Genomic DNA, 288358 nt, shown 5'->3' on the forward strand with positions numbered 1-288358 from the left:
GCACACGTCGGGGCTCGGAAGGGAAGTAGTGACGTTTTGAAATACCGACTTGATGTAATGGTCTGCGGGTGTCTTGTTACGCTTGCAGAGCCTCTGATGTGCCTAAACAGTGGAAACCCCCCACGTGACCCCATTTTGGAAACGAGACCACCCAAGGAACTTATCTAGATGTGTGGTGAGCACTTTGAACCCCAAGTGCTTCACAGAAGTTTATAACGCAGAGCAGTGAAAATAAAGTTTTTTTTCATCAAAAATATTTTTTTTAGCCCCCAATTTTTTATTTTCCCAAGGATAACAGCAGAAATTAGACCCCCAAAGTTGTTGTGCAATTTTTTCTGAGTACGCTGATACCCCATATGTGGGGGTAAACCACTGTTTGGGCACACGTCGGGGCTCGGAATAGAGGGAGTACTGTTTGACTTTTTGAATGCAAAATTGGCTGGAATAAATGGTGGCGCCAAGTCGAGTTTGGAGACCCTGTGATGTGCCTAAACAGTGGAAACCCCTCAATTCTATCTCCAACTCTAACCCCAACACACCCCTAACCCTAATCCCAACCCTAATCATAACCCTAACCACAACCCTGTTGAGGGAGCTATTGAGGGAGGATCTGAAGTGACCCTTCATGGATGACGAAGTGATTTCCAAATTAATCCACAGGGTGTTGCTAGCAACTGAGAATGACCAGACGGAGATGTGTCTCTGTATGGGAGGACCAAAGGAGATCGCTAACCCCATTTATTATGTCACCTTTTTTATAGTATTCTTAGTTATGCAAAGTACACAGCTACCAATAGCATCGTCGTAACACATTTACTTTATAAGTCAATAGTATTGCAAGAAAACCGGAAACTACATATATATCCATATCTACGTAACATAGAGAGTAGAACAATAGCACATTCATCAGGGTCTCATATCTTATATCTTGTTCAGACTGGAACAGTCTGGTTTCATAACAGCCGTGAACTTTACCCTAGTTAAGCTACAGAATTTATTTCAAAACAACAAAATGGAGGTCTGGAGGACAAGATGTCCCGTACATCTGAATACTGTACTTCACAATCCCCCTAGATAAATTTTGTAAACTAATATGCAGCATCAGAGGTGCTATCCCAAGCCAGCAGCTTGAGGGGTACTGGTCTTCACATAGCTGATGCCATGTTATCAGTTATGGCTGTTGCGGTGCACCCATCCCCCTGTATGCTACAATTTAATAATTTAAATTAATAATAATAATTTAATAACTTTTGATAACAGTGGTGGAGATCTTTTGAAGGTAGCCATGCGCTTGGAGATCGGTGTAGAGAAGAGCAGGGGCAGTGATGCCTTTGGTATCATCATTAGCTGTCCTAGTGCAGAATTTCCTAATACATACAGAAATACACGAGAGAAGTTTTAGTATCACATACAACAAGGATACAGGCAGCAATATGCAACAAGCTTTGCAAGATCCCAGCTATCCAGCCCCCAATTCTCTTAAACCAATTGGCTGGATTGAGAAAGGAGGTGTCTGACCACCAACTGTCCTTATTGCGATCATTGTCTTTATCATATTGATCTCTGAGTCTTTGAATATCTTCTAACTTTAACTTCTACCAATAATAATATGGAAAATGCGGAAAACCAAAACATTATGCCCCTTTATTTGCTATTGGCTTATTTAACCAGTTTGCAGTGCGATGCGTGGATCCAAGTCGGTCTTCCTTCTAGTTTCACTGATGTAGGGGTGGTGAGGAGGACTTGATAGGGACCGGCATACAATGGTTCTAGTCCATGCTTTCTGACATACCTCTTCACGACTACAAAATCACCAGGCTTCAGGTTATAACAGGTGTTGGTTTCTGCTGAATTTGGAAGAGAAGAGGAAACTAGAGAATGGGTGTTAGCAAGATTTTTACTAAGTTGAATAATATATTGAACAGCACGGTCAGTTTCTTCTGATAACTGTTGAGGTTGGAAATTTGCAACTGGGGGTCTAGCACCAAACAATATCGCATATTGGGACAGGCCATATTTTGCAATAGGGGTAGTACGAATGTGGTATAGTACAATGGGTAGGAGCTCTGGCCATGGAGCCGTAGTCCCCTCAGTGTGCCGTTCAGCCTCTCAACTTTCCCACTGGATTGTAGTTGGTACGTAGTATGGAGGGCTACAGTGTATCCAAGCATTGTCAGAACTTCTTGGTACACATGAGAAGAAAAATTCGGACCTTGATCACTTTCAGCAACTTCTGGAACTCCATATCTGCATATGACTTCCATCAGCAGTTTCTTCGCTGTAGTTTTTGCAGTCATGTTGGTAACAGGGAATGCTTCCGGCCAACGGGAGAACATGTGAACAACAACCAAACAGTATTCATACCTTCCAGTCTTAGGTAACATAATATGGTCCACCTGGAGCCTTAGGAAAGGATAGTTGGGCTTAGCAAGATGCTTCGGGGGTACACGTTGAATTTGACCTGGATTGTAGGTCTGACAGATATTACAGGCACGGTTGAGCGCTGTCAAAACTGTGGAAATTTCGGTGGCATGACTTTTCATGACTCCTATGAGGTGTCAAAGGTCGGGAAGGGGTTAATAGCCAAGTGGGCTTAAAGTTGGCTAAATAGACAAGATTTCTATGACAGGTCCATCTTAATTTAATGTGCATTATCTTTTAGCATACAACAGCAGCAAACCAAAAGTAACTCAACAGAATAAAGTGTCCTACTGGAATCATTGACCCTTCACCCAGCCCTTTTTTTGGTTACCGTTCCAAAGGTGTGGGAAGGGGGGCCCTATTGAGGGTCCGATTCAATATTTGCATTTTTTTTTGTCTTGTGATCAATGCTATTTGTGCTATTTTTTTCTTTTGCCAAATACTTCAACATGGCACGCATAGGTCAATGAATTTTGCACAAAAAATATCTATTATTTATGCCATTTGATTGTAAAAAGTCGCATGATCTTTTATAACGCCACAGGAAATAAAATTAAGGCAGATTTTCTACTCCGCTAGGCTAATAGAGCAAAATTGTGGGAAAAAATGTGCAACATTTCCAAAAGTTGTAACTAATGTATTAGGGTGCTTCACATTCTTGTCAGGCACCCCAGTTCGGTGGCCTCGTCATGGCTTATGTCCGAACCCCCCAACAAAACGGTATTCAGACATACGTGCCAACGGGGTTATATACTATAATGGTGCCAGCAGAGTGAACGTGTGCCCGGATGATGTACACCATTTATTGGCGTGTACGCCTACTGTCAGTGGACATCAGAAGTAGTAGACTGCGTCCGAGTGTCAGCCTCCAGCAGACGTACATGCCTGAAGACTACGCACGACAGAGTGCACATTCGCTTTGCCATGCCATTAGCCATTATAGTCTATGGCCCTGTCGGCGAATATGTCCGAATCCCATTTTGCAGTAGGGGTTTTTGAATGTGAGCCTTGACGGGGCCACCAAACAAGTGCCTGAACGCAAAGTGAAACCATCCTTAGGGTGAGTGCACACGCTGCGGATTCTGCTGCGGGTTTTTTCCCACGGAAACGCAGGTAAAACCGCAGGTAAAGTGACCTGCGGTTTTGCTGCAGTTTGGCCTGCGGTTTCACACCTCTACTATGTTAAAGGTGTGAAACCGCAGCAGAATCCGCAGAAACAATTGACATGCTGCGGAAAAAAACCCGCAGCTTTTCCGCAGGTAAAAAACCGCAGCGTGAGCACTGCGGTTTTGAAAACCCATAGGGTTACATGGTACTGTACCATGTCTGCGGAACTGCTGCAGTTCTACAGGGCCAAAACCGCAGCAAAACCGCAGGGTGTGCACATACCCTTAGGGTACATCATCTGGATAAGAAAATTCCTGTCCACTTTGTCAGACAAAAAATTTTTTTAAAAATGACGAATCCAAGTAAAGTTAACTTAAAAATTAAAATAAAAAAATAAATAAGTTTCCTTTTTAACTCCAGAAAAAAGGCGCAGCGATAAATCAGGGCAAGGCACGCAATAAGTACACTATAGTGAATGCCTACTCTTCAGTACAAAGAATATCTAAGTGCTTTAGGAGTGTTAGTGCCGACTACGGCACATAAATAACAGAAATGAGCAGGAGATGCAATTTATAAAGCACCTTGTATTGATCGTTGAGGATCAGTGTTTCCTGGCAAAGCACTGCGGTCACTGCACCAACAAAGCGCAGCTCGAAACAGACTGCTGTGTATGTAATGTGCAGCCACGGTGCCAAAATATGACCCTAGGGCCGCAGCCCCTTTATCATAGCCACGCACCTTCCCTTATTACCGGATTTATTTCCACCAGCACCATGAGATCAGCTGGGATTCCACTTGTGAGCGGATGATGATGGTGGAGGATAGCGGTAACACTGGGATAGGACTCATCTGGCAACACGTGTAGTATGTCCGGCTAATTCCAACTGTGTCATTTTGAAGTGCCCTCCGAACGCAACATGTTGCATTTTCTTGCGTTGTGCAGGCACGTCAAAACGGCGCATGTGGACGCATCCGCACAAAACACATGTCCCTACGTACACAACGCAGGATGCATGCGGAAGTAGGTGGAACTTAAGGAAAGAAGTACGCAGCACCACGCTGCGGACTCAAACGCTAATGTGAACCCGGCCTAAATGAGGCGCACGGACCTGCATGGGGCTGAACTAATGGGGTCATGTAAGAACGAATAAGTCAAGAAGAGAGACCTTGTAAGTGTCGGCTATAAAGGTTTACTTATTAGGGTCATTACTAGCACAGCCCTGTTCACATTCCAGGACACGTGCACCAATTGTTATGATAACGTTGTGCAGACCGCAGGCTGTTTATAACCAGATCACATGCTGAAAGTATGGATTGTGTCCTAGTAAATAGAATTAAAGAACTCCAGACATCCCCCATACAGTGTCACGATGTATGCAAAGTAATTACCTGATACTCTTGTTATTCTCACGTAGGTTTAGTTATTTGTAGATCATAATTACTCAGTCTTTCTACTAGCAGAAATTAAGCAGTCTACACAAATCAGCCAATCTGAGCCTAGAGCTGCAGTGTAAAGCATGGGGAGAAATGCAGTAGCAGAGATGAGGAAGGGGATTGATCAGTCATTTCTTTGTTGAAGATTTTAGAAATCTAAGTTGTTCCGTCAAAGAGCAGGATAGGAAAACTGCTGTAAAAAATATGTCAGTTCAGACATAAAAGGACCCCTGTACACAAAAAAAAAAGTAAATAGGCCCCAACAGCTTATCAAATTTGAACCTGCTTCAGAGGTGGACAAGGACCCCGTACCTCTTAGGCCCTGTGTCAGGTATAGGGGAGTTAATATTGTAAGAGGAGGGCAATCTTATTTTGGCCTCCGGACCCTATCCCATATGGAACTCTTTCCTATATTGGGCTGTGTGCCTTGGGCTACTACAGAACAGAAGGATTTGGTTACAAGAATGGCACAGCTGCCGATGTTTCGCACATAGTGTTTCTTCAGGAGCCTGCTGGCCTTCATTTTTTCAATGGGCTTTGCGGTCTTCTACTCTATTCTGTGCAGTATAGAGTGCAGGCGACTTCTGAACAGCAGCTAGCAAAATGAGCAGGTTAGTCCCTTTAACCTCTTCAGGCCAGACGGAAGCCGCCTAAAGACGACGTTGACCTTGTACCCTTAGTATAGAGATTGCATTGCAAGAATGAAATTTGTGCTGAAAATCTGCAGAATAAAATAGAAAAGGAAATACGTGGCAAAATTCCATTTTATGTCAGATTGTGGATGAGATCTCACTTGACTTAGCAGGTAAACAGCTGATTCATTGTGCAAACCGGATAATAAAATGTTGTTTGGTTGCAGCTTTAATCCAATGGTTCTCGGACAGATTTTGTAAATCTCATCAGCACAATGACATTCAACACATGACCGATGAGCCGAGATAGCTGCAGCAGTGACGTCTTTCCATCCCAGCGGTATGTGAATGGATCAGACTGTAACCGGTAAGTATCCTACATTTGGGGCACAGTGCTTATTATTCTTGGTGGTCAGAAACGCCCTAGAGGTTCCGCAGCAGCTGTTACAGTCCTTCTAGGTGGTGGTCCACTCACCAAAACAGATTCTGCAGAATAGCCAATATTTCATCAATTTCCTTGCAAATGCTAATATACTTTGTTTTCCAATCAGAACAGCTCTGTTTGTAAATATTTTGATATTTTTCTGTATTTTAATACTTTCGCCATACTAAAAAAAAAAAGGAGTAATGACACTTTTTGGAGATGATCAATTGTTAGCTGCCCTAGAAGCAAGCATTCTATATGTCCTGGTAGAAATATACACTGTAAAGATGGCCACTGCCCGACACAATTTGCTGGCTTGGAAGCGATCTAAAGAGTTGACCTTTACAAATGCAAGAGACCTATTAATAGGCAAAAAGTTCGCACTGGGCCGGTGTTAATGACCTTGTGGATGGGATTGAAAATAAAGTGTCAGTCTTTACTGAAGGCACAAAACAATGTATGATAAAACCTTAGCGTGACAGTATATTGTTACAGAACGACTTGGATAAGATGTCTGAATGGGCAAGCCCTGGGCAAATGGTGTGTAAAGTAGATAAATGTAGAGTAATGCCAGAGTAATCCTATTGCTGCATATACAGTTGTGGCCAAAAGTATTGACACCCCTGCAATTCTGTCAGATAATACTCAGTTTCTTCCTGAAAATGATTGCAAACACAAATTCTTCGGTATTATCTTCATTTAATTTGTCTTAAATAAAAAAACACAAAAAGAATTGTCCTAAAGCCAAATTGGATATAATTCCACACCAAACATAAAAAAGAGGGTGGACAAAAGTATTGGCACTGTTCGAAAAATCATGTGATGCTTCTCTAATTTGTGTAATTAACAGCACCTGTAACTTACCTGTGGCACCTAACAGGTGTTGGCAATAACTAAATCACACTTGCAGCCAGTTGACATGGATTAAAGTTGACTCAGCCTCTGTCCTGTGTCCTTGTGTGTACCACATTGAGCATGGAGAAAAGAAAGAAGACCAAAGAACTGTCTGAGGACTTGAGAAACCAAATTGTGCGGAAGCATGAGCAATCTCAAGGCTACAAGTCCATCTCCAAAGACCTGAATGTTCCTGTGTCTACCGTGCACAGTGTCATCAAGAAGTTTAAAGCCCATGGCACTGTGGCTAACCTCCCTAGATGTGGACGGAAAAGAAAAATTGACAAGAGATTTCAACGTAAGATTGTGCGGATGTTGGATAAAAAACCTCGACTAACATCCAAACAAGTTCAAGCTGCCCTGCAGTCCGAGGGTGCTACAGTGTCAACCCGTACTATCCGTCGGCGTCTGAATGAAAAGGGACTGTATAGTAGGAGACCCAGGAAGACCCCACTTCTTACCCCGAGACATATAAACGCCACGCTGGAGTTTGCCAAAACTTATCTGAAAAAGCCTAAAACGTTTTGGAAGAATGTTCTCTGGTCAGATGAGACAAAAGTAGAGCTTTTTGGGCAAAGGCATCAACATAGAGTTTACAGGAGAAAAAAAAAAGAGGCAAAGAAAAAAAAAAACACGGTTCCTACAGTCAAACATGGTGGAGGTTCCCTGTTGTTTTGTGGTTGCTTTGCTGCCTCTGGCACTGGACTGCTTGACCGTGTGCATGGCATTATGAAGTCTGAAGACTACCAACAAATTTTGCAGCATAATGTAGGGCCCAATGTGAGAAAGCTGGGACCTCAGAGGTCATGGGTCTTCCAGCAGGACAATGACCCAAAACACACTTCAAAAAGCACTAGAAAATGGTTTGAGAGAAAGCACTGGAGACTTCTAAGGTGGCCAGCAATGAGTCCAGACCTGAATCCCATAGAACACCTGTGGAGAGATCAAAAAATGGCAGTTTGGAGAAGGCACCCTTCTAATATCAGGGACCTGGAGCAGTTTGCCAAAGAAGAATGGTCTAAAATTCCAGCAGAGCATTGTAAGAAACTCATTGATGGTTACCGGAAGCGGTTGGTCACAGTTATTTTGGCTAAAGGTTGTGCAACCAAGTATTAGGCTGAGGGTGCCAATACTTTTGTCTGGCCCATTTTTGGAGTTTTGTGTGAAATGATCACTGTTTTGCTTTTTGCTTCATTCTCTTTTGTGTTTTTTCATTTAAGACAAATTAAATGAAATAATAATACCAAAGAATTTGTGTTTGCAATCATTTTCAGGAAGAAACTGAGTATTATCTGACAGAATTGCAAGGGTGTCAATACTTTTGGCCACAACTGTACATTAGATGGAAATATATGCGGGACTACAGAAGAGAAGGACTGGAGTATTCCGATTACAAGTGGAGCAGCAGTTCTCAATGTCAAGCAGCAGCTGCAAAAGCAAATAAAATTTTACAGTGTATTAAAAAAAAAAAAAAAAAAAAAAAAAAAAAAATTCTGTGCTCCCCCGGAGCAGGGCCTCGTGGACCCCGCCGCTCTCGGAGCAGAGCCTTGTGGTCCCCGCAGCTGACTTTATCCCATTTAGAGATTGTACAAACATCCAGATTTTTAACTTCTCGCTTCATAAAAATTCAGTATGTTGGTAAGGCTAGTTTCACATTAGCGCTTTTGAGCGCAGTGACGGCCTGCGCACGGCCGCCGCTAAGCCCCGCCCCTGCCGCGCCCCCGCCGGTAGCTCTGCCTACCGGCACATGACGCTGCATGCGTCCCCTAACTATCACTGGGGGCGCAGGCCGTGCGCAGTATGCGTTCGGCGGCGCATGCATCCTTTTGATGGTGCGCCGACCTGCGCCAAACGCAACCTGCTGCAGTTTGGTTGCGCTCGGCGCACCGTCAAAAAGGTGCATGCGCCGCCAAACGCATACTGCGCACGGCCTGCGCCCCCAGTGATAAAGATAGGGGACGCATGCAGCGTCATGCGCCGGTAGGCGGAGCTACGACGGAGGCGCTGCAGGGGGCGGGGCTTAGCGACGGCCGTGCGCAGGCCGTCGCTGCGCTCAAAAGCGCTAATGTGAAACTAGCCTAAGACACTACTTCTCCATGAATCCATGCTGGCTGTTAGTTGTTATAAGAGATGACGTGCATAAATTAAATAGATTGCAGAGGATGATATAACGCCCACCACCGATTTCAGACTTGCCTGACGGTAGTTGCCTGGATCCACCTACTTACCCTTCTTAAAACCCAATATTCGTTCCTACAGGGGTCCATCACTAAGGATGGGTACATAAGTGTCCATACATACCAGACCAACTTAGCCATAGTGTGCCTGGTACCTGCAGACCAACTTTCTAACCTTCAAACCACACAAGGACTGGTTGTTTTATGATGCTTCATTTTTAATAAATTCCATAGCCCCTTCAGCAATTTGATTTTGACCCCCTCTTAAGACCATTAAAAGAAAAAACATTAGCAACAAAAAAAGGAGTGTTTTATTTGAGGTTGAAATCAAGATGCAGCTCTACTCCCAAAGTGGATTTTAAGTAAAACAGTGTACAACGTCTGTAATAAAAGGATATATATTTGATACATCGTCTTTATCATAGTTGAATCTTCTGAATAAATCTGTATTGAACGAAGAAAGAAAAAAAAAAGGATAAAAAGGTACGTACACGTCTTTACTGCAGCTTCAGGAATGTAAAGAGCTAAATAGTATTTTTTTTTATTCCGTTTTATTTTGCTATAAAACTAAACTGTCTGTGGAGTCTTTTTTTTTCCTTTTAATTTATTATTGTCCTGTTTTAAATCAGTAGTTTAACAAGAATTAGAAAAGATGTCGCTCTGTTCAGTGTTTCAGACAAAGTAGAAAGGGTGAAGACATAAATAAGGCTTTAATTTTGGCAAATTTTAATTACAATGCCTTCCACTACTTTCTCAATGGATAAATCCCTTGTTGGCTTCATCCTGGGAAGAAAAAAAAAAAAAACACAAACAATTTGTCAGTATTAAATCACATAAAACTTATAATATATAAAATAGATAAAAAAATAAAGCATTCATAAGCGACTTAAAAGCAGTTTTTCGACTTTCTGGCTGCGATTTATTATCCACACAAACCAGACAACTCTATGGCCACAATTTATCATCATTTCTTTTTTACTTCTGGAGTAAAATTAGTTAGAAAATATGTTTGCTTCTTACTCTTTATTTAATTTGCATTTTTTTTTTTAAGTAAATTTAACTTGGTTTGGAGCTTTTTCTTCGCATTATTGTAGCGATGTTCCTTATCCATATGTTTTAACCGATAAATCATTTGCAAATTCAAAATGTTGCAAACATTTTTGGCACAAATATGCTTCAATATCCTAGTGGAGCATAAGAACGGTCTCATGTCATTTTGCACAGTTCATGATTATCGTGTGACATTTTAAAAATAGTGTAAATTTTTACTCTAAAAAGCAGCAAAAAAAAAATGTATCTTAGATTTTGCACAAAGCTCACTAACCCTCAAGAATATGGAGTCAAAATATCAAAGACCACAAACCAAAAGTCACTTAATGAGAATTGATGAATCGGAGGATATGTCTTGTACAAATTAGCACGCTATGACTAAGGGCTGATAGCCAGAAACGCGCAAAAATGTGACACTTTTTAATCTATTTGTGGATATATCTACACATTTTATGATGGTGTGAAATAAAGAAATTGTTTTTGATTATTCAGCTGTGTGATCCGACAACCTTTTTTTTTTTTCTTTCTTTCTCTTATTAGGACGCTAAAAATAAATCAGTCTGGACTACTGGTATTCATATGGGCCCCAGGGGCCACAAAAAGCCAGCAATGCCTTTCTGTGCAGCCCCAAATCATTTGGCTACATACTGTACATGCTTGTTTGCATCTAGTAACTGCATTCTGTATTTTCCATGTAGCAGGAAAGGGAAACCATTAAAGGCGCAAGCCGCAGGACCACCTTGTCCTGATGGAGCACCAAGAAAGGGCTGCCAATTCCGACACGCGCCGGATGGAGGTGATGGCCACCAGAAAGGCTACTTTCCAAGAGAGAAGGGACGGGGAGACTTCCCTGAGAGGTTCAAAGGGAGACCGTTGAAGAGCCTCCAGAACCAGATTGAGATCCCATGGATCCTTGGGAGCACGGTACGGATGTGCGGTATGAGCCACTCCCTGAAGAAAGGTTTTGGCCTGCGGACGGGAGGCCAACGTCTTCTGAAAAAGAATGGAAAGCGCCGAAACTTGACCCTTCAAAGAGCTGAGGGCAAGGCCTGCATCTAGGCCTGCCTGGAGGAACGCCAGGATAGAAGGGAGAGAAAAAGGACATAGGCGAAACGTCATTGTCCTCGCACCAAGTGAAATAGGCCTTCCACGTACGATAATAAATTCTGGAAGACGATGGTTTTCTAGCCCGAATCATGGTGTGAATAACCCGATCTGAAAAACCTGACAGCTTCAGAACCGTGGTTTCAACAGCCACGCCGTTAAATTGAGCGGCAGAGAATTGGGGTGGCAGATTGGACCTTGAGACAGCAGATCTGCTCTGTCTGGAAGCTTCCAGGGGGCGTCCGCGAGAAGGTTGATGATGTCCGCGAACCAAGCTCTTCTGGGCCAATCCGGAGCGATGAAGATGACTGGTACCCCTTCCGCCTTGACCTTCAACAGCTTGGGGAGAAGATGAAGGGGAGGGAACAGATAGGGGAGCTTGAACTGCGACCACGGAATGGTCAGAGCATCGTCGCCCACTGCGAGAGGATCTCGGGCCCTGGATACGAACTGTGGGACCTTCCTGTTCAGGCGAGACGCAAGCAGGTCCACGTCCGGAGTCCCCCCAACGACGGCAAAGCTGATGAAAGACTTACGGATGCAAGGACCACTCTCCAGCCGCGATACCCTCACGGCTGAGAAAATCGGCAGCCCAGTTATCCACGCCGGGAATGTGCACTGCGGATATCGCTGGGACCGATACCTCTGCCCAGTGGAGAATTCTGAACACTTCCGCTAGAGCCGAGGAGCTCTGTGTCCCCCTTGGTGGTTGACATATGCCACCTCTGTGGCATTGTCTGTCTGAATACAGACTGGCAGACCCTTGAGAAGCCTTTCCCAGTGAATGAGAGACAGATAAATCGCCCGTATCTCGAGTACGTTGATCGGTAGAGTTGTCTCTTGAGACGACCACCGACCCTGAACCATCTGATTGCGAAACACAGCTCCCCAGCCGCGAAGGCTGGCATCCGTTGTCACAATCTGCCAGTGAATCGGAAGGAATGACAGTCCCGACTCCCAGGGAAATGAGAGGTGACGTAAGCCACCAATTGAGGGACTGTTTGACCCGGGACGAGAGGCGAATTGGATGATCCAGGGAGAGAACGGACCTGTTCCACCGTGACAGAATGGCTGTTGAAGCGGTCTCGTGTGAAATTGAGCAAAGGGGATCGCTTCGATCGTCGCCACCATCTTTCCCAAGACTTTCTTGGCTGACTGGAAAGATGGAAGCTTCGGGCTCTCCAGCTCTCGTCGCAGCAAGATCAACTTCTCTTCCGGGAGAAAGACCCTAGATCGACGGGTGTCGAACAATAAGCCTAGAAACACAAGGCGTTGAGTCGGAACGAGGCAGGACTTCTTGTTTACGAGCCACCCGAAACTGGACAGGGTGTTGAGAACGATGGTAAGGCTTTGGAGAGTCTAGTGAAAAGACGGAGCCTTGATTAGAATGTCGTCGAGGTACGGGAAGAGCACGAGACCTCTGATCCTCAACAGGGTCATCAACGCCGCCATGATCTTTGTAAACACTCTGGGCGCGGTGGTGAGACCGAATGGCAGAGCGACAAACTGGTAGTGGTCCTGATGAATAGCGAAGCGCAGGAATTTCTGATGCCCGGGAAAGATGGGGACATGCAGACAGGCATCCTGAATGTCTATTGAGCACATGAATTCCTGCGCCTCCATGGAAGCGATTACTGAGCGAAGGGACTCCATTCTGAAATGTCGCAAGCGGACCCTCTTGTTCAGCAGTCGAGGTCCAGAATGGGCCGAACCGAGCCGCCTTTTTCGGCATTACAAACAGGTTTGAGTAAAACCCTGTGAAACGCTCTGTTTCGGGAACAGGCACAATCACGCCGGAACTGAGAAGGGAGTCGATGGATGCAAAGAAGCCCGGAACTAAGGCGGGGTCTTTTGGAGGACAGGATTCGAAGAAGCGATCCCGGGGCCGAGAAACGAACTATGTTGTATCCTGAGGATACAACTTCCCTGACCCAAGCGTCTTCCACCGAGGCAAGCCAGACGTCTCTGAAGAAAATGAGTCGGCCGCCCAGTTGGAAAGGTGCCTCGGGACTTTGTAGATAGTCATGCTAAGGTGGACCTTCCAGTTCTGGACCTGGAGGATCTGCCCTGGGAGGAGTGAGATCGCCAGGCTGGAGTGGGTCTAAAGGAGACCTTCTTCCTATCCTGGCGTGCTTGCGGCCTTTATTGGTTGGAAAAAGGTTCTGCCGCCGCGACGCGGCAGAAAGACCGAAAGGCCCGAAACTGACGTCTTGGAGGAGGTCTACGAGGCTTGAACTGAGGGAGAAGAGAGCTTGTGCCCCCAGTGGCGTCCTTGATAATCTGGTCCAGCTGGGATCCGAAGAGACGCGCACCCTGAAAGGGCAGGTTGGTAAGGGACTTTTTTGAAGACAAATCCGCCTGCCAAGCCTTGAGCCAAATTGTACGCCGGATTGCAACCAAGTTGCTGGACGCTTGAGTTGCGCAAGAGGCGGCATTCTAAGGAGGCGGAGACCAAATATTCCCCTGCATGGGAGATCTGGTTGGCTAGCTCGGCCAGTCGCTCTGGTTGGGCTCCATCAAGAATGCCTTGGCGGAGATCCTCCGCCCAAGTAGCTATGGCCTTTGCTACCCAAGTGGAGGCAAAGGCTGGGCTGAACACCGTCGCACCCACTTCGAATGCTGACTTTGCTAAGGATTCTATGATCCTGTCGTTAGAATCATTCAAAGCTGCCACACCTGAAATCGGAAGGACTGTGCTGTTAGATAGTCTGGACACAGGAGCGTCTACAAAGGAGAAGCCGACCAGTTGTCAGTGAGCTCTTGAGAGAATGGATACAGCATGCCGAGGCGCTTCCCTCTTTGAAAGCACCTGGTCGGATTTTCCCTTTCCCTGGTGAGGAGCTTGGCAAACTCAGAATGAGGAGCGAAAACTTTGGAAGGTGTTTCTGCCCGTCTGAACGAAACCCTTCTGATCTGAGGGTTTCGCAGGGGAGTCCGATCTCGAAAGTATGGTTAATCGCTGCAATGAGGTTCTGTACCGTAACCTTCATGGCTGCGGTATGGTCCGAATCCAGCTCTAAAATCTCCTCGGATGGTGCGTCCGAGAACGCTTCGCCTGACTCAGGTGAGGAGGCATGGGAAGAAGACTGCTGGGAAGGACTATGTGGTGAGATGGAGCGAGGGGAGGATTCCGGCCGGAGATCCTGCCTGGGTCTTTTGCGGCTCATGCTGACTGGTTCAGATGGAACCTCTTGTGACCTGCTTGGTCCTGCAGAGGTGTTCAGGGGCAACTTATCAAGAACGGCCACTAGAGACTGAGACACCCTAGTGAGATCCGCCACTGATTGAGATAGGGAAGAAGCCCAGTCAGGAACGGGAGATTCGCTCTCGCGTGGAGCAATAGGGGGCTCCTGGGCGGCGGGCTGAATGGGGTTGCTGCAGTCGATGCAGAGGGGAGTGGACTGACCTGAGGGAAGTTTGCGTTTGCAAGAAGAGCATGCAAAGAACTTGACTAAGGTGAAAGTGGAAGCCGGAGGATGAGCACGATCAGGCTTAGAGTTAGACATAGTGAGGGAAAGTCACTGAAGCAGTGCCGGAAGGTTGGGGGACAGGAGGCAGAGGAGGGTGTCAGTCTGCAGTTGCAGAGCTACTCACGGTCCGGTGTCCTGTGGATGCTTCCAGCGAGCGCTGCTGCACAGCTCGTCCGTATGCAAAGGCCACAGAGGAGGCGACGGAGTCCGGCTGACAGGCTGGGGAAAATGGCGGCCGCCTGAGGGGAGCCCAGTAGGATAAAGCGCGCGCTTCCTTGAGCCGACAGGGAGGAGGGCGGGACTAACTGCAGCCAAGGATGGCACCGCCCGCTGCTGATAGGCAGACTAGAGGGCTGAGCGCCGCCTCCGGTTGAAAAGAAAACGACGCACACTGAGATAGATATGGGTCTAATGACAGACCTGTGTCCACCAGAAATTAGTGCCTGTCGGTGGGGTGTATTCTGCGGAGGAGGAGCTAACCTTTTTCTATACATAGTGTCAGCCTCCTAGTGGCAGCAGCATACACCCATGGCTTCTGTGTCCCCCAATGAAGCGATAGAGAAAATCTGAAATACCGACAACGGAGAAGGAAACCACAAATCTCCTAATAGATGGGAAATGTTGACTCCCTTAAAGGGGTTGTCCACTACTTTAAATTAACCCTCAATGTATCCCCCCCAGGGCCCGTAATGAATTTTGTAAATACCTCATGTTGCCTATACTGCCTGTGAGCGGCGCTATCGCTGACCGCTCATAGGCAGCACGTGACACCTGTCTGCAGCCGGCTCTTGCTTCCGCTGACGTCCCGTCAAGTGCTGGCAACACCGCAGCCACCGCGGGGACCCAGCGCTGAGTCACGCCTCACTTGTCGTGACGTCAGTACTGGGTCACGTGCTGCCTGTGAGCGGCCACGGATAGCGCCGCTCACAGGCAGTATAGGCAACATAAGGTATTTGCAAAATTCATTAGGGGCCCCAGGGGGATACATGGGGGGGGGGGGGGGGGGGGTAATTTAAAGTAGGGGACAAGCCCTTTAAAGTTTTATTGTGGCCCTTGGGACTGGTTCACTTCCTCCAGTGTAGTCCTGGGACAAGAAACGACTGCACATTCCCAGTCTATAGGTCCAATGTAACATTCTGAACTTTGGGAACTAGAAAGGATTCAATCTGAGCATGGATTACAGTCGACCAATGCAGTCATGCTGTACTAGGTTTCCCTCAATTCAGTTTTCCCCAAAATTCTTATTTTATAATTATTAGAAAAAATTGCTTTTAATGTTATTTTTTGTTCCTTTTTGCCCCCAGAAATAGGGCCATGGGATATGCCTTGGTACAGTAACTTTGCCCATTCCCGAGTGAGTGCCCACATTACCTATTATCTGAACGTTTTCTCGTCCCTTTGTGAGCTGCTGGTTTACGGCCTGAAGACACTGTTGTAGTTGCATCACCGTTTGACTTAAACTGGAGGAGATTTTCTCTTTCTTCTGCTGTTCATCCTTGAGAAAAACAGGTATGTAAAGCACACACGTAAAAGTATATACTATGTCTTCCCCAGGCCCGATCTGCTGCTCTTTTGACATCCACTTACCATTTCTGGAGAGATATCGCTATTCTCGATGACATTAGAGTCACTCGTGCCTTTTAGTATTTCTAGCTGAATGAAATCTAGAGATTTCTGAGCCTGGAGAAATTAAAAAGAAAATGGAAAAAAAAAAAAAAAAAACACTAAGTCAACAAAAATAAAATGCAGAAAAATCTATCTACATTGAAGCATACATAAAATAAAAAAACTTGTAAAAAGTGGGGTCTTCCCAGCCCAATATAGCACCAATACCCAGATACTTTTCACGTACAAAGATGTTGCCTACCTCGTGCAGGTCACTTGCCACTTTCTGCCTTTCGCGCTGTTCCCCTTCCAATTTCTGCAATGTTTCATTCAGGTGACTCTTCAGCTATTGATAGCGGAAGAGAAAAGAACGTTAAAATATCAGATAATGGAAAAAGGAACCAGAACCATGAGGATAAAAAGGACAAAGGTGTAGGATTCATGCCATACAGTCCAGACATGGGCCGCTCAGCAGACTAAGCAATGCTGCAAAAATAGGGACCCCCCAAATAATCAGTGCACGATAAGCCAAGGCATTTACTTCATAGTTTAAAGGGGACTACTTTCATCTTCTACATTTGTCTTATCCACAGCATATGCCATAAATATGTAGTCGATACAGCCCACACAAATGGGATCTTCAGCTATGTTGAGAACGGTGTCTGCTGCTGTCAGGGTAGAGGTGGTCGGGAGTCACGACTATGGAAATTCCAACCACTTAACCACAGACAGCAGAGCACAACAGTGCCCCATTCTCCAGATAAATGGAGGTCCCATTGGTGCAGCAGCATTGAACACCTTCCATTTACATCATCCTCCAACCATGGGCTTTACAGACGGAAGGAATAGGGGATACTGGTGGGAGATGGTGACCTGTTCCAGCCATAAGTGGGGTTAGCTTTCACCACCTATTTGGTTTCAGACCAGAATATCCTTTTAATTCCACTGTCAAAATTATCTTCTTGGTTTTGGATTTGTTTAACAAGGTCCATGTGCTAAAAGTGCCATGATCCATACTTTACCAAGAGCAATGGGTAAGGCATCGAAGAGCCAGATCACTGCGACCAAAAAACGTCAAGTTATAGCAATTTGGATTTTTTTTTTTTTCTTTTGCCTGTATGTTTCTAAAAATGACTGATGTAAACCAGGACACCGCTCCTATAACTGAGATGTAGCAGCGAGTTGATGCACTCCTGGTGCTCAGCCGAGACCGTGTAAAGCGAATCCAGCATAATGCATGCAGCGTGGAGTATAGGGCTGTTTAATAATGCAGAAAGGTAAGACCAACAGAGCCTGAAAGCTTCGGCAGAGGGAGAGCTCTGCAGTACACTCGACAGGATAGGTTAGCAGACAGGTAGGAGTGGGGGGCTCGGATACACAGAAGAGAGACTGCGTCTTACCAAGGTCAGCTCTTCATTCTGCCTTACTGCCTCTGAGTAGGAATCGTCAAGCTTTTTCTGCAACTCAGTCAACAGATCTTTCAGCTGAAACAAAGTTCAGAACCTTTAAAGCAGCCAATCGATGGTGGTGTGGGGAGGTGCGGATTTAAAGGGGTTGTCTAGGATTACAACATTATGGCTGCATCTGCAGAGTACAGGCTGAATACTGGCTAGCCTAGCATCTAACATTGTCAGACTGGTTCTAGAGGGAGATTGAAATAGCAAAACTGCCCTCAGGATTTGCTTTTTAATACACAAAGCTGCGGTTATTTGTACACATTACAGGGGTTTTCCGTTTTCAAAAACCTCGGCCCACCGGCTGTAATTTTTTTACTCTGCCAATCAATCAGCTCAGTGGCTCCGATGCGCTTGTAACGCTGAGCTTACTTATTGGCTGCAGCGCTGTCAACATGACATCAGCACCGAAGACCAAATTAAACCGACGAACACCCAGCGTTGGACCCATCACCTTCTTGCTAAATGTCAAGCAATGGCAGGAGAACAAAATATAAAATCGCTCGTAAACTTATGAAATTAGTAAAACTAAAGGAGTCCGATCTAATGTAATAATTTATCAGGCGCTTAGTTAAAAAAGGCAGCCTGAAGTCATTCGGCTCTCCACTGTCTCACTATTGTGCCAGCTGTGTGATGCTTCCCGCTTCTGAACTGGAAGATTGAGGAAAGACAGGGACTTTGCAAGATATAATCACAGGGAATATCTGTGCTGTGGTCCCCATATTGGAAGAGTCATGGTTTCCTGTGTATTATAGAACAGCAGGGAAACGAAAGAAACTGCAACACAAGTAAAGCCAGCCATATTGTTCTCAGGGTGTTCAGGCTATTTGCCAATATACATTATGCAAGGAGTATCCGATTAAACCATCGCAAGCAGCAATGTCCTCCTCCTATAACTGGGCTCCATAATATACTAGGACAATATTCTGTATACATTTATTCATTTTACTCCCTTATATAGCGTGTTTTACATACATCAGCACTGTCCCCATTGGGGATCACGCTCTAGATTCCCTACAAGTATGCTTTTGGAGTGTGGGAGGAAAATAGAGAAAATCCATACAAACATGGGTAGAACATGCAGACTGCTTGCAGATGTTGTCCTTGGTTGGATATGAACTCAGGACGCTACAAGGCTGCAGTGCTAACCATTGAGCCATTGTGTGCAGAGCTGGGGTCCAGAGTTCAGATCCCACCAAGGACAAGGAGGTTGTACGTTCTTCCCGTGTTTGCGTGGATTTCCTGAGTTTTCTCTGGTTTCATCCCACAATCCAAAGACATACTGATAGGGAATCTAAGGCTATGTGCACACGTTGCGGATTCTGCTGCGGATCAGCAGCGTTTCTGGCCCTGCGGATCTGCAGCAGTTTCTGCTGCGTTGTACAGTACCATTCTTTGCAATGGTAAAACCAAAAACGCTGTGCACATGCAGCGGATTTGCTGCCAGTTGCAATCCACAGCATGTCAATTCTTAGTGCGGATTCCGCTGCTGTTTCACACCTTCACGATTGTGAGGTGTGAAACCGCAGGGCTAAACCGCAGGTATTTTGACCTGCAGATTTTTCAAAATCCGCGCAGAAAAATCCGCAGCACTTCCAACTACGTGTGCACATAGCCTAAATTGTGAGCCCCAATGGGGACAGTGCCGATAATGTATGTAAAGCGCTGTGCTTTCTTTTGGTGAATCAATGTTCAGTCTATATAGATCAGCAAATCTACAAAACGGGCCAGACCCTGCCCGGATCTGAGCACAATGCTCCACATTGCATTCAGAATCGATACTGGACATTAGATATTGTTTTTCAATAATTACCTCTCGTACTTCAGACACATATGTTGCTCTTTCGCTTTCTGCCTTTCCCAGCTCAATTTCCAAATGTTCCTTCTCTTTTAACAACTAAAACAAAAAAAAACAAAACTTTTTTGTAGAACACGAAAAAAACAAACAAAAAAAAAAAAAAACAATTCCCCTAAAACTCCAGTTTCTTTATTCTGTAGACTGTCTTGCTATATGTATACAACTTATTTAGGCACCAAGAGGGTGGGTTGTATCCACAGAAATCACTAGGAGAGAATATGGGTATTTTATTATATTCTCTTGTAACAAATGCCTAGAAACGTACACATTCTGACTCCTGCTTTTCTGCTTATCCAGCTCCATTGAATGAATGGCTGTCTTTGCCAAAATGCAAGACATAAATAAGTAAAAATCCTAAAACAGGAAGCTAAAAAGAGGACATAAATATTCTATGAAGAGTAAGTAGTGATCAATATCATACAGCCAATACAAGGGAATTTGATCCACTTTTGTAAAATGTATCACTTAACGGAATATTCCCATCAAGTTAAGTGATGGCATTGACCAAGAGGTCATCCAGATAAGACAACTATGCCTCGAGAATGCAGTGTGGCCATGACAACTGCCATAACCTTTGTGAACACTCGGAGCCGTGGCTAGCCTGAAGGGTAGCGCTACGAACTGAAAATGTTGATCGTCGATGGTGAAGCGTAGAAACCTCTGATGAGGAGGAAAAATGGGAATATGCAGATATGCGTCCTGGATGTCTATTGAGGTCAAGTATTCTCACTGCTCCGTGGCTGATATGACTGAACGGAGAGACTCCATCCGGAAATGTCTGATCCTGATGAATTTGTTCAGAAGCTTCAGGTCCAAAACAGGCCTGCCAGACCCGTCTTTTTTGGGAACCGCAAAAAGCTTGGAATAGAATCCAAGAGCTCTTTCGTGTTCCGGCACTGGAACAATGACTCCGTTGTGCTGGAGCGATTTGATGGCTCCCAATAGAACCCTTGCATGGGTATCCACCCTGGGAAGCCGGGAAGAAAAAACGTCGGTGTCATCTGGTAAAGGTCTCGAGTCATTTGGCCGACAATCTTTGGCATCTGGATCCCATCGATCTGGGCTGCTGAGTTTGCATTCTCCCCAATGGGTTGGCTCTATATGAGACCTGCCGCTCCCTATCCTGGTTGGGGCGGCCTGAGGCGGCGGATTTGGCCGCTGTAGTCCACCCGGGGTTGCGAAAGGCCCGAAAACGTGCCTGAAAAGGGTGACGAAAAAGCGTTTTGACCTTTTGTTAAGGGAGAAACCCGCTCTTTCCTCCTGTGGAGTCGGAGATAAGTTAATCCAACTTCTCCCCAAATAGGTGGCCGCACTGATAAGGCAGGGAAGTCAAGGACTTCTTAGAAGTAGAATCGGCTCGCCATGTCCTTAACCATAGGGCTCTTCTGATAGAAATTGCATTAGCGGCAGCAAGTGCCGAGCAATTGTCCGCATCCAAAAACGCATTGATTACATAGTCTCCGGCCATCGCCATCTGACCTGCGACCTCCAAAATCTCTGCAGGTAGATCCTGCTCCTGTGCGACCATGTTTAATGTTTCTGACCATGATATCATAGCCTTGGCTACCCAAGTTGCTGCGAATGAGGGAGCGAGCGCTGACGCCTCATATACTGAGCGAACTAAGCTCTCTATAAGGCGATCCGTGGGATCCTTAATTGAGGAAACACTAGGGACGGATAGCATGGTCTTAGTGGCTAGGCCCGAACCCGGAGGATCCATCCATTTTTTACGGAGGTCCGGAGCAAACGGATACCTTGTTTCGAGTGCCTTTTGACCCGAGAAACGCATGTCTGGATGTTCTCTGTGCCGCTGCACTATGTCCTCCAACTCCGAGTGAGAGGAAAAAATTCTGTGCGGGCGCTTCACTAGCTTAAATGCCATTTCATGCCCCGTAGCCACTGCGTGACGCTGGAGTATCCAGGTCAAGGGGCTCGTCTGAGTCGCATTCTGAGGTCTGCTCGCTACCAACCACTGGTGACGGGGAGCGAGAAGCCGAACTTACGGATGCCAAGGCACTGGTTGGACAGGGCGACACGGTGTGGATTCGTTTCCCTGCCTGGAGTGAGAGGGGCCCCTGCAGGCGAGGGGCTCTTGTGAGGTGGAGGTCCCCTCTAAGGCCGGCGAGCCACTGTCCGTGCCCCCATCTGAGGCCTGAAAGGACTCAATTGCATGAACTGTGACAGTGATAGGACCCACTCTGGGGGGTTTGGCACACTGGTCGCGGTCGCAGGGGAGGACGGACACTGAGGTTCTGTTAGGCGTCAGGTTGCGGGCGCTGTACAGCGGGAATCCCGAGCCTTGTCCTCTGCGGTCTTCCCACACCAGTATTGTGGGATCGGTCGCAGGGGAGGGCTCCTGGGAGTGTTTGGAGTCGCCGGCTTTGCATAATTGCTTGCTCTGCGCCCGCGGAAACGCAGCCCGACAAGAGATGCATGCTGCTTCTTCGGACATGCTGTATCTGTCCGCTGCTGGGGATATGGGGAAGGAGGTAGCACCTCGTTTTCCCTGTGGTCTCCCGGGCAGCACTTACCCCAGTCCAATCCGTTGCCCCTGTCTCATCTTCATAGACGGTAAAAATAAAATAAAAAAATGGTCTGGGGAAAACAGCCCAGATATGTCCCACAGTGCGGGAGAGGATACGTGGAGACGATACTCAACACATGCTCGTCCGTTGATGGTTTGGGGAGATTGGACCCTTTCAATAGGGTCCATCGCCCCTGTCTCATCTTCATGGTAAAAAAAAAAAAAAAAAGAAAAAGTCTGGAGCAAGACCAGACGTGTGTGCCTCCATGGACGCTAAGCAAAAAACTGAGTACCGCCCGCAATAGGGGTGAGGGTGTATACGACGGAGGAGCAGCTAACCTCTTTTTTTCACTTAGTGTCAGCCTCCTAGCGGCAGAAGCATACACCCACAGTATCTGTGTCCCCCAATGAGGTGAAGGAGAAAGAACACGCCCCCATCATAGCTTAAAACAGGTTTCTCAGTGCGTAAGATGTAAGGATTCAGCTCGGATCTCTTGGTCTAACCGCTTGCAGGGATAGGAAGTGCCGGGAGATTAGAGTACAGATGACTCACACCTTTTAGATTAGGTCCAGGTGGGGGAAAGCGGGACACCTGTGTTTAGCTGCGTTACATTACAAACCCTTCTATCCGCTGTCCTCCTCTGTACTGCCCCTTCCCATACACAGATGACAGTCGCTGCGCAGACAGCTGTCATCTGTATGGCCAGCTTTATTCATTTAGAGCAGCAGGATATGGTCATGATTTAACAAGATTTTACATGACTTTCAAATTTAGAGAGTGCAACCCAAAATATTGGAAGGAAGGGCTGTGACTACCAGGTAGCACTGCCCTAAAAATTCTCCACTAGAGTAATCACTATTTTGGCTTTATTGTTGCTGCATGTTCTCTAAGGCTCTGTTCACATCGGGTTACATATCTACGTTTGGCTTATGGACCAAGGGCTTTCCTGGCACAAACACAGAACATAGAATAAAGAAATGTAAACGGATGTAAATATAAAGCAGACTTCTCATTTACTATAAGATATGGTATCCTTACATTCATTTCTTAATATTGCCTTATTAGAAAATGGATTAAGCGAGTCCGACATTTAAGACGCACCTGTGTACGCTAAAAGGAAATAGGGATTTAATTGCAAATCTGCTAAATGGACAACTAATACAAAGCAGGCAGCAAGCCAGGGGCATTACATCAGATCAACAAATGAAGAGACATGAAATATTAGTGAAGGCTCACATGGTTCTCATTCACTGGCTGTGATATAATCATTCTGGTAAACCACTGCTCAAAGCAAAAATCAGCCGAAAAAGCCATAGGGCTCATTCACACTGCATAATGTCTGCCGTGGGCCCATATTGTACTTCCCAATTTGTAATAAATACTGAATTAAGTTGTGATAAAATATTGGGTGCTGTAGCCTTTTTTAATTCCTTTGATCATAGGAGAAAAAAAAAAAAAAGATCAGAGACCGGAACAGGAAAATGAACAATTGGATTACATGGCATACAGTTTTCTCAGGCTGCATTCACATTTCGGAGTACGGACTGCGATTTGCAGACTGGTTGCAGGTCTCCTATCTTGTGGAGTTTGGGTCAGGAGAGAGCGGGTGGTCCAGAAATCATAGTCCGTACACATTCATGTGACTTCAGTCTTAGGGGTACTGTCCAGAAAAATCCATCTGTATGGTGCAGGATCTCGGATCTCTTCTTCTTACTCGGAGGCCCATAGACTGCTGGTGTAAGTCTGACATTCACTACAATGGCACCACGTGTACATGAGCTGCACTCTACCTACCAGGATAACACATCATCTGTAGTGTGGATCAGAATTCGGTTTCTTTTCACAACTTTATGAAAAGCAGATTAAGGTTCTTCTAGCCTTGTGCAGAGAGTGACTTTCGATCCACGCATGTTTGGACTCTTACCGGGTATTTAAGCATTTTGCATCGTTAATGAAGCCACCACACTAACCTCCTTCAGCTTATTTTCTGATTCCTCTAGCTTCACCTTCCACCGTCCTTCCTCCTCTTCCACGCTACGCTGCAACCTTTGTAAAATTCCTTCCTGTAAGCACAAACTATACACATAAGATCTGTGTGAAAGAGCAAGGACGGTTATACCCGAAAAAGAAAAATATTTACCGTCTCCGCTAGCACTGATTTGTACTTTTCACACTCCAGCTGCAACAACGTATGGATTTCCTCCCCTTCCTTCAACTTCTGCTCCAGTGTCTATTAAATAGAAATTATTTCCGGATCATTAGAAAGGATATACAGGGATTACACACACAGTTTGCCTTACTACATAGACAAAATTTCCAAAGTTAGATTAGTATTGCCCTGAAAGAGCATCAGCACAGAATAACTGTTCAAACCAAGAGCAGGCGCTCAGTGCATCCTAGGCATGAATGAACATTTCAGTGCATCCATCTTCGCCCTCCTCGCCTGTGATTAACAGCTCGGGCTTTACAGAAAGCAGAAATAGATTAAGAAACAAGTAGGTGGGAAGGTGTAGCTAAATGCTCAAGCACGCCTAGGGAGTTAATAACCAAGCGCAGCTGCTCTAAACAGTCGTTTGGTGTTGTCAAACTCCTTTTAAAAAGGTATTTCCATATAAATATATACAAGAAAAGGTAAAATGCAGAATCGGGCAGGCAGACAAATTACTTCAATGTACCACTATAGTAATGAGCAGCATTAATGGAGCATCAGCTGTTTCCACCTATTACACAAGTTGAATAATAAGGATCTGACAAACCCCCAGATCTTGTGATCTTCAGGATCCCACAGGTGGATCTCCCAGTGATTATATATTTAATTACCACTAGTGATGAGAGAACATGCTGGGATAAGGTGCTATCTGAGCATGCTCATGTGCTTACAGAGTGCCTTCGGCGTGCTCGAATAATATGTTTGAGTCCCCGTGCCTGCATGTTTCGAGGCTTTTTGACATCTGCAACACATGTAGGGATTGTTTAACAAATGGGCTTTGCCTTCAACCATTGCGGATGTGGGAACCACCGCGGGGACTCAAACATTTTTTTGAGCACACTGAAGATACTCGGTTAGCACCCGAGCATGCCAGGATAGCATCTTATCCCAGCACGTTTCCTCCTCACCAATTACCACCTATACGATGAAAGAAAGAAAATCTGCAAGAAAAAAAAAGTATCTGACTTGCAGTTCTGCTTCACCCGAAATCTGAATGTCGCTTTAATGTTTCCATTCTTTAGCAGAAAACATATGCTGTCTGCTCCTAATGTAACCCCTGTGAAGGCCAGGGCTGGACCACTCAAGAAAAAACGCCGCTAGACCACAAGCTGACTATGAGATGTCTGAATAGCACACGGCACGGAAGGGATCAGGCCATCGTCATTACCATGTAATTGAGGATTCTGGCAGACAACCCCACACTCACTTTAACAGTCTCTGTGTCTCCACTTTCATTTAAACACACTTTTGCTGCCTGCTCGAACTCCTTGATCCATTCATTATGCCGCTGAGGAAGGAAAAGAAAACATGTTTTAGCATAAAATTGGTATATATATATATTTGGATTGAGGCTTGCTTACTAGTACATCACAATAATGGAACCGAATAGTGATGGAAAGTTTATTTCATTATGATAAAGTTTCACACCAGTTGAAGCATGGCTACAGGAAAATCAGAGAATAGTCAAACCCAGCCTCTGCGACCAAGGAGGTCCAAATGCCTTTTACACAATGGCACAGACTAGCGCGACATGGCACATGCAACCAGTACAACAACTACTTATCTTACGGGTTCTATTGCTTTGTCATTGATCTGTCATTTCAAGATTTTCTGTAGATTAATATTTCATCTAATTCTTACCAGACTAGCAGAGATGGACACATTTGGGAAGATCTTCTGCAGGATTTCCCGGATCTCATTCTCCCCCGTGTTCTGCGGTCTCTCCTATAAGGAAGAAAGATGTCACAATCAGCCTCCAAGTGTAACACGCCGACATTATAAGACATAAACATGGGTGAAACACAGATGTTATGTCGGAGAGGATATGAGAGGCAAACGTACGCATTAGCTAGGAAGAAACGATTATGCTTTAACATGCACATGAAACATCCTATAACCGTCCCAGACGTCAGTACATCCACTCCTGCACAGCAGAAAGAAGAGCAAGCAGTCACAGGCATCCCTTACTGGAACGGTTATACGAGCAGAACTACATACAAATACATAGGAAGGCAACCTATGGGTTACAGGGAAACTAGCGCCACCGAAACTTGTGGCATAGTTACAAGGTGCCTTGTACAACAGCAAAAATGATACCCATCTTGTAGTAATCCGGCGAGCCATCAGTGAGAAATCGAGCTTCAAAGCCCCATGCAAATTAGCCAGGAAATGCATTGGGGGTGTGCTGAACTCATTTCATTGACACTCCCAAAATGTACTTCCAGCCTCATTTGCATGAAACGTCAAAGCTCAATTTCTCAGCGAGGGCTCATCGGATTACTACAAGATGGGTATCAATTTTACTGTCTTACAACGACCTGTGCAACCATCCTGGCTAGTCTCCTTATGCAAGCTTCCACATACATATATTATTGCCCATGTGGGTAGGTAAAGAAAGATTATATGGTCAAATACTAAAGCAGAACACCCCAAGGATTTTGGCAGACCTGCACTATATTTTAGGATCCCAGATAATACTGGTAACCTGTATACAAATCTTAAAAACACAGACACAAAATGAACAAACCCTGCATGCAACACCAGGGTAAAAAATTTCCTAGTAGACGGCTGCGCAGACTTGATAAAACATGGTGGACCTACACCAGCAGATGTCTTGGCTCTCCAAACCATTACTGATTGTGGAAACTTCACACTAGACCTCATGCAACTTGGATTGTGTATCTCTACACTCTTCCTCCAGACTCTGGGACCTTCATTTCCAAACGAAATGAAAAAATTACTTTCATCTGAAAATAACACCTTGGACCACTGAACAACAGTCCAGTACTTTTTCTCCTTGGCCCAGGTGAGACGCTTCTGGCGTTGTCCATTGGTCATGAGTGACTCCAGCAGCAATCCACTCCTTTCAAATTTTTGAATGTCCTTTTCTTAATCCTTTCAAGGCTGTAGTTATCCCGGTTGCTTGTGCAACCTTTTTCTACCACACACTTTCCTTCCACCCTTATTTCCATTACAGTCATATGTTAAAGTTTGGGCACCCCTATTAATGTTAACCTTTTTTCTTTATAACAATTTGGGTTTTTGCAACAGCTATTTCAGTTTCATATATCTAATAACTGATGGACTCAGTTATATTTCTGGATTCAAATGAGGTTTATTGTACTAACAGAAAATGTGCAATCTGCATTTTAACAAAATTTGACCGATGCAAAAGTATGGGCACCTCAACATAAAAGTGACATTAATATTTCGTAGAGCCTCCTTTTGCAAAAATAACAGCCTCTAGTCGCTTCCTGTAGCTATTAATGAGTTCCTGGATCCTGGATGAAGGTATTTGTGACCATTCCTGTTTACAAAACAATTCCAGTTCAGTTAAGTTTGATGGTCACCGAGCATGGACAGCCCGCTTCAAATCATCCCACAGATGTTCAATGATATTCAGGTCTGGGGACTGGGATGGCCATTCCAGAACATTATAATTGTTCCTCTGCATGAATGCCTGAGTAGATTTGGAGCGGTGTTTTAGATCATTGTCTTGCTGAATTATCCATCCCCTGCGTAACTTCAACGTCGTCACTGATTCTTGCACATTATTGTCAAGAATCTGCTGATACTGAGTTGAATCCATGCGATCCTCAACTTTAACAAGATTCCCGGTGCCGGCATTGGCCACACAGCCCCAAAACATGATGGAACCTCCACCAAATTTTACTGTGGGTAGCAAAAGTTTTTCTTGGAATGCTGTGTTTTTTAGCCTCCATGCATAACGCCTTTTTGTATGACCAAACAACTCAATCTTTGTTTCATCAGTCCACAGGACCTTCTTCCAAAATGTAACTGGCTTGTCCAAATGTGCTTTTGCATACCTCAGGCGACTCGGTTTGTGGTGTGCTTGCAGAAACGGCTTCTTTCGCATCACTCTCCCATACAGCTTCTCCTTGTGCAAAGTGCGCTGTATTGTTGACCGATGCACAGTGACACCATCTGCAGCAAGATGATGCTGCAGGTCTTTGGAGGTGGTCTGTGGATTGTCCTTGACTGTTCTCACCATTCTTCTTCTCTGCCTTTCTGATACTTTTCTTGGCCTGCCACTTCTGGGCTTAACAAGAACTGTACCTGTGTTCTTCCATTTCCTTACTATGTTCCTCACAGTGGAAACTGACAGGTTAAATCTCTGAGACAACTTTTTGTATCCTTCCCCTGAAAAGCTATGTTGAATAATCTTTGTTTTCAGATCATTTGAGAGTTGTTTTGAGGAGCCCATGATGCCACTCTTCATAGGAGAATCAAATAGGAGAACTACTTGCAAGTGGCCACCTTAAATATCTTTTCTCATGATTTGATACACCTGGCTATGAAGTTCAAAGCTCAATAAGGTTATAAAACCAATTTAGGCTGGTTTCACATTTGCGTTTTTTAGCGCTGGAAAAAAACGCATATGTGCGCATGCGTTTTTTCCCCTATATTTAACATGGGTGCGCATACCTGCGCGCTTGTAAGCGCATGTATGCGATTTTCAAGCGCTGCGTTTTTTTGGGGTGTGCGTTTGTATTTTCCAGACGCAGCATGTTGCATTTTTTGGCCCTGCAAAAAAGCGCATGCGCACATATGCGCACGTTTTGCGCTAAAAATGGCCATTATAGCCTATGGATGCGCATATGTGCGCACTGGCATGCTCATGTATGCGTTTTTTTGCATATGCGTTTTTTTTTTTTTAACCATGGAATTTAGGGGTTTGGGTTAGAGTTAGGGTTAGTTAAGGGGGTTTAGGGTTAGGGTTAGGGTCAGGGTTAGGGTTGGGGTTTGGGTCAGGGTTAAGTATGGTTTGGTTAAGGGTTAGGGTCAGGGTTAGGGTCAGGATTAGGGTTAAGTATGGTTTGGTTAAGGGTTAGGGTCAGGGTTAGGGTCAGGGTCAGGATTAGGGTTAAGTATGGTTTGGTTAAGGGTTAGGGTCAGGGTTAGGGTCAGGGTTAGGGTTAAGTATGGTTTTGTTAAGGGTTAGGGTCAGGGTTAGGGTCAGGATTAGGGTTAAGTATGGTTTGGTTAAGGGTTAGGGTCAGGGTTAGGGTTAGTTAGGGTTTAGGGTTTGGGTTAGGGTTAAGTATGATTTGGTTAAGGGTTAGGGTCAGGGTTAGGGTTAGGGTCAGGGTTAGGGTTAGGGTTAGTAAAGTCATGGTTTGGGTTAGTGTGAGGGGCCACCTAATGTTGGAAAAAAACGCAAACGCGGTAAAAACGCACTAAAAACGCATACAAACGCATAAAAACGCTGCGTTTTTTTCATGCATGCTCATAAAAATGCTTGAAAAAAACGCAGCAGTTGTATGCTTTTGTATGCGTTTTTTCAATGCGTTTTTTTGCGGGAAAAACGCGCTGCAAAAAAAAAGCAAGTGTGAAACTAGCCTTAGTGCTTCAGGAAGTCAGTAAAAAGTAGTTAGGAGTGTTCAAATCAAGAAAATGATAAGGGTGCCCATACTTTTGCACCGGTCAAATTTTGTTTAAATGCAGATTGCACATTTTCTGTTATTACAATAAACCTCATTTGAATCCAGAAATATAACTGAGTCCATCAGTTATTAGATATATGAAACTGAAATAGCTGTTGCAAAAACCAAAATTGATATAAAGAAAAAAGGTTAACATTAATAGGGGTGCCCAAACTTTTACATATGACTGTAATATGCTGTGAACAGCCAGCTTCTTTAGCAATGACCTTTTGTGGCTTACCCTCCTTGTGTAGTGTGTCAATGACTGGTTTCTGGACATCTGTCAAGTCAGCAGTCTTCCCCATGATTGTGGAGCCTAGTGAAACAGACTAAGGGACCTTTTTAAATGCTCAAGAAGTCTTTGCAGGTGTTTTTTTTAATTATTCTAATTTACTGAGATAACGACTTTAGGGTTTTCATTGGCTGTAAGCCAAAATCATCAAAATTAACAGAAACAAACACTTGAAATAAATCATTTTGTTTGTAATGACTATATGAGTTTCAAGTTTTGTATTGAAGAACTGAATAAATTAATGTTTTGATGATATTCTAATTTTGTGAGCAGCACCTGTATGAAGAATAACGGAGATTGCTATCACAACCAGTGCTTGCCACAAATTTTTGCAGGTCCTTTAATATTTCTTTAGCTCTCTTGGAAGCCTCCAGAACCAATTTATTCTGGTCTTTTTTCCATCAATTTTTGAGTTACGTCCAGTTCATTACTATTGTTGCCAAAGTTAAGTCACTTCTTGAACACTCTTCACTGTGTTCCATGACGCATCTAATGCCTTGGAAACATTTTTGCACCCTTCTCCTGACTAATAATTTTCAACAATGAGATCCCTTTGGTAAGCTGTTTACAGGCCGTGATTTTTGCTGTAAAATGTATTTAAGAAAAAGTCAGGAATACCCTACTAGAACAGCTAGTGTGGAGAGAGTAAGAATCGCTGTAAATGATGGCTGCTGTGTGCCGACTTCTATAGTAATTGGCCAATTCTGAACACAGACATCCCCAATTGTAAGGGGGTATTTTAACAGAGGGGTGTTGGACTTTTTTATATCCGCTGTGTGTAAAGACAATTAGATATTGATCCTGATTAAAATGAGCCTGTCCGCACAAAATGACTGTTCAAACAAAGCACAGGCGCTCAGTGCACCTTGGCGTGGGCAAGCAATTCATTGCATCTTCCGAACTACATGTTTTTCATCCATTTCCAAACTTTACGGCTCCTGTAAAATCAGAGCTGATTATTCTCGGCAGAAACCCCATGCAGCAGCATGAAAACAGCCTGTGTTATTACTGCCGACAGGTAAGGTACCCTACAGGCGTCTGATAAAGCGCTGTACACTGTATCTATAACTATACCTCTGAAAAAATATACATTTTGCTTCCTTAACAGATAGTTATATTTTTCAGGAACATTTGTACTAATATAACAAGTATACATAATTAACTAAAAGCTTACAAAAAGGAGCTCAAAATCCTAGTTAAAAGATTCTTACGGGCTCATCCTAAATTCCTGCTGTACCTCTGTGATTGCAGAATTGTGATTGTGGGCGCAACATGCGCACCGTAAAGTTTCCCCTCCATTTCCAGCTCAAACAATCACAAGTTTGCAACTTGCTCACTTGCGATCACGGGCCGGTTAGCTGCTCCATCACTTCTGCTAATGTTGCTAGTCGGCACATGACCTCAAGTAAGCAAATCGCAAACTTGTGGTCACGCAATTGTCCGTTGGAGTGGGAAATAGAGGGGAATCCTGACAGTTAACATGTATGTATACAAAATAGGGAATTTTCTGATGATGGTTTCCCTTTAAGTGATAGCTTAGTCTAGAGGGGAGATCGGAAAACCCTTTTAAGCCTAAAAGGCCGTGTAAGTTCATCAAGCGTTGGACACCTTGTTTCTGGAATCTCACCAGTCCCTTTACAGCAGTATTCACCCTCCTACACTGGAGAAGCACTTACATTTTCTCCCCAGTACATAGCCAATATATATGTAACCGGCTGCAGGTTTTCCCATATACAAATAGGTGTTAATTATAAAGCTCATCCTCTGTAATCGCACAACACAGAGACACACCGCATGCCCATGAAGAAAAACACAAACTACACCACAAATGAGCAAATATAAAGAAAGGATAGAGAGGAATAAGAAGAGGAGAAGTACATACATACATGATTGAAAGACTTAATTTTGACCATAGCCAATCAAGGCTTTGCATTGGCGCCCCCACTAGTGATGAGGTAGCACAGACACGATGATGTGGGGCGCCTCTGCTACCTCAACACAGTAGTGCCTAATAGTGCGCAGCTGCTCTGCCTGTACCCCTAGCTAGGTATTCATGGGGACGAACGGCACGCTAATCCCGCCATCAGTACTCTGTATGAATGCAGATTGCAGGACCGAATGACTATTTTTTGTGTTGCACCAAAACTCTGACACCAGTTACAAGGAAAAATTACCGATGCCAAGATTTTGTAGTGCTGGAGCTATGGGATGAATCCGGTCAATATCTCCATTAAATCTCTGACCTTCACAATGATCAAATTTTCCGTCGCCCATTTACTGAGGCTTGAAGGGAATGTCCACCTTTTACCATCACTTTAATTTTTAGTCGGAGCTCCAGTTTTCTGATACAGTGGTCACAAAAAGGGTCTGAACATATTAAGTGTTTACAAGGTCCTCCCGGCAGAGCTTGTAAGTGCCGCTCCAAAATTGAAGCACACGGTTCTCTCCCGATCCTGGCCAACTCAATGGTGCTGTGCTTCCAATGTAGCAGAAGGAAAAGTTACCTCGAATGGCAACATCGGGAGTGCACAGTCCGGGGCAGAGGCAGAATGATGCTGCTGATCCGAACTGTCATTCAAGCGTGAACGTATCACTTCCGGCAAGCAGGAAGCCGCGAGGCTGGGGAGAGCTGTGCTCCTCTGACGATCAAAGGAAAAACCCTTAAATTGGAGGGACAGAAGTGCTTAGCCAAGTGACAATTCTCCGATAGTACATACTCAGGCTCAGAAGGGCAGACACACCTGAGCACTACTGTAAAAAGGTCCTAGCACTCCAATTCCAGTCTGATCTGACCAAGATCCTCGGACATCTGCAGCCCTAAAGTGCAATGGAGTCGGAGCTCTATATCAGAAAAGCAAACCTCTGACCAGTACATTTATTTTTTTTTAAATACCGTTTTTAGTTAAAAATAAAACTGTGGATATTCACTTTAGGAAGATATTTTGAGTTTGGAGCATCATGGAGGTATCAGCAAGCCATTTTATAAAATCCATCCCGCCATCCTAGAAACCGAGCTAAGAGTCAGCAGACAGAGCAGCCGTGTACCGGTACGATCTGCGCTAGGTCCCCACCAGTAGCATTACAACCTTGGCAGTCTTGTTGACTCTCTCTTGTAGCATTTTTTCAGTTGATGACAATGCCTCCATTGCTTTCCAGTTTTTCTCACGAAGGTCCTAATTGTTTTTAGAAAGAGTTATTTCAGTTGACCCGAATACTAAAAACGTCCTCAAAGTTAATTCAGTAAGTTGCAATAGAAGGGGCTGGATCACTTTTTGCTTGACCAAATTCATCAGACGTTACCAGCGTTTCACACACGAAGGCCGGAAATATGAAAGATCCCACACAGCCCTTAGAAGATGAAGCAACTCCTATCTGTGAGAATATTAGTCATGGGGTCAATATAGTCACTGCTGCACCCAAATCACCTTAGTCTGTGCTTCACGACCTAAGTAAGTCTTGTGTCACCTTCCTAAAGACAATTCAGCACTACAATTATGTGCAGATAGGAACTTTTGCACAGTATACCCGAGTGTGGTTAATTTGGCAATAAGCGGGAACCCCTAAAAGTGTAGCACTAATTGCATAGCGAACCAGCCCAACTGGGTGTTATTTTCTTTTACATAAAGGTCACTGAGACCTTTTACATTTGTTAGTGCAATTTTACTAACTTCTGGTAAGTGTCCCAGGAATAAAGGCTGGATTGTAAGGTCTGTGTTTATCCAGGGTGCTGGTCCAATCAACACAGCTGCTATCCTGCACTTATTTCCTCTTCATATCGCTTTACAGGCATGGTCATCATATTATCCCCATTGGGGCTCACAATCTAAATTCCCTATCAATACGTCTTTGAAGTGTGGGATTAATCCAGAGGACCCAGGTGAAACCGCCTTGCAGATGTTGTCCTTGGTGGGATTTGAACCCAGGACTGCAGTGCTGCAAAACTCTAGTGCTAACCACTGAGCCACAGCGCTTTTCTCCCATTCCACAGTCTTTTTTCTGCCCTCCCTGAGATACTTTCACCTCTCTCCACAATGTGGAAATTTATGTACACCTTTCTGACTCTGGGGGCTGCCATCTCGAACACGAAGATAAGGGCGGGAGGAAGACTAGAGCAAAAGATCTGAAGAACTTGAAATATTTTTGCAGAGCATTCAGCTAAATAAAGGACTTGCAGACGTTTACATGGCCTTTAAGGAAGAAGTGTTCTTTAACTTCTGTCCAAGCTTTTTTTTCTCACAAACAGGAGTAAAAGTTAATGTGGACTGCAGACATCGCTGTGTGGAATCGGCCATAGACCGAAATTGTATACAATGCATTATTGTCAATACTGGAAGCCAGATCATATGATGTTGAAACGCTACTTCTGGGGGAATCTATATGTGTGATAACACTGGCCTAATGGCTTTTGCAGGAAAAAAAGGAAAGTTTTCAGAAAGAAAGAACAGATTCCGATCCACCAAACAGGAAACAAAAAGGGTTAACATTCACAACACAAAACAAAATCTTCAGCAGGTTTTATTCCAAGAAGTGGGCACAATTGTATTCAGACTATTCAATGTCCTGTGAGCTCCTGCAATGGAGCTGGATACATTTATACAAACCAGCAACGGCCGGCTCACAGAGCACTGCCAAGCTAGCGCTAATACAATCATATCCACAGGAGCATGTGCAGCCTGCCAACACAAACTAGAATTTCTCATTCGCTGTCAGCAGACATCCTGAAAATGCTGAGAAATTAAAAGGGAAAAAGGGGATTAGAAAGCTGCAGCACTTCATTTATATGATGCTTAAAAAGGGTTGTCCAAGATAATAGAAACATGGCTGCATAATTTTGGCCATGAGTTATAGCTAAAGATGGGGAAAATTGATTCGTAGGACCCGGTCCAGTGGCATAGGGTGCGCAGATCGTGCGATGGCCGTGCGCTAGTAGGATTTTGGCGTGCGCTGCGCACTCTTGAAGGTGCGCCGTGCGCGCCGAAATGCAACATGCTGCGTTCAGCGCGCACGGGCGCACCTTCAAAAGTGCGCAGCGCACGTCAAAGTCCTACTAGCGCACGATCTGCGCACCCTATGCTAAAGATAGGTTGCGCAGATCGCAAGCGTCCATGTGCAATAGTAGGTGGCGGGCAGGGAGCCGGCAGGGGCGGGGCTTAGCGGCGCCATGCGCTGCGTCAAATAAACGCTAGTGTGAAACTAGCCTTACAGGGGTAAAATACCCCATAGACACCAGATTATAGCTGGTCACAACGAAAACCATAACTCCCAGCAGGACATTTCTGGCAGCCAGGGAGAGACTTGTGTTATGGAAATGTAAAGTATGGAAGAAACCAGGGCAAAAACCCATATAACTGTCCCATTATATCACCGTTGAATCATTTAAGCATATACAGCACTCGCTCACTAGCAGCGCTGGCCATACACACGAGATCGCTGGGGGGATAAATTCTTGCTCAGGTAATATCCATTTCGCTCACGTGGCCACCAGACCAGAGCCCTGCGAACCGCCTCCTATCTGCAGGCATCCCTGACGCTTCTTCTAATTAGTGTCCCCCTGCAATATAATGATGCAGCAGAACGCGCTAATCAGAAGAGGTGCCAGAGATGGCGGATGATCGTATGGTCGCAGAGCTTGGATCTGGCGATTAAGGAGTTCTGACATGGCTGCTGGACCAGGTTCCTGCAAATCTTTTTGCTCAGCCATATAGTAAAAAGAATAAGCCACTGTCAGACATCTGAAGATAGGGGGAAAAAATGCTAAAAGCCAACATTCCAATCACCTCCTGATTGTCAGGGGAGAGAAGAGACTCCATACACAAAATCGTAGGCAGAAGTCAGCGAGATCTTTCGGGTGTATGGCCAACTTAGGCGTAAAAAGCTACAAACACTTTTTTCTGTGTCTATGTAACTTACATTGTTCTTCTTCCTTTGTTGCTCTACTGCAGATTTTTGGACTTCCAGCTCTGACAGCAGCTCGGTTATATACTTGTCTTTCGCTGCAATACTAGAAACATATATAATATGTCAGGAAACCGGATTACACTTTACTGATCTCCTGAGGTCATAAAAGAGGAAATATGTCATATTCTTGGCAACTTCTCCAATTTGCCCCTAAGAATTCCCACAATAAAAAGAGAATCTCTTTCTGAAGGACCAGATATACCAGCACGTCCACACTTTTCCTTTAAGGCCTCAGTGTGAAGTTGTATTTTCTCCGCATTGGTGACATGAGCGCCCCCTACCATTCACAGCCAATTCACTGTGTCCTGGCCTACCACTAGTAATAATACTCTACAATTATTTTTCATTGTGATGCTACATATGTAGTTTTGAAGGTTATTCTTAAACATAGATGTTCGGTCCTGTTCCCACTGATCTGAATCATTTGGCCTTTTAAAGGGAACCAGTCACCTTGGAAATTAAAATGCTGCCCGGCCACCTTATTGAAAGTGCGGCTGGTGGGAGAAAATGAACATCTATCCACCAGAGAGCTGCCGGCTTTCAGTCATGGAGCGGCAACAGTTATCGCTTACCATACTGTGAGCGGCGGACGTAAGCAAGCCCCAGCACGGTGATATACAGCTTGCCACGCAGCACAGCTGTCAAAGTGCAGAGCAGTAAATACATTTCGTGCTCTCCTCCATGACTGAAAGCCGGCGGCTCCCAGGAGGATACCAGTTTATTTTCTCCTTGTAGCTGCACTTTCAGTAAGGCAGCATTGTACCACAACTTACCAGCAAATTAACCCTATGTCTGCCGGTAAATCACATTCTCCAAAGTGACAGGTTCAAATTTTTTTTTTTTTTTGTGAATAGCTCAATTCCTCCCTTATTGTCTCGCAACTTACATATTTTTAAAAGTTATGCAAAGCGGGCGTCTCCAATAAAGGGCTTATATCAGATATCTATCGATTACTTAACCCATATGTAGAAGATCACCCGAATCACTCATTTATGAGTAAATGGGAGAGATTTCTGGAGGGATTCTTGCCACCTGGCAGGGAGTCTGGAGGAACGCAGTTAAGACTTACTTTTTTTTTGTCTATAGGGAAAATCAATATAAACTACTCACGCTTTGTGTCATATTTCCGCTCTATTACATAAACTTAACCCTAACACTCCTGGCTGCTGTTGGCGATGTGGTGACATTGAGGGGAACTTGCCTCATCTATCCTGGAGTTGTACAGGCATTCAAGGCTTCTGGAAATCTGCTAAAGCTTGTATTTTGAAGGTTGTGGGTCTTCGAATAACACTTAATCTTAAGTTTTAACTACTCAATATCCCGCCATTTCAGTTTAATCCCCCCTCCCATGTGTCGGTGTCTTGTCATTGTCCAGGTATAATGTCTGATGAAGGTTACGAGTTCATTTCATGAAGTTGTCACTGATTGATTGCCCCGTGAAACCAAGCTATAACATTTGTTAAATACTTTAAATATTCTCCATCTTGCATTTCTGAAACTGAATATTTGAAAAGTAAAAAAAAAAAAAAAAAAAGACAAAAAATAACCCTAATAATCTTTATTTTTAAATAGCGCTAACATATTCCGCAGCGCTTTACAGTTTGCACACATTATCATCACTGTCCCCGATGGGGCTCACAATCTAAATTCCCTATCAAGTATGTTTTTTGGAGTTGTGGGAGGAAACCGGAGTGCCCGGAGGAAACACAAGCAAACACGGGGAGAACATACAAACTCCTTGCAGATGTTGTCCTTGGTGGGATTTGAACCCAGGACCCCAGCGCTGCAAGGCTGCAGTGCTATTCACTGAGCCACTGTGCTAATAATAATAGCTAGATTTGGAACACTTTTTACTTACGCTTCTATTAATTCTTCACCTCTAGCAACTGAGGAAACCTAAAAGTGTGAAAAAAAACCGTATCAGATTTACAATATGGGCATACCAGCGCTCCCATAAATAAGAAATTAGCTAATTGGGGCTACAAACATGGTATTATTCTCTACCCAACAATAGCGCAGGAAGCAGCGAGACAGACAAAAAATAGGGCACTGTTCCTAATATGCCATATTCTAATAATAGATTTTTACAATCTTTTTGTAGATACTGTTTTCTAACAAAAATGTTTGCCCTGATTTATTACAAGGATTGCACCAACATAAGAAAATTTAGCAATAAAAGTAAAGTTGAAAATTCTGGATACACGGATCTTGACCATTACCTAAATATGAAATCGGGAACAAACACAATCAGATCAGACTACACAAGGTTTGTTTGTAGTCTGTTACCATAGAGACACATAGGTACTGTAGACACATCATAAGATGTTTTTAATCAATCAAGTTTTGCTAAGTTGCTCAATTATTTTTCTTTTTTACATGTATTAGCAAAATGAAAAAATTGGTTGTGTAGGTGGAGATAGATTTTAAAAAGAGTAACCGTCACTATTTATTTATTCATTCTTTTTATAAAATAATACTACACATGAAAATAAGAAATTTTATCAGAGAAATCTGCTTCTCTCTCCTTCTGGAGTGATCATTCATTCTCGATTCATGGGTACAATTTGTCCTTCAGGACTACCCACTTTCCCAATACTGGGACAGGAGGTGACAGTTGATACTCAAAGTTCTATGAAGAAATGTGGTTTCAGGAGAATTTGCAGCAGAATGTTTGTCTCTTTCTATAGCTCCTCCCTCCTGCATAGAATTTTAAAAAGCATCAACTTCACGAAACAATCACTGACCTCAGGGAGACCAGTCAAAGAAAACACTGCGGCAGTTGGCAAAGGCGCTCAATCAGTGAAATCCTAGGTGCAATGCTCCCTGGGAAATACAAATATGCAAATAAAGTCCGTGGAGCCTCATTTAAGAGTCTCAAACACGGGACTAGCCAGATCTTCCTTCAGGGAAGGACCCAGCCAGCCTTTGACTGCTCTCCGAGGTCAGTGATTGTTTCGTGATGTTGGTCTACTAGGCATTGCTCCCACCTAGTCAGAATCCTACTCCACACTGATGAGGGGCAACACCCCGAAACAGCTGTCTGTGGATGGATACCAGGCCTTGGTAATTCCCTTGTCATATCTGTAAACTCGTAAAGAGCTGGATATTGACTTAAAGGGTCACTTAATATGGTGGTAATGGTGGTTTCCGAAAGGAGCCACCCCTTGGCTGGGTCCTTTCCTGGAGGAAGATCTGGCTAGTCCCTTGTTTGAGACTCTTAAATGAGGCTCCACGGACTTTATTTGCATATTCGTATTTCCCAGGGAGCAATGCACCTAGGATTTCACTGTGATTGAGCGCCTTTGCCGGCTGCCGCAGTGTTTTCTTTGACTGGTCTCCCTCAGGTCAGTGATTGTTTCGTGATGTTGGTCTACTAGCATTGCTCCCACCTAGCCAGAATCCTACTCCACACTGATGAGGGGCAACACCCTGAAACAGCTGTCTGTGGATGGATACCGGGCCTTGGTATTTCCCTTGTCATATCTGTAAACTCGTAAAGAGCTGGATATTGACTTAAAGGTCCACTTAATATGGTGGTAATGGTGGTTTCCGAAAGGAGCCACCCCTTGGCTGGGTCCTTCCCTGGAAGAAGATCAGGCTAGTCCCATGTTTGAGACTTAAATGAGGCTCCAAGGACTATATTTGCAAAAAGCATCAACTGTCATGTCTGTAATGGAAAAAATCTGCTTTTACCCTTGAATTGAGATGGGAAAATCAATCCAGGGAAAGCAAATTTCTCTGATAAGATATTTATATATTGCAATTTACTTCTTTTCATGCATTCTATTGATTAATAAAATGAAAATGAAAAATATTTTTCTATGATAACCTCCTAATTATATATCTATTATTGCTCCAAATTATGTCATTGGCTCCTCCACATCACACAATATATATTAGGAAGATTTGAGCCCAATTCACACCTGTCGTAGTTGTTCATCATGCTTCTTCTGTAGTTCACAGGCCTGAATTTTCAAAATTTCATTTTCTTTTTTCATACCCTATGAGATAAGAAAACAAAAAGTGAGATTCAGCCAGTGTGGTTCCTTCCATCAAGGCTGTCATTAAACTCAAGCCATCATCAGAAAAAGAGGATTCTGGCATTAGCCGTAAAATCTCTCGAAGCCTTCATTGGGGAACACAGATAACCATAGGTGCATACTGCTGTCACTAGGAGGCGGACATTAGGCAAAGTAGTTAGCTCCTCCCCAGCGATGTACACCCACTGGCACAAAGTTAGTGAGAAAGCAGTAGGAAGTGCAACATAGAATAATCACAACACTGGCCCAACAAGGCACAGACAAGGGAGGGTGCTGTGTACCCTAATGAAGGCTCAGAGAAACAGCTTTTACGTTGAGAACCCTAAATTCTCTTTACTCTCTCTCTTCATTGGGGGACACCGGTAACCACGGGCCATGCAAAAGCAGTCCCAAGGGTGTGGACAAAACAACATGCCCAGATCAGGGGAAGATATGGAGGAATCAAGTGAGCGACTGCCTGCGGGCAGTTCTTGACCTCGGGAAAAGAGGTCGAGCTTGTTGGAACAGAATTGAGAGTGCGGAAACCTGACCCTTGTGGATACTGACATTGGTGACTTAGGAAGTCCGTAGCGCAGTTGTGAAAGCCAGGAAAATACACCGCTGAGATTGTCGGGACACATTGTTGGCCAAGACAAAATCCGAGAGACTTCTAACATGAATGACATGCTCTGTATTCTGCACTGATGGTTGATGTGTGACACAACCGTGGCAGGTCTTGCCGGTGAAGGAGAGAAAGGTAGATGGCTCTGAGTTCTAGAATGTTGATGGGGAGAAGGGTCTCCTGGGAGTTCCAGTGACCTTGAACCGTGTAAACAAAACAGCTGTTCAACTGAGGAGACTGGCATCCGTCGTAATAATCTGCCACTGTAGAGGGAGGAATGATCTCCTGCACCGAATGGAAGGAGAGAGATTCCACCAGGCAAGAGACTCTGTCAAAGAGGTAGAAGAATGGGACGGTCCAGAGAGGAGATCCTCTTGTCCCAAGAGAAAATTAAGAAGGTTGTCATCTCACCTATCGATGATTGCGTAGTATCCCAGTTCCAAAAGGGAAACTGTCAACAAATAAACAAGTTAAAGTTGATCATCAGTAGTTTGACGAAGTCAAAGGAAAAAATCTCAAGGAGAAAAAAGGTCTGGGTTGACCGTTTCGAAGTAACACTTCTTACTAATCACCTGTTAAGAATAAGTGTTACTTCGAAACGTATCCTTGGGATTTTTTTCCTCTGATCCTGCCATACTAGAGGTGATGTGTACCTTCTTTTTTGATACATGCTGTTAACAAAGGAATAAAAGTGCCGGATCAACCTCTATTTGTAGACTGCCTGCGGTCCCAAGCGGACGAGGGTTAGTTGGAGGGGGCGAGAGTGAAACTGTGCAAAGGGAATAGTTGAATTGCAGCAACCATTTGACCTAGCACACTCATGCAAAGTCGAAGGGAGCAGGGCCAAAGATGCCTGAGTAAGTGAATCTCAAGGAGGAATGCTGACATCTTCTCTTCAGGAAGACAGACCATGGAGCATGTGGTGGTGTTGAATAGGATGGCTAGGAAGACTAGGCGAGGGACCAAGATCAGAGATTACTTTTCGGCGCTGACGAACCAGCTTACGTACTCAAGTGTGTTGACAGTGATCTGAAGACTTTCCCAACAATCCAGGTAGGCTGGAGCATTTATCATGAAGTCGTCAAGTTAGGGAATGACCATTATTCCTCTCGGTTATAGAATGGCCATAACTGCCTTCATGATATTCGTGAAAACTCTGGGTGCTGAGTCAAGGACGAAGGGAAGAGCTGTAAACTGATAGTTGGAACTCTGGACTGTGAAACTGAGAAATCTCTGATGACCAGTGCATATCAGAATGTAGCGGTAGACATGTTGAATGGTGAAATTACTTGGGATCCATAGAGGCGATCACAAATCGTCATAGATGTATTGATCCAACTTCGATCCAAAGAAACGGGACCCCAGGAGTGGAAGGGTAGCGAGAGACTTTATAGATGCCGCATACGCATTCCAAGTCTTAAGCCAAAGGATTCTGTGGATGGCTATAATGTTACTGGTGGCAAGAGCGTAACAACTTGTGGCATCTAAAGACCCAGAATGCCAGTACTTTCCGGCGTGAGCAATCTGGTCCGCGAGATGAGCAAGCTCGTTGGAAGAGGCACCAGATAGCATGCCTTGTTGAAGACCCACTTGACAGTGAAGGTGAGGCAGAGAAATTCACCCGTGGCCTCAAAGGCGGACTATGTTAGGGCTTTGATGTGCCCATTGGTAGGATTCCTTGAGGGAAAATAGTGTTGGCAGACAAGCGGCAACCAGGGGAGGGGCCTGTTAACCATGTCCTAAAGTTTGGAAATCTTATTCAGGTCTAGATTGGAATCTGGCTTGGAACATAGGTGGGACCCCAGAGTTACCTGAGAGTCCAGGGAAGAGGATCGGGATACAAATGCTATCATGGAGGATGTGGATGGAGAGGGGGATGCAAACACCGCTCCTGAAGCATCCAAAAAATTGAACGGGCAAGGTAGTCAATTTGATGATCGGACGGGTTTCTGACCGAGGAAACCTCAGAAACAGATAGGAGCGTTGTGGAAGCACGACGCGGTACAGGAGGGTCCACCGGAGGGATCTGTAATCGATCCTTCATTAGGTCTGGATCAAAAGGGTATTTAGCCAGAGTAAACTTTTGCCCAGTGAACCACTAATGGCTGATCCTTATCATACTGGACGGCTGGTAAATAACCAGTGCACACGCTTATTCCTTAAATGAGGAGTGCTGGAGGGGGAATAATTTCCTCATTCAACCTCAGAATCCTGTTGACTGATTCTATAAGAGAATCAAGCGACTCTTGATCAGTTGGGGGATTTTGAGGGGCTGACGTGACGAATAGAAAATCAGAGTTATGCTCGCTGTGAACCTCAGGAGAGGGCGAGCGAGAGACAGGAGTCGCTGATGCTGAGGCGCGCACGTGACTAGGGGACGCGCCATGAGCCCGCTTTGGCAGAGACAGTCCTCCCGGAGGGGGAATATAGTCTTGGTCAGAGGCTCCACCGACCGTGACAGGGATGCAGCCCACTCGGGGGTGCCAGACGCAGGAGGCCTGTCAGCAGCAGCTGCGAGGGGCGTTGGAGCGCAGGTTGGGGCACGTTTCGGACGCAGGCCGGGTCGCGGTCCGTGCATAACAGATTAGCTTGAGCACTGGAGAGTCATGCTCGCTGTGGTAAGGCCGACTTGCAGGTAGTACACACGGTAGAAAAGCACAGTGTGCTTCTTAGCTGCCCGTTTAGCCTCCTGTGAGGCATAGCGCTCCAGAAAGGGTTAACGGCAGATTCTGACTTACCTACGGTCCTGTGTTATGTCCCCCGGGAGGAAAACGGTGGCCTTGAGGCGTCACCCGGAATTTGGCTGCTCCTGAAAGGGTTAACTGCAGCAGAGGGAACAGACATGGCCCCCCGAGATTAGAATTGCGCGTCTCGTTCGGAATGAGAGGCGCCAAGAGGAGGGGGCGGTGACGATAGCGTGGGCGGCGCTATTCAAATTGCTGCCTAGTAGGCCGGAAAAGCCGGGAACTAAATTTATGGCCTACCCACTGTAGGTGCCGGGGGCGGGGAGGAAGTGGCGCTATTTAAATTGCGGCCTAGCAGGCCGAAAAAACCGGGGGCTAAATTTCTGGCCTCCCAGCGGTAAGCGCCGGGTGAGGGGGGCCGCGACCGGGCGCCAGTGTACCGCCGCTGACGCTAAGTCAGCGCTTCTCCCGGGGTCAAGGACCCGACCCCATACCTCCACTCCTGTGCTCAGTCAGGTCGTCGCTGTCCAGGGTCTTTCAGTCTCATCCTCCAGGCGATGTAGCAGAGCTGGAGGAGGTTTTACAGGGGGTATTGCTCAATCGATCGACCCTGTGGTAGGGGGACAGAGAGCTCTGGGGCTGATTCAGGGCATCTGAAAAAACGCTGTTCAGGTCTGCTCCATGCACTCCTGTGCTACGTCCTGTTGCGCTTGCCCTCGTATCCGTGAAGTACCGACCATAAGGGAACCATCGTCAGAGGAATCAGCCCCATTTGTCGCAGGAAAGTGTACGTGAAGGGTTACTCCACGTGCTTGCCTGTTGTTGGTTTGGGGGAGAGCGGGCCGTAGAAAGGAACCGTCGCCCCCTTCACTCCGTTAAATAAAAATTTACAGAAAATTCAAAAATAAAATAAAAACTGTGGGGTCTGAAACCAGACCCAAGTGCCCCTATAGACACTAAGTAAGAACTGGAGAATCTCAGCCAGCGAGAGGGTGTATACTGCAGGGGAGGAGCTAACTTTTTTTTCTGGTTTACTTAGTGTCCTCCTAGTGGCCAGCAGCATAACACCCACGGTCTCTGTGTCCCCCAATGAGGCGTAGGAGAAAAGTTTGGTGTTACTAATAGGATGGGGACCTTTCCAGATTATCAGCTCACAGATGTCTGGGTAGCCTTTACTGGTTATTAAAATGGAACACCACCAAAAAGTGATGTGGAGTCCCCTTATATTCACTTACTATCAAAGGCTAAACAGACAGCTGCGTGCTGAAATTAACAGGCTAGGAAGGGGCCATGGATATTGGCCCACTACCAGACTAAAAACACCAGCCCTCAGCCGACATAGAAATGGAAATCCATCAGTTACGCCAATTCCGGCGCTTAGCCTCGTCTCTTCCCACTTGCCTGGTGCATTGGCAAGTGGGGTAATAGTTTTGGAGTTGATATCATCTCATCTCCCCTGACATCAAGCTCAGGGGTAAGTAAAGGAGTCTGTAAGACACCCTCATTACTAATCCTGCACATTAAAGATAAAATTAAAAAAAAATAAAAAAACACACAGAACAAAGATCTTTATTTAAATCCCTTCACCCCCAAGGGTGGTTTGCACGTTCATGACCGGGCCAATTTTTACAATTCTGATCACTGTCCCTTTATGAGGTAATAACTCTGGAATGCTTCCATGGATCCTGGTGATTCTGACATTGTTTTCTTGTGACATATTGTACTTCATCTGTTAGTGGTAAAATTTCATTCAAATAACTTGCGTTTATTTGTGAAAAAAATGGAAATTTGGCGAAAAATTTGAAAATTTCGCAATTTTCTAACTTTGAATTTTTATGCCCTTAAATCAGAGATATGGCACACAAAAACGTAATAAGTAACATTTCCCACATGTTTACATTAAATCAGCACAATTTTGGAATCAAAATTTTATTTGTTAGGAAGTTATAAGGGTTAAAAGTTGACCAGCGATTTCTCATTTTAGCAACACAATTTTATTTTTACGGACCACATCACATTTGAAGCCACTTTGAGGGGTCTATATGACAGAAAATACCCAAAAGTGACACCATTCTAAAAACTGCACCCCTTAATGTGCTCAAAACCACATTCAAGAAGTTTATTAACCCTTCAGGTGCGTCACAGGAATTTTTTGAATATTTAAAAAAAAAAAAAGGAGATTTTTGTGTACTCACCGTAAAATCTCTCTTAGCCTTTAATTGGGGGACACAGAACCTTGGGTGTTATGCTGCTGTCCACTAGGAGGCGACACTATGCATAATCTGAAAAAGATTAACTTTGGCTCCTCCTCTGCAGTATACACCCCTGGACGGCGTCAGCCTTCTCCAGTTTTGTGCCAAAGCATAAGGAGGAACGTAACCAAATAACATAACCATGCCTGTAAGAAGGCTACTATGTACGAGCTCAAAGAACAATATGAGAACTCAACAGGAAACAACGGCCCGTAAGGGCAACAGGGTGGGAGCTGTGTCCCCCAATTAAAGGCTAAGAGAAAGAGATTTTACGGTGAGTACACAAAAATCTCCTTTACTCTGTCGCCTAATTGGGGGACACAGAACCTTGGGACGTCCCAAAGCAGTCCCTGGGTGGGAAGCAGTGGACGAATTTTGTGCTGACAGTCCCCTAGACTTGGGGTACTGCCGCCTGCAGAACCAGTCTACCCAGGCTCGCATCCGCTGAGGACTGGGTATGAACACTGTAGTGTTTCGTAAACGTGTGTAGGCTAGTCCAAGTGGCCGCCTTGCACACTTGTTGTGCCGAAGCCTGATGCCGAATGGCCCAGGAGGCCCCTACTGCCCGTGTAGAGTGTGCCGTGATACCGGCCGGAAGAGGGGAACTGTTAAGTCGGTAGGCCTCATGTATGGTGGACCTGATCCACCTGGCAAGGGTAGCCTTGGAAGCCGGCAACCCCTTGCGACTACCTTCCGGAAGAATGAAGAGGGAATCAGATTTCCGGAAAGGTGCAGTCCTGGACACGTAAATTCGCAATGCTCCGACGAGGTCAAGCATATGCAGAGCCTTCTCCACTCTATGAACCGGAACCGGGCAAAGGGAAGGCAGTGAAATCTCTTCATTAAGGTGAAAGTTGGACACAACCTTCGGAAGGAAGGATGGTACCGTGCGGAGAACCACCTTGTCCTGGTGAAAGGCTAGGAAAGGCCGTCTGCAGGAAAGTGCTGACAATTCCGACACTCTGCGTAACGAGGTGATCGCCACTAGAAAAACCACTTTCTGAGACAGAATGGAGAGTGGAACTCCTCTAAGAGGTTCGAAGGGTGGAGCTTGCAATGCTGTCAGGACCAGATTGAGGTCCCACGTATCCAGCGGACGTTTGTAGGGAGGAACCAATCGGGAAACTCCCTGGATGAAAGTCCTTACTTGCGGTTTAATAGCAATGCGCTTTTGAAAAAGGACTGAAAGCGCCGACACCTGACTCTTAAGCGAACTTAAGGATAGCTTGGCATCTAGGCCCGATTGAAGAAAACCTAGTACCTTCGGGAGGGAATAAGGGAGTGGGACTTGTCCATGAGATTCGCACCAAGAAAAGAAAGCTCTCCAGGTACGATAATAGAGCTTGGCGGAGGCAGGCTTCCTTGCCCTGATCATAGTTGTAATGACTGCCGGTGAAAAACCTGCCTGGGTTAGAATCCAGGTTTCAAGGGCCATGCCGTCAAATTGAGAGCCCCTGAATTCTGGTGGAAGAACGGACCTTGAGACAGAAGGTCGTGACGGTCGGGTAGACGCCAGGGGGCGTCTGCCGTAAGTTGGACGATGTCGGCGTACCAAGTACGTCTGGGCCAGTCTGGCGCGATGAGGATGGTCGGAACTCCCTCTTGCTTGATCTTCCTCACGACCCTGGCGATTAGGGGGAGGGGTGGAAAAATGTACAGGAGTCGGAACTGGGACCAGTCCTGGACCAGAGCATCCGCTCCGAGCGACCGCGGGTCGTGTGTCCTGGCCATGAAATTAGGAACCTTGGTATTGAGATGGGATGCCATTAGGTCCACATCCGGGGTTCCCCAGCGTTGACAGATCTGGTAAAAAAATCTCGGGATGGATAGACCACTCCCCCGAGTCCATTCCTTGCCTGCTGAGGAAGTCGGCTTCCCAGTTTTCTACACCCGGAATGTGTACCGCAGAAAGTACCGACCTTGTGTCTTCCGCCCAGCGGAGGATATGAGCCACTTCTCTCATCGCCTGGGCGCTGCGGGTCCCGCCTTGGTGGTTCACGTATGCCACAGCCGTGGCATTGTCCGACTGTATCCGTATGTGCGAGGCTGCAAGCAAGTGATGAAAGGCTCTCAGTGCCAAGAGAATGGCCCTGATTTCCAGAACATTGATGGGCAATGTCACTTCCCTCGGTGACCACTTGCCCTGTGCCCTGTGATGTAGGTGTACCGCCCCCCAGCCTGTCAGGCTTGCATCGGTAGTCAGGATCTTCCATTGTCCTGAGAGGAATGGCTTCCCTCGTGTAAGCGAGGTTGGTTTGAGCCACCAATGCAGGGACCTCATGGTTGATGACGTCAACCTGAACTCCCTGTCGAGGGAGAAGGGGTTCCTGTCCCAAGATCTGAGTATGGCTAGTTGAAGGACCCTGAGGTGAAACTGGGCAAATGGCACTGCCTCTATTGCTGCTGCCATCCGGCCGAGGACTCTCATGGCAAACCGGAGAGATCGAGGAGGACTGCGAAGGAGTGTGCGAACTCCCAGATGGATGGCCAGTGTCTTGTCCTTGATAAGGAGCACCAGGCCCCTGGCGGTGTCGAATACCATTCCCAGGAATGTTAGAGTCCGAGTTGGGATGGTCGACGATTTCTGTAGGTTGACTAGCCATCCCAGGCGACTCAGAGTGTCTAGAGTGATTGAGACACTGACCTCGCAGTCTTTGAAAGTGGGAGACTTGACGAGGAGGTCGTCCAGGTACGGGACGACTAGGATGCCTCTTGAGTGCAGGACGTCCATGGTGGCCGCCATGACTTTGGTGAACGTTCTTGGAGCCGTGGCGAGTCCGAACGGAAGGGCGACAAACTGGTAGTGGTTTTGGTTGACCGCGAACCTGAGAAACCTTTGGTGGGCGGGAGCAATTGGTATGTGGAGATACGCATCCTGTATGTCTATGGAGGCGAGGTATTCTCCCTGCTCCATGGATGCAATGATGGACCGGAGGGACTCCATGCGGAAATGATGGACCCATACGTAATTGTTGAGCTGTTTTAGGTCCAGTATGGGTCGGACGCCGCCTCCTTTCTTGGGAACTACGAACAAATTTGAGTAGAATCCTCGGAATCTCTCGTTCGCGGGAACCGGCACCACAACTCCTGATTGAAGGAGAGAGGAAACCGCTTGGTGGAAAACACGAGCCTTTTCTGGTGGTGTTGGAGGAACAGAAAGGAAGAACCGGTTCGGTGGAACGGAAGTGAACTCTATCTTGTATCCGGAAGACACTATTTCCCTGACCCACCTGTCTTCTGTAATAGGCAGCCAGACTTGCTGAAAGAGTAAAAGTCGGCCGCCTACTGGTGGGGTGTCTTCCGGAGGTCTCGAGTCATGATGAAGTGAAGTTCTGAGGTTTTCCTCCCTTGGGTTTCGCTTGGCCTGCTTTCGACTGCCAAGCCCTGTCCGGTCGCTGCTGCGTCCGTGGGTTGTCTCTGCGTGGAGAACGGTTGCGGTTTTGCACTGGGCGCGAAACGGACCAGCCTGAGGAATTCCGAAAGGATCGGAATCGCGTCTGGTTTCTTCGTTTAAACGTGCGTTTCGGTTTTAGTTGAGGGAGAGAGGTACTCTTACCCCCAGTGGCATTGGCTATCATGGTGTCCAACTTTTCGCCGAAAAGTCTTCCAGTAAAATACGGAAGTCGCGTGAGGGACTTCTTTGAGGCCGCGTCCGCTTTCCATTCTCGCAGCCAGAGGATGCGTCGGATCGTGATGGCGTTAGGTGCTATTCCCGCTACACCTCTGGCGGAATCCAGGGCTGCATGAATCATGTAGTCTGCTACCACTGCCATCTGGACCGCTTGGTCCGAGAGTTCAGGATTTGAAGCCTGAAGACCCTCCTGTAGTTTTTTGGCCCAAGCCAGGATGGCCTTGGATGCCCAAACTGAAGCAAATGCAGGGCCCAGAGAGGCGCCTGCCGCTTCGAAAATAGAACGAGCCATGCGTTCTACTTGCCGATCTGCTGCGTCCCTGAGGGTTGAGCTATCCGGCAGAGAGAGTAAAGTCTGCGCTGCTAGCCTAGAAACCGGAGGGTCCACTTCAGGTGGATCTGTCCATTGTTTGGTGTCTTTCTGTGGGAAGGGGTACTTCGCTTCCAAATATTTGCGATTAGCGAATTTTTTGTCAGGCTGCGCAAACTGTTTGGTAAGTATTTTCTCAAACTCATCGTGATTAGGGAAGACCTTAGGTGGTTTTTGAACACTTTCGAAGCAAATCCTATGTTCTGGGACTTCCGGGGGCGACACTGGAATTTTTAGCACCCGATGAATGGCAGAAATTATGTCCTCAACTAGCGCTGTATTGCTAGGGGGAGAAGGTACCACGGACCTGACCGTTTCGTTATCTGAGTCGGAGTCACAGATGCCGTCCGAATCCTGTGCCTCGCTAAGGTGATCCCTGGAGGGCGACCTGGGGCGGGGGTCTTCTGTGGTGGGGGATCCCTGTGGTAAATTGCACTGTCTGTCTGTGGCAGGGGACTGCCCAGTAGACCTGGAATGACGCTGTCTCTCCCTAGAGGGGGATGACCTTGTGCTATAGTGCGACTTAGGTGATCGAGACCTGTGGGTCCGCTTACGTCTGTGAGAGTCGGAAGCAGCATGTTCCTGAAACAAGCTGTCCGTTTGCTGTGTACCGTCCATAGCCGGGGCCCGCCTCTGCAGAGCTTGCAGTAATGTAGCAGTTAGGTTGTCTATGGACTGTGACATAGACTGAGACATCTGAGTAGCTCATTCCGGCGTGGCCTATGACACTGAAGCGTCAGTAGGGACTCCCTGGGGTTCTGACCCAGAGTTCTGGATGCAGTCCCGGCAGTGCGGATACGTGCTGCCACTAGGGAGCGTGGCTTTGCAGGCTGTACAGAATGCATAGAAACATTCCTGCCTGGTTCTCTTCCTTGAGCCCGGCATAGTGCACAGAGGCTGGCTATAAGGGATCGTACAGGGGTGGCTACGCAGAGGGAACCCACAGAAAGCCTTATAGGAAGTATAGATTCACAGCTGAGTAATGAGAACCCAGCTGTGAGCTTACCCCACCGGTGTGCCCCTAGGTCCAGCGCCGACCGATCCAAGTTCTGTGCCCCCCGGAGACCGCTGTGATGCTCTTCTCCTGGATCTCATCCAGAAAAAATGGCCACCGGGGCTCTGAGGAGAGGGAGGAGGGGGCGGAGAGCTGAAAAGGGCGCGCTGGGCAGTGTAAAAACGCGCCCTTTCTGCCTCAATCCGCCCCTTCTATGACAGTCCAGCGTGTAATTTTGGTCATCCGGGGGGGCGGGCCGGGGGCGGGGAAAAGGCGGCGGCTTCAGCTAGGCCGAAGCCGCGGCCTAAATTAGAAGCCTGATGCCCAGGAGGGCTCCAGAGCGGCGCGGTAGTCCGGGGGGGGGGGGGGCGGATTTGTACCAGACCCCCCCAGAATGGTCGACTGGATAGCGGTGGGGGTAGCAGGGGTAGCGGTTTTTGTATGGGGTGCCCCTGAAGCGCTATGGAGCCGCTGCTGTTGCAGAGACAGGGACGCAGAAAAACCCTGTCTCTGCTGTGCCATCCAGTCCGCACCCTCCCCCGGCCCCAAAAGGATCCCTCAGCCAGCCTGGGGTCCCTGGAAGCTGCGAAATGCTGCCTGATCTCCGACCCTACCTGAGGCGTCTCAACCTAATACCCCCTGCGGGGGATTAGGGAGGGTGCGTCTGTCACCGTCAGGGGGTCTTCATCCTCGCCTCAACCTCAACCCAGACCCCTTAAAGGGGTTGGGGAAGGAGGGGGGCCTCGACCTCGAACCAGGACCCGAGGGACTGGGGAGGGAGCGACATGGGGAAAAACCACCTCGACCTCAACCGGGTACCCCTAATAGGGGACCGAGGAGGGAGCCATGCCGGGAGTCTCGCTGGAGACCCACTTTTCTTCATCTGTATTTCCGTGAAAAAAAGGAAAAAAACGGAAGAAAAAAGGTGTGCCTCCTTGCGACACTAAGCAAAAACTGGAGAAGGCTGACGCCGTCCAGGGGTGTATACTGCAGAGGAGAAGCCAAAGTTAATCTTTTTCAGATTATGCATAGTGTCGCCTCCTAGTGGACAGCAGCATAACACCCAAGGTTCTGTGTCCCCCAATTAGGCGACAGAGTAAACGAACATTTAACTTTTTAAAAAAAAAAAAAAAAAAATACTTCAGGTTCAATTTTTTTTATTTTACCAAGGGTAACAGGAGAAATTGGACTGCAAAAGTTATTTTGCAATTTGTCCTGAGTACGCTGATACCTGATATGTGGGGGGAACCACTGTTTCGGCGCATGGCAGAGCTCAGAAGGGAAGGAGCGCTGTTTGACTTTTTCAATGCAAAATTGCCTGGAATTCAGATCGGACGCCATGTCACGTTTGGAGAGCCCCTGATGTACCTAAACAGTGGAAACCCCCCACAAGTGACCCCATTTTGGAAACTAGACCCCACAAGGAACTTATCTAGATATGTGGTGAGAACTTTGAACCCACAAGGGCTTCACAGAAGTTTATAACGTACAGAGGTACAATTAAAAAAAAATCATTTTTTCCAAAAAAAGTTTTTTTCACCCCCAATTTTTATTTTCCCAAGGGTAACAGGACCCTAAAAGATATTGTGCAATTTGTCCTGAGTACTCTATTACCCCATATGTGGGTGTAAATGACTATTTGGGCGCATGGCAGAGCTCAGAAGGGAAGCAGCGCCATTTGACTTTTTTGGCTGGAATTGAGATCGGACACCATGTCGCGATTGGAAAACCCCTGATGTGCCTAAACAGTGGAAACCCCCCACAAATGACACCATTTTGGAAACTAGACCCCCCCCAAGGAACTTATCTAGATGTGTGGTGAGCACTTTGAACCCCCAAGAGCTTCACAGAAGTTTAGAATGACCGGGCGTGAAAATAAAAAAATCGTATTTTTTTCAACAAACATGATCTTTTAGTCCCCATTTTTTTATTTTCCCAAGGGTAACAGGAGAAATTGGACCCCAAAAGTTGTTGTCCAATTTGTCCTGAGTACGCTGATACCCCATATGTGGGAGTAAACTACTGTATCGGCACACGTCGGGGCTCAGAAGGGAAGTAGTGACGTTTTGGAATGCAGACTTTGATGGAATGCTCTGCGGGTGTCATGTTGCCTTTGGAGAGCCCCTAATGTACCTAAACAGTGGAAACCCCCCACAAATGACACCATTTTGGAAACTAGACCCCCTAAGGAACTTATCTAGATATGTGGTGAGCACTTTGAACACCCAAGGGCTTCACAGAAGTTTATAATGCCCGGGCATGAAAATAAAAAAATCGTATTTTTTCCACAACTATGATCATTTAGTTCCCAATTTTCTTATTTTCCCAAGGGTATCAGGAGAAAATGGACCAGAAAAGTTGTTGTCCAATTTGTCCTGAGTACGCTGGAGCCCACATCAAAGCGGGGCTGCTGCCATCGGATGGCAGTAAGGGGTTAAAAGGGGACGCCACGGGGGAGCACTGAGGACCCTACTGCAGGAGCCCACCGCCGTCTTGGACTCTCTTACCAGTGGTGCACGTCCTGGCACGGAGCCACCGCGGGTGAATGGGCTTCAGCGTGGACGGTGAGGAGTCTTCCATCTACCCACTCCGAAGTCAGAAAAGGAGAGGACCGTTCGCCTTCCTGCCATCGCCGCTGTTCATCAGGGGCGATGGGGAGGGGGCCACACGAACACTGTAAATGCCTCTAGACATCCAAGGGGTTAACTCACTGAGGACGGATCAGGGCTTTTGGTCCAGCGCAGGGAAAAAGGGCAGGAAGAGCCTGGGTGAGAGGGGGGTAACGTGGAGGCAAAAACTCCACATTCCCATCTGTTTCTAGTGTGGGGAGAACGATACCCTGAAGGGTCCCGTCGCCCTGTGAAATATCGCAGGCATGCCCATAACAAAGCGATGTAGGAGGGGATACATGGAGGCGACACTCCGCATTCCCACCTGTTGTAGGTTTGGAGAGAACGGAGCCCTTAAGGGATCCGTCGCCTCTTTGTAATCCGACAAAAAAGAGATCTAAAATAAAGAAAAAAGGGAAAAAAAGAAAAGTCATAGCTGTGGTCTGAAAGTCAGAGCACGTGCCTCCTTCTGACACTAAGCTTGAACTGTTTTGGCTGGAGCCATGGGGCGGGGGTGTTTACTGCAGAGGAGATGCTAATCTTTTTTTGTATCTACTTAGTGTCAGCATCCTAGTGGCAACAGCATAAAGGTACTGTCACACTTAGCGATGCACCAGCGATCCCGACCAGCGAAGACGCGGTCAGGATCGCTGGTGCATCGCTAAGTGGTAGCTAGTGAGCTGCCACACAGGCAGATCTCACCAGCGACATTGCAGGGGTCGGGGGTCGTTACTTACCTGTCAGACGAGGCGATCCTGACGTCCTCCCGCCTGCGTCCACGCATTGCTCGTCGGCGCCACAGGAAGCCCAGCAGGAAGCTGACGACGAGAAACGGTCCAGGATGTTCTCGCACGATCAGCGATAACCAGCAGGGGAGCGGGTCGGAAGTATCAGACATAGCGGATATTGCTAGCAATATCGCTATAACGTTACAAAAACCAGTGACGTTATAGCGATATTGCTAGCAATATTGCTTAGTGTGACAGGCCCTTAAGACGGTCCTGTGTCCCCCAATGTGGCGTTTGAGAAATCAAATTAATCTTCACCTGTGCACCGATAATCCAAAATGCTGAACGACAATCCCTAACTCTGTCGCATCTGGTTGCATTGCTGAGTAGTGACATCAGTAATCCTACCACTCACCAAAACAGCCAGAACTCAACGTGAGAACGTAGCTGCATGTGACCGGCAGTAACCTTACTGATTTCACCGCCGATTGTACACAGGCGCCATCTCATGCTCTGCTTAGTGTGAGCTAGTTGGTGGGCTAAGTGACACTTGTCACCGCTCACCAATGCAACCAGATATAGCAGAGTTAAGGATCGTTGTGGGACATAAGCATTATGGATTTTAGATGGACATAAGAGTATAAATTTGATCTTTTATTTTAACTTTGATAAATGGGGGGAAAAAAAAAAAAAAAAAGGAGATTTTTGTGTACTCACCGTAAAATCTCTCTTTCTCTTAGCCTTTAATTGGGGGACACAGAACCGTGGGTGTTATGGTGCTGTCCACTAGGAGGCGACACTATGCATAATCTGAAAAAGATTAACTTTGGCTCCTCCTCTGCAGTATACACCCCTGGACAGCGTCAGCCTTCTCCAGTTTTGTGCGAAAGCATTAGGAGGAACATAACACAAATAACATAACCATGCCTGTAAGAAGGCCACTATGTACGAGCTCAAAGAACAATATGAGAACTCAACTAACAACGGCCCGTAAGGGCAACAGGGTGGGAGCTGTGTCCCCCAATTAAAGGCTAAGAGAAAGATTTTACGGTGAGTACACAAAAATCTCCTTTACTCTGTCGCCTAATTGGGGGACACAGAACCGTGGGACGTCCCAAAGCAGTCCCTGGGTGGAAAGCAGTGGACGAATATTGTGCTGACAGTCCCCTAGATTTGGGGCACTGCTGCCTGCAGGACCTGTCTACCCAGGCTCGCATCCGCTGAGGACTGAGTATGCACTCTGTAGTGTTTTGTAAATGTGTGCAGGCTAGTCCAAGTGGCTGCCTTACACACTTAATGTGCCGAGGCTTGATGCCGAATGGCCCAAGAGGCTCATATCGCCTGCGTAGAGTGTGCCGTGATACCGGCCAGAAGAGGAGAATTGACAAGGCGGTAAGCCTCTTGTATGGTGGACTTGATCCACCTAGCAAGGGTGGCTTTGGAAGCCGGCAGGCCCTTGCGAACGCCTTCTGGAAGAAGGAAAAGTGAATCAGACTTCCGGAAGGCAGCAGTCCAAGACACGTAAATATGCAATGCCCTGACAAGGTCAAGCGTATGCAGAGCCTTCTCCACTCTATGAACAGGAACCGGGCAAAGAGATGGTAGTAAGATTTCCTCATTGAGGTGGAAGCTGGACACAACCTTCGGAAGGATGGGACTGTACGCAGAACCACCTTGTCCTGATGGAAAACCAGAAAGGGTTGTCTGCGGGAAAGTGCTGAAAGTTCGGACACCCTGCGTAGCGAGGTGATTGCTACCAGAAAGACCACCTTCTGTGACAGAAGGCAGAGTGAGACCTCCTTAAGGGGTTCGAAAGGAGGTGTCTGCAATGCTGTCAAGACCAGGTTGAGGTCCCACGTCTCCAATGGATGTTTGTAGGGGGGAACCAAACGGGAAACCCCTTGGAGAAAAGTCCTCACTTGCGGCTTATTAGCAATACGCCTCTGAAAGAGCACTGAAAGCGCTGACACCTGGCTCTTAAGCGAGCCCAGGAATAGCCTGGCGTCCAGGCCCGACTGAAGGAAACCGAGGACCTTTGGAAGAGAGTAGGGAAGTGGGACCTGTCCGCGAGACTCGCACCATGTGAAGAAAGCCTTCCAGGTACGATAGTAAATCCTGGCTGAAGCTGGCTTTCGAGCCCTGATCATGGTTTTAACGATGTCCGTTGAAAAACCTGCTTGGGTCAAAACCCAGGTCTCAATTGCCACGCCGTCAAATTGAGAGCCCCCGAGTTCTGGTGGAAGAACGGGCCTTGTGACAGAAGGTCAGGACGTGTGGGGAGACGCCAGGGAGCGTCTGCTGTGAATTGCACGACGTCGGCGTACCATGTACGCCTGGGCCAGTCTGGAGCGATCAGGATGGTGGGAACTCCCTCTTGCTTGATCTTCCTCAGGACTCTGGAGATCAGGGGGAGGGGCGGAAAAATGTACAGAAGCTGGAATTGGGTCCATTCCTGAACCAGGGCATCTGCTCTTAGCGACCGCGGATCGAGCGTCCTGGCCATGAAATTGGGAACCTTGGCATTGAGATGGGATGCCATCAGATCCACGTCCGGGGTCCCCCAGCAATGGCAGATCTGACAAAAAACTTCGGGATAGAGAGACCACTCCCCCGAGTCCATTCCTTGTCTGCTGAGATAGTCGGCTTCCCAGTTGTCCACACCTGGAATGTGGACCGCAGAGAGTACCGACCTCGCATCCTCCGCCCAGTGTAGGATACGTGTTACTTTGTTCATCGCCTGGATGCTGCGGGTCCCGCCTTGATGGTTCACGTATGCCACCGCCGTGGCATTGTCCGACTGTACTCTGATACGAGAGTCTGCTAGCAAGTGATGAAAGGCTTTCAATGCCAGGAAGATGGCCCGAATTTCCAGGATGTTGATGGGCATGTTCGCTTCCATTGGTGACCACTTGCCTTGCGCTCTGATGTAGGTGCACCGCGCCCCAACCCGTAAGGCTTGCGTCGGTGGTCAAAACCTTCCATTGACCGGAGAGAAAGGATTTTCCCCTTGCAAGGGAGGTTGGCTTGAGCCACCAGTGCAGGGACATCCTGGTTTTCGATAATAACCGGAACTCCCTGTCGAGGGAGAACGGATTCCTGTCCCAGGACTTGATGATGGCCAGTTGAAGGGGTCTGAGGTGAAACTGGGCAAATGGTACCGCCTCCATTGCTGCTGCCATCCTGCCAAGTACTCTCATGGCATACCGGAGAGATCGGGGGGACTTGCGGAGGAGAGTGCGAACTCCCAAACGGAGGGCCAGTGCCTTGTCCCTGGGGAGGATCACCAGACCCCTGGAGGTGTCGAATAGCATCCCCAGGAAGGCCAGAGACTGACTCGGGGTAGTCGATGACTTCTGTAAATTGACTAACCATCCCAGGCGACTCAGTGTCGATTGTGATTGAGACGTTGACCTAGCAGTCCTTGAAGGTGGGGGCCTTGACGAGAAGGTCATCCAGGTACGGAACGACTACTATGCCTCTGGAGTGTAGAACGTCCATGGTGGCTGCCATGACCTTTGTAAATGTTCTGGGAGCCGTGGCGAGACCGAACGGGAGGGCCACAAACTGGTAATGGTCTTGGTTGATTGCAAATCTGAGAAATCTCTGATGGGCGGGAACAATCGGTATATGCAGGTATGCGTCCTGTATGTCTATGGAGGCGAGATATTCTCCTTTTTCCATGGACTCAACGATTGACCGGAGGGATTTCATGCGAAAGTGACGAACTCGATCATACTTGTTGAGTTGCTTGAGGTCTAGTATGGGTCGGACACTGCCTCCCTTCTTGGGCACCACGAACAGATTGGAGTAGAACCCTCGAAAGCGCTCGTCTGCTGGAACCGGTACTATGACTCCTGCTTGCAGGAGGGAAGAAACCGTTTGATGGAAGGCTCGAGCTTTGAGAGGAGGCTTTGGAGGAACGGTGCGGTGGGCTGGTAGTAAACTCGATCTTGTATCCTGAAGACACTATTTCCTTGACCCACTTGTCTTCTGTAATAGGAAGCCAGACCTGCTGAAAGAGTAGCAGTCGTGCGCCCACAAGTGGGGTGTCTTCCGGAGGGCATGAGTCATGATGAGGGGAAAGTCAGCTTTTCCTCCTTTGGATTTTGCCTGGCTTGCTTTTGACTGCCAGTTCCTGTCCGGCCTCTGTGCCGCCCGTGTGTTGTCTCTGCAGGGGGAGCGGTTACGATTTTGTGCTGGGCGCGAGACGGACCAGCCTGAAGAATTCCGAAAGGATCGGAAACGAGATTGATTACGTCTTTTAAACGTGCGTTTTGGTTTTAGTTGAGGGAGAGAAGTACTTTTACCCCCAGTAGCATTGGATATCATTGTATCCAGTTTTTCACCGAAAAGACGTCCACTGAAGTACAGGAGATTTGTCAGGGACTTTTTTGAGGCCGCATCCGCCTTCCATTTTCTCAGCCAGAGAATACGCCGGATTGTGATGGCGTTTGATGCTATTCCCGCTACCCCTCTTGCAGAATCCAATGCTACATGGACCATGTAATATGCCACTACTGCAATTTGCACCGCCTGGTCCGCCAGCTGAGGATTTGAAGCTTGGAGGCCCTGTTGCAATAGATTAGCCCAGGCCATAATGGCCTTGGCTGCCCAAACTGAAGCAAATGCGGGAGCCAGAGAGGCACCTGCCGCTTCGAAGATAGAACGCATGGCTCGTTCAACCTGTCTGTCTGCTGCGTCCTTGAGGGTTGAGCTGTCCGGCAGTGAGAGAAGTGTTTGTGCTGCCAGCCTAGAGACTGGGGGGTCCACTTCAGGCGGATCTGTCCAATCCTTTATGTCCTTCTGTGGGAAGGGGTACTTTGCTTCCAAATATTTGCGATTGGCGAATTTTTCTCAGGCTGCGAAAAATGCTTAGAAAGTATTTTTTGAAATTCCGGGTGATTAGGGAAGACCTTAGATGGTTTCTGAACACTCTCGAAGGAAATTTTGTGCTCTAGTGCTTCCGGGGTTGGATCAGAAATGTCCAGCACCCGAAGGATGGAAGAGATTATATCCTCAACTAGCGCCGTATTGCTAGGGGGAAAAGGGACCAGAGTGTTCTCTGTTTCATTATCTGAGTTAGAGTCACATATGCCCTCTGAGTCTTGCGCATCGCTAAGGAGCTCCCTGGCGGGCGAACTAGGGCGGAGGTGTTCTGTGGTCTGGGATCGTTGTGGAGATCCGCATTGTCTTTCTCTATCAGGGGACGGTCTCGGTGACCTGGAGCCACTGTGTCTCTCCCTAGAGGGGGACGACCAAGTGCTATATGAGGACGCAGATGACCGCGACCTGTGGGTCCGCTTACGTCTCAAACTGTCGGAAGCGGCCTGTCCCTGAGACCGGATGTCCCTTTGCTGGGTAACATTCATAGCCGAGACATGACCCTGCAGTAGTGTGGAGGTCAGGTTATCTATAGACTGTGTCATAGACTGCGACATCTGAGTCGCCCATTCCGGCGCAGTAGCGGTCGCAGAAGCGTTGGTAGGGACTTCTTTGGGTTCTGATCCTGTATTTTGGGTACAGTCCTGGCAGTGCGGGTACATGCTGCTGCTGGGGAGAGTGGCTTTGCAGGCAGTACAGACTGCATAAAAGCAGTCTTGTCTGGTCCTTTTCCTTGAGCCCGACATAGTGCCTAGAGGCTGATTAGCAGAGGCCCTACAGGGGTATCTACGCAGAGGAAAAGGAATAGGGGAGCGTTATAGGTTATATGAACTCACAGCTGAGTCAGAGAACCCAGGTGTGATCTTACCCCACTGGTGCGCCCCCTAGGTCCAGCGCCGATAAGTCCCACTCCTGTGCCCCCCAGAGACCGCTGTGCTGCCTTCAGCTTCAGGTGCAGCAAGATGGCCACCGGAATTCTGAGGTGGAGGAGGAAGGGGGCGGAGAGCTGAAAAGGGCGCGCTGAGCTATGTAAAAGCGCACCCTTCCCGACTCGATCCGCCCCTTCTATGACACTACGGAGTGTCATTTTCGTCATCCGGGGGGCGGGCCGGGGGACGGGAATAAGGCGGCGACTTCGGCTAGGCCGAAGCCGCGGCCTAGATTTGATACCTCATGCCCAGAAGGGCTCCAGGACAGCGCGGTTGTCCGGGGGGGTCGGATTCAAACCAGACCCCCCCGGATTGAATGGTAGGCTAGCGGTGGGGTCATGAGCGCAACCTGAGCTCTGTGGGGGGTCCCTTTCAGGCGCTATGCAGCTGGTTCTGCCGGAGAGACATGGGCGCAGGGAGCCCTGTCTCTGACAAGTGCCATGCCTGCCTGCACCTCCCCCAGTCCCAACAGGAGCCCGCAGCTGGGCTGGGGTCCCTGGACTTGTAAGTGGCCGAATGGTGCCTGATACAGGCCCTACCTGCGGTGTCTTAACCTAATGCCCCCAGAGGGGGATTAGGGAGGGTGCTGCTGTCACCGTCAGGGGGCTTCATCCTATCCTCGACCTCAACCCAGAGCCCAAGGGAACTGGGGAAGGAGGGGGGGTTCTCGACTTCGAACCAGTACCCGAAGGACTGGGGAAGGAGCAACATGGGGAAGAGCCATCTCGACCTCAACCGGGTACCCCTTAATAGGGGACCGAGGAGGGAGCCATGCCGGGAGTCTCGCTGGAGACCCGCTTTTCTTCATCTGTAATCCATTGAAAAAATCAAGGAAAAAAACGGAGTAAAAAAAATCTTAGGTGTGCCTCCTTGCGACACTAAGCAAAAACTGGAGAAGGCCGACGCCATCCAGGGGTGTATACTGCAGAGGAGGAGCCAAAGTTGATCTTTTTCAGATTATGCATAGTGTCGCCTCCTAGTGGACAGCAGCATAACACCCAAAGTTCTGTCCCCCCCAATTAGGCGACAGAGTAAAGAGAGAGTCAAGTAGTGATTTGCTCAAATAAATAAAAACACAAAAACTGACTTGCACATCCAGACTAGTGTGAATAGGTGCATACTAAGAGGAGTCTCATTTTTTCCTAATATTCCAAAGCCGTATTACTATTCAAATTTAACACACTGCGCATTGACATGATTTAGCATGATAGAGTGCAACCTTTTTTTGTATATTGTATATGGGGGTAGCTCCTCTTGGTATGCACCTATTCACACTAATCTGGATGTGCCAGTCAGTTTTTTTTGTCTTTTGTATGTTAGCTTACTGGCAGAGAACTCCGCCCTCCACCAGGTGGTGATTTTAATTACAGCAGGTGCCTACTTACCCATAAATGCAGGCATTGCTGACAGAGGTGTCCACATTCACCCAGGAATTAAGACATCAGCCATACGCTAGTTTCACACTAGCGTTTATGAGCGCAGCGACGGCCTGCGCACGGCCGCCGCTAAGCCCCGCCCCTGCCGCGCCCCCGCCGGTAGCTCCACCCACCGGCGCATGACGCTGCATGCGCCCTGCGTCCCCTATCTTTATCACAGGGGGCGCAGGCCGTGCGCAGTATGCGTTTGGCGGCGCATGCGCCTTTTTGACGGTGCGCCGACGCAACCAAACTGCAGCAGGTTGCGTTTGGCGCAGGTCGGCGCACCGTCAAAAGGACGCATGCAGCGATAAAGATAGGGGACGCAGGGCGCATGCAGCGTCATGCGCCGGTGGGCAGAGCTACCGGCGGGGCGCGACAGGGGGCGGGGCCGTCGCTGCGCGCATAAACACTAGTGTGAAACTAGCCTTAGAGAGGTATTCTCACAGGTCAGGGACCCATCAGACTGAGACCACCTTGACGATGGTTGGTGGGCAGATATTTGGCCAAATTTTATCCTAAGCGTCTCATTTGTTCCTAATACTCCAAAGCCGTATTGCTATTCAAATTTCACATATTCCACATTGACATGCTTTAGCATGATAGAGTGCAACTTTTTTTTGTATATTGCTCAAATAAAGGACTTTGTATTTGTTTTTTTACTTAAACTTATAGGGTTAGTAATGAGGTCTTTTATAGACATCTCTCCATTACTAACCCCTGGGCTTGATGTCAGCAAACATAAAAACAGCTGACCTCACTTGTCAACACACCAGGGCAAGCAGGATGAGCCAGGCAAAGCGCTAAAATTGGCCCTTTTTTTGCGGCAGTTGCAAGCTGCTATTTTTAGGCTGGGAATGGCCAATATCCATGGCCCCTTCCCAGCCTGAGAATATCAGCAGCCAGCTGAGTGCTTTAGCTTGGCTGATTATAAAAAATGGGGAGGACCCCACGCCAATTTTTTTATTTCATTTTTTCTATTAAAAAAAAAAAAAAAACGTGGTGACCCCTCTATTTTTGATAACCAGCCAAGATAAAGCTGACAGCTGAGGGCTGCAGCCTTTCAACAAGTTTTGTTTGGGCTGCTGAACCCAACAGTAACACGGACTTCCGGGAGAGGTCCGTGTACAGGATACATGCACGGACCCCCAAATTTCCCGCTGATGTTCGTCTATCTCCAATTGTGAGACGAAAAATAAGAAAAAAATTTGTCCAAAAAAAATTACATTTTAAACAAAAACCTGATTGAAACAATAGCCCGATTTCTTCAATGTGGACAATCCAGGTTTCTGAATTTACCGTTAGTTCCTGAGTTGTGACACTTATATTTCCATCTCTCTCTGAAAGCGTAGCCTCCATGTTCCTAATTTTCTCATTTTGTTGTTCTACTCTAAATATAAAGAAAAAAATTATTTGTGTAGAGACGTATTGTTCTGCAACACTTTAAACGACAATGACATACTAGCCACCCATCAGACTTAACTGTACGACCGATTACAGGAAATTAGCTGCGAGCTGGACGTAGTGTAACGTCCATTTGAAGCAAGGAGTGAACAACAAAAAAAAAAAATACTTACATCCTCTGAAGCTCCTGCACACCTGTTGATGAGTCTTGCTATAAAAGAAAAGTGGCAAGGTTTGAATGAGAATAATGTTCACTGTAGTTAAATCGCAGAATATAATATATGAGTACACACTACACAGGTCCTATCGTCAAGGGGTTAAGATTGCTCATTCACTCTGAAAAGGCCTTAAAGGGAATCTATCAGCAGGCTTGTGCTCTGGAATCTGAGAACAGCATGACGTAGGGGAAGACAGCCTGATTCCGGTGATGTGTCACTAACTGGGCTGCTTGGTGCAGTTTTGATAGAATTACCATTTTTTCTGCTGTAGATGTAGCAGTGCTTAGAATGCCAAGCTGTGTATAACCCTGCCCACCTCACTGATTGGCAGTTTCCTGTGTACACTTTCGGCAAGCTACAAACATTGGTGGGGTGGAGTTACACACATTAGCCTGACTGCTGTGCATGTGACACCTAGTCCTGTAGTGATAATCTTCTGCTAATAAAACACAGATTGTATTGAACCCACAGCAAGCTGCTAGTAAGTTACACATTTCTGGAATCAGGCTCTCTTACATCATGCTGTTCTCTGTTTAAATCACAAAAACTTGGGTGACAAATTCCCTATATTGACCAGGCAATTATACATACACATTTTTTTTTTAACTGACATGGCTGTATGAGGGCTCTTTTTCTTGTTCTATTGTATACTGCCTAGTTGACAGTTTTACAATCTTCTTGTGCATACCCAGTAAGTGTACAGACTGCTTTAAAAAGGATGGAGAAAAAAAATTATATCTTTTTTATCCATAACTGAGAACAAAACCAAAATGTATTAACGCGACAGAAAACACTATCCAAGTTGTGTCCATACACTACAAAAGTCCAAAGTGATTCCCACATAGCAGATATCTAGGCAGCGTCCACTTTGGACTGGATCGTGACAGCATATCCTCGGATATGGACTCCGCTGTTTCAGTGATGTGTTGTCTTAAGCGGTTTAGATCCTGTGGCTTTGACAGATACATTGAGACCTTGATGTGACCCCATAGAAAGAGGTTGCAGGGTGTGAGATATGACAACCATGGAGGTCAATGCAACATTGGTGACTCGTTTCCGGCGTGGTCAATCCAACATTGCGGTAAGAGTTTCATTCAGAGATCGGCCAACATCCACATGGAAAGGTGGAGATGCATCATCCTGCTGATAGAGGAAGATCTGCCAAACGTAATCTCTGTGGTATAAGGATTTCCTTTAACATATCAAGGCAAGAATGGCCTGTGACTCTATCCTTGGCAAAAAAGAAGGCACCGCAGACTTATCGCCTGGTCACTGCAGAGAACATTCATTATTGATTCCATAAAGACACATAGAATTTGGGGCTCAAAAAAACTAACATTGTGGCCAATGTTCCAGTCTCTTCCAAAGTCTTCGGGCGGCCCAGACTTTTCCCATGACACAAACAACGGGTAGTTTTGAATAGCTTAACCCATTGCAAAACGCAGCTTCTATGTGGAGCACATTGACCAAATTTATTCTGAAAATTTGGCAGTACTATCAAAACAGACACAGTCCAGACAATAGCCGCCGCTCACATCTTCTTTAAAAATTGCATTATTGATCCAGTAATTTAAAAATACATAAAAAGTGGTTAAACACAACAGCTTAACAGTTAAAAAGGCAAAAAAGAAATATCTGCTCCACTCCCAGGCAACATATTTCCGACCTTCATGAACCTTTGTCAATCCAAAAGACCATTTCTTTTTGTCTTTTAAAGTACTGAATCAATAAAGCAATTTTTTTTTTAAGAAGATGTGAGTGCTGCCTATGGTCTGGACTGTTGCCATTGCTGGAGTATTTTGCCGTGTACCCAGAGAGGTGAGCCGATTGCTCTAGAATAATAAAAGCTGTGATGCTTTGAAATGGACAATCAAGTCCATTCAGTCACTTGCATTAAACCCTGATGATATTGTAACTACAGTCCTGTACTTTTGCACCTTCCTCTTTCTGAATCGCCCGCTGTCTAGCCAATAAAATATTTTAAAAATGTTTTAATAATGTAATTTTTCATCTTTTTGAAATGAAATGAAAAACATCTCTGATGGCCATTACATAGATTTTTTTTATGCTGAAGAACCGATATGGGGTTACTGTCATAAGAACCTGGTAGCATTAAAACATTTCTGAACCTGAAAATTCAAGCATCGATATCGCCGTATAGAAACAAGTTACTAGAAACAGTTTTCACAACCGTTTTGAAATGTACACAAAATGACCAATTCTAAAATACTTCAGGATCAGTAAGTGACAATAATACTCATACAGGGTGCAGTACCTGCTGTAATTTCTGCTTAGCTTCTTCAATATGGATTTTCAGCTGCTGGCTTTCCTTCTGTAAATTCTAACAAAAAAAACAACCAAAAGTTAATTCAGTTTTTTCAAATAGCTCCTCATGGGCTGGGTTTGGAAAGGCTATCCATATTATTGGATTATCTCTCATTAGTACTCGTAAATAATTTTAAATGGGGGTTGCCCTTGATTTCCCATTCACCTTGACATCACACAAAACTATATTCCAATTTAAGTAATTGACAGAAAAAAAAACAACTGTCTTAATAACACAATTAAATACTAGTTATTGCAACCCATAATGTATATTGGCTTTTTTTTCAGAATGCTTAATCATAAGGAGTAGTTTTATTTCAGAAGGATTACTACCCATGAGGAACAGTTTTTACATGGCTCCTCATGGGCGTGGTTTGGAAAGGATATTAATTTTAATAAACTGTGTCTCGAACATAATAGTGCTTCATTTTAAAGGGCTTGCCCACAATTACACTTCACCGTCAGATTAAACAAAAAAAGATGGATTTTTGGTTCTTACCGTAAAATCTCTTTCTTGGAGCCTTCATTGGGGGACACAGAATACCATGGGTGTATGCTGCTGCTGCTAGGAGGCTGACACTATGCAAAAACAGAAAATTAGCTCCTCCCCGGCAGTATACACCCACCGACAGGCACCAAGCACCTCAGTTGGTGAAAAAGCAGTAGGAGAAGCAACGAGAAAAACTCGAAACATATGTACCAACCCAACAAGGGACTCCAAGACCTAACACGGTACAACTTAAACAGGGAGGGTGCTGTGTCCCCCAATGAAGGCTCCAAGAAAGAGATTTTACGGTAAGAACCAAAAATCCATCTTTCTTTATCGCCTTATTGGGGGACACAGAATACCATGGGACGTCCCAAAGCAGTCCCAAGGGTGGGAACAGCAAAAAGGAACGAAAGTAACCGAAAGGCTCAGGTCGGCCAGTGCGCCACCGCCGCCTGCAGAACCTTCCTACGAACCACAGCATCAGACGAAGCCTGGGTATGAACCCTGTAGAACCTCGTGAAGGTGTGCAAAGATGACCAGGTTGCAGCCTTGCAAATTTGCATGGCCGAGGCCTGGTGACGAGCAGCCCACGAAGCCGCCACAGCCCGGGTGGAGTGAGCTCTTACTCCCGGAGGGGGCCGCTTTTCCTGAAGACGATACGCTTCCAGAATGGTAGAACGAATCCAGCGAGCGATCGTGGATTTGGAAGCCGGAAGGCCCTTCTGACGACCTTCAGAGATGATCAGCAAGGAATCGGACAGACGAAAGGAAGAGGTCCTGGCAAGATAGACACGCAGGGCTCTAACTACGTCCAGTTTGTGGAGAGACTTCTCAAGAGGATGAGACGGAGCCGGACAAAAAGAAGGAAGGACGATATCCTCATTGATATGGAAAGCGGAAACCACCTTTGGAAGAAAAGAAGGAACGGGCCTGAGGACGGCTTTGTCCTGATGGAGAATGAGGTAAGGGGAACGACATGACAAGGCCGCCAATTCAGAAACCCTTCTGATGGATGAAATGGCGATCAAAAAGGTGACATTCCAAGAGAGAAGGGACAAAGGGATGTCCTGGAGAGGCTCGAACGGCGCCTTCTGGAGAGCGCCAAGAACGAGGTTGAGATCCCACAGATCTATTGGCGAATAATGAGGAGGAGCCACATGGGAAACCCCTTGCAGAAAAGTTTTGACCTGTGGTAGAGAAGCTAGCTCTCTTTGGAAGAGGATAGAGAGAGAGGAAACTTGGCCCTTGAGCGTACTGAGGGACAGACCCGAGTCCAACCCAGACTGAAGAAACCCAAGGATAGATGGGATAGAAAAGGACATTGGGAAGACTCCTTTATCATCACACCAACGGAAAAAAGCCTTCCAGTACCTATAGTAAATGCGGGAAGAAGCTGGTTTCCTGGCTCTGATCATAGTTTGAATAACCTAACTGGACAGACCTGATTCCTTCAGAATTGCGGTCTTAACGGCCATGCCGTCAAACTCAGAGACTGAGAATTCTCGTGGTAAAGGGGGCCTTGCGAGAGAAGGTCTGGACGGTCCGGAAGCCTCCAGGGAACGTCCGCGAGCATGTTGACCAGTTCCGCGTACCAAGGCCGTCTTGGCCAATCTGGAGCGAGTAGAATCACTGGTACGCCTTCCGATTTTATCTTTTTGACCACCCGAGGGATCAATGCCAGAGGCGGGAAGAGATACGGAAGTTGAAACTGGGACCACGGAGTCACCAGTGCGTCGCATGCGACGGCTAGAGGGTCCCTGGACCTGGCTACGAACTGCGGCACCTTGTGGTTCATCCGAGATGCCATGAGATCGACATCCGGGGTGCCCCAACGGTCGCATATCTGAGAGAAAACCGCGGGGTGCAGGGACCATTCGCCGGACGCTAGGCCCTGGCGACTCAAAGTCGGCTGCCCAATTTTCCACCCCTGGAATATGGACTGCGGAGATTGTCGGAACGTAACGTTCTGCCCAGCGTAATATCTTGGCCACTTCTGACATTACTTGTTTGCTGCGCGTGCCCCCCTGATGGTTTATGTACACCACGGCCGTGGCGTTGTCCGACTGAATACGGACCGGCTTGCCGGAGAGGAGGGGCTGCCAATAAAGAAGGGCCAGGAAAATTGCCCTGATCTCCAAAAGATTGATTGGAAGGAGAGACTCCTGTGGCTTCCAGCGGCCTTGGGCCGCTTTCTGATGGAACACGGCTCCCCATCCTAGGAGGCTCGCATCGGTGGTGATGATTTGCCACTGAAGCGGAAGAAAGGACCTCCCTTGGAGAACTGACGCTGGCCGTAGCCACCAAGCAAGAGACTGCCTCACTCTGAGAGGAAGCCGAATAGGACGGTCCAAGGACATCGTGGTCTTGTCCCAGGCTGAAAGCAGAGACAGCTGGAGGGGGCGAAGGTGAAACTGCGCAAAGGGCACTGCTTCCATGGAGGCCACCATCTTCCCCAGGACCTTCATGCAGAACCGAATGGGAATGGGAGCAGGCCTCTTGAGAGTTCTGATGCCCTTGGACAGAGTTGTAAATTTTTCCTTTGGAAGAAAAACACGGGCTAGCTCCGTGTCGAATTCCATACCCAGAAAGGTCAGACGCTGGGTGGGGATCAGAATGGACTTCTCCTTGTTGACCAGCCAACCTAGGCGGCTGAGAGTGTCCAGGGTTATCTGAAGGCTTCGGAGACAGTCCTGGCGAGACGAACCCTTGATCAAAAGATCGTCCAGATAAGGGATGATGAGGATCCCTCTGGAGCGAAGGATGGCCATGACGGTCGCCATCACCTTCGTGAAAACCCGGGGCGCTGAAGCCAGGCCGAAAGGAAGAGCTGTGAACTGAAAATGGTCTCCCTGAAACGCAAATCGAAGATACTTCTGATGTTGCACACATATTGGAATGTGCAGATAGGCATCCCGAATGTCCACCGAGCAGAGAAATTCCCCGGGCTCCATGGAAGCAATCACCGACCGAAGAGACTCCATCCTGAAATGAAGAATCTTCACGTGGCGATTGAGCAATTTGAGGTCCAGAATAGGACGAAGAGAGCCGTCTTTCTTCGGGACTACAAAGAGATTGGAGTAGAACCCGGAAAACCGTTCGTCTGAGGGAACGGGAACAATGACTCCGGCGGAAAGGAGGGAGGAAATGGCCTGCAGAAAAACCCGGAACCTGGGCCCGCTGTCGCGGAGGCCGAGACCGGAAAAACCGTCTGTTCGGGAGTGAAGCAAATTCGATTTTGTAACCGGATGCGACGAGTTCTCTGACCCAAGCGTCGTCTACAACGGACAGCCAAGCATCCGCGAAAAAGGAAAGTCTGCCGCCCACCCTGGAAGAAATTCCAGGTGGGGGTGACCCGTCACTTAGACGAAAATCTGCCGGAATTGGCTCCTGCAGATCTGGAATAATGTCCTCTAGATCTCCAGCGAGGAGCGGGTTTGTAGGAAGGTTTCCTCTGATCCCGCTCCCTGGTGGCAGGCGGCCGATCCTGTTGAGTGGCTCTCTCCGTGGCAGGGAAGGGACGAAAGGGCCTGAATGGTCGAAACCCCCTTCTGTTGAAGGGACGTTTTGGTCGAGACTGGGGAAGCGAAGTACTTTTACCTCCAGTGGCATCGGAAATTATCTGATCCAGCTTTGCTCCAAAGAGCCTAGAGCCATGGAACGGCAGATTGGTAAGCGACTTTTTCGAAGTAGTGTCCGCATTCCATGACTTTAGCCAAAGGACTCGGCGTACAGCTACTATGTTGCTGTTAGCCCTTGCTACGCAGCCGGCCGCGTCCAAAAGGTATTTTCCCGCCTGGTTAATCTGATCTGCAAGATCTGCCAACTCGTCTTGAGGAGCTGACGCTAAGATGCCTCTGCAAAGAATTTTTGCCCAAGCGGAAATGACCTTCGCCACCCAGGCGGATGCGAAAATAGGGCAGAGAGGCGCCAGATGCCTCAAAGATAGACTTAGCCAGAGATTCAATCTGCCTGTCAGTAGGATCTTTGAGCGATGCCCCGTCGGGCAGCGAGAGCATCGTTTTAGAGGCTATCCGGGATACTGGAGGATCTACCTCTGGAGCCTTGGACCACTTAGAGAGCAGTTCTGCGTCAAAGGGGTACAGAACGTCCAAGTACTTGCGGCCTGAGAAACGTTGCTCAGGGCGCTCCCAGTGTTTGGATAAGGTAGTATCGAAATCGTTGTGATTGGGAAATGTTCGAGACGGAGGTCTGGCTCATCTAAGGAGAACCGAGCTTTCCTGAGCTGGAGCCTCATCCTGTTTAAGCTTTAGTGTTTGGAAGATAGCTGCAAGAAGACTATCGACCATGTCCCGCGTTTTAGAAACGCTGTTCCCCTCTGAGCTAGCTTCCGAATGAGAATCATCGCCTGACTGAAGGCTGTCCTCCGAGGAAGGAGAAGGAGGCCTGGGAGTGGAAGGGCCCTGCGAGCTCGAAGACGAAGTGGACAGAGCCCGCTTCCGAGAAGTCCTTCCCTGTCTGTCTCTCTGAAGGTCGCGGTCAGGTGCGGACGACTCACCCCGAGAGGTGGTCGGGGCAGAGGTGGCTGAGGATAGCTGAGGTAATCGTTCTAAGACCTGGACCAGCGACTGTGATACTTTTGTCAAGTCAGAAACAGACTGTGACATTGTAACGGCCCACTCCGGGGGGGAGAGAGGAGGGAAGAGCGCCCTCCGCCCGGGATTCTGTGCGTTCCTGAGATGCTGACATATTTGAAGGACTGCAGGGGGGGCAGAATGGGGACGACTGACCCGATGCCCACTTCTTTTTACAGCGCGCACAGGCGTAATAGGTAGCGGTGGGCCTGAAGCAGAGATCCCCTGAAGGGTTGGGCATAAGTGAACTGCACTGAATGGCCGCAGAAATTAGGGAATAACTGCCGAGGAGAGCTAATCCCTGTCCCAGAGCCGAGCCTACCGAGATTCTGTGAGCAGCAGAAGAAACGCCGAAGTGTCCCCCAAGCAGCGCAGGAAGGAGTGAAAAAAACAGGAAATCCTTGTGCTGGAAGATGGGGGGCGGAGCTTAGCGGCTGCGCCGTGATTGGCTACCAGCGACGGAGGGGGCATGACAGAGAGGGGAGGCTGGCATTCCAAAGAGAAAGAAGCCCTGTGATGGGCTAGAAAAGGCGCGCTGAAAGAGGGGGCTGAGGAATGGAGGAGGGAGCAGAGAAATTCCCCTGGCTGAGGGGAAAGTGAAAGTGAAAGTGACGGCGCCGGCGCTGCATCCCCTTGCCCACCCCGACATACCGCGCTCAGGAAGTAATATGAAGCGGTCCCCTGCTTGCGACGCTGCTGTGGTGAGTGAAGGGATCCGCAGCGTCTCCCTGACTAGAAGAGGGGAAGGGATAGTGTCCGCATTCCATTGTGAGAGCGCGCGGCAGGCAGAAAGGGCGGGAGATTCAAAAACAGTGGACCTGTAATCCCAAGGTCCAACTTCTCCCATGCACTGGAGCTTATGCGGGGGCCGGAGGGAACGTACAGGCACTTACCTGACGTCCCTGAAGAGGATGACCACAGGGGCCCACGGGGAAACGGCAGGCCGCTGGGAGGGGAAGGAGTCCTCTGTACCCGCATCCTGCAGAAGACAGCTTGAACCACCTGTGATCGCCGTCTTCCTCTCAGCCCTGTCCCGAGAGAGGGGTGAGGAGGGGGATTCGGCAAGGACCAGCCACCTGTCCACAACCCTTATCACCGGAAGGTGATAGGGAAAAGTCCTGCCTGCGGTACTGAGAGTTGCGATGAGGATGACACCACACTGCTCGCTCAGCCGCATGATATAGGAAATCAGGGTGATAAGTATACCCTGTTTCCCAACGGAAAAACCTAAAAGATAAAAGAAGAAAGGATTAAAAAGTTCAAACTAAACCCTGAAAGGAAAAATTGGATTAATAACTGCGGATCTGGGGAGATCCCGGTCCGCCTCCTACAGACACTAAGCACAAACTGAGGAGCTTGGTGCCTGTCGGTGGGTGTATACTGCCGGGGAGGAGCTAATTTTCTGTTTTTGCATAGTGTCAGCCTCCTAGCAGCAGCAGCATACACCCATGGTATTCTGTGTCCCCCAATAAGGCGATAAAGAAAAACCTCCATTGGAGTAATTTAAAAATATATATATTTGTGTCCAATGGTTGAGAGAAGATCCTTACTGCCACCCTGGAAAGACTGTGCTGCTTGAGTATAAAATGAAGAGGGACATGGGGCTAAGTGTAAAATATACTGAGCATGTGGGACCACCGGCACTGGACATACTAGAAAGACATCCTTCAAGGGACGACGCACCAAGGGGCGCCATAAAAGAACCTAATCCCAATGTCTAGACACAGATAGGACCAATACTTAGATATAGGAGCATTTTGCACAAAAATGCTAATTCTTGTGTCACCCAAAATAACCAATGATCTCTCTACCGCAATTAATGAACATTATCTTTCTGATCCCAATTACCTCCATTTGTCTTTCTTTCTCTAGAATCATCTTCTCGCGCTCATTAAATCGTTCTTCTATCACCTTTAAGCTTTCCTCCCGGCTCGTCAATCTGTGAAAATATCAAAGACGACGACTTCAGCCTTGGTTGCAAAACATCTACGGATTTCACATAACTCCAATCTCCTATCGATGGATACGTAATCAATATCCAAGTACTGGACAATCCCTTTAAATCATTTATATGGAAAAAAAAAATCATATACATACTGATTTTGAAGATCCTGGACTTGACTCCTAGTAGTAGAGACCTGTAAATTTATGAAAAAGTAAAAAAAAAAAAAAAATTAAGTCAGAAGAAAAGCCAAAAACAATATGTAAATGTAATCAAATGAATTTTCAGTAATTTACTTGACTATTGGGAGAGATCTGCTACTCACGCCGAAAAGAAGGCAGCGAGAAGTCAATGGAAAACCATGTCGTTTCTAAACTTTGTAGTGTTTCAAAGTAAAAGATGGACAAAAACAACCAGGGAGACTCATACCGCTCGCAAGTCAGGGTGCATGAGTCTAGATATCTGGGACTGTACATATTTGACATTGATATTTTTACATAAAGAACAGCATATTGGGCATTACCTGTTCAGCTTTCTCAAGCTGGCTACTTGCTAACGTTTCCTTCAGCGCTTCTATTTCTTTAGTCAATTCCTTTCCAAGAATGAAAGTGACACAAATGGGAGACAGGACCACAACACAATGGCATGAAGAAAAAAAAAAAAAAAAAAAAGTAAATAGACAGTCGTGTCAGCACAAAATTAATTTTTCAAACCAAGCACAGGCGCTATTCTGCATCCTTGGTGTGGCCGAGGAGTTTAGTGCACCTTCCATCCTCTTCCTTGATTCACAGCCGTGGATTTAAAGAAGCCAGAGATGGATGGAAATCAAGAAGGAGGGAAGGTGCATTAAGTGTCTATGTCTGAGCTTGGTTTGAACAGTCATTTTGCTCTGACAGATTCACCTGAAATGCATTTAACACACACACACACACGTGCATCTCACAAACTTAGAATATCAAAAAGTTAATTTCAGTTATTCATTACAAATAGTGAAGCTCGTATTAGATAGACCACTCTGTTTGTAATGACTATTTCAAGTGTTTATTTCTGTTAATGTTGATTATGGCTTACAGCCAGTGAAAACCCAAAAGTCATTATCTCAGTAAATTAGAATAACTTATAACACCAGCTTGAAAAAATTATTTGAAAATCTGAAATGTTGGCCTACTGAAATGTATGTTGAGTAAATGCACTTAATACTTGGTCGGAACTCCTTTGGCATCAATTACTGCATCAATGTGGCGTGGCTTGGAGGCGAATAGCCTGTGGACCTACACCAGCAGATGACATAGCTCCCCAAACCATCACCGATTGTTGAAACGTCACACTAGACCTTAAGCAGCTTGGATTGTCTGTCTCTTCACTCTTCCTCCAGACTCTGGGACCTTGAATTCCAGGTCTAGTGTGAAGTTTCCACAATCGGTGATGGTTTGGGGAGATATGTCATCTGTTGGTGTAGGTCCACTGTGTTTTATCAAGACCAAAGTCAGCACGGCCGTCTACCAGGAAATTTTAGAGCATTTCATGCTTCACTCTGCCGACAAGCTTTTTGGAGATGGAAATTTCATTCTTCAGCAGGACTTGCCACCTATCTACACTGCCAAAAGTACCAATATCTGGTTTAAAACAGGGATTTTTGTGTACTCACCGTAAAATCCTTTTCTCCGAGCCAATGATTGGGGGACACAGGACCATGGGTGTTATGCTGCTGCCACTAGGAGGCTGACACTAAATAGACACAAAGTAGATTAGCTCCTCCTCTGCAGTATACACCTCACACACTGGCTCCAGCCGAACCAGTTTCGTGACAAAGCACTAGGAAATCAAGAACATTATAGTATACAAACGTTGAACCAAAGAACATACTCAAGTCGTCAGGCCAACAGGGTGAGTGCCGTGTCCCCCAATGAGTGGCTAGGAGAAAAGGATTTTACGGTGAGTACACAAAAATCACTGTTTCTCCTTCGACTCCCTGGGGGACACAGGATCATGGGACGTGCTAAAGCAGTCCCTGGGTGGGAAACAGAAAGGACAGAGCAAACCTCATGCACCGGCTGCCAAGAGATGCGCAAGTCGCCTGCAAGATTAGTCTTCCCAGGATCGCATCTGCTGAGGCCCAAGTGTGAAGGCCCCCACTAAACGAGTGGAGTGTGCCTTAATCCCAGCTGGGAAAGGCTTGCCTCTGACACGGTAAGACTCTTGAATGGCCGACCGAATCCAACTGGCTATTGTGGACTTATAAGTGGCGAGTCTCTTCCTGTGACCCTCAGGAAGAACAAATAAGGTGTCCATCTTCCGGAGAAACGCCGTCCAGGAAATGTACTGTCTGACAGCCCTCACCACGTCCAGAGTGTGAAGAGCCCTCTCAAAACGGTGTACTGGTGTAGGGCAAAATGAGGGCAGAACAATGTCCACTTGCAAAGTGGCATACTCTGTCCCCGTGGCAACACAGTCTGGCAGGTGTTACATGAGGTGAAAAAGACTGTTTTGTTAGCCTGCTTGGATGTTGTACCCCAGACAGTCCCGGATTCTTCTGATAAGCCCCTATAGGGAGGGACGTGGTTAGAAAGTCCCAGAGATTACTGCAGAGAAGGGCCAATGAGTGCCGCAGTGCAGAGAACTCACCAGGTCCTGTGGGGATGATCCTCCCGGTGTACTGGGCTCTTCTGTGGTGAGATGTCCGGGAACTGCCGAAGGAGCTGCGAAAGAAACTCACAATGTGCAGTGGATGTCGGCTGCACGTGTAGAGAGGCGGCCAATAGAAAAAAGATGGCCGCCGGAAACTGTGACAGATAATCTCGCCAAGCACGAGAAGCGCCAAGACGGGGGTCGGAGCCGCTGCCACCCATCATAAAGAAGGCAGGGCTTCCGGCTGTGGCCTACCATAGGCCAAAGCCGGGACCTAATTTTCCGAGGCCGACCGGACCGCGCGTGGGAGGGAGTGTGCACCATGGGGAATGTCGCTTAAAGCTTGCCTACAGGAGCCCTCCGCCATGGTTGCTGACCCATTCCTGAGTGCCCCGTGCCCATGCTTACCTGCGGTGTGCGTCCTGGTATGAATTTGCCGCAGGAGAAGAGGAAGTTCAGGACAAGGGCTGCTATGACAGGTCAGCGGCCACCATCCCATGACAGGGAGGAGAGGCCGTCCGTCTCCTTCCATCACCGCTGCTTATCAGTGTTGATGCAGTGTGGCCCGCACGGACTTCATTAAATGCATCTGGACATCCTAGGGGTTAACTCCGCCGGTATGGAAAGGGACGATGGTCTGGCTGTAAGAAGCCTGGATGCAAAGGGGGGTACATGGAGGCGACACTCCTTGTTCCCATCTGTTGTTGGTACGGGAAGAGCGGTGCCCTGAAAGGACCCGTCACCCCTAAACAGATCTCAGGCATACCATGGTAAACGATGTAGGAGGGGATACATGGAGGCGACACTCCACATTCCAGCCCGTTGTAGGTTTGAGGAGAGCGGAGTCCTTAAGGGATCCGTCGCCCCCTGTAATACTCGAAGAAATATTTGGAAAAAAATTGAAAATTCTAAAAAGCTATAGATGTGTTCTGAAGAACACATGTGCCTCCTACTGACACTAAGTTTGAACTGGCTCGGCTGGAGCCAGTGTGTGAGGTGTATACTGCAGAGGAGGAGCTAATCATTTTTGTGTCTACTTCGTGTCAGCCTCCTAGTGGCAGCAGCATAACAACCATGGTACTGTGTCCCTCAATGAGGCAAAGGAGAAAACAGTATCACTGTGCTTGATGGCCAGCAAACTCGCTTGACCTTAACCCCATAGAGAATCTATGGTGTATTGTCAAGAGGAAGATGAGACACCAGACCCAACAATGCAGACAAGCTGAAAGCTGCTATCAAAGCAACCTGGGCTTCCATAACACCTCAGCAGTGCCACAGGCTGATCACCTCCATGCCACGCTGCATTGATGCAGTAATTGATGCAAAAGGAGCCCCGACCAAGTATTGAGTGCATTTCCTGAACATACATTTCAGTAGGCCAAAATTTCGGATTTTAAAATCATTTTTCAAGCTGGTGTAGTACTCTAATTTACTGAAATAATGACTTTTGGCTTTTCATTGGCTGTAAGCCATAATCATCAACATTAATAGAAATAAACACTTGAACCAGAACACTCTGATTGTAATGACTCTATACGAGTTTCACGCTTTTGTACTGAAGAACTGAAAAATTAACTGATATTCTAATTTTGTGAGATGCACATGTATGTATGTATATATATATATATATATATATATATATATATATATATATATATATATATATATATATATATATATATATATATACATACACACACACACACACACACACACACATATACATACAGACACAGTGAATGGGCTAAGATACAACGTGTGATGACATTGGTGCATGGACAACAATGTAGCATGGACTTGGATGATATTAACTTCTTTATGGGACCAAAGTTTCAATTTCGTGATTTACTTATTTTCTCTTTTTTGAACAACCATAACTCCTCCCGCTCCCATTAATATATCCTGTTGTGGGCTTGAATTTTAGCAAAACGAGACCTATTTTGAATGATATCCATTTTAAATCATGTACGCAGCAAAAAAAAAAAAAAAAAAAGTAGGATGAAATCATGGGGTAAAAATGCTATTAGGTCTTTAATTTTATTTAAATGGTATTCATTTATCTTTATTTATTGTAGGAATTAAAAAAAAAAAAATTGTGTTTATGTCACCATTTGATCTCTTTCTTATTATTATTGTAAGAGAATTAGAGTGTGGATGGGACTGGGAAATACCTGCACAGTTCTCCCCTCCTTGTCAGCCCTCAGCTGCTGAGCCTGTAGGAGATCTTCTACTGACTTGATCTTGCCGTCCTTCTCATGGATCCTAAAAGGATCATTTACATTTTATAAAACAGAAGAATAAAGTTCACACCATTATGGCCGCCTATTATGACACTGTAGAGCTAATCAGTAATGTTTACGGCACCGTACGCAGTAACCGGTGATTGTAGGCGAGCTGTCAAACTGAATGTCGTGATTTGATCACCGTAGGATCGAAAGGGTTAAAAATGACATTAAATATACCGTAGATGCCATTTTGGTGGTGGTCTCCCCACTAAACATTCCTATTATCTGCTATGATGCTTATGTCCATGGACCTGACTCGCAAATTCAGCAGTCAAATGGACACTTAAATGGAATAACATGGACGGATCAAGTTTGCCGTCTTGTTTTGGAGAAGGAGGTCTCGTAGGACTGTGGAAACCCCCTATACGAGAATTCGGCACTGAAATTCCAACTGCCCAATCCTTCTCATCTGTCGGGAGCCCCTCCATCCACATCCGTCGGTCTCCCAGTTGTGCCGAAATTGGCAGATTGGAAATTGTTGATGAAACTCTGCTCAATTTGTCACACAATCTCACCCACAAAATAAAAAAAAAAAATCAGCATTAACTTACGTCGTTTTTAGATCTTCAACCACAGATGTGAGGGCTACCTGAAAGAATACACGAGCGAAAAATTAAGGCAAGGTTTGGTAGCAAATATCGGTAAACTGTCATCCGTTTGCGTAAAAACTTTACCGCTTAACTGTATATTGCTAAAATGTGCCATTATGGTAGTAGTTGAACGTCTAGGACCGCTACAGCTGCGATACCAGCAAAGCAGAACTTTATACCCTATACAAGAAGCTGAAGTCGACCCAAATGTACTTTAATGGGGCCATGCTGCTGTTTTTTTTAAGATTGCGGAAAACGTTCGGAAAAAAAAAAAAAGGGGGGGGGGGGGTTTACTCACCCTCCCTTGGTTCAGCTCCAAGTCTATGACGCTGCTCTCTACGTCTGTTATCGTCCATCAAATTTAAAGCACCGCAGCCAGGGTAGATGGTATGAGCCACTTAGCTCACTTATTGGCTGCAGCACTGTCGATAGTAACAACTTTCTGAACAATGGAAGCAGTGAACTCAGTGCTGGACCGAGGGAGGGTGAGTAAACAAGTTTGCATTATAACCCCTTAACGACCGCCGACACACCTTTCAATTGCGGCAGTTAAGGGTAGTTAGGCCTCAGCACCGCTTTTTAACAACGCTGAGAAATAAGTGCCCCCAGAGTCAGAATTTCTCCAGGGTCTCTGCTACTAGGGATAGCCGAGACCCCAGAGAACATGTTTCGGGTAGGTTTTTACCGACACCAGTGTTGCGATTGCCATTATTCACAGAATAATGGCGACCGCAAAAAAAAAAGGTCTGATTTTACATTTAACCCGGCAACAGTAGGAAATTTTTCCTATTGGTTCATTTTGATCACCGTGACAGGGTCTACCACAGTGATCAAAATAAAAAATTATTAAATCAAACCCCTCCTTTATCATCCAATTAGTTAGGTAAAAATCATAAAAATTTAAAAAAAAAAAACAACATGATTTTTGGGTTACTTATCGTAAAATCTGTTTCTCGGAGCCTTCATTGGGGGACACAGACCATGGGTGTATGATGCTGCCACTAGGAGGCTGACACTATGCACAGAAAAATGTTAGCTCCTCCTCCGCAGTATACACCCCACCGACCGGCACTAATTTCCTCAGTTAGTGAGAAAGCAGTAGGAGAAGTAACGAAATAGATTGAAACGGAACAATCTATTTCGTTACTTCTCCTACTGCTTTCTCACTAACTGAGGAAACTAGTGCCGGTCGGTGGGGTGTATACTGCGGAGGAGGAGCTAACATTTTTCTGTGCATAGTGGCAGCATCATACACCCATGGTCTATGTGTCCCCCAATGAAGGCTCCGAGAAACAGATTTTACGTTAAGTAACCCAAAAATCCTGTTTTCTCTATCGCTTCATTGGAGGACACAGACCATGGGACGTCCCAAAGCAGTCCCTGGGGAGGGAGAAGCAAACTTCCATTAGGTCTGAGAACTCACCACCGTCGCCTGCAAGATCCTTCTGCTTAGGCTGGCGTCTGTCGAAGCATAGGTGTGGACCTTGTAAAATTTGGCAAATGTGTGGATGGAAGACCAGGTTGCAGCTTTGCAAAGCTGCAGCGCGGAGGCTCTGTGGCGCACCGTCCAGGAGGCAGCTACCGCCCGGGTAGAGTGAGCTCTGATCCCAGGAGGGGCCACTCGATGCTTGACCCGGTAGGCTTCTAAATTGCCAATCTGATCCAGCGAGCAAGCATAGCCTTAGTGCGCGGAAAGGTCAGCCGGCCTCCATCTGGAATGATGAAGAGAGAGTGTCTGTCTTCCGCAAGGGAGTCGTCCTAGCCAGATAGACCTTCATCGCCCTGACTAAGTCTAGCTTGTTCAAGGAGCGCTCAAGAGGGTGAGTTGGACCCGGACAAAAGGACGGGAGAACAATGTCCTCATTCAGATGGAAAGTGGACACTACCTTCGGAAGGAAAGAAGGCGGAGGTCGCAGTGCCACCATATCCTGGTGGAGCACCAGGAAAGGGGGGGCGACAAGAAAGGGCTGCCAATTCCGACACACGCCGGATGGAGGTGATGGCCACCAGGAAGGTTACTTTCCAGGAGAGAAGGGATAGGGAAACTTCTCTGAGAGGTTCAAAGGGTGGACCTATAAAACCTCGAGAACCAGATTAAGATCCCATGGCTCCACAAGCGCGCGGTACGGAGGCGCCGCATGAGCCACTACCTGAAGAAAGGTCTTGACTTGCGGGCGGGAGGCCAACGTCTTCTGGAACAGAATGGACAGCGCCGAGACTTGACCTTTTAAAGAGCTGAGGGCAAGGCCTGTCTGGAGAAACGCCAGGACGGAAGATAGTGAAAAGGACATGGGCGGAATGTCATGACCTCGCACCAAGTGAAAAAGGCCTTCCAAGTACGATAATTCTTGGAAGACGATGGTTTTCTAGCCCGGATCATGGTATGAATAACCCGATCCGAAAAACCAGATCGTTTCAGAACCTCGGTCTCAACAGACACGCCGTTAAATTGAGCGGCCGAGAATTGGGGTGGCAAATCGGACCTTGAGACAGCAGATCTGCCCTGTCTGGAAGCTTCCAGGGGGTGTCCGCGAGAAGGTTGACGATGTCCGCGAACTAAGACCTTCTGGGCCAATCCGGAGCGATGAGGATGACTGGAACCCCTTCCGCTTTGATTCTCTTCAACAGCTTGGGAAGAAGAGGATGGGGAGGGAACAGGTAGGGAAGCTTGAACTGAGACCAAGGAATGGTCAGTGCGTCGGCGTCCACTGCGAGATGATCTCGGGCCCTGGATACAAACTGCGGGACTTTCCTGTTCACGTCCGGAGTTCCCCAACGACGGCAAAGCTGATGAAAGACGTCCGAATGAAGGGACCACTCTCCCGCCGCGAGACCCTCGCGGCTGAGAAAATCTGCGCCCCAGTTGTCCACGCCGGGAATGTGCACTGCGGATATTGCTGGGACTGAAACCTCCGCCCAGTGAAGAATTTTGGGGGTATGGACTCGAAGAAACGATCCCGTGGACGAGAAACGAACTCTATTTTGTATCCTGAGGATACAACATCCCTGACCCAAGCGTCTTCTACTGAGGCAAGCCAGACGTCTCTGAAGAAAAGGAGTCGACCGCCTAGTTGATAAGGCGCCTCGGGATTTCGTAGATAGTCATGCTGATGTGGACCGTCCAGATCTGGTCCTGGAGGAGCCCTGGGAGGAGTGAGATCCCCAGGAGGGAGTGGGTCTGAAGGAGACTTTCTTCCTATCCTGACGTGCTTGCGGCCTTTGTTGGTTAGAAAAGGTTTCTGCCATAACGAAACGGCGGAAAGACCGAAAGGGCCGAAACTAACGCCTTGGAGGAGGTCTACGAGGCTTGGATAGAGGGAGAAGAGAGCTTATGCCTCCAGTGGCATCCTTAATAATCTGGTCCAGTTGGGATCCGAAGAGACGCACTCCCTGAAAAGGCAGATTGGTAAGGGAGTTTTTTGAAGACAAATCCGCCTGCCAAGCCTTGAGCCAAATAGTACGCGGGATTGCAACCACGATGCTTGACGCCTGAGCTGCGCAAGACGCGGCATCGAGCAGATAATCCCCTGCATGAGAAATCTGGTTGGCTAGTTCGGCCAATCGCTCTGGTTGGGGTCCACCAAGAATGCCTTGGCGGAGATGCTCTGCCCAAGTAGCTATGGCCTTTGCTACCCAAGAAGAAGCGAAGGCTGGGCTTAGCACCGTCGCAGCCGCTTCGAATGCTGACTTTGCTAAGGATTCTATGATCCTATCGTTAGAATCCTTTAGAGACGCCACACCTGAAATCGGGAGGACCGTGTTGTTAGACAGTCTAGACACGGGTGCCTCTACAGAGGGGGAAGCTGACCAGTTGTCGGTGAGCTCTTTAGGAAAAGGATACAGCACGCCGAGGCGCTCCCCTCTTTGAAAGCACCTGGTCGGATTTTCTCTTTCCCTGGTAAGAATCTTGCCAAACTCAGAGTGGGAGGCGAAGACTCTGTAAGGTGTTTCTGCCCGTCTGAACGAAACCTCCTGATCTGAGGGTTTCGCAGGAGAGTCTGAAATTTCGAAAGTGTGGTTAATCGCAGCAATGAGGTTCTGTACTGTAACCTTCATGTCCGCTTCATGGTCCGAATCCAGCTCTAAAATCTGATCGGATGGCGCATCTGAGAACACTTCGCCTGACTCGGGTGAGGAGGCACGGGAAGGAGACTGCTGGGAAGGACTGTGCGGTGAGATGGAGCGAGGAGAGGATTCCGGCCGGAGATCCTGTCTGGGACATTTGCGGCTCCTGCTGGCTGGCTCAGATGGAGACTCTTGAGACCTGCTGGACCCCGCAGAAGTGTCCAGGGGCAACTTATCAAGAACGGCCACCAGGGACTGAGACACCCTGGTGAGGTCTGCCACTGATTGTGATAGAGAAGAAGCCAAGCCGGGAATGGGGGGGGGGGTCACTGTCACGTGGAGCAATAGATGGCTCCTGGGCGGCATCGGGCTGCATGGGATTGCTGCAGTCTAGGCACAGGGGAGTGGACTGACCTGAGGGAAGTTTGCGATTGCAAGAGGAACATGCAAAGAACTTGACCAAAGTGCAAGGGGGAGCCGGAGGGCGGGCACGATCAGGCTTAGAGTTAGACATAATGAAAGTCACTGAAGTGCCGGAAGGTTGGGGACAGAAGGCAGAGGGGGTGTCAGTCTGCAGTTGCAGAGCTACTCACGGTCCGGTGTCCCCAAAAAGTGATGATACACGGCTCGTCTGTCCAAGCAGGGCCCCAGCAGAGGCAAACGGTGTCCGGCTGACAGGCTGAGAAGATGGCGGCAGCCTAAGAGGAACAAGGAGGAACGCGCGCTTTCCGATGAAGATGGGCGGAGCTACAGTCATATGTTAAAGTTTGGGCACCCCTATTAATGTTAACCTTTTTTCTTTATAACAATTTTGGTTTTTCCAACAGCTATTTCAGTTTCATATATCTAATAACTGATGGACTCAGTTATATTTCTGGATTCAAATGAGGTTTATTATACTAACAGAAAATGTGCAATCTGCATTTAAACAAAATTTGACTGGTGCAAAAGTATGCGCACCCTTATCATTTTCTTGATTTGAACACTCCTAACTACTTTTTACTGACTTCCTGAAGCGCTAAATTGGTTTTGTAACCTCATTGAGCTTTGAACTTCATAGCCAGGTGTATCAAATCATGAGAAAAGGTATTTAAGGGGGCCACTTGCAAGTAGTTCTCCTATTTGATTCTCCTATGAAGAGTGGCATCATGGGCTCCTCAAAACAACTCTCAAATGATCTGAAAACAAAGATTATTCAACATAGCTTTTCAGGGGAAGGATACAAAAAGTTGTCTCAGAGATTTAACCTGTCAGTTTGCACTGTGAGGAACATAGTAAGGAAATGAGGAAGAACACAGGTACAGTTCTTGATAAGCCCAGAAGTGGCAGGCCAAGAAAAATATCAGAAAGTCAGAGAAGAAGAATGATGAGAACAGTCAAGGACAATCCACAGACCACCTCCAAAGACCTGCAGCATCATCTTGCTGCAGATGGTGTCACTGTGCATCGGTCAACAATACAGCGAACTTTGCACAAGGAGAAGCTGTATGGGAGAGTGATGCGAAAGAAGCCGTTTCTGCAAGCATGCCACAAACAGAGTCGCCTGAGGTATGCAAAAGCACATTTAGCACATTTGGACAAGCCAGTTACATTTTGGAAGAAGGTCCTGTGGACTGATGAAACAAAGATTGAGTTGTTTGGTCATACAAAAAGGCGTTATGCATGGAGGCTAAAAAACACAGCATTCCAAGAAAAACACTTGCTACCCACAGTAAAATTTGGTGGAGGTTCCATCATGCTTTGGGGCTGTGTGGCCAATGTCGGCACCGGGAATCTTGTTAAAGTTGAGGGTCGCATGGATTCAACTCAGTATTAGCAGATTCTTGACAATAATGTGCAAGAATCAGTGACGAAGTTGAAGTTACGCAGGGGATGGATATTTCAGCAAGACAATGATCAAAAACACCGCTCCAAATCTACTCAGGCATTTATGCAGAGGAACAATTACAATGTTCTGGAATGGCCATCCCAGTACCCAGACCTGAATATCATTGAACATCTGTGGGATGATTTGAAGCGGACTGTCCATGCTCGGCGACCATCAAACTTAATTGAACTGGAATTGTTTTGTAAACAGGAATGGTCACAAATACCTTCATCCAGGAACTCATTAATAGCTACAGGAAGCGACTAGAGGCTGTTATTTTTGGAAAAGGAGGATCTACGAAATATTAATGTCACTTTTATGATGAGGTGCCCATACTTTTGCACCGGTCAAATTTTGTTTAAGTGCAGATTGCACTTTTTCTGTTAGTACAATAAACCTCACTTGAATCCAGAAATATAACTGAGTCCATCAGTTATTAGATATATGAAACTGAAATAGCTGTTGCAAAAACCAAAATTGTTATAAGGTAAAAAGGTTAACATTAATAGGGTTGCCCAAACTTTAACATATGACTGTAGCTGCTGAGGCCGAAGAAGGGACCGCCCGCTGGCCAACAACAGGCTATGTGTATGGGGCGGTGGGCGGCAGAGAACGGGAGGGAGAAAAGCCCGTCTGTGAAAGAGAGGGAGAGAGCAGGGGGGCGTGGCCGCGACGCTGGAGAAGGCCCAAAATGAAGCCGGGGCCCAGATTAATAGCGGCGGCCGCCTGTCAGCGCGGGGCGGCGCGGAGAACCCGCAGCGCTGCCACGGCCACCCACCTGGAGATCGCTGCCCGATATCTGCCGGGCGGGAGAAGGCCGCCTAAGAATGAAGGCGGCTGCAGAGCAAGGCCCACACTGCAGTCGGGGCCTGGAACAAATGCGGCGGTCGCAGGGAGGCGCGGGCGGCGTAGAGACCGTGCAGTACTGCTGCAGCGACCGCTCCGAAGAATCCTGACTGCCGCCGAGGAGGACGTGACTCGGACCCTATACTTACCTGCGATCCGTTAACAGCGTCAATAAAGATACCTGACATAATCCCACGCTGTCTGATCCGTCTTTTGTTGTGTCCGCGCCTCATCCAACCGACAGGCTCCTGTGGGCGAGTGGGTGGGAGACGGGGGGCGAGGACCATCTGGATCGCTGGCACGCACCTGTGCTAAGCTCTTGGTCCAGCTGCGGAGAGCTATGAGGATACGGGGTGGCAGTACATGCCGTACTCATAGTCTCTTAGTGGGAGTACAGTTGTGACTTCACACTGTATCCCTCCGGAAACCTGAAAAGGAACAACGCACACCGAGGTACTGTAGATAGGGGTCTAAAGAAAGACCCGTGTCCACCTCCTACTAACACTAAGCTAAACTGAGGAAATTAGTGCCGGTCGGTGGGGTGTATACTGCGGAGGAGCTAACATTTTTCTGTGCATAGTGTCACCAGCATACACCCATGGTCTCTGTGTCCCCCAATGAAGCGATAGAGAAAAGTATTTTCATTTTTCCATTAGGGTTAGCGTTGGGGCTCAAGCCATCTACGGTAGGTGGCCGGGGTAGGGGTGGGGCTCAAGCTACCTACAGTGGGTGGCCAGGGTTAGGGGTGGGTGGCCAGGGTTACATCAGGGGGGTCCTCAAGCGAAACATGGCGCCACCATTAATTCCAGCGAATTTTATGTTCAAAAGTCAAAAGGTGCTCCCTCCCTTATGAGCAATGTCATGCCCCCAAACAGTGGCTTTCCCCTACGTACGGGGTATCGGCGAACTCAGGAGAAATCGCACAACAAATCTTGTGGTCCATTTTCTCCTGATACCCTTGAGAAAAAAAAATTGGTTCCAAAGTAATTTTTTTGAGAAAAAAGTAAAATGTTCTTTTTTTTCCTTCTACATTGCTTTAGCTCTTGTGAAGCACCTAAAGGGTTAATAAACTTCTTGAATGTGGTTTTGCACACCTTGAGCGGTGCAGTTTTTTTAGAATGGTGTCCACTTTTGGATATTTTTTGTTATATTCACCACCGAAACTCATGAGCTTCCAATGTGAGGTGGTCCCAAAAAAAACATACACCCATGGTTTCCTGTGTCCCATGGTTTCTTTGTGTCCCCCAATGAAAAGATAGAGAAAAATTGTTATGCAAATTTTGTTGGAATAATGAGAAATCGCTGATCAACTTCTAACCCTTATAACGCCCTAACAAAAAACAAAAAAAAATAGCTTACAAAATTGTACTTATTTAAAGTAGACATATGGGAAATGTTATTTATTAAGTATTTTGTGTGACATAACTCTCTGATTTAAGTGTACAAAAATTAAAAGTTTGAAAATTGCAAGATCTACAAAGTTTTGCCAAAATTCCGTTTTTTTTCATAAATAAATGCAAGCTATATCAAAGATATTTTACCACTAACATGAAGTACAATATGTCACGAAAAAACAATGTCAGAATAAGTGGGATACGTTGAAGTGTTCCAGAGCTGTAACCTCATAAAGGGACAGTGGTCAGAATTGTAACAATTGGCCCGGGCATTAAATACAAAATTGGCTCTGCCACTAAGGTGTTAAACAAACTGTAATTGGGGAACTGGAAAAAACATTGTTTAAAAGGGTTGGTCAGGTGAAAACAACTAATCACTTATCCACAGGATAGGTGACAATTGACTGATCAGTGTAGGTCATCTGCCCAGATTGGCAGATTAAGGAATTTTTATCCCAGACACAAAACTGAGCGTCGGGTCGGATTTTCATTCATTCTCTATGGGACTTCGGGGTAAAAAGCGAGCGCAGCACTCAGCAGCCACATAGGGAATGAAGCGGCAGTCCATCATGTGCATCGCAGCTCCATCATACAGGGGGATAATGCCAATCAACTTCTTTTCATCAGATACCCCAGTTAAGTTTATGGCTTATACATCAGCAAAGATTTACATCGCCAGCAAGACTGATTTTAGGGTAATGCTGGAAATCTCAAATATATCACTTTATTGCACTTTTTTCTAAAGATGGAAAAAAAAAGGAAAAAAATTTTGAAGAATTACCTGGTCATTGTGTAGTGCCTTGATATTCTGTAAATCCTTTCTTAAGGATGCATTTTCATCCCTCAGCAACTTAAAGAAAAAAAAAAAAAAAGATGAAAAGTTAACCACCAAAGGTCCAAATACAGAGCGTCTCAAGTCTCAATCACTCCATATAATCAGAGTGTAGAAAGGCAAGGCAAATTTAGCACAGAGGTTTGCTGAATATTTTACTAATAGAATATTAATTGTAAGGGACATTAACCAAGTTTTTAAATATTCTGGATTATCAGACCGCCATAGAAAAATGTACCATATTTTTTGGATTATAAGATGCACCCCAAATTTTGAGAAAAATAGGAACTGTTTTTTATAAAATGGTGGTGCTTCTTATAATCCATGCATCTTATTGCTTACCAGGGGTGGTGGCTGGGGTGAAGCGGAGTGTCCCAGGGTCGCTGCTGGAGGAGGCAGGAGTGGGGTGATGCTGCAGGCCGCATGCTGAGATAAGGGGGTGAGCCGATGTGCGGCGCGCCGCTGTGGGTGTCTGGCGCTGCTGCTGCTACGGGTGTCTCCGATGCTGCGAGCGCCCGACGGTGCTACGGGGCTGTCCGGCGGTGTTGCCCGATGATGCTGCCGGGGCTCTGCCGACATTTTGTGAAAGGCCAGAGGCCTAGCAGTTACATGGTTTCTTGCGTGGTGGACTTCAGGGAAAATGGCCGCCTGGGGCGGCGCATGCGCAGATGGAGATCTCGGCAGATGAGATTTCAGCGCTGAAATCTCATCTCCCCAGATCTTGGTGCCGAGATATTTATCTGCGCATGCGCCGCCCCTGGCGGCCATTTTCCCGGAGTCCACCGCACAGGAAACCATGGAACTGCTGGGGCTCTGGCCTTTCATAAAATGTCGGCAGAGCCCCCGCAGCAGCACCGCTGGACACCCCCTCATCCCACCCTGCGGTCTGCAGCAACAGTACCGGTAAGGTATATACGCATTATAAGACGCACCCCAATTTTCCCCCCAAATTTGGAGGAACAAAAGTGTGTCATAATCCGAAAAATACGGTATGTAACTGATCAAACGAATTGGAAGGACCATATTGTTTGCAAACAAACTCTGCTCCCGCTCATATATATATATATATATATATATATATATATATATATATATATATATATATATATATATATATATATATATATATATATATATACACAGGAGGATACTTAGACAGATTTTAGATGATTTTTATTTTTTCTGCTCCACTGCTGAATTATCAGAATGTGTTGATACTGGATTAAAGAAATTCTACTGTATGTATGCTCTCAATAGTTACCCGTAAAGCCTCTTCTTTGTTTGCAACTTCTATGAGACCCGTCTCCAACAATTCTTCAACAGTTTTGAGTTTTTCGTCTTTTTCTTGCATGCTTAAAAATTAAAAAAAAAAAAAAAAAAGTGTTCAGATGTTACATTGAAATACAACCACATTCGCTTTCATTACAGTGCAATGTACAAAGCATCCCAAAGTGCAGGTCTGGAGATAAAATGGCTTGTGATATATTAGGGTATTGTCACTTAAAGGGATCCTGTCAGTATGATTGTGCTGAGTAACCTACAGCCGTATATTCCCTTCCTGCTGCACCTCATTGATGCGTTCCACGAAGGAGCGCATTGTCACTGCACATCGCCTCCCTATTCGGGCGGCGCTTGCTGTGTGGTCGCTCTGGGGTTTAGCACTCTATATGCTTTCTCGACCTCTTTCGAATGGTGCGTTCCACGCTGGAGCGCAGTAACGCTACATGTCACTTCCGGTTTTGCGAGTGCCTGTTTGCAGCGTGCGTTCCATGGTGGAACGCGTACACCTATGCAGCTTTCTTTGATTCTTTTTGTGTCTTATATGATCCCACTTGTTTGTTTCTATTGATTTCAATATACCATTAAATTATGGAAAAAACAGGATTTTTTGGGTTGCTTACCGTAAAATCTGTTTCTCGGAGCCTTCATTGGGGGACACAGAGACCATGGGGTGTATGCTGCTGCCACTAGGAGGCTGACACTATGCACAAAAAAAGGTTAGCTCCTCCTCCGCAGTGTACACCCCACCGACCGGCAGGAAGTTCCTCAGTTAGTGAGAAAGCAGTAGGAGAAGTAACAGAATAGATTGAAAACAGAACAAACAACTCAACTGTAAAAAACCAACAAACATAAGAACAGGAGTTGTAGAACATGGGAGGGTGCTGTGTCCCCCAATGAAGGCTCCGAGAAACAGGATTTTACGGTAAGCAACCCAAAAAATCCTGTTTTCTCATTCGCCTTATTGGGGGACACAGAGACCATGGGACGTCCCAAAGCAGTCCCTGGGGTGGGAAACAAACTACCATCAGGCCAGTGGACTCGCCACCGCAGCCTGCAGAATCCTTCTACCTAGGCTGGCGTCCGCCAAAGCGTAGGTGTGGACCCTGTAGAATTTCACAAAGGTGTGAACCGATGACCACGTTGCAGCCTTGCAAAGCTGCAGCGCGGAAGCTCTGTGGCGCACCGCCCAGGAGGCACCCACCGCCCGGGTAGAGTGCGCTCTGATCCCTGGAGGGGCCACTCGATGCTTGACCCGGTATGCCTCCAAAATTGCCGATCTGATCCAGAGCGCAATAGTGGCCTTTGAGGCTGGGTGATGAACAGAGAGTCTGACTTCCGCAAGGAAGTCGTCTGGGCTAGATAGACTCTCAATGCCCTGACTAGGTCCAGCTTGTTCAAAGACCGCTCCCGAGGGTGAGCTGGGCTCGGGCAGAAGGATGGCAGAACAATGTCCTCATTGAGGTGAAACGAAGATACCACCTTCGGAAGAAAAGAGGGCGGAGGCCGCAGAACTACCTTGTCCTGATGAAGGACCAAAAAGGAGAGCGGCAAGAAAGCACCGCTAATTCCGACACGCGCCGGATGGAGGTAATGGCCACCAGAAAGGCCACTTTCCAAGAAAGGAGGGAAAGGGAAACGTCCCTGAGAGGTTCAAAAGGAGGACCCTGCAGAACCAAATTAAGATCCCAAGGATCCACGGGAGCTCGGTACGGAGGAACCGTGTGAGCCACACCCTGGAGGAAGGTTTTGACCTGGGGCCGGGAGGCCAGCGTTTTCTGAAATAAAATGGACAGTGCCGAAACTTGACCCTTCAAGGAACTGAGAGCAAGCCCCGCATCCAGCCCTGCCTGAAGAAACGCCAGAATAGAAGGGAGCGAAAAAACCAAGGGCGCGATGTCATTGGCCTCACACCAGGAGAAATAGGCTTTTCCAAGTACGGTAATAGATCTTCGAAGAAGGAGGCTTTCTGGCGCGGATCATGGTATGAATTACCCGATCAGAGAATCCTGCCCGTCTCAAAACCTCGGTCTCAACAGCCACGCCGTTAAATTGAGCGACCGAGAATTGGGGTGGCAAAATCGGGCCTTGAGACAGCAGATCTGCCCGTCGGGAAGCTTCCAGGGGGCGTCCGCGAGAAGGTTGACAATGTCTGCGAATCAAGACCAATTCGGGGCGGTGAGGATGACTGGAATCCCCTCTGCTTTGATTTTCTTCAACAACTTGGGAAGAAGAGGCAGAGGAGGGAACAGGAAGGGGAGCACGAACTGTGACCAAGGGACGGCCAGAGCGTCGGCGCCCACTGCCAGAGGGTCCCGAGACCTGGACACGAATTGTGGGACTTTCCTGTTGAGGCGAGATGCCATGAGGTCTACATCCGGGGTTCCCCACCGACGGCAGAGCAGATGAAACACCTCCGGATGTAGGGACCATTCCCCTGCCGCGAGACCCTCGCGGCTGAGGAAATCGGCGGCCCAGTTGTCCACGCCGGGAATGTGAACCGCGGAAATCGTTGGAACAAAGGTCTCTGCCCATTGAAGAATTCTGGACACTTCCGCCAGGGCTGAGACACTCCGTGTCCCCCCTTGGCGGTTGATATACGCCACCGCTGTGGCATTGTCTGTCTGAATCCTGACAGGCAGGCCCTTGAGGCACCTTTCCCAGTGGACGGGAGCTAGATGGATCGCCCGTATCTCTAGGACATTGATCTACAGAGCCGATTCCTGAGTCGACCATCGACCCTGAACAGTGTGATTGCGGAACACTGCACCCCAGCCGATGAGGCTGGCGTCCGTAGTGACAATCTGCCAGTGAACGGGAAGAAAAGACCGCCCCAAGAGAATGAGGGGAGACGTCAACCACCAGTTGAGAGACCGCCTGATCCGGCAGGAAAGGCGAACCGGACGATCCATAGAGCCGACCTGTTCCACCTGGACAAAATGGCCTGCTGGAGTGGCCTGGCGTGAAATTGGGCAAAGGGAACTGCCTCTATCGCCGCCACCATCTTCCCCAGGACCCTCATGGCTGTCCTGAGGGATGGAAATCGTGCGATCTGTAATGATCGCACGCCCTGCTGCAGGGAAAGAATCTTGTCTTGTGGGAGAAATACCCTTGACCGACGAGTGTCGAACAGAAGGCCCAGAAACACAAGGCGTTGAGTAGGGACCAGACAGGACTTTTCCCGGTTGACGATCCACCCAAAACTGGACAGTGTGTCTAGAACGATCGCCACACTTAGGCGGGCCTGTTGAAAGGAGGGGGCCTTGATCAGGATATCGTCGAGGTACGGAAAAAGAACGAGACCTCTGATCCTCAACAAGGCCATCAACGCCGCCATAATCTTCGTGAAGACTCTGGGAGCGGTGGCAAGCCCGAAAGGAAGCGCGACGAACTGGTAATGTTCGTGAAGAATCGCAAACCGCAGGAACTTCTGATGTCCGGGAAATATGGGCACATGTAGATAGGCATCTTGGATGTCTATGGAACCCATGAATTCCTGCTCCTCCATGGAAGCAATTACCGAGCGAACTGACTCCATCCGGAAGTGGCAAAGGCGAACTCTCTTGTTGAGTAACTTGAGATCCAAGATGGGTCGAACTGTCCCGTCCTTTTTCGGCACCACGAACAGGTCTGAATAAAACCCTGTGAAGCGTTCCGATTCGGGAACGGGCACAATCACCCCGGAACTGAGAAGAGAGGCGATGGCCGAACCGAACCCCGGGACCAAGGCCGGATCCCTCGGCGGACGGGATTGTAAGAAACGATCCCGTGGAAGAGAAAAGAACTCTATTTTGTATCCTGTTGATACAATCTCTCTGACCCAAGCGTCCTCTACTGAGGCAAGCCAGACGTCGCTGAAGAAGAGAAGTTGACCTCCCAATTGGAAGGGACCCACGGGAGACCGATGGTAGTCATGCGGACGTAGACCGTCCAGATCTAGATCTGGACGGTCTTCCCTGGGAAGAGTGGGACCGCCAGGACGGAGAGGGCCTGAAGGAAACCTTCTTTCTTTCCTGACGTGCCTGTGGCCTTTGCTGGTTGGAAGGGTTTTCCGCCGTATTGAAACGGCGGAAAGTCCGAAAGGGACAAAACTGACGCCTTGGAGGAGGTCTGCGAGGCTTGGAGGGGAGAAGAGAACTCGTACCTCCGGTAGCGTCCTTAATAATCTGATCCAATTGTGATCTGAAGAGACGCACTCCCTGAAAAGGCAGATTGGTCAGAGACTTTTTAGAGGACAAGTCCGCCTGCCAGGCCTTGAGCCAAATTGTACGTCGGATTGCCACGATGTTACTTGACGCCTGAACTGCGCAAGATGCGGCATCCAAGGAGGCAGAAAGCAGATAATCCCCCGCATGGGAAATCCGATTGGCGAGATCGGCCAAATGCTCTGGTCGTGCCTTATCCAGAATGCCCTGCCGAAGGTCATCTGCCCAAGTGGATATGGCCTTTGCTGCCCAAGAAGAAACAAAGACTGGACATACCGCTGCTGATGCCGCTTTGAAGGCAGATTTTGCTAGAGATTCTATGATCCTATCATTAGAATCTTTTAGCGACGCCACACCTGACAGCGGAAGGACCGAATTATTATAAAGTCTGGACACGGGAGGGTCCACCGAGGGAGAAGCGGCCCAGATGTCCGTGAGCTCTTTAGCAAACGGGTACAGCACGCCGAGACGCTTTCCTCTTTGAAAGCGTCTGGTCGGATCTTCTCTCTCCTTTGTAAAAATCTTTCCAAACTCAGAATGGAAGGGAAACACCCTGGATGGTGTTTCCGCCCGTCTGGACGAAACCTCCTGATCTGAGGATTTCGCAGGGGCGTCAGCGATGTCAAAGGTATGGTGAATCACGGCAATGAGGTTTTGCACCGTAACCTTCATGTTCGCATCCTGGTCCGAAGACCAGCTCTAAGACCCCTTCCGATTCCGAAAGCGCTTCGCCTGACTCGGGGGAGGAGGCCCGAGAGGGAGACTGCTGGGGACTATGGGGTAAGGCAGGACGAGGGGAGGACTCCGCCTGGAGGTCCTGCCTGGGCCTCTTGCGACTGCCGCTGGCTGGCTCAGATGGGACGTCCTGAGACGTGCTGGGTCCCGCCGAAGCTCCCAAGGGCAACTTGTCCAGAACGGCTACTAGGGACTGAGACACCTTGATGAGGTCTGCCACTGACTGTGATTGAGAGGAGGCCCAACCCGGCATGGGGGGGCTCACTCGCCCCTGGGGCTATGGATGGCTCCTGAGCGGCGTCGGGCTGGACGCAGAGCGGGTACGATCAGACTTAGCGTTGGACATAGTGAAAAGAGGCAGTGCCGGCCGGTTGGGGGACAGAAGGCAGAGAAGGGTGTCAGTCTGCAGGTGCAGAGCTACTCACGGTCCGGTGTCCCCAAGGGCGACGCTCTCTGATCTGGCTGCAGGATGAGGCCAGGCCAATCCGGCTGAAAAAAGGCCCAGCGACCGAAATCCGGCAGGGAATGAGGTCCGGCTGGCAGGCGGAGAAGATGGCGACCACCAGGGAAAGGGCGCGCTGCCAGAGGGAGAAGAAGGGCGGAGCTCGCCGCAGAGATCCCCTTAGCACCGCCCGCTGTCCAATAGCAGGCTGGTGTGAGGCAAGGGGGCTGGGAAGGCCTAGGACGGGCGGGAAAGAAGCCCGCTTAGAAGAAAGGGGCAGGGGGCGTGGCCGCGACGCAGCAGTAGGCCCGAGATGAAGCCGGGGCCTAAATTAATAGCGCCGGCCACCTGTCAGCAGGGGGTCCGGGGGGGGGGGGGGGGCGCACAAGGCCCGAAAGAACAGGGGCCTTCATGAATGCGGCGACCGTGGGGAGAAGCGGGCGCGCAGGCCTTACCGTGGTCCCCTGGCGACCGCCTTAGACCGTATACTCACCCTGGCCGGGGGCCACAATAAAGGTACCTGAGAATCCCACGCTGTCTGTCGTCTTTATGGAATCCACGCCTCGTCCAACCGTCAGGCTCTGGTAGGCGAGATGGTGGGAGGCGGGGGGCAATGACCGCCCGTATAGCTGGCACGCACCTGTGCGAGGCTCCTGGTCCTGCCGCGGAGACCTATGAGGATACGGGGTGGCAGTACACGCCGTACTCATAGTCTCTTTGTGGGAGTACGGATGTGACTGTTCACTCCGTATCCCTCCGAAACCTGTAAAGGAACGACGCACGACGAGGTAGATAGGGGTCTAATAAAAGACCCGTGTCCACCTCCTACTGACACTAAGCTAAACTGAGAAACTTCCTGCCGGTCGGTGGGGTGTACACTGCGGAGGAGGAGCTAACCTTTTTTTGTGCATAGTGGCAGCAGCATACACCCCATGGTCTCTGTGTCCCCCAATAAGGCGAACGAGAAATTTTGTTTTTGTATGTTATAGTCAATTAATTTTGTAATTATGTCACATTACCTGTCCCTAGGAAATATTGTGTTAGTTTGGTGTGGGCGACATATAAATAGATCCCCCATTCACTTCCACTTCACAGTCCTTGAGAAAGCCTTTGTGCGAAACATATGTTGCAGTTACAAGAACCACAGCTTACTGACCATTAGTATTTATTTATTTATTGTATCCCTTTTCTTCACGTTCTTTATGCACTTTACTTCTGGACAATTTTTTTTTGTCTATTAAGCTTTTTTCACTTTATAAAGACTATTTGGAAAGGAGTTTTTTTATATTGAATCATGAGCTTTGGTCAGTTTTCCCAATAATGATTTTTTTTCTCTGTACTATGGTATTTTGGTTTTGTTTTTCTGTTTCCCCTTAATTTCATGCTTTTCAATAAAATTATATATTTTTTATTCTTTGATTCCTATTGGTCTATTCACACATTTTGAGTGTGAAACTATTGTTTTTGTGAATATCCAAAGCTTATGTTGTCTTATTGTAGTGAGTCATCTCACATAGGTTGTTGTTAACCTACAGTGACAGATCGGCGCCGTTACACGGATTACAATGATACCTGGTGATGAAACACATCTTGTAGTTGTTTTCGTTATATTTCAACATAAACTATATCTTAATCAAAATGGCACAGGCGACAGAGCCTGCGCAATAGCATCTATCACGTTCCGACAGATGCTACTGCGCAGAAGCCGTCATCTTGATGGAGCCTATTTTTTTTTCTATATCAAAATGGCACCTGCGCAGTAGCATCAGAATGTGATAGAAGCTAGTGTGCAGGCTCTGCCGCCGGCGCCATTTTAATCATGATATAGTTTATGTTGACGTAAAACGAAAACAACCACAAGACGGATTTCATCACCAGGTATCATTGTAATCAGTATAACGGCGCCGACCTGACATTGTCTGTAGGTTACTATGCACAATCCTGCTGACAGGTTCTCTTTAAGCAACTTCCTAAAATATAAGTCAGCATTGAAATGTATTTAATATCTCTCCATCCAATAAACACCTTGAAAAATTAAAATAAAATAAACACTAATAAAGTGTATAACAGCACACAGGGGACAGATTCACCTCTTCTCCAGCTGAACAAGCACTTCCTTGTGTGCCTAAAGAGGGTGACAAAGCAAATAATCAGATGCCATAAAATCATACCAAGTACAAAATCATGTCTGGTGCTTTTACATGTGCGGATATCTGAGCAATGTCATCATCTGCACGATTGTCTGACTAGTCAGAAGTCTGTGCGTATCCCAGCTGTACCTGGTCCTGAGACTGTTCCAGCAGCTTCTGCACCTGAGCCTGTAACTCGTTATTGAGATTCTGTAGAATCTGAAATCGCAAGGAAATGGTGTTTAATAATGTGGTACCTGGGTCCAGCACACTAATCTGATCAGTAACTGCATACATAGCAACTCCATGATGCTTCAAAACCATGTTCTTTATTATAAAAACTTATGACAGCGGACTTTGAAAAATAAAGGCAACCAAACAGGAAAAGGCCGGGAGCGGGGGGAGAATGTGGAGGGTCAGACACTGGGCGCTGGAGGGTAGGGCCAGGCACTGGATGCTGGAGAGTAGGGTCAGGGGCCAGGCGCTAGACGCTGCAGGGTAGGGTGCAGGGCCAAGCACTGGGTGCTGGAAGGTAGGGTCAAGGGCCAGGTGCTGGAAGGCAGGTTCGAGGGCCAGAGGTCGGGCGCAGGGGAAGGAAAGGTCCAGGGCCAGAGGCTGGGCACAAGGGGAGGGAAGGGTCGAGAGTCAGTGGCTGGGTGCAGGAGAAGGAAGGATCGAGGGCCAGTGGCTGGGTGCAGGAGAAAATTTAGGATCGAGGGCCAATGGCTGGGTGCAGGGGAGGGAAGGGTCGAGGGCCAGAGGCTGAGTGCAGGAGAGGAAAGGGTCGGGGCCAGAGGCCAGGCGCAAGGGAACGGAAGGGTTGAGGGCCAGAGGATGGGTGCAGGGTTGAGGAAAGAGCTGAGGGCCAGAAGCAGGGAGGGGTTCGAGGGCCAGAGGCCAGGCACAAGAAGGGGAAGAGAGGGAGGAGGAGAGTTGATGTCCAGAGGCCAGCCGTAGGAGGGGGTGGTTAAGTTCAAGACATGTAGACCTTTTTCCCCACAGTGCTATGGCAACTTATCACTCTCTCTAAATAATTCTGTGAATTACAGGGAAGCCGCATATACCTTGTGCTCCTCCATGGTTCTGGTCACCTTCACAAGCTCAGCCTCCAGTCTCTCTTCCAGAGCTTTGATCTTACCATCCTTTTCCCCAATACTGAGGAAAGCAGAGAACAAAGACATATTTAGTATAATTGCTTCCATCACAGACAGTTTATAGATGCTGCATAATCTGCACACACTGGATGCAGAACCAATGGGCAAAACCAAAAATCATGACCCCAGGGCTAAATGAAGAACTAAAAATATAGGAGCCCAACAGAACTGGCTTAGGAAACAGAACAAACAATGGCGTTGAATAGAAGTCTGCAGAATAATCGCAGCGCAGCAGGCATGAAATGCGACAGTCACATGTTTTATTTCACAATATATGCATTAAAGAGATAAAAAGGCTGACCCAGACTCAACTGAATGGTACTGAAGTATGTAACGAGCATGCACTTGTCAAGGCAAAGGTCACACTGCAGGGAGTGGGTGGAGGTGAGCTGAGACATCACCTACTGTGAATGGTAGATCCTGTGTTATCTGCGGTATAACAGGATTTTTTGGGTTGCTTACCGTAAAATCTGTTTCTCGGAGCCTTCATTGGGGGACACAGAGACCATGGGTGTATGCTGCTGCCACTAGGAGGCTGACACTATGCACAAAAAAAGGTTAGCCCCTCCTCCGCCGTATATACCCCACCGACCGGCAGGAAGTTCCTCAGTTAGTCAGAAAGCAGTAGGAGAAGTACCAGAATAGATTGAGAACAGAACAAACAACTCAACTGTAACAAACCGACAAACATAAGAACAGGAGTTGTAGAACATGGGAGGGTGCTGTGTCCCCCAATGAAGGCTCCGAGAAACAGGATTTTACGGTAAGCAACCCAAAAAATCCTGTTTTCTCGTTCGCCTTATTGGGGGACACAGAGACCATGGGATGTCCCAAAGCAGTCCCTGGGGTGGGAAACAAACTTCCATTAGGCCAGTGGACTCGCCACCGCAGCCTGCAGAATCCTTCTACCTAGGCTGGCGTCCGCCGAAGCGTAGGTGTGGACCCTGTAGAATTTCACAAAGGTGTGAACCGATGACCACGTTGCAGCCTTGCAAAGCTGCAGCGCGGAAGCTCTGTGGCGCACCGCCCAGGAGGCACCCACCGCCCGGGTAGAGTGCGCTCTGACCCCTGGAGGGGCCACTCGATGCTTGACCCGGTATGCCTCCAAAATTGCCGATCTGATCCAGCGCGCAATAGTGGCCTTTGAGGCTGGGTGACCTTTCCTCGCCCCGTCAGGAATGATGAACAGAGAGTCTGACTTCCGCAAGGAAGTCGTCCGGGCTAGATAGACTCTCAATGCCCTGACTAGGTCCAGCTTGTTCAAGGACCGCTCCCGAGGGTGAGCTGGGCTCGGGCAGAAGGATGGCAGAACAATGTCCTCATTGAGGTGAAACGAAGATACCACCTTCGGAAGAAAAGAGGGCGGAGGCCGCAGAACTACCTTGTCCTGATGAAGGACCAAAAAAGGAGAGCGGCAAGAAAGTGCTGCCAATTCCGACACGCGCCGGATGGAGGTAATGGCCACCAGAAAGGCCACTTTCCAAGAAAGGAGGGAAAGGGAAACGTCCCTGAGAGGTTCAAAAGGAGGACCCTGCAGAACCTGAAGAACCAAATTAAGATCCCAAGGATCCACGGGCGCTCGGTACGGAGGAACCGTGTGAGCCACACCCTGGAGGAAGGTTTTGACCTGGGGCCGGGAGGCCAGCGTTTTCTGAAATAAAATGGACAGTGCCGAAACTTGACCCTTCAAGGAACTGAGAGCAAGCCCCGCATCCAGCCCTGCCTGCAGAAACGCCAGAATAGAAGGGAGCGAAAAAACCAAGGGCGCGATGTCATTGGTCTCACACCAGGAGAAATAGGCTTTCCAAGTACGGTAATAGATCTTCGAAGAAGGCGGCTTTCTGGCGCGGATCATGGTATGAATCACCCGATCAGAGAATCCTGCCCGTCTCAAAACCTCGGTCTCAACAGCCACGCCGTTAAATTGAGCGACCGAGAATTGGGGTGGCAAATCGGGCCTTGAGACAACAGATCTGCCCTGTCGGGAAGCTTCCAGGGAGCGTCCGCGAGAAGGTTGACAATGTCCGCGAACCAAGACCTTCTGGGCCAATTCGGGGCGATGAGGATGACTGGAATCCCCTCTGCTTTGATTTTCTTCAACAACTTGGGAAGAAGAGGCAGAGGAGGGAACAGGTAGGGGAGCTCGAACTGTGACCAAGGGACGGCCAGAGCGTCGGCGCCCACTGCCAGAGGGTCCCGAGACCTGGACACGAATTGTGGGACTTTCCTGTTGAGGCGAGATGCCATGAGGTCTACATCCGGAGTTCCCCACCGACGGCAGAGCAGATGAAACACCTCCGGATGTAGGGACCATTCCCCTGCCGTGAGACCCTCGCGGCTGAGGAAATCGGCGGCCCAGTTGTCCACGCCGGGAATGTGAACCGCGGAAATCGTTGGAACAAAGGTCTCTGCCCATTGAAGAATTCTGGACACTTCCGCCAGGGCTGAGACACTCCGTGTCCCCCCTTGGCGGTTGATATACGCCACCGCTGTGGCATTGTCTGTCTGAATCCTGACAGGCAGGCCCTTGAGGCGCCTTTCCCAGTGGACGAGAGCTAGATGGATCGCTCGTATCTCTAGGACATTGATCTGCAGAGCTGATTCCTGAGTCGACCATCGACCCTGAACAGTGTGATTGCGGAACACTGCACCCCAGCCGATGAGGCTGGCGTCCGTAGTGACAATCTGCCAGTGAACGGGAAGAAAAGACCGCCCCAAGAGAATGAAGGGAGACGTCAACCACCAGTTGAGAGACCGCTTGATCCGGCATGAAAGACGAACCGGACGATCCATAGAGCCGACCTGTTCCACCTGGACAAAATGGCCTGCTGGAGTGGCCTGGCGTGAAATTGGGCAAAGGGAACTGCCTCTATCGCCGCCACCATCTTCCCCAGGACCCTCATGGCTGTCCTGAGGGATGGAAATCGTGTGATCTGTAATGATCGCACGCCCTGCTGCAGGGAAAGGATCTTGTCTTGTGGGAGAAATACCCTTGACCGACGAGTGTCGAACAGAAGGCCCAGAAACACAAGGCGTTGAGAAGGGACCAGACAGGACTTTTTCCGGTTGACGATCCACCCAAAACTGGACAAGGTGTCTAGAACGATCGCCACACTTAGGCGGGCCTGTTGAAAGGAGGGAGCCTTGATCAGGATATCGTCGAGGTACGGAAAAAGAACGAGACCTCTGATCCTCAACAAGGCCATCAACGCCGCCATAATCTTCGTGAAGACTCTGGGAGCGGTGGCGAGCCCGAAAGGAAGCGCGACGAACTGGTAATGTTCGTGGTGAATCGCAAACCGCAGGAACTTCTGATGTCCGGGAAATATGGGCACATGCAGATAGGCATCTTGGATGTCTATGGAACCCATGAATTCCTGCTCCTCCATGGAAGCAATTACCGAGCGTACAGACTCCATCCGGAAGTGGCGAAGGCGAACTCTCTTGTTGAGTAACTTGAGATCCAAAATGGGCCGAACTGCCCCGTCCTTTTTCGGCACCACAAACAGGTTTGAATAAAACCCTGTGAAGCGTTCCGATTCGGGAACGGGCACAATCACCCCGGAACTGAGAAGAGAGGCGATGGCCGAACAGAACCCCGGGACCAAGGCCGGATCCCTCGGCAGACGGGATTGGAAGAAGCGATCCCGTGGAAGAGAAATTAACTCTATTTTGTATCCTGTTGATACAACCTCTCTGACCCAAGCGTCCTCTACTGAGGCGAGCCAGACGTCGCTGAAGAAGAGAAGTTGACCTCCCAATTGGAAGGGACCCCCGGGAGACCGATGGTAGTCATGCGGATGTAGACCGTCCAGATCTAGATCTGGACGGTCTTCCCTGGGAAGAGTGGGACCGCCAGGACGGAGTGGGCCTGAAGGAAACCTTCTTTCTTTCCTGACGTGCCTGTGGCCTTTGCTGGTTGGAAGGGTTTTCCGCCGTATTGAAACGGCGGAAAGTCCGAAAGGAACGAAACTGACGCCTTGGAGGAGGTCTGCGAGGCTTGGAGTGGAGAAGAGAACTCGTACCTCCGGTAGCGTCCTTAATAATCTGATCCAATTGTGATCCGAAGAGACGCACTCCCTGAAAAGGTAGATTGGTCAGAGACTTTTTAGAGGACAAGTCCGCCTGCCAGGCCTTGAGCCAAATTGTACGTCGGATTGCCACGATGTTACTTGACGCCTGAACTGCGCAAGATGCGGCATCCAGGGAGGCAGAAAGCAGATAATCCCCCGCATGGGAAATCTGATTGGCGAGATCGGCCAAATGCTCTGGTCGTGCCTTATCCAGAATGCCCTGCCGAAGGTCGTCTGCCCAAGTGGATATGGCCTTTGCTGCCCAAGAAGAAGCAAAGACTGGACATACCGCTGACGATGCCGCTTCGAAGGCAGATTTTGCTAGAGATTCTATGATCCTATCATTAGAATCTTTTAGAGACGCCACACCTGACAGCGGAAGGACCGTATTATTAGAAAGTCTGGACACGGGAGGGTCCACCGAGGGAGAAGCGGCCCAGTTGTCCGTGAGCTCTTTAGCAAACGGGTACAGTACGCCGAGACGCTTTCCTCTTTGAAAGCGTCTGGTCGGATCTACTCTCTCCCTTGTAAAAATCTTTCCAAACTCAGAATGGAAGGGAAACACCCTGGATGGTGTTTCCGCCCGTCTGAACGAAACCTCCTGATCTGAGGATTTCGCAGGGGCGTCAGCGATGTCAAAGGTATGGTGAATCGCAGCAATGAGGTTTTGCACCGTAACCTTCATGTTCGCATCCTGGTCCGAATCCAGCTCTAAGACCCCTTCCGATTCCGAAAGCGCTTCGCCTGACTCGGGAGAGGAGGCCCGAGAGGGAGACTGCTGGGGACTATGGGGTGAGGTAGGACGAGGGGAGGACTCCGCCTGGAGGTCCTGCCTGGGCCTCTTGCAACTGCTGCTGGCTGGCTCAGATGGGACGTCCTGAGACGTGCTGGGTCCCGCCGAAGCTCCCAAGGGCAACTTGTCCAGAACGGCTACTAGGGACTGAGACACCTTGGTGAGGTCTGCCACTGACTGTGATAGAGAGGAGGCCCAGCCTGGCATGGGGGGCTCACTCACCACTGGGGCTATGGATGGCTCCTGAGCGGCGTCGGGCTGGATTGGATTGCTACAGTCCAGGCAGAGGGGAGTGGACTGACCTGAGGGAAGTTTGCGATTGCAAGAAGAGCACGCAAAGTACTTGACTAAGGTGCCAGAGGAGGCAGGGGGACGAGCGCGGTCAGACTTAGAATTAGACATACTGACGGACAGTCACTGAAGCCTTGCCGGAAGGTTGGGGGACAGGAGGCAGAGGAGGGTGTCAGTCTGCAGTATGCAGAGCTACTCACGGTCCGGTGTCCTATCGCAGCTTCCAATAAATGGAGATGCACGGTTCGTCCGGCTTGCAGGGGCACGGCTGAGGGAACAGCGTCCGGCTGACAGGCTGTGAAAATGGCGGCAGCCAGAGAGGAGCCGAGCAGGAAGCGCGCGCTTTCCTGCAGATGCAGAGGAGGGAGGTAGGCGGGGCTAGGCGCCGATGATAAAAATGGTGCCGCCCGCTAAGATGGTAGGTGGGAGGGACGGCGCCGCCTCCGGGACACTCAACCTGAGGGGAGAAGGCCGTGGGCGGGCTTAGAGCGGGCGGGAAGGAAGCCCGCCCGAGGATGGAGGCGGGGGGCGTGGCCGCGACGCCGGACAAGGCCCCAGATGAAGCCGGGGCCTGGATTAGAAGAGGCGGCCGCCTGTCAGCACAGGGCGGCGCGGAGGCGTCGCAGAACCGCCGTGGTGGCCGCTACTGAGGACAGCTAGGGCCCGGCAGAGGGGGGGGGGGGAAGAGCTGTCCGATAACCAGCCAGGGCCCAAATAGCTGCAGCGGCCGCCTGGAGACGACGCGGAGGCGTCGCAGCACTGTCACAGCGACCGCTGCCGAAGAATCCATGGAATGGCCTGGCGTGGAATCCGCAGGGGAGAATGGGACTCAGGTCTCATACTTACCCTCCTGATCCGTTTCATCCAGCGTACTGTTTCAAGGAGAGTATCCTGCGCCTCAACCGACCGACCGGCTCTGGTAGGCGAGTGGGTGGGAGACGGGGAGCGAGGACCATCTGGAACGCCACATCCATGTTAGGGGTCTTGGTCCTGCTGTAGACTTATGAGGATACGGGGTGGCAGTACACGCCGTACTCATAGTCTCTTTGTGGGACTACAGATGTGACTATTCACACTGTATCCCTCCGGAAAAACCTGAAAAGAAACGACGCACATCGAGGTAGATATGGGTCTAATCAAAGACCCGTGTCCACCTCCTACTGACACTAAGCTAAACTGAGGAACTTCCTGCCGGTCGGTGGGGTGTATACGGCGGAGGAGGGGCTAACCTTTTTTTGTGCATAGTGTCAGCCTCCTAGTGGCAGCAGCATACACCCATGGTCTCTGTGTCCCCCAATAAGGCGAACGAGAAATAGAGGTTATCACAGCACACCTGCTTCTCCTGTACAATGACTGATATCACCTGCTGTAAATGGAGGATCCTGTGTTCTCATGTTTATACACTCCCTGACAGAAGTTATGTAAAAATAAAATAAATTGGCATCAATGCAGAAATAGTGATCATTTAATGGACACAGAATGGTCAGATTTTGGCAAGACAAAAGATTTTTCGCCTGGTCATATAATGCACCCAATCCTAGTTTACATCCTCACCTGTGCTCAGTAAATGATCGGTTAATTAGTGGGTGAGTATAATAAGAAACCCAACACCTTCACTTGAGCTGCAACTTGAGCTCTGACTACATGCCAAAAATCCACCCTGCGACCAAAGCCTGGATTATCAAGAGGCTGAAGACCAGATCCACTGCAAAGGTGGCTGGCATCTTTAATATGGTATGCATTGCTGAATTCCACCCCTCTCTCCCATGCTCCTGAATGCCCCATGTGAACTGCATTGTATTTTATATGGTATGCATTGCTTACCCATCTTCTTGTATCCATAATTGTACTCCATTCTTGTTATCTTTGCCACACATCTAAGTGGTCTGTATATCCCCTTCCACCTTTTAGGACCTCTGCTTAAGGCTGTGTTCACACACAGCGTTTTGCTAGCTTTTTTTGCGGTTTTCACTATAAAACCGCTAAAAATAAGCTTCTCAGTCATTTCTATGCATTTTGCACTTTTTGTGCACATTGATGCGTTTTTTTACCGCGAAAATACCGCATTGCGGTAAAAAACGCAGCATGCGAATTAATTTTGCGGAATTTTCCGCGGTTTTGGCTTCTTTCATGCGTTTTGAAACCACTGCGGAAAAAACCGCATCGAAAAAAACGCATCAAAACCGCGCAAAAACCGCTGCGGAAAAAATAGGTGTGGTTTCTGGGAAGGGAGTCAGGTTTTCAAGCAGAAATTTTCTGCTACGTGTGCACTTAGCCTAACTCTCTGCATTTGGCCTGGGCAGTCACACCCCACTTTCACTCACACCCAATTGTCTTTAGCTGCACATATATTCAGCACCATGGGTCTGCTCCAGACGTAGTCGGCTCCATCTATTTCAAAATCCATGTTTCAAAGTACAGATTTCTAAGTACAATACTCTGAATTAGACTAGAATTGGTCTGGAATTGACTGTAAGGTAACGGACTATAACACCACAACAATGTTTCGCCTTCTTTTTACTATCACCGCCATGCTACTCCATTTCTCCTTAACTCCTGCAATCCCTCCACGCAGTAAGGAACTAGTCATTTCTCCCTCCATCCTTCCCAGCCATCTCACCTCTTCGTCACAACTCTTCCTCCACATACAATCCTTTTTCTCCAGACACACACGGCCACATCATGTCCTATCCTGCTTCCACCTTCTAATCCTCTGTCTATGACTCCTCATTGCTGGCGACACATCCCCAAATCCTGGCCCTCCTCAACACATCCCTACACTCACTTATATCACTTCTATCCACCCCGGCTGCCTCTAAACTTCTATCACTCACGGCTTCCCTCGGCCTCACTCAGTGGTCCTCTGCGGCCACTCACAAAGATGGTCACACGCTGGACCTTATCTTCACCCGTCTGTTCCCTCACTAATCACAATAACTCACCCCTCCCCCTGTCTGACCACAACCTACTGACATTCTCTTCCCTCTCCTCAGCGCAACCCCCGCTCCATAAACTTGCTCACCCTCGCAGGAATCTCAAACACCTCAATTTACAATCACTCTCTAAAGCCCCCTTTACATTTAGCGATGCACCAGCGTTCCCAAAAACGATACGACCCGGTCAGGATCGCTGGTGCATCGCTAAATGGTCGCTAGTGAGCTGCCAAACAGGCAGATCTCACAGCGACGCAGCAGCGGTGTCGTTACTTACCTTTCAAACGCGGCGATGATGACGTCCTCCCGCCCGCGTCCACGCGTCGCTAGTCGGCGCCAGCAGGAAGCGGCCGACGAGAAATGGACGTGGACGATCTTGTGCGATCAGCGATAGTCAGCGGGGGAGCCGGTCAGAGGTTAGTATCACACATAGCAATATCGCTGCTGCGTCACAAAATCGGTGACGCTTTAGCGATATTGCTAGCGATATCACTATGTGTAAAGCCCCCTTTACAGACATAGCTTCCCTTCATGATGCAGATGCTGCTGCCACTTTTTTTTTTTTTTTTAACACCACAATAACAGCAACACTTGATTCGGCTGCTCCCCTCACGCAGAGCAAAACTCGAATAATGACCAGCCTGACCAAACAACTGAGATGGGTTTCTGGGGCCTCTGAGCGGAGATGGAAGAGAACCCATTCTACTGAGCACTTCAGCACATACAAGCAGTCCCTTGCCAGCTTTAAGTCCACGCTCTCTGCCGCAAAACAAACTTACTTCGCATCTCTCATATCCTCCCTGTCTCACAACCCTAAACAGCTCTTCAACACTTTCAATTCTCTACTCCGTCCCACAGCACCTCCTCCCCCTCCTCTGATTTCTACTGAAGACTTTGCCTCCTTCTTTAAGCAGAAGATCGACACGATCAGACAAAACTTTGGCCCGCAGCCCCCAATGCCCCTCATAGCCGCTCAGCCCTGTTCTGCAAAAGCCAGCTTCTCCACCATGACAGAAGATCAGCTCTCCACCCTTCTGTCAAGATCACACCTCACCACTTGTGCCCTCGACCCACTCCCGTCTCACCTCATCCCTAACTTGGCCACAGTCTTCATCCCATCTCTAACACACCTCTTCAACTTTTCACTTACAAATGGTGTCTTTCCCTCATCCTTCAAACATGCCTCAATCACACCCATCCTCAAAAAGCCCCCCCTTGACACATCCTCTGTGTCTAACTATCGCCCGATATCTCTTCTCCCTTACGCCTCAAAACTACTGGAACAGCATGTATATCTTGAACTGTCCTCCCACCTCTCCTCCTGTTCCCTCTTTGATCGGTTACAATCTGGCTTCCGACCGCATCACTCAACTGAAACTGCCCTAACTAAAGTCACTAACAACTTACTAACCGCCAAGAGCGACACTACTCTGTCCTCCCTCTCCTGGACCTGTCCTCTGCCTTCGACACCGTAGACCATTCCCTCCTGCTACAGACTCATCTCTTGGCATCACAGACTTGGCCCTATCCTGGATCTCATCATACCTAACAGACCGAACATTTAGTGTCTCCCTCTCACACACCACCTCCTCACCTCGCCCCCTTGTCTGTTGGTGTTCCTCAAGGCTCTGTCCTAGGACCCCTACTATTCTCCATCTACACCTTTGGCTTGGGACAGCTCATAGAATCCTACGGTTTGCAGTATTACCTCTATGCCGATGACACGCAGATCTAACTATCTGGACCCAGCCTCGCCTCCTTACTGACTGAAATCCCACAATGTCTGTCTGCTATCTCAGCCTTCTTCTCTGCTCGCTTTCTCAAACTGAACATGGACAAAACAGAATTTATCATCTTTCCCCCATCTGACTCTACCCCTCCACCAGACCTATCCATCAATGGCTGCTCTCTTTCCCCAGTCCCGCACGCTCGGTGCCTTGGAGTGATCCTCGACTCTGCGCTCTCTACCAAACCACATATCCAAGCCCTCGCCTCCTCCTGCCGCCTCAAACTCAAAAATATTTCCCGGATCCGCTCATTCCTCAACCACAAAAACACTAGTGCATGCTCTTATCTCCCGCCTCGACTACTGCAACCTCCTACTCTCTGGCCTCCCCTCTAGCACCGCTCCAGTCCATCCTAAACTCTGCTGCCCGACTAATCCACCTGTCTCCCCGCTATTCCCCAGCCTCCCCCCTATGCCAGGCCCTTCACTGGCTTTCTATTGCCCAGAGGCTCCAATTCAAAACCCTAACCATGACATACAAAGTCATCCACAACCTGTCTCCTCCATACATCTGTGACATGGTCTCTAGGTGCCTACCCGCACGCAATCTTCGATCATCTCGAGATCTCCTTCTCTACTCCCCCCTTATCTCTTCTTCCCACAACCGCATACAAAACTTCTTCTGTGCTTCCCCCATACTCTGAAACTCTCTGCCGCAACACATCAGACTCTCAACATCAATGGAAACCTTCAAGAAGAACCTAAAGACCCACCTGTTCGGACAAGCCTACAGCCTGCAATGATCCTTGGTCTACTGAACCACCTGCTCTACCCTCTCCTACTGTATCCTCACCCATCCCTGTAGACTGTGAGCCCTAACGGGCAGGGTCCCCTCTCCTTATGTACTTGTGTGTCCCTTGTCTTACACATGTTTATTATACTTGTCTATACTTCCCCTTTTCACGTGTAAAGCGCCATGGAATATATGGCGCTATATAAATGCATAATAAAAGTACAAAGAATTAAAAAAAATTCGAAGAGACTGGAGATGTGTTTGACAAGCCCAGGTCTGGCAGACCCCATAAGACAACTGTTCAGGAGGAACGTTTGTTGGTTAGCAAATCCAAAGCAAGCCCCTCTTCCACTGCAGCAGAGCTCCAACTGGCCTGGTCACCAAGTCTCTGTGTCAACTAGAACAGCTTGTAGGATTCTGTCTCGAAATGGCCTCCATGGTCGAATCAGTGCCCAGAAGCCAGCACTAAACAAAATGCAAATAAAAAACCGTGTGGAATTTGCAAAGGCACACAGCCTGCTAAACAAATGGACGCTGGAAAAGTGGCAGAAGGTGGATTTCTCTGATGAATCTTCAATAGAATTATACCACAGCCGCCGCAAATACTGCAGGAGACCTACTGGAGCCCGTATGGATCCAAAATACACCCAGAAAACAGTTAAATTTGGTGGTGGAAAGATCATGGTCTGGGGTTACATTCAGCATAGGGGTGTGCAAAACATTTGCAAGGTGGAAGGCAATATCAATAGCCTAAAGTTCCTCTAGGCAAAAAACAGGATTTTGGTTGCTTATCGTAAAATCTGTTTCTCAGAGTCTTCATTGGGGAACACAGGAACCGTGGGGGTGTGCTGCTGTCACTAGGAGGTTGACACTATGCATGGAAAAAAAGTTAACTCCGCCTCCACAGTATACACCCCTCCGACCGGCTGTAGGACTCATGCAAGTCATCATATATTCATTACACGTAACAAAATCATGGGAGGGCGCTGTGTCCCCCAATGAAGACTCTGAGAAACAGATTTTATGGTAAGCAACCAAAATCCTGTTTTCTCCTTCATCTCATTGGGGGACACAGGAATCGTGGGACGTCCAAAAGCAGTCCCTGGGGTGGGAAAAGAAACTTCCTTCAGGTCGGAGAACTCACCACTACCCCCTGCAAGATTCTTCTGCCTAGGCTGGCGTCCGCTGCAGCATAGGTATGGACCTTACAGAACCTTGAAAAGGTATGCATGGATGACCATGTGGCAACCTTGCACAACTGCATGGCTGATGCCCTGTTGTGTACCGCCCAGGAGGCGCCCACCGCCCGGGTTGAATGGGCCTTGACCCCAGCAGGGGACATCGTGTCCTTTACCCGGTAGGCTTCCAGAATTGCCATTCTGATCCAGCGGGCAATTGTTGCCTTAGAGGCCAGCAGGCCTCTTCTCACCCCATTGGGGATAGCAAAGAGTGAGTCCGCCTTCCTGAAAGGAGCGGTACTGGTCAGATAGATCCTTATCGCCCTGACCAGGTCTAGCTTATGCAAAGAACGCTCCAGAGGATGGGTTGGAGCAGGACAAAATGACGGAATGATTATATCCTCGTTCAGGTGGAAGGCCGATACCACCTTGGGAAGAAAGTTAGGAGGAGGCCGCAAAACAACCTTGTCCTGGTGCATAATTAGGAATGGAGGACGACTGGACAATGCCGCTAATTCTGAAACCCACCTAATAGAGGCGATGGCTACGAGAAATACCACCTTCCAGGACAACAAAGACATGGGAGCTTCCTGTAGGGGTTCAAAGGGTGAACCTGTCAAGGCTTCCAAGACCAAGTTAAGATCCCATGGAGCCACAGGGGATCTGTAAGGAGGGGCTGCATGTACCACTCCTTGCAGAAAGGTCTTAACCTGTAAGGGGGAGGCCAAATTCTTTTGAAAAAGAATAGAGAGAGCAGATACCTGGCCCTTCAAGGAACTTAGGGCCAGACCGCCATCTAACCCTGCCTGGAGAAAAGCTAGGACAGAAGGCAGGGAACAGGGCATAGGTGTCACCTGATTAGACTCACACCAGCCAAAATAGGCCTTCCAGGCTCGATAACAGACCCTGGAAGAGGAAGGCTTCCTAGCCTTGATCATTGTATTAATGACTCGGTCCGAAAAACCCGCTGCTCTCAGTATTGTGGTTTCAAAAGCCATGCCGTCAAACTGAGCAACCGAGAATTCGGCTGGTAACACAGCCCCTGAGCAAGGAGATCTCGTCTGTTGGGGAGTGACCAGGGGGTGCCTGTGAGAAGATTGATAATTTCCACGAAACAGGCCCTCCTGGGCCAGTACGGGGCGATCAATATGACCGACACCCTTTCCGCCTTGATCTTCTTTAGCAGCCTGGGCAGGAGAGGAAGGGGAGGGAACAGGTAAGGGAGTCTGAACTTTGTCCAGGGAATGACCAGTGCGTCGACCCCTACTGCTAGAGGATCGCGGTATCTTGAGACAAACTGTTGGACCCTTCTGTTCTGTCGCGACGCCAGGAGGTCCACATCTGGAGTCCCCAATAGCTGGCATATCTGACGGAACACTTCCTGGTGTAAGGACCATTCCCCTGCCGCGAGCCCCTCCTGACTGAGGAAGTCGGCGGCCATGTTGTCTGTGCCGGGAATGTAAACTGCCGAAACTGCCGGGATTGCGGTTTCTGCCCAGTTGAAGATTCTGGATACCTCGGCCAGTTCCCGGGGACTTCTGGTTCCCCCTTGGTGATTGATGTATGCCACCGCCATGGCGCTGCCTGTTTGAATCCGGACTGGCTGGTTGTTGAGGTATCTTTCCCAATGTAGAAGTGCTAGAAAGACCGCCCTCAGTTCTAGAATGTTGATTTATAGTGAGGATTCTTGCCTCGACCATCGTCCCTGGACAGTCAGGTGGCGGAATACCGCACCCCAGCCCAGGAGACTGGCATCTGTAGTTACTACTTTCCAGTGGACAGGGGGAAAAGGCCGTCCCAGATGAACAAGGGGGGAGGTCTGCCACTACTTGAGGGACTCCCTGGTCTGAATGGAAGGGAGGAAGGGGCAATCCAGCGAAGAGATGGACCTGTCCCATTGAAGGGGGATGTTCCTCTGCAGTATCCTGGAACGGAACAGGGCAAAAGGTATTGCCTCTGAAGCTGCCACCATTCATCCCAGAACTCTCATGGCAGCGTGAAAGGATAGAAGCCGGAATTTCAACAGAGAGCGAATTCCCTGCTGGAGGGTAATCCACTTTCCTTCTGGAAGAAAGACCCTTGATCGGCGGGTGTCGATTAACATTCCTAAGAATTCTAGGCGTTGTGTTGGCGTTAAGTGGAATTTCTCCCTGTTTATGATCCAACCAAACCGGGATAGCGCATTTAAAGCTACCGCTAGATTTTCCTTGGCCTGGGCGATGGAGGGCGCCTTGACGAGAATATCGTCGAGATATGGTACCAATATTATGCCTCTGACCCTTAATATAGCTACCATTGCTGCCGTAACCTTTGTAAAAATTCTGGGGGCTGTTGCCAGCCCAAATGGCAGGGCCACAAACTGGAAATGCTGCTTTTGGACAGCAAAACGCAGAAACCGCTGATGTCCCTGAAAATTCCTGATCCTCCATAGACGCAATTACTGACCGAATCGATTCCATCCTGAAATGGCGTAAGCGGACCCATGTGCCTTTTGAGGTCTAGTATGGGACGAACTGAGCCATCTTTTTTGGTATCACAAACAGGTTTGAGTAAAAGCCGGTAAAACGTTCCTGCTCGGGAACGGGGACGATTACTCCTGCGTTGAGGAGAGAGTCGATTGCCGCAAAAAAACCTAGAGCCATAGCAGCGTCATTTGGTGGCTGCGATAGAAAGAAGCGATCTCGCGGAAGCGCGTTGAAGTCTATCTTGCATCCTGTTGATACTGCCTCTTTTACCCAGATATCCTCTACTGAATTCTGCCAGACATCTCTGAAGAGGACAAGGCGGCCTCCTAGTCTGGGAGAGGTACTGGGAAGGGATTTGGACTCCCTGCTGGCGTCAGGCTGAAGTGGCTCTGCCCGGCCCTGACCTGTTAGCTCTGCTGTTGGAACTGCGGGAATGCCACGACGGGGTGGCCCGAAATGATACCTTCCTCCTATCTCTCGGTGCTTGCGACCTCTGCGGGCCCTGAGCATAAGTGCCTGTCGCTGGGGTACGGCAAAAGGGCTGAAAGGGCTGAGCCCTACGTTTGAAAACATATCGACGAGGTTTGGTCTGAGGGAGAAGGGAGCTGGTACCCCCCCGTTGCATCCTTAATGATTTGATCTAACATTGACCCAAAGAGCCGGGTGCCCTGAAACGGCAGATTGGTCAGTGATTTCTTTGAGGACAAATCAGCCTGCCAAGACTTTAGCCAGACCGTCCGCCGGACAGCTACCATGTTACTGGATGCTTGAGATGCGCAAGACGCAGCATCCAGGGCTGCTGATAACATATACCTCCCGGCATGAGAGATTTGATCTGCGAACTCCGCCAGTTACACTGGTGATGCCCCGGCCAATATGCCCTGTCTAAGCTGTTTGGCCCATTCTGTAACAAACTTAGCTACCCAGGCTGAGGCGAAGGCTGGACACAATGTAGCGGGGCTGCTGCCTCAAAGGCGGATTTTGCCAGAGATTCTATACTCCTATCATTGGGATTTTTTAGGCTGTGTGCACACGCTGCGGATTAGGTGCGGATTCATCTGCGCGTGAAACCGCAGGTCAAAAGACCTGCGGTTTTCCTGCGGATTGCTCTGCGGTTTTGCCCTGCGGTTTTTCATCTCCTCAAATGGAGGAGATGGCAAACCGCAGGAGAATCCGCAGAAAGAATTGATATGTCAATTCTTTCTGTGGATTGAAAACCGCAGATAATCCGCGCGGAAAATTCCGCACCGTCTGCATTGCGGTTTTTGATTCCCATAGGGAATCATGGTACTGTACACCGCAGCAGAAACTGCTGCGGGTCCGCAGCGGCCAAAACCGCTGCGGAACCGCAGCAAAATCCGCAGCGTGTGCACACAGCCTTAGGGCTGCCCCACTGGCGAGTGGGAGGACTGTATTGGTAGCGAGTCTGGACACTGGTGGGTACACCGAAGGGGAGGCGGTCCAGTTGGCGGTGAGATCGGGAGAGAAGGGATATAGAATCCCAAAACGATTCCCTCTCTGAAACCGCCTGGTTGGGTTTTCCCTTTCCCTGGCCAACACTTCCTCAAAGTCCTTGTGGGAGGCAAAGACCCTAGAGGGGGACTTATGAAGCTTAAATGAAAAAAAGCCTGATCATTAGGTTTTGATGTGGTGTCCCCAATGTTAAAAGTCTCATTGACTGCGGCAATGAGGCAGTGAACCATATCCTTGATCTGGGACTGTTCTGGCGCGTACTCAGAACCCTCCTCTGAGTGTGTCTCTGATAATGCCTCGCCTGATACCAGGGATGAGGACCGGGAGGAGGCAGACGGCCAGAGGAATTCTGACAGTGTGATAGAGTGAGACGGGGACCTGGGTTGGTGGTCCTGTCTAAACCTTTTACGGCCTCTAGAAGGCCCAAAAGGTGGCTCCTTTGGTGCTCCTGTGTCCACTGAAGTGGCAATCTGTTAAGCACCGTTACCAAGGTCTGTGATACCTTGGTAAGGTCGGCCACAGACTTAGATAAGGAAGAGGCCCATCCTGGACACTCGCTGTCTCCGGTGGCGATGGATGGCCCCTGGATGGTAGGCAAGGTGGCTTCCTCCTGCTCCAGGGGTAATGTGGGAGCCCTGACAGGCAAAGCGGGGGGGCTGCACCTGCTCTATAGCATAGGTGACACCGTAGGGCTGCTGCAATCTGAGCAGAGTGGCGAGGGCTGACTTGAAGGAAGCCTGACATTGCATTTGGTACATACAAAATATTTGACCAAGGTCACTAAAGCGGATGAGGAGGAGCGGGACTGCTCTCCCTTGGGCATACTGACAGGTTTTACCTGGTGCCGACCGTCGGGGGTAGAGCGCGGAGTGAGTGAGCAACCTGTAGTGCAGTACTCACATACCCACGACCTGTGTCCCTGCCGCACCTGCCGCCTGAAGGCTGATGAGAGAGAGAGAGAGAGAGAGAGAGAGAGAGAGACACAGACACACACACACACACACACACACACACACACACACACACACACACAGAGAGAGTGAGGTGAACAGCCCTGCCACTGCCTAGAAGCCATATGAAATCCCCGCCCGGAAGTGGTGGGCGGGGCCCTGCTCTGGCCTCCTGGAGCACCAAGATGGCGCTGGTACAGAACGAGGAAACCGGGGGGGGGCAGAGCCTGCCGGGAGCCGGAATCTGGCGACGGCTGAGCTGGGCTCCTGCTGGAGCCCAGGGCCATAACGCTGCCACAGGAGGAGGCTGGAACCGCGCAGCACCGCGTGCTTGAAAGTAAGTGTTGGCTCTTAAACTAAGTATAGAGCCATGGGCTGCAAGCCAGAGTGCTGATTACAGCGGTCACATTCAGCCAGTGCGGCTGGTGAGCAGATCATACAACGCTGCAGCCTCTTACCTCCAGTTCACCCCGTAACAGGGTTCGGTTTACCTGCATGAAAAGATTGCTGTCCCAAACCTTTTCTGCAGGGCGTCTCTCTCGATCATCAGGCTCTGGTGGGCGAGTGATGGGAGACGAAGGTCAGGACCAGGAGCTGCCACCTGAACACGAGTCCTGTGTTAGGGGATAGGGTCCTGCCCACGGGACTCATGAGGATACGGGGTGGCAGTACACGCCGTACTCATAATCCCGGTGTGGGAATACAGATGTAGCATATCTACTCTATATCCCTCCATGGTTACCTGAAAAGGAACGATGCACATTGAGGTAGGCATGGGTCTGCGAGAGACCTCTGTCCACCTCCTGCTGACACTAAGCAAAACTGACTGTCCCACAGCCGGTTGGAGAGGTGTATACTGTGGTGGCGGAGTTAACATTTTTTTCATGCATAGTGTCAACCTCCTAGTGACTGCAGCACACACCCCCGGTTCCTGTGTCCCCCAATGAGACGAAGGAGAAAAGATCAAGGTGCTCAAGGACTGGCCAGCCCAGTCACCAGACATGAACATCATTGAGCATGTTTGGGGAAGGATGAAAGAGGAAGCTTGGAAGACAAAACCAAAGAATCTAGATGAACTCTGGGAGGATTGAAAGACTGCATACTTTGCTATTCCTGATGACTTCATTAATAAATTGTATGAATCATTGTTGAACCACATAAATGCAGTCCTTCAAGCTCATGGAAGTCACACAAATTATTAAATATGACTACTACCACCACAACTTCATTCACCAATGTTATGTAACATATATTTGTATTTTAAGTTAATTATTTGTTTGAATATCACATTACTTTCTGTAGCCGACAAAACTTTTGTCTTGCCAAAATCTGACCATTCTGTGTTCATTAAATGATCAATATTTCTGCATTGATGCCAATTTATTTTCTTAACCTAAACCACCTTTCTGAGGGTTTCAGCTTTCAAAAGAATAATTTGCACAACCAATGGATGAATTTAACGTCAGGTTATAAGCTTTTATTTACATAACAAGGATAAGCGATAACTTCTGTCAGGGAGTGTATGAGGTTTTATCAATCATTGTACAGGAGGAGGTGAGCTGTGGCATCACCTATTGTGAATGGTGGCTCCTGTGTTATCTACTGTATATATTAGTATTATCAGTCATTGTACAGGAGGAGGGAGGAGAAGGAGGAGGTGAGCTGTGACATAGCCTATTGTGAATGGTGGATCCTGTGTTATCTGCTCTATATAGATCTTATCAGCCAATAAAATTATGATGAGACAGCGGAAAATATTTTACAGAGGTAAAATAAGGCCTTGGAGCAAGACAGAAAACTGCAAAATTTTTAATTTGTGTTCACACTTTTTCAAATAACTAGATTTAAAAAAAAAAAAACATAATGCCATGCATGTAAAATAAGAATGGGATTTCAAGCTAAGCTATTTTAGATGACTCATTTCCTTTATAGTTAGATGACAACTCCGTTTTCGAGATAGGATTCTTGTGGCTCAGGTTAGATAGGCTGTTCGGGAACCAGGAAAGCTGGGTGACAATCGGGGAGAAGTGTGTGCAGTAATCCCAGTCATCATCCGTCTCTACAAATAACTCGAGAGATTTCAGCTGTCCACACCCATTTAGAAGTGGAGCACCCACATAGAATAGTATTAGTATTGATGCTACTAACGCAGCCTGTTAAACACATACCTCCTCTCCAATTTTTCCAGCGACTGAGCAGCAGCAGACTGAAACAGAAAATACATACACTATTATAATCTCCTGGTAACACACAGAGTATAGAAAGGGAAGGAAATGGCCAGTGAAAACTGAGGTAAAGGACTGATCACCATACAAACAGAGGCACAGATTACAGGGGTGGCAGACTTTCAGAGAATTCCCTCCTTACCTGTCCACTCTTTTCAGCAAGAACACCCTGCAGCTCAGCCTTTAGTGATATGTTTTCTCTCTGTAGTGTCTGAAAGAGATTGAGATGTCAATGTGACGAGTTCATCGGTCATAAAAGGACTGAAAACAAAGGTAAGAAAATATTTAAAAAAATGCCTTCTCTAAGCGCATACTATGTGGAGACCACTCTCAGGAGTGGACCCTTTGCAGATGCCCAAACATTAACCCCTTCATGACCCAGCCTATTTTGACCTTATTGACCTGGCCATTTTTTGCAATTCTGACCAGTGTCCTTTTATGAGGTAATAACTGAGGAACACTTCAACGCATCCTAGCAATTCTGAGACTGTTTTTTCGTGACATATTGGGCTTCATGTTAGTGGTAAATTTAGGTAGATAATTTTTGCGTTTGTGAAAAAAACAAAAATTTGGCGACAATTTCGCAATTTTCAAATTTTTATTCTGTTAAACCAGAGCGTTATGTGACACAAAATAGTTACTAAATAACATTTCCCACATGTCTACTTTACATCAGCACAATTTTGGAAACAATTTTTTTTTTTTTGTTAGGAAGTAATAAGGGGTTAAAAGTTGACCAGCGATTTCTCATTTTTACAACAAAATTTAAAAAAACATTTTTTTAGGGACCACCTCACATTTGAAGCCACTTTGAGGGGTCTATATGGCAGAAAATACCCAAAAGTGACACCATTCTAAAAACTGCACCCCTCAAGCTACTCAAAACCACATTCTAGAAGATTATTATTAGCCTCAGGTTTTTCATTTTTACATGGACAACAGGATAAAATGGATCCTAAAATTTGTTGGGCAATTTCTCCAGAGAACACCAATACCTCATATGTGGTCATAAACCACTGTTTGGGCGCATGGCGGGGCCCGGAAGGGAAGGAGCGCCATTTGACTTTTTAAATGGAAAATTAGCTCCAATTGTTAGCCGACACCATGTCGCGTTTGGAGAGTCCCTGTGTGCCTAAACATTGGCGCTCCCCCACAAGTGACCATATTTTGGAAACTAGACCCCCAAGGAACGTACCTAGATGTGTGGTGAGCACTTTGAACCTCCAAGTGCTTCACAGAAGTTTATAACGCAGAGCCGTGAAAATAAAAATTTTTTTACTCAAAAAATGATTTTTTTAGCCCACTATTTTTTATTTTCACAAGGGTAACAGAAGAAATTCGACCCCAAAAGTTGTTGTCCAGTTTATCCTGAGTACGCTGGTACCCCATATGTGGGGGGGGACCACTATTTGAAAACGTCACTACTTCCTTTCCGAACCCCAACGTGTGCCCAAATGCCGACTTGATGGAATGGTCTGTGGGCGTCATGTTACGTTTGCAGAGCCCCTGATGTGCCTAAACAATGGAAACCCCCCACAAGTGACCCCATTTTGGAAACTAGACCCCCCAAGGAACTTATCTAGATGTGTGGTGAGCACTTTGAACCCTCAAGTCCTTCACAGAAGTTTATAACGCAGAGCCATGAAAATAAAAAATCTTTTTTTTTTCCACAAAAAAGAATTTTTTTAGCCCCCAATTTTTTATTTTCCCAAGGGTAACAGGAGAAATTAGACCCCCAAAGTTGTTGTGCAATTTTTCCTGAGTACGCCAATACCCCATATGTGGGGGTAAACCACTGTTTGGACACATCGGGGCTCGGAATGGAGGGAGCACTGTGACTTTTTGAACGCAAAATTGGCTGGAATAAATGGTGGCGCCATGTCGCGTTTGGAAACCCCGTGATGTGCCTAAACAGTGGAAACCTCTCAATTCTAACTCCAACCCTAACCCCAACACACCCCTAACATTAATCCCAACCCTAACCACAACCCTAACCCCAACACACCCCTAACATTAATCCCAATCCTAACCACAACCCTAACCCCAACACACCTCTAACCCTAATCCCAACTCTAACTCTAACCACAAGCCTAACCCTAATCCCAACCCCAACCATAATCTTAACCCTAATGCCAACCTAATGCCAACCCTAATCTTAACCCCAACCCTAATCTTAACCCCAATTCCAACCCTAACCCCAATTCCAACCCTAACCCCAATTCCAACCCTAACCCCAATTCCAACCCTAACAGAAAAATAAAAATATTTTCTTTATTTTATTATTTGTGCCTACCTATGGGGGTGATAAAGGGGGGGGGGGGGGTTATTTACTTTTTTATTTTGATCACTGAGAGAGTTTATCACAGTGATCAAAATGAACGAATGAATCTGCAACCTGTGTGACACTACTACCTTCAGCAGGGACAGTTTGGTTTGCATCTGTATACTGGGAGTTGTATTTTCACCAACGCCAAAGTCTTACGGTTTAGAGACCTCAGCAACAGTTTGGGAATTCCTACTTTTTAGCTTTAACGAACAACTCGTTTAAAGTTTAAAATGTTATTCTCGATTTTTCCAGGACTCGTTCATTACCTTTAGTTCCTCTCCACTGTTTGCAAAATTGGCTTGTTCAAGAGCTACAGCATCCTTCACCTGCCTTATCTCCTTGTCTTTCTCTTCAATGCTGCAAAGACAAAATAGTATGCCTCTTAATGGCGGAGACGGCACAAGGAACATATAAAAGCCATCACTATAAGCAACGTTAATTGACTTCCAGAAATGGATTCCAACTGAGGAAATGAGTCTTAGAAAAGTGCCAAGGTCCCAAGGTGCTAGCCACAGACTACCTCGAATATGGCTCTCCAGAAACCCCCTCAGAAAGTGACTCAGGTGGGACTAAGCGAGGAAAGATATCACCAAAGTTAGGAACATGGATAATACTGATATCAGTGATGTGATGCCCATTCCGTGCAGCAAGATGAGTCTTAAAGGTTGACCTACCCGCTCATCTCCATTTATAGTGGGTGTTAAGAACCTTTACAGTGAGCAAAGAAAAGCTAAATTCACCCATTCTGCTGTTCTTTAAGAAAAATTGGGCCGATCTTCTGAAGTTTCTGTAAAAGCTCTTTTATCACAAAATGCTGGGACCCGGCTTGTACAACATCAATCAACTGCATCAAATCCACTTACGTTTTCTGTAGCTGCTCAGCAATAACAGATGCTGAAGCCTGAAAAATGAAGAATTTTGGTGAAATTTCCATTAATGACCAATACAATTTGACTATTGCACCCCCTGCTTGCAAGCTGGTCACTGACTCCTCATGTTCACCAATATTAATCCAGGTAGTTTTCAGGATCTCGTGATCGCCAATTTATAAACCTAAATACTAATATGTATACCCAAAAGAAAATCCCCCACAAAAAACAAACAAACTGTTTTTCTTATAAAAGTTGTCTCATTCAGGACCCCCATCTAGGGTGCAGATTAGTGCAAACGGCTTCCATTGTGATGGACTCGAGTCATCCTTATGGATCATGTTACAGCTATCAAGTCCTTTAGAAGAGTAAAAGCAGTTTTTAACAGATAGGAAAAACAGCAGATCATCCCGTGTACATCTGGTTTTTGTCACAAAAAAAAAAAAAATTGGAAAGGGCTACGAACCTAAAACTCTGAAGAGGAGAGGGCTAATCTAAGGATGGAAGAGGTCTCACAAACCAAAGGCTTCAGAGCAAGACATCTTGTAGAAGAGTCTACAGACCAGCAGCTTAGTTATCTTACCTGGGCTTGCAATTGTGCAATGTACTTCTGTATTTGAACATTCAGTGATTCATTCTGCTTCCTAAGTTCCTGCAATAAAAAAGAAAAGTGATTACAACATCCTGTTCAACAGATATCCAAACCTGTAAAAAAAAAAAAAAAAAGAGCATTGTATAGTTGCACGTCCTATAAGTAGCATGTCAGGCTTGTCCCTTTCAAACAAGGAAAACTATTACTCCTTATATCCCTGTAAGAGGCCTCTCATACAGCCAAATCAGATTTCATGCTTGGCACTGGAGGAGGGGCAACAACCCGACACATCTGCAATTGAAATTCTAGTTTGGCCTTTATCCCAAGTCATATGGCAAGAATTAAGAGATCGATATTGACTTTTAGGCTTTTAGGATTGCAGCTTCCAATAGGTGGCGCTAGAGTTCAAGTCCTTGTCCTCTCTGAAGAGGAAATTTACATATTTAATTTCCCAGAGTTGCTTTGCATGGCCTATAAGTATCCATACACTGGTATGTTAATCTCAAAGACGTTTGCCCTTACACCCAAAGGTTGTTTTTATGGCACATATTTAAAGAATCATTTTTTAATCATCCAAGTCACATATACAATTAATATATGTTTTTATTTTCCATATCACATGTCCTGGGTATGCATTCAGGAAGATAAAAATAAAGAAAAAAATAATCAAACATTCTGCTGGATTTTAGGAAATATAGAAGTAAAATCAAGAAATCCAACATTTCATTTTGACACTTCCGATACTCCAGAGATGACAGAGCCTACAGGCTCCACCATTCATAATAAGCGAGGATCACAGATCACCTCTGCACAGATCACAGAGCATGCCTAGAAAATTCTCCCACAAGATATGCATGCATATACAACATTTTCCTGACCTTGAGTTCTTCTCCATTATTTGCAGAATTAGCACGCTCAAGAGCCAAGGATTCCTCCTTTTGTTTTAATTCCATTTCCTTCTCTAAAACCCTAAAATGATAACACAGGTTAAGGAGCTAATGGACCATAATCAAGAGGATATTTGCCTTTTAATATATTTTTTAAATAGTTAAGGTACTGTCAAGGAATTATCACAGGTCTTTAATAGTATTGGCCTTCTCTATTGGGCCCTTTTATTCTCCAGGGCCTGGGTGTGCCTGCAACCCTTGCACCCACAATAATTACACCCCTGTCATTGTGTGGCGCCCTGCGTCTTTATCGCCACAAAAGGGTTAAATATGTACTGTTTTGTATGTGTTTTGTGAGAAATGGGAGTTATGCTTTCTCTGCTAGTGACCACAACACACACAATTTGCCTCACTCCCTCACTTGTCTGAAGCTGAGAGCTTTGCAGACATGCCCTAACTGGGAGGGGGAGGGGCCAAGTTGTTATTCTCATGGTGAAGGAGGAAGAATGTCTTGAAGGCCATATTTTAGACATGTGCTCAATCCCGGAGTGACAGTTAAGAAGCATCAGGGACCAGCCCCTAGACCATCCATGCTTTCAGAGCAGGGTGGTAAGCTGAGAGACTGTGTGGATTTATACAACCAACAGCATCGTGTTTTCCCTGGGAAAGACTGCAACAACCTAGGATCAGTGAAGGATAGTGCAAGTGGGAACTTGAGCTGCTCATACACAGGATCCATGCTGCAAGTTGCCAAAGGAGAAATACACAGTGAGTAGAGGCTACATCGGAAGTTTTGGACTCTGCGAAGCCTTGGTCCCAGAAGGGATTAGAATAGCAGGAAGTTACACAGTCACAGCAAGGAAATATAACTCCCATTCTCCAGAGCAGACTGTAACCTGGTGAGGGTTAGTAGAAACTGAAAGAAAAAGAGCGCAATAGGGTCTTACCCGAGAAAAATAAAGATATAAGACAATGATTTATACTCACCCTCTGCAGGAGAGTATCAGGCATAAAGGAACAAAGGTCAGCTTGCTGCACATCCAAATGACCACGCCGTGGCCATAAATCTTCAGATTCAAGCAGGGAATTTTTATGGATTAAACGTGCGCTACCAGACCATCACTCCTCACAAGTTGTGTGGTTAATACATTTATTTCCCTACGCGTTTCAAAGTTAAAAACTTCTTCCTCAGGGGATGACATATCATCCCCTGAGGAAGAAGTTTTTAACTTTGAAACGCGTAGGGAAATAACTGTATTAACCACACAACTTGTGAGGAGTGATGGTCTGGTAGCGCACGTTTAATCCATAAAAATTCCCTGCTTGAACCTGGTGAGGGTTGTAATATCTCCTCTGAACTGCACCTGAACTACAGTAAATGATAAAGTGACTTTCCTTGTCTCCTGCCTTATTACTTCGTGCCTTTTACTTGCATCACAATCTCTGGGGGTCTACCCTGGTTGGAGAGGGTTTAACATCTGCACTGACATCACCATCTACTCCCCCAGTGATCATCTGCAGTCGAACACTCCAATTGGCGTCACGAATCACTACATAAACTTTATCCCCAACCAATTCTACCCCTTTTACATGACAGCCTGGGGCAACAGACCGGGTCACCGCCACTGGGACATCTCCCATTGAAGTTAACGGGCCCAGTACAGAGTATACCATGGCCTCAGGGGCGCGTCAATTGCTTGGTACAGGATTAGTGTGACTTTTCTTGTAGATGCACGTTTTTAATGACACCCACCAGATAACCCCAGTAATAAAAATTCTGGTAGCACTTACTTTTTCTTTAGCTCATCCACGATAACTGAAGCGGAAGACTAGGGGGAAAAAAAATGTGTGTGTATATATATATATATATATATATATATATATATATATATATATATATATATATATATATATATATATATATATATATATAATATTCTACTTGCAAAATAAAATAAATGTGATCAATAGGTCTGATATATTTTTAATTTGCTTCCACCACATGCCCCTCTTCCTGACCCATGTCTGGTTGTAAGGCAACTGACTGCAGCAGAAGCCTCCCCCTTTTTCTACGCTCCACCTCTAAGATAGTCAACAGACAGAATATATTAGCAAGTGATTAACAGTGTGTTCTGTGAGTTTTCTAAAAGTCTAGGTTTCAAGTGTAGGCAAAAATTCTAACAGATGGACAAAAGTATTTTTTATTTACTGTTAACGATCATTTTACGATAATTTTTTTTTTTTTTTTTAAATCTGTATTTCCTGCCTACAACCTAGTGAAAAAAAACTACATAGAAGACTGGAAGGAAAGTAGATTTGGACGAGTGCATTAGAACAACTGGACTCTTCCCCATAGGCTCCTCCCTGCTGTCCTTTCCAGCTGGATGAAGGCAGAGTATACATACAAATTCATGACACTGGCACTTTAAGGCTATGTGCACACGGTGCAGATCCTCCCACGGATTTTTCCGCGCAGATTTTACTAAATCCGCAGGTCAAATGACCTGCATTTTTCCTGCGGATTTCTTCTTTTTTTTTGCGGTTTTACTGCCGTTTTTGTGCTGTTTTCCACCTGCGGATTTGTAGAATGGAGAAGGTGGAAAACTGCAGCAAAACCGCACAAAAGAAGTGACATGCTGCTTTTTTTTTCCCGCACAAAAACCGGGCGGAAAAATCCGCAGCATGTGCACAGCGTTTTGTTTTTTTTTACATAGTCTATAATGGTACTGTACATCACCTGCAGTTCTGCTGCAGATCCGCAGCGGCAAATCCGTTGCGGATCCGCAGTAGAAACCGCACCGTGTGCACACACCCTAAGACAACCACATGTCATCTGACCTTTTTATATAGGTGCTTCTCACAAAATTAGAATATCACCAAAAAGTTAAGTTATTTCAGTTCCTCAATACAAAAAGTGAAACTCATTATATACAGTAGAGTCATTACAAACAGTGATCTATTTCACGTGTTTATTTCTGTTAATGTTGATTATTATGGCTTACAGCCAATGAAAACCCAAAAATCATTATCTCAGTAAATTAGAATAAATAACCAAAAAACACCTGCAAAGGCTTCCTAAGCCTTGAAAAGGGTCCCTTAGTTTGTTTCAGTAGGCTCCACAATCATGGAGAAGACTGCTGACTTGACAGATGTCCAGGCGGTCATTGACACACTCCACAAGGAAAGGAAAATTTGCATTTCATTTGGAAATCAAGGTCCCAGAGTCTGAAGGAAGAGTGGAGAGGCCACAATCCAAGCTGCTTGAGGTCTAGTGTGACGTTTCCACAGTCAGTGATGGTTTGGGGAGCCATGTCATCTGCTGGTGTAGGTCCACTGTGTTTTATCAAGACGAAAGTCAGTGCAGCAGTCTACCAGGAAATTTTAGAGAACTTCATGCTTCCCTCTGCCGACAAGCTTTTTGGAGATGGAAACTTCACTCTCCAGCAGGACTTGGCACCTGTCTACACTGCCAAAAGTACTGCCAAAAGTACCAATACCTGGTTTATTACTGTGCTTTGATTGGCCAGCAAACTCACCTGACCTTAACCCCATAGAGAATCTATGGGATATTGTCAAGAGGAAGATGAGCCACCAGATCCAACAATGCAGACAAGCTGAAGGCTGCTATCAAAGCAACCTGGGCTTCCATAGCACCTCAGCATTGCCACAGGCTGATCACCTCCATGCCACACATCATCGATGCAGTAACTGATGCAAAAGGAGCCCTGTCCAAGTATTGTGTGCATTTACTGAACAAACATTTCAGTAGGGCCAACATTTCGGTTTTTAAAATCATTTTTCAAGCTGGTGTTATAAAGTATTCTAATTTACTGAGATAATGACTTTTGTGTTTTCATTGACTGTAAGCCATAATCAACATTAACAGAAAAACACTTGAAATAGATCACTCTGTAGTAGAGTTGAGCGATACCGTCCGATACTTCAAAGTATCGTATCGGATGGTATCGGCCGATCTTTAAAAAAAGTATCGGTATCGCCGATTCCGATACCGGAAGTCCCATTCAAGTCTATGGGACTTCCGGTATCGGAATAAGAAAAACCCTTTCCTGCCCTTGTACAGCCTCTCTGGGGTCTGTACGGGCCTTTCGGGGGGCTGTGCCGGCCTGCCAGGGGGTCTGTGCAGGCTCCGGTGGTCTGTGCCGGCCTGCCGGGGGGCTGTGCCGGCCTGCCGGTGGTCTGTGCAGGCTCCGGGGGGCTGTGCCGGCCTGCCGGGGGGCTGTGCCGGCCTGCCGGGGGGCTGTGCCGGCCTGCCGGGGGGCTGTGCCGGCCTGCCGGGGGGCTGTGCCGGCCTGCCGGGGGGCTGTGCCGGCCTGCCGGGGGGCTGTGCAGGCTTCGGGGGTCTGTGCAGGCATCGTCCGATGGGACTACAAGTCCCATCGGGCGATGCCTGCTACCATGACAGTGATTGACACATTAGCCAATGATGGGACAGTAGTAGTCCCATCATCCGGCTAATGTGTTAAATGTTAAAAAAAAAAAAAAAAATACTACATACATACTACATGCATGCTACATACATACTACATGCTACATACATACTACATATATACTACATACATACTACATGCATGCTACATACATACTACATGCATGCTACATGCATGCTACATACATACCACATACATACTACATACATGCTACATACATGCTACATACATACTACATACATGCTACATACATACTACATGCATGCTACATACATACCACATACATGCTACATGCATGCTACATGCATGCTACATACATGCTACATACATACTACATGCATGCTACATACATACTACATGCTACATACATACCACATACATACTACATGCATGCTACATACATACCACATGCATACTACATACATACCACATACATACTACATACATGCTACATACTACATACATACTACATACATGCTACATACATACTACATACATACTACATGCATGCTACATACATACCACATACATACCACATACATACTACATACTACATATATACTACATGCCACATACATACCACATACATACTACATACATACTACATGCATGCTACATACATACTACATATATACTACATGCATGCTACATACATACTGCATGCTACATACATACTGCATGCTACATGCATGCTACATACATACTACATGCTACATACATACCACATATATACTACATACATACAATACATTCATACAATACATACATAGACATACAGTACATATAACATAGAGTAACATACTTACCAATACTTGTCACATTGTTCCCCGAAGCCATTGTCTTTTCCGGAATAAATATTAACATAACAAACCACAAAAATACTCACCCACGATCCGAAGCAGTCCACGAGTGTGTCCCACGACGATCTTGGGTAGAGAACGGCAGCATCAGATGATGCTGCCGTTCTCTACGGGCTGCAGGAATCCAATGACGGAAGGTAGGTATCCTTCCGCACTGTATTCCTCCGCCACTTAAAAAAAAAAAAAAAGTCCCTAGTCTCACTTTAAGTGGCGGAGGAATACAGTGCGGAAGGATACCTACCTTCCGTCATTGGATTCCTGCAGCCCGTAGAGAACGGCAGCATCATCTGATGCTGCAGTTCTCTACCCAAGATCGTCGTGGGACACACTCGTGGACTGCTTCGGATCGTGGGTGAGTATTTTTGTGGTTTGTTATGTTAATATTTATTCCGGAAAAGACAATGGCTTCGGGGAACAATGTGACAAGTATTGGTAAGTATGTTACTCTATGTTATATGTACTGTATGTCTATGTATGTAGTATATATGTGGTATGTATGTAGCATGTAGTATGTATGTAGTATGTATGTAGCATGCATGTAGCATGCAGTATGTATGTAGCATGCATGTAGTATATATGTAGTATGTATGTAGCATGCATGTAGTATATATGTAGTATGTATGTAGCATGCATGTAGTATATATGTAGTATGTATGTAGCATGTATGTAGTATGTATGTAGCATGTATGTAGCATGTAGTATGTATGTAGCATGCATGTAGTATATATGTAGTATGTATGTAGCATGTAGTATGTATGTAGTATGTATGTAGTATGTATGTAGTATGTATGTAGTATGTATGTAGCATGCATGTAGTATGTATGTAGTATGTATGTAGCATGCATGTAGTATGTATGTAGTATGTATGTAGCATGCATGTAGTATGTATGTAGTATGTATGTAGCATGCATGTAGCATGCATGTAGTATGTATGTAGTATGTATGTAGTATGTAGCATGTATGTAGTATGTATGTATGTAGCATGTAGTATGTATGTAGCATGCATGTAGTATATATGTAGCATGCATGTAGCATGCATGTAGCATGCATGTAGCATGCATGTAGCATGCATGTAGCATGCATGTAGCATGTATGTAGCATGTATGTAGTATGTATGTAGCATGTATGTAGCATGTATGTAGTATATATGTAGTATGTATGTAGCATGTAGTATGTATGTAGCATGCATGTAGTATGTATGTAGTATTTTTTTTTTTTTATTTTTTATTTTTTTAACATTTAACACATTAGCCGGATGATGGGACTACTACTGTCCCATCATTGGCTAATGTGTCAATCACTGTCATGGTAGCAGGCATCGCCCGATGGGACTTGTAGTCCCATCGGACGATGCTTGCACAGACCCCCGGACATCAGCACAGCCCCCCGGCAGGCCGGCACAGCCCCCCGGCAGGCCGGCACAGCCCCCCACAGGGTGCACAGCCCCCCGGCAGGCCGGCACAGCCCCCCGGCAGGCCGGTACAGACCCCCACAGGGTGCACAGCCCCCCGGCAGGCCGGCACAGCCCCCCGGCAGGCCGGTACAGACCCCCACAGGGTGCACAGACCACCGGCAGGCCGGCACAGCCCCCCGGCAGGCCGGTACAGACCCCGGGCAGTCCACACAGCCCCCCGGCAGGCCGGCACAGCCCCCCGGCAGGCCGGCAGAGACCCCCGGCAGGCCGGCAGAGACCCCCGGAAGGCCCGAAATGACGGCGCATCATGATGCGCACACACCGCGCATCATGATGACGTCAGTCTGTCAATCAACTTTGAACTTCCGATTCCGATGCCGAATTCCGATATTGAAAAAATATCGGAAGTCGGTATCGGAATTCCGATACAGCAAGTATCGGCCGATACCCGATACTTGTGGTATCGGAATGCTCAACACTACTCTGTAGTGATGACTATATGATATGTGAGTTTTACTTTTTGTATTGAAGAACTGAAATAAATTAACTTTTTGATATTCTATTTTTGTGAGAAGCACCTGTATGTACGAGAACTCTTCGTCAGGCTCCCTAGAGATAAACTTTATAGGGGTCTCATCCGAAACAAATATCATTGTCGCAGATATAACACTAGGACACACAACTGGTACCTGAGCTTGCATCTGAGAAAGATATTTCTGCACCTGCATGGAGAGAGCTTCATTTTGATTTCGTAAATCCTTAAAAAGAATGAGAAAATAAACACAAATATTGCTTTAACTCTGGAGCAGGTGCACATACGAGATGAAGTTGGGACGTACAACCGGATTCAGTGCGCATGCCTGGAAAGCTGATCATGATTACGCAACCGAGGGTTCTGTCGAGTATGCTCAAAAAAACAAATATGCACTAGTCCCCGTGGCTCCATGACTCACGTTATATTTAACGCGACAGGTTCCCTTTAAAAGTTGCACGGGACTTTGATGAGGTCAAAAATCAGCTCAGGGGATAAAAAAAAAACTGCTTAATCATAATGAGCTCACTAACAATTCTTAGATAACTCATTCTGCAGCCAGCCACAGACAGTGAGAACAAAGGCTATAAAAAGGCAAACAGGAAAATGTTTAATAAAATAGGGATTTTTGTGTACTCACCGTAAAATCCTTTTCTATGAGCCATTCATTGAGGGACACAGAGACAGTGGGTGTTATGCTGCTTGCCACTAGGAGGACACTAAGTAAACCAGAAAAAAAGCTAGCTCCTCCCCTGCAGTATACACCCTCTCGCTGGATGAGATATCTCCAGTTCCGTGAAAAAAGCAGTAGGAGCTTAAACAGTCAACAATAACCATAACTATGTCAAAACCTAAGAATGCTACAAATGAGCCAGTAGGCTAAACAGGGCAGGTGCTGTGTCCTACAATGAATGGCTCGAAGAAAAGGATTTTACGGTGAGTACACAAAAATCCCTATTTCTCGTACGCCTCATTGGGGGACACAGACAGTGGGACGTCCTAAAGCAGTCCCTGGGTGGGGAGCATACATCTGCTAATACCCCATGTAGCACTGAGTCAACACTGAGGTACTGCCGATTGCAGGATGCGTCTGCTGAGAGCTGCATCCGCAGAGGCCTGAGAATGAATTTAGTAATGTTTTGTAAAAGTATGCAGACTGGACCAAGTCGCAGCCTTGCAGACCTGTTCTGCCGAGGCCTGGTGCCGAATGGCCCAAGAGGCGCCCACTGACCGGGTAGAGTGCGCCTTAATCCCCCCGCTGGGACAGGCGCGTTCCTGGCACGGTAGGATTTCTGAATCGCAGAGTGAATCCACCTGGCTAGCGTTGCTTTGGACGCGGCTAGGCCTTTCCTATGCCCCTGAGGAAGTATGAACAGGGCATCTGACCTGTGGAAGGGAGCCGTCCGCAAGATGTACCATCTCAGCGCCCTAACCACATCCAGGGTGTGGAGGGCCTTCTCAATGCGATGGACTGGCGCCGGACAAAAGGAAGGCAAAACAATTTCCTTGTTGAGATGGAAAGAGGAGACGACCTTGAGCAGGAAGGAGGGGGATGTCCTGAGAACTACCTTGTCCTGATGAAAATTCAGGAACAGAGAGCAGCAGGACAGGGCTGCCAATTCCGAAACTCGTCTGATTGCCATAATTGCCACTAGAAAGACCACCTTCCAAGAGAGGACGGTAAATGACACGTCCTGCAGCGGTTCAAAAGGGACCTCCCGTAAGGCCCGAGAACCAGGTTAAGGTCCCATGAATCCAATGGCCTTCTATAAGGAGGCGCCACATGGGAAACTCCTTGAGTGAACGTCTTGACCTGAGGTTTGGTGGCAATTTTGCGTTGGAAAAGCACTGACAAGGCCGAAATTTGACCCTTCAGCGAATTAAGCGCGAGGCCTGAGTTTAATCCGGATTGAAGGAACTCCAATATGGCCGGAATGGAGAACACCAGAGGGGATCGACCATGATCCTTGCACCATGAAGATTTTCCAGGTGCGGTCATAGATACGCCTGGACACAGGCTTCCTAGCACTAATCATAGTGAAAATCATATCGTGAGAGAGCCCAGCCTGTGCTAAAATCCAGGATTCAACGGCCACGCCGTCAAAGACAGGGCCCCGGAGTTCTGGTGGTAAATCGGGCCCTGAGAAAGCTGATCCGTGCGATCTGGAAATCGCCAGGGGACGTCGGCGGCTAGTTGTATTATTTCTGCATACCAAGCTCGGCGTGGCCAATCTGGCGCGACTAGGATCACTGGTACACCCTCCGCTCTAATCTTCTTGATGATCGTCGGAAGCAAGGGAAGAGGGGGAAAGATGTACGGGAGCCGGAACCGGTGCCATGGCAGAACTAGGGCGTCAGCTCCGATGGGGCATGGATCGCGAGATCGGGCAATGAACCGAGACACCTTGTTGTTTACTCTTGAGGCCATGAGGTCCACATCCAGAGTCCCCCAACAACGACAAATCTGCTGAAAGACTTCCGGATGAAGAGACCACTCTCGAGAGACAACGCCTTAGCGACTGAGGAAATCTGCCGCCCAATTTTCTACGCCCGGGATGTGGATTGCCGAGATGGATGAATGGTTGGTTATTGTCTCAAGTTAACAGCAATGTATGTTGTAAAGGGTGGAAATGGAGCTGTGCGAATGGGACCGCTCCCATCGCTGCCACCATGTTTCCGAGAACTATCATGCTGAAAACATATGGAGTGAGAAACCGGGCGGGAAGAGTCTAAGATCAATTCCAAAAACGAAATCTGCTGGATCGGTGTTGGGGAAGACTTTTCGAAGTTTATCTTCCGACCCAGGCGAGAAAGTGTATTTACTGTGATATCCACGGATTTCTCGCAGGCTTGAAGGGATGGACCCTTGATCAGCATTTCGTCCAGATACGGCAGTACCACCATTCCCCGAGCATGGAGAATGGCCATGACAGCCGCCATGGCCTTAGTATAGACCCTGGGGGCGGTGGCGAGACCAAAGGGCAAGGCAACGAAGTAGAAGTGTTCTTCTTGAATTGCAAAACGCAGGAACTGCTGGATGATAGGGACTCTCCCTTTTGCATGGAGGCGACACCGAGGAATTCCATTCGGAATCGCTGTACTTTGACAAACTGATTTAACACCTTGAGGTCCAGTATGGACCGCATCGTTCCTACCTTCTTTGGAACCACAAAGAAAGGTTTGAATAAAAAACTGCTGAACCATTCGTCTTGAGGGACCAGAAGGATGACTCCGTCCCTTTACAGAGCATGATCGGCCCGAAGGAAGGCTGTGACTGAATGACAGCAGACGGCCGCCTACTTTGTCAGTGTCTGCCAGATACCACAACAAGTCATTGAGTAGAGGATCTATTGGATCTGCTTCCTTAGATCCAGATGCTGTCGGCCTAGGTTTCCAAGAGCGGTTAGGTCTGTCAGAGACCTGGGAACCTCTGTCTCCACGCAGGGACCAACCTGATCCAGAAGAGAAGATTGTGGAGGACCAGCTGGAGCTGTTGCGAAAAAGGTCGAAAAACGAGTCGGTTGTTGATTCCGAAAACGGCCGGGCAGCCCCTTGTTGGTGAAGAAACCCAATCTTCCCCCCCCAGAAGTGTCAGAAATGAGCTGGTCTAGTTTCTTGTCCAAACAGGTGACCAGTTTGATACGGCAGAGAAGACGCTGGAGGTAGAATCTGCCCGCCAGTCGCTTAGCCATAGGGCTCTTCTGATGGAGACCGCATGAGCGGTTGCCTTAGCAGCATCTAAAGAGGCGTCTACTGCAAAATCCCCTGCGTGAATTATCTGCTTGGCGACACTGGTTGTCTCCGGAAGAGAATTGCTATGTTGGAAGGCAGTAATTAAGACTTCTGCCCAAGTGGCCATGCCTTAGCCACTCAAGTCGCCGCAAAAGATGGGAAAAAAGCCGCTCCTGAAGCTCCAAAAACTGAACTGGCGAGGTAGCCAATTTGACAATCGGAGGAGTTTATGACTGAAAAGCCCTCAGAAACGGATCAAAGTGTTTTAGGAGCAAGGCACAATACAGGAGGACTGTAACCAATCCCTCATTAGATCTGGAGTAAAGGGGTATTCAGCCTCGATAGGCTTTTGCCCTGTGAACCCCTTATGTGGTCGGTTCCTACGTTTCTAGACAATGTCCTTCAACTCCTGATGGCTGGCAAATACGCTGCGTACACATTTAGTCTTCTTAAAGAAGACAACGTGTTCCGGAGCGGGAATATTCTCCTCGTCCAACGTCAGAAACTTGTTGACTGACTGTCAGAGAATCAAGCGATTCATGGACATTTGGGGAATTCTGAGGGACTGATGTGTCAGACTCGTATTCAGAGACATGTTCTCTGCGAACATTAGGAGAGAGCGAGAGACAGAACTCGCCGATGCTGAATTGCGAGCGTGACTAGGGGACCCATCATAGGTCCGCTTTCTAGAGACCCAAGGATACCTTGAACGAGCCCGGACCCTGCTGGCGGGCGGTTCCCGGCCGTCGCCAAAGCCCTCCTCGGGCGGTAAAGACGCGTTCTGACTTAAAGAGGATTCCCGGAGGAGTCTATAGCCTTGGTCAGTGACTCCACAGACAGTGACAAGGACGCGGCCCACACAGGGGGACTAAACGCAGGGAGCACCTTGCAGCAGCGGCAGATGGTGTTTTAGCACAAGCCGGGTCGCAATCCGTGCATAGCGGATTAGTCTGGGTACTGTGCAAGGCAGTCTTGTAATAGGTACCAGCGGTAAAGAACGCAGTGCACTTCTTATTAACCCCCTTTTTTGCTTCCTTAGACTGAGACATAGTACCCGTGACAGGGTTACAAGCAGAGCCTGGGCTGCAGCTGCAGGGAATGTGCAGCGAAGGGGTTAAGCTTTTCTCAGAGCAGATGCAGCTTACCCGCGGTCCTGACGCTGTGTCCCTGGGAGGAACATCGGTGGCCGTGTAGCGCCACCAGGTGTTGTCCATCCGTGCGCGCACCCCCGCAGCCATCACAGAGCCCGAGGAGCAGAGAAGGGGTTAAGGACATGGCCCCCAAGACTAGCAGGGCACCTCTCGCACAGAGCGAGAGTAGCCAAAGACGAGGGCGGCGGAGCTAACAGTAGGCGGCGCTATATAAATTGCGGACTAGTAGGCGGAAAAGCCGGGGACTAAATTTTTGGGCCTACCCGCGGCAAGCGCCGGGTGAAGGGAGGAGTGGGGGCCGCGACGGGGCGCCAGTATGCCGCCGCTGAGACTCGGTCAGTGCTTCTCCCAGGGACCAGGACCCGACCCCATACCTCCAATCCAGTGCTCGCTCTGTCTGTGCTGTCTAGGAACCTGCAGGTTGCATCCCATCTCAGATCCAGAGGTAAAAAAAAAGCTCCCGGGCGATGTAGCAGAGCCGGAGAGGTTGTTACAGGGGTATTGCTCAATCGATCCACCCTATGGGCAGGGGGATGGAGAGCTATGGGGCTGATTCAGGGCATCCGAAAGTGCTGGTCATATCTTCTCCGTGCGTTCCGTGCGCTCGCCCTCGTATCCATGAGGGGTCCCGGGACCGTAAGGGAACCATCACCAGAAGAATCAGCCCCAGTCGTCGCAGGAAAGTGTACAGGGAGGTAAAGGAACCATAGCCCCCTTCACTCCGTTAATTAAAAAATAATATAAAAACGGTGGTGGTCTGAAGCCAGACCCAAGTGCCTCCTACAGACACTAAGCAAGAACTGGGGAATTCCCAGCCAGCGAGAGGGTGTAAACTGCAAGGGAGGTGTTAGCTTTCTGTGTACACTTCAGTGTCCTCCTAGTGGCCAGCAGCATAACACCCACTGTCTGTGTCCCCCAATGAGGCGTAGGAGAAAAGTAAATAAATAGTCCTGGACAATAATTGTAATCTCAGAAAACTATTTAAAAACTTTTTTTATTATTTTTGGGGTAGGGGATGACGAACATCACACTTGCATCTTGTAATTTCTTGTACAATCTAAACAGATGCAAGATTTTTTCAGGGATGATATAAAGGGCATGCTTTGAATTTAAAAACCCAAATGTATAAAAAGGAGAAAAAATAACTACATGGTAAAAAGTGACAAAAAACTAGATGATTTCACATAAGGAAAATAAAACCGGAAACTTATGCATGATGTGACATGTATGGCAGCCACTCCAGGCAGCTCACATTACATCAAGGGATCTGTTCTCATTCGCTGTTGGTCTAGGCTGGGGCTACATAGTGACTTTGCCTGTGACACAGGTCTAGCAGCCTTAAAGGGGTTGTATAGAGTTTTCACATTAGACTGCAGACTTGTGAATTACTTACATTGCGCACAGCATGCTTTATGAGATCTCTCCAATGCCAGCATCAAGGCAGAGCGATCATGTGACCGCTAGTATATGACTCGCATACGTCCGTACACAGTTCGACTAGACGTGCGCGGCCTCGGTCAATGCATGTGAATCGAGTGACGCCTCACACGTCTAGTCAGAATGTGGCCAGGAGTATTTATACAGCATACTTGGGGTCACATGATCGCTCGGTTTCTATGCCGGCACTCGAAGTGCATGTTGTGCTCAATGTGAGAGGTCACATGTCTGCAGACCTACATGAAAGCCGGATGAGCTCTTTAGGCTGTGTGCACACCAGGGCTGTGGAGTCGGAGTCAGTTTTGGTTGGAGTCGGAGTCGGTAGAAATGTACCGACTCTGACTCCAGCTTTAAAAAAAATGTATTAATATTTCATAATTGAACTTTCATATGAATTTTTTTTCTGCTGGAGATAGAGACATTTCTTACTTCTTGTGTGTCACTGTTCTCCACTGCCCTTATCTAATCTTATACTTGGTTAACCTCATGCTGCCCCAACCCCCCTACTTACAATGTATGAAACTGAAAGTGAAAATGTGTTGCAAATTCTTAGTAGTAAAGCTCCTCCTCTAGACTAGATCATACTAGGTGTGCGTCTTCCAAGCATCTCACAGCTGCCTGCTACTCAGAAGAGGAAGACTGTAAGAAGTATTATCCTTTCAACAAACTTTGCATCAGTTAACTGTGAGTACATGAGGAATAACAACAGTATTACTGACCACTATATCAGTTGTACGACCTGGCAATAATTTTGTACAATTGTTTTTAGGAAAAACAATTGTCATTTGGATTGTGAATGCACAATTAAAAACCTGAGAATGTCAAAGAAGCATCACATTAAATCAGCTGTATTTGAACATTTCACCATCACTCAAGATAGAAAACATTATGTCTGTCAGTGTATGACAAATGATCCAGACGAAAACAAATGCTGTGAAGCCAAGATGAGTGCATATTCAGGCAAAGATAAAAATGCTCCTACCAGAGCTTCTAATCTAAAGAGACATTTACAGCGCTTTCATCTAGAAGTACTGAAAGCAGTGGATGAGAAAGACTGCATCCAAACCAATGAACCAGTGCCCAGCTCTTCCAGCCAAACAAAGGAGCAGAGAACTTTGCAGCCATCAGTTGCAAGATATTTTGTCAGTGACAAAGTTACTGTGACAATGACAGTAGATAAATTTAAAAAACAGATCATAGAGCTTGTTGTAAAGGATAGTGTGCCTATTTCATTATTTTCACGACCAGCTTTTATGTGTCTGAATGGGGAAATGGCCCGCAAGCTTGGTGTTTCTCTGGAGAGAGAGAGTATTAGAAAATTAGTAATCGAAGAAGCTTTTAAACAAAAGGAAGAACTTAAAAAAACTCTCAAGGGACGCTTTCTGTTTCTTAAAATGGATGCCTGCACACGTCACAGAGTGAACTATTTTGCCATCAATGTCCGATTTGTTTGTGACAAAAATGAAATAGTTACCAAGACATTGGCAGTAAAAGACACCAAAGCTCATCACACCTGTGAGTTTCTCCAGGTCTTGGTGGAAAAGGTTCTGCAAGACTATGAACTTAAAAAAGAGCAAGTTCTTTCTGTCGTAACTGACAATGCTTCAAATATGATAAGTAGTATTAAGCTAATGAATGAGAGTAATGATGGTGACCAGCAGCTAGAAGAACATTCTGGGTCCACAGACACAGAAATGTTTGAAATAGAGGAACACAGTATTGTAACTGAGGAGCAAACTGAAGTTGCTTCAGATGAACAGCAACATGATAGTTTAGATGATCTTGTTGAAACTGTGTCAATATGTTCTTTCATTCATCACATGCGCTGTGTTGTGCATACGCTACAGCTGGCTATAAGAGACAGTCTGCAAGAAGGACATGTTGCTGCACTGATTGGCAAGGTGAGAAAATTGGCTACTGTTGCCAGAACCCCTAAAGTTGACTCAATTTTGAAGAGACGTGCTGAAAAGGGGCAATTATTGATCAAGCCACACGATGGGGCAGTACTTACTTAATGATTCAGCGCTTGGTTGAACTGAAAACCTTTCTTGTAGACATGGTTAACCCTCAACTGACGCTAAATGAAAGTCAGTGGAATCAGGTGACTGAGCTGGAAAAATTGCTAGAGCACCCATTTACAGTGACTAAAAAATTACAAGCAGAGGACTTAACTCCAGGTATTTTCTTAAAGGAGTGGAAGAACCTGATGTTTCGCCTGTCCCAAAGAGGAGGGTTAATTGCAAGTGGCATTGCTACATCAATGAAACGGAGAGAGGAGCTACTATTACAAAATAACATTCTTTTGGCAGCTGTTTATGTAGACCCAATGCATCGGATTCTTCTAGATGATCAACAGCTAAGTAAAGGAAAAGAAGCTCTGTTTGAAATAGCAGTAAGGATGAAAGGGTTGCAGAACAGTCAGGAGGAACAAGAAGAATTTGGTCGTCCTGCCACATCTTCACCCTCATCATCAACTGATGAAGAATTTAATTTCGAAAAATATTTGGATCACAAGGACTGTGCAAAGCGTTCCCGCATAGAAGAAGAGTCATCCCCATCAAGGAACACAGCCAGTACATTTCAGCAGAATTTTTCATGTGCACTAAAAGAAATTGAGAAATTTGACCGTTCATCAAAAATAACAGTGCAACAAGCGATTCCTCTGTATCCTGACATTGTCAGAGATGTTGCCCGAGTGGTTACTGCTTTGCCACCAACACAAGTTAGTGTAGAGAGGTTGTTCTCTGCTCTCAAAATAATTAGATCAGATTTGAGGGCATCCATGAAGGAGGATCTGACAGAGGCAATACTTTTTCTTAGGACAAATTTATAGATTTCTTCTTATTAACTGCATAAAAGTGTTTATTGCATATTTACTTACAGTTTAGAAAAGTTTATAAAAGTTATTTGCTATATTCTAATTGTATTCTAATAAATGCTCTAAGTGGTCTGATTACTTATATGATGGTGAGAAACTGAATAAGCACGATGTTTAATATTTTACAACAGTAAATTTGTTGTTATGAATTGGCCATTTATGAAGGAGCCGGAGTCGGAGTCGGAGCCTGATAAAATCCAGGAGTCGGAGTCGCAACTGTGGCTTACTGACTCCACAGCCCTGGTGCACACGCTGCGGATTCTTCTGCAGATCCGCAGCGGATTTGGCCCTGCGAATCCGCAGCAGTTTCTGCTGCGGTGTACAGTAGCATTATTCCCTATGGGAATTACAAACCGCTGTGCAGATGCTGCAGAATTTTCCGCGCGGATTTTGCTGCGGTTTCAAATCCGCAGAAAGAATTGCATGTCAATTCTTTCTGCAGATTCTGTAGCGGTTTACCATCCCCTCCATTGTGGAGATGATAAACCACAGGCCAATCCGCAGGTCAAAAAAAAAAAAAGCACTGTATAATGCAAGTGTGAACCAAGACTAATGTTTGTAGTGGAAACAATCCATCACAGAGGAAATCAGGAGCCATAAGAACATCACATGCTAATGGAAATATGAGCGTTTCTTGTCGGACCTCCATAAGACAGTACCTGCACCTGCATCTGAAGGCTCTCGTTTTGTCCTTCATTCATAAGCTGCCTGACTCGCTGATCCAACTGCTGGTTGGTCACCATGGTGTCTGTCAGTTTGCTGTGCAAGCCCTGGACCTCAGCCTCCTTGGACATAAGCTTTCCCTGTAAGTCTGTCAAAAAAACAAGACACGGTGTATTGTATATGCACAACATACTGTATATATTAAAAAAAAAAAGAAAAAGAAACATTCCAAAAAATGATAAACTAATGACCTTGCTGACTTATTTCTAAATCTGACATCCTTTTCCTTAGGAAGCCTTCAACTTCTTCCCATCTCCTTTCCACTTCTTGCTTCTGAGCCTTTAAAGCAAAACAAACAAAAAAAAAAAAAAAAAATTACAATAGCTGACAACTTCCACCTAAAAGCAAACAAGAGCTACACATCTTCAGACTTGTGAACAAATAAAAAACATACAAAAGTTAGAATAGAGACAAGAGGCAACTATACCACCTTCTGGAGATCATGATCTGGCCACACTGACGGCCACGGCTCCTTAAAAAAAAAAAGCACCAAAATCGCCAAGACCAACAATGGAATTCTTGCCGTGGGAACTAAGGACCTCTTGTATTCTGCAGTTACCCAAAAGATGGATAAACCAGAATGTCACCTTTAAACGTGACACTTGGTTTAGGTGAATTCCGCCTCTAAATTTGACTTGGTATAAAATCAGGGGTACGCAGCTTGCATCCTGGGGCCCACATGCAGCCTTTGATGTCATTCTGTGCAGCTCCTAACCATCTGGGGTTTCCGTTCTTTTTTTCACAGACCCATAGACTTGCAGTGCGGCGTTTGATCTGGCACTCAGATCAAAATGAAATGTGTCACCGTGATTTTGCACGGACCACTGGGTCCAAGGAAAATAAAAATCAGACATGCGAGTGGCCCCATAGACTGCCGTAGGAAGGAGTGTTTTCCATGAAAAACACAAGTACTGTAGTGCTCATACAATAAAAACTGATGTCTGAATGAGGCCTTAGTTCTCCTACATATCAGGAAAACGATGGTGACTAGGACAGATGATTCTTTAGGCCTTCAACAACAAAAATGAAGAAAAAAAAAAAAAAAAAAGGGTTCTGTGCCAACATTTTTAAAGACCAGCAACTGTATTTTTCCGTGTATTGACCAGTGGAAGGGATTGCATTTTGTTTTGTGCACCTAGCTGTCTTACTGGTACCATTTTTGGGTACATACAATGCTTTGATTGTAGTTTATGTCATATTTTTTTTTATTAAAAGCAATGCCCAAATAACAGGAATTGTGACATTGCAGGGTTTTTTCTTTTAATTTCTTTATGGCATTTGCGATGTTATAGATAATTTTATTCTTTAAAAGATCGGAGCATCAGCGCGGCAAAAATTAACATGTGTTTTAACACTTATTTTAGATAGGGAAGCATGGGGTGACAAACTTTTGCCTTCTTATTTTTGGAATTATTATCTGCCATTGTTTGATCGTTTGGGGTATACACTGCAATAATTTGGTATTGTGCTATATATAACAAATAACGCTGGGTTTCACTGGAGGACAATAAAGGTGACAGCGGGGGCTTTCAAAAAGCCTTCTGCCATTGTAGGATATCATTGAAACAGCAGTGGTCAGTGTGTACCTGCCCTGTGCATAGCGGGCTCAGCTTCTGAGACCACTCCATACACCCTCATTCTCCCCCATGACATACGATTATGTCCTGGGGAGGGTTGGGGTACTTATTTAAGAGGGAAAACTAAGTTCTTCTTATAATACTCCATTTCATCTCAGCTGTGACTACATCACCTACATGTACAACAGATGAGCAGGTTCCGAGTACAACTCCATGAAATTCTTTTTACAAGGCCCGATTAGTATCAGCACGATCAGACCTATCTAGGGATGAACACTGAGTCGTTTCGCACCTTCAGTCCAGCAATTGTCTGCTCGTGGTTCTTTTTCTGCATCTCCTCTTGTGCCAGGTTCCCATTTTTATCATTCAGTTCTTTGACAAGTCGGGCATAGTCCTGCCGAAGCTTAGTGAGCTCACTGGATTGCCTAGAAACCGTAAGAAAGAAAGAAAAAGAAGCTTGTGAGTATTATTAGTATTAGGATCCTTAGTGGTATTAAAAGATTACGCAGAAGAAAAAACATACTTGCTTTCCATCTGGTTGCTGGCGGAGCTCACAGCATCTCGTAGAATACCATTCTCCTGCTTCAGGTGGTTGATTTGGCTCTCCAGCTGCTCGCGGACCTGCTGAAACTGTAATACAAGGTGCACCGGAGTCATATGTACGTGATCATTTACCACTACACAAAGTATTATCAGCACAAAATGCATTATTAGTCAGGAGCTCTGAATATATTTGGTGTCTATGGAGCGACTTGCCCCAATAATTTCACATGCCAAACGGCCTAAAGAGGTGAGCACTGTGGCTTTGTATCGTTAAAATCCAATGAAGGTCGCCACCTCCTCCCCCTCCCACGCCGCCAGCCCACCGGGGCCGCCTCCTCCCCCCACAACGCCAACCCATCTGGGCCGCCTTCTCCCACCACAACTCCAGCCCATCAAGGCCGCCTACTCCCACAACAATTCCAACCCACCGGGGCCACCTCCTCCCCCCACAACGCCAACCCACCGGGGCTGCCTCCTCCCCCCACAACGCCAACCCACCAGGGCCGCCTCCTCCCCCCACAACTCCAGCCCACCGGGGCCACCTCCCCTCAACCTCCAGCCCACCAGGGCCGCTTCCCCCCCCCAAAATGCCTGTCCACCAAGGCCTCCTCACACAACGCCTGTCCACCAAGGCATCCTCCTCACACAGCAACTGTCTCTCAAGATAGAACCACTGTGCACTAACAACTTATTCCTTCTGCCTAGTCTGAATTCTTGGGATGGAACAACTCTGACTCAATCGGAGTCAAAGCATAATGTTAAGCTGGCATCGGACATACTGGACCTTCATGTGGTAGGGGAATGGAACTCTCCATATTAAAGCTTAACCATCATTTTAATTATTTCATAACATCAAAAGTACACAAGAAAATAAGCAACTTTGTAATCATGTAGTCTATCATGTAGTCTATCTATTGATTGAACTACTAATCGCTACATAATGGATCTGTGAGTAGTCATGTATGATTAATCTTATTTCATTGCTGAATGATCTTAATTAGGACTTGACATTTGTGATATCTTAGCTCTTCTGTCTTATGTGTAACATCTATCACTGGCTATATAAGAGTCCGGATTTGGTCTTGGGTACTTTTCTGTCTCAAGTGACATCTAATTCTGATATAATAATGTTTGTAAATCTCCGTGGAATTAATGGCAATATATAATAAAATAAAAATAAAAAAATATCTGGTCCACTGTGGACAACCCTAATATAGCATCATATTAGGATTATACAGGGCCAGTCGTCAGTGAGTGGGGGGAGCCAATTTGCGATCAAGATAAGAGTGTCAACCACCGCATCCAGGAAGGTTTACAAATTTAGGTTATCCAGAGGGCAAGAGAGACACTTCCTCCACATGTGATTTATACGCTAGGTGTATTTTTCTTTCATTTTTCTTGTATTATTCTAATTCTGACCATTTTAAGTAATATAAATAAATGTTACATTTTAGTGGGGTAAATTCATGATGCCTCGATACCCAATATGTGGTCGAATACGACTTTTGAGGCACCGTGCAAAGTTCAGAAGAGAAGAGGCGCCATATTGAAGTTCAGATTTTACTGGACTGGTATGCGGGTGCCATGACACATTCGTAGAGCGCCTGAGGTGCCAGAAAAGCAGAATCCCCCATAAGTCACCCCATTTTAGAAACTACACCTTTGAATGAAATCATCTAGGGGTGCAGTGATCATATTGACACCACAGGTGTGTCACAGAATTTTATACCATTGGGCAGAGCCTTTGTGCTACCATTAACGTGGAAGCCCCCTATATTTCCGTTAACAGATGATGGAACTGAGTTACAACTTGCTTTTTTGTGGAACATTTTACATAACGTTTAGGATCACATTTATCTGGCACTCTACGGTGAACAATTACTTTGGGGTTTCTATCTAAATCTCTGAGTGACGTGATTCAGATGAAACTCCCGAGGGATCCATTCACTATAATGAGACAGCACGGTTACTCTGGACTCAGTCTGGCCTCTACAGCTGTGGCAGACCACGCTTTGATGCTCATCTAAAAAGATGAATACCAACAGATTATTCACCCAGAAGGCGTCCACAGTGCCTCAATATAGGTAATCTTCCGCCGGAGGTTCTCTCTGAATCATGTATTTCATAGATTTACACGGAAACTCTAGTGTAAGCACTCAGCATACAGTGCAGGATAAATGTACGCGAAGCCTTACTGCAATCTTTAGGAGGCAGAAAGAACAAATCAACAACATGTGAAGAATTGGTTTTATTTTTTATGTCATTCCTTGTGCGGTGTAAGTGATAAGACAACTTTATTCTTCGGGTCGGTGCGTTAACAGCAATACCAGATTTATTTTGTGTCTGTATGTTTGGCTGCAAAAATGCATTGCCATATTTCGATGCTTTGGCGCGTTTACACAAACTATTTTATAGAAAAAAAAGAATTATTTTGTGTTGCTTTATTTTGAGAGCTATAACTTTAATTTTTCCACAGACAGCACTGTATGGTAGCTTGTTGTTTTGTGGGACAAGATGACGTTTTATTCCACTTTTTGTTCGGCAGCATGATGATAAAAAAAATGAGGCAAAAACAATGCTTTATTTTTTTAACTGTGTTCACTAAAGGGGTTAACTAGTGGGACAGTTTTATAGGTCGGGTCATTCTGGATGCGGCGACACCAAATGTGTGTACTTTATTTTTTTAAATAAGTGTATTTATTGGATTCATATTTTTGCGATTTTTTTTTTATATATTTTTACAATTTTTAACTTTTTTTTTCCCTTGTTTTACATTGTTCCAGGATTTGGACATCAACTTCACACTGACAGATTGCTAATCCAATGCTCGGCATTGCAGAGCATTAGATCGGTGTCCAACATGCAGGGAGAAGGCGTATCAGCTCGTGCTCTGAAAATGAGCTCACAAGCCACCGTCCATGGTTGACCCCACTGCAATCCTTGGGCCCAGGGTGACCACGCGATCGCATTGCATTGTGCCGATGGGAGCACAGCTCCCTCTGCGATGCCCCGCGATGTCGCTGTCACTATTAACAGCGGCATCAGAGGGGTTAAACGCCCGGTATCTAGAACCGATCATGGCCGCTGCTGCAGGGTGTCAGCTCTCATTATAGAGCCGACATCCGCATTTGAATGTGGCGGCACTCAGCATGAGCTTGTGGTGCCGTATATGTACTGTGATTTGCGAGAACGCAACTCCCACAGCACACTATATTTTATAATATACTAGCTGAAGAGCCCGGCGCTGCCCGGGCATAGTAACCAACTACGGTTAGATATAACAAATTATAATGATTATATATATATATAAAGCTGAGTGTATAGCTCCGCCCACTCCGCATAGCCACATTCACTATAATATCCCACATCATCCTGTCAAAGTCAGTAAAATAGTGAAATTGCACAGAATCATGGTTCACGAAGATCCCAGGTTTTCTACTGATCAGGCTGATAATCTCACTTATCTGCCACCATAAATATCACAGTCATGCTTTTCACCAATGGACAGGCACAAACCTTAGGGTATGTGCACATGCTGCGGATTCTGCTGTGGATCCGCAGCGGTTTTGGCCCTGCGGATCTGCAGCATTCTGCTGCGTTGTACAGTACCATTATAATCAATGCAAAACAAAAAACGCAGTGCACATGCTGCAGATTTTTCCACGCAGATTTGCTGCAGTTTCAAATCCGCAGCATGTCAATTCTTTGTACGGATTCCGCAGCAGTTTTACACCTGCTCCATTGTACAGGTGTCAAACCGCAGGGCAAAACCGCAGGCTAATCCGCAGGTCTTTTCACCTGCGGATTTTGCTAAATCCGCGCGGAAAAATCCGCAGACCAATCCGCAGCGTGTGCACATAGCCTTATACGTTAGTACAGTAGAGAAACCTTCACACACACATTTTCATGCACCGTCAACTTGTAATTTGTCCGGCTGAGTTGCTCATGGATGTACAGCATCTGTATGCAGTATAGTATCATATTTAATGGGTTGTTATGGGAAAAGCATTACGTGTTATATGGGTATATTCAGGTGAATTATGGGGAAAGTAGCACTTTAAAAAAAACTCAGCATCACAGCACAGTAACACATCAATAGTGCATAAAAGTGTCTGTGAGAAAATATTAAATCCACATGACATTTAATATGTGCACTAGCCTACATTCATGTGTGTCACTTAATGATACCACAAGGGAGGGGGGGGGGATTCATTTCTGTCATGTGCTCCTTTCTGGGGGGCAGACAATGGCTGGGAGCTTATGTTCCTGGGGATACTTGGATTTTTGTGAGTACTCATCGTAAAATCCTTTTCTCCGAGACGCTCATTGGGGGTCACAGATACTGTGGGTGTATGCTTCTGCAGCTAGGAGGCTGACACTAAGTGAAAAAAAGAGGTTAGCTCCTCCTCCGCAGTATACACCCACGCCCCTATTGCGGGCGGAAATCAGTTTGGTGCCAAAGCAGTAGGAGGACAACAAATCAGCCTTAATACAGGTGCAACATGTCCAAAGGAAAACACCACCCTTATATCAAATAAGTAAACACATTCATTTAAACAAGAGCCAACTGGCTAATAGGGTGGGTGCTGTGTCCCCCAATGAGCGTCTCGGAGAAAAGGATTTTACGGTGAGTACTCACAAAAATCCATGTTTCTCCTTCGTCTCATTGGGGGACACAGATACTGTGGGACATCCTAAAGCAGTCCCTGGGTGGGAGATTGACTCACCGATCCAAGCTACATGCACTTCCTGTTTATAGGTGCGCCACCGTTGCTTGGAGAATCCTTCTACCCAGGCTTGCATCCGCCGAGGCCTGAGCATGGATATTATGTTTGGCAAATGTGTGCAGGCTGGACCAGGCTGCTGCCTTGCAAACCTGTTCCGTTGAAGCCTGGTGCCGAAGCGCCCAAGAGGCGCCCACCGCCCGGGTAGAGGGCGCTCTGATCCCTGCTGGTATCGGCGTGCCTCTAATGCAGTAGGACTCCTGAATAGTCAAACGAATCCATCTGGCTATGGTCGACTTTGAGGCAGCGAGTCCCTTCCTGCGTTCTTCAGGGAGCACGAACAGCGTGTCCGTCTGAGGAAAGGGTTCCATCCGCGACACATATCTCCGGAGGGCTCTTACCAAGTCTAACGTGTGAAGAGCCTTCTTCAACACGATGCACCGGTGCTGGACAAAATGAAGGCAAAACAACATCTTCATTGATGTGAAAAAGAGGACACGACCTTCGGCAGAAAAGGAGGGGCTGGTCTAAGGACCACCTTATACGTATGGAAAGTGAGGAACAGAGCTCGGCAGGATAGAGCCGCGAGCTCTGAAACCCGCCTGATGGAAGTGATGGCCACTAGGGGAACAACCTTCCAGGAAAGGTACCTCAAAGCGATATCCTGAAGCAGTTCCAATGGAGCTTCCTGCAGAACACTTAGGACCATGTTAAGAATCCAGGCGTCCATCGGCACCATATAGGGAGGTATCAAGTGGGGACACTCCCCGGATGAAAAGTTCTCACCTGCAAATTGGTAGCAACCCTGCACTGGAACAGGACGGATAAGGCCAACATTTGTCTCCTGCGGAAACCTGGGGCAAAGCCCGAGTCTAATGCTCTACCGACTGAGCTATCCGGGCTCTCTGAGCCCGACTGGAGAAAAACTAAGATGTTGGAGATCGAGAATCTTAGCGGAGAAACACCGCGGCCTCGACATCAAGCAAAGAACACCTTCCAGGTGTAGTGGTAAATTCATGCTGACACAGGCCTCCGGGCGCTAATCGTTGTAGCGACCACCTTGCTCCCGAACCCTGCCTGGGTTAGAATCCAAGATTCAACGGCCCTGCCGTCAAACACGGGGTCCCTGAGTTCAGGTGGCAAATTAGCCCTTGAGACGGTAAACATCGGCGAGCAGCTGCCTTAGATCTGCGTACCACGCTCGACGGGGCCAGTCTGGGGCCAGCAAAATCGCCGGCCCCCCTTCCGTCTTGATCCCTTTGCTGACTCTCGGGAGTAGTGGCAGTGGGGGAAATAGATATGGGAGGCAAAACTGGTTCCATGGCAGAACCAACGCGTCCACCGCGAATGCCTGCGGGTCCCTGACCCGAGCGACATATGTGGGCTCCTTGGCATTCACTCTGGAAGTCATCAGGTCCACATCCGGAGATCCCCACAGTTGACAAATCTGTTGAAGAACTTCGGGATGTAGAGACCACTCACCGGATGCAAGACCCTGCCGGCTGAGGAAGTCTGCCGCCCAATTTTCCACGCCCGGGATGTGGACAGCCGAAATCACCGAGTGGCTTGCTTCGGCCCACTGAAGAACGTGCTCCACCTCGCGCATGGTTGTTCTGCTGCGGGTGTCCCCGACAAATTATGTAAACCACTGCTGTGGCGATGTCCGATGGAATCCGGACGGGGCAGCCTGCTAGAAAGTGATGAAACTTCTGCAGAGCCAGCCGAATTGCTCGTATCCCCCAATAAGTTGATCGGGAGGCGTGCCTCCTGTGGCGACCACTGTTTTTGGGTTGTGTGGTGGCGAAACATCGCTCCCCAACCGGGGAGACTGACGTCGATTGTCATTATCAGACCATGACATGGGGGGGAAAGGTTTCCCCTAGGCCAGAGAGGAACTGGTTATCCACCATCCGAGCGACTGCCTGACTTGAGAGGACAGTTTGCACCGCCGATCGAGCGTGAAAGGATTCTTGTCCCAGGCTGACACGAGGCATGCTGCAGGGGGTGAAGGATGGAACTGGACGAAAGGTATCGCTTCGATTGCTGCCACCATTTTCCCTAGGATCCTTATCGCGGATCTGATGGTATGAGGGACTGGTTGGCGTAGTGTCCGGACTCCCTGCCGGAGACTAGCGCCCTTTCCTGAGGGAGAATTATCAACCTTCAGCAAGTGTCGAAGATCATTCCTAGGAAGGAGATCCTCTGAGCTGGCACAAGGGATGATTTCTTTGCATTGACCAACCATCTAAGCGGCAAGGGTATCTAGCGTGATGTTGACACCTTCCTCACATGTCCATACTGACGGGCCCTTGACCAAGAGGTCGTCCAGATAAGGCAAGACGACTATGCCTCGAGAACGCAGTGTGGCCCTGACAATTGCTATAACCTTTGTGAACACTCTGGGAGCCGTGGCTAGCCCGAAGGGTAGCGCTACGAACTGAAAATGCTGAACGCTGATGGCGAAGCGTAGCCGCCTCTGAGGAGGAGGAAAAAATGGGAATATGCAGAAATGCGTCCTGGCTGTCAATTGAGGCCAAGTATTCTCACTGCTCCATGACCGCTATGACTGAACGGAGACTCCATCCGGAAAGGTCTGATCCTGATGAATTTGTTCAGAAGCTTTAGGCCCAAAAACAGGCCTGACAGACCCGCCCTTTTTGGGAACCGCAAAAAGGTTGGAATAAAACCCCTGAGCTCTTCTGTGTTCCGGCACTGGAACAATGACTCCTTTGCGCAGGAGCGACCTGAAGGCTCCCAATAGAGCCCTTACCTGGGTATCCACCCTGGGAAGCCGGGAAAGAAAAAAAACCATCTTGGAGGGTATCTGACAAATTTTATTTTGTAACCTGAGGACACAAATTCTTTTACCCATGCGTCGTGAGCAATATTGGCCCAGACGTGGTGAAAACAGAGTAGGCGGCCGCCCACTTTGCTGGTGTCGTCTGGTAAAGACCTCGAGTCATTTGGCCGATGATCCTTAGGATCTGGGTCCCCTCGATCTGGCCTGTTGGGCACGCATTCTCCCCAATGGGTTGGCTCTATATGACCTGCCGCTCCCTATCCTGATTAGGGCAGCCCTAGGTGGCGGAATTAGGCCCCGTAGTCCACCCGGAGTCTTTTAACGCATGACTCCGGACCGGTCTCCTATTCGGGTCCCGGACCAGGCTCGGGCTGCTTAGCGGCCGCTACCTGACCAATGCCGTCACGCCCGGCCTAGAATGGCCGGTGGCACTGCGAAAGGCCCGAAAACATGCCTGAACCGGGTGACGAAAAAACGATTTAACCTTCTGTTGAGAGAGAAACCCGCTCTTTCCTCCTGTGGAGTCGGAGATAAGTTGATCCAAAAATAGGCGGCCGCACTGATAAGGCAGGGAAGTCTAGGACTTCTTCGAAGTAGAATCGGCCCGCCATGTCCTTAACCATAGGGCTCTTCCGATAGAGATTGCATTAGCGGCAGCAAGTGCTGAACAATAGGCCGCATCCAAAGACGCATTCAATACATAATCTCCGGCTATCGTTATCTGACATGTGACCTCCGAGATCTCTGCAGGTAGATCCTGCTCCTGCGCGACCTTGTTTAATGTTTTTGACTATGATATCATAGCCTTGGCTACCCAAGTTGCTGCGAACGAGGGAGCGAGTGCAGACCCTAACGCCTCATATACTGAACGAGCTAGGCTCTCAATAAGGCAGTCCGTGGGATCTTTAATCGAGAAAACCCTAGGGACAGATAACAGGGTCTTAGTGGCCAGGCGTGAAACCGGAGGATCCACCATCGGGGATTCCATCCATTGTTTACGGAGGTCCGGAGCAAACGGATAACGCGTTTCGAGTGCCCTTTAACCCGAGAAAAATGCCGTTTTGGACGTTCTCTGTGCCGCTGCACTATGTCCTCAAACTCAGGGTGAGAGGAAAAATTTCTGTGCGGCCGCTTCACTCGTTTACATGCCACTTAATGCCCCATAGCCGCTGCGATATCATCCTCAATCCCCAGGGTCTGATTGATGGCTTCTATGAGGCTGTCCACTGTTTCACGTGACTCTGGAGTGTCCAGGTCAATGGGCTCGTCTGAGTCGCAATCTGAGGTCTGCTCGCTATCAACCACTGGCGACGGGGAGCGAGAAGCAGATCTTACGGATGTCGAAGGCACCGGATGGACTGGGCGACACCGTGTGGATTTTTTTCCCCAGGGTCTGCCTGGAGTGAGGGCGGCCCCTGCAGGCCGGAGGCTCCTGTGAGGTGGAGGTTCCCTCTAAAGGCGGCAAGACACTGTCCCTGCCCCTATCTGGGGCTTGAAGGGATTCTATTGCTCTCATGTGACGCCATGTACTGTGACAGTGATCGGGCCCACTCCGGGGGATTTGACACATTGTTCGCAGTCGCAGGGGAGGGTTCCTGGGCGCGTTTGGATTCGCAGGCTTCGCATAGATGCTTGCTCTGTGCCTGCGAAACCACAGCCCGACAAGAGATGCATGCTGCGTAAAAGAATGAGTGTGCGTCTTTGCTTTTTTCGGACATGCTGTATCTGTCCGCTGCTGGGGATATGGGGAAGAGGTAGCCCCTCGTTTTTCCCTATAGCGTGGCCTCTCGGGCAGCACTTACCCCAGTCCTGCGCCCCCCCGACCTGGATGCTTCCTTTAAATCGCGCACCGACATCTGTGGCGCGTACCAGCCTGTAAAATCGCTCTAGGGGCGGTACTCCCACTTTGCGGCCTAGCCCGTGCTCCGAAGATGGGGCCTCGATTTTTACCACCGCCGAGTGCGGGGCGGGATGCCGGAAGTGACACGCGGCCCCGAGGGCGGAACTTCCGGCCTCGGCCTAGCTCTGGCCGAAGCCGCGGCCTCAATTTTTCCCCTACCCGAACGGGGGGGAAGTACCAACACAGTGGCGCTACTGACCGGCGCAGCGTTCCTGTCCTGACGGATCCAGCCCTTCTTTTGCATGGCTAGTGGACGCCGCGAGGCGTGCTGCGGCTGTGGGCACCAGCCCGAAATCTTCGCAGGAGCCCTCCCCGACCCTCTCCTCACCGATGATCCTCTTCAGCCTGAGCGCAGGTATGTGAGGGGGTCTTTGATAAAAAATAGGACGGTGCAGGCACCCTAGCTCCATCTAACCCCTTCAGGGGGTGAGGAGAGGGACCGTCCGCCACCTTGCAGCACCGCAGTCTAGCGTTGGTGGAGCAGTGGGGGCCGCACAGACTAGTCTTGTGCCTCTGTGCAAGCCCATGGTTTCAATACCTAGGGGTGGACAGGGCTAAGTCTGGCATAATGTCCCACGTCGCGGGAAAGGATACGTGGAGGGATACTCGCACGTGCTCGCCCGTTGATGGTTTGGGGAAATCGGATCCTTTCAATAGGATGCGTTGCCCGTCTCATCTTCATAATATAAACAAAAATAGAAGTCTGGGGAAAGTCCCAGATATGTCCCTCGGTGCGGGAAAGTATACGCGGAGACGATACTCAACGCGTGCTCGCCCGTTGATGGTTTGGGGATATCGGACCCTTTCAATAGGATCCGTCGCCCCGGTCTCATCTTCATAGTAAACTAGAAAAAAATAGTCTGGAGAGATCCAGACTGTTTGTGCGTCCATAGGACACTAAGCAAAAAACTGATTTCCGCCCGCAATAGGGGCGAGGGTGTATACTGCGGAGGAAGAGCTATCCTCTTTTTTTCACTTAGTGTCAGCCTCCTAGCGGCAGAAGCATACACCCACAGTATCTGTGTCCCCCAATGAGACGAAGGAGAAATTAGATTTCTCCCACCATGTCATTGTCTCCTGAGGTGTTGTCAAGTGGGAAGACTTGCTCATAAGCAACCAATCACAGCTCAGCTACTTTTAACCAGCTCTGGTGAAATATGAGAGATGCTTAGTGATTGGTTGCAAGGAAAACTGTTGATCATAGCAACCAATCACAGCTGAGCTTCTTTTGAACAGCTCTAGTGAAATTAAAGATGCTTTGTGATTGGTTGGTGATACACACATACATACATTCATTTTTATATAGAAAGATAATGTTAATTCATAATTATTTGAATTGTATCTGATGCTTAAATAATTACAAAGTTTCATTATTTTTAATATGGGTTTTAAAAGATTTTTTACAAGTTTAGCAAATGTTTAAAGGAACCCGAAACATTAAAAATAAACGCCTTGTTTTAACTCCTTCGCTTTGTCTGGTTCCTGCATCTCCTCCCTCCCCCTGTGAAATAACAGAGCCTTCAGTGTGTCCATGGGAGGTCATGGGTTATTTATAAGTGCATATCTACACAGCCAGGTACGCTGAAGGATGTCTTGGGGGCACCATCTGTTCTCGGCTTACGTTCTGCTTTGGTATTAAAAGGAAGCTGAGCCATGATTCAGTCCGAAGCTATAAGTGTCACATCTGCGTGTGGGGTTATTTAAAGTGGCAGCAGGGTTAGGGCTGACATTAAGGAGTAGGAATGAGGATGCGTGAAGGCAGATCGGACAAAGGAGAGGATAGTGATGGACGGAGCAGGACAAATCCTCACTGCAACTATGACTTATTTGTATCTACTATCAGGCGACTGTTCAGAAACGTCGTCCCTGTCTGCTTGCCGCCATGCAAAAAGTAGTGTGCCACAAGAAACACCCTGCAATTAAAGGGGTTGTCCAATCTCTCTATATGGGTTATTTCAGATGTACAAAATTGTGCAAATTTTGCAAAAAAAATTATGCAGATTTACATCAAACTTCATACTTTTCATTGCCAAGTGTGAAAATTGATAGGCTGTGGAAATCGGCATTGAATGAAAGTGGTTGTCCGGCCTTATGTTAGAAGTCTGCAGTCACTGTATGTGACTCCTCAATGTGCGCGCTGCAAGGATTCTCCAGAGCGTCACTGCAAATATGTGATTTGCATACATGTAGTCACGTGCCAACTAGACATACACAGCTTTCTTCAATGCAAGTGTATTGAGAGAGGCTAGGCACATCTAGTCTGAATGCATCCAGAAGTTTGCAAATAGGATACTTGCGGTCATATGACCAACTGCTCCAGGCACCGAAGAATCCACACACTGGAGTACACGCTCTGAGTATTCACATGTGTGCAGTCATTTAAAGTGACTGCAGACTTGTAGCCTAAGGCCGGACAACCCTTTAACGCTGCATATATTCTCTTTATTCTGAGAATAGCACATAGAAAAATCTCATTATTTGAAACGCTGCGGAAAACACTTACAGAAAGCACAGAGCAAAAATTACAACAATACTACAACAAACTACAGACCTTTCAGATTCAAAACAAGGAAAAGAAACTACACAGATTGCACCTCAGTTCAGGACTCTGTACAAACAGATACAAACCAAAGCCAAAACCTGACAACTTGGACAATCACTCCATTCCAGACACAAAAGCATCTGTGTCATCAATCTCCCAGATTATAAACTCAATACAATGGAGCTGGCCGTGCTTAAAACTAAACTCTACAGTGATATGGAAGATTACTTCAGGAGACTGCGCCTGAGGGAATATTGCAATGATACAGAAGATTCAGAAAACACTCAGACTGAAGGAAAAGGGATCCTAACAACCAAGAAGAGGTCAGACTAGACACCTCCACCGGGACGCAACCCTCATTTGGATAAATATATAGACTCCTTCAGACATTTGATAAAATCCACCATCATAGACACCAACCGGAGACAAGCATCCAACATCAGTGCCCAGGAGAGGAAGGCCATACAGTCTCTGAAAACCAACAAAGAAATGATCATTAAACCTGCTGACAAGGGAGGTGCAATAGTCATGATGAATACGTCAGACTACATGATGGAAGCAAACAGACATCTTCTGGACACATGCTACTACAGAAAATTGGAGTTGGATCGTACACAGGACTATTACAAGGAACTAAACAAGTTGGTATCTTGACTGCATGACAAACGCACAAGAACCGATGACTTGATACCAGAGTGTCCAAGAATAGGGACATTCTAGATGCTTCCAAAAATCCACAAATCTGGAAATCCAGGGAGGCCAATTATTTCATGTGTGGGCACCCTTACTGAGCAGGTATCTGGATGGGTAGAGGGTATTCTTAAACCCCTGGTGAAGGATACACCCAGCTACATTGAGGACACAACTGACCTATTGAATAAACTAGCAGCAATGGGTCCTCTACCAGAAGGAACCATTCTGGCCACCATGGATGTGGAATCTTTGTACTCGAATATCCCACACCAGGATGGATTAAATGCCTGCAAAGTCTTCATGAAAAACATGATGCTGATTCTGTGGTGAAACTCACAAAATTCATCCTCACCCACAATTCCTTTGAATTTGACAACAAGATCTATCTACAGGAGACTGGCACAGCTATGGGAAGTAAAATGGCTACACTGTATGAAAATCTTTTCATGGCCAAGCTTGAAAGCGACTTTTTGTCCTCATGTCCCATCAGGCCTCTGGCCTACTACTGCTACATTGATAATATTTTATCATCTGGACGGAGTCCGAACAACAGCTAAAGACGTTCCACGAACAGTTTAATCAATTTCATCCCACCATCAACTTAATACAACTACAGCACTGAAATTAACTTTTTGGACACCATCATTAAGCTAAAGAACAGTGAAATAGAGACATCTCTGTATCAGAAGCCAATCGACTGTCCAACATACCATAAATGGGACAGTTTCCATTCAAAACACATAAAAACTCTTGTCTACAGCCAAGCCATCAGATACAATCTTATGTTCCAACGCCATGGATAGAGACAAACAGAAAGACCTTTTTGAATCAGGGCTACCATCCAAGAACAATTCAAAACCAAATTACAAGAGCCACCAGAATGTCAAGGAATCACCTGCTACATTACAAAGCTAAAGATGAAAATAACCGGATGCCTCTAGTGGTTACCTACAATCCAAATCTGGAGGTGCTAAGGGGAAAAGCACATAAATGAAAACCTTTACTACAAAAAGATGCCCGATTATAATCCATATTTCCAGATTCCCCACTGCTGTGGTTTTAGGTAGCCCCCAAATACAGTGGGGAAAAAAAGTATTCAGTCAGTCAGCAATAGTGCAAGTTCCACCACTTAAAAAGATGAGAGGCGTCTGTAATTTACATCATAGGTAGACCTCAACTATGGGAGACAAACTGAGGAAAAAAAAAATCCAGAAAATCACATTGTCTGGTTTTTTTTTTCATTTTATTTGCATATTATGGTGGAAAATAAGTATTTGGTCAGAAACAAGCAATCAAGATTTCTGGCTCTCACAGACCTGTAACTTCTTCTTTAAGAGTCTCCTCTTTCCTCCACTCATTACCTGTAGTAATGGCACCTGTTTAAACTTGTTATCAGTATAAAAAGACACCTGTGCACACCCTCAAACAGTCTGACTCCAAACTCCACTATGGTGAAGACCAAAGAGCTGTCAAAGGACACCAGAAACAAAATTGTAGCCCTGCACCAGGCTGGGAAGACTGAATCTGCAATAGCCAACCAGCTTGGAGGGAAGAAATCAACTGTGGGAGCAATAATTAGAAAATGGAAGACATACAAGACCACTGATAATCTCCCTCGATCTGGTGCTCCACGCAAAATCCCACCCCGTGGGGTCAGAATGATCACAAGAACGGTGAGCAAAAATCCCAGAACCACGCGGGGGGACCTAGTGAATGAACTGCAGAGAGCTGGGACCAATGTAACAAGGCCTACCATAAGTAACACACTACGCCACCATGGACTCAGATCCTGCAGTGCCAGACGTGTCCCACTGCTTAAGCCTGTACATGTCCGAGCCCGTCTGAAGTTTGCTAGAGAGCATTTGGATGATCCAGAGGAGTTTTGGGAGAATGTCCTATGGTCTGATGAAACCAAACTGGAACTGTTTGGTAGAAACACAACTTGTCGTGTTTGGAGGAAAAAGAATACTGAGTTGCATCCATCAAACACCATACCTACTGTAAAGCATGGTGGTGGAAACATCATGCTTTGGGGCTGTTTCTCTGCAAAGGGGCCAGGACGACTGATCCGGGTACATGAAAGAATGAATGGGGCCATGTATCGTGAGATTTTGAGTGCAAACCTCCTTCCTTCAGCAAGGGCATTGAAGATGAAACGTGGCTGGGTCTTTCAACATGACAATGATCCAAAGCACACCGCCAGGGCAACGAAGGAGTGGCTTCGTAAGAAGCATTTCAAGGTCCTGGAGTGGCCTAGCCAGTCTCCAGATCTCAACCCTATAGAAAACCTTTGGAGGGAGTTGAAAGTCCGTGTTGCCAAGCGAAAAGCCAAAAACATCACTGCTCTAGAGGAGATCTGCATGGAGGAATGGGCCAACATACCAACAACAGTGTGTGGCAACCTTGTGAAGACTTACATAAAACATTTGACCTTTGTCATTGCCAACAAAGGATATATCACAAAGTATTGAGATGAAATTTTGTTTCTGACCAAATACTTATTTTCCACCATAATATGCAAATAAAATGAAAAAAAAAACAGACAATGTGATTTTCTGGATTTTTTTTTCTCAGTTTGTCTCCCATAGTTGAGGTCTACCTATGATGTAAATTACAGACGCCTCTCATCTTTTTAAGTGGTGGAACTTGCACTATTGCTGACTGACTAAATACTTTTTTTCCCCACTGTATAAGAAGCATAATTGTCAGAAGCTCCCTGTCCTCCCCAACAGCTGCAGGAACCTTTCCTTGCAACCAGAAAAAAATGTATAACCTGGCCATTTATAACGACCACAGACAAGATAAAGATCCCCAATTCACATCAGGACTACAAGATCCCAGGTACTTTCAGCTGCATCACATCTAATGTGGTGTACCTAATCATTTATACTAAATGTATGTGGGGGAGACAGGGCAAAAGCTGAGAACATGGATGAATTCTCATCGCCACACAATGAGAAAAAAGAATGGATCTACCTGTGGCAAAACATTTTTGTATCCCCGGTCATAGCATGATGGACATTAAATTACTTGTATTAAAAAGGTAACTTCAAGTCTCAGAGAGACAGGAGGGTCTGGGAGTATAAACTCATGACAACCTTTGACACACTCAGTGCAGGAATGAATGTATCGCATGGATTTATGTCTTTTTACATCAATTAAGGAATTTGCTCTTCAGACCCTCTGGGGGCATCAAACACCACAGAACCAGACCCCAATCAGAGGACAATAAAACTTTCACACTGCTTATCTATGAACTGTTCCAGTATTTATGTTTATCCCTCTCCCATAATGACAATTCTGCTTCACATCACTCATCTTTTCTATTGTGTTATTTCTGTGCTGTTTTGTACATAAATGTGATTCTTCAGATTTTGTATTGGTCATTGCCTGATGAAGAGACCTGAGTAGTCTCGAAAGCTTGCAATTTGTTACCATCTTTTCAGTTAGACATTAAAATGTATCAACCACTGAGGACTCTCAATTCTTAATATTTTTTTTTTATCTACTGTTTAACATGGTACAAAGATATATCTCATTCCTGTATCCACCACACTGTCACTGTAACACATAGCAGATTTTCATTCCAGAAAATCCCCCACTGCATATTCAGGTCAGGAATGGAGAATGCACAGGATGGGATGTAACATAACAGGAGACACAACTTCCTGTGCGCCTGAAGATTTACATCCCTTTTTTTAAAAACAGCAGAAAAACGTTCGACATGGTAAACAGACGTATTTATAGCCTGGGATGTTATAGAATAAAGGGCCATAAATTGTGGGTTAAAGGCCAAGTACATCTGCTCATATAATAGGCCTCAGGCAGGCTGAGAATCGCTTACAGTTAGCACTAGGCTTTATACACTATTACGCTACCAATAATTAATGGCCGGTTCTGTGACCCAGCTACTATACGCAGGGGCAGAATTGTAATTTGCTATTGCACAGAGCAATACCTTTCTGAACACGCTCGGCGTCACCCAAAACTAAGCATGCTCTGCCACCCATGGGCACTTTTTAGCTATTTGCACGCTTATCAGCTTTTCTAATCCTTACTTTATGCTGCATTTGCTGAGCTTCCTGATAACTGCCATGCATCTTGGTCTGGAAAACGCCATGTTCTTTCTCCAACAGCCCGATGCGTTCTCTTGCTTTTGCTTCCACCAGCTTTGATTTTTGCGTCTCCGCTATCAGTTCCTTTAATGAAAGGAATTGAAAAAAAAACAAAAAAATTACATTATAAAGTCCAAGTCCATACTGTAAAATCAAAACACTAGTAGATCCTAATAAATCTGGGAAGCCTTGACGGAAAGTTGAAGTTTTCCAGTTTTGGAAAAAAAAACCCTTATCGACTGGCTGCACTTCATGTTATAACAATCTGTCCTTAACTCACCCTCCCTGGGTCCAGTGCAGTGTCCTTTGTTGCTCCCTGTGTGTTATTGTCTGCACTACTGAGATCACATCAACATCAGTTGTTCATACAATAAACTCAGACAGAACCACTGTGCTCAATAATGGGTTGCAGCACTGTCGATGAGACATTGGCGCTGCAAACACCAACAGACACCAAGAGCAGTGGCACCAACTAAGAGCAGGACCCATGGAGGGTGATTAAGGCTTTTTTTATCATCTTAAACTAAGCCAGGAAAGCTTAGCGCGGTCTTTATTTTTGGAGAGGTGTAAGCACCATTTTTTCTGAAGGGTTACCATGAGCACTGAGCCTATTAGGCACCCAAAATTAATGATTACACAGCTCCACTTTGATTCTTTGAGCTTGACAATGACACTTTACACCCCACACGAGCGGAAAGTTACCTGCGTGAGTTGCCTGCACTGATCCTTCACTAATGCAGCTTCATCCTTAGCAGCGGAAAGCAACTTTTCCTTTTCCTGTAACTGATGCAAAGCGGCGGAGTCGCCCTTATTCGCCTAAGTGGGGAAAAAAAAAATAAAACATTTCAGAAATTACTGCTAAATTTACCCAGAGGGTGATTAAGTATGGTCTGTAAGGATCCATTCAGTCAAGTGTTTGCAGTTCTTCCCATTACACTTGCCAATAATAAAACCGAACAATAGGCGATGAATGCGGCTATTTCCTACAGACATTGGCACAAGACGACATACAAAGCTGGAGCGAACCCAACAGAAGGGAAACCCACCCACACTAATGAGCACAAGTGTTAGACAATCTGCAAACACCGTGTCATAGTTACTGAAAGTTTATCTCAAGCATTTACTTTACTGCTCGGAGTCCAGGACAATTTGCACAAACGAGCTCAGCAGCAGCGCAATAATTGCCAGAATTCTGATGGGGAGGGTCCGACCTATGGGCTGCCCTCCGATCATGAGAATATGCAAGGAATACTAGCAAAAGTGGGTGAAGCCGGAGACCCCCCAAGTCAGAGTAGTCTCCCGTACAGCTTGATTCCAACCAGCTTGTAAACTTTTAGGCTGTGTGCACATGATGCAGATTTGCAGCGGATCCGCAGCGGATTTTACCGCGCAGAAACGTTGCATTTCTGCATTGTGATGTACAGTAGCCTTAAAATCAATGTAAAAAAAAAAAAACCGCTGTGCAGACGCTGCAGATTTTTCCGCGGTACAAAATCCGCAGCAGGTTACTTCTTTTGTGCGGTTTTCCATCTCCCCTGTCACCAAATCCGCAGGGGGAAAACTGCGATGGAAAACCGCATGAAATATGGAAGAAATCCGCAGGAAAAATGCAGGTCATTTGACCTGCGGATTTCTTCCATTCTGCGCGGAAAAATCCGCAGGGCCAAAAAGTACGTCTGCACTCAGCCTTAAATATATATGGCTGAAATTATGCAGCCACGGTCTGATGCATGCAGCTCGGGCATCGCGCAGCCTGTATCAGCTATCAGGTTCCCTTTTTTACCTTTTATTCATGTGATTGTAACCAGTCGGTCGTGAAGAGGTTAAAAATTTCATCCTTACCTTGTTCACCATCTCCTGCACAGAAGTGGACTTGGCTTTCAGCATCTCCACCACGGACATGGCTTCATCTTCTGAGACAATCAGGTTCTTCATGGTTGACAGAAAATCTTTAAACTTCACTTCGGCATTTTCTTAAAAATATACATAAAAAATAACATTTATGGAATGGTTTAGGGTTAACATACAGAGGTCATGGGAGACGGGAGCCAATACTCAGGATCCCCTTCTATGAGCCGTAATGGGAATCAGTGTTGTAGAGGGCTTTATGCATTACATGGACGGCCATTCATAGGAGCTGGCAGGACACCGTGCAAATATTACAGCTCAGAAAAGACGGCATTAATATACAATTGGGTCATTGGACCAGAACATGCATCTCCCTATTTAAGTGCTGTCGGCTAATATGTGCTGTTATTGGGCTTTAATATACAATCGGGGGTTAATATTTAGGTAATAAACAAAACTGAATAGTTACCTTTGCGCTCACCTTTGTCGGTAGCATTCTTCCCTCTCTTGCCCCCGCTCTTCTGTACTACCTCCATTATGACAGCTTTCTCAGAACTGGCCATTTCCTTCTTCTCCACCACAGCTTGGTCCGAGTTGTCCATCAAGGGGATGTATACTGTTGGATGAATTAGCGGCTCGTCTACCAGAGGTGGAACTAAAAGACAGAGTTTTGCTATAACAAAAACAAAGTACAGACCTGGTAACCTAATCAGCAGAGATAATCGCAGACCTCCAGTACTATGCTGACCTACATTACAGTTTACCTGATGTAATTCTCATGGAGTAAAAAGGATCCACATGAAAGGTGGGAATGGTCTGATTGATGGCGGCCCCGTTGCTAGACCCACCATTGATTACAAAAATGGAAGTGCACAGTCCTCAATTTAATTGGCGCCTGTCAGTAAGAATCAGGGAGTGGATGCACGATTACATGTCAGCTCCAGCTTTCCAGATCAGAGTTTAAAGATCCAAGCAGAAACCATGGGGTACATGAGATTGGTCTGCTGCCGCCCCAGCCTGTCATCTACCTGGAGTGGTACAGGGAGCAGCCTGGCTGGCAGCGGCACTGGACTATCCTCATCGCTCCCACATGGTACCTTAAAATTCTCACCGACCTGTCAGTTACCTGGAGTGGTGAGAAGCCTGGCTGGTGGCGGCACTGGACTATCCTCATCATGCTCCATGGTACCCTAAAGTTCTCACAGACCTGTGAGTCACCTGGAGGGGTGCAGGGAGAAGCCTGGCTGGCGGTGGCACTGGACTATCCTCATTGGTCCCCATGGTACCCAAAAGTTCTCTAAGTGGAGCGGTGGTAAAGCCGGCGCTTTCTCCGCTGTCAGTTCCATAGTCTTTGAATAAAGTGGCAGGGTGCATGTTTCATTCCAAAAAGGGACTCAGAAGTCCCCCCCCCCCCATTCTCATGATTTGCGGGGGTGCCACCTGCCAGACTCAGCTTTTAATTCCAGAATTTTGTCACCTCCGCTCACAAAAGAGTCTGTGCCAGTCTGCCTCCATTCTCCCCAATGACTACATACCACTTTCTACTTTCTGCCTCTTTTTCGGTGCAGTCTTCTTCCCAGATTCCTGTGGCTTCACCTCAGCCAGCGGAATGATGGATTCCGGCTTCTTAGAAGGAACCACTTGTTCGGTTTTTGGCTCCGGTGCAATCGGGGAGTCATCTGAGCAAGACATGAGCGACACCTTATCATTCTGCATTTCCAATCAAAAAAATCTTTTACGACAAAAAATGAACGGAAAAAAACATATCTCCCAAACCTAGATTAACTATCGCATTTCTGGTTTACTGAAAATAATGTTATTTTATCGCTCTTTCTTCCACAAAACCATATTTAGCAGACGAGGGAGATTAAGTAGTTGCTGCCTGGATCACGGGCAGAAACATAGCAAAATCCTTCATTCTCCTCCCTGCTTAAAAGGACAGAAAAAGACAATTACAAGTTCCTGCAGATTCTTTCCTTTTTGGCAGTGTTGCTTTACACCCAGGCATGCCATGTGTTGTTCATGCTCTCGTATGGTGCTAGTAACCTCTTCCTGCCATAATTGTCTATGATGCAACTTCATATCCTGCTTAATGCCAACCCCCAACAAATAACACAGCATCTTACACCTATATATTGTGCCGTACCTCTTATTCCTCCTGGAAACGTATGAATAAATTGACAGCTAGGCATTACCAGTTTGGAGACCCGTTCCCACACACTTTACAATTACAGCTGACAGTACTAGACTGTACACCCTTATGCCAAGAGGAATGGCAATGCCAAATTGTGCGTATATATATATATATATATATATATATATATATATATATATATATATATATATATATATATATATATATATATAAAAATTTCTAAGAGGAGTAACAGAGGAACAGCAAAACGCATGAGGCCTAACAAAAGATGGACAGACATCTGTCTGGGATGATTTAGTGAATCCTGCTTTGAGCAGGGGGTTGGATACAATGACCCAGGAGGTCCCGGCCAACTCTAACATTCTATGATACTATGCCCCAGAATTGTGATTTCACAGGGAGTACAAGTAATTACAATAACAGATATGTCCGGGCTGTCGACTGGTTGGCTCTAAGGGAGCCGTTCAAACTTGCAGATTAACAAGACAATCTGCCACATGCCATAAATTTGTCTTTTTTTAAACCCAGTGTAAATGCCACGGTTCTCCTGAATCCAACGTTGTTTTTCTTGTGATCCTACCCTTCTCCGTTTGTGAGATATGGCCCCCTTTTCCCTATATACAAATCTAGTCTCTCTTTCACAAGTGGGAGTGGTCCTCATATCTTCTACGGGAGTCTTCTTGAGGACCACGCCCAGTTTGCTAACAAGACTAGATGTATTTACAGTCAAAATGGAGCAATGTCTCAGGAACGGAGAGGCACAAAAGCAAAATAAAAATGACGTTTGATACAGAATAGCAGCATTTTCACCAGATTAAATAGTTACATATTTACTGCGATTGACGGGCCCTCTTTAATATGTATTGGGGGTCAATTTTCTGAAGACGGCAGAAGAAAAAAAAATGGGTTGCCCACCGGTCTCTGTGCTTCCGGTTTAATCTGGATGGAAATGTGATCACTGGCTATAACAGTGTTGGGTTGGTCCCATGTCCATCCAGACCGAGAAAGAAGTATAGTCATCAGTGAGAGACCTGGTAAGTGGTGGGTATAGGCATCTCCATCACCCTACATACCGCGCCCGTTCTTCTGTTTTTTCTGTCCCTGCTTTTTCTTAGATCCAGGAGCATCAGGCGGTGGCGTCGGCTGCTTTGTCACAGGAACAGGTTCGGGTTTCTTCACAGGGTTCTTTGTCCCGTTGACTTCCTTGTTGATGTGCTCCTCTACCACTGGCTTTGGCGGCTTCTTGTCCTTCTTCTTCCGCTCTCTGACATTGGTAGTGTTCTCTGCCGGAAGTACAGGAGCCGGAACAACATGTTCCTCTTCGCTGGATAGAGCGTCTCCCAGGTCAAAGTCACGTAAGGGCGCTTCGGAATCAGACTCGTGATGGTTGCCGTTTTGAGTTTCTTTCTTCTTGTTCTTTTTTTTCTCCACTTTCTTTTTTTCAATCTTCGCAGGAGGGAGTTTCAGGTCCTTCTTCTGTTTTGCAAGAACCTCATCGTAAGAGGTTTCTTTCATGAAGAGGCAGAAGAAGAGGACGCTGACCAAAATGACCACCAGTGGGACCAGGATAATGAAATGCTCGTAAAACTCCATTGTGCTTTCTTAAGGTTGTGTAGGTCTTCTTTCTACAAACAGAGAGAAAAAGAAAAAAGGTTGACTAAAAAGGGCAATAATTGTGATGACACATTTAAGAAACATGGTTGATTCTGGAAGATGGTGCCAGACCCCTAGTTTTGACCCAGATCTAACAAATGTATTCGCTTTCCTTGTTTCAAAAAGGGGCTGCCTTATCAACTTTCTTCAGGAGTGCACCGCTCCTCTGCCTCACAGCTTCCTGCTTGACAGTGCGCTCCTGATGGGCAGTTTAAGCCACCGACATGCTCGAGCTGCTGTCCCGAACTGTGCCCTCTCCAATGATGCATGCAGAGAAAACTTTGTCTCTGCACCATCGGAGGAGCAGAGGGGAACTGAAGATAGTCGGCAAACTTTCTTCAGGAGCACACCCCGCTCTTCTGCCTTGCGGCTTCCTGCTCATTGGTGGCAGTGGGCTCCTGATGGCTGACAGATTGGACCAGTGGCATGGTCATGGTGCTGTCTCAAATTGAGCACCCTGCAATGCCACATGCAGAGGTAACGTTGCCTCTGCACTGTCAGGAGAAGCACAAGTGGGCTGACACTAGCCAGATTCATGAATCCGGTCAGCTCCAAATACACCCACATGCTCTCATTCACCGGAGTGCCCATATGGCCTCATTTGGGTTGATATACTTCGGTTATACATTTTTATTCACACAAATGTAGATAAAAAAAAACATACTTGGCTGTTTTTTTTAATGCATCAGAAACAGATGAGCAAATAAAGTAAGGTTATATATAATCACCATCGTTTCGGAAGTAAACATAACTGTGACCGTCATTGAAAAGAACAACAGAAGACCACAAAATGAATACATTTATTCCTAGTTTGGAGCTGAAGGGAAAAAAAAAAAAAAAAAAAACATGAAAGAATCCTTAACGCATCACATAGGACAAATTTTGAAGGACAAAAAGTACTTTTCACTTTTACAGGGGAGCTAGTGAGTAACCAGAGAGGTGAAAGCATGCAGGCCGATTTACCTAAGCCTACTTACAAAGGATAACAAGTGTATGCTGCCCTGCACCCCATTGACCTGAGTGCTCAGACCAAATACACTTGTACTCACGAGCGCTCTATGGCCGGACAAAATAAGACACTCACTTTAATAAATACGATCATGTAAGCTGACAAGGATTTTTATAGTAAGTACAACAGACTCATCAGTTGTAATAGATTTATCAATGCAAGTATTTTGTATTGGGAAATCTGGAAAAAAAAATGCACTTTTAAAAAGACTTAGTCTTTCTCCAAAAACTAAGGCACCCAAAACTTAGAAGTTGATTCAAGTGGGACTGGCACAAACGCACTCTGGACAGCAGAAATGTTGACTTGCATCGTTCACATATATATGTGGATACCCATCACGGTCCAGTGGGTGACGGACCATCAATAATCATGCATTAGTGTCCCACCCAAGCCACTTGTCACTACAGATGGTGACAGAAGGCACAAGGCTGAATGTGTGCTAGGAGGATCCATCCCTGCCACTCGTCTGCAGTCACTGTGTCCTCTCCCCTCCTGACCAGGCTCTGCCAGGCTCTCATTGCCTTCTACAAGCAAACCAGAGCTAAATAAAGCGAGCCCTTGTGAAGCACAATGAGCAACGACTCAGCCATCGTGAAATGCTTTTTGCTCTTCACTTGATTAACCTGATCCAATCAGACTATTTGCTGAACACTATAATCTCAGCGCTTCGCATGCCCTCTAGGGAAAAAACTTTTCATTTTTTCTCCACCAACGTTAAAATGTGTTTGCGCAATTTTAAGGGATAGGTGAAATCAGGTTTATGGTACTTTAATTTTTTTCCATATCAATCTTTATTACAAATCAGAATGTTCCAATTTTCACACTAGGTTGTTTTGGTTTTTTTCTAAAGACACAAACTTCCTGACATTTCAGAAAATTCACATAAACATTAGCAGCAATGATCATACTCCGCCCCTATCTTTTATATTGAGGCATTTAATGAGCGTGTGCAAATGTCATTGCAAAGGGAGGGTGGGAGCCGTGACAGTCTATTGTTATTCGTGGATCTTGGTCCTGTGTCGTGACATTGTAATACTGCCTCTGATAAGGAGACAACTGAAAACTCGTCCTGAAAAGACAGGAAGTATGAATCTGTGAAATTGTGAAAGTTGAAAGTTTCTAATTTTGTTTTAAGATTGTGACATTGCCAAATATATATTTTTTTAATACACGTAACACAAACTTATTTAACCCCTTCATGACCCAGCCTATTTTGACCTTAATGACCTGGCCATTTTTTGCAATTCTGACCAGTGTCCCTTTATGAGGCAATAACTCTGGAACGCTTCAACGCATCCTAGCGATTCTGAGATTGTTTTTTCGTGACATATTGGGCTTCATGTTAGTGGTAAATTTAGGTCAATAATTTTTGCGTTTGTGAAAAAAATCAGAAATTTGGCGAAAATTTTGAAAATTTCATAATTTTCAAATTTTGAATTTTTATTCTGTTAAACTAGAGAGTTATCTGACACAAAATAGTTACTAAATAACATTTCCCACATGTCTACTTTACATCAGCACAATTTTGGAAGCAAAATATTTTTTTGTTAGGAAGTTATAAGGGTTAAAAGTTGACCAGTGATTTCTCATTTTTACAACAAAATTTACAAAACCATTTTTTTTTTAGGGACCACCTCACATTTGAAGTCACTTTGAGGGGTCTATATGGCAGAAAATACCGAAAAGTGACACCATTCTAAAAACTGCACCCCTCAAGCTACTCAAAACCACATTCAAGAAGATTATTAACCCTTCAGGTGTTTCACAGCAGCTAAGGCAATGTGGAAGGAAAATATGGACATTTTAATTTTTCCAACACAAATTTCCTTTCAGCATCAATTTTTTCATTTTCACATGGGCAACAGGATAAAATGGATCCTAAAATTTGTTGGGCAATTTCCCCTGAGTACCTCATATGTGGTTATAAACCACTGTTTGGGCGCACGGCAGGGCTCAGAAGGGAAGGAGCGCCATTTGACTTTTTGAATGGAAAATATGCTGGAATATTTAGCGCTTGCCATGTCGCGTTTGGAGAGTCGCTGTGTGCCTAAACACTGGAGCTCCCCCACAAGTGACCCCATTTAGGAAACTAGACCCCCCAAGGAACTTATCTAGATGCATAGTGATCACTTTGAACCCCCAGGTGCTTCTCAAATTGATCCGTAAAAAAAAAAAAAAAAAAAGTACTTTTTTTTTTTTTTTTTTTTCACAAAAATTATCTTTTAGCCTCAGTTTTTTCATTTTCACATGGGCAACAGGATAAAATGGATCCTAAAATTTGTTGGGCAATTTCTCCTGAGCACACCAATACCTCATATGTGGTCAAAAACCACTGTTTGGGTGCACGGCAGGGCCCGGAAGGGAAGGAGCGCCATTTGACTTTTTGAATGGAAAATTAGCTCCAATTGTTATCGGACACCATGTCGCGTTTGGAGAGCCCCTGTGAGCCTAAACATTGGAGTTCCCCCACAAGTGACACCATTTTGGAAACTAGACCCCCTTAAGAAACTTATCTAGATGTTTAGTGAGCACTTTGAACCCCCAAGTGCCTCACAAAAGTTTATAACAGAGCAGTGAAAATAAAAAATCATTTTTTTTTCCCTCAAAAATGATTTTTTAGCACGCTATTTTTTATTTTCACAAGGGTAACAGGAGAAATTGGACCACAAAAGTCGTTGTCCAGATTACGCTGGTACCCCATATGTGGGGGTGGGCACTGTTTGGGTGCACGGCAGGGCGCAGAAGGGAATGAGCGCCCTTTGACTTTTTGAAATGAAAATTAGCTCCAATCGTTAGCGGACACCATGTCGTGTTTGGAGATCCCCTGTGTGCCTAAACTTTGGAGCTCCCCCACAAATGACCCCATTTTGGAAACTAGACCCCCCCAAGGAACTTATCTAGATGTGTGGTGAGCACCTTGAACCCCCAAGTGCTTCACAGAAGTTTATAACGCAGAGCCGTGAAAATAAAAAATCATTTTTTTCCCTCAAAAAAATGATTTTTAGCCCGCAATTTTTTTTTTCACAAGGGTAACAGGATAAATTGGACCCCAAAAGTTGTTGTCTAGTTTGTCCTGAGTACGCTGATACCCCATATGTGGGGGATGACCACTGTATGGGCACACGTCAGGGCTCGGAAGGGAAGTAGTGACGTTTTGGTATGCAGACTTTGATGTAATGGTCTGCGGGCATCATGTTACATTTGCAGAGCCCTTGATGTACCTAAACTGTGGAAACCCCCCACAAGTGACCCCATTTTGGAAACTAGACCCCATAAGGAACTTGCCTAGATGTGTGGTGAGCACCTTGAACCCCGAGGTGCTTCACAGAACATTGTAACGCAGAGCCATGAAAATAAAAAATCTTTTTTTTTTCCTCAAAAAATGAATTTTTAGCTCGCAATTTTTTATTTTCACAAGGGTACAAGGATAAATTAGACCCCAAAAGTTGTTGTCCAGTTTGTCCTGAGTACGTTGGTACCCCATATTTGGGGGCGAACCACTGTTTAGGCACACGTTGGGTCTCAGCAGGGAAGTAGTGACATTTTGAAATGCTGACTTTGATGTAATGGTCTGCGGGCGTCATGTGTGCCTAAACAGTAGAAACCCCCCACAAGTGACCCCATTTTGGAAACTAGACCCCCCAAGGAACTTATCTAGATGTGTGGTGAGCACCTTGAACCCCTAAGTGCTTCACAGAAGTTTATAACGCAGAGCCGTGAAAATAAAAAATCATTTTTTTCCCTCAAAAAAAATGATTTTTAGCCCGCAATTTTTCACAAGGGTAACAGGACCCCAAAAGTTGTTGTCCAGTTTGTCCTGAGTACGCTGATACCCCATATGTGTGGGGAAACCATTGTTTGGGCACACGTCAGGGCTCGGAATGGAAGTAGTGACGTTTTGAAATGCAGACTTTGATGGAATAGTCTGCAGTCGTCATTACGTTTGCAGGGCCCCTGATGTGCCTAAACAGTGGAAACCCCCCACAAGTGACCCCATTTTGGAAACTAGATCTTCCAAGGAACTTATGTAGATGTATGGTGAGCACTTTCAACCCCCAAGTGCTTCACAGAAGTTTATAATGCAGAGACATGAAAATGAAAAAAACTTTTTTTTTTCCACAAAAATAATTTTTTAGCCCCCAATTTTTTATTTTCCCAAGGGTAACAGGAGAAATTAGACCCCAAAAGTTGTTGTGCAATTTTTCCTAAGTACGCTGATACCCCATATGTGGGGGGTAAACCACTGTTTGGGCACACGTCGGGGCTTGGAAGGGAGTGAGCACCGTTTGACTTTTTGAACGCAAAATTGGCTGGAATCAAAGGTTGCACCATATCGCGTTTGGAGACCCCCTGATGTGCCTAAACAGTGGAAACCCCTCAATTCTAACTCCAACCCTAACCCCAACACACCCCTAACCACAACCCTAACCCCAACACATCCCTAACCCTAATTCCAACCCTAACCCTAATTCCAACCCTAACCCTAATTCCAACCCTAACCCTAATTCCAACCCTAACCCTAATTCCAACCCTAACCCTAATTCCAACCCTAACCCTAATTCCAACCCTAACCCTCTTTCCAACCCTAACCCTCTTTCCAACCCTAACCCTCTTTCCAACCCTAACCCTCTTTCCAACCCTAACCCTAACCCTGATGGAAAAATAAAAATAAAAATAAAAATATTTTCTTTATTTTATTAGTTATGCCTACCTATGGGGGTGATAATCGGGGGGTTCATTTACTTTTTATTTCATTTTGATCACTGTGAGAGTGATCAAAATGAAATAATGGAATCTGCAGCCAGCAGATTCGGGCGGGCGCACTGCACATGCGCCCGCCATTTTCCAAGATGGCGGCGCCCATGAACCGGACCCGCCGGACACCGGGAGCGACAGGGGGACTTAGAAGGTGCCGGGGGCGGTGAGAGTGGGTGAGGGGGGATCGGAAGCTGGCGGGGAGCGGAGGGAATGGGAGAGGGGGCAGATGATGACAGCGGCGGCAGATCGCCGCTGTCATTCAGTGGCGGGGGGGGGCGATCGCCGGTGGGGGGGGGTTCGAATCGGTGTCTCCAGCCATGTCCGATGCTATTGCAGCATCGGCCATGGCTGGATTGTAATATTTCATCAATTTTCATTGATGAAATATTACTATCGCTCTGATTGGCTGTTTCACTTTTAACAGCCAATCAGAGCGATCGTAGCCACGTGGGGGCGAAGCCACGCCCCCTGTGGTGGATTACAAAGCCCCCTGTATCTGCGGGTCAGGTGACCTTTCATTGACCCCGGTCACCCGACCCGCAGGGGGGTTTTGAATTCATGACACAGGGTATGCGTCATAGGTCGGATTGGCACCGACTTTCATGACGCATACACTGTCACAGGTCGGGAAGGGGTTAAACAATAAGCAATTCCATCTTGCCACAGTTCCACTTCAAGTGACCAAACTCCAGCAGCAAAGAGTTTCCTTTTCTAATGTAAAAGATAATTTCTATAGATTACGGTACTCTAACGCCGGGGGACGTCGCACAATCCTGGCAGCGAGCAATCATCTTGGGAGAACAATAATTTGGTCGCAGGCAGCTAAAATGAGCACGATCCAGCGAGGACAAGATCTCAGAATGGCCTAAAGCAGAAGATATCGAGATAAAGTCACAACTGCACAGACATTGTCCTGCCTAAATATCCACTGAAGCAGACCTCACACTCCATCCAGCCAGGAATGGTCTTCCCCCTCCTCCGAGTGTACAGCCATCATTAATAATAAGCAAGATTTAAAGAAATGACACGATGATAGCATAAAACCGTCTATATACACAATTAAAAACAATAGAATAGAAAATAAACACTGCAAAAAGGCATAGGAAGCCCTTTTATAACTTGGTACTCTGACATTTTAACCCTTTGTTTTTGCACTTTTGTTCTTAGCCGAGCCAAGTTAAAAACCATAACTTTTCTTCTTTTTTTATTTCTCCACTGACATTTGAAAGAGGACTTGTTAATTTTATGTTTTTTCTTGACGAGTTTTGAACACCACCATTCATATTACCATAGAATGTGTACTGAAAAATAGGGGCAAGAAGTTCCAAGCGAAGTGAAATCATGCAAGGAAAAAATAAAAATGATTTATTCAGACATGGCAAATGGATTCTACATTTATATGTTTTGGATTGGTTTGTTTTTTTTAGATTTTAATGAATAAAAAAAATGAACTTTGTAAATAAATAAAACAAAAATGATTTGTTTGTATCGCCATTTTCAGAGGCCCCAAACTTATTAAATTTACATCTATGAATCTTGCTTCGTCTGCGCTGAAGTATAATTTTTATTGATAAAATCTTGTGGTACACATGACTTTTCGATCACTTTTTGTTTTTTTTATTTTTTTGTCGCTTAACATACGGTTTATATAGAAAAACAAAGGATGACCCCCCAAATAAGTTTGATTTGCTGGGTTTGTGTTTTCAGTTTAATTTATTTTTTAAAAGGATGCAAATTTTTTTTTTTTTTTTTTAAAAAGGCAGATTAACACCCCCCCCCCCCCCACACACACACACACACACACTTTTCAGCCCCGACCTACTGGGGAGCTTTAAACTGCAATCGTTTAATCGGTTATTACTATATAGTGCAGTACTAGAGAAATACATTATATAGTATAAATACGCTTCTTCTATGAAGCCCAGCCACTCGCACTATTGAAATTCCACCATCTGTGATTGAAAGCAGCATGTAAATAGTTAACAGCAGCAATCGGAGCTAGCTTGGGACGCCGCCACAGCACAAATATTTTTTTTATACCTCCTATTTTCTGAGACTACTGTGGTTGCTGTCTTATTTTGCAGCTTATTTCTTCCTTCTTATACTAGCGCCACTATTCGTATTTATTTCCTAGAGCTGTATATAGTATAATTATGCTACTTCTATTAAGACCAGCCTCTCGCCCTATTGAAATCCCACAGTCTGTGATTGCGAGCAGCATGTAAATGGTTAACAGCAGCAATCAGAGCTAGCTTGGGAGGCTGTTACAGGAAGACGACGGCTACGTACAGCAGCTGGCATCTTAAGCCTATGAAGCCGATTCAGCTCCTGAGAAAGGGAGGACCCTGCCGCAGCCAGTTGTCAAACAGACAAAGGATTAGGAAGAGAATGGGAGGGGACACTTGAATGGCTTACTAAGGCACAAAGACTAACTATAGCAACATATTCAGAATCTTCCTTTAATAATATACTAAAATATGAAAAAAACCTTTATAAATATTACAATTTTTTATTATAATATAATATAATATAATATATATATATATATATATATATATATATATATATATATATATTATATATATATATATATATATATATATACACACATATACATACACACATATATACATACATCCACACACAAAACCCAGAAGTCTAGGAAGTGACACAGGAAATTACGCTGTTTCTCATCTTGGGTTCCCAAGAGTAAGGACCTTTTATGACAGGGAAGGCACACAGACATCAAAAAAGGTGCTGTACAGAGCTGTATACAACTCAGAGCCAAAATTATGGCACAAATGAAAGAATAAAGAATGCTTTATTGCCCCTACACCAAAGCCAGGAATTACATCGGGGCTTCCCAGGATCGGAAACCTGATCAGTTTAGGAATCACTGCATTGTACTATAGTATAAGATATCCCGCTGAGCCTCCCGAAATAAGATGCTCAATGAAATAGTGCTGAGTAATGGAGGATAATTATGACCGGGAACGCTTCGCCTCCTTGCAAGGCAGCTGATGATTTCTGTAGAGAAGTGTAAAGCAGTGTTAGAAAGTATTTCACAGGCTGTCCCTCCATTCTTAGAAACCGCACTTCTGTCAAATATAGATTTCCCTTCCTCGGGAAGTGGCCTCAACATATAAATAGACAGCATGGCTTCAAAAGACCTCAACCCCAATTTAAGAGCCAACACACAGGAAAAGGAGATTTTTGTGTACTCCCCGTAAAATCTCTCTCTCTAATTGGGGGACATAGAACCATGGGTGTTATGCTGCTGTCCACTAGGAGGTGACACTATGCATAATCTGAAAAAGATTAACTTTGGCTCCTCCTCTGCAGTATACACCCCTGGACGGCGTCAGCCTTTGTGCAAAAGCATTAGGAGGAACATAACAGGAATAACATAACCATGCCTGTAAGAAGGCCTCTATGTACGAGCTCAAAGAACAATATGAGAACTCAACCGTAACAACGGCCCGTAAGGGCAACAGGGTGGGAGCTGTGTCCCCCAATTAGAGGCTAAGAGAAAGATTTTACGGTGAGTACACAAAAATCTCCTTTACTCTGTCGCCACATTGGGGGACACAGAACCATGGGACGTCCCAAAGCAGTACCTGGGTGGGAAGCAATGGACGAATATTGTGCTGACAGGTCCCTAAACTTGGGGCACTGCCGCCTGCAGAATCCGTCTACCAAGGCTCGCGTCCGCTGAGGACTGGATATGAACTTTGTAGTGTTTTGTAAACGTGTGTAGGCTAGTCCAGGTGGCCGCCTTACACACTTGTTGTGCCGAAGCCTGGTGCCGAATGGCCCAGGAGGCCTCTACCGCCCGCGTAGAATGTACCGTGATACCGGCCGGAAGAGGAGAGTTGTTAAGGCGGTAAGCCTCTTGTATGGTGGACTTGATCCACCTGGCAAGGGTAGCTTTGGAAGCCGGCAGACCCTTGCGACCGCCTTCCGGAAGAAGGAAAAGGGAATCAGACTTCCGGAAGGGTGCAGTCCTAGACACATATATACGCAATGCCCTGACAAGGTCAAGCGTATGCAGAGCCTTCTCCACTATGAACCGGAACCGGGCAAATGGATGGCAGTGAAATTTCCTCATTGAGGTGGAAGTTGGACACAACCTTCGGAAGGAAGGTACTGTGCGGAAAACCACCTTGTCCTGGTGAAAGGCCAGGAAGGGCCGTCTGCAGGAGAGTGATGACAGTTCAGACACCCTGCGTAGCGAGGTGATTGCCACCAGAAAGACCACCTTCTGTGATAGAAGGCGGAGTGGGACTTCTTTAAGGGGTTCGAAAGGTGGTGCCTGTAATGCTGTCAGGACCAGGTTGAGGTCCCACGTCTACAGTGGGCGTCTGTAGGGGGGAACCAATCAGGAGACCCCCTGGAGAAAAGTCCTCACTTGCGGCTTGTTAGCAATGTGTCTCTGGAAAAGCACTGAGAGCGCGGACACCTGGCTCTTAAGCGAGCCCAGGGATAGTCTGGCGTCCAGGCCCGATTGAAGAAAACCAAGAACTTTTGGGAGGGAATAAGGGAGTGGGATCTGGCCGCGGGATTCGCACCAGGTAAAGAAAGCTCTCCAGGTACGGTAATAGATCTTGGCAGAGGCTGGCTTCCGTGCCCTGATCATGGTTCTAATGACATCCGGTGAGAGCCCTACCTGGGATAGAACCCAGGTCTCAAGGGCCACGCCATCAAATTGAGGGCCCCTGAGTTCTGGTGGAAGAACGAGCCTTGCGACAGAAGATCGGGACGGTCGGGGAGACGCCAGGGGGCGTCTGCTGTAAGTTGTACGACGTCGGCGTACCATATACGTCTGGGCCAGTCTGGCGCGATCAGGATGGTTGGAACTCCCTCTTGTTTGATCTTCCTCACGACTCTGGATATCAGGGGGAGAGGTGGAAAAATGTACAGAAGCTGGAACTGGGTCCAGTCCTGAACCAGGGCATCTGCTCCGAGCGACCGCAGATCACGTGTCCTGGCCATGAAATTGGGGACCTTTGCATTGAGATGGGATGCCATTAGGTCCACGTCCGGGGTCCCCCAGCGATGGCTGATCTGGCGAAAAATTTCAGGATGGAGAGACCACTCCCCCGAGTCCATTCCTTGTCTGCTGAGGAAGTCGGCTTCCCAGCTGTCCACGCCTGGAATGTGGACCGCAGATAGTACCGACCTCGTGTCTTCCGCCCGGTGGAGGTTATGTGCCACTTCTCTCATCGCCTGGGTACTGCAGGTCCCGCCTTGGTGATCCACATATGCCACCGCCGTGGCATTGTCCGCTCTCATTGCCAGGAAGATGGCCCGAATTTCCAGGATGTTGATGGGCATGTTCGCTTCCACTGGTGACCAATTGCCCTGTGATGTAGGTGCACTGCACCCCAACCTGTCAGGCTCGTGTCAGTGGTCAGGACCTTCCATTGACCTGAGAGAAAGGATTTTCCCGTTGCAAGTGAGGTTGGCTTGAGCCACCAGTGTAGGGACCTCCTGGTTGCCGATGTTACCCGGAACTCCCTGTCGAGGGAGAAAGGATTCCTGTCCCAGGACTTGAGGATGGCTAGATGAAGAGGCCCGAGGTGAAACTGGGCAAATGGTACCGCCTCCATTGCCGCTGCCATCCTGCCGAGTAGTCTCATGGCAAACCGGAGATCGGGAGGAACTGCGGAGGAGTATGCGGACTCCTAGACGGAGAGACAGTGCCTTGTCCCTGGGAAGGAGCACCAGACCTCTGGAGGTGTCGAATAACATCCCCAGGAAGGTCAGAGACTGACTCGGGGTAGTTGATGACTTTTGTAAGTTGACTAACCAGCCCAGGCGACTCAGTGTCGATAGTGATTGAGATGCTGACCTCGCAATCCTTGAAGGTGGAAGCCTTGATGAGAAGGTCATCCAGGTATGGAACAACTACTATGCCTCTGGAGTGTAGAACGTCCATGGTGGCTGCCATGATCTTGGTAAACGTTCTGGGAGCCGTGGCGAGTCCGAACGGGAGAGCCACGAACTGGTAGTGGTCCTGGTTGATTGCGAATCTGAGAAATCTCTGATGGGCGGAAGCAATTGGTATATGCAGGTATGCATCTTGTATGTCTATGGAGGCGAGATATTCTCCCTTCTCCATGGACGCAATGATTGACCGAAGGGACTCCATGCGAAAATGACGAACCCGAACATACTTGTTGAATTGTTTTAGGTCTAGTATGGGCCGAACGCTGCCTCCCTTCTTGGGGGACTACAAACAGATTGGAGTAGAACCCTCGGAAGCGCTCTTCTGCAGGAACCGGTACTATGACTCCTGCCTGAAGGAGGGAGGAAACGGCTTGATGGAAGGCACGAGCCTTGTCTCTGTCTGGAACAGAGAGGAAGAACCGGTTCGGTGGGCTGGAAGTGAACTCGCTCGATCTTGAATCCGGAAAACACTATTTCCTTGACCCACCTGTCTTCTGTAATAGGCAGCCATACTTGCTGAAAGAGTAGCAGTCGTCCGCCTACGCGTGGGGTGTCTTCTGGAATTCGTGAGTCATGATGAGGAGAAAGTCTGAAGTTTCCCTCCTTTGGGCTTTGCCTGGCCTGTTTTCGACTGCCAGGTCCTGTCCGGCCTCTGCGCCGCCTGTGGGTTGTCTCTGCGCGGAGAGCGGTTACGATTTTGTGCTGGGCGCTAGACGGACCAGCCTGAAGAATTCCGAAAGGATCGTAATAGAGTTTGGTTACGCCTTTTGATCGTGCGTTTAGGTTTTAGTTGAGGGAGAGAGGTACTCTTACCCCCAGTGGCATTGGATATCATTGTGTCAAACTTTTCACCGAAAAGCCGCCCACTGAGGTACGGAAGATGCGTGAGGAACTTCTTTGAGGCCGCATCAGCTTTCCATTCCCGCAGCCAGAGGATACGCTGGATCGTAATGGTGTTTGATGCTATTCCCGCTACACCTCTTGCGGAATCCAGAGCTGCATGAAGCATGTAATCTGCTACCACCACTATTTGAACCGCCTGGTTCAACAGCTCAGGATTTGAGGCTTGGAGGCCAGCCTGCAATTTTTTTGGCCCAAGCCAGAATGGCCTTGGCCCCCAGACTGAAGCCAAAGCGGGAGCCAGACAGGCCCCTGCCGCTTCGAAGATTGAACGAGCCATGCGTTCTACCTGCCGGTCTGCTGCGTCCCTGAGGGTTGAGAAATCTGGCAGTGAGAGGAAGGTCTGTGCCGCTAGCCTAGAGACTGGGGGGTCCACTTCTTGATGTCCTTCTGTGGAAAGGGGTACCTTGCTTCCAGATATTTGCGATTGGCGAATTTCTTCTCAGGCTGCGAACACTGCTTAGTAAGTATCGCCTGAAATTCCGGTGATTAGAGAAGACCTTAGGTGGTTTCAGAACACTTTCAAAGCAAATCTTGTGTTCTGGGGCTTCCAGGGGTGGATCAGAAATGTCCAGCACCCGATGGAAGAAATTACGTCCTCAACTAGCGCCGTATTGCTCGGGGGGGGCCAGGGACCAGAGACCTCTCCGCTTCGTTGTCTGAGTCGGAGTCACAGATGCCTTCCGATTCCTGCGTGTTGCTAAGGCGTTCCCTGGTGGGCGAACTGGGGCGGAGGTCTTCTGTGGTCGGGGATCGCTGTGGAGATCTGCGTTGTCTGTCTCTGTTAGGGGACAGTCTAGGAGACCTGGGAACACGGTGTCTGTCCCTGGAGGGTGATGACCGTGTGCTATGGGATGACGCGGATGAACGCGACCTGTGGGTCCGCTTACATCTGAGTGTCGGAAACGGCATGTACTTGACACGAGCTGTCCCTTTGCTGGGTAACGTTCTTAGCCGAGGCATGACCCTGCAGAGCCTGGAGTAGTGTGGAGGTTAGGTTATCTATGGACTGTGTCATAGACTGTGACATCTGATTAGCCCATTCTGGCATGGTAGCAGGTGCTGAAGCAATGGTAGGGGCTTCTTGGGGCTCTGACCCAGTATTTTGGATACAATCCCGGCAGTGCGGGTACGTGCTGCCACTGGGGAGAGTGGTTTTGCAGGCTGTGCAGAAAGCATAAAAGCCGTCCTGCCTGGTTCTATTCCTTGAGTCTGGCATAGTACACAGAGGCTGGCTAGCAGAGGACCCTACAGGGGTGCTACACAGAGGAAAACTATAGGAGAGCCTTATAGGTAAAATGGATTCACAGCCGAGTAAAGAGAACCCAGCTGTGATCTTACCCCACCAGTGTGCCCCCTAGGTCCAGCGCCGACAATTCACAGTCCTGTGCCCCCCGGAGACTGCTGACGTTGCTGCTGATGTCACAGACGGCTTCTGCTGCAGCGAAGATGGCCGCCGAGACGACGAGGAGGAAGAAGGGGGCAGAGAGCTGAAAAAGAGCGCGCAGGGCTATGTAAAAACGCGCCCTTTCTGCCTCGATCCGCCCCTTCTATGGCACTGTAGAGTGTCATATTCGTCATCCGGGGGCGGGGAGGAGGCGGCGGCTTCAGCTAGGTCGAAGCCGTGGTCTAAATTAGAAGCATGATGCCCAGAAGGGCTCCAGGCCGGCGCGGATGTCCGGGAGGGGGTCGGATCTGAACTAGACCCCTCCGGATTGAGAGGCAGGATAGCGGTGGGGCTAGCAACTGTAACAGGGCCATGTGAGGGGTCCCCGAGGCGCTATGGAGCTGATGCTGCCGCAGAGACAGGCGCAGGGAGCCCTGTCTCTGTATGTGCTATGTCTGCCTGCACTCTGCCCTGGCCCCAACAGGAGCCCGCAGCAGGGCTGGGGTCCCTGGCTGTTTAAGCTGCAGAATGCTGCCTTGTACAGACCCTACCTGAGGCGTCTCAACCTAATGTCCCCAGAGGGGGATTAGGGAGGGTGCGTCTGTCACCATCAGGGGTCTTCATCCGCGCCTCGACCTCAACCCAGACCCCAAAGGGATTGGGAAAGGAAGGGGGGGTCTCAACTTCGAACCAGTACCCGAGGGGACGGGGAAGGAGCGACATGGGGAATAGCCATCTCAACTTCAACCGGGAACCCCATGATAGGGGGCCGAGGAAGGAGTCATGCCGGGAGTCTCGCTGGAGACCCACTTTTCTTCATCTGTAATCCGTCGGAAAAAAAATAAAATAAAATCTTTAGGTGTGCCTCCTTGCGACACTAAGCACAAACTGGAGAAGGCTGACGCCGTCCAGGGGTGTATACTGCAGAGGAGGAGCCGAAGTTAATCTTTTTCAGATTATGCATAGTGTCGCCTCCTAGTGGACAGCAACATAACACCCATGGTTCTGTGTCCCCCAATGAGGCGACAGAGTAAGGTCTAGTCTCAGCGAAATCACAGCAACACCGGCCTCACTGCAGCTTTATGGCGCTCACACATTTCAGCACAGCACACCTTCCGTGCGCCCTTCTATGCATGGACAGGCACAATCATACCTCTACAAGCAAGACAGCGGTGAAGTGCCAAAGTTACCATAGAGGCTAGGAAAATAATGGGCATCTTTGTGTAGAACACCTACAAGAGACGGCAACAACCCAAAATACAGGACTCCTTGATAAAAGGAGATCTTTCATTAGTACAACCCCCATACTTTAAAACAATGCTCTGAAATCTGTCATCAGGTTTTTGCCACGTAATCTGAGGGCAACATGATAGAGACAGATACCCTGGTTCCAGGGATGTGTCACTTACTGGGCTACTTGCTGTAGTTTTGATAAAAATCACTAGAGGACTAGTAAACCTGCTGCTATTTAGTCCTTTAAATTCATGAGCTCTATATAACCCCACCCCCACCACTGTGTGCATAGGCAGAAAGCTGCCAATCAGTGGTGGGGGTGGGGTTATACAGAGCTCAGCAAAGGATCTGCAGCTGATAAAATTTTTTACCAAAACTGCAGCAAGCAGCCAAGTAAGTGATACATCGCAGGAATCAGCGTCTCTGCCTCTACATTATACTGTTCTCAGGTACGTTAGAAAAAAAAAAAAAAACCTGGCGACAGATAGCTCTTAAAAGACACCTATTACATTGAATATTCAATCCAATAATTGGGGTAGCCTCAATTAGTAATTAGCTCTGTATGTTAACTCATACAGGAAACCATCCCAATCACAGGGACCGCCCACTGGACTCCTATGTACAGAACCAGTAAGGGTTTGGTTTTAGGAAAAAAAAAATAGCAAAATTATGCTAAAAAATCCCCCCCCCCCCAAAAAAAAAAAAATGAAATATAATAACAAAATAGAAATAAAATAAAAATATATAAATATATATTTATTGTGTGTGCATGTATACGTTTTGGCTTCAAATTGGGTTTTCATCTAAGAACCCATAATTAGCACAATATGCAAGAATCACAGACATCAAGAAAATTAAAGAGGACTAGATTAGGGGATAAACTTAGCCATGATCTGTTTATTCCCCGACATCCCACACATGGGCGGCTATAAAGGGAAGCGCGCACATTTTTTTTTGTCTTCCCCATTCTATTAGGATGAGTAAGAGTGCGAATGAACCTACACGCTCTTCACGCTGCGGTCACAATCTGACAGTCCTAAATCAATCCTAGTATCAAAAATTACTACAAAAATAGGATAGAAAGTTAAAATACTTGTGCGACACAGTAATTTTAGTTTTTTCACCACTAAGTTCTGACAGTTTAATGGAAATAGATCTGCGGGTGCGCCAGAAACCCACAATCCTCCCCATCACCTTATTTTAGGGCTTTTATATTTTTTAATAAGCCCCTTGGGGCAAAATTATACTCGATTACTGAGCAGTATTTTATTGAACATTTTGTAGTGCTCAGACAGAAATCTCATACTATATAGCTCAGTGCAGTGATTCCCAACCTTACTATGTTTCCAATCCTGGGGAGCCACTATGTAATTCCTTGCTTAAGGGAGCGGCAGGTAAAGCCCTTATTCAAATCAGTGTTTGGTATACAAGCCAGGTCCATTACATTATGTTGGGGTTTTTTGTGAACTCGCTAAAGAGAATAGGAAAAATTGGAAAAACGACCAATTCTGGTCTGTTTTGCAGACAGAACTCGTCTATTCAAGTGAATGGGTTGGCGAAAACGTAGCGGTAAATGGATGGCATCCATGTGTTTTTCCACTTTTCCTGGACTAGTAGCGAAGAGACTCTTGAGAAACCTCCATTCAATATTTGTACGAGGGGAAACAGATGATACAGGGATGCGAAGATTTTCACATGATGGCAAATAACAGTCTCCAGCCAGGAATTCACTATGAAGTGGAATTGAAAGAAGAATAGAAAAAGCCAAAAAGAGCCTCACTAACTTCAAAGAAATTACTCCCTATTGGGTAATTTTCCCCTAATTAAATCTCTTAGTTTTCAGTAACAGTAATCATCCGATTCTCCCCTTTACTTTCAATAAAGCTTCTACCATTTTGATGCTGCAGAGTGTAAGGGTACCGTTACACTTAAAGATGCACCAGCGATCCCGACAACGATACGACCTAGTGCGTTGCTACATGATCGCTGGTGAGCTGCCAAACAGGCAGACTCACCAGCAATCAGGACCAGCAAGGACGCTGGTATCTAAGGTAAATATCGGCGCGGGTCACTTAGTTACCCGATGTGTGCCTTAGAAACCTGTGTGCTGATGCCGGGAGCTGCCAGCACGCAGGTTTCTAAGGTACACATTGGGTAACTAAGTGACGCGCGCCGCTTAGTAACCCGATATTTACATTAGAGACCAGCTCCCAGCGTCTGCTTAGAGCGCTGGGAGCGTCGCTGATCGTTGGCTCCCACTGCCACACGCAGCGATGCGCACTGGCCAGCGGGAGGGCAACGATCAAAAAATGGCCCATGACGATCATGAACGGTCAGCGATACTGGGCAGGGGGCCCGGTCGCTGATGTGTGTCACACACAGCGGTTTCGCTGGCGAGATCGCTGTGGCGTCACAAAATCAGCGATCTCGCTGTGTGTGACGGGGCCTTAGTCTAAAGGCCCCGTTACACATAACGATGTCCCAGCAATCGGACATGGATGGGATCGCTGGGACATCGTTAGACAGCCCTTCCAGCAATCAGGACCAGTGAGCAAGCTGGTTTCCAATGTAAACAGCAGGTATCTAAGCCGCGTGGCTCTTGAATACCCGCTGTTTACCCTAGAAACCAGCGTGCACACTGGTTTCCAACATAAACATCGGGTAACTAAGAGCCGTGCGGCTCTTAGTTACCCAATGTTCACTTTAGAAACCAGCGTCGCTGATCGCTGGTCTCTCGCTGCCACACGCAGCGATGCGTGCTGGCCAGTGGGAGACCAGCGACGAAAGAAATGTCCCAGGACAAATCGAGCACGATCAGCGATACCCGGCAGGGGGGCCGGTCGCTGATCCCCATCACACACAGCAATGTCGCTGGTGAGATCGCTGTGGCATCACAAAATCAGCGATCTCGCTAGCGAGATCGCTGTGTGTGACGGGACCTTTAGGGTATGTGCACACGTTGCAGATTAGCCTGCAGAATTTTCTTTAGAGAATCTGCATGTCTTGGCAAAATGCTTTCGGTTTTCAAGCAGAATTGAAGCGGATTTTAATGCATTTTTGCTGTGCAGATATGTTTGGTGGTACTGGGAATGGATTTGGTCTCTTAACTTCCTCCATTATGTTTCTGGAGGGAGGAGAGGAGAGGGAGAGAGAGAGAGAGAGGAGAGAAGAGAAGGAAAAAGGGAAAGAAAGAGAGAATACATGTGCCAGACTGGAAACCTGGGCTGTGGAGTCGGTAAGCCAAACCTGCGACTCCGACTCCCACACATATTGCTTTTATTTAAGTGAAAAATTTATTGTAGTACAATGTGAACCTCAGACATTTAATCATTTTTATGATCCAATAATCAAGATATTTAGATAGAACAGAATATATATTGGTGTACTACCCGGTTTTCATTCTTTTTGGTACAGATACGATATGGATAGACAGATATGGATAAATGGATATATAGATAGAGCAGATTTCTAATCTGCTTTTGCTATTGAAAACATTATCTATGAGCTCAAAAACCTTTCAGGTGATGCAGTTTTTTAAAAAGATGATCAGCTTTTGCAGCTGAAAAACGTATCCTCAAAAAACACAGGAAAAACGCTGTGCGTGAATGTAGCCTTAGATCAGGAATAGAACAGTCATTTATAGGACATTTCATAACTTTCCCAAACTCCTATGAAAAAATATTCAGCACATCCTGCATTGAATTACTGTACACAATTTATTATATATTTTAGGAGTCGGAGTCGGTCCATTTTATACCGACTCCAACTCCACCAAAATGAGCACCGACTCAGACTCCACGACTCTGACTCCACAGCCCTGCGGAAACACTGCTGCAGAGCCACAAAAAGAATTAACACGCTGCCGGAAAAAAAAACCGCTGCAAATCTGCACGGAGTTTTCCGCAGCATGTGCACAGCAATTCTTAATTTCCCATTCACTAACATTGGTTGTGCACTACACTGCGGATGTGATGCAATTCCGCGCGTCCAAAAACGCTGCGGATCAGCATCAAAGTCCACAACATGTGCACATAGCCTTATCTAGTCAAATGATAGGAGGAAAAAAATAGTTACAAATCAGTCAAAGCCTGATGTGTCTCTCTTCTCTTAGAGACAGCAGGACAGAAAGTGAGGGGGTTGTATACAGATCTCCACAGTGCAGACAGGGGAGAAGGCATGTAAAGGCTCACGGAGGGCGGAGAAGACATGCTATAATAAGTGCACAATAGAAGCTGTACTGATGACTGTGGGAAAGGGAAAGTTCTTGGGGTTGATTATTATGTTATAACTTTCATGCTTGTATTTTCTGGAGAATGTTCAATAAAAATTCTGATAAAAAAAAATATAAACTGTACTGACATAAGGGTTAAAGACAAAAGTAGCGACCTGGATACACAGAGCTCAGATACAACCTATTTTCCTGGGAGAGAGAATCCCATAAGAAAAAAAAAGTTGAAATTTGGATCAGGTTGCAAATTGCCCATCAGATGGCTTGAAAATGAATGAAGGAATGAAGATTACAGTCAAACTTTAAACCACTAATTTCCCCCATATCAATATTCCTTTACCTCTATACACATTAGACAGCAGTCAGCCACTCTTCTGGCTAATCGACAAACAGCCTCTCAATTCCAATCCCCATACACAAGCACGCTCAGGTCAGCTAAGAGTACATGTCTTCTCAATAGTGGCAGAGAGAGAACAAAAGTGGGTTCGGATTAGGAAACTCACACACCATGACTGCAGCATTACTTTATTGTCCAACGTGTGCCTATAAGCAGACAAAGGTCTTCTTCTCTCTGCTGTATACATCCAGACCCATCAGCAATGGCGACGTTAAATCTGTGGGGGCGATCCCTTTTGTTGAGGGTTACAACACCAGCAATAAAAACTTGTGCTTCCCAGCGCTTTATACACAAACATGCTGCACCCGACCAACAATACTAATATAAAACAGGCTCACAAATTAATTACCCCCCACATACGGGACCTGTACCCCACCGAGGTTGTGAATGGCACCCAACACATCCGATTCCGTGGCAATGTTTTTCTTGGCGGTCGCTATTGAATGACATTTGCTGCTTCATTGAGAAACACCTTCTGAAAACATTGGACACTTGCCAAGACCAAAAGGTTGGAGGCTGCAGAAAACCTTCACATGAGCAGATAACATTCCAGATTTCACATCCTTTCTTGAAAAAAAATAAATAAAAATAAGAGAAATGCTAGCCAGCTACAGAAAACCTGCGCCTCCTCGGCGGGCTTGTCTACTCTCCTGTGTGTCTAGCCAACCCGAAAAAATAACATTATGACGGCTAGAATGCAAAAGAGGCAAAAATCAAAAAAACCACGTTATCTCCCCAATGGATAGGCAATATCAGATTGCTGCTGGGAACCCCACCGATCATCAGCAAAGACTCTGGGCAGCTTAGACACACCTGCTGCTCCATTCCAAGCTGATCATGCAACAGATTTCACAATACATGGTGCATAAATTATGTATATATTAGACCAGATGACACTGATGTCCTTTCTTTCCATTTCAGGCATCCAATTTTAGAATAAAATAGCCCAAGAGTCCAAGTGTATTCATTGTCTGCCCATCCAGCCAAAAACTGCAGCTTGCACTGAGCAGTGAGATTGCAGCAGGGATGAGGGACACTGAGGCGCTGTCAATCAGACTAGGTGAATAGAAAAGGAGTGTAAACCTTTTTAAAAGTATTTATACAGACATTCAGACAAGTATAACAGCCTCATTAGGTCAAAGAGATTTAATGCAGATTGTATTGTAAAGCCTGGCAACACTGATGAAGGGAGCTGTGCTCAACTCTGCGATCTTGGGGTAAACTTCATGGGCAATTTGCCACGTTATTTAGCTCCTCCTGCATGCAGTCTTGTCCCCTACTCTGATGATCGGTGGGACCGACACAAATCTATTATCATTTATCCAGTGGCTAGGTGACTTGTTTAGCTCTATATAACCTATATAAGCCAGTGCAACGACCAGCTGATTGTAACCAGGCGCTACATGAGCTTGGTGCTTAATGTACCTACCATAGTATTGCCACCTAGTGGTGAAATTGTCATGAAGACCACTCAGCCATATCTTTCATAAATGTTGACTAGTCTATGCAAGTTCCAAGCAAGCGACGAAGTAGAGGAACTACGCCCCGATATTTGGAGAAATAATTGCTTGATAATAGTCATAGTACTTGGCAACCTTCTAGAGAACGAGGCCATGGCACCATAGTTCCTTGGCAACCTTCTGTAAGAGAACGAGGCCACGGCACCACACTGGATGACGTGACACCAAGCACAGCATCCACTATGGAGGGCAGGAAGGATTTCTATAAATAGCGAAGTTATACCGGATTTAGAACGGGCGAATGTCCAGTATGATCATCAGCTCCATCATCATCCAACAGGTTACAACATGGTGGACGACACAGAAAACATGAGTCATACACCTACAAGGCATATCGAATTTTCAGTGACTTCTTGTTATGTAGATATCGATGGCCTATTCTTAAGTTAGATCACTCACCGTCAGATCGGTTCGGGGTCCACACCTTAGGCCGGTTTCACAGATCTGATATTTACGGTCCTGACACCAAACTCAACAGCCTCATATGCCCACGGCTGGTCTGTGCGGACCCATTTAATCTGCCTGATAAACGGGAAAGAGCGTTCCCAGGATTCGTAGTTTCTGGATGACAGATCTGATTAAATCATTCGTGGCAGCTCATCGTCCTGTGTATAAAAGACGTGCTGCCGATCACATTATGTTCTTTGTAACACAACGATCGTTTTACCAATCGTTCTGTGTGCATCGAAGTTCGGCACGGCACAGTCTGTGGCTGTTCGACAGCCACAACACCTAGAGGGATTGTTTAACAAAGACAATCCCGGCATGTATTACGCCTGTCGAACAGCCACGAGACATGCAGCCATGGGGACTCAAACATACTTTTAAAGCATGTTTGCTCACTAAGCCTGTTTCACACTTCCGCTCTTTGACGGGAGGCCAAATCCATCAGAGCGGTTAAAAACGGATCCGCGCCAATCGGATGCCAGCGGATTCGTGTTTTGACCGCTTCTGCTGGAGTCGGCTTGCGAGGTAAATTTAAAGGAATGAGAGAGAGAGAGAGAGAGAGAGAGAGAGAGAGAGAGAGAGAGAGAGAGAGAGAGAGAGAGAGAGAGAGAGAGAGAGAGAGAGAGAGAGAGAGAGAGAGAGATTTTTGCGGCTCCCGAAACAGCATTTCATGGTTAAAATGCTTCCCGTAATAAAGCTTCCGGGCATGCGCACATCGAGATAGCGGACCGTCAAAGAAAAAAAACGTTGCAGGGTCCGTCTCATCCGTCCGGGAGATGCTAAAATCTTGGTGGATCCGTCAAAAAACGGATGGGATGGACAACTGTCAGTCAAGATCCGCCACTAATGCAAGTCTATGGGGGGAAAAAAACGGATCCGCCCCTTTTTTGGCAGATCAGTTTTTTTCAAAAATTGGTGGATTTTGACTGACGTCAAAAAAACGGAAGTGTGAAACAGACCTTACCAGCCAGAACCTTTCCCATCAGACGAGGTCCAGCACAGCCCGGCTAACACTTCCGGTCTGTCGTAGACTTACCTTTGACACTTTCTCCGACACTGTGAGCCCACCAAAAAAATACATCCAAATTTTGTAGCAAATTTCTGGCAGATGTGAAATCTTGCCCAGACTCGTCAACCTGCATTAATCGGAGTGATAACTATTACAAAAGTCTACATTTTAGCTAAGAATTACACAGTACTGATAAACCTGCCCCATTTGTTCCTTGCTACATAATAGCAGTATGGCAGGACATGGTTGGCGCTACATGGCGGGACATATAAGAAAAGTCACAGCGGGTAAGTGAGGTTCACGCTATAAAAAAAATGGCATCAGAAGGCGACTACATCCGCATTAAGCAGAAATGTGATGAACTAGGCCACCTGTACCGCAGGTTACTGCCTGTCTGGCCCTTCCCTAGAAATACCTTGCAGACAAGCTATGCCTTTTCCAATCACCTGCCCACACCCGAATTCTCTGCAACACGTGTGTCAATTAAGACAAGTGCCGGTAACTTAATAAAGGACCATCAAACATGGTGGCATGGAGTGGCGTCCCCCCTACTGCCCCAGCAGGGCCAGCTGTCAGACAAGCCCTGGTTATTAGCACTGTTAGGACACGATTGGCTAAGACTGTGACTCCAGCATTGAAGGAAAGCAAATAAATGGGGGGGGGGTGGATTGGCTTTTTAAAAGTTTTTTTTTTTTTTTTTAATTATCTATTTAGCAAGATTTTTATTAATTGGTGGCTTTTCAATGAATGTGCAGATACCCTTAACGGTGCCCAGGGGATAGCGCCTCTTCCTGTGCAGAGAGACAAGTCTTACATGCCAGTGTAAAGAGACTTCTAGGCCATGCAATGCTCCTCTGGGAAATTAAATATGCACATTGCCTCCAAGTAACCCCTTTGACCCTAATCCGAGGCCTATCATGCAGCCAAAAATCAGATCTTAAGTCTTGCACTGAGGAGGGACAATACACCGAAACAAGCAACAGGAGGCAAACTGTGCAACGTTTCTAATGTAGCCCAATTGCAAAAATAGGTTTTAACCCTAAATAAATGAAATTCAGGGGGAAAAAAAAAAAAAGGGTGAACACTCTCTTTAATGTTGATGAAAATGAAATGATGGTTTGTCATATAAAAACTTAAGGAACAATCGTTATAGCCGACTAATCGCAGAATGTGATAGTCTTTTCCTGAAATAACGGAACCGCTGCCTGGGGAGGGGAGGGGAGAGAGAGAGAATTTTCAGCCTCCAGAACAGGGTTTAGGGTTAAATTTGCGGCCGAGGCAAATCCTCCGGGCATGCGCAATGTAAAATGCGGATCCTGCCGCCCGAAAAAACGTTGCATTGTCCGTCCAGGCATGTCGGCGGACGCCAAAATTTTGGCGGATCTGCAAAAAAAACGGATCCAACGAATGGCCATCCGTCAAGATCCGCCGGTAATGCAAATCATTGGGAAAAAAAACGGATCCGCCAAGCAAAATGGCGGATCCGTTTTTTTTTGCAAAATGGCGGATTTTGACTGATGGGGAATAACGGATGTGTGAAACAGGCCTAACACAATACACACTGAACTGAGTGTGTACGAGGGTCTAAAAATGCAAGTGGTTCAACAATTTAAGGCTAAGTGCACACGCTGTGGATTGGTCTGCGGATTTTTTATCTGCGGAACCACAGGTAAAGTGACCTGCGGTTTATCACCTCTACAATGGAGGAGATGGTAAACCGCAGCAGAATCCGCAGAAAAGAAGTGACATGTCATTTCTTTCTGCGGATTCAAAACCGCAGCTTTTCCGCAGTTAAAAATCCGCAGCATGTGCACAGCAGAATGTAAATCCCATAGGATAACATGTTACTGTACACGGTCTGCAGAACGGCTGCAGATCCGCAGCGTGTGCACATAGCCTTAAGGGGTTTTCTGGTTCCAGAAAACTCATCCCCAGCTTATTTTAAAAAAAAAAAAAAAGTAACAAGAACTGTGCTTTCCTCACTCTCCCAGGGACTAGCGCTGAGTCTCCGCCGCTCCTTCTGGTGCCTGTTATTGACATCACGTATCGGAAGCACTGCAGCAAGTCCGCAAGCTCTGCTACTCAGCCCGAATTGTCGGTGTGAGCCACAGAGCTCACCAGCACTGGTGATATGACCTCAACGCTGAAAACAATAACAGACATACGGAACATTGGCGGACCTGGGGAGGTTGAGGCAAGCACCTTTTTTTTAATTTAATATACTGCTACAGGGGAGCAGGAGTTTTCTGACACTGGAGAACCCCTTTAATGAGAGCCATGTGCGCGGCTTTTCACTAAGGTGAACGAGCACCCTTGAGTTCACATTGGGCGTTTTTTCAGCTTTTTTTCTGCAGCAAAAAAGCAAGTTTTCTAGGTTTTTCACTGCGGTTTTGACATGCTAGATTTGTCTCTTGTGCATGCTGAAAAAGCTTAGTGTTGAAAAAAAAAAGTCCTATTCTACAGAATCAAGCTTTGGCACAAGAAGCCCAGCACAAACCTAATAACTGCAATTTTTTTTACATTTTTTCACCACGCATGCATTTTAATGGGTGAAAAATGCTGAAAGAAGTGACATGCTCCATTGTGCAAAAAGCCATGCAAAGCGCAAAATCCTGATGTAAAAAATAAACAAGCTGTATGCATGGGATTTCTGAAATCTCAGACTTTGCTGGTAAACACTGGTTAAAATTTGCATTAAAAATGCCTAAAAAAGGCCTTGTGTGAGCTTAGGCTTTACATTCACCACTTGTGTCTTTCCAAACCAATGGGCTGCGCATAATATCACAGGCAGATAGAAAGATTACTGTGGAGGAGCTTTCCAGCAGCTCTCTGATCTTGGGAGCGGAGAGGCGTCCTCATGGTATGATATTTACCACCATTTATTCTTCTGTTGCAAGTGGAAACTCTCTGAAGAGCAGTGAATCAGTGCAGGGCCGGAGTACGTTTACTCACTAGTCCAAACCAAACACCGTCCGCATGGAGCATTTAGTGGTTTCAGGGTGACCACACTTCACTGCATGCAAAAACTAATACATGTCAGAGAGCGTGCCAGCTGCGAGAAAGCGACAAAATGGCATAAGTAATGGCACAGGGCGGAACGGCTGGTACTCCTCTGGCTGATAACTTTGTTTTCCAAGCAGGAAAACATTAACTGTAATTTTCCTCTCCCTCCCAAAAATGTGGAGCAAAAAAAAAAAAAAAAAAGGATTAAAGTCAGAGCTTTGAACTCATACCTTCAGCAGTAGAATATGAAGAGGGAATTAATTTACAATCCTCTAACATGATCAGTCATTCGTCATTGCACAAAAATAAAGTAACAGACTTACCGCCAGCGGGGACCCGACCGGCAGACTTACCGCCAGCGGGGACCCGACCGGCAGACTTACCGCCAGCGGGGACCCGACCGGCAGACTTACCGCCAGCGGGGACCCGACCGGCAGACTTACCGCCAGCGGGGACCCGACCGGCAGACTTACCGCCAGCGGGGACCCGACCGGCAGACTTACCGCCAGCGGGGACCCGACCGGCAGACTTACCGCCAGCGGGGACCCGACCGGCAGACTTACCGCCAGCGGGGACCCGACCGGCAGACTTACCGCCAGCGGGGACCCGACCGGCAGACTTACCGCCAGCGGGGACCCGACCGGCAGACTTACCGCCAGCGGGGACCCGACCGGCAGACTTACCGCCAGCGGGGACCCGACCGGCAGACTTACCGCCAGCGGGGACCCGACCGGCAGACTTACCGCCAGCGGGGACCCGACCGGCAGACTTACCGCCAGCGGGGACCCGACCGGCAGACTTACCGCCAGCGGGGACCCGACCGGCAGACTTACCGCCAGCGGGGACCCGACCGGCAGACTTACCGCCAGCGGGGACCCGACCGGCAGACTTACCGCCAGCGGTGTGCACGGCTACCTGGCTGTGAAAGGAATTGCGGCCCACCTAAATTCACTTGCAAGTGTACAGAGTGGGTGGCCGGGTAATCCTATGTAGGAATAATCAATGATGGGTTCACAGCTTTAAATTAGCGCTGCACCTGTTTAATTCTCCTTATCAGTGGAGGTCCCAGAGATCGGGTTAGCATTATACACCTTTAAAATTGTCCCAAGTGGGCTGCCCCCTACTGAGCTGGAGGGGGTTTTCCTCAACAAGGCAATGCTTTTTAGTGCAATAGACCCACACACGATAATCCCTAGTGGGGTTCTCCTTTATATCATATACCCACCAAAAAAGGGGGGACATCCTTATGGCAGCAGCCACTGCCGGGTACTGCAGAGCAGCTACTACAGTTTTGTTCCTTCAGCCAGGTCATCAACATGTTGTGCCCGGACCACCCCATTAAGGATGCCTTAGCCAAGAAGGATTCATATTTTACATTCATGGTATCTGCATGTCAGAAAAGAAGGCAATCTGCCTCCGGCTGAAGGTCATGTTCAATATCAATGGTGGCCCCAGCTGGGAGACCATCAGGAGCCTGCCATCACACATGAAGATTTAGGACCCCTCTGGAGAGACGTGGAGCACGGAGGTTGCTCCTATTAAATATACAGGATACTCACAAAGGAACGAAGGGTGATAACTGGCATCGGAAACAAAGTGGCGTTAAACATGATGTAAGCAAATATAATTCTATACACACAAGTGAGCCGATGTGTGCACAGCGGACAGAAGCGGAGGGCGCTTGGAATATCGCTGATGTGTACACAGACGTTGCCTGGGGTGTCACAGTCATAAAGTTTTGGCATGTGCTCGTTATTCCTGTTGGCTCATTCAGTCCTATGTCAATTTAACCCTTCTGTAAAAGCCACTTCCCACACCCAGACATTACAGGAACTCTACAAAGCCTAGCCACCGTTCTACTAAAATCATTCCCAGCACAGGGGATTACTTGTGGATAAGTGGGAGGTCCAACTAATTATCCAGCAGCCAGATCCCTTCAAAACCTGGGATCATATAAAAAGATTAGGAAAAGAGCGCTCCCCTATTGCACAGAAATATAAGTATTTTTCTTCCAAAAACTAGCGCCACCCCTGTCCTGGGGGTTGTGTCTGGTACGGCAGCTCAGCGCAAAAGATCTGTAATGGCACACAAAGCCAGGTTATGCTAACCCTATAGGGAGATGTATACTTTTGCAACAATTTATTATAAGGTCAATGCATTGTGAATAAAACATGAATCAACTGTGCAAAACATGCGATTGTGCCACCAGCTCCTATGTAGAGCCATGTGTTAAAAGCAAAAAAAGCTTTTTTTTTTTTCTTTCTTTTTTTTTACCCCTTTATCATTTTCTCTAACTCTACTCTCGTAGGCATGATCAGATCCTTACATCAGATTGGATATTACTTGAGCACTACTTGAAAAAAAAAAATCTACATAATGCTGTGACCAACAAGACTGGCCAATAATCGGGGAAAGCCTAATCGGCCCGTGCAGAAAAAGTGCCGGCAAACACTCGTTCGTCGGATGCAATACAAATTAAAAAATTTTTTTTTTTCCAGCAACACGTCATCCAGTGGATTTGGGAAAAAAAAAATTATATTTTATGCGCACAGAACGATCATATTAAAGATTGTTCTGTGCACTTCTGCCCAGTGCACAAAGTAGAGGAAGGCCTGTTAGTACAACCACTAAAAATCATGGGCGAGCTGGGTGACTGCTGAAAAATGACTACAGAAAATAAAAGAAAAAAAAAAAAAAAAAAAAAGGAACTAGAACAACAGGTCCAATACTTTTGTACTTTACCCCCAGCAGACACTCCTCTGGGTGCGCCACGCCTGGGAGTGTCAAAGTCGTGGAAGATTGCTAGATAATATAAAAGGGACAGGTAACACGTGAACGCATACAGGTTACCCCAGGATCAGTACCAGAAACAGAGGGTGCAGTCAGACGGCTGTAAAAATCGGGCCGAGATCAGACGGTAATGCACGGACTGGCCGGCGGCTCTCCTGACCAGTGCATGACATATATTTCTATGCCGCTGTCACGCTTGGGTGGGTAGAGCCGCCAGCCAGTCCGATCTCGGTCCGACTTACAAGGCCGCCTGACTGCACACTTAGAGGCATGATGGGATTCTCTGACAACTGATCAGTAGTATATGATCTGGGAGGGCGTCAGAAATACCACCCACAACGCGAAACCTCAAATCAGAACAACTTATTAGATTCTGAAATTTCAATAACCCTGGAAGGGTTGGAAGGTACAGAAACTACTTATAGGAAAGGTCAGAGTCCCGATATTAAGGACCAAAAAGTGTGCTAGCTACCTGTAGTGCCTCCAATGTAGCCTGCAGCCCACCAGGGTCGTTATCACTCTGTTCTCATCATATATCATTAGTAAATTAGGGAATTGTCCGTTAGGTCCATGTGGTGCCGCCAGTTTCCTCCCACAATCCAAAGACATACTGATAGGGAGTCTAGACTGTGAGCCCCAATGGGGACAGTGATGATGATGTGTGCAAACTGTAAAGCGCAGGGGAATATGTTAGTGCTATATAAAGAAAAGAAAATAAAGATTATTTATTAAAGACTACAATAAAAAAGAAATATTTACTGTATGTGAGAACAGCCAGCGCCCCAAGGGAAACTCCTGAGGAAGCGGGGATCTGACTTTAGGGTCACCATTCACAGGGATAGTCACCCAGCTTTCCCACCAGTGATAAGCCCCCCGACTCTGGGTAGAGTACTATACAGCGGTCTCTGTAAGGGTAGGTTCACAAAACTGATTTCTAAACATATGAGAAAAACAGACTGGCTATTCTGATCAGTGTCATCAGTTATTCTTGTAAATGGAAAGACCCCCCCCCCCAAACAATCCTCCCCATTGTTCATTCTGTCAGTCTGTGAAAACGGGACCACGCTCACATGTCATCGGAGTGCGGGCCGATTGTGTTTCCGGACCCATAGAATTTGCATTGCCAATTTTGCTCTAACCCTATGGGTCAAATTAGACACCTTGGTCCAAGAAAATAAAAAATAATCGGACACGTCCACAGCAGCATATCTGAAAACCACAGATAGAACTTATACAAAAAAAATCTGTTGTGTGCAAAGCCCCAAGGCTGGTCATACAGGCAGGAACCCAACCTTTTTGGGGGGGAGGTAGCACTGATCAACTGCCCCAAAGAAGTCTTACAATGCTAGTCCAAACTCTGCCAGGTTCCTCTATTATTCCTCCTGGAACAAATCGGCAATCGTGCCTGCATTAGCATTTGCCTCCATACATACTACACTATCTCACAGGAGATGAAAGTGCCAATACTACTGACGCCAGCTGACCTTAGGACACTTGAAAAAGTGGAAAATTCCTTTTAAAAAAAAAAAAAAAAAAAAAAAAAAAAATCAGAAAGGCTCACTACAACTGGGTAATTAAACCACAGTCTATCGTAAGCCCCCCTGACCTCAGCCTGGAGGTCTTCCTACTGACTTTCCTCTTTGTATACAAAGATTTCAGTTTCGGTTCCAAAGAATAATATAGAGAGTAACCCGAAGTCACGCAGGAAGCGGCCATACAAGAAACCTTAGAGGAAGGGAGGCCTGTGATGCAACCATGACGCCTGCCTGGTCTTCCAGGCACAGATGACAGGGCGAGCACACAAGTCTGGGTTCAGTAACCTTCAAAGCACCAGATGGCCGCGCGAGCACCAAGGAAGGAGACGCCCGAGGCCTTATACCCCCTATTAGATCAGACACCAACAGCCATCTAATGGCCTTTACAGATTTGGGTTTCCTCTAGCAAAGATTATAATTTCATAAGACAGAGAGGGTCTAGCGAGGGAAGGAGCCATCTGCCCCTTATGTAAGCCCTTTTTTGTGAATAGAGGCGTCTTTTTGCCCCGGTGCACAGTCGGCACCCATGCGTTATACTAAACCTGCTGCAAGGGGAAATTAACGTTTTGCTCATCTGTACCCCAGGGTGAAACAACCTGGCCCTAAACCAAAGTTTGATCAGGGCCCCCAGCTATTGTGCCATTATGGCAAAGGGGTCTTGGAGTTTGGGTGCGATCTCTGTACCCCCACACCCCACTAGGCAGCAGGTAAAGCTGTTAATGCAAAGGAACTCATTTCTGTTTTCTGATGATGGCACTCCAGATCTACAAAAGGAGGGGTACAATTTTATTTAATGAGGTGGGCATCCCAATCAACCTCACAAACTGGCAGCCATACCCTCCGATGACTCAGGCAATCCTATCAGCTTAGCAACCAGTCCCCAGATTTGGGCCTCCAAAATGTCTCGGTGCCAACTGTACAATCTATTTCCACCAAGACGTGGCCTCAGTACAAATAAAAGGACATGAAAGAGCATCACCAGCCAAGATTTAGACAGAGAAAGCAAAAAAAATGCCCGAAGATCCGGATTCTTGCAGGACCAGCGTCGAGTCACAGAAGGGAGCGATTAATAAATGAAGAGCCCGACAGTGACAAATCACCCCGAAATAATATGCCTGCACCGATACCGCTCCACTTTATTACGTCTCCATGACTGAACAGGTAACTGTGTCACAATACGCCGCCGTGCGGAAAGAGGCCGCGCCGTAAGCCATGTCCCCACCGGAGGGATAAGAACGCTCAGGGAAAGGAATGCAGTCCAGAGGTGACGCAACATTTAAAGGAGCCGCGAATCTAAAGTACAAAAGTACAAAAGTTGCTAAAAGATGAACGAACTGCAGATGTTATTCTCACCGATGCGTGGAAACGTATACCTCCTATTTCTTTACTTTGCGGCTACAGAGCCTTGTTCTTTGAAAATCTAAAGGGACAAGAGGTCAGACCCCAAGAAGTCAGTATGGACGGGGGGGGGGGGGGGGGGGCAGACCCCTATCTCTGAAATAACCCTTTAAAGCCAGGGTCAGACTTGCGAGTGCAATGCGAGAAACTTGCGTCTCAATACCCGGTTCGGACCGGAGCGTTCAGCTTCATACAAATACATGCAGCCGCACAATCCGGTCCCGAGTGCCAGCGGAAATGCAGGGTATTGAGGCGCGAGTTTCTCACATTGCACCCGCAAATGTGACCCCGGCTTAAGCCAGCCATACTCCTAAGGCTATGTGCATACGGTGCGGATTCTGCTGCGGATCCGTAGTGGATTTGGCCGCTGCGGATCCACAGCAGAACTGCAGGTGATGTACAGTACCATTCTAGCCTATGGGAAATGGAAACCGCAGTGCAGACGATGCAGATTTTTCCGCGCGGTTTTGCCTGCGGTTTCAAATCCGCAAAAAGAATTGACATGTCCATTCTTTTCTGCGGATTCCACTGCGGTTACCCATCTCCTCCATTGTGGAGGTGATAAACTGCAGGGCAAAACCGCAGAGCAATCCGCAGGGAAACGGCAGGTCTTTTGACCTGCAGATTTATCTGCGGATTTTGCAAACTCTGCACGTGAATCCGCAGTGTGTGCACATAGCCTTAAGGGTACTTCACAAAGAGAAATCGCTGAAACGTCAGAGGTTTTGTGACACAACAGCAACCTCGCCAGCGATCTCGCTACGTGTGACACATAGCGGCGACCGGCCCCCCGCTGCAATATTGCTGATCTTGCTCGAATGTCCTGGGCCATTTTTTGATCGCTGGTGTCCCGCTGGCCAGCACGCATCGCTGTGTTTGACGCCATAACAACGACGAGTGACCTCGTTGGCGACTCAGAACTCAGGCGTGATATTGCTTGGTCTTTTCAATGCCCCCTCAGCTCCAATTGGTGGTCTCAAATTAGGATCTCTGTAGGGTTTCCTTTTATAGTTCAGCTATCAATTATATGCAATCATAACATTTAACATGTACAGTTATAATAATGGCGTGTCCTCATGTTAGTGACTGTGGATCCACGAATAAATAGCACACTAGCGACTCAGACAGGGACGCTGACGCAAACTGCGCAGTGATAGCGCAGTAGTGGCCACCAATCGGAGCAGAGGGGAGTGGAAAAGGCAACGCTGAAGCACGCCTATCGAGGTCTGAGTCAGCAGAATAGCTGCTGTGTGACAAGGTCCCAACAACCGCCGAGGTCGTTATATGGATCACCGGATCATTGCTGCGTCGTTGAGTAGATCTGCCTGTGTGGCAGCTCACTAGCGACCATGTAGCGACGTACCAGCGATCCTTACCAGGTCGTATCATTGTCGGGTTCGCTGGAGCGTCGCTATGCGTAACGGTACCCTTACTCAGTCAAGACATTTGTCTTGAGCGTCCCTACATGTGTATATATCCACCGTGGGGAGAGGGGAGTAAGCAGATGCTTATCTCCAGGGGTAACAAAAGGATGGACATGTTAAAAGTCAACATGTCCTATCAGTATTTCCAGAATCTGCCTTTGTGGGGGGGAATAGACTCGGGGGAAGGGGCCTCCAGATACACAAGACACCCAGGCTCAGCCATAAAGCCATCTATAGACCCGGGAACCGATATTCCAAAACCAAGCCATTTAGTAATCTGGGTATGCTACGAGGAGAAGCAGCGGCTGCACAATGGCGACTGCTCGTGCCAAGTTTATCCTGCCCCAGCGCTACTCAGACGGCACAAACATTGGCGCACTGACGCGAGATTTGACCATTTTCAGAAACTGGTGCCTAATCTCACTTCTTCCACTACTGATCCAGCGGCGGATCTACCCACCTGCAGAATATACAGCATCGGACTCTATAGCCCCCGGGGGTCACCACCAAACTGCCCAAAATGCAGACCAGGAGCTGGTTACATAACGCCCCAACGTGTCAATGGCGTCAGGCCTGGATACGTGCACTGCAGAACTAGCCCTAATATCAAAGTGTTCCTGGGGGGTGGAAGGAGAGCATTAACCATTTTTTTCCTGGCTTGCATATTTTTGTTCTTTGCATCACTACAACTGCAAGAATCATCCGCTGCCCGGACTGTGCCAGGAGGGTAGTGCCCACCTCAGCCATAGAGAAAAAAAACAAGCAGCTGACGAGAACGGATACCCCCCCCCCCTCCCCTGCAATTACATGGGGATCTCCTGGATAGAAGGGTCCACAATGACAACGGTTTCCTTCTGGGACCCTCAGCGATTGGCGGAGATCTATGTGAACACCTGTATAATCTCCCTGCAGCGCCTCCACAGGAGAAGTCAGACATTACACAGCGTGCAGCACTTAAATCAATGAGCGGCAGGACGGGTCCTCCGGAAGGAGAAGCACCCCCAAAGTGACGATAAGCGGACCACCCCTATAAAAGACAGGGCGCATAAATAAAGGCAGCTGGTTGCCATGGAACCAAATTATGCTATTGACCTCATATAATGGGACACTATGCAGCATGCTACGCCCAGATACGGCCCGCTCCATTCAGAGGTGAGACCCCAGCAGAAAAATGGTTATACTGTGTGCCACATTTGTGGTGACAGAAAAAAAGAAGTGACCAGGTGACATGAAGGAGCTGTCCGCGCGGAGGTGACTGGGCCCTCAGCATACAGATAGGACAGCCGACCCGACTACGAGGAGGCATCACCATGGTCCTGAGTGACGGCCGGTCCTGGAGGAGAGGCCCCGCACGGCGCCCCTGCGGCCAGCCCCTCCGCAGCCCCCGGCCTGTGCTCTCCAGCCTCACCGCAGACGTGTCCGGAGAGCCGGGCGGCCGCTGGTGCGGGCCCGGCACATGGTGAAATCTCAGCCCGGCCGCCGCCATCCTCCCGCCGGAGAAGGAGCCCCTGCCCCTCCGCCCGCAGCTGCCGGACACTGCCCGGGAGAGCAGCCGCCACCCAGCCCGGCCCCCGGCTCACCTGTCCCGGGCCGCCGCTGCTCACTCTCCCTCCGGCCTGCTGGGTGTGCGGCCGGTCCCCGACACATCCAGGTCCTACACGGGAGGAGAAGGACGGGGAGAGGCGAGGGAGGAGCCGGGAGCGCAGCACGTCCGCCGCCCGGTCCTACTGCCGGCCTCTGCTGCGGGATACACCCGGCGTATTATACATGGATTATATATACAGCATGTTATACATACAGCGTATTATACATACAGCATATTATACATACAGCATATTATACATACAGCATATTATACATACAGCGTATTATACATACAGTATATTATACATACAGCATATTATACATGTATTATACACCCCACATATTATACATACAGCATATTATACATACAGCATATTATACATACAGCGTATTATACATACAGCATATTATACATACAGCATATTATACACCCCACATATTATACATACAGCATATTATACATACAGCATATTATACACCCCACATATTATACATACAGCATATTATACACCCCACATATTATACATACAGCATATTATACACCCCACATATTATACATACAGCGTATTATACATACAGCATATTATACATACAGCATATTATACATACAGCATATTATACATACAGCATATTATACACCCCACATATTATACATACAGCATATTATACACCCCACATATTATACATACAGCATATTATACACCCCACATATTATACATACAGCGTATTATACATACAGCATATTATACATACAGCATATTATACATACAGCATATTATACATACAGCATATTATACATACAGTATATTATACACCCCACATATTATACATACAGCATATTATACATACAGCATATTATACATACAGCATATTATACATACAGTATATTATACACCCCACATATTATACACCCCACATATTATACATACAGCGTATTATACATACAGCGTATTATACATACAGCATATTATACATACAGCATATTATACATACAGCATATTATACACCCCACATATTATACATACAGCATATTATACATACAGCATATTATACACCCCACATATTATACATACAGCATATTATACATACAGCGTATTATACATACAGCATATTATACATACAGCATATTATACACCCCACATATTATACATACAGCATATTATACATACAGCATGTTATACATACAGCATATTATACACCCCACATATTATACATACAGCATATTATACATACAGCATATTATACATACAGCATATTATACATACAGCATATTATACACCCCACATATTATACATACAGCATATTATACACCCCACATATTATACATACAGCATATTATACACCCCACATATTATACATACAGCATATTATACACCCCACATATTATACATACAGCATATTATACATACAGCATATTATACATACAGCATATTATACACCCCACATATTATACATACAGCATATTATACATACAGCATATTATACACCCCACATATTATACATACAGCATATTATACATACAGTATATTATACACCCCACATATTATACATACAGCATATTATACATACAGTATATTATACATACAGCATATTATACATGTATTATACACCCCACATATTATACATACAGCATATTATACACCCCACATATTATACATACAGCATATTATACACCCCACATATTATACATACAGTATATTATACACCCCACATATTATACATACAGCATATTATACACCCCACATATTATACATACAGCATATTATACACCCCACATATTATACATACAGCATATTATACACCCCACATATTATACATACAGCATATTATACACCCCACATATTATACATGTATTATACACCCCACATATTATACATACAGTATATTATACACCCCACATATTATACATGTATTATACACCCCACATATTATACATACAGCATATTATACACCCCACATATACATACAGCATATTATACACCCCACATATTATACATACAGCATATTATACACCCCACATATTATACATGTATTATACACCCTACATATTATACATGTATTATACACCCCACATATTATACATACAGCATATTATACACCCCACATATTATACACGTATTATACACCCCACATATTATACATACAGCATATTATACATACAGCATATTATACACCCCACATATTATACATATAGTATACACCCCACATATTATACATGTATTATACACCCCACATATTATACATGTAGTATACACCCCACATATTATACATACAGCATATTATACACCCCACATATTATACATACAGCATATTATACACCCCACATATTATACATGTATTATACACCCCACATATACATGTAGTATACACCCCACATATTATACATACAGCATATTATACACCCCACATATTATACATACAGCATATTATACGCCCCACATATTATACATGTATTATACACCCCACATATTATACATGTATTATACACCCCACATATTATACATACAGCATATTATACACCCCACATATTATACATGTATTATACACCCCACATATTATACATACAGCATATTATACACCCCACATATTATACATACAGCATATTATACACCCCACATATTATACATACAGCATATTATACACCCCACATATTATACATGTATTATACACCCCACATATTATACATGTAGTATACACCCCACATATTATACATACAGCATATTATACACCCCACATATTATACATACAGCATATTATACACCCCACATATTATACATGTATTATACACCCCACATATTATACATACAGCATATTATACACCCCACATATTATACATGTATTATACACCCCACATATTATACATACAGCATATTATACACCCCACATATTATACATACAGCATATTATACACCCCATATATTATACATACAGCATATTATACACCCCACATATTATACATGTATTATACACCCCACATATTATACATGTATTATACACCCCACATATTATACATGTATTATACACCCCACATATTATACATACAGCATATTATACACCCCACATATTATACACGTATTATACACCCCACATATTATACATACAGCATATTATACATACAGCATATTATACATGCAGCATATTATACACCCCACATATTATACATATAGTATACACCCCACATATTATACATGTATTATACACCCCACATATTATACATACAGTATATTATACACCCCACATATTATACATACAGCATATTATACACCCCACATATTATACATGTATTATACACCCCACATATTATACATGTATTATACACCCCACATATTATACATGTATTATACACCCCACATATTACACATACAGCATATTATACACCCCACATATTATACATACAGCATATTATACACCCCACATATTATACATGTATTATACACCCCACATATTATACATGTATTATACACCCCACATATTATACATGTATTATACACCCCACATATTATACATACAGCATATTATACACCCCACATATTATACATTTATTATACACCCCACATATTATACATGTATTATACACCCCACATATTATACATACAGCATATTATACACCCCACATATTATACATGTATTATACACCCCACATATTATACATACAGCATATTATACACCCCACATATTATACATACAGTATATTATACACCCCACATATTATACATGTAGTATACACCCCACATATTATACATGTAGTATACACCCCACATATTATACATACAGCATATTATACACCCCACATATTATACATACAGCATATTATACACCCCACATATTATACATGTATTATACACCCCACATATTATACATGTATTATACACCCCACATATTATACATGTATTATACACCCCACATATTATACATACACCATATTATACACCCCACATATTATACATGTATTATACACCCCACATATTATACATGTATTATACACCCCACATATTATACATACAGCATATTATACACCCCACATATTATACATGTATTATACACCCTACATATTATACATGTATTATACACCCCACATATTATACATACAGCATATTATACACCCCACATATTATACATACAGTATATTATACACCCCACATATTATACATACAGTATATTATACACCCCTCATATTATACATACAGCATATTATACACCCCACATATTATACATACAGCATATTATACACCCCACATATTACACATGTATTATACACCCCACATATTATACATGTATTATACACCCCACATATTATACATGTATTATACACCCCACATATTATACATGTATTATACACCCCACATATTATACATGTATTATACACCCCACATATTATACATACAGCATATTATACACCCCACATATTATACATGTATTATACACCCCACATATTATACATGTATTATACACCCCACATATTATACATACAGCATATTATACACCCCACATATTATACATACAGTATATTATACACCCCACATATTATACATACAGTATATTATACACCCCTCATATTATACATACAGCATATTATACACCCCACATATTATACATACAGCATATTATACACCCCACATATTATACATGTATTATACACCCCACATATTATACATGTATTATACACCCCACATATTATACATACAGCATATTATACACCCCACATATTATACATACACTATATTATACACCCCACATATTATACATACAGTATATTATACACCCCTCATATTATACATACAGCATATTATACACCCCACATATTATACATACAGTATATTATACACCCCACATATTATACATACAGCATATTATACACCCCACATATTATACATGTATTATACACCCCACATATTATACATGTATTATACACCCCACATATTATACATGTATTATACACCCCACATATTATACATACAGCATATTATACACCCCACATATTATACATACAGCATATTATACACCCCACATATTATACATGTATTATACACCCCACATATTATACATGTATTATACACCCCACATATTATACATACAGCATATTATACACCCCACATATTATACATGTATTATACACCCCACATATTACACATGTATTATACACCCCACATATTATACATACAGCATATTATACAACCCACATATTATACATGTATTATACAACCCACATATTATACATGTATTATACACCCCACATATTATACATACAGCATATTATACACCCCACATATTATACATACAGTATATTATACACCCCACATATTATACATGTAGTATACACCCCACATATTATACATGTAGTATACACCCCACATATTATACATACAGCATATTATACACCCCACATATTATACATACAGCATATTATACACCCCACATATTATACATGTATTATACACCCCACATATTATACATGTATTATACACCCCACATATTATACATGTATTATACACCCCACATATTATACATACAGCATATTATACACCCCACATATTATACATGTATTATACACCCCACATATTATACATGTATTATACACCCCACATATTATACATACAGCATATTATACACCCCACATATTATACATGTATTATACACCCCACATATTATACATGTATTATACACCCCACATATTATACATACAGCATATTATACACCCCACATATTATACATACAGTATATTATACACCCCACATATTATACATACAGTATATTATACACCCCTCATATTATACATACAGCATATTATACACCCCACATATTATACATACAGCATATTATACACCCCACATATTATACATGTATTATACACCCCACATATTATACATGTATTATACACCCCACATATTATACATGTATTATACACCCCACATATTATACATGTATTATACACCCCACATATTATGTATTATACACCCCACATATTATACATACAGCATATTATACACCCCACATATTATACATGTATTATACACCCCACATATTATACATGTATTATACACCCCACATATTATACATACAGCATATTATACACCCCACATATTATACATACAGTATATTATACACCCCACATATTATACATACAGTATATTATACACCCCTCATATTATACATACAGCATATTATACACCCCACATATTATACATACAGCATATTATACACCCCACATATTATACATGTATTATACACCCCACATATTATACATGTATTATACACCCCACATATTATACATACAGCATATTATACACCCCACATATTATACATACAGTATATTATACACCCCACATATTATACATACAGTATATTATACACCCCTCATATTATACATACAGCATATTATACACCCCACATATTATAGATGTAGTATACACCCCACATATTATACATGTATTATACACCCCACATATTATACATACAGCATATTATACACCCCACATATTATACATACAGCATATTATACACCCCACATATTATACATGTATTATACACCCCACATATTATACATGTATTATACACCCCACATATTATACATGTATTATACACCCCACATATTATACATACAGCATATTATACACCCCACATATTATACATGTATTATACACCCCACATATTATACATACGGCATATTATACACCCCACATATTATAAATACAGCATATTATACACCCCACATATTATACATACAGTATATTATACACCCCACATATTATACATACGGCATATTATACACCCCACATATTATAAATACAGCATATTATACACCCCACATATTATACATACAGTATATTATACACCCCACATATACATGTAGTATACAACCCACATATTATACATGTATTATACACCCCACATATTATACATGCGGCATATTATACACCCCACATATTATAAATGTATTATACACCCCACATATTATACATACAGCATATTATACACCCCACATATTATACATACAGCATATTATACACCCCACATATTATACATGTATTATACACCCCACATATTATACATACAGCATATTATACACCCCACATATTATACATACAGCATATTATACACCCCACATATTATACATGTATTATACACCCCACATATTATACATACGGCATATTATACACCCCACATATTATACATGTATTATACACCCCACATATTATACATACAGCATATTATACACCCCACATATTATACATACAGCATATTATACACCCCACATATTATACATACATCATATTATACACCCCACATATTATACATGTACTATATTATACACCCCTCATATTATACATACAGCATATTATACACCCCACATATTATAGATGTAGTATACACCCCACATATTATACATGTATTATACACCCCACATATTATACATACAGCATATTATACACCCCACATATTATACATACAGCATATTATACACCCCACATATTATACATGTATTATACACCCCACATATTATACATGTATTATACACCCCACATATTATACATACAGCATATTATACACCCCACATATTATACATGTATTATACACCCCACATATTATACATACGGCATATTATACACCCCACATATTATAAATACAGCATATTATACACCCCACATATTATACATACAGTATATTATACACCCCACATATTATACATACGGCATATTATACACCCCACATATTATAAATACAGCATATTATACACCCCACATATTATACATACAGTATATTATACACCCCACATATACATGTAGTATACAACCCACATATTATACATGTATTATACACCCCACATATTATACATGCGGCATATTATACACCCCACATATTATAAATGTATTATACACCCCACATATTATACATACAGCATATTATACACCCCACATATTATACATACAGCATATTATACACCCCACATATTATACATGTATTATACACCCCACATATTATACATACAGCATATTATACACCCCACATATTATACATACAGCATATTATACACCCCACATATTATACATGTATTATACACCCCACATATTATACATACGGCATATTATACACCCCACATATTATACATGTATTATACACCCCACATATTATACATACAGCATATTATACACCCCACATATTATACATACAGCATATTATACACCCCACATATTATACATACATCATATTATACACCCCACATATTATACATGTACTATATTATACACCCCACATATTATACATGTATTATACACCCCACATATTATACATACGGCATATTATACACCCCACATATTATACATGTATTATACACCCCACATATTATACATACGGCATATTATACACCCCACATATTATACATGTATTATACACCCCACATATTATACATACAGCATATTATACACCCCACATATTATACATACAGCATATTATACACCCCACATATTATACATACAGCATATTATACACCCCACATATTATACATACAGCATATTATACACCCCACATATTATACATACAGCATATTATGCACCCCACATAATATACATACAGTATATTATACACCCCACATATTATACATACAGCATATTATACACCCCACATATTATACATACATTATATTATACACCCCACATATTATACATGTATTATACACCCCACATATTATACATACAGCATATTATACACCCCACATATTATACATACAGCATATTATACACCCCACATATTATACATACAGTATATTATACACCCCACATATTATACATACAGCATATTATACACCCCACATATTATACATACAGTATATTATACACCCCACATATTATACATGTATTATACACCCCACATATTATACATACAGCATATTATACACCCCACATATTATACATACAGCATATTATACACCCCACATATTATACACCCCACATATTATACATACAGCATATTATACACCCCACATATTATACATACAGTATATTATACACCTCACATATTATACATACAGTATATTATACACCCCACATATTATACATACAGCATATTATACACCCCACATATTATACATGTATTATACACCCCACATATTATACATACGGCATATTATACACCCCACATATTATACATGTATTATACACCCCACATATTATACATACGGCATATTATACACCCCACATATTATACATGTATTATACACCCCACATATTATACATGTATTATACACCCCACATATTATACATACAGCATATTATACACCCCACATATTATACATACAGCATATTATACACCCCACATATTATACATACAGCATATTATACACCCCACATATTATACATACAGCATATTATGCACCCCACATATTATACATACAGTATATTATACACCCCACATATTATACATACAGCATATTATACACCCCACATATTATACATACATTATATTATACACCCCACATATTATACATGTATTATACACCCCACATATTATACATACAGCATATTATACACCCCACATATTATACATACAGCATATTATACACCCCACATATTATACATACAGTATATTATACACCCCACATATTATACATACAGCATATTATACACCCCACATATTATACATACAGTATATTATACACCCCACATATTATACATGTATTATACACCCCACATATTATACATACAGCATATTATACACCCCACATATTATACATACAGCATATTATACACCCCACATATTATACACCCCACATATTATACATACAGCATATTATACACCCCACATATTATACATACAGTATATTATACACCTCACATATTATACATACAGTATATTATACACCCCACATATTATACATACAGCATATTATACACCCCACATATTATACAAACAGCATATTATACACCCCACATATTATACATACAGCATATTATACACCCCACATATTATACATACAGCATATTATACACCCCACATATTATACATACAGCATATTATACACCCCACATATTATACATACAGCATATTATACACCCCACATATTATACACCCCACATATTATACATACAGCATATTATACACCCCACATATTATACATACAGTATATTATACACCCCACATATTATACATACAGCATATTATACACCCCACATATTATACATACAGTATATTATACACCCCACATATTATACATACAGTATATTATACACCCCACATATTATACATACAGCATATTATACACCCCACATATTATACATACAGCATATTATACACCCCACATATTATACATACAGCATATTATACACCCCACATATTATACACCCCACATATTATACATACAGCATATTATACACCCCACATATTATACATACAGTATATTATACACCCCACATATTATACATACAGCATATTATACACCCCACATATTATACATACAGCATATTATACACCCCACATATTATACATACAGCATATTATACACCCCACATATTATACACCCCACATATTATACATACAGTATATTATACACCCCACATATTATACATACAGTATATTATACACCCCACATATCGTACATACAGCATATTATACACCCCACATATTATACATACAGCATATTATACATATATTATACACCCCACATATTATACATACAGCATATTATACACCCCACATATTATACATACAGTATATTATACACCCCACATATTATACATGTATTATACACCCCACATATTATACATACAGCATATTATACACCCCACATATTATACATACAGCATATTATACACCCCACATGTTATACATACAGCATATTATACACCCCACATATTATACACCCCACATATTATACATACAGCATATTATACACCCCACATATTATACATACAGTATATTATACACCCCACATATTATACATACAGTATATTATACACCCCACATATACATACAGTATATTATACACCCCACATATCGTACATACAGCATATTATACACCCCACATCTTATACATACAGCATATTATACATACTGTATATTATACACCCCACATATTATACATACAGCATATTATACACCCCACATATTATACATACAGTATATTATACACCCCACATATTATACATGTATTATACTCCCCACATATTATACATACAGTATATTATACACCCCACATATTATACATACAGCATATTATACATACAGCATATTATACACCCCACATATTATACATACAGTATATTATACACCCCACATATTCTACATACAGTATATTATACACCCCACATATTATACATACAGCATATCATACACCCCACATATTATACATACAGTATATTATACACCCCACATATTATACATGTATTATACACCCCATATATCGTACATACAGCATATTATACACCCCACATATTATACATACAGCATATTATACATATATTATACACCCCACATATTATACATACAGCATATTATACACCCCACATATTATACATACAGTATATTTTACACCCCACATATTATACATGTATTATACACCCCACATATTATACATACAGTATATTATACACTCCACATATTATACATACAGCATATTATACACCCCACATATTATACATACAGCATATTATACACCCCACATATTATACATACAGCATATTATACACCCCACATATTATACATACAGCATATTATACACCCCACATATTATACATACAGTATATTATACACCCCACATATTATACATACAGTATATTATACACCCCACATATTATACATACAGTATATTATACACCCCACATATCGTACATACAGCATATTATACACCCCACATATTATACATACAGCATATTATACATATATTATACACCCCACATATTATACATACAGCATATTATACACCCCACATATTATACATACAGTATATTATACACCCCACATATTATACATGTATTATACACCCCACATATTATACATACAGTATATTATACACCCCACATATTATACATACAGCATATTATACATACAGCATATTATACACCCCACATATTATACATACAGTATATTATACACCCCACATATTATACATACAGTATATTATACACCCCACATATTATACATACAGTATAATATACACCCCACATATTATACATACAGTGTATTATACACCCCACATATTCTACATACAGTATATTATACACCCCACATATTATACATACAGCATATTATACACCCCACATATTATACATACAGTATATTATACACCCCACATATTATACATACAGCATATTATACACCCCACATATTATACATACAGCATATTATACACCCCACATATTATACATGTATTATACACCCCACATATTATACATACAGCATATTATACACCCCACATATTATACATACAGCATATTATACACCCCACATATTATACATACAGCATATTATACACCCCACATATTATACATACAGCATATTATACACCCCACATATTATACATGTATTATACACCCCACATATTATACATACAGTATATTATACACCCCACATATTGTACATGTATTATACACCCCACATATTATACATACATCATATTATACACCCCACATATTATACATACAGTATATTATACACCCCACATATTATACATACAGCATATTATACACCCCACATATTATACATACAGTATATTATACACCCCACATATTATACATACAGCATATTATACACCCCACATATTATACATACAGTATATTATATACCCCACATATTATACATGGATTATACACCCCACATATTATACATACAGCATATTATACACCCCACATATTATACATACAGTATATTATACACCCCACATTTTATACATACAGCATATTATACACCCCTCATATTATACATACAGCATATTATACACCCCACATATTATACATACAGTATATTATACACCCCACATATTATACATACAGCATATTATACACCCCTCATATTATACATACAGCATATTATACACCCCACATATTATACATACAGTATATTATACACCCCACATATCTTACATGTATTATACACCCCACATATTATACATACAGCATATTATACACCCCACATATTATACATGTATTATACACCCCACATATTATACATACAGTATATTATACACCCCACATATTATACATGTCTTATACACCCCACATATTATACATACAGCATATTATACACCCCACATATTATACATACAGTATATTATACACCCCACATATTATACATACAGCATATTACAGTGGGGAAAAAAAGTATTTAGTCAGTCAGCAATAGTGCAAGTTCCACCACTTAAAAAGATGAGAGGCGTCTGTAATTTACATCATAGGTAGACCTCAACTATGGGAGACAAACTGAGAAAAAAAAATCCAGAAAATCACATTGTCTGGGTTTTTTTTCATTTTATTTGCATATTATGGTGGAAAATAAGTATTTGGTCAGAAACAAAATTTCATTTCAATACTTTGTCATATATCCTTTGTTGGCAATGACAGACGTCAAACGTTTTCTGTAAGTCTTCACAAGGTTGCCACACACTGTTGTTGGTATGTTGGCCCATTCCTCCATGCAGATCTCCTCTAGAGCAGTGATGTTTTTGGCTTTTCGCTTGGCAACACGGACTTTCAACTCCCTCCAAAGGTTTTCTATAGGGTTGAGATCTGGAGACTGGCTAGGCCACTCCAGGACCTTGAAATGCTTCTTACGAAGCCACTCCTTCGTTGCCCTGGCGGTGTGCTTTGGATCATTGTCATGTTGAAAGACCCAGCCACGTTTCATCTTCAATGCCCTTGCTGATGGAAGGAGGTTTGCACTCAAAATCTCACGATACATGGCCCCATTCATTCTTTCATGTACCCGGATCAGTCGTCCTGGCCCCTTTGCAGAGAAACAGCCCCAAAGCATGATGTTTCCACCACCATGCTTTACAGTAGGTATGGTGTTTGATGGATGCAACTCAGTATTCTTTTTCCTCCAAACACGACAAGTTGTGTTTCTACCAAAAAGTTCCAGTTTGGTTTCATCAGACCATAGGACATTCTCCCAAAACTCCTCTGGATCATCCAAATGCTCTCTAGCAAACTTCAGACGGGCCCGGACATGTACAGGCTTAAGCAGTGGGACACGTCTGGCACTGCAGGATCTGAGTCCATGGTGGCGTAGTGTGTTACTTATGGTAGGCCTTGTTACATTGGTCCCAGCTCTCTGCAGTTCATTCACTAGGTCCCCCCGTGTGGTTCTGAGATTTTTGCTCACCGTTCTTGTGATCATTCTGACCCCACGGGGTGGGATTTTGCGTGGAGCACCAGATCGAGGGAGATTATCAGTGGTCTTGTATGTCTTCCATTTTCTAATTATTGCTCCCACAGTTGATTTCTTCACTCCAAGCTGGTTGGCTATTGCAGATTCAGTCTTCCCATCCTGGTGCAGGGCTACAATTTTGTTTCTGGTGTCCTTTGACAGCTCTTTGGTCTTCACCACAGTGGAGTTTGGAGTCAGACTGTTTGACGGTGTGCACAGGTGTCTTTTTATACTGATAACAAGTTTAAACAGGTGCCATTACTACAGGTAATGAGTGGAGGAAAGAGGAGACTCTTAAAGAAGTTACAGGTCTGTGAGAGCCAGAAATCTTGATTGCTTGTTTCTGACCAAATACTTATTTTCCACCATAATATGCAAATAAAATGAAAAAAAAAACAGACAATGTGATTTTCTGGATTTTTTTTTCTCAGTTTGTCTCCCATAGTTGAGGTCTACCTATGATGTAAATTACAGACGCCTCTCATCTTTTTAAGTGGTGGAACTTGCACTATTGCTGACTGACTAAATACTTTTTTGCCCCACTGTATACACCCCTCATATTATACATACAGCATATATTACACCCCACATATTATACATACAGTATATTATACACCCCACATATTATACATGTATTATACACCCCACATATTATACATACAGCATATTATACATACAGTATATTATACACCCCACATATTATACATGTATTATACACCCCACATATTATACATGTATTATACACCCCACATATTATACATACAGTATATTATACACCCCACATATTATACATACAGTATATTATACACCCCACATATTATACATACAGTATATTATACACCCCACATATTATACATGTATTATACACCCCACATATTATACATACAGTATATTATACACCCCACATATTATACATGTATTATACACCCCACATATTATACATACAGCATATTATACACCCCACATATTATACATACAGCATATTATACACCCCACATATTATACATACAGCATATTATACACCCCACATATTATACATGTATTATACACCCCACATATTATACATACAGTATATTATACACCCCACATATTGTACATGTATTATACACCCCACATATTATACATACATCATATTATACACCCCACATATTATACATACAGTATATTATACACCCCACATATTATACATACAGCATATTATACACCCCACATATTATACATACAGTATATTATACACCCCACATATTATACATGTATTATACACCCCACATATTATACATGTATTATACACCCCACATATTATACATACAGTATATTATACACCCCACATATTATACATACAGTATATTATACACCCCACATATTATACATACAGTATATTATACACCCCACATATTATACATGTATTATACACCCCACATATTATACATACAGTATATTATACACCCCACATATTATACATGTATTATACACCCCACATATTATACATACAGCATATTATACACCCCACATATTATACATACAGCATATTATACACCCCACATATTATACATACAGCATATTATACACCCCACATATTATACATGTATTATACACCCCACATATTATACATACAGTATATTATACACCCCACATATTGTACATGTATTATACACCCCACATATTATACATACATCATATTATACACCCCACATATTATACATACAGTATATTATACACCCCACATATTATACATACAGCATATTATACACCCCACATATTATACATACAGTATATTATACACCCCACATATTATACATACAGCATATTATACACCCCACATATTATACATACAGTATATTATATACCCCACATATTATACATGGATTATACACCCCACATATTATACATACAGCATATTATACACCCCACATATTATACATACAGTATATTATACACCCCACATATTATACATACAGCATATTATACACCCCTCATATTATACATACAGCATATTATACACCCCACATATTATACATACAGTATATTATACACCCCACATATTATACATACAGCATATTATACACCCCTCATATTATACATACAGCATATTATACACCCCACATATTATACATACAGTATATTATACACCCCACATATTTTACATGTATTATACACCCCACATATTATACATACAGCATATTATACACCCCACATATTATACATGTATTATACACCCCACATATTATACATACAGTATATTATACACCCCACATATTATACATGTCTTATACACCCCACATATTATACATACAGCATATTATACACCCCACATATTATACATACAGTATATTATACACCCCACATATTATACATACAGCATATTATACACCCCTCATATTATACATACAGCGTATTATACACCCCACATATTATACATACAGTATATTATACACCCCACATATTATACATGGATTATACACCCCACATATTATACATACAGCATATTATACACCCCACATATTATACATACAGTATATTATACACCCCACATATTATACATACAGCATATTATACACCCCTCATATTATACATACAGCATATTATACACCCCACATATTATACATACAGTATATTATACACCCCACATATTATACATGGATTATACACCCCACATATTATACATACAGCATATTATACACCCCACATATTATACATACAGTATATTATACACCCCACATATTCTACATACAGCATATTATACACCCCTCATATTATACATACAGCATATTATACACCCCACATATTATACATACAGTATATTATACACCCCACATATTATACATGGATTATACACCCCACATATTATACATACAGTATATTATACACCCCACATATTATACATGGATTATACACCCCACATATTATACATAGAGTATATTATACACCCCACATATTATACATGGATTATACACCCCACATATTATACATACAGTATATTATACACCCCACATATTATACACCCCACATATTATACATACAGCATATTATACACCCCACATATTATACATACAGCATATTATACACCCCACATATTATACATGTATTATACACCCCACATATTATACACCCCACATATTATACATACAGCATATTATACACCCCACATATTATACATACAGCATATTATACACCCCTCATATTATACATACAGCATATTATACACCCCACATATTATACATACAGTATATTATACACCCCACATATTATACATGGATTATACACCCCACATGTTATACATACATCATATTATACACCCCACATATTATACATACAGTATATTATACACCCCACATATTATACATACAGCATATTATACACCCCTCATATTATACATACAGCATATTATACACCCCACATATTATACATACAGTATATTATACACCCCACATATACATGTATTATACACCTCACATATTATACACCCCACATATACATGTATTATACACCTCACATATACATACAGCATATTATACACCCCACATATTATACATATATTATACACCTCACATATTATACATTCAGTATATTATACACCCCACATATTATACATACAGTATATTATACACCCCACATATTATACATGTATTATACACCCCACATATTTTACATGTATTATACACCCCACATATTATACATACAGTATATTATACACCCCACATATTATACATACAGTATATTATACACCCCACATATTATACATACAGCATATTATACACCCCACATATTATACATACAGCATATTATACACCCCACATATTATACATACAGTATATTATACACCCCACATATTATACATACAGTATATTATGCACCACACATATTATACATGCAGTATATTATACACCCCACATATTATACATACAGCATATTATACACCACACACATCATACATACAGTATATTATACACCCCACATATTATACATACAGTATATTATACACCCCACATATCGTACATACAGTATATTATACACCCCACATATTGTACATACAGCATATTATACACCCCACATATTATGCATACAGCATATTATACACCCCACATAATATACAGTATATTATACACCCCACATATTATACATACAGCATATTATACACCCCACATATTATACATACAGCATATTATACACCCCACATATTATACATACAGCATATTATACACCCCACATATTATACATACAGCATATTATACACCCCACATATTATACACACAGTATATTATACATATAGCATATTATACACCCCACATATTATACATACAGCATATTATACACCCCACATATTATACATACAGTATATTATACACCCCACATATTATACATACAGCATATTTTACACCCCACATATTATACATACAGTATATTTTACACCCCACATATTATACATACAGTATATTATACACCCCACATATTATACATACAGTATAATATACACCCCACATATTTTACATGTATTATACACCCCACATATTATACATGTATTATACACCCCACATATTAGACATACAGCATATTATACACCCCAAATATTATATATACAGTATATTATACACCCCACATATTATGCATACAGTATATTATACACCCCACATATTATACGTGTATTATACACCCCACATATTATACATTATATACCCAACATAATATACATACAGCATATTATACACTCCACATACAGTTGTGGCCAAAAGTATTGACACCCCTGCAATTCTGTCAAATAATACTCTGTTTCTTCCTGAAAATGGTTGCAAACACAAATTCTTTGGTATTATCTTCATTTAATTTGTCTTAAATGAAAAAAACACAAAAAGAATTGTCCTAAAGCCAAACTGGATATAATTCCACACCAAACTTAAAAAAGAGGGTGGACAAAAGTATTGGCACTGTTCGAAAAATCATGTGATGCTTCTCTAATTTGTGTAATTAACAGCACCTGTAACTTACCTGTGGCACCTAACAGGTGTTGGCAATAACTAAATCACACTTGCAGCCAGTTGACATGGATGAAAGTTGACTCAACCTCTGTCCTGTGTCCTTGTTGTGTACCACATTGAGCATGGAGAAAAGAAAGAAGACCAAAGAACTGTCTGAGGACTTGAGAAAACAAATTGTGAGGAAGAATGAGCAATCTCCAGGCTACAAGTCCATCTCCAAAGACCTGAATGTTCCTGTGTCTACCGTGCGCAGTGTCATCAAGAAGTTTAAAGCCCATGGCACTGTGGCTAACCTCCCTAGATGTGGACAGAAAAGAAAAATTGACAAGAGATTTCAACGCAAGATTGTGCGGATGTTGGATAAAGAACCTCGACTAACATCCAAACAAGTTCAAGCTGCCCTGCAGTCCGAAGGTACAACAGTGTCAACCCGCACTATCCGTCGGCGTCTGAATGAAAAGGGACTGTATGGTAGGAGACCCAGGAAGACCCCACTTCTTACCCCGAGACATAAAAAAACGCCAGGCTGGAGTTTGCCAAAACTTACCAGAAAAGCCTAAAGCATTTTGGAAGAATGTTCTCTGGTCAGATAAGACAAAAGAAGAGCTTTTTGGGCAAAGGCATCAACATAGAGTTTACAGGAGAAAAAAAGAGGCATTCAAAGAAAAAAACACGGTCCCTACAGTCAAACATGGCGGAGGTTCCCTGATGTTTTGGGGTTGCTTTGCTGCCTCTGGCACTGGACTGCTTGACCGTGTGCATGGCATTATGAAGTCTGAAGACTACCAACAAATTTTGCAGCATAATGTAGGGCCCAGTGTGAGAAAGCTGGGTCTCCCTCAGAGGTCATGGGTCTTCCAGCAGGACAATGACCCAAAACACACTTCAAAAAGCACTAGAAAATGGTTTGAGAGAAAGCACTGGAGACTTCTAAGGTGGCCAGCAATGAGTCCAGACCTGAATCCCATAGAACACCTGTGGAGAGATCTAAAAATGGCAGTTTGGAGAAGGCACCCTTCTAATATCAGGGACGTGGAGCAGTTTGCCAAAGAAGAATGGTCTAAAATTCCAGCAGAGCATTGTAAGAAACTCATTGATGGTTACCGGAAGCGGTTGGTCGCAGTTATTTTGGCTAAAGGTTATGCAACCAAGTATTAGGCTGAGGGTGCCAATAATTTTGTCTGACCAATTTTTGGAGTTTTGTATGAAATTATCAATGTTTTGCTTCATTCTCTTTTGTGTTTTTTTTAATTTAAGACAAATTAAATGAAGATAATAATACCAAAGAATTTGTGTTTGCAATCATTTTCAGGAAGAAACTGAGTATTATCTGACAAAATTGCAGGAGTGTCAATACTTTCGGCCACAACTGTAGCAACCGCGATCTCCAGTGCCATACTTACATACTTATCTGACCGGGAGGAGCGCTGCCGCGGCGCTTCTCTTCTCGCCGGAGACCGGGGCAGGAGTTTGTTGTCGGAATCGCACATGCGCATAGCACTATTCGGCACCATTTTACTGAAGACACATTTGCAATGTGTCTTCAGCAATATGGCGCCGGACAGCGCGGTATGGGCAAGCATGTACTCTGGCGCCACACTTCTTCCCCCGGCCTCCGGCAGAACGGGACAGCGCTGTAGCACAGGGAAGAAAGGTGAGTATAAATGTTTTTTTTGTATGTATGCAGTTTAATTGGGGTGAGGAACACCATATATATCAGGATAGGGGGGTGAGGGGTAGCATGCATACCAGGATTGGGGTAAGAGGACCATGCATACCAGGAAAGGGGGGGTGAGAGGACCATGCATACCATGATAGGGATGAGGGGGTACCATGCATACCAGGCTTGGGGGGTGAGGGAGCCATGAATACCAGGATATGGATGAGGGGGCACCATGCATACTAGGATTGGGGGGTGAGGGGGGCATTGCATACCAGGATAGGGATGAGAGGGTACCATGCATACCAGGATAGGGGGGTGAGAGGACCATGCGTACCAGGATAGTGGGGTGAGGGGACCATGCATACCAGGAAAGGGGGGTGAGAAGACCATGCATACCAGGATAGGGGGGGTGAGAGGACCATGCATACCAGGATAGGGGGGGTGAGAGGACCATGCATACCAGGAAAGGGGGGGTGAGGGGACCATGCATACCAGGATAGGGGGGTTAGGGGATCATGCATACCAGGATTGGGGGTGAGGGGATGATGCATACCAGGATTGGGGGTGAGGGGAATGCAAACCGCGATCTCCGGTGCCATACTTAAATACTTACCTGACCGGGAGGAGCGTTGCCGCGGCGCTTCTCTTCTCGCCGGAGACCGGGGCAGGAGTTAGTTGTCGGAATCGCACATGCGCATAGCAATATCCAGCGCCATTTTACTGAAGATATATTTGCAGTGTGTCTTCAGCAATATGGCGCTGGACAGCACGGCATGGGCATGCACGTACTGCGGCGCCACACTGCTCCCCCCGGCCTCCGTCAGAACGGGACAGCGCTGGAGCACAGGGAAGAAAGGTGAGTATAAATTTTTTTTTTGTATGTATGCAGTTTAACCCCTTCACTACCAAGGGTGGTTTGCACGTTAATTCCCGGGCCAATTTTTACAATTCTGACCACTGTCCCTTTATGAGGTAATAACTCTGAAACGCTTCATTGGATCCCGGTGATTCTGACATTATTTTCTCGTGACATATTGTACTTTATGTTAGTGGTAAAATTTCATTCATATAACTTGCGTTTATTTGTGAAAAAAACGGAAATTTGGCGAAAATTTTGAAAATTTTGCAATTTTCCAACTTTGAATTTTTATGCCCTTAAATCACAGAGATACGGCACACAAAAAAACTTAATAAGTAACATTACCCACATGTTTACTTTACATCAGCACAATTTTGGAACCAAAATTTTTTTCTGTTAGGAAGTTATAAGGGTTAAAAGTTGACCAGTGATTTCTCATTTTTACAACACCATTTTATTTTTACGACCACATCACATTTGAAGCCACTTTGACGGGTCTATATGATAGAAAATACCCAAAAGTGACACCATTCTAAAAACTGCACCCCTCAAGGTGCTCAAAACCACATTCAAGAAGATTATTAACCCTTCAGGTGCTTCACAGGAATTTTTTTAATATTTAAAAAAAAATGAACATTTAACTTTTTCACAAAAAAAATATTTCAGGTTCAATTTTTTTTATTTTACCAAGGGTAAAAGGAGAAATTGGACTGGAAAAGTTAATGTGCAATTTGTCCTGAGTACGCTGATACCTGATATGTGGGGGGAACCACTGTTTCGGCGCATGGCAGAGCTCAGAAGGGAAGGAGCGCCGTTTGACTTTTTCAATGCAAAATTGGCTGGAATTCTGATCGGACGCCATGACACGTTTGGAGAGTCCTTGATGTACCTAAACAGTGGAAACCCCCCACAAGTGACCCCATTTTGGAAACTAGACCCCCCAAGGAACTTATCTAGATATGTGGTGAGAACTTTGAACCCACAAGGGCTTCACAGAAGTTTATAACGTACAGCGGTACAGTTAAAAAATCATATTTTTTCCACAAAAATGATCTTTTCACCCCCAATTTTTATTTTCCCAAGGGTAACAGGACCCTAAAAGCTATTGTGCAATTTGTCCTGAGCACGCTGATACCCCACATGTGGGGTAACCCACTATTTGGGCGCATGGCAGAGCTCGGAAGGGAAGCAGAGCCATTTGATTTTTTTGGCTGGAATTGAGATCGGACACCATGTCGCGTTTGGAAAGCCCCTGATGTACCAAAACAGTGAAAACCCCCCACAAATGACACCATTTTGGAAACTAGACCCCCAAGGAACTTATCTAGATGTTTGGTGAGAACTTTGAACCCCCAAGGGCTTCACAGAAGTTTATAACTTACAGTCATACAATTACAAAATCATTTTTTTTCAACAAAAATGACCTTTTCACCCTCAATTCTTATTTTTCCAAGGGTAACAGGACCCTAAAAGTTATTGTGCAATTTGTCTTGAGTACGCTGATACCCCACATGTGGGGGTAAACCACTATTTGGGCGCATGGCAGAGCTTGGAAGGGAAGTAGCGCCATTTGACTTTTTTGGCTGGAATTGAGATAGGACACCATGTCGCGTTTAGAAAGCCCCTGATGTACCTAAACAGTGGAATCCCCCACAAATGACACCATTTTGGAAACTAGACCTCCTAAGGAACTTATCTAGATGTGTGGTGAGCACTTTGAACCCCCAAGGGCTTCACAGACTTTTATAACGCCCGGGCGTGAAAATAGAAAAATCATATTTTTTTCCCACAAAAATGATATTTTTGCCCCCAGTTTTTTATTTTCCTAAGGGCAACAGGAGAAATAGGACCCCAAAAGTTGTTTTGCAATTTGTCCTGAGTAGGCTGATACCCCATATGTGGGGGTAAAACACTGTTTGGGCGCATGGCAGAGCTTGGAAGGGAAGGAGTGCCGTTTGACTTTTTCAACGCAGAATTGGCTGGAATTGAGATCAGACGCCATGTTGCGTTTGGAGAGCACCTGATGTGCCCAAACAGTGGAAACCCCCCAATTCTAACTCCAACCCTAACCCCAACACACCCCTAACCCTAATCTCAGCCCTAACCCTAGCCCTAGCCCTAACCGTAGCCCTAACCCTAGCCCTAACCCTAATGGGAAAATGGAAATAAATACTTTTTTTAATTTTATTATTTTTCCCTAACAAAGGGGCTGATAACAGGGGATTTGATTTACTATTTATGGCGGTTTTTATTTTTGGCAGCTGTCACACGCTAAAAGACGCTTTTTATTGTAAAAATAGTTTTTGCATCACCACATATTGAGAGCTATAATTTTTCCGTATTTTGACCCACTGAGTCATGTGAGGTCTTATTTTTTGCGGGACGAGTTGACGCTTTTATTGGTACCATTTTCGGGCACGTGACATTTTTTGATCGCTTTTTATTGAGATTTTTGGGACACAGAATGAACAAAAATCAGCTTTTCATGAATTTCTTTTGGGGGGTACGTTTACACCGTTTCGCGCGCGGTAAAATTGATAAAGCGGTTTTATTCTTCGGGTCAGTACGGTTACAGAGATACCTCATTTAGGTCTTTTTTTATGTTTTGGCGCTTTTATGCAATGAAAACATTTTTATATACAAAATAATTATTTTTGCATTGCTTTATTCTGCGAGCTATAACTTTTTTATTTTTTCTCTGATGATGCTGTGTGGTAGCTCGTTTTTTGCGGGACAAGATGACGTTTTCAGCGGTACCATGGATATTTATATGTGTCTTTTTGATTGCGCGTTATTGCACTTTTTGTTCGGCGGTATGATAATAAATCATTATTTTTTGCTTCCTTTTTTATTTTTAATTTTTAAGGGGTTTGCCAAACGGGTTAACTAATGGGACAGTTTTATAGGGCAGGTCGATACGGACACGGCAATAGCAAATATGTGTACTTTTATTGTTTTTTTTTTTATTATTTAAAAAAAAAAAAATTTTTTTTATTTATTAGCGATTTGTTTTTAAATTATTTTTACACTTTTTTTTTTTTTTTTACTTTATTAGGTTGTCCAGGGGGGACATCACTGTCCTGTGACAGATCACTGATCTGTCACATCACAGATCACTGTGACAGATCAGCGATCTGTCACAGGCATAGACGCAGACTTCCTCATGCCTGCGCTTTGCAGGCACTGGGGAAGTCAGCTCCCTACAGGCCCCCGAAGGTCCCCGTCGCCATCTTGGATCCGGGGACCTGTAGGGAAAGAGACCCCCGCAGCAGCGCTGCACATTGCGCTGCGGTGGGGGGCTCAGGGAAGCACCGAGGGAGCCCCCTCCCTGCCGATGCTTCCCTTTAACCCCCGGTACACCGCGATCGTGTTTGATCGCGGTGTGCAAGGGGTTAACGTGTCGGGGCGGTCCGTGACCACCCCTGACACATTGTGCCGGGTGTCAGCTGTGATAATCAGCAGACACCCGGCTGCGATCAGCGGCGCTCACCACGTGGGCGCCGCTGATCGCGCTAGACGTAATATTCCGTCCATGGCACTTAGGGCCCAGGTCACATGGACAGAATATTACATCCAATGAAGGAAAGGGGTTAATAGGGGTAAGGGGGACCATACATATCAGGATAGGGGGGTGAGGGGTAGCATGCATACCAGGATTGGGGGCTTAGGGGGCCATGCATACCAGGATTTGGAGTGAGAGGACCATGAATACCAGGAAAGGGGGGTGAGAGGACCATGCATACCATGATAGGGATGAGGGGGTACCATGCATACCAGGATTGGGGGGTGAGGGAACCATGAATACCAGGATATGGATGAGGGGGTACCATGTATAACAGGATTAGGGGGTGAGGGGGCCATGCATACCAGGACAGGGGGGTGAGGGGGCCATGCATACCAGTATTAGGGGGTGAGGGAACCATGAATACCAGGATATGGATGAGGGGGTACCATGCATACCAGGATTGGGGGGTGAGGGGACCATGCAAACCAGGACTGGGGGGGTGAGGGGGCCATGCATACCAGGATAGGGGGGTGAGAGGACCATGCATACCAGGATAGGGGGGTGAGGGTGTGGGGAAGGTGACTTGACAGACAGACGTGACTGGAAGTAGGAGGGAAAGGTTGGTGCACTATGGACGGAGATTGACAAGGACAGCAGGGTGATAGCTTGGAAAGACAGACAAGAGAGTGCAGTCCCTAGAAATGACCACAAGATGGCAGGGGGAGTAGTTCAGGACTCAACAGCAGCTTAGGGCTTGAGAAACGCTTAGTCATGGGGGCGGGGAGATAGGAACCCAGGAGGGGAATTCCCGGTGAGAGAGGGGATAAATAGGACAGGGTAGAGTTCCAGGCAGGCTAGTCCCGGGAGGAGCTCGGTAGAAGACGGTGAACAGAGAAGAGATCGACCAGGGGACTGACAGCAAAGAGACAGTCAGGGGGGTGGCCCTGACCCGACGGACCGCAGGACAGACGAGGCCCCGGGGGTACCGATTGGACGACGACCTCGGGCAGGTGAAGCGCTGGCGGTTGATTGGTCTAGGACATCCCCAGCGAAAGATCCGTGAGGGACGTTACTTCGACTGAAAGGAAGGTGCAGGTACCCGGGCCTGGAGACGGAGAACTGTAAAGAGAACGCGGTGCATGGTTGTGGTCGTCAGGGAGACGATGAATAAATCCGGAACTGTAACAACTGAACTCTGCCTCCGCCTCGTTCTTGCATCGCCTGGTGTCTGTGTCATCCGGACGTGGTAAGCAGTGGTCCACCCCCCAATCCCGGCCCCTACCACATTTGGCGTAGTCGGCAGGATCGCTGCCGCTAATACATCTTCCGCGGCAGGCCTGCGCCAGGAGAACTCCAAAAGAACTGTTCACCTGTGGATTACAAATACCGGTGGATTACAACAGTGGTCCTCAACCTTTTTTGCACCAGGGACCGGCTTCAAGCAAGACCATTCTTCCATGGCCCGGCAGGGCGGGGATGGAGGTGTGACAGGGGCGGGGCTTTGGTCATAGGGGGGTGGGGCTATGAACGTGGTTGTAGTTTAGCAGTGCATTCTTATCATTTAATTATAACATTTATAATGTGACTCAACTCACCATAGGTTTTGAATGAGTGGGAGCAGCTGGCTTGTTTCTCTGTTTCAGTGGGAGCACCGGGCTACTTCTACTGATGACCGTCACTGCTAATGATGATTGGAACCTACAAGGAAATGGAGCATTGAGCACTTAAGAAAAATTGTACTGGAGTTCTGTACATGCTGATTATTTTCTAATCATCAGAAAATGTATGTGTGGTTCCCCCCGTCCTGTCAAGCTCTGTGTGGCTCCCCCTGTTGTATGCATGGCTCCCCTGTCCCATCCTTGTATACATGGCTCTGCTCCCATCCTCCCATCCTTGCATACATGGCTCCGCTCCCACTCTCCCATCCTGTATGCATGGCTCTGCTCCAACTGTCCCTCCCTTGTATATATGGCTCTGCTCCCACTCTCCCTCCCTTGTATATATAGCTCTGCTCCCACTCTCCCTCCCTTGTATATATGGCTCCGCTCCCACTCTCCCTCCCTTGTATATATGGCTCCGCTCCCACTCTCCCTCCCTTGTATATATGGCTCCGCTCCCACTCTCCCTCCCCTGTATATATGGCTCTTTTCCCACTCTCTCTCCCTTGTATATATGGCTCCGCTCCCACTCACCCTCCCCTGTATATATGGCTACACTCCCACTCTCCCTCCCTTGAATGCATGGCTCCGCTCCCACTCTCCCTCCCTTGAATGCATGGCTCCGCTCCCACTCTCCCTCCCCTGTATATATGGCTCCGCTCCCACTCTCCCTCCCCTGTATATATGGCTCCGCTCCCACTCTCCCTCTCTTGTATGCATGGCTCTGTTCCCACTCTCCCTCCCTTATATATATGGCTCAGTTCCCACTCTCCCTCCCTTTTATATATATGGCTCCGTTCCCACTCTCCCTCCCCTGTATATATGGCTCCGCTCCCACTCTCCCTCCCCTGTATATATGGCTCTTTTCCCACTCTCCCTCCCTTGTATGTATGGCTCCGCTCCCACTCACCCTCCCCTGTATATATGGCTACGCTCCCACTCTCCCTCCCTTGTATGCATGGCTCCGCTCCCACTCTCCCTCCCCTGTATATATGGCTCCGCTCCCACTCTCCCTCCCCTGTATATATGGCTCCGCTCCCACTCTCCCTCTCTTGTATGCATGGCTCCGTTCCCACTCTCCCTCCCTTATATATATGGCTCCGTTCCCACTCTCCCTCCCTTATATATATATATATATATATATGGCTTCGTTCCCACTCTCCCTCTCCTGTATATATGGCTCCGCTCGCACTCTCCATCCCTTCTATATATGGCTCCGCTCCCACTCTCCCTCCCTTGTATATATGGCTCTGCTCCCACTCTCCCTCCCCTGTATATATGGCTCCGCTCCCACTCTCCCTCCCTTGTATGCATGGCTCCGCTCCCACCCTCCTCCCCTGTATATATGGCTCCGCTCCCACTCTCCATCCCTTATATATATATGGCTCCGTTCCCACTCTCCCTCCCTTGTATGCATGGCTCCGCTCCCACTCTCCCTCCCTTGTATTCATGGCTCCGCTCCCACTCTCCCTCCCCTGTATATATGGCTCCGCTCCCACTCTCCCTCCCTTGTATGCATGGCTCCGCTCCCACCCTCCTCCCCTGTATATATGGCTCCACTCCCACTCTCCATCCCTTATATATATATGGCTCCGTTCCCACTCTCCCTCCCTTGTATGCATGGCTCCGCTCCCACTCTCCCTCCCTTATATATATATGGCTCTGTTCCCACTTTCCCTCCCTTATATATATGACTCCGTTCCCACTCTCCCTCCCCTGTATATATGGCTCTGCTCCCATTCTCCCTCCTTTGTATATATGGCTCCGCTCCCACTCTCCCTCCCTTATATATATATATATATGGCTCCGCTCCCACTCTCCCTCCAATGTATATATGGCTCTGCTCCCAGTTTCCCTCCCTTGTATATATGGCTCTGCTCCCACTCTCCCTCCCCTGTATATATGGCTCCGCTCCCACTCTCCAGTTGTATGCATGGCTCCGCTCCTACCCTCCCTCCCTTGTATATATGGCTCCACTCCCACTCTCCCTCCCCTGTATATATGGCTCTGCTCCCACTCTCCCTCCCTTGTATGCATGGCTCCGCTCCCACTCTCCCTCCCCTGTATATATGGCTCCGCTCCCACTCTCCCTCCCTTGTATGCATGGCTCCGCTCCCACCCTCCCTCCCCTGTATATATGGCTCCGCTCCCACTCTCCCTCCCTTATATATATATATGGCTCCGTTCCCACTCTCCCTCCCTTGTATGCATGGCTCCGCTCCCACTCTCCCTCCCCTGTATATATGGCTCCGTTCCCACTCTCCCTCCCCTGTATATATGGCTCCACTCCCACTCTCCCTCCCTTATATGCATGGCTCCGCTCCCACTCTCCCTCCCTTATATATATATGGCTCCGTTCCCACTCTCCCTCCCTTATATACAGTGGGGAAAAAAAGTATTTAGTCAGTCAGCAATAGTGCAAGTTCCACCACTTAAAAAGATGAGAGGCGTCTGTAATTTACATCATAGGTAGACCTCAACTATGGGAGACAAACTGAGAAAAAAAAATCCTGAAAATCACATTGTCTGTTTTTTTTTCATTTTATTTGCATATTATGGTGGAAAATAAGTATATGGTCAGAAACAAGCAATCAAGATTTCTGGCTCTCACAGACCTGTAACTTCTTCTTTAAGAGTCTCCTCTTTCCTCCACTCATTACCTGTAGTAATGGCACCTGTTTAAACTTGTTATCAGTATAAAAAGACACCTGTGCACACCCTCAAACAGTCTGACTCCAAACTCCACTATGGTGAAGACCAAAGAGCTGTCAAAGGACACCAGAAACAAAATTGTAGCCCTGCACCAGGCTGGGAAGACTGAATCTGCAATAGCCAACCAGCTTGGAGTGAAGAAATCAACTGTGGGAGCAATAATTAGAAAATGGAAGACATACAAGACCACTGATAATCTCCCTCGATCTGGTGCTCCACGCAAAATCCCACACCGTGGGGTCAGAATTATCACAAGAACGGTGAGCAAAAATCCCAGAACCACGCGGGGGGACCTAGTGAATGAACTGCAGAGAGCTGGGACCAATGTAACAAGGCCTACCATAAGTAACACACTACGCCACCATGGACTCAGATCCTGCAGTGCCAGACGTGTCCCACTGCTTAAGCCTGTACATGTCCGGGCCCGTCTGAAGTTTGCTAGAGAGCATTTGGATGATCCAGAGGAGTTTTGGGAGAATGTCCTATGGTCTGATGAAACCAAACTGGAACTGTTTGGTAGAAACACAACTTGTCGTGTTTGGAGGAAAAAGAATACTGAGTTGCATCCATCAAACACCATACCTACTGTAAAGCATGGTGGTGGAAACATCATGCTTTGGGGCTGTTTCTCTGCAAAGGGGCCAGGACGACTGATCCGGGTACATGAAAGAATGAATGGGACCATGTATCGTGAGATTTTGAGTGCAAACCTCCTTCCATCAGCAAGGGCATTGAAGATGAAACGTGGCTGGGTCTTTCAACATGACAATGATCCAAAGCACACCGCCAGGGCAACGAAGGAGTGGCTTCGTAAGAAGCATTTCAAGGTCCTGGAGTGGCCTAGCCAGTCTCCAGATCTCAACCCTATAGAAAACCTTTGGAGGGAGTTGAAAGTCCGTGTTGCCAAGCGAAAAGCCAAAAACATCACTGCTCTAGAGGAGATCTGCATGGAGGAATGGGCCAACATACCAACAACAGTGTGTGGCAACCTTGTGAAGACTTACAGAAAACGTTTGACCTCTGTCATTGCCAACAAAGGATATATCACAAAGTATTGAGATGAAATTTTGTTTCTGACCAAATACTTATTTTCCACCATAATATGCAAATAAAATGAAAAAAAACCCAGACAATGTGATTTTCTGGATTTTTTTTTCTCAGTTTGTCTCCCATAGTTGAGGTCTACCTATGATGTAAATTACAGACGCCTCTCATCTTTTTAAGTGGTGGAACTTGCACTATTGCTGACTGACTAAATACTTTTTTTCCCCACTGTATATATGGCTCCGTTCCCACTCTCCCTCCCCTGTATATATGGCTCCGCTCCCACTCTCCCTCCATTATATATATATATATGGCTCCGTTCCCACTCTCCCTCCCTTGTATGCATGGCTCCGCTCCCACTCTCCCTCCCCTGTATATATGGCTCTGCTCCCATTCTCCCTCCTTTGTATATATGGCTCCGCTCCCACTCTCCCTCCCTTATATATATATATATATGGCTACGTTCCCACTCTCCCTCCCTTGTATGCATGGCTCCGCTCCCACTCTCCCTCCCCTGTATATATGGCTCTGCTCCCAGTTTCCCTCCCTTGTATATATGGCTCTGCTCCCACTCTCCCTCCCCTGTATATATGGCTCCGCTCCCACTCTCCAGTTGTATGCATGGCTCCGCTCCTACCCTCCCTCCCTTGTATATATGGCTCCACTCCCACTCTCCCTCCCCTGTATATATGGCTCTGCTCCCACTCTCCCTCCCTTGTATGCATGGCTCCGCTCCCACTCTCCCTCCCCTGTATATATGGCTCCGCTCCCACTCTCCCTCCCTTGTATGCATGGCTCCGCTCCCACCCTCCCTCCCCTGTATATATGGCTCCGCTCCCACTCTCCCTCCCTTATATATATATATGGCTCCGTTCCCACTCTCCCTCCCTTGTATGCATGGCTCCGCTCCCACTCTCCCTCCCCTGTATATATGGCTCCGTTCCCACTCTCCCTCCCCTGTATATATGGCTCCACTCCCACTCTCCCTCCCTTATATGCATGGCTCCGCTCCCACTCTCCCTCCCTTATATATATATGGCTCCGTTCCCACTCTCCCTCCCTAATATATATATGGCTCCGTTCCCACTCTCCCTCCCCTGTATATATGGCTCCGCTCCCACTCTCCCTCCCTTATATATATATATATGGCTCCGTTCCCACTCTCCCTCCCTTGTATGCATGGCTCCGCTCCCACTCTCCCTCCCCTGTATATATGGCTCTGCTCCCATTCTCCCTCCTTTGTATATATGGCTCCGCTCCCACTCTCCCTCCCTTATATATATATATATATATATATATATATATGGCTACGTTCCCACTCTCCCTCCCTTGTATGCATGGCTCCGCTCCCACTCTCCCTCCCCTGTATATATGGCTCTGCTCCCAGTTTCCCTCCCTTGTATATATGGCTCTGCTCCCACTCTCCCTCCCCTGTATATATGGCTCCGCTCCCACTCTCCAGTTGTATGCATGGCTCCGCTCCTACCCTCCCTCCCTTGTATATATGGCTCCACTCCCACTCTCCCTCCCCTGTATATATGGCTCTGCTCCCACTCTCCCTCCCTTGTATGCATGGCTCCGCTCCCACTCTCCCTCCCCTGTATATATGGCTCCGCTCCCACTCTCCCTCCCTTGTATGCATGGCTCCGCTCCCACTCTCCCTCCCTTATATATATATGGCTCCGTTCCCACTCTCCCTCCCTTATATATATATATGGCTCCGTTCCCACTCTCCCTCCCCTGTATATATGGCTCCGCTCCCACTCTCCCTCCCTTATATATATATATATGGCTCCGTTCCCACTCTCCCTCCCTTGTATGCATGGCTCCGCTCCCACTCTCCCTCCCCTGTATATATGGCTCCGCTCCCACTCTCCCTCCCCTGTATAAATGGCTCCGCTCCCACTCTCCCTCCCTTGTATGCATGGCTCTGCTCCCACTCTCCCTCCCCTGTATATATGGCTCCGCTCCCACTCTCCTTCCCCTGTATATATGGCTCCGCTCCCACTTACCCTCCCTTGAATGCATGGCTCCGCTCCCACTCTCCCTCCCTTATATATGGCTCCGTTCCCACTCTCCCTCCCTTATATATATATATGGCTCCATTCCCACTCTCCCTCCCCTGTATATATGGCTCTGCTCCCACTTTCCCTCCCTTGTATATATGGCTCTGCTCCCACTCTCCCTCCCTTGTATATATGGCTCCGCTCCCACTCTCCAGTTGTATGCATGGCTCCGCTCCTACCCTCCCTCCCTTGTATATATGGCTCCACTCCCACTCTCCCTCCCCTGTATATATGGCTCCGCTCCCACTCTCCCTCCTTTGCATATATGGCTCCGCTCCCACTCTCCCTCCCTTATATGCATGGCTCCGCTCCTACCCTCCCTCCCCTGTATATATGGCTCCGGTCCCACTCTTCCTCCCCTGTATATATGGCTCCGCTCCCACTCTCCCTCCCCTGTATATATGGCTCCGATCCCACTCTCCCTCCCTTGTATATATGGCTCCTCTCCCTCCCCTGTATATATGGCTCCGCTCCCACTCTCCCTCCCCTGTATATATGGCTCCGTTCCCACTCTCCCTCCCCTGTATATATGGCTCCACTCCCACTCTCCCTCCCTTGTATGCATGGCTCCACTCCCACTCTCCCTCCCTTGTATATATGGCTCCGTTCCCACTCTCCCTCCCCTGTATATATGGCTCTGTTCCCACTCTCCCTCCCTTGTATACATGGCTCCGTTCCCACTCTCCCTCCCTTATCTATATATATGGCTCTGTTCCCACTCTCCCTCCCTTGTATGCATGGCTCCGTTCCCACTCTCCCTCCCTTATATATATATATGGCTCCGTTCCCACTCTCCCTCCCCTGTATATATCGCTCCGCTCCCACTCTCCCTCCCTTGTATATATGGCTCCGTTCCCACTCTCCCTCCCTTGTATATATGGCTCCGCTCCCACTCTCCCTCCCTTGTATGCATTGCTCCGCTCCTACCCTCCCTCCCCTGTATATATGGCTCCGCTCCCACTCTTCCTCCCTTGTATATATGTGGCTCCTCTCCATCTCCTGTATATATGGCTCCGCTCCCACTCTCCCTCCCCTGTATATATGGCTCCGCTCCCACTCTCCCTCCCTTGTATATATGGCTCCTCTCCCTCCCCTGTATATATGGCTCCGCTCCCACTCTCCCTCCCCTGTATATATGGCTCCGTTCCCACTCTCCCTCCCCTGTATATATGGCTCCACTCCCACTCTCCCTCCCTTGTATGCATGGCTCCACTCCCACTCTCCCTCCCTTATATATATATGGCTCCGTTCCCACTCTCCCTCCCTTATATATATATATGGCTCCGTTCCCACTCTCCCTCCCCTGTATATATGGCTCTGTTCCTACTCTCCCTCCCTTGTATACATGGCTCCGTTCCCACTCTCCCTCCCTTATATATATATATGGCTCTGTTCCCACTCTCCCTCCCTTGTATGCATGGCTCCGCTCCCACTCTCCCTCCCCTGTATATATGGCTCTGCTCCCACTCTCCCTCACCTGTATATATGGCTCCGCTCCCACTCTCCCTCCCTTGTATGCATGGCTCCGCTCCCACTCTCCCTCCCTTTTATGCATGGCTCCGCTCCCACTCTCCCTCCCTAATATATATATGGCTCCGTTCCCACTCTCCCTCCCTTATATATATATGGCTCCGTTCCCACTCTCCCTCCCTTATATATATATGGCTCTGTTCCCACTCTCCCTCCCCTGTATATATGGCTCTGCTCCCACTTTCCCTCCCTTGTATGCATGGCTCCGCTCCTACCCTCCCTCCCCTGTATATATGGCTCCGCTCCCACTCTTCCTCCCTTGTATATATGTGGCTCCTCTCCCTCTCCTGTACAGTCATGGCCAAAAGTATTGACACCCCTGCAATTCTGTCAGACAATACTCAGTTTCTTCCTGAAAATGATTGCAAACACAAATTCTTTGGTATTATTATCTTCATTTAATTTGTCATAAATGAAAAAACACAAAAAGAATTGTCCTAAAGCCAAATTGGCTATAATTCAACAACAAACATAAAAAAGAGGGTGGACAAAAGTATTGGCACTGTTCGAAAAATCATGTGATACTTCTCTAATTTGTGTAATGAACAGCACCTGTAAATTACCTGTGGCACCTAACAGGTGTTGGCAATAACTAAATCACACTTGCAGCCAGTTGACATGGATTAAAGTTGACTCAACCTCTGTCCTGTGTCCTTGTGTGTACCACATTGAGCATGGAGAAAAGAAAGAAGACCAAAGAACTGTCTGAGGACTTGAGAAACCAAATTGTGAGGAAGCATGAGCAATCTCAAGGCTACAAGTCCATCTCCAAAGACCTGAATGTTCCTGTGTCTACCGTGTGCAGTGTCATCAAGAATTTAAAGCCCATGGCTAACCTCCCTAGATGTGGACGGAAAAGAAAAATTGACAAGAGATTTCAACGCAAGATTGTGCGGATGTTGGATAAAGAACCTCAACTAACATCCAAACAAGTTCAAGCTGCCCTGCAGTCTGAGGGTACAACAGTGTCAACCCGAACTATCCGTCGGTGTCTGAATGAAAAGGGACTGTATGGTAGGAGACCCAGGAAGACCCCACTTCTTACCGCGAGACATAAAAAAGACAGGCTGGAGTTTGCCAAAACTTACCTGAAAAAGCCTAAAATGTTTTGGAAGAATGTTCTCCGGTCAGATGAGACAAAAGTAGAGCTTTTTGGGCAAAGGCATCACCATAGAGTTTACAGGAGAAAAAAAGAGGCATTCAAAGAAAAGAACACGGTCCCTACAGTCAAACATGGCGGAGGTTCCCTGATGTCTTGGGGTTGCTTTGCTGCCTCTGACACTGGACTGCTTGACCGTGTGCATGGCATTATGAAGTCTGAAGACTATCAACAAATTTTGCAGCTTAATGTAGGGCCCACTGTGAGAAAGCTGGGTCTCCCTCAGAGGTCATGGGTCTTCCAGCAGGACAATGATCCAAAACACACTTCAAAAAGCACTAGAAAATGGTTTGAGAGAAAGCACTGGAGACTTTTAAGGTGGCCAGCAATGAGTCCAGACCTGAATCCCATAGAACACCTGTGGAGAGATCTAAAAATGGCAGTTTGGAGAAGGCACCCTTCAAATATCAGGGACCTGGAGCAGTTTGCCAAAGAAGAATGGTCTAAAATTCCAGCAGAGCATTGTAAGAAACTCATTGATGGTTACCGGAAGCGGTTGGTCGCAGTTATTTTGGCTAAAGGTTGTGCAACCAAGTATTAGGCTGAGGGTGCCAATACTTTTGTCTGGCCCATTTTGGGAGTTTTGTGTGAAATGATCAATGTTTTACTTCATTCTCTTTTGTGTTTTTTCATTTAAGACAAATTAAATGAAGATAATAATACCAAAGAATTTGTGTTTGCGATCATTTTCAGGAAGAAACTGAGTATTATCTGACAGAATTGCAGGGGTGTCAATACTTTTGGCCATGACTGTATATATGGCTCCGCTCCCACTCTCCCTCTCTTGTATATATGGCTCCGCTCCCACTCTCCCTCCCTTGTTTATATGGCTCCTCTCCCTACCCTGTATATATGGCTCCGCTCCCACTCTCCCTCCCCTGTATATATGGCTCTGCTCCCACTCTCCCTCCCTTATATATATATGGCTCCGCTCCCACTCTCCTGGCCTCCCCATCATACTTACCCTCACATCGCTGACCTTCCTTCCCGTCGCTGAACTTCCCTCCCTGCATCTCGCGGCGCTTAAGCTCCTGTGCGGAGCGGTCACATGCTACTGCTCATTAAGGTCTATGAATATGGACACCATGCCTATGGGAGATGAGTGGCGTCCATATTCATGACCTTAAATGAGCGGTACACTTGACCGCTCAGCGCTGGATGAAGCCGCCGACAGGGACCGGTGAGTATCAGCTGCTGCACCGCCGCCGGCTCCCCTTGTGTCCGCGGACCGGCAAGGGCACTGCAACGGCCCGGTGGTTGGAGACCCCTGGATTACAAGACTGCTCACCTGTGGATTATAAATTGGAGACTTTGTTCCGGATTATCGCTTGTCATCAGAGGATCCGGGGCGGTACCAGAAGCCGTCCAACATGGCTGTGGTACTCCAGCGCAGTTGTTCTGGATGGACTGGGGCCATCCCCAACTTACCCCTGGAGGGAACGGGGTATGTCTGGAGACCGCCTCCCCCTCATCTTGGACCCAGGAAGATGGGTGGAGAAGTCGGCCATCTTCCCACCCAGGAGCGGGAGTGGCCCAGGTGAGAAGACCGGCTGCGGCTGCTTGGCGCCATTCGACTGCTGTACACCGGACGGGATGCGACGCTGCAGCTGCCGTGGCCTCGGACGCCTGGAATGGCGGTGGCGTCAAGAGGTCGAATCTCGCTGGGAGACCTGCTTTCTGGAATCACGGACAGTCCTCAAGACATCGGGCGGAGAGGAGGAGCGACTGCGGGCCCTGCGGGAGCCGTCGCTGAAGACATCACCTGGGAGCCTTCCCGCGGGACCCACGAGCCTGGAGGCTAGCCCTGCCGGACGGCGGGGTGAAGACCGGAGGCTGCGGGAGGAGTCGTGGGGCAGCCTGTCGGAGGCCGCAGCGCCGGGGAAGGTGAGCGGTCCCCACCACCCGGCCGCACCGCTCGGTCTCCTGCTCTCCTGCAAACCCGGCTGCGGAGGGCTCTGCGGCGGTGCCATGTCCAGTGTCGCCTGTGCGGAACCAGCCCGCGGCCGACGCTGCTACGTTCCACCTGTCAGCAGCGGCCCATTCCCTGAAGCCGGCTGCCACTCCGGCCCCGTCTGCGACTCCGGTTGTGGCCTACCCCGTGGCCGCATCTGCGTCATTCCCGGAGTCGACTGCGGCCTGCTTGTTGGGCTCTGCGGCCTACCCACCTGGAACCACGGCTGCACCTGCCCGCCGCCCGACCCCAGCGACTGCTGGGCCACCGACATCCACAACCGCCTCTGCCCCGCTCTCAACCCCGGCTGTGTTCCGCCCACCGGACTCCGGGGCCTACACCGGACCCTCCATCTGGGTCGCGGAGGTCATACGGAAGAAAGAGGCCAGGGAGCAGGAGGTCTGGAACCTGCTCCATGAGAGAGGGGAGGCTGGCATGGTGGCTTCATTATCTATGGGGCGGCTCGTGTACACCAACCTGGAGAACGGATACGGGTTCATTCGGGACCTCGCAACCGGCCAGAAGGTGTACATCAACATGACCTCCATCCGTCACCGCCGGGCGTTGCGAGAGGGGGACTTGGTATCATACTACAAAGAGTACTGTCCCCGCGGCTACTACGAGGTAGCCGTAATTGCTGAACCCGAAGGACACGAACCCCCGTAAAAAAGGATCCCTAGAGACACTCCCTGCATCCCGGGAGCTCCACGGCTGTGGGGCCCCTTGCTGCCAGCTATCAGGAGATGGCCCGGACTGTCGGGACTTCGCTGCACCGTTGTGCAGGCCATGAAGACAGTTTTCCATCCAGGTTACAAAGAATGTTTTTATACTGTTTGATCTTTTTCTCCTGATATAGCGGGGAAGGGAGTACTAGTGTTAAAGGGAGGGGGAGTATTTGTTTTAAAGATACTGTGCGGAAAATATCGTGTTGGAAACAATGTTAACGATGACCTGGTAAGCGAAAGGCCTCGGACATAGCGTTCCGGACAGCTGAAGGTAGTAGAAGGGGAGAGTAGTGGGAGGTACACGCCGTAGAGTAGTCCGGATGGACCTCGCCAACCTGAACGAAGTTGTCACGTGGCGTGCGTGCTGGCGAGTAGCAGTAGGCTGCTCGGAGCATGGTGCTCCCGGTTTAGTTCGGCCCCCGTGGGCAGCGGGTTTGGCCCAACGACTGGTCCGACAACAGACTGTAAAGAAGCTTCAGAACGACGTAGGTAGGGAGTACAATTGTCGGGACGACAATGGACAAAGGGAGGGGGAGTGTGGGGAAGGTGACTTGACGGACAGACGTGACTGGAAGTAGGAGGGAACGGTTGGTGCACTATGGACTTAGATTGACAAGGACAGCAGGGTGATAGCTGGGAAAGATAGACAAGAGAGTGCAGTACCTAGAAATGACCACAAGATGGCAGGGGGAAGTAGTTCAGGACTCAACAGCAGCTTAGGGCTTGAGAAACGCTTAGTCATGGGGGGCGGGGAGATAGGAACCCAGGAGGGGAATTCCCGGTGAGAGGGGATAAATAGGACAGGGTAGGGTTCCAGGTAGGCTAGTCCCGGGAGGAGCTCGGTAGAAGACGGTGAACAGAGAAGAGCTCAACCAGGGGACTGACAGCAAAGAGACAGTCAGGGGGGTGGCCCTGACCTGTCAAACCGCAGGACAGACGAGGCCCCGGGGGTACCGATTGGATGACGACCTCGGGCAGGTGAAGCGCTGGCGGTAGATTGGTCTAGGACAGCCCCAGCGAAAGATCCGCGAGGGACGTTACTTTGACTGGAAGGAAGGTCCAGGTACCCGTGCCTGGAGACGGAGAACTGTAAAGAGACTGCGGTGTGTGGTTGTGGTCGTCAGGGAGACGACGAATAAATCTGGAACTGTTACAACTGAACTCTGACTCCGCCTCGTCCTTGCATCGCCTGGTGTCTGTGTCATCCGGACGTGGTAAGCAGTGGTCCACCCCCCAATCCCGGCCCCTACCACAAGGGGGCCATGCATACCAGGAAAGGGGGGTGAGAAGACCATGCATACCAGGTTAGGGGGGTGAGGGGACCATGCATACCAGGATAGGGGGGTGAGGGGACCATGCATACCAGGATTGGGGGGTGAGAGGACCATGCATACCAGGATTGGGGGGTGAGGGGACCATGCATACCAGGATAGGAGGGTGAGGGGACCATGCATACCACAATTGGGGGGTGAGGGGACCATGCATACCAGGATTGGGGGGTGTGGGGACCATGCATACCAGGATTGGGGGGGTGAGGGGACCATGCATTCCAGGATTGGCAGGGGGCAAAGGCCGAAACGCACGTTGGGGTGGGCGCGCACACCCCCTGGATCACCACTGCAAGCTGAGGCTCTTCCTGCATGCAGGTAACACTGCCTTTTTGGTACAACTATTCATTTGGCTGACCAACTATTATTAGTGCATGTGTTATGGACATTTGTCTTTCATATTTCTGATTGGAACACCTGGCTCTTCTATATTAGGACTATTTTTGAATAATTTATAGTGATTCAGTAATTTCTTCATTTGGTTTTCCTTGAGGTGTAGCGCCTTTTTTACAGCTACATATTATGCATGATTCTCCATCATTCCCTCAAGTCCTTCCCTGTGTTTTTCTGAGTATATTTTGTAAATGAAATTTTAAATAATAAAATTTTCTATACCGTTTGTAAATATCTTGGACTAGTACATCTCTTTTTTGCCCTCTATATAGTTTTTGGTGTGTCCAGCAATATGATCCAGCACACTGTGTTATGTCAAGATCACTATGAAATGCAATAAGTGTGTGCGTTGGCGGAATATTCTCTATGTATATATATATATATATACAGTTGTGGCGTGGCCAAAAGTATTGACACCCCTCCAATTCTGTCAGATAATACTCAGTTTCTTGCTGAAAATGATTGCAAACACAAATTCTTTGGTATTATCTTCATTTAATTTGTCTAAATGAAAAAAACACAAAAGAGAATGAAGCAAAAAGCAAAAACATTGATCATTTCACAGAAAACTCCAAAATGGGCCAGACAAAAGTATTGGCACCCTCAGCCTAATACTTGGTTGCACAACCTTTAGCCAAAATAACTGCGACCAACCGCTTCCAGTAACCATCAATGAGTTTCTTACAATGCTCTGCTGGAATTTTAGACCATTCTTCTTTGGCAAACTGCTCCAGGTCCCTGATATTTGAAGGGAGCCTTCTCCAAACTGCCATTTTTAGATCTCTCCACAGGTGTTCTATGGGATTCAGGTCTGGACTCACTGCTGGCCACCTTAGAAGTCTCCAGTGCTTTCTCTCAAACCATTTTCTGAAGTGTGTTTTGGGTCATTGTCCTGCTGGAAATGCAACAAAAAAGGAAAGAGGACCACATAAAAATGAACACCACCGATATATATAATAATAACAGGAAAAGCTTTATTGACAACAATATAAATTTAAAAACATGTAAAAACAAAAAGGGAATACAATCCCCCTGTTAGTCCTGATCAATACAATAATGAATTGAGTCTCATGCATATATCATCAGCATAAATAAAGGAACAAAAAAAGGAAAAACATCCACAATAAGGTGTATCCATATGATAGATGTAAATATATAATTACAGCAAAGAACACCTAATGGTGCACAATCCTGATCAAATCGCCCTAACGCTGGAGACTCACACAATAAAATAGCCTTCACGTGGAAAAATACCATGGACCTCATGTCAATCACAGCTGAAGTGCCACATAGTCTAATAGAATATATAACATCCACAATATTTGAGATGAAGGTCCAGAAAAAATATATGTAGACCAGCGCACAACATGTGCACAAAATGGTTCAATCCCATAAAGATGAATAAATAATGGCACTGGATGCTGAGCTGCACACATAAAACCACTTAAATGAGTGGTAATAAAGTATCAAACAGGCAGATATTATTCAAGAAGCCATGATAATACCAAGTGAAAACCACACTAATGTTGATCTGAATGAAAGACGCCACATAAATAAGTGGCAATAAGATATCAGGCAAAAAAACGCTGTTGAAAAACAGCCAAGTATGCCCAGTAAATGGCAGCCCTCTCACGGTTAGAAGCAACAGCTCACATGTGAAACAGGTATAATGAAATGCATGAAAGGTCCATACCAAGGCAAATTGTCCTGCTGGAAGACCCATGACCTCTGAGGGAGACCCAGCTTTCTCACACTGGGCCCTTCATTATGCTGCAAAATTTGTTGGTAGTCTTCTGACTTCATAATGCCATGCACACGGTCAAGCAGTCCATTGCCAGAGGCAGCAAAGCAACCCCAAAACATCTGGGAACCGCCGCCATGTTTGACTGTAGGGACCGTGTTCTTTTCTTCGAATGCCTCTTTTTTCTCCTGTAAACTCTATGTTGATGCCTTTGCCCAAAAAGCTCTACTTTTGTCTCATCTGACTAGAGAACATTCTTCCAAAATGTTTTAGGCTTTTTCAGGTAAGTTTTGGCAAACTCCAGCCTGGCTTTTTTATGTCTCGGGGTAAGAAGTGGGGTCTTCCTGGGTCTCCTACCATACAGTCCCTTTTCATTCAGACGCCGACGGATAGTACGGGTTGACACTGTTGTACCCTCGGACTGCAGGGCAGCTTGAACTTGTTTGGATGTTAGTCGAGGTTCTTTATCCAACATCCGCACAATCTTGAGTTGAAATCTCTTGTCAATTTTTCTTTTCCGTCCACATCTAGGGAGGTTAGCCACAGTGCCATGGGATTTAAACTTCTTGATGACACTGCGCACGGTAGACACAGGAACATTCAGATCTTTGGAGATGGACTTATAGCCTTGAGATTGCTCATGCTTCCTCACAATTTGGCTTCTCAAGTCCTCAGACAGTTCTTTGGTCTTCTTTCTTTTCTCCATGCCCAATGTGGTACACACAAGGACACAGGGCAGAGGTTGAGTCAACTTTAATCCATGTCAACTGGCTGCAAGTGTGATTTAGTTATTGCCAACACCTGTTAGGTGCCAGAGGTAAGTTACAGGTGCTGTTAATTACACAAATTAGAGAAGCATCACATGATTTTTCGAACAGTGCCAATACTTTTGTCCACCCTCTTTTTTATGTTTGGTGTGGAATTATATCCAATTTGGCTTTAGGACAATTCTTTTTGTGTTTTTTCATTTAAGACAAATTAAATGAAGATAATAATACCAAAGAATTTGTATTTGCAATCATTTTCAGGAAGAAACTGAGTATTATCTGACAGAATTGCAGGAGTGTCAATAATTTTTGCCACAACTGTATATATATATATATATATATATACACAGTATATACATATATATATATATATATATATATGTGCTGTAGACTTAAATAAGTCAAATGAATAGCCACCCAATTTTACCATATGCACATATATGAGCAGTCCCCAGGATGTGCCCTACCCCGACGCGCATTTCGAGCCAGGTATGACCGGGTTAAGTCCTAGTTCTGCAGGGTTTGATTAGATGCACCTGCCTAGCTTTTTACTAGAACTAGCGCCTGTGTTCACTAGTGTGTCAGTCTGCTGGATAAAGCAGATTCAAGTGTGCTGCTGATGAGTGACTAGTCAAAATGTGAGCTATAGCTGAGAGAGAGATGTGCTGGGGTCTCTCACTGAATGGAGACTGCATGTGTCAGCTAGGAAAGCTGAGCAGTCTGTGCGTTGGAGCTTCAGAGAAAGGTGTGGACATTGTAAGGTAACACTTGTTATTCAGATAGGGCATACTCGCTAGGCAGCCGATAAATCAGGTCAGGCAAAGGTTTCTCAACATAACTCAGTCCATTTGGTTTATTATGCAGCATAAACCATCAAACAGCAACAGAAAGTTCATCTCAAATCAGCATAACGTCCTGTGACGGACTCAGCTCCTGCTGAGCCCATTTTTTGAGTGGACCCTCTGGGTCGTGGCACCCACCCACCGAGGGCGAGCTGACCTTGTGAGAATCAACCCCCTATACAGGGAGTGTCAGGGGCAAGACCAAGGGGGTGAGCCACCACGACTGCTGGGACCAGACGGCCGGCTCAGGGGGACAATATGGGAGTGTCTGACGACCAGAGACAAGCAGGAAACAAGACAAGACAAGAGGTAAGTGCAAGATATCTTCATTAAGATCTTCAGGATCACATTCAGTGCAAACGTGAAAACAAGCAAAATGTGCAAGGTGCGCGCATGGGCACCCCAAGGTCCATAGCATAGTACGTGCCAGGTGGCACACCTAGGTACAGGTAAAGGCACAATGGCATCGGACTCCGGACCGCTGGCGATGATCGACATGATCTAGGCATCAGGCTTCGGACATAAGCTCCGGACATCAGGCCGCAGTCATCAGCTTACGATCTCTGGCAGCGATCGGCAGGTTCCGGGCATCCAGCAGGCAAACCAGGGTTCAGGCAAGGAGGCACGACAGATATCCAGGCATGGTGCGTGTTAGGGAACACTCCAAGGTCCAAGGCTAGGTGCATGTGTAGGGGACACGCCAGGGTTCAAGGCTAGGTGCAAGGCAAGGTGCGTGTGTAGGGGACACGCCAGGGTTCAAAGCTAGGTGCGTGTGTAGGGGACACGCCAGGGTTCAAAAAATGAGACAGGGTGCGTGTGTAGAGACACGCCAAAGCACAAGGTACAAGACAGAGTGCGTGTGTAGAGACACGCCAAAGCACAAGGTACAAGACAGAGTGCGTGTGTAGAGACACGCCAAGGCACAAGGTACAAGATAGAGTGCGTGTGTAGAGACATGCCAAAGCACAAGGTAGAAGACAGAGTGCATGTGTAGAGACACGCCAAGATCAGGGTTCAAGGCAGGGTGCGTGCTAGGAGCCACGCCAGGGTTCAAGGCAGGGTGCGTGCTAGGAGCCACGCCAGGGTTCAAGGCAGGGTGCGTGCTAGGAGCCACGCCAGGGTTCAGAGCAGGACGCGTGCTAGGAGCCACGCGGGACGCACACCTCACTGGCCAGTGCACACGGCTGTAATGCCAGCACGAGGCACGACCTTGGCACAGAAGGCGGGCAAAGGAACCTTCGTGCTAGGAGCCACGCCAGGTTCAGGGCAGGGTGCGTGCTAGGAGCCACGCCAGGTTCAGGGCAGGGTGCGTGCTAGGAGCCACGCCAGGGTTCATGGCAGGGTGCATGCTAGGAGCCACGCCAAGGTTCAAGGAAGGGCTGCTTGCTATGAGCCACGCAGGAGGCACGCCACACTGGCCAGTGCACACGGCTGTACACAAACACGAGGCACTTACCACGGCACAGGAGACGGCCAAGGGGAACCCACGCCGGGGTTCAAGGCAAGGACAAGGCAAGGAACAAGGCAAGACTAGGCAAGAAACAAGGTATGGAACACGGAACGGAACATAGGCAGAAACAGAGCGAGGACAGAGTCTAGCAGCGGAGCGTAGGCCAAAACCCAGAGCCGGGCCAAGGGAGAACCTTGGGACTAGACTTGGAAATGTGCAAGAGAGCACCAGAGGTCAGAGTGTGGAAAACCAGGCTGAGACAAGAACATGAGAAGTACTACAAGGCTCAGAATAGCAAAGACCAGACATGGCGAAACAGGCAAGGCAGAGAACAGAGGAAGGACTACAAGTCAAAGAATAGCTAAGGCGAGACATAGCAAAACAGACTAAAGCAGAGAACAGCGGAAGGACTACAAGGCAAAGCAGGGCAAAGACAAACATGGCACGAGAGACAACACAAGACATGGCACAAGAGAAGAGACGGAATACGAGCACAGAGCGTGTGCAGAGACGCACTACAGAGCAAAGTGCAAGGGCACAGAATAGAGGGAGCAACCCCACAGACCAAGAGCCATGCAGGGAAGCAACACAATAATCAGGCCCTGAGCAAAGGAAGGGGTGGTCTGATATAGGGCACAGCACCTCCTCTTCCGGGTCAGGACCAGGGGAGAACTTCCTAGTTCAGATGCTCCAGGATCACAGAGCGCAGTCACATGATCAGGGTTTCTAACATGACGAGATGATCACCGAACCAGAGAGTGCAGGATCCTAGGAAGGACACATAATCAGGGATTCTAGACATGACGAGATGATTGCAGTACCAGACAGTGCAGGATCCTAGGAAAGGTCACATGATCAGAGTTTCAGACATGACGAGATGATTGCAGAACCAGACAGTGCAGGACCTTAGGAAACATCACATGATCAAGGTTTCAGACATGACGAGATGATTGCAGAACCAGACAGTGCAGAATCCTAGGAAACGTCACATGATCAGGGATTCTAGACATGAGGAGAAGATCACAGAAGGCAAAGCAGAACCGCAGGCATCTTGCAGCTCAGCAGACATGAGGTGAGTGTGCACACTGCTCTAGGGAACAAGCAGGATAGCAGACACAAGGTGCGCGTGCACACCGCTCCAGGGGTTCATGAGGCAAAACAGACATGGCGGACATGGCGGACGTGACACGTCCATGACAGAGCTCCCCTCTGTTAACCCCGTGGTCACACGGCTTTGTTATCTACGGTACACAGGCTCTCTAGCCTCACAGTTACATCCCCTGTTCGGGTTACCTCATGGCTGCTTCTCAGTGCAGACATTCATTCCCCCTCCTGGGAACTCTCAGACACGTGCAGCCATGATACACGGTGTCTCCACGTGCACTCAGGAAGGCAGACACATCTTCCTACACGAGACCTTCCATACGGACCAACCGGGTCCAAGCATTCACTCATGTGACCTACCCTGGTCACCTTATATGGTCTGTAGCCACGCCCACCGGATCACATGGCTATGACCTCATCACAGGTCCTTCAACCATTCACACACATATACTTTACTATGGCGCTCTAAACACACGCTCCTAGGTGGGTGTGTAGGTGATTGATCCCACCTGTCTCACCAATCACCTGAAGGCTTCTCCCTAACACATTGGAACAAAACATTAGCACATAATCAAGCCTTCATCCCAAGGCCACCCACCTTGGGATAAATAGCGGTCATTTAGGACCCTGCTCCTGTTACCACTCTGGGCATGGCTACCCGTCCGTCCTGGGACACCCACACAGCGCCCCCTAGCAGACACAGTGGTTACTACACCACAACATGTTTACAAAATCAACATAATGGGTATTATGCATAAATATCATAATCCCAATAGAAAGAGGGCAACTCCCTAGATAAATAGAGCAAAGCTCCCAACCGACCCGGATTTGGCGGGACAGTCCCGTTTTTGATTGCATGTCCCGCTGTCCCGGGTGGTAGTTTATTTTTCCCGCATTTCACTGAGCCACATGCTCTCCCAGACAGACCCACCGGCCACCGCAGCCCCACAGTGATGAATCCCAGCAATAACACATCGCCGATAGTTGGGCTATTCAGTGCGCACAGGACCTGTGATGAGGTCACAGGAGGGGAGGAGTCAGGGGTCACATGATCAGGGCGTCGAATGCCTCTGATCATGAGACCCCTGACTCCTCCCCTCATGTGACCTCATCACAGGTCCTGTGCGCACATCCCGACCCCTCCGTGTCTGCAGGACTCTGCTTTGCTGGTTGTCAAGGATGGTGCTGGATGAGGTGAAGTTTATGTGTGGGGTCGGGAGGGGTTTTCAGTGTGGATATAGCAGAGCTGTTTGTGTACAAGGTGTACCGTGTAGAGCCGCACGTGTACGAGGTGTACGGAGCAGAGTCGCACGTGTACAAGGTGTATGGAGCGGAGCCGCACGTGTATGAGGTATACGGAGCGGAGCCGCATGTGTACAAGGTGTACGGAGCAGAGTTGCACGTGTATAAGGTGTACACAGCTGAGCTGTGTGTATGAAGTGTATGGAGCAGAGCTACGTATGTTCGAGGTGTACGGAGCGGAGCCACGTGTGTATGAGGTGTATGGAGCGGAGCTGTACGTGTACGAGGTGTGCGGAGTGGAGCCGCTTGTGCACGGAGATGAGCCGTGTGTATTTGAGGTGTACGGAGCGGAGCCGCGTGTGTAGGAGGTGTACGGAGCGGAGCCATGTTTGTACGAGGTGTACGGAATGGAGTCCTGTGTGTACAAAATGTACGGAGCTGATCCGTGTGTTTACGGAGCAGAACTGCGTGTGTACGAGGTGTATGGAGCAGAACCGCGTGTGTATAAAGTGTATGGAGCAAAGCCGCATGTGTACAAGGTTTACAGAGCGAAGCCATGTGTGTACAAGGTTTACAGAGTGTGGCCACGTGTGTATAAGGTGTACGGAGCAGAGCCGCATGTGTACGAGGTTTATAGAGTGGAACCGTGTGTGTATGAGGTGTCCCGGATACAGCGGAACAGTCCCAATTTTGGTAGTCTGCCCCGGCTGGGAGCTTACTTCTCCTGCGGACACAGGAGTACATGGCGAAGCTCCAAAGAGCACTTTAAAATTCACACTTGACGCTCCACCAGAATCGACGTGCTAGAAGCTGACCGGAAATTATATAATTTCGGGAGGAGATTGTGACAGAACCATGGAGGCACTTCAGGTAATGCTTCAGATCCATCACTGTGTCCTCCTGCTCCAGCGTGGACAGCGGGATCACCTTGGACTTGGGGATGTCGGCCATGTGAGTGGATCATGATATGTCCTGCACCAGGAGGCTCAGGTGGGCACTACAATGTGAGCCGGGCTGCTATAGTATCTTTATAGAATCTTTATTTCTCTCTCTGTTTGCTTCTTTCTCTCTGTTCTTTCTTTCCCCTCTTCCTTTCTCGCTCTCTGTTCTTTCTTTCTCCCTGTTCTCTCTTTCTTTCCTCTCTTCCTTTCTCACACTCTCTGTTCTTTCTTTTGCTATATTCTTTCCTTCCCCTCTTTCTTTCTCTGTTCTTTCTGTACCATCTTTCTTTCTTTCCCATCTCTCTCTCTCTGTTCTTTCTTTCCCCTCTTTCTTTCCGTCTTTCCTCTTTCTTTCTCTCTGTTCTTTCCTTCTTTCCTCTTTCTTTCTTTCTCTCTCTGTTCTTTATTTCTTTCCCCTCTCTCCTTCCTTTCTCTCTCTGTTTTCTTTTTTCTCTCTCTGTTCTTTCTTTTCCTCAGTACCAGTCAGTATGCCCGCAGTACCAGCCACTGTGCCCTCAGTACCAGTCAGTGTGATCAGCAGTACTAAATGGGTGTGTTTGGGGCATGGACATGGGTGTGACTAGTTGTGAAATGGGTGTGGTTGGGGATGTGGCCTAAATTTTGCCGCGACGTGCTGCACACGCCGCAGCCTTTGTCCCTCTTTCCCTTCTTCAAAAGTTGGGAGGTATGATAGAGCCTACAAAGAATTGGAGCAATGAGCCCCAGAAAGGAGTAACACGAGAATAACACTCAAGATAATAAAAATATAAACTTTATTTTCTAATTGCTAAAAAATAGATAGCCCACAAATACTGATGGGTATATGGTGAAGACACAAAATGAACATCACAGTGGGTGATAGCACATTTTACCAACTTAGCTAAAAAGGAACAAAGAGCAATCAGATGTTATTTCACAATAAAAGCTGGTATGCAAGACAACAAATCCTATTCTACACTCCCTGTCAGAAGTTACGTCGCTTATCCATGTTATGTAAATAAAAGCTTATAACCTGACGTTAAATTCATCCATTGGTTGTATAAATTATTCTTTTGAAAGCTGAAACCCTCTGAAATGTGGTTTAGGTTAAGAAAATAAATTGACATCAATGCAGAAATATTCATTATTTAATGGACACAGAATGGTCAGATTTTGGCAAGACAAAAGTTTTGTCGGCTACAGAAAGTAATGTAATATTCAAGCAAATAATTAACTTAAAATACAAATATATGTTGCATAACATTGGTGAATGAAGTTGTGGTGCTATTAAAGTCATATTTAATATTTTGTGTGACTTCCATGAGCTTGAAGGACTGCATCCATGCGGTTCAACAATGATTCATACAATTTATTAATGAAGTCATCAGGAATAGCAAAGAATGCAGTCTTACATGCCTCCCAGAGTTCATCTAGATTCTTTGGTTTTGTCTTCCAAGCTTCCCCTTTCATCCTACCCCAAACATGCTCAATGATGTTCATGTCTGGTGACTGGGCTGGCCAGTCCTTGAGCACCTTGATCTTTTTTGCCTGGAGGAACTTTGTTGTAGAGATGGATGTATGAGATGGAGAACCATCCTGCTGCAGAATTTGACTCCTTTTATTATTTGGAATATAAGAGGTAGCTAATACTTCTTGATATTTTAGGCTATTGATATTGCCTTCCACCTTGCAAATGTTTCACACACCCCCATACTGAATGTAACCCCAGACCATGATCTTTCCATCACCAAATTTAACTGTTTTCTGGGTGTATTTTGGATTCATACGGGCTCCAGTAGGTCTCCTGCAGTATTTGCTGCCGCTTTGGTGTAATTCTACAGAAGATTCATCAGAGAAATCCACCTTCTGCCACTTTTCCAGCATCCATCTGTGTAGCAGGCTGTGAGACTTTGCAAATGCCACACAGCTTTTTATTTGCCTTTTGTTTAGTGCTGGCTTCTGGGCACTGATTCGACCACAGAGGCCATTTTGAGACAGAATCCTACAAACTGTTCTAGTTGACACAGGGACTTGAGGTGACCAGGCCCTTTGGAGCTCTGCTGCAGTGGAAGAGGGGCTTGCTTTGGATTTTCTAACCAACAAACGTTCCTCCTGAGCAGTTGTCTTGCGGGGTCTGTCGGACCTGGGCTTGTCAAACACATCTCCAGTCTCTTCGAATCTTTTTTTAATTCTTTGTACTTGACGCTGAGACACATTAAAGGTGCCAGCCACCGCTGCAGTGGATCTGGTCTTTAGCCTCTTGATAATCCAGGCTTTGGTCACAGGGTGGGTTTTTGGCGTGTAGTCAGAGCTCAAGTTGCAGCTCAAGTGAAGGTCTTTGGTGCTGGTTTTTTCTTTTATACACACTGTGGTGTAGTGACCACTGTGTCCACTGGGGGGCGCTGAGTGGGTGTCCCGGGACAGGCATATAGCTATATCCAGGGTGGTAATAGGAGCAGGATCCTAAATGACCATTATGTATTACAAAGTGGGTGGCCTTGGGATGAAGGCTTGATTATGTGCTGATCAGCAGAGGTACTGCTGAGGTTTCTGGTAGAATGTGTCAGGGAGAAGCCTTCAGGTGGCTGGTGAGACGGGTGGGACCAGCCACCTACTAATCCACTCAGGGGCGTGTGTCTAAAACGCCCATAGTGAACAGTATGTATGTGAATGGTTGTAGGACCTGCGATGAGGTCACAGCCATGTGATCCAGTGGGCGTGGCTACAGACCATAAAAGGTGAGAAGGGTAGGTCACATGAGCGAATGCCTGGACCCGGTTGGTCCATATGGAAGGTCTCGTCAGGCAGACGGCTGGAAGATGTGGCTGCCTTCCAGAACAGCACGTGTGGACGCTGTGTGTAATGGCTACGCGTGTCTGGCAGTTCCAGGAGGGAACGGACATCTGCATTTTGAAGCAGCTAAGAAGGAAACCCGGAGAGGGTGAGCTAACTGTGTTTAGGCGAGAGCCTGCATACCGGACATAACACAGCCTGTGTGACCACAGGGTTAACAGAGCGAAGCTCTGTAATGAAAGTTATGCTGTTTTGATGTGAAAAGCCTATTGCTGTTCGTGGTTTATGATGCCTAATAAAACACATGAAGAGGAGGATGAATGAACTCATGGAGATCAACATCCGACACTGCGGAGACACCATCACGTGTTTCTCAACGCAGTGATTCTAGAGCACTGCCCCCATCCCTTATGGGAAATATGTAAAACATGCAAAACAGAAGCCGCGGAGACACCATCACGTGTTTCTCAACGCAAGCAATGACCAGCCAGGTCTTTGCCCGGGAAGGAACAACCACGGGAAGGGCAGTCTCTAATGAAGGAAACCACCTATGCCAAAACATGGTATCCATCCACACAAAGCTGTTTCGGGGTATTGCCCCTCATCAGTGTGGAGTAGGAAACTGGCTGGTAGGAGCAATGCCTAGTAAAAAGACTATGAAGAGGAGGATGAATGAACTCATGGAGATCAACTTCCGACACTGCGGAGACACCATCACGTGTTTCTCAACGCAGTGATTCTAGAGCACTGCCCCCATCCCTTATGGGAAATATGTAAAACATGCAAAACAGAAGCCGCGGAGACACCATCACGTGTTTCTCAACGCAAGCAATGACCAGCCAGGTCTTTGCCCGGGAAGGAACAACCACGGGAAGGGCAGTCTCCAATGAAGGAAACCACCTATGCCAAAACATGGTATCCATCCACATACAGCTGTTTCGGGGTATTGCCCCTCATCAGTGTGGAGTAGGAAACTGGCTGGTAGGAGCAATGCCTAGTAAAAAGACTATGAAGAGGAGGATGAATGAACTCATGGAGATCAACTTCCGACACTGCGGAGACACCATCACGTGTTTCTCAACGCAGTGATTCTAGAGCACTGCCCCCATCCCTTATGGGAAATATGTAAAACATGCAAAACAGAAGCCGCGGAGACACCATCACGTGTTTCTCAACGCAAGCAATGACCAGCCAGGTCTTTGCCCGGGAAGGAACAACCACGGGAAGGGCAGTCTCCAATGAAGGAAACCACCTATGCCAAAACATGGTATCCATCCACATACAGCTGTTTCGGGGTATTGCCCCTCATCAGTGTGGAGTAGGAAACTGGCTGGTAGGAGCAATGCCTAGTAAAAAGACTATGAAGAGGAGGATGAATGAACTCATGGAGATCAACATCTGACACTGCGGAGACACCATCACGTGTTTCTCAACGCAGTGATTCTAGAGCACTGCCCCCATCCCTTATGGGAAATATGTAAAACATGCAAAACAGAAGCCGCGGAGACACCATCACGTGTTTCTCAACGCAAGCAATGACCAGCCAGGTCTTTGCCCGGGATGGAACAACCACGGGAAGGGCAGTCTCCAATGAAGGAAACCACCTATGCCAAAACATGGTATCCATCCACATACAGCTGTTTCGGGGTATTGCCCCTCATCAGTGTGGAGTAGGAAACTGGCTGGTAGGAGCAATGCCTAGTAAAAAGACTATGAAGAGGAGGATGAATGAACTCATGGAGATCAACATCCGACACTGCGGAGACACCATCACGTGTTTCTCAACGCAGTGATTCTTGAGCACTGCCCCCATCCCTTATGGGAAATATGTAAAACATGCAAAACAGAAGCCGCGGAGACACCATCACGTGTTTCTCAACGCAAGCAATGACCAGCCAGGTCTTTGTCCGGGAAGGAACAACCACGGGAAGGGCAGTCTCCAATGAAGGACACCACCTATGCCAAAACATGGTAGCCATCCACATACAGCTGTTTCGGGGTATTGCCCCTCATCAGTGTGGAGTAGGAAACTGGCTGGTAGGAGCAATGCCTAGTAAAAAGACTATGAAGAGGAGGATGAATGAACTCATGGAGATCAACATCCGACACTGCGGAGACACCATCACGTGTTTCTCAACGCAGTGATTCTAGAGCACTGCCCCCATCCCTTATGGAGACTGCCCTTCCCGTGGTTGTTCCTTCCCAGGCAAAGACCTGGCTGGTCATTGCTTGCGTTGAGAAACACGTGATGGTGTCTCCGCGGCTTCTGTTTTGCATGTTTTACATATTTCCCATAAGGGATGGGGGCAGTGCTCTAGAATCACTGCGTTGAGAAACACGTGATGGTGTCTCCGCAGTGTCGGATGTTGATCTCCATGTGTTCATTCATCCTCCTCTTCATAGTCTTTTTACTAGGCATTGCTCCTACCAGCCAGTTTCCTACTCCACACTGATGAGGGGCAATACCCCGAAACAGCTGTATGTAGATGGATACCATGTTTTGGCATAGGTGGTTTCCTTCATTGGAGACTGCCCTTCCCGTGGTTGTTCCTTCCCAGGCGAAGACCTGGCTGGTCATTGCTTGCGTTGAGAAACACGTGATGGTGTCTCCTCGGCTTCTGTTTTGCATGTTTTACATATTTCCCATAAGGGATGGGGGCAGTGCTCTAGAATCACTGCGTTGAGAAACATGTGATGGTGTCTCCGCAGTGTCGGATGTTGATCTCCATGAGTTCATTCATCCTCCTCTTCATAGTCTTTTTACTAGGCATTGCTCCTACCAGCCAGTTTCCTACTCCACACTGATGAGGGGCAATACCCCGAAACAGCTGTATGTGGATGGATACCATGTTTTGGCATAGGTGGTTTCCTTCATTGGAGACTGCCCTTCCCGTGGTTGTTCCTTCCCGGGCAAAGACCTGGCTGGTCATTGCTTGCGTTGAGAAACATGTGATGGTGTCTCCGCGGCTTCTGTTTTGCATGTTTTACATATTTCCCATAAGGGATGGGGACAGTGCTCTAGAATCACTGCGTTGAGAAACACGTGATGGTGTCTCCGCAGTGTCGGATGTTGATCTCCATGAGTTCATTCATCCTCCTCTTCATAGTCTTTTTACTAGGCATTGCTCCTACCAGCCAGTTTCCTACTCCACACTGATAATAAAACACGTGGACTGTTGGTGTTATACTGTATGAGAAATCCGTGCCGGACCTGGTTATTTGGCTGCAAAGCGAGTATCCCCAACCCCAATAACAAGCGCTACCTTACAACACTCACTAATTAACCGATCATGAACTGAGCACAGGTGAGGATGTAAACTAGTAATGGGTGCATTATATGACCAGATGACAAAACTTTTGTCTTGACAAAATCTGAGCATTCTGTGTCCATTAAATGATCAATATTTCTGCATTAATGACAGTTTATTTTCTTAACCTAAACCACATTTCGAAGGGTTTCAGCTTTCAAAAGAATAATTTATACAACCAATGGATGAACTTAACGTCAGGTGTAGGGATTTGCTCTGGTAGGCAATGGCAGGGACGCAGTAATGAGGCAACACACAGACTTAAGGTACTGTCACACTTAGCGATGTACCAGCGATCCCAACCAGCGATATGACGCGGTCAGGATCGCTGGTACATCGCTAAGTGGTCGCTAGTGAGCTGCCACACAGGCAGATCTCACCAGCGACATCGCTGGGGACGGGGATCGCTACTTACCTGTCACACTAGGTGATCCTGCGTCCTCCCGCCCGGCTCCACGCGTCGCTCGTCCTCACAGCAGGAAGCGCCGCAGGAAGCTGACGACGAGAAACAGTCCTGAACGTTCTCACGCGATCAGCAGCGGGTTGCAGGTAAGTATCACACATAGCGATATCGCTAGCAATATCGCTATAACGTCACTAGTTATAGCGATATCTCTTAAGGGGGTTTTACACTAAGCGATATCGCTAAAACGTCACTGGTTTTGTGACGTTATAGCGATATTGCTAGCGATATCGCTATGTGTGATACTTACCAACGACCGGCTCCCCCGCTGTCCATCGCTGATCGCGCGAGAATGTCCGGCTCCATTTCTCGTCGGGCGCTTCCTGCTGAGACTTCCTGCTGTGACGACGAGCGACGCTGGACGCGGGCGGGAGGACGCAGGATCGCTGTGTGTGAATGGTAAGTATCGTGCGCTGCGTCGCTGCTGCATCGCTGTGAGATCTTTCTGTATGAAAGCTCACTAGCGATCATTTAGCGATGCACCAGCGATCCTGACCGGGTCGGATCGCTGGTTGGATCGCTAAATGTAAAAGGGCCTTTAGTGTGACATGCCCTTTAGAGTCCAACTTCAGTGGTTTAATGTCACTTTAAGACAGCAGGTGTTAGGTGTCGGGTTCCTGTCGCTGCACAGCAGGATCCCGAGCCTTACATTCGGCGGTCTCCCATTCTTCTCCGGCCACAGAGGAGGCTGCTCAGCAGACTCGTCGATCCAGGCGCTCTGCTCAGGCCAGCTCTGTAGGTTTGGTTGCTGCTGCCACCTCTGGTCCAGCTATAGCAACGCATGCTGGTCAGCAGCGAGCTAATCCAGGGACTAAGTCCTCCTTTCGGTCCAGAGCATGCCCGTGGGATGATCTCTCATAGGAGATCGGAGGTCACATGCTCCGGTCCTACTCCAGCTCAGATTGGACCATCTGGAAGGTCAGGAAGGTCCTGGAAGGACGCGGCTATAAAAGGTTCACATGGCAGCATTAGACTGCATTACCAGACTATGAGGAGTGAGTGTTTTATGCATGTATGAATGTCTCTGGTGAATGACTCATTAAGAAACTCCTACCCTTGGTACGCATGTGTTGTGCAGCCTAGCCTGTTAAACGTCCAGGCTTAGGTGTAGGTAGAGGCAGAGTCTAAGACTGGCATCAGTGTTCACCGGTGGCTCTGCACGCCACGGTGCACGTGCTCAACACTCCACCATAGTCAGCGTCTATAGTGGTGTCCACAGGTGCGACGCCACGCACTCAGAAGGTCTAGAGGGACTCTGACCCCGTGTCCTTGGGGCAGAATTCTGTGACCGCATTCTGTGCGCTTCATTGCCGAGCTCTGTGAGCTAAACACGCTCCAGCATTTATGTTCTGCGGTAGGGCGGCTCTGTGAGGTAACAGAGTTCGCTCTGTACACACCGGGTGACGTTAACCCTCGTGTTCTTCTTTTATACCGCCATATAGCATCTGCCATTACCAAGCAGCAGTTACCATCTCTGCACGGTGGACCCCAGGCTGCAAACGCACCTAAACCCCTTCTTTATTATTTGGTGGTTTCTGCCAGCCCGTAACAGCAGGTTAACAGAAAATAACGGAAAAACACAAATATACTCCAGCCTGGAGAACCACTGGTCCCAGACTCACCCTTGCATGGGACGGGCTTAACTAAGCGGCTGCCAGGTCAGCGACATCCGCCAGGTGCCATTCCCAGGGTTTGTTTGGAGTCTTGCTATAGCTCTGCAGCACGTGCAGTCCAACAAAAAGATTCAGGCTAACTCCAGCCAAGTTCCAGTATCTTCCACACACACTCACCATGTGCCAAATACCAACCTCCATTACATAGCCCATAACACCTCCCACAGGTGAGATAGACATCACATGGGCTGATCATGTGACCCTGACATCATCGCAGGTCCTTGTCTTTAGGGAAAATCCCGGCCAAACATTAACTTGCTGGGAGAAATGTATCTCCCGTCCAGAAAAACACCCTTTGCTGTACCACATACCTCCCTCCTATGTTCAACCCTAGGGGGGTGGACACATGACATACAGTGAACTCTAGACAGGGCATCTGTGTTCAACTGTAGTCTGCCTGCCCGATGTTCTGCTGAAAATTTAAAATTTTACAGGGACAGGAACCACCTGGTGACTCGTGCATTCCTCTCTTTAGCTTGACTCATTCACGTAAGAGGAGAATGATCTGTCACCAATCGAAACGTTCTCCCCAGCAAATAATAGCGCAATGACTCAAGTGCCCACTTAATGGCCAGGCACTCTCTCTCCACAATACTGTACCTGGTTTCAGCTGGGGTAAGCTTCCGGCTTAGGAAAATAACGGGATGCTCTTCCCCGTTAACCTCCTGAGACAACACGGCACCGAACCCTATCTCAGAGGCATCAGCCTGCACAATGAACTCTCTTTTGAAATCGGGTGTGATCAGAACTGGTGTACCACACAGTACCAATTTTAACTTTACAAAGGCCTCCGCTATCTGATCATTCCAGTGGACCATCACAGACTTCCTCCCTCCCTTTAAGCAGTCTGTTAACGGTGTGGACAGGGTTGAAAAGTTGGGAATAAACCGCCTGTAAAAAAGGCTTTTACCTGTTTGGTTGTGAGGGGACGGGGCCAGTTCTGGATTGCCTCCACTTTGTTTACTTGGGGTTTGAGGACTCCTCTCCCAATGATGTACAGTAACCCACGTATCGAGCTTCCTCCAACCCTATGGAACACTTCTTTAGGTTGGCAGTTAGCCCTGCTTGTCGCAAAGAATCTATCACTGCCTGTACTTTTGCTAAGTGACTTTCCCAGTCTGTACTGTACACCACAATATCGTCTAGATAGGCTGAGGCATGGCGGCGATGGGGACGGAGAACAATATCCATTAACCGCTGGAATGTCGCTGGCGCGCCATGAAACCCAAAGGGTAACACCTTATACTGGAACAGTCCCTCGGGTGTTACAAAAGCCGTTTTTTCCCTCGCCGCCTCTGTTAGGGGTGCCTGCCAATATCCTTTTGTGAGGTCCAGAGTTGAAAAATACCGTGCCTGCCCAAACCACTCTATCAACTCATTAACCCAGGGCATGGGGTAGGCATCAAATTTTGAAATTTCATTAAGTTTCCTAAAATCATTACAGAACCTTAGAATCCCATCAGGTTTGGGTATTAGGACTATTGGGCTGGCCCACTCACTTTGGGACTCTTCAATGACCCCTAACTGTAGCAAAGTTTTTACCTCTTCCGAGATGGCTTGTCGCCGGGCCTCAGGCACCCGATATGGCTTTAGTCGGACTTTGGCCTGTGGCTCCGTGACAATGTCATGTTGGATTAGGGAGGTGCGTCCAGGAAGCTCCGAAAAAACATCTGTATTTCGGCTAACAAACTCCCTAACCTCCTGAACCTGTCTAGAAGACAACGTATCTTCTATTTTGACTACGGAGTGGGTTTCTCCTGACTCGCCCAGAGGTAATGGAGCCTTCTTCATCTGAAATGCAGGCAGCGGACTATTCCCACCAAGGTTTTCTCTATCTTTCCATGGTTTAAGCAAATTAACATGGTAAACCTGATCTGGATTTCTCCGTCCTGGTTGGTGTACCTTGTAGTCTCCTGGCCCCACCTTCTCCATGATCTCGTAGGGTCCCTGCCACCTTGCAAGAAATTTGCTATCTACGGTAGGCACAAGTGCCAACACCTGAACCCCAGGGCTAAAGGTTCTTACCCGAGCCTCCCGGCTACAGACCCGACTCTGTGACCGTTGTGCTGCCTCCATATGTTCCCGGACTATTGGTAGGACTGTCTCCATTCTTTCTTGCATTTTTGCAACATGTTCTATCACACTTTTGTGGGGGGTAGTGTTATGATTGGGTCACCGAGGAGGAGAGCAAGACCAAGCTAAGTCATAGAAAACCAGAGAGGTTGGTAACAAAGCAGATTGCAGACCCCTGATGCTATCCACACAACTTGCAGTAGCCATGGAGCGTACCTACGATGATCCTAGATGCCTCGACACAGCCAGAGAGCTAAATAAGCCTAATCTAAACTGCCCCAGAGCAAACCCCAAAGGAATAGATAGCCCCCAGACATATTTTGTCGGTGAGACAAGATGAAAACACAAACGCAGGTAGGAAAATAGACTGAGCAAACGATGGGGCCCACACCAACTAGACAGGACAGGAAAGGAAAGACACTGTCTGCAATCACGCAAAAAACCCTGCAAAAAATGTCCAACACGTCTGATAGAAAAATACTGAAGTCGCACGATTTCGCCCACTATATCAGCACTCTGGAATATTCTGAAAGCAGGGCAAAAAAGAGGCCAAATAAGGGACAAAAACAAACTGGCACAAGCAGTAACGTATGGATGGAGATTCAGCACAGCCCCAGCCGGAGCTTGCTGACCACACAAAACTGAAATAGACAAAACCAGATCAAATGTGAAATAGCAAAAGAACACTTAGCTGAGCATGCAGGGACTGAGCTGGAAAATAAGACCTCAGGAGACAGGAAAAAATCACCAGCAGGGATAGAGGGAGTCGGCTGTCTTAAATCCAGTCAGAAACTCCAGATCTCCAATCGTCCTCCTCATTATCAGGTGGCAAGCCTCTGTTAATCAGATCAGCTCCATTACCTCCAGTCACCACCAGAGGGAGCCCAGAAAGAGAACTTGCGACCCTTCTGTCAATACAACCAGCTCCACTACCTTCACTAGTAACCAGAGGTAGGCCAGAAAGCGAATTCAGAACAGGGTAGGTTGTTTCTCCCAAGCCTCTTTGGCTATATCGAGTAAGCCTGTGGATGTCTGCCGTACAATAGTTCAAAGGGCGAGAACCCCGTAGATGCCTGGGGCACCTCCCGCACTGCAAACAGCAAATATGGCAATAAGAGATCCCAGTCCTTCCCATCTTTGGAAACTGCTTTTTTTAACATCGTCTTTTTGAACCTTTCTACCAGACCATCTGTTTGGGGATGATAGACTGATAAGCGCAATTGCTTAACATTTAACAAGCGGCAGAGTTCCTTCATCATTTTTTACATAAAGGGGTTCCCTGGTCTGTTAAAATGTCCTGAGGAATTCCCACTCGTGAAAACAAACCCATAAGTTCCTTTGCTATAAGCTTAGCTGATGTGTGGCGCAGTGGAATGGCCTTAGGATACCGGGTAGCATAATCTAGGACTACTAGGATGTGTTGGTGTCCCCTTGCTAATTTATTGACAGGCCCAACCAGATCCATTGCCACTCTTTCGAAAGGTACCTCTATAATTGGTAAAGGCACCAAAGGACTCCGAAAGTGAGGCTGGGGACTGGTTACCTGGCACACTGGACAGGAATTACAGTACCGTTTAACTTTTCATGGACACCTAGCCAGTAAAACCGCTGCAGAATTCGGTCTAGGGTTTTCTTTTGGCCCAAATGCCCACCGAGTACATGCGCATGCGCTAAGTCCATTACCAGCCTATGATATGCCTGAGGTACCAGCAATTGTTCTACGTATTTTCTCGACTCAATACAACAAATCTTGGTTCAGCTCAAAGCGTAGCAACTCTGTAGCTGCCCCAGGTTGTTGGGGTTCCTCACTGACAAATAATACATTTTCCCTGGCTCATGCCAAAGTAGGGTCTTGGAGTTGCGCCGTACCAAAATTGTCACCTGATACATTAAAGTCGGACAATTCAGGTCCCGGCGGCAAGTCTTCCACCTCTGCAGCCAATACTTCTATGGGAGAATTCTTCCCCTCCTCCACCGAAGGGAAGGTTACCCCAACAGCCAGCACTTCTTCCTCTGGGCCACCAGGTTCATGCCCTACCTCTGGAGAATGTAACCTGGTTGCCTCTAGTGCCGGCAGTTGCTCAGTGGGTGGGACAACAGTTGGCCAAAGCACAGAAAATAAATGAAAGTCTCTTCCAATTATCACTTCATAATGCAAATTAATCACAACCCCCACCTCGTGGCACTGCCTTCCCACTGGCATGTTTATCACCACCAGTGCAGTAGGATAGTCTTTTAAGTCCCCATGTATACACAACACCCCAATTTTCCGACCCGTATACTCGCTGGTTGGACCCGGCTGGCTCGTACCAGGGTTACGAGACTCACTGAGTCCAGTAGGGCCACAGCCGGGGTGCCCTCCACTTCAACCTTACACAAATGTTCCATATGGGGGCCCTTTGGGGTGCCCATTGCATACATCGGTTCGGCATAGTGGGACTGGTGGTACCCAAAGTTTGTGTCCATGGGCACAGCCAGCTGAGGGCAATCAGCTCTCACATGACCTGGTTCCTGGCACCGCCAGCAGATTATGGGGCTCCTTTCTTCTCTAGATAAGTCCTGAGCGGCCTTCCTGGTCTCTGCTCACCGAGCCAGGGGTGGGGACTTAGGGAACCTTCCTGTCACTTTCTGGGGAGTCGCTCCCTGTAGCTCTTTGGTAGCCCCATATCTTTCTATGAGGTCTTTCATGTGGAGGGCATTAGTAGGTGATGCCTGTCCGACCCATGTTTGGAGGGAGTGGGGCAAAGCCCTCCAAAATTTATCAGTCACTATGCGGTCCAGTATGGCCGTGGGAGACAATACCTCAGGCTGCAACCACTTTTGTAACAAGTGCACCAGGTCGTAATACTGGGACCGAGCCGGCTTGGAGGGGGTAAACTTCCACTGGTGTACCCGCTGGGCCCGAACTAACACATTTACCCCAAGAATTGCCAGCATCTCACTCTTGATGATCGTGCAGTCCGCCCTTTGCTCAGTGGGTAGGTCCTGATATGCTTTCAACGGCCCTGGGGCCAGAAACGGAGCGATGATTTCTGCCCACTGGTCACGGGGAAGTTTCTCCCTCTCAGCCCCTCCTTTGAACATCTCCAGGTATGTCTCAACATCGTCAGGCTTCTCCATTTTGGGGACCGCTTGTGACGGGAGTATTCTCCAGAGCAAGGAGGGACAACAGGCCTGGGAATAATCCAACAGATTTATTGACCAAAAAACAGGAACAACACGAAGGTAATTTGCAGAGTCCCAAAATAAGTCCACAGGAAACTGATTCGGGGGCACCTCCCAACAATCCTTGTGCCAGATCACAAAACCATAGTCCTTTAAGAGTCCCAGAAATCCACCACGATCACACAGAGGCCAAAGCTTCCTCAGACAGCCTCGTCCTTCTCTTTTAGCATCCAACTCACATCTGATCTTAAAGCAAGAATGTATTGTCAGGGCTCCTGGGATCAGTCCATCTGAAGGGGGGTAGGGGTCACACCTACTATTCAATGGTTTGGTCCATCAGAAGATTCTAGAAATGTAAGGGCTCCACTTAGTCTACAGGATGTGTATTGTAGGTTATCTTCTGCTTAGGAAAACAATAGCCAAAGTTCCACTAGCTGTTGACACAAGCCTAAATTAGATTATGGTCCAGGTACATCACAAGACATTGCAAAGTATTGGGGGAAGGAGACATGGTTAATTTACAGCAAATGAACCAGAGAAAAGTTAAATGACATATTATACAAAATACAGGACAGGGCAAAACTACAAATCATGACAATCCCTTCCCCTCCCAATTTGTGTACGTACCTGGGACCTCTACAGGTCACTGGTTAAGTACACACAGGCATGGCTGACAGGGCTCAGGGCTCCTCTTGCCTGGACAGTCCATCTGCATTTTGGTGTTGGCTGCCTCTTCTATACTGTATGGTAAAGTTATAGGGCTGCAGTGCCAGGCTCCATCGTAGTAAGCGTCCATTGTCCCCAGAGACTCTGTTCAGCCAGGTGAGGGGATTGTGATCAGTAATGACAGTGAATTCTCGTCCATACAGATACGGCCTAAGTTTCCTAAGGGCCCACACTACAGCCAGACATTCTTTTTCAACAGTTGCATAGGCCACTTCTCGGTCCAGCAGTTTACGGCTGAGGTAGGCAATGGGGTGCTCGTCCCCAGCTGCATTCACCTGGCTGAGGACAGCTCCCAGTCCATAAGCAGAGGCGTCCATCTGCACAATGAATCTCCTCTTGTAGTCTGGAGCAGCCAGAACAGGGTCACAGACCAGAGCGTCCTTCAGCTGGTTAAAAGCCTCATCACAGGCTGGAGTCCAGATCACCAGCCGGGGCATCGTTTTCTTGGTCAGGTCGGTAAGAGGCTTGGCCACAGTGCTGAAATGAGAAACAAATTTTCAGTAATAACTGGCAGTGCCCAAAAAAGCCATAACTTGTTTCTTAGTTTGGGGTACAGGCCAGTCTCTAATAGCCTGGATTTTGGCAGGTTCGGGACGGAGCTTCCCTCCTCCTACTCTATGCCCTAGGTACTGGACTTCACCCATCCCCAATTGGCATTTATCTGGTCGAATGGTTAGGCCTGCTGCAAGAAGCAGGTCAAGAATAACGGCTACTTGGTTTAGATGTTCCTCCCACGTCTGGCTGAAGATGGCGATATCATCCAAGTAGGCACAAGCAAAGTCACCACATCCCCGGAGGATCTGGTCCACCATTCTCTGGAAGGTGGCCGGGGCATTCTTCATTCCAAAGGGCATATTTAGGAATTCATACAGACCAAAGGGGGTTATAAAAGCGGACCGTTCTCTCCCCTCCTCCGTCAGAGGGATTTGCCAGTATCCCTTACTGAGATCAAAGATAGTGACATATCGGGATCCAGCCAGTCGGTCTAGAAGTTCGTCAATACGAGGCATTGGGTAAGGATCACTGACGGTATGGTCGTTTAGTCGTCGATAGTCCACACAAAATCGAGTACTCCCATCCTTCTTGGGTACTAACACCACAGGAGAGGCCCAAGGGCTATGGGAGGCCTGGATTACCCCAAGCTGTAGCATCTCCTCCAGTTCGTGCTGCATGGTGTTTCGAACTGATTCAGGTACCCGGTAAGGAGCTTGTTGTATGGGACGGATGCCCTGAGTGTCCACATGATGTTGGGTGATGGTGGTTTGACCTGGTTGGGATGAGAAAGCAGCACGTCTCTGTTGAAGCACTCCCAGCATCTGGTTTTTCTGTAAGGAATCCAGGTGATCTCCCAGAGGAACCTGTTCCACAGTGGATGGGGCTCTCGCTGCTTCCACGAGATCAGGTAGGGAGTCCTCATCCTCTTGACCATCCTCTGAAGCTAGCCGACAGCTTGCTATCATTGGAAGGGTCCGGTCATGGTACTCCTTAATCATATTCACATGGACAGTCTTTTGTCTTAGCCCCTGATCATCTAAAGCAAGAAGGTAATTGGTGTCATTCAGTTTTCTGAGAACCCGGAAGGGACCCTCCCATGTTGTCTGCAGTTTATTCTGCCGATGGGGAACAATCATTAAGACCTGTTGTCCTTCTACAAACTCCCGGTAGCGTGCTTTACGGTCATACCATGTCTTCTGTCTGGTTTGAGCCATCCGCACATGACTCTGGGCAAAACTAGCAAGTTGGGCCAGGGTTTCTCACAGCTTTAGGACATAAGGGACAACAGGGGCCCCTGTATCTTCAACTTGCCCCTCCCAGTATTCCTTGAGCAGGGTTAAGGGTCCTCGGACCTTTCTTCCATAGAGTAGTTCAAAGGGGGAGAACCCAGTGGACTCCTGGGGAACTTCCCGATAGGCAAACAAGAGATGGGGTAGGTACTTCTCCCAGTTTGAATCTCTGTCAGTGAAGGCCCTCAGCATATTCTTCAGAGTGCCATTAAATCGTTCACAAAGTCCATTTGTTTGGGGATGATACGGGGTCGTGCGGATCGCTCGTACTCCACAGGTGCACCACAGACACTGGACCAGCTCTGACATGAACTGTGAGCCTTGGTCCGACAAGATCTCACTGGGAAATCCTACTCTGGTGAAAATGGTAACCAGGGCCTCAGCCACCTTGGCTGCAGAAATACTTGACAAGGCCACCGCTTCTGGATATCGGGTGGCATAGTCCACAACAGTGAGAATGTACTGCTTTCCAGATTTACTTGGTTTAGCCAGAGGTCCAATGATATCAACAGCTACTCTTTGAAAGGGTTCTTCTATTATAGGGAGCGGTTGCAGGGGTGCCTTTGGGTGATCTCCGGGTCGCCCTCTACGCTGACATATGTCGCAAGTTCGGCAGAAATGCGCCACTGCTTGGGAAATCCCAGGCCAATAGAAAGATTGAGTCAATCGCCTCTCGGTGCGGGTTTTGCCTTGATGGCCAGCAGTAGGAATATCATGAGCAAGGTGTAATAGGGGAATTCTGTATTTCTGAGGAACAATCAGCTGTTTGCTATAAGTCCAGGGCTTATCTAGGGAGTCGGCATTGGTAACCCGATACAGAAGTCCATTTTCTCCGATAATTCTTTCTCCATTCTCCCCTAGCTGCCCTATTTCAGCTCGAGCTCTAAAACTAGCTAGGGTGGGGTCAGTCTCCACTTCTTGTCTAAACTGAACTTTATCCCAGGTAACATTCATATTATCCCCACAAGAAGAATCACTCACCGGCTGTGACGGCGGTTCTGGTGGCCTCATTTCCATGGATGGGTTGTGCACGTCCACATTTGCTGCTCTCTTGGCTTGACTTCGGGTTACCGCACCGACAAAGTGGCAATGAAGATTCCCCACATCATTTCCTAGAAGAACGTCTGCAGGGAGGCCGCTCATCACACCGACCATGCATTGTTTGGCCCCAAAGCCATAATCCAGGGTCACACTCGCTCTTGGAATATATCTCTGGGTACCTCCAGCCAATTCAATGGCAATTCCTGGTCCCTTTTGAATTGCTTCTGGTTGAATTACTCGGGGATCGGCTATGGTGAGAAAAGCCCCAGTGTCACGGAAGCCAACAACTTTTTGACCATCCAGCAAGACCTCCTGTAGATGTTTGTGCTGAAGATCAGAAGAACAGGTGGCTGGGGCTCTCACCCCATAGACTCCTGGTAGGGAAGCCAGGATATCAGAGTCACTTGGCAAGTCATCAGGCACTGAATCCATCTCTTCTCCAGGTGAGGGGGTCTGTAGATAATGAACAGGCAAAGGCGGTCTGTAGGTGTTCTGCCTCCGTACACCTGGACATTGGAATTGCATATGCCCGGGCTGCCCACATCCATAGCATCTGCGCTCTGGGATTCTTCCTCCACGTCGTAGTCCCAAAGGTGGAGCAGGAGTAATGCGAGGCACAGTCACACGAAGGTCACCATGAGTTGATGGTCTAGTGGGATGGTGAATATTGGAGGCAGAAGGACCAGGGGCCGCCAGCGTTGGGGGGCTGGTAGTGTTTTTCTCCCTGAGTAGTAATTTTTTCCACTGAGGCTTGATGGTGAGAGCCTCATCAGCTAGAGCTGCAGCTTCCTCCACTGTTGCTGGTCTCCTTTCACGCACCCATTCCCGTATCTCAGCGGGGCACTTAAAATAAAACTGCTCTTTTAGGATGACCTGCAGGAACGTTTCCCAGGTTATGGCCTCCTCTGCCTCCAGCCAGCGATGACATATATGTTTGAGTTTGTGAGCATACATCTTGAAGGACACTTCCTCATCACAGGCTAAAGTACGGAACTGAGTCCTGTAAGTGTCTGGGGTCACAGCATAATGTTCTAGAATAGTCTGTTTAATCTCCGCATACTTACAGTTCAACCGAGGGTCCATAGCTCTATAGGCTGCGGCAGCTCCACCCTCTAAGAGCCCCACAAGATGTCGGACGCGCTCCCTTTCCGGGACTTCCATTAATCGACACTGATGCTCAAAGTCCAGGAAGAAGCCCTCAATGTCACCGGAAGCCTCATTAAACGGCTTGAAGTCTTTGCGGGACACTCTGGGGAGTTCCCTCATGGGGGATGCTGTGGGTACAGTCTGTCTGTAGCTTCTCGCTGCCTCCAAAGTGATCTCCCTCTCCAGCATTGCCCTCTCCTCCATCCTGCGCTGCCTCTCCTTGGCTGTGCGCATGACCTCCCTCTTATCTTCTATGGTAGCCTCTTCTCCCAGCAAGGCCATCTCCTCCTCGTACCACACAACCCACTGACTTTTTTGGGTATTTACCTCCGACTGCCGCCTTTCCTCTCTTTGCTGTGAGGATCCTTCCTCAGCATCATCTTGCAGGTGAACTGCTTCCAAAGCCTCAATCAGCTGCTCCTTGGAGAGTCCTGTAAGGTACACCTGGGGTGGACCCGCTAGACCGTGGCAACGAACCTCCCGGGGGCGAGCTGACCAGGTGGACCACCCCCTATACAGGGAGCGTTTGGGGCAAGCCCGCGGGTAACTATTACCACGGCAGCTGGTACCCTGGGAGGTAACGACAGACAGACTGCTAGAGCCGGGTTGGGGATACAGGACTGACGGTACCGGCTGGGAACCACAGGACAGACAGCCACGGCTTAGAGACACGAGACAGGTGGATACGGCCTGGGAGACACAGAACTGGCGGCACGGCTAGGAGACACAGGATAGGCGGGCACGGCTGGGAGACACAGGATAGGCGGGCACGGCTGGGAGACACAGGACAGGCGGCACGGCTGGAAGACACAGGACCTAGGAGAGAGGAAAATGGAGAGGTGAACGAGCAACGGATGGACAGGGCGCGAAGGCGTGCAAAGAGGACGGCCAGAATCACTAGGAAAGAACAGTGATACTCAGGCACCGTTGGCAGGGAGAGGCGGCCAGATATAGGGACTGGTAGGAGGACTTCCGGGTCGTGACCTAAAGGAGAGAGAGCAGGCGCGCGTCCTCAGTAGGAGGAGGAGGGGGAGGCGCGCGCGTGCCCAGGCACAGTATGTGCGCGCGCCCGCCGAGCAGGAGGGGCGGGGGCGTGCACCCGGCGCGGTCCGGAAGACCGGACGAAGGGGACCGCCGGACGGAGAAGAGGAGCCGGGGAGGACAGTGGAGAAGACCGCGGACGCCGGCGCAGAGGGAAGCAGGATGCCGGAGGAAGGGTAAGCTGCGGCCGGGAGGAGGCAGAGAGAGGAGCGCGCGGCAGCCGCCGCGTGACAGTACCCCCCTCCTTACGCGCCCCCCTCCGCAGTCCGGAAAAGAATTTGGCCAAGATTCGAGGGGCCTGGATGTTCTCTTGGGGCTCCCAGGACCTCTCCTCGGGACCAAAGCCCTTCCAATCAACCAAGAAAAAGGTTCTCCCCTTTTGCTTCCTCATGGCCAAAATATCTTTAACCTCAAATACATCGTCTGCGGAGACAGGCGGAGGTGAGTGAGGGGCCTTAGAAAGGAAACGATTGAAGACGACTGGTTTTAGCAAGGACACATGAAAGGCATTAGGGATACGGAGAGAGGCAGGAAGCCGTAGTTTATAGGAGACATCATTAATACGGGACAAGATCTCAAAAGATCCAATATAACGGGGACCCAGTTTATGGGAAGGGATCTTGAGGCGAATAAACTTGGAGGCAAGCCAAACTTTATCACCAGGGTGATATGGCGGAGCATCCAGGCGTCTTTTGTCGGCGTGTCTCTTAACTCTGTTACGTACCAACTCGAGAGCGGCCTTGGTCTCCTGCCAGATCCTGGAGAATTCCTCGGTCAGAAGGTCAGCCGCCGGTACACCCGAGGCAGGAGGAACCGGTAGAGGTACACCAGGATGTTGCCCATAGACGATAAAGAAAGGGGACTTGCCTGAAGACTCGCTGGCGTGGTTATTATAGGCGAACTCAGCCCACGGGAGAAGTTCAGCCCAGTCGTTCTGGTGGACATTGGAAAAATGCCGGAGGTAGTTCACCAAGCACTGATTTGTCCGTTCGGCCTGACCGTTGGACTGGGGGTGGTAAGATGAGGAGAAGTCGAGAGTGACATCCATTGATCTGCATAGGGCTCTCCAGAAGCGAGAGGTAAATTGGACTCCTCTGTCAGAAACAATATGTTGGGGCAGTCCATGAAGACGGAAGATGTGCTGAACAAAGATCTTCGCCAAGGCTGGGGCCGATGGCAAGCCGGAAAGGGGAACGAAGTGTGCCATCTTAGAAAACCTATCAACCACCACTAGGACGACTGTACAGTTGGCAGAGTGGGGTAGGTCCGTAATAAAGTCCATGGCAATGTGTTGCCAGGGGGACGAGGGTATAGGAAGCGGGTGTAGAAGCCCAGAAGGCAGCTGCCTAGGCACCTTGATCTTGGCACAGGAGAGACAGGAGGCGACGAAATCCCGGACATCCTGGGGAAGAGTCGGCCACCAGTAGTAGCGGGATACCAGGTGAAGTGTCTTCTTAAGCCCGAGATGGCCAGCCAGCTTGGAAGCATGTACCCAGTGGAGGATTCGTCCTCGGTCCTTCTCCGGCACAAAAGTCTTGCCAGGTGGAGGTGAGAGAAGAGAAAGTGGTGCCACCGTGATGAGCCGGGATGGATCCAAGATATGCGTGGGTTCTTCTTCGACATCTGCGGGAAGGAAGGACCTGGACAAGGCGTCAGCTTTGAGGTTCTTGTTGCCTGGACGAAAATGTAGATCAAAATCGAATCGAGCGAAGAACAGAGACCACCTGGCCTGGCGTGGGTTGAGTCTCTGCGCAGACCGAAGATAAGCTAGATTCTTATGATCTGTGAAGATTGTGAAGGGATGTGCGGCGCCCTCCAATAAGTATCTCCACTCTTCTAGAGCTAACTTGATGGCCAGCAGTTCTCGGTCCCCTATGGAATAATTCCGCTCTGGGGTGGAAAAGGACTTGGAAAAGAAGCCGCACGTGACGAGTTTACCGGAAGAAGATTTTTGAGACAAAACCGCTCCGGCTCCAGTTGCTGATGCATCCACTTCGAGGACGAACGGTTTGTTGACCTCAGGACGATGGAGTACGGGAGCCGTGGAAAAAGCTCGTTTTAGAGATAGGAAGGCCTCTTCTGCTTCAGGGGTCCAGACGTGCGGGTTGGCTCCTTTACGAATCAAAGATGAGATAGAGCCGGCCAATGAGGAAAAATGAGGGATGAACTGCCGATAATAATTTGCGAAGCCGAGAAATCGCTGAACGGCTTTCACCCCTTGGGGACGTGGCCAGTTGAGCACGGCAGACACCTTCACCGGATCCATACGCAGGCCGAAGTCGGAGATGATATATCCCAAAAATGGAAGGGAGGACTGTTCAAAGACGCACTTCTCCAATTTGGCGTACAGGTGATTCTCCCTCAATCGGAACAGCACTCGGCGGACATCTCTTCTGTGGGTGGACAGATCGGGAGAGAAGATCAGGATATCGTCAAGGTATACAACCACACTGGAGTACAGAAGGTCTCGGAAGATGTCGTTCACGAATTCTTGAAAAACTGCGGGAGCGTTGCACAACCCGAAGGGCATGACGAGGTACTCGTAGTGTCCATCCCTGGTGTTGAAGGCGGTCTTCCATTCATCTCCGGAGCGAATACGGACAAGATTATAGGCTCCACGGAGATCCAATTTAGAGAAGATTCGCGCACCTCGCAGCCGGTCGAACAGCTCGGGGATGAGAGGCAGAGGATATCTGTTCTTGATGGTAATCTGGTTAAGACCTCGATAGTCAATACAGGGGCGGAGAGACCCGTCCTTTTTCTTAACAAAAAAGAAGCCAGCCCCAGCGGGAGAATAAGACTTTCAGATGAAGCCTTTGGCCAAATTCTCTTGTACATATTCAGACATGGCCTGGGACTCGAGTGGACTCAACGGATAGATTCGCCCCCGGGGCGGAGTCGAGCCGGGTACAAGCTCGATGGGGCAATCATATTGCCGGTGCGGTGGAAGAGCCTCTGCCTCTTTCTTATCAAAGACATCTGAAAAAGCCCAATAGGCCGAGGGCAAATCCGCAGGACCCGAGACAGGAGACGAGCATTTGAGGGGTTGTACTGGACGAAGACATCTAGTCTGGCAAACGCAGCCCCAGCGAAGGATGTCTCCAGTCCGCCAATCCAGGACAGGTTCATGCATCCTCAACCACGGAAGGCCCAGGAGCAAGGTGTGGGATAGAGACGGCAGCACGAAGAAGGTTATTCTTTCACGGTACAGGACCCCGATCTGTAATTCCAGCTCTTCAGTGACCAACGTTACGGTCTCGCGCAAGGGAATCCCGTCGACTTAGGCTAACTGCCGGGGAACCTCCAAGGACCTAACAGGTATCCCCAATCTCTTCACCGCCTCGAGTTGGATGAAATTACCAGCAGCCCCTGAGTCAATATAGGCTAGCTCCGAGAAACGTTTGGATCCCTGGATAAACAAAACAGGAAGGGTCAAAGGTAGAGAGGTGTCGAAGGCACCTAGGGAGGCCTCTCTTACCTGTCCTAGGCGGAGGAGTTTCCCGGCCTCACAGGACAGGAACGTAGAAGGTGGGAGGCACTGCCACAATAGAGACAGAGACCATGAGTGAGTCTCTCCTGGCGGCGTAGCTCTGCGGGCCTGAGTCGGTCAATCTGCATGGGTTCAGGGGCTGACGCCGAGGTGGAAGGCCGAGCGCGGGGAGGACTGCGCATCGGAGGAGAGAACCGAGTGGGTCTTCTCTCCCTGACGGCCTCGCGGGAACGCTCCCGGAAACGCAGGTCAATTCGCGTTGCCAGCGAGATGAGATCTTCCAAAGACGTAGGTGTATCCCTGCCTGCCAACTCATCTTTGATTCAGGGCGACAAGCCACGCCAAAAAGCCCCTACTAAAGCCTCATTGTTCCATCCTAGTTCAGAAGACAACGTATGGAACTGGATGGCGTACTGTCCCACAGAGAGAGCACCTTGGCGAAGGCAAAATAAGGACTCGGTAGCGGAGACCAGACGCCCGGGCTCATCAAAGACCTTGCGGAATGTCTCCAAGAAGGTTGCGAGCTGGGAGACTATCGGGTCATCTCGCTCCCACAAAGGATTCACCCAAGCCAATGCCTCACCCTCTAAGTGGGAAATCATAAAGGCCACCTTGGCCCGGTCGGAGGGATACTGCAGGGATGCCAGCTCGAAGTGCAACTGACACTGGTTAATGAACCCCCGACAGAGCTTGGGATCCCCACTATAGCGTGGGGGTTTAGCCAAGCGAGGCGAGGACTGGGAAGCTGCCGCAGGCGCAGGGACAGCGGCCGCCGTCTGTAGAGCTAGAAGGCGGTTATCTACAGAGGCTATGTAGTTTAAAATATGGGCCTGGGTGTCGCGCTGCTGAGCAAGCTCCTGCTGTAAGCCAGAGATTTGGGAGGCAATCCCCGGATCGGAGGTTTGTAGAGATGAAAGTCTGGACTCCATTGACTTGAGGAACGACATGATCCTCGCCTGATTCTCACGAAGGAACAAAAGTTCCTTTTGGGTCGGGGTCGGGGTACCAGCGGAATCCGTGGCCTGAGTATTCTGTAAGGTACACCTGGGGTGGACCCGCTAGACCGTGGCAACGAACCTCCCGGGGGCGAGCTGACCAGGTGGACCACCCCCTATACAGGGAGCGTTTGGGGCAAGCCCGCGGGTAACTATTACCACGGCAGCTGGTACCCTGGGAGGTAACGACAGACAGACTGCTAGAGCCGGGTTGGGGATACAGGACTGACGGTATCGGCTGGGAACCACAGGACAGACAGCCACGGCTTAGAGACACGAGACAGGTGGATACGGCCTGGGAGACACAGAACTGGCGGCACGGCTAGGAGACACAGGATAGGCGGGCACGGCTGGGAGACACAGGATAGGCGGGCACGGCTGGGAGACACAGGACAGGCGGCACGGCTGGAAGACACAGGACCTAGGAGAGAGGAAAATGGAGAGGTGAACGAGCAACGGATGGACAGGGCGCGAAGGCGTGCAAAGAGGACGGCCAGAATCACTAGGAAAGAACAGTGATACTCAGGCACCGTTGGCAGGGAGAGGCGGCCAGATATAGGGACTGGTAGGAGGACTTCCGGGTCGTGACCTAAAGGAGAGAGAGCAGGCGCGCGTCCTCAGTAGGAGGAGGAGGGGGAGGCGCGCGCGTGCCCAGGCACAGTATGTGCGCGCGCCCGCCGAGCAGGAGGGGCGGGGGCGTGCACCCGGCGCGGTCCGGAAGACCGGACGAAGGGGACCGCCGGACGGAGAAGAGGAGCCGGGGAGGACCGTGGAGAAGACCGCGAACACCGGCGCAGAGGGAAGCAGGATGCCGGAGGAAGTGTAAGCTGCGGCCGGGAGGAGGCAGAGAGAGGAGCGCGCGGCAGCCGCCGCGTGACAAGTCCCTTGTAGCTGACTCCCAGTTCACTGGCCTTTGTTTGTAGGTTCACCGCAGTCCAGTTCTTGTACTCTGCGGTGCTGGTTCCAGATGTTGATGGGCCGTTGTCCTCCATTCCTTCTGCTCTGATCCCACCGCTGCCACCAGTTTGTGACGGGAGTATTCTCCAGAGCAAGGAGGGACAACAGGCCTGGGAATAATCCAACAGATTTATTGACCAAAAAACAGGAACAACACGAAGGTAATTTGCAGAGTCCCAAAATAAGTCCACAGGAAACTGATTCGGGGGCACCTCCCGACAATCCTTGTGCCAGATCACAAAACCATAGTCCTTTAAGAGTCCCAGAAATCCACCACGATCACACAGAGGCCGAAGCTTCCTCAGACAGCCTCGTCCTTCTCTTTTAGCATCCAACTCACATCTGATCTTAAAGCAAGAATGTATTGTCAGGGCTCCTGGGATCAGTCCATCTGAAGGGGGGTAGGGGTCACACCTACTATTCAATGGTTTGGTCCATCAGAAGATTCTAGAAATGTAAGGGCTCCACTTAGTCTACAGGATGTGTATTGTAGGTTATCTTCTGCTTAGGAAAACAATAGCCAAAGTTCCACTAGCTGTTGACACAAGCCTAAATTAGATTATGGTCCATGTACATCACAAGACATTGCAAAGTATTGGGGGAAGGAGACATGGTTAATTTACAGCAAATGAACCAGAGAAAAGTTAAATGACATATTATACAAAATACAGGACAGGGCAAAACTACAAATCATGACACCGCTGTACGAAACCGCTTTCCGGACATCATGGATTCCCCGGGAATTTCCTGTTGTCTGCGCTGTCGTGATATGCTGTATCAACAGCTGATTGGTTTCCTGCTGCTGCTGATTAAATATCAGCTGCTGCTGTGTAGCCTCTTGCTGCTGTCGCATGGCCTCCTGCTGCCGCTGCCGCTTGGCCTCCGTAAGCATTTTTACTGTGGTCTCCATTTCTGGAAAGTTGTCCACCTGGGTCTGCGGCACTCTTTTCTCCCAGGACACAAGCTGGAGTACAGAGCAAAAAATGAGCAAAAAACAGCCCGGCCTCACTGCGTATGCCCGCATTCAAGTCACCAATTGTAGGCATTTGCTCTGGTAGGCAATGGCAGGGACGCAGTAACGAGGCAACACACAGGCTTAGAGTCCAACTTCAGTGGTTTAATGTCACTTTAAGACAGCAGGTTAACAGAAAGTAACGGAAAAACACAAATATTCTCCAGCTTGGAGAACCACTGGTCCCAGACTCACCCTTGCATGGGACGGGCTTAATTAAGCGGCTGCCAGGTCAGCGACATCTGCCAGGTGCCATTCCCAGGGTTTGTTTGGAGTCTTGCTGCTATAGCTCTACAACACGTGCAGTCCAACAACAGATTCAGGCTAACTCCAGCCAAGTTCCAGTATCTTCCACACACACTCACCATGTGCCAAATACCAACCTCCATTACATAGCCCATAACCCCTCCCACAGGTGAGGTAGTCTTCACATGGGCTGATCACGTGACCATGACATCATCGCAGGTCCTGTCTTTAGGAAAAAACCTAGCCAAACATTAATCTGCTGGGAAAAATGTATCTCCCATCCAGTAAAACACCCTTTGCTGTACCACACAGGGTATAAGCTTTTATTTACATAACATGGATAAGCAACATAACTTCTGTCAGGGAGTGTAGAGGAAGAGTGTAATACATACAGTAAATGGACAGTAATGTGATGCAGCCAGAAAGTGGCATTCAAGTAAAGAAACAGTGTTCTCACATACAGGTCCAGATATAAAGTAAAAAACACAGGCTATGTGAATAGAGGTTCAATTCATAGTCCTAAAGTGTGCTAGAGTGATATATACTGTTTACAATGTAGTGTTTACTCATGTGGGAAAAGACCAGGTGTATGTTCGTGACGTTGCCCCGACGCATGTTTTGCATTTTGAGCTTCTTCCATGTGGAAGCTGCAGGCTGTTCAATGTGAACTGTGCCCAGAGATGAACACTTCTGTTTGACACTGAAGCTGCTGGAGTTCAGGCAGCTCTTCCGACCAGAGCGTGATAGCTGATTAGAAATACATGAAGCTGCCATGCTGGGGTCTGGAGAGCCACTGGCCAGTTGATTCACTGCATTTTAATCTCAGTCCAAGCTCTGCACCCTAAAGGAAATATTTGTAGATGCAGACCTCAATCCTCAGGTGACACCTTCACACCTCTGTACTAGAAGTATTCTCACAGGAGTCCAAAAGTTTACTTTTCACATTGGAGGTGACGGTAGTAGTGTTTGATCAGATGTGCTGAAATATGGGATTGTCTGCTCTGCAGGTCAAAAGCCCATATATAATAATAGAGATAAAAGCAAGGGTCTGGGGAGCTACAGCAAAAAAAAGGCTTAGGTATTCAAATATAAAACTTAGGTTTTAGTTAGCCATTAAAATAATGCTCCAAATACATTTGGCATTAGTGTAGTTTAAAGACTAAAGGCCCCGTTACACGCAACGATATTGTGAACGATATCGTTGCAAAGTGACCAGTTTGGTGACGTTGCAGAGATGTCGAAACGACATCGCTGCGTGTGACACGTAGCAATGATCAACGATCAGTTGGCTGATCGTTAATCGTTACCTAATGGTCTGGGCCATAAATCTATCATTGGTTTCCTGCTGGGCAGCACACATCGCTGCGTGTGACAGCAAGAGACCAACGAACAGCGAGCTCCCAGAGCCATACAGCAGACGCTGCGAGCTGGTATCCAGGGTAAACAGCGGGTAACTAAGCGCCGCGCAGCGCTTAGTTACCCGCTGTTTACCCTGGATACCAGCGTGCTCGCTGGTCCTGATCGCTGGTGAGTCTGCCTATGTGACAGCTCACCAGCGATCAGCTAACTATGTCCCAGTGATTCCATCCACGTCGGATCGTTGGTGGGATCGCTGGGACATTGAAGCGTGTAACGGGGCCTTAAGACCTATCCGGGTTCAACATAAATCTTACTCATGGTCTAACTTTTCAATTGGGAACAGATCACACATTTAGACAGCTATCAATGAGAGGCATTCCTTTCCATATATCTGTAACTCAATTAAAAGGTATCATTAGTGTGCAGTTTACAAAAAAAAAACAACTATCAAATTGTATAAAAACATTACAATAAATGACAGACACTGTAACAACAAATCCTGTCTCAGGTTTAATCCTTGTGGGGGAGCAGGTTTCAAGCATGAAAATCCAAAAGGATTCTCTTTTTAATAACATACGTTTGTAGTCTCCTCCACATATAGGTCTGTACACCTTCTTGATTCCCAAAAATCTGAGAGAGGATACATCTCACTTGTGCACCTTTAAAAAATGTTTTAAAGCCACAGATGTACAGTGGGTTCGGAAAGTATTCAGACCCCTTTAAATTTTTCACTCTTTATTTCATTGCAGCCATTTGGTAAATTCAAAAAGTTCATTTTTTTCTCATTAATGTACACTCTGCACCCCATCTTGACTGAAAAAAAAGCAGAAATGTAGAAATTTTTGTAAATTTATTAAAAAAGAAAAATTGAAATCTCACATGGTCATAAGTATTCAGACCCTTTGCTCAGTATTGAGTAGAAGCACTCTTTTCAGCTAGTACAACCATGAGTCTTCTTGGGAATGATGCAACAAGTTTTCCACACCTGGATTTGGGGATCCTCTCCCATTCTTCCTTGCAGATCCTCTCCAGTTACGTCAGGTTGGATGGTGAACGTTGGTGGACAGCCATTTTCAGGTCTCTCTAGAGATGCTCAATTGGGTTTAGGTCAGGGTTCTGGCTGGGCCAGTAAAGAATGGTCACAGAGTTGTTCTGAAGCCACTCCTTTGTTATTTTAGCTGTGTGCTTAGGGTCATTGTCTTGTTGGAAGATGAACCTTTGGTCAAGTCCCCCTGATGGAAACCTTCTTGTAACAAATCATCGAGGTTCAAATTAAAATAACTTGCAGGATCTTAAATAGTTCTAAATATACATCCTTATTTTCCAAATCCATCAGGTTAAGTTTTCTATATAAACCTGCATTCAAAACAACAATAGTAACGCCCTTGTCTGCAGGGCGAACCAACAAGCCTGTATTAATCTTTAAATCCTTAAGTGCAATCCTTTCTGATCGTGTTAAATTGTTATTCATCGTTTTGTCTTTTGAGATTTCCTTTTATAGTTCCAAAACTTCCTTTTCAACCATATCTTGGAATTGGTCCAAGACCACTGGTCGAGATTGAAGTGGATAGAAAAAAGGATTGACAACATGAAATGTATTATTCAAGGTGGTGTTGGTCTCCAATGATTCTGTCTCCAGCAATTTTAATTGCAATAAAGTCTGTTGTTCAGTAAAAAGTCTTATAGAATCCTACTTTTTTTTTTTAATAACTGTAATTTGTATTAAATTTTATAAAATTTTGCAATCAGAAATGAGACAAAACAATCACAGTTTGGCCTACAAATTAAAGGGTCAGAAAGAATGGAGTACAATTAAGATGAACTCTTGGAAGACATTTTCCCCAGTGGCATCAAAACACATATTGTGCAAAAGAACAGAAAAAGAGAAAGTCCAACAGCAGTTCTAAATGATGCTAAGTCTGAAAGACCTTAATGACTATAGACCTGTAGCATTGACATCACATCTGATGAAGGTACTAGAGAGATTGGTTCTCACACGTCTCCGTCCTCTAGTGAGCTCGGATATGGACCCTCTCCAGTTTGCCTACAGGCCGGGCATTGGTGTGGATGATGCCATTATCCACCTTCTAGATAGGACTCTCTCTCACCTGGAGAAACCTGGGAACACTGTGAGAATAATGTTCTTCGATTTCTCTAGTGCTTTTAATACCATACAGCCAGGTCTACTGAGAGACAAGCTGGGCCTTGTTGGCGTGGACCTCCAACTCTCCACCTGGATCCTTAACTACCTCACGAACCGACCTCAGTTTGTAAAGGTTCGGAACAGTGTGTCAGACACGGTGATCTGCAATACAGGGGCACCTCAAGGTACAGTTCTTGCCCCTTTTCTCTTCACACTGTACACTGCGGATTTTAAGTGCAACTCATCTAGCTGCTACTTGCAGAAGTATTCTGATGACTCTGCAATAGTAGGCCTCATCACAGGAGGAGATGAAAGAGTACAGAGATACTAACCAAGCTTTTGTGGAGTGGTGTCAGAGGAACCACCTTAGGATTAATTCCGGGAAGACCAAGGAATTGGTGGTGGACTTTCGCAAGGGAAAAAATCCACCAGTAGTGGTGAACATTCAGGGAAATGACATTGAGATAGTCGACACCTATAAGTACCTTGGTGTGATCCTCAATAATAAGCTTGACTGGGCCCATCACTTGGATGCAGTGTACAGGAAGGGCCACAGTAGGCTTTATCTGCTCAGAAGGCTGAGAGCCTTCGGAGTTAGGGGGGCACTCCTTGCATCCTTCTTCAACTCTGTTGTGGCATCAGTCATCTTCTTTGGTGTGGCGTGCTGGGGTAGTGGCATATCAACCAGGGACAGGAATAGGCTGGACAAACTGATTAGAAGGGCCAGCTCTGTCCTGGGATGCCCCCTTGATCTAGTTCAGGAAGTAGGCGACAGGAGGATACTGGCCAAGGTGAGCTACATGGTGCAGAATGATTCCCATCCCATGCATGAGACTGTGACAAAGATGTGCAGTACTGTCAGTGACCGGCTACTTCATCCTAAATGTGAGAGGGAGCGCTATTGAAAGTCCTTCCTTCCTGCTGCAGTTAGGCTGTATAACCAGCACTGTCCAAAATGGAGAGCGACCCAAACTGAACTGATAGATCCAAAGTTGTGATAGTCCGGTTATATCTTTTTTTTTTTCCCTATATGTACCTACCTACTGTCAATGTAATGCTTTTATGCATCTGTATCTGTACTTGTTCCTGCCTTGCTGCTGTAATGCTCTGAATTTCCCCATGGTGGGACGATTAAAGGATTATCTTATCTTATCTTAAGATGACTCCATCCCCATACACTTATTAAAATTCTTATAAAACCACAATACTAAATAAGACGTGACATACACATAGTGAAGGAAAGAAGAAACCTGTTTAAAAACCAACATGCTCCAAACTGTTGTTTTGGGCCCTAAAATAGTCCCAGGGAGCCCAGACAGTATCAAATCTGTCCAAACTTGTATTCAATAAGGCTGTCATGTGCTCCATCCTGCGGATGTCGGCTATTCTATCCAAAACCTTCTGATAAAAGGGGGGAGTAGTCTCTCTCCAATGAAAGGCAATCAAACATCTAGCTGCTGTACTTTATGTTTTTAACTTCCTCCATAGATGTTTATTCATGGTCATTTGCAAAATGGCATTTGGTGGTAAGATTATGTGCCTGTTTATTGTCTTAAAAATATCAAACTCATTCATAGGTGAAAATATCAAGCGTTTGGCTAACAGTTAGATTTGTTCTTCTGCTAAAATATAACTTGATAAATTCCATATGGGCGAATCTAGTAGTGGCGATTATTTCTGCGTGTCGCATACCTGCTTTCGTCTGTGTTTTCTAGCCACCCTCTTCCTCCGTTTTTTGGAATGGCACCTGATGAATTAGACAAGCTATTTCTACCAAATGAGGATTGTTGTATTTCACCTACAAAGCTCATTAAAGAATCTGAATGGTCATCCGAGACTGTAAAAAAAAGAAATATCTGTAATATTATCACTGTCCTTCAAGCTGAATCTTCCTAGTTTGGATCGATGTCTATAAGACCGCTTTTTCAAAATGGATGTTGGTTTCCTACTCCAATCATAGACCTTACTCTGTGAAGTTTGATCCATGACGTAAGGCCCCATCACACAGCGATCTCGCTAGCGAGATCGCTGTGTGTGACGGGGATCAGCGACCGGCCCCCCTGCCGGGTATCGATGATCGTGCTCGATCGGCCTCGGCCATTTTTGGTTGCCGGTCTTCCGCTGGTCAGCACGCATCGCTGCGTGTGGCAGTGAGAGACCAGCGATCAGTGACGCTGGATGCTGGTTTCTAATGTAAACATCGGGTATCCAGGAGATGCGGCTCTTGGATACCCGCTGTTTACCTTGGAAACCGGCGTACACGCTGGTTTCCAAGGTAAACAGCGGGTATCCAAGAGCTGCGGCTCCTGGATACTCGATGTTTACTTCAGAAACCACCAGCTGCTCGCTGGTCCTGATCGCAGGAGGGGCTGTCTATGTGACAGCTCACCAGCAATCAGCCTAATGATGTCCCAGCGATCCCATCCATGTTGGATTGTTGGTGGGATCGCTGGGATATCATTATGTGTAACAGGGCCTTTAGATTTTAAAAAAAAAACAGATTTTTTTTTTTTTTTGAATACTCAGTTCACAAAAAAAACATGAACATGTGAACAGCCCCATAGGTTATAATGGCTGGGCTATGTTCACATGTTCGTATTTTTTGGTCCTATATGTACGGTAATGGGGAAAATGGGGTAATAACCACCTAATGTAACAAGAAGCTATAATGCTCATTCTGGTCATACTATCTGTAATATTTGGTGTTATGTTACAATTGTATTCATGGTGTCATGGCACTGGATACACTAAGCAGCCACGTCAGCGGTGCCTGCTGGCATGCTTCTTCTTGCATTACTATAAACAGGATTTTTTGGTATATTTTACAGTTTCACCTGAACTTCCAGTTCTAACCTGCTTATTACCCTGCCAAACATGTCCTGCAGTGCTTTCAGCATACAGTGAGTGAGTGGATGTGCCCATTGTACTACCAACCTGGCAGAATACAACCATTGTACCAGCTGCAATCAGCCCTGCCTGGCTGGTACAAATTCATTCACACAGTGTGATCCTGCTGAAATGAGCAAAGTCTGTAAAAATGGACTATTTCCAATAAAAGCAATACCCCGGGGCAGTTTCATGTGAAAAGAATGTTCTCTACCTTAGTATTTATTGCTCTGTGCAGTCATTTAAAAAGCCAGAGCCAGTCTAGTTGACACAACCCATTTGCAAATACTCTATGAGGGCATTTGGAGGTTTTCAGCTTTTCGTTTTAACCCCTTTCTGACGTACTATCCCGTCCATGTGCCCTGGGACTTAATTCCCATGGACGGGATAGAACGTCATAGCGATCAGCGGTGATCATGGGGGAAGCGCAGCTGATCGCGGCCGGGTGTCAGCTGATTATCACAGCTGACACTCGGCACTATGTGTCAGTGGCGGTCACGGACCGCCCCCGACACGTTAACCCCTGGCACACTGCGATCAAACACGATCGCGGTGTACCGGGGGTTTAGGGAAGCATCGGGAGGGGGCTCCCTCCGTGCTTCCCTGAGACCCTCGCAGCAGCGCAATGTGCAGCGCTGCTGCGGGGGCCTCCTTCCCTGCAGGTTCCTGGATCCAAAATGGCGGCGGGGACCTTCGGGGGCCTGCAGGGAGCCGGCTTCCTCATGCATGCAAACCGCAGGCACGAGGAAGCCTGCAGCACTGCCTGTGACAGATTGCTGATCTGTCACAGTGATCAGTGATGTCCCCCCTGGGACACTGTAATAAAGTAAAACAAAAAAAAATGTAAAAATAATTTATAAAAAATCGCTAAATAAATTAAAAAAATATTCCCTAATAAATTCATTTTTTGTAAATAAAAAAAACAAAACAATAAAAGTACACATATTTGGTATCGCCGCGTCCGTAACGACCCGCCCTATAAAACTGTCCCATTAGTTAACCCCTTTAGCGAACCCCTTAAAAAATAAAAATAAAAAGCAAAGCGAAAAATAATGCTTTATTATCATACCGCCGAGCAAAAAGTGCAATAACGAGCGATCAAAAAGACGGATATAAATAACCATGGTACCGCTGAAAACGTCATCTTGTCCAGCATAAAACGAGGTGCCATACAGCGTCATCAGCGAAAAAAATAAAAAAGTTATAGCTCGCAGAATAAAGCGATGCAAAAATAATAATTTTTTATAAAAAAAATTGTTTTCATTGCATAAAATCGCCAAAACATAAAAAAAGACATAAATGAGGTATCGCTGTAACCGTACTGACCCGAAGAATAAAACCGCGGAACGGTGTATACGCACCCCCTAAAAGAAATTCTTGAAATGCTGGTTTTTGTTCATTCTGCGTCCAAAAGATCGGAATAAAAAGCGATCAAAAAATGTCACATGCCCGAAAATGGTACCAATAAAAACGTCAACTCATCCCGCAAAAAATAAGACCTCACTTGACTCGGTGGGTCAAAAGACGGAAAAATTATAGCTCTCAAAATGTGGTGATGCGAAAACTATTTTTACAATAAAAAGCGTCTTTTACCTTGTGACAGCTGCCAAACATAAAAACCGCCATAAATAGTAAATCAAACCCCCCGTTATCACCCCCTTAGTTAGGGAAAAATAATAAAATTAAAAAAATGTATTTATTTCCTTTTTCCCATTAGGGTTAGGGCTAGGGTTAGGGCTAGGGTTAGGGGTGTGTTGGGGTTAGGGTTGGAGTTAGAATTGGGGGGTTTCCACTTTTTGGGCACATCAGGTGCTCTCCAAACGCAACATGGCGTCTGATCTCAATTCCAGCCAATTCTGTGTTGAAAAAGTCAAATGGTGCTCCTTCCCTTCCAAGCTCTGTCATGTGCCCAAACAGTGTTTTACCCCCACATATGAGGTATCAGCCTACTCAGGACAAATTGCAAAACAACCTTTGGGGTTCAATTTCTCCTGTTACCCTTAGGAAAATAAAAAATTTGGGGCAAAAATATCATTTTTGTGAAAAAAAAATATGATTTTTTTATTTTCATGCCCGGGAGTTATAAACTTCTGTGAAGCACTTGGGGGTTCAAAGTGCTCACCACACATCTATATAAGTTCCGTCGGGGGTCTAGTTTCCAAAATGGGGTCACTTGTGGGGAGTTTCAACAGTTTAGACACATCAGAGGCTCTCCAAACGCGACATGACACCCGCAGACCATTCCATCAAAGTCTGCATTCCAAAACGTCACTACTTCCCTTCCGAGCCCCGACGTGTGCCCATACAGTAGTTTTCTCCTACACATGGGGTATCAGCATACTCAGGACAAATTGGACAACTTTTGGGGTCCAATTTCTCCTGTTACCCTTGGGAAAATAAAAAAATTGGGGACTAAAAGATCATATTTGTGGAAAAAATATGATTTTTTTATTTTCACGCCCGGGCGTTATAAACTTCTGTGAAGCACTGGAGGGTTCAAAGTGCTCACCACACATCTAGATAAGTTCCTTAGGGGGTCTAGTTTCCAAAATGGGGTCACTTGTGGGGGGTTTCCACAGTTTAGGTACATCAGAGGCCAGAGGCGTATCTAGGCTTTCTGGCACCCGGGGCAAGAATTTGGTTCGGCGCCCCCCCCCCCAAAAAAAAAAAGTACATATGTGACTTACACACTTAGCCATGTACCCACGAGCTGCTCTCCCTAATGCTCTCAATGTTCAGTAAAAAACTGAAAGCTGGAAGAGAAGCTGTTGTCACAAGACCACATCTATGAAAATCGCATATGAGTGAAGTGTCCATGTGATGACACTGGAACCTGCAGAGCTGAATCCTGACATTGGAGCTTCTGAATTCTCACAATTAATGCACTGCACACTTTTAGGATTCTCCCTGGCCGATGTACAGTCATGTCAGCACAAGTATGTGATTTATATACTTCTGGCCACATTCCGACTAGACGTGCCCGGCCTCGCTCTGTTCATTTTCATTGAGTGAGGCCACACATGTCTAGTCAGCATGTGACCACATGTATGTAAATTACCGGCACGAGAGAATCCTAACAGCGTTCAGTGAGCACTGTTTGTATTCAGAAGTCTGCAGTCACACAGAATGACTGCAGACTCAGCACAAACCTGGAGAACCCCTTTAATGTTCCTAACTAGAGTTGAGCGACTTTTGCTTTTTTTTTTTTTAACTGTGTATTTTATTAACATTTTTAAACAGATACAGAAAAAGTACATGAATGTATAGATATGTCTCACAAGCTTGTTAGCAATAACTGTAAACCAGAAATCAGTATACATATCTTAATATCCACTAATACAATGAAAACAGGGAATATGACAAGACGAACAATACAATACTAGACAGGGAAATATAAGGAGGGGGGGGAAGGAGCGGGGAAGGTGAATATTTCAGGCTTCCATCAAGGCCAAACTTCACTGTTATTCTTTATTGGCCCAATAAGTGTCCCATAGTGACAAAACACTTTCAAAAAGATCTACCGTGTCATTTGACAAGGCAGATAGATTCTCCATCCTTCTCACATCTTGGATCCGAGAATGGAGATCGGCAAGTGAGGGTGGGTGGGCTAACCTCCAGTTACAGGCAATTAGACACCTGGCGGCTGTGGTCATATGCAACAGTAACCGCTTCACTCTCTTCCCCAGCTGAACAAGTGGTATATTTAATATGTAGAATTTAGGATCCAGGGGAACCCGAAGGTTAGTTACTTTATAAATAAGAGATTGCACCAGCCTCCAGAAACCCTGGATATTGGGGCATACCCAGAATATGTGCGGTATGTCTCCTCCTGTAGCTCCACACCTCCAACAATTGTCAGGTATAGTTGGGTTTAGTTTATGTAGTAGTGATGGGGTGTGATACCAATACATAATTAATTTATACTGATTTTCCTTATAAACATAGCACGAAGATGTCTTTGAGGCAGTATCCCAGATCCGTTTCCACGTACACAAGGGAATGGTCTCACCAAGGAAATCTTCCCATTTCCTCATATAGGTGTGATTTGGCTTGTCTTCTGGGCATGGGGCAACTAAAATACGATATATATCTGAGATGAGGCCTTTAGTAGAAACCCCAGCTCTGCATAATCTTTCAAATAGTGTAGGGATAGAGACTTCTAAGGAGGCAAAAAGGGAATGCATCAGGTGTCTTACTTGTAAATACCGATACTGGAAATTGCCAGGGAGATTGAATTTAGCAGATATGTTGGCGTAGGGGAGAAGGACTCTGGAACTTGCGTCTACTATGTCAGCAAAGCAAAAGAGTTTCCTGTCAAACCATGTTTTAGTCGCTATACCCTGCATACCGTCTGGCATTCTGGGATTAAAAAGAAAAGAAGTCAAGGGAGAACGTTCGGATTTAAGTGGAAACTTTTTGACACAACAGTCCCATATCCTCTTAGTGAAGGCTATAGGGCCCAGGGTATGTGGATCAAGCTTGTTAGATGAGGTGCCCCAGAGTTAGGAGTTGGGGTGTATTGGGGCAAGCCATAACTTCTCTATTTCCATCCATCTAGAGAAGGCACAGCGATTAGACCATGCAGGGATGTGACGTAAGTGTACTGCCCAGTAGTACCTAGTAATATCTGGGACCCCCAAGCCTCCTCTCAGTTTACTGTGAAATAAAGTGGTTTTCTTGATTCTATGACTTTTGCTTTTTTAGGGTCGCGTTTCGTTTCGTGAAACCCGACTTTTCCAAAAGTCGGGTCGAGCAAGATCGTCCGATTATAGGGAAAAGTCGGGGTCGTCCCGAAACACGAAACCCAATGTAAGTCAATGGGGAATAAAAGTCGGCAGTGAGAGGAGGACAGGAAACACACCTACAGTGCCCATTTGAATGCCAAAAGCATCAATTCTTCTTACTTAAGCTTGTCAACCTTAATTAACTTCATAATACAAGTTACGCACTGAAAAATGGGGGTTATTTGGCTAAATTTGTGGGGGGGGAGGGCTGGCTGCAGGTTTTCATGTGCCCTGGGCGAAAGAGCGCCCCTTTAACACATACCACAACTCATCATGCTCCGATACGGCAGAGAAATAGCGGTATAGTACAATGAAAAATACCTCACTTTTTACATCTCATGACGAGGCCCATCTATTTCTCCATACAAAATCATTGGTCCCATATAATGTTTGAAACAGTATATGATGAGCTCCACATAATGCTACAGTATATGTTGGTCCCCATGGATGAAGCTCCACTGTCTTATGGGCCCAAATAATGCTCCAAATATAATGGGCCCCATTTCTAATGCTCTAGTGTATAATGGGCCCTGTAAATGCTGCTCCAGTGTCTGATGTCCACCTTTGGAATGTTCCAGTGTATGGTGGGCCCCATCTATCATTCTCCAGAGTATAGTGCTCCCCAAAAATTGCTGTCCCAACATAGAAAACAATCAAATAAGTCTCCTCGCTAGGGAATCCCTGTACTTGTCTGGACAGGTGCTGTAGCTTGCTTAACAGCTCGCCAGCCGTTCTCACGCCCAGTATGGATTGCACGTGATTGCACAAAGGTTAGAAAGGGTACCGTATCCCTGGATAACATGTATGGATAGCGTACACATTCAAAATATATGTCTATACAGCATGAGGCAGGCTCAGACGGTGTTAGGCCCAGTATGGATTGCACGTCATTGCACAAAGGTTAGAAGGGGTACCGTATCCCCGGATAACATGTATGGATAGCGTACACATTCAAAATATATGTCTATACAGCATGAGGCAGGCTCAGACGGTGTTAGGCCCAGTATGGATTGCACGTCATTGCACAAAGGTTAGAAGGGGTACCGTATCCCCGGATAACATGTATGGATAGCGTACACATTCAAAATATATGTCTATACAGCATGAGGCAGGCTCAGACGGTGTTAGGCCCAGTATGGATTGCACGTCATTGCACAAAGGTTAGAAGGGGTACCGTATCCCCGGATAACATGTATGGATAGCGTACACATTCAAAATATATGTCTATACAGCATGAGGCAGGCTCAGACGGTGTTAGGCCCAGTATGGATTGCACGTCATTGCACAAAGGTTAGAAGGGGTACCGTATCCCCGGATAACATGTATGGATAGCGTACACATTCAAAATATATGTCTATACAGCATGAGGCATGCTCAGACGGTGTTAGGCCCAGTATGGATTGCACGTCATTGCACAAAGGTTAGAAGGGGTACCGATAACATGTATGGATAGCGTACACATTCAAAATATATGTCTATACAGCATGAGGCAGGCTCAGACGGTGTTAGGCCCAGTATGGATTGCACGTCATTGCACAAAGGTTAGAAGGGGTACCGTATCCCCGGATAACATGTATGGATAGCGTACACATTCAAAATATATGTCTATACAGCATGAGGCAGGCTCAGACGGTGTTAGGCCCAGTATGGATTGCACGTCATTGCACAAAGGTTAGAAGGGGTACCGTATCCCCGAATAACATGTATGGATAGCGTACACATTCAAAATATATGTCTATACAGCATGAGGCAGGCTCAGACGGTGTTAGGCCCAGTATGGATTGCACGTCATTGCACAAAGGTTAGAAGGGGTACCGTATCCCCGGATAACATGTATGGATAGCGTACACATTCAAAATATATGTCTATACAGCATGAGGCAGGCTCAGACGGTGTTAGGCCCAGTATGGATTGCACGTCATTGCACAAAGGTTAGAAGGGGTACCGTATCCCCGGATAACATGTATGGATAGCGTACACATTCAAAATATATGTCTATACAGCATGAGGCAGGCTCAGACGGTGTTAGGCCCAGTATGGATTGCACGTCATTGCACAAAGGTTAGAAGGGGTACCGTATCCCCGGATAACATGTATGGATAGCGTACACATTCAAAATATATGTCTATACAGCATGAGGCATGCTCAGACGGTGTTAGGCCCAGTATGGATTGCACGTCATTGCACAAAGGTTAGAAGGGGTACCGTATCCCCGGATAACATGTATGGATAGCGTACACATTCAAAATATATGTCTAAACAGCATGAGGCAGGCTCAGACGGTGTTAGGCCCAGTATGGATTGCACGTCATTGCACAAAGGTTAGAAGGGGTACCGTATCCCCGGATAACATGTATGGATAGCGTACACATTCAAAATATATGTCTATACAGCATGAGGCAGGCTCAGACGGTGTTAGGCCCAGTATGGATTGCACGTCATTGCACAAAGGTTAGAAGGGGTACCGTATCCCCGGATAACATGTATGGATAGCGTACACATTCAAAATATATGTCTATACAGCATGAGGCAGGCTCAGACGGTGTTAGGCCCAGTATGGATTGCACGTCATTGCACAAAGGTTAGAAGGGGTACCGTATCCCCGGATAACATGTATGGATAGCGTACACATTCAAAATATATGTCTATACAGCATGAGGCAGGCTCAGACGGTGTTAGGCCCAGTATGGATTGCACGTCATTGCACAAAGGTTAGAAGGGGTACCGTATCCCCGGATAACATGTATGGATAGCGTACACATTCAAAATATATGTCTATACAGCATGAGGCAGGCTCAGACGGTGTTAGGCCCAGTATGGATTGCACGTCATTGCACAAAGGTTAGAAGGGGTACCGTATCCCCGGATAACATGTATGGATAGCGTACACATTCAAAATATATGTCTATACAGCATGAGGCAGGCTCAGACGGTGTTAGGCCCAGTATGGATTGCACGTCATTGCACAAAGGTTAGAAGGGGTACCGTATCCCCGGATAACATGTATGGATAGCGTACACATTCAAAATATATGTCTATACAGCATGAGGCAGGCTCAGACGGTGTTAGGCCCAGTATGGATTGCACGTCATTGCACAAAGGTTAGAAGGGGTACCGTATCCCCGGATAACATGTATGGATAGCGTACACATTCAAAATATATGTCTATACAGCATGAGGCAGGCTCAGACGGTGTTAGGCCCAGTATGGATTGCACGTCATTGCACAAAGGTTAGAAGGGGTACCGTATCCCCGGATAACATGTATGGATAGCGTACACATTCAAAATATATGTCTATACAGCATGAGGCAGGCTCAGACGGTGTTAGGCCCAGTATGGATTGCACGTCATTGCACAAAGGTTAGAAGGGGTACCGTATCCCCGGATAACATGTATGGATAGCGTACACATTCAAAATATATGTCTATACAGCATGAGGCAGGCTCAGACGGTGTTAGGCCCAGTATGGATTGCACGTCATTGCACAAAGGTTAGAAGGGGTACCGTATCCCCGGATAACATGTATGGATAGCGTACACATTCAAAATATATGTCTATACAGCATGAGGCAGGCTCAGACGGTGTTAGGCCCAGTATGGATTGCACGTCATTGCACAAAGGTTCGAAGGGGTACCGTATCCCCGGATAACATGTATGGATAGCGTACACATTCAAAATATATGTCTATACAGCATGAGGCAGGCTCAGACGGTGTTAGGCCCAGTATGGATTGCACGTCATTGCACAAAGGTTAGAAGGGGTACCGTATCCCCGGATAACATGTATGGATAGCGTACACATTCAAAATATATGTCTATACAGCATGAGGCAGGCTCAGACGGTGTTAGGCCCAGTATGGATTGCACGTCATTGCACAAAGGTTAGAAGGGGTACCGTATCCCCGGATAACATGTATGGATAGCATACACATTCAAAATATATGTCTATACAGCATGAGGAAGGCTCAGACGGTGTTAGGCCCAGTATGGATAGCACGTCATTGCACAAAGGTTAGAAGGGGTACCGTATCCCCGGATAACATGTATGGATAGCGTACACATTCAAAATATATGTCTATACAGCATGAGGCAGGCTCAGACGGTGTTAGGCCCAGTATGGATTGCACGTCATTGCACAAAGGTTAGAAGGGGTACCGTATCCCCGGATAACATGTATGGATAGCGTACACATTCAAAATATATGTCTATACAGCATGAGGCAGGCTCAGACGGTGTTAGGCCCAGTATGGATTGCACGTCATTGCACAAAGGTTAGAAGGGGTACCGTATCCCCGGATAACATGTATGGATAGCGTACACATTCAAAATATATGTCTATACAGCATGAGGCAGGCTCAGACGGTGTTAGGCCCAGTATGGATTGCACGTCATTGCACAAAGGTTAGAAGGGGTACCGTATCCCCGGATAACATGTATGGATAGCGTACACATTCAAAATATATGTCTATACAGCATGAGGCAGGCTCAGACGGTGTTAGGCCCAGTATGGATTGCACGTCATTGCACAAAGGTTAGAAGGGGTACCGTATCCCCGGATAACATGTATGGATAGCGTACACATTCAAAATATATGTCTATACAGCATGAGGCAGGCTCAGACGGTGTTAGGCCCAGTATGGATAGCACGTCATTGCACAAAGGTTAGAAGGGGTACCGTATCCCCGGATAACATGTATGGATAGCGTACACATTCAAAATATATGTCTATACAGCATGAGGCAGGCTCAGACGGTGTTAGGCCCAGTATGGATTGCACGTCATTGCACAAAGGTTAGAAGGGGTACCGTATCCCCGGATAACATGTATGGATAGCGTACACATTCAAAATATATGTCTATACAGCATGAGGCAGGCTCAGACGGTGTTAGGCCCAGTATGGATTGCACGTCATTGCACAAAGGTTAGAAGGGGTACCGTATCCCCGGATAACATGTATGGATAGCGTACACATTCAAAATATATGTCTATACAGCATGAGGCAGGCTCAGACGGTGTTAGGCCCAATATGGATTGCACGTCATTGCACAAAGGTTAGAAGGGGTACCGTATCCCCGGATAACATGTATGGATAGCGTACACATTCAAAATATATGTCTATACAGCATGAGGCAGGCTCAGACGGTGTTAGGCCCAGTATGGATTGCACGTCATTGCACAAAGGTTAGAAGGGGTACCGTATCCCCGGATAACATGTATGGATAGCGTACACATTCAAAATATATGTCTATACAGCATGAGGCAGGCTCAGACGGTGTTAGGCCCAATATGGATTGCACGTCATTGCACAAAGGTTAGAAGGGGTACCGTATCCCCGGATAACATGTATGGATAGCGTACACATTCAAAATATATGTCTATACAGCATGAGGCAGGCTCAGACGGTGTTAGGCCCAGTATGGATTGCACGTCATTGCACAAAGGTTAGAAGGGGTACCGTATCCCCGGATAACATGTATGGATAGCGTACACATTCAAAATATATGTCTATACAGCATGAGGCAGGCTCAGACGGTGTTAGGCCCAGTATGGATTGCACGTCATTGCACAAAGGTTAGAAGGGGTACCGTATCCCCGGATAACATGTATGGATAGCGTACACATTCAAAATATATGTCTATACAGCATGAAGCAGGCTCAGACGGTGTTAGGCCCAGTATGGATTGCACGTCATTGCACAAAGGTTAGAAGGGGTACCGTATCCCCGGATAACATGTATGGATAGCGTACACATTCAAAATATATGTCTATACAGCATGAGGCAGGCTCAGACGGTGTTAGGCCCAGTATGGATTGCACGTCATTGCACAAAGGTTAGAAGGGGTACCGTATCCCCGGATAACATGTATGGATAGCATACACATTCAAAATATATGTCTATACAGCATGAGGCAGGCTCAGACGGTGTTAGGCCCAGTATGGATTGCACGTCATTGCACAAAGGTTAGAAGGGGTACCGTATCCCCGGATAACATGTATGGATAGCGTACACATTCAAAATATATGTCTATACAGCATGAGGCAGGCTCAGACGGTGTTAGGCCCAGTATGGATTGCACGTCATTGCACAAAGGTTAGAAGGGGTACCGTATCCCCGGATAACATGTATGGATAGCGTACACATTCAAAATATATGTCTATACAGCATGAGGCAGGCTCAGACGGTGTTAGGCCCAGTATGGATTGCACGTCATTGCACAAAGGTTAGAAGGGGTACCGTATCCCCGGATAACATGTATGGATAGCGTACACATTCAAAATATATGTCTATACAGCATGAGGCAGGCTCAGACGGTGTTAGGCCCAGTATGGATTGCACGTCATTGCACAAAGGTTAGAAGGGGTACCGTATCCCCGGATAACATGTATGGATAGCGTACACATTCAAAATATATGTCTATACAGCATGAGGCAGGCTCAGACGGTGTTAGGCCCAGTATGGATTGCACGTCATTGCACAAAGGTTAGAAGGGGTACCGTATCCCCGGATAACATGTATGGATAGCGTACACATTCAAAATATATGTCTATACAGCATGAGGCAGGCTCAGACGGTGTTAGGCCCAGTATGGATTGCACGTCATTGCACAAAGGTTAGAAAGGGTACCGTATCCCCGGATAACATGTATGGATAGCGTACACATTCAAAATATATGTCTCAGGAGGCAGGCTCAGACGGTGTCAGGCACAGTATGGATTTGACGGCCCAGATTACACAGCGGAGGAGCAGGGAGAGGTAAAGATTGCAAATGCTGGGGCCCTGGCCAAGCAAGGGGGGCCCACTCGTG

General features: G+C 46.4%; 1 protein-coding gene across 11 annotated transcripts; it reads right to left on the reverse strand.

The window, feature by feature from the left end:
• Positions 1 to 9382: 9382 nt before the first annotated feature.
• KTN1 (kinectin 1) lies at positions 9383 to 196628 on the reverse strand. Of its 11 annotated transcripts, none has more exons than XM_073586010.1 (46): positions 196480 to 196628; positions 161333 to 161884; positions 159640 to 159783; positions 158586 to 158759; positions 158099 to 158229; positions 156959 to 157072; positions 156200 to 156340; positions 139463 to 139569; positions 139232 to 139364; positions 137554 to 137641; positions 137305 to 137450; positions 127599 to 127667; positions 121979 to 122016; positions 120179 to 120269; positions 119292 to 119360; positions 118703 to 118740; positions 118106 to 118196; positions 115656 to 115724; positions 115457 to 115494; positions 96524 to 96614; positions 95610 to 95678; positions 95421 to 95455; positions 87932 to 88022; positions 86620 to 86688; positions 77628 to 77665; positions 76963 to 77053; positions 72687 to 72755; positions 72319 to 72359; positions 72070 to 72160; positions 65090 to 65155; positions 62770 to 62807; positions 62492 to 62582; positions 39982 to 40059; positions 37917 to 37954; positions 36011 to 36101; positions 33187 to 33273; positions 26006 to 26089; positions 25572 to 25652; positions 24296 to 24385; positions 24126 to 24218; positions 19586 to 19669; positions 17719 to 17802; positions 16581 to 16664; positions 16301 to 16393; positions 16085 to 16208; positions 9383 to 9872 (listed from the first exon to the last, which is right to left on the reverse strand). In XM_073586010.1, the coding sequence occupies exons 2-46, from the start codon at positions 161850 to 161852 to the stop codon at positions 9868 to 9870; spliced, it is 4197 nt and encodes a 1398-aa protein (XP_073442111.1). In that variant the 5' UTR covers positions 161853 to 161884; positions 196480 to 196628; the 3' UTR covers positions 9383 to 9867. The 11 variants fall into 11 exon arrangements, with proteins under 11 accessions (XP_073442111.1, XP_073442101.1, XP_073442095.1 ...); XM_073586000.1 differs by having other exon boundaries at positions 137299 to 137450; XM_073585994.1 differs by having other exon boundaries at positions 158574 to 158759.
• Between the last annotated feature and the right edge of the window lie 91730 nt (positions 196629 to 288358).

Source organism: Dendrobates tinctorius, unplaced genomic scaffold, assembly GCF_039654945.1.
Source record: "Dendrobates tinctorius isolate UK_male_01 unplaced genomic scaffold, ASM3965494v1 ptg000010l, whole genome shotgun sequence".
NCBI lineage: Eukaryota > Metazoa > Chordata > Amphibia > Anura > Dendrobatidae > Dendrobates > Dendrobates tinctorius.

Coding starts and splice junctions, on each gene's coding strand:
- KTN1 (XM_073585986.1), bottom strand. CDS start 161,852: ATGGAGTTTTACGAGCATTTCATTATCCTGGTCCCACTGGTGGTCATT. Junction 120,270..121,978: donor GTGGATGAGCTAAAGAAAAA/GTAAGTGCTACC, acceptor TTATCATTTTAG/GGTTTTAGAGAAGGAAATGG. Junction 72,756..76,962: donor AGGAGGGGAGAACTGTGCAG/GTATTTCCCAGT, acceptor ATTCTTGGAAAG/GAATTGACTAAAGAAATAGA.